Genomic DNA, 288,358 nt, shown 5'->3' with positions numbered 1-288,358 from the left:
GCAAATAAACGGTCTTCGGGTAACTATTAATGTAAGTATTTCTTATTTTACTAATGAAAGTTCCAAATCTGTTCAATTTCAATTTAAATATCCCTCTATCTTCCTGGACATCAGCCATAAATAGTGGAGATGAAATAGGTGCATGTATAAAATAGCAGTTTGCTTGGAAAGGTTCTCATCAACCCCACTGACCAATCGTCTGCCCATGAGCCCCTCCAGGAATTCTGGGAAGTGTAGTGCACCTAAAATCCAATGTGCCTTATGTATGAAAATAGATTGTTCATTTTCAGTTCACAGATATTGCACCTGATGGTCTGAAAAATCTCGGTATTGTTAAATCGTAAATCATTGAATTTGTGAATCAAAGGATAATCAATATCCCAGTCATACTATATCCTACAGTAATAAGGAACTGTTCAACATTGCGTGTTGATTTAGTTTTTATTGTTTGCCACCTTTTTGACTTTGACACCAGTGTTTCCATGTTATATAAACCCTCCAGGCATCGGATTTAAAAATTCAACCAGCTTCCTATTTTTTGCTTCATTGGACCAGTGACTCTGTGGTGAATCAACACATCAAGTTATCCCTAAAAAAGAAACAGTTTGTTAGATCAGAGTGACTTCTCCTGTAGGCATGAATCTTCATTAGTCCCACTGTACTGTTGCAACAATATAAAGCAGATGGCTTCTGTCTGAGCTCTGTCGTCTCAGCAGCTGTCTCTGTCCACACTTTACTCTCTATAAATCTGTAGCACAAGCCCTGACTGTCTCCGCTCCCCCTCTTTCTTTTCTTACCCTTTCTTTAAGTCTCATAAATCTACAAGCTTGTGTAATATATACAACATTGTCATTTTTAGGTTAATTTTTGTTTTGCTTTTGCTGTGCTCATTCCTGTTGTATTTAATTCCTTGTATTCTACAGGACTAATTTAGAACAGAATTTCTAGCTCCCCATTATGTGAGAGCACAACAATTAAGGGTTCTATTTGTGCCCTCCATCCAGCTGTAGTTTACCAACATTAACACCCACTTTCCTCATCCCTGCTGAGTGTGGGGGACAGAAAAACAAAGGGCTTGGTGACTAAAGGAGAGATGTTAAAGGGGGACCTTTAGGAAGAGAAACAGAGATAATAAAAAGCTGTGAAGGTTACTGCAATTTTTCAAAGGATGAAAAAAAACATTAGAGGAAAGAGTATTAGCAGCTGGTTGGCAGATGAAGGGAGTGTAAGAACAAACTATAGGACTGCAATTAAGGTAAAGTAGTAAAACAGTAAAACAGTAGAAATAAAGTAACAAAAATCATTACATGTAATTGAAAATTATAAAGACACGGCACTATTTCGCATATATTAAACATCTTATATTTATGGCATTTCCTGTGTAGACATCTGTTGATATGAAAGATGTCCTCTGGGCTTTTTAATGTTTGTGTTATACAGCAGAAGTCTAATCCTTAACTGCATCGACAAATATGTATAAATAAGAATATGCAGTTGAACTAATTCTGATAATACTTACTGGTATACTGCATATTAAAGACGTTTTGTAGATTTGGGTTTGATTTTTGTTACGTGAATATATCTTAAATTAAGATAGATTGTAATTTTAGGTCCACGCATAAACATGTTATTAACAAAGAGCGTTTTCTTGGATTAGCAAGTACATTTATGATATGTTAATATTTTGGAGGTTAAGTTCAGCTTTTCAATGAAAATTACTTTAAAGAACCTCAAACATTTTTGAAGTTCTTTAAAGTAGTAAGATTTCTTTTCATTAACCCATCTTAAAGTAAGAAGACTAAACTTATTTTTGACAAGATTACAAAAACAAGCAAACACAAGTTCACTTTGCTCATGTTTAAACATTTACCAATATTTAGTTAAACATGACTGGCGCATGGGAAACCAGGGTATGATTCCCAGCGGGCATGATGAGCTTCATCCAGTGTGGGTCTTTGGCCGCCTAACTATGTAGCCACAGGCCAGATTAAATACAGGGTTGTGTCAGGAAGGGCATTTGGCGTAAAAACTTCTGCCAAACCACCTGTGCGACTCAGTGAAAGCTGATTTGCTGTGGCGACCCCTGAAGGGTTATGCCAAAAGGTGAACAACATGTTTCAACTATGTAGTTTTAGCACTTTTGCATGCCCCCCATCCTGGCTTCTGTATAACCCAGAGTAGCTGTGACTCAGACAGCATAATAGTTATCTGCTGATCTAAAGGTTGGTGGTTCGATTGCTGACCTTTTCAGTCTAAATGCCATGCTAATACAAAAATTTAGTGTCTGCATAAGTGTGCAACAGCAGTTTAAGAACACAAAATACCATACAGGTGCAGTTCAACTGTGCAATTTTCATGTCAATGGACACAGTTTCTACTCTTAAAATTGCACAGTATTGCTATCATTAGATGTTAAATCATTTTAGATGTCTATTAGTTATGGCAGCAGACATATAGAAGGTATCTGGTTAGATGTCTCAACAATGGAAACTGCCTCAAGAGAATGAACAGGTGCAAGAAAACAAAGGCACTTGTGACAGTTTTTTTTTTGTTTATTTTAGATCATGTTGTTTTTGTGCTATTTTAGCAAAGACCCAACACACATTTGTCTTTAGATTAAAGGTGCAGTGATACCAGTTATAGAAATATGCCCTGGCAAAATAGACTTTTGCCAGGGTTATTATGCCTTCCATTGAAGTAAGAGTAATTTAATTTCATTTATAGTTTATAAGCCGTAAATTCCAGGAATTACACAGACATTTTTGAGCCTTTAATGTACTATTGTTATCAAAAATCTAAATTAATACTGAATTATGAAATGCCAAGTTACAAAAAAAATATTCCGCTATAATCATGAAATTACTTGATCTAATTCATTTCAAAGAGTTTAAGACTTTAGTATTTAAATTTAGTCAAACTCATTCCAATAGGAACAGATTATCCTAATCTCTACACTGCTATCTGGAATCTACCAATAAAACACCTTTTTACCTAGTTTGATGCAATCCCATTTGTCCTTTTTTCCAGCAATGGTAGCAGAAATCCTATTCAAGTATGGTGACTAAATAGTCCCAAAACATTTGTGTGTAAAATAGTTGATTTGAAACTTGTGTCTGCCTGTTTGTGTGTAACTTTGGACTTGTGTGTGGGTTTTAATTGATTTATATCTCGTACATTACAGACACTTTGACATATGAGTTTTATGACTGTTGACAGGGAACCAATCCAGCGACCTTCTGGTTGGGCATCAACTGCTCTACCTTTGCAGCACAGCTGCCCCCCCTAGAGTATTATTTTAGACGTTACCAATCATTACAAGGGTTTCCAGGCTAATCCCCATACTGGACTATGGACTAGCAGTTAAAGGCAAATTATAGAGCCAAAATTTATATATATATATATATATATATATATATATATATATATAAATATACACTTGCAGATACTGCATTGTATCAAGTATTTACATCCTCATTCTTCATAAATCCTGTGACAGTTTTCCGTATTGGTTCATTTGTATCATGAAACAAGTTGAAACCAATTGAATTGGTTCAAAATAATAAAAGTTTTTGTTGTACCAACAAAAGTTTGTCCCCCTTGGCAGGCATCTCTATTTCTGCTGCTGAGTAACAGGCTGGTAGAATCAGTGTTTAACTATTTTCAGACACCATCCAGCTGCAGATTGGCTTTCCCTTGTAATGCATGAACCTTTTTTTAATACAAAAATATTATTTGTGCTGAATTGAGTATGTGTTAATACTGTAGCTCTTTTCGTGCGTGCACACATTGTTTTCAGACAGCCTTATTTAGGGATGTAGAACAGGAAGTTAATGGTTTGTTTAGGGTTGGGCGTCTGTCATAGAGAACAACCATCTGATGTTGAACTACATTTAGGCCAAAGAAAGATGAGACACATGCAGTTTGACTTTTTTTTCTATGCTTCACAACTGTTTGGTTTAGGTTAAGAGTTAAAGCTGCCAAATTGTCTCAAACAGCATCAACAATACTAAATTAATGTGTGTACTGGAGATTCTGGAAGGTTGATTTATTTTCATGGTGGATTTTTGTTGTAGCTCTCATGAGTCTGTGGTGAGTGTGCTCGAAAACCACACAACTTCCTCTCTTTCCACGTGTGCTGACAAAAAAACCCCATACATTGTTAGTTCTGCTTCTGAAAGAGCACATGTCCGTTCTGCGTGTTTTGGGTAGTTCAAGTTAGTTTTTCATTTGGGGCAGGACTGTAACCTGTGCAATGAGCTTCAGGAGCAAAATCACCTTCAGGAAGAAAATAAAGAGCAAACGAGTGCGTGCGAATTTCAACCGGATCAGTATTGTACGTATTCGTCAGTTTTATTCTGTTTGATACTTGCCGGCTGTTGCTTAAAATTTGATGTCAGCTACCATATGGTGATTTTTAAACACTCAGAACATTAACAAATGATTTGCTTGTGGTGTCAGTGCCCACTTAAACTTACTAAGTTTAATTTTTATTTATATTCCCTTTCTTTAATGTGTGTTTTTGATGAGGCGGGGTGTGTCTAACTTGACACTTAATTGTATCTAATTGCATTCTTTATTTTGTATTTGCCAAGAGGCAGACTCTCTTTTCCACATTTTACTCCAACGTCACATAGATTAGGACACATATACAATTTTAGAAACAAAACCTACAATTTGTGTGCTCATCTGCAAATGACTTGACCGATGTTTTACAGTCTCATAGATTATAATTGTTTCCACTGCCACAAAAGTTTAATAATGTTCCTGATTAGTCATGTTCTGTTTTCTTCAATATGTTGAACTCAGTTTATAAGATATTTAACTTTGTCTTACTTCCTTTATCAGGGTGTGTAGTGGTTTAAAAGACTTCTAAATTTCTACTTATACAAACATCTACTTAGAAGATGGTTATATGCTAGCAAAGATCTGACGGAAATTAGGAACTAGAAACCACATGGAAAGTAGCCTATGTAGCCTATTTTTTTTTACAGATGGCAGTGGGAAAAACAGAAAAGAGGCTATGGTTGTTGAATCTTGGTCACTTCCTTTCTGTAACTGTGAGGTTCATGTCTGGGCTCTGAACTGTCATTTGGGTGTTCAGAAAGGAGCCCCTTTCGGAAGGTCAAATGTGAAGAGTAAAACCTGGTTGTAAGCTATGTGAGGTGGGAACCAAAAAAGATAGCAACTTCCTGTTTCTGACCACAACCTGCTCCACCTTACAGTTTACTGTTCTCAATTCTCTAAAATATTTATTATATACCACAGTTCTCTGTCATAGTTTTTTTTGTTTTATAAAATGCACACAATCTAAGACAGTGGTACATATTATGTAGAAGTAAACATACAAAAACGTCATGGATGTATGGCTCCTAAGGGTCAATTAGTGGGGGGCCATTATACAGTGAAAGGCATAACTTCTAATATTTAAATTTCTCTTTTTATATTTAAGCATGAATATGGTTTTAGTGGAGCATTGCTCCACATTATTGTCTAATTGTAGCAAGAAAATGTGCCTTGAACCTTGTAATGTTTAATAGCGTTTACCAGAGCTGCACTTAAGCTACTTAGCAACAGTACTTCCTCTACACCTTACTTAGTTCCTAATGATGAAATTCACTAGAAATGTCACTATTTTTACAGACCAGCAACATGATATTTTTTCATAATGTAATATGACAACTTTCCAATTGAAGGAGTATATTTGTTCAGTATATTTTTTTAGCATACTTCCTTCACCATTATGGGGGGGTGGGGGGGTTCCATGTCATTTCTGTCTAAGTTTCATTTGCAACTTAGAAAGTTATCATTTTGTTTAAAGTCAGAGAATGTTGAATGTCAAACTTGAACAAATGTGTCATATCTTCAGACTTTATTTTGCATTTATACACATACTATGCATGTTTGTATTACATCATACAACATCTTGTATTACATATTCTAGTGATTTGTAATTCCACTGTCCTTTTCTGTATATATTTTGTGTTGATTACAGATCATTTATAGCATTTTGTTGGAATTTAAAGCTCTTCTGGTGTTATTTCAAAAGGCACATCATTTAATGTTTTTTTTAGACCATTGTACTATAATTTCTATGTGGTACTGTTTCTGCATTGGATCATTTTTGAAACAGAAGTACAATATTGACACAGTTCCACTTGAATACTAAACAAGTCTTTGCATTTTGACTTGCAGCAAGAGAAGCCTAAGGTGATCGATCCTCTCGACTATGAAGCTGTCATCGCCGAACTAGGGGATGAGTTAAAGGAAGACCCTGTAAGGGACTTGTATCTGTTTCCTGACAATGATTTCTCAGTAAGTATACTTTCAATTTTTCAACAAGAAATTATAAGAAATCTTTTTCAATAATTTACAAAAAAAACCTGTTAATTTCAATTTTTTTAGCAACCATCTAAAGCAGCATTTTCTAGGTCTCCAAACAAACCATTATGGCTCACTTTTTTTTCTAAATGCCAGCTAAATCCACGATCAATTTTCACTTTGGAGAAGACTGAATTCTTTCCTGAAATGTGTTCGACTTGGGAATAATATGTGTAATTGTAGAGTTATGGATTTCAAATAGCTTGGAAATGGCTTAGTGCAAAATTGCATCTAGAGAATCATTACTAACTCTTTTACTCTTTGGCTCTGCATTAACACCAAGCTTTCAAAATATCATGTTTTACATAGATACCTTCAATGTTCTGATATTTAAGGCTGTAGATTTTTTTAAAGGCTTAGTTTCTTTCTTTTTTGAATGACTGTTTGTCCTAAAGCAAACAGTAATGCAGGTTTGTTAGTTGACTACATATGCAGATTTAAAGCTTTAGGTCTGACGGGAATTCATTATTTTATTGTAGGCAACTATGAACCAGCTGTCTTTACTCTCTTTTTCTGTCTGGTGCCTAGATGTAGGGAGTGTAATGCAAACTAAGCATATTAATAATCCATGTCACATATCATTAGATGGACCATACCAATACATTTAAAAAAAATTCAATTCTCTTTGGGTCCCAGAAAATGATACAGAGATCATTTTTTGTTTGCTTTCTGTACATTCTGTACATGACAATGATCATGTTATCAGTCTGTGGTAAAAGCTTCTTCTACTGTTCATCACAAAGCTGAATGTATGGTACTGCAGTCTTTCATGACTATCTGGCAGCAAAGTGTTTTCTTCATGTCTGTAAACTGTCAGGTACTACACCTGAAAGTGAAAATTGCGAGCCAAAGTAATCACTATTCAACACTAACAACAAACAACTGTAACTACTTTTTCATAATAGTAACAACTGACAGGTATAAGTAGTCTATTTTTGAAAACAGATTTTTAAAATTGAAATTACCTGGCTGCGTGAATTGTTGCACAGTAACTATAACAAAGCCTAATACATTTTATTCCCATATATGATGGGAATAAAGCTTTTAGATTTTAGGACGATCGAGTTAATGACTAGGAGTGTCAAAACAAATGACTGATTTGACTTTGCAAAAACCATTAGAAAAGTGAAAAAACACACCAATAACAAGCTGTCCATCATTTTGTTGATACCCACACAATTGTTTTTACATAAGCGTGCATTTTGAGTTCCGAAGAAATCCTTATGTTTTGGTTTACTGTCGAGTGATGTGAAAATTAATACATTCAGAGCAGAATGGACTGTAGCATAAAACCTGGGGTGTATATCTTTCCCTCTCAAATGGTTTGATACGCATTTTGATGCATGCTCCACAAATCTATACGAAAGAGATTCAACTCCGTAGCAATACAGAAAAGTCCAATTATTTTACATAAATAGATAAAATCTGGATTTTTATTTATTTGACGTTTAAAAAAATCCATGAAAATGTCTTTAAACTAAAAAACTCTTTTTTTTTCTTAACGGCACTTTAAATTTTAAGCTACAAAAACAAAATATCTTTGACATAACAACTTTAGTCCTAAAATCTAGCATTTGGAGCCTTATTGAATGTTTTTTCTTTAGGGTTAAATAAAAGTGTGTCATAATGTCTTATTCAGGTATTGTTTGCAGTGATATTAAGAAAGGGTTATCATATGTTTAGTGCACACAACACACATCGGTCGATGTGGTTCAGCTACACCCGGTTGTGATTGGAGGTCTTTTTGTGGGCATCACATGTTCATAAAGATCAGACTGTTGAGAGCACAACAGAAAGAGAAACTGACTTAGTTTGCCAGAAATGGATCATTTACTTCTCCTTTTTTTAAATCTTTTTACAAACGTAATCTTGTTCATATCTGTGCATGGTTTGCCGTAACTCCCAGAGCTAGATCAATTTTTTATGTGTATTTTTTTATGTTCCCAGTATACACTAATTTCCCTTTGTTTTTTGTCATCGTAGCACTAGTTTAGCCCACATTTAACAATGTTAGGTTTAAGGACTGTTCCTAATGATTTCAACTTTTGTAGAGGTGTCGATATTTACTATCAGCCCAAACTACTTTCTTGCTTACTTAAGTTTTGGTGTAGAATCTAATAAAAAAGACAGATTGAGTATAATACGACATGTGTTATATTATTGTCAAGTTGTATCCAATTAAGATCAATCAATGACCAGATTATTTTTACAAATAAAGGCTATCTTTTAATTATCCCTCTGTTTAGAGATAGGGCCTACTGTCATTGTGCTCCAATAGATGAATGACATTTTTAATATGCATGAAGTACGAACGCATGAAGTTGTTCTTTCGGTGAAACTATTCCCTCTTTGTGAACCCTAAGAGCATATTTATTAAACACAATCGACACTCTGCAGAGATAGCATTACAAGCCGAAGGGAGCTGTCCAATCCAGCCTAGTCTTCAAGAGCAACCACGTCGCTTGCATTCCAGCTTTGCCTGCTCAGCTTTCCAATGACTAGCTGACTCAGGTGATTCTGACTGACCGAACACAGCTGATTAAGCCTTTCACCAGCACGCAGTACAGGGAGAGCTGGAAATCAGTTTTGTGGCTCTTGAGGACCAGGGTTAGCCAGCCCTGGGTGCAGTTAGAATACAGTGGAGAAACACAGACATACGGACAAACTGTAAATAATCATAGTGGTAGGTTTAAGTCAAAACCAGAAATGCTTTTTCATTATCAAAATGAAGCTGCATTTTTTTACTGAAAATTCAAATGAAAAAGCAATCCTTCAAAATGCTTTTTCATTTTCTTCTTAACATCGCTTATTCTGTCACTTAATTAAAATTATAATGAAAATGGTATTTGACATTTCATTTTCAAAAGGTTCTCTGGTAAATGTGTAGCAAAATTCCTTTAGAAATGTCTAATTTGACAATTAAAATGGATTAATAGAAATGCTTTTTCATTTTAAAGATGAAGCTGCATTTTTTGACTCAAAATTCAAATGATAAAGCAATACTTCAAAATGCTTTTTCATTTTATACTTTAAAACCGCTTATTCTGTGTCATAATTAAAACAAAAATGCAAAGAGGGGATTGCATTTGTGTTGTCACATCCACCCTGCAAACATTGTCGCAATATTCATTTCGAAAAAGCATTTCCAGCGGGGAGGCGGGGCGATGACATCAGTGCTTTCTCTGTGTGTGCGGCTGCTAAGAGACACAGACATACCAGGAGTAGCTTTCTGTTAGTGGCACAGAAGATGGCTTTGTGATGGTTGTGAACTTCTGATGATTTTACACAGCTTCTCAGGACTACGTAGCAGCATTTACGCCCTCTGCTGTCCTTCTGCTGTCCTCCTTCGGACAACCAAGCTTTTTTCTTCGGACCGGGCACCGGCAGCTGCCTTCGCATAGTGGAGCGCGAAGCTCCCGATCATGATCGCCGAAGGCGGAAATGCTGCTACAATCTGGGAAACCATCATATAAATTTGTGTTTCCAGTTGTGTCCAGAACAAAATAAAGGATGATGTAAATCCAACATATTTACATCCGAAATGCTCATTGCCCGTTCAGAGTTTTAAGTTCGGTAAAGTTCGGTAAAGTTAGAAAGATATTCACAGATTCGGTCTTCTGGCCTCAATAAGTCTTCTGATAAACGTTCAAATGTGACAGCAAGTATCTCAATCCTTTTGTACACAAAAGCTGAAACGTCTTCTAACTTTTAAAACTAAGTCCAGGTGACAGCCCCTAAACCTACTACTATGATGGAATCAACCTGGATGAATGAGAGTCTTCATCGACAAACTGTAGTTAAATGAAAAATAATTATGGCTCCTGTTACACATCAATATGAAAGTGGTTTTGTTTGTCTTCTCTCTGAAGCACGTCAGACACACTTAAAATTTTCATCAGATAATTGGTTAATAATTACAAGCAGCCTCTCAATAGTCTGATTGATTTATCACAGTTTGGGATTTTCTGAATTCAGAAGTTCAGATGAAACATGTTAAATTGAAATGAGATCAGAAAAGCAGCTGTAGCCATGTTAAGCTCAGAAACAAACCAAACGGAAAGTTTTTGACCATTTTTATTGCAACTTTATTATACACTAAACAAAAAACATCATATTTGGATGCATAAATCCTCAGAGCAATAAAAGACTCAAATTTGTGTTTGGCTTCAGACTTATGTAATTTTCTTTGTAAAAGCTGTTTTCACACTTTTGGTAAGAAAAATATCTCCATCAGTATTTCCTTGAATAATTGTGACCATACACTAAGGATGTAGGCTCCAACTGGTTTTTCAAACCTAAATAAATACATATAAATGAGATTGGAAGAATAATAAAATTCATACATACATAAGTAAATTAAAAAATAATCACTCAAAATGAAACAGTTACAGGTTAAAGAGACTTTATGTAATCAAATGTGTAACTTTTCCAATATTTTTTCATAAACAAGCTGAATGTCGTGGAGGTTTTTCTCACTCTAATATCCTGCGATGTTTCAGGTATCCACTGTGCCTCAGGAGAGACGAACTCTCAAGTCCTCTGTTCCTGAGGGGGCAGAACAGGCTGAATGTCTGCTGGTCAGACAGGTATGATGTGTGTGACGCATTTGTTTCTTCTTTTGCATTAGATCTGATGTAAGCCAAGTTCATGTGGTTTAAAGAGGAATTAGCTTTAGTTGGTGGTTACTGGCCAGTTTAGACAGTTGTTTCACCCAACATGGGATTTCCTGATACTGGATACTCTGTGGTTTCACTGAACATCTGAAATAAATCAAGTGTGTGCGTGTAAGCCCTCATTCCGATCAACCAGCAGCAGTTTCAAAGATTCAGTTATGGCTGAGGAATCCCCCTAACCCCCTTTTCCCCCCAGACAGTCACAGCCCATTGGAAACGAGACGTAATGCGCCTGATTTGTTTGCAACCTGTTAAGGCAATGGTGTACATGCTCTCATGGCTATATCTGCATTTGATAAAAGTGAATAGATTGAACCGGATCTTCAGACGTCATCTGGCAAACAGACAGGATGTGAAACTACCCTGCAGCTTTTTTGATTTCCACTGTAATGCACATGTAGTTTGGGTGCTGTATTTTAACCAGATCAACTAATCCCTGGAGATATAAGAAACTATAGGCCCTAAGAGACAGAGCTTTAATTCAGTTCCTTTTATAATTGAGTGTACTCCAGTCTTGGTGAGTTTGGCAAATTCACGGAAGCTGTTTTATACATTTTCTTCTTCATATTGAAACTGCAAATTAAAAGTGAACAACCACAGTGGATGACTGTGTAAACTAAATTGTTATATGAAATAAATCTCTCTATATGTTCAGCTCAATAGCATTTGCAGATGCTTTAAAATCAGAGTTTTGGGAATACAGACTCCTTCCTCTGTGTACCAACTAGAACTGGAACAAACTTGATATAAATTATGCTCGTCTTTGAGCTCAGTCCATATTTAATGTGTGTCAGTGGAGTTGTACTTTTTCCTCTTTGAATGTCCTCAAACCTTACATTTTGCTATAATATAGACAAAGCTGGAACAAATAAAAAAAAAACTCATTTTACTTAATACTACATGCTAGACTCTAGAGAGATGGAAAAAAAAAGGTTTTCAGATCATTTCTAGCTATTATTTTCTCTAAGAGTCAACACTTAAAATTACTCTGTTACTCCGACACAACTTGTCTTTTTAACTTTTAATCCTCTATTTTAGGCCTGCAAGTACTACAACGCTGAACTAAATGTAGTTCAGTTTAAGTATGATGACTATGCTGGAGATTACCGTCTGCTGCCAAGGTAATACACTTTTCCTCTAGCTCTTTTTAACCATTTGCAGAGTTTTTATTTTTAATTGTAGATTTTCCATTATAACTGAATACGTCAGCAAGGATAAAAACAGCTTTTTTGTTCTAACTAAGAAACATTGAGAGTAAGTAACCATAAAGTTATTTTTGGAGTCAAAACAAATGAATAGCACACAATTTAATTGCTATTGAATGTCTTCAGTATTTTCCCATAGCTAATTTAAAGTGTGTTTCTTTACTGCTTTTTGAAGCAGTAAAGAAACGTGTCTAAGGCTCATTCTTTCTTTTTGTCTTGCAATAAGCATTACACTAACCATTTAAAAAAGTACGCTATATTTGACTTCTGGACTTTTTGTGGCTGAAGTTATCTTGTTAAACAGTAAAAAAAAATACATGCTGACATTAGGACTGGCAACAAGATTACATCTCCCAACCCTATGCTCTTATGTACTTGCATGGTTGCTCAAACTGCTTTGGTCTTCTTTAATTCATGATCAGTGAGTGGTTTACTGCAAAATTATTAGCACTGTAAATAGAATTCACAAAACATGATTGCACTCACCAGAAGTGTGTAAATAACTTTGAGGTTTCATTTTATTTTTAAACAAGCAATGGTAAAAGAAACACAAGATAGTGTAGCAGAGAAAATATAATGTGATAATGTCACTGTGCTGCTGGTTTCTGCAGAATGACTGAATAATTAAGGGAGAGAATTAAGCTGGCTCAATTACAATACCTGGTGGAACTCCTTTAGATTGTAATTAATCCATTGATTACTGCCATTATCATTAAAGCAAAAAAACTGACACCGACCTTTGTAAATTTGTACATATATTTCTTTACTTTGCAGTCAACAATTTTTGGAACCATCCATCTAATTGTACATTAATACAGTTTTTATTCATTATATTAGTTAAGTTTAAGTTGATTTAATTTACTTTACAATTATACAAAATGCTTTAAATTCTTTAAATTCTCTTCATCTCTTAGTGATATTTTTGACGCAATTCATCCAAACATCCCTTTAATAGGTCAGCCTGTAACTTACAGTGCATCATGCTACTAGTTAGTCAACTAGAGTTTTAGTGGGTCTCACAGAGCATCTTGCAGCATCATAACTTTAAAAAGAAAACAAAAAAACTTTTGGACCAATAGAACCCTAACTTTTCCTTAATGTGTGTATATTTTATTTTAACATTCTGTTACCCTTAAAACATGACAACACAAAAGAGATCGGAGTATTCGTACCTTGAATGACCATAACAGTTTAATTGACTCCATTCTTTTTACAAGGGAGTGTCGTAGTTCACCAGTTGCTACATTTTCCTTGTTTTTTTGTTTTTTAATGCTATCTAAAGCTAAAATCAAATTCTGGCTTGATTTTAAACCCAAGAGAGACAAAAATGACAATTAGAACAAACATGACAATTCTGAATGTTCTCATGAGTTGGAAAAGGTCTGATAACATGAATGTTCCATGATATAAAACTAGTCAGGCTACAATGCTTTGATGGCAGTGGAGCACTCAGTTATTATAGTTTTTTTTTAAATGTTCTGATGGGTTTTTAACTTCTTTTTTTACCACATAGTCTAAGATAATTTTAGTATAATCTAAATCAAATATAAATAATGTCAGAGCAGTCAAAAAGACTGCCAAAGTCATTCTAGTAGTAGTGGAATTCCGGTAGACCAAGTGTTAAAGGATCCTCCTGCAGATGAAGCAACAAACTCTTCTCTTTACAGTGGGAACTTACAATTTGAGTCCCTTCTTTGGTTTGAGCAGAAAGACTTCTAGACAGTGAGGCATTCTTTCAGGTCGCCGCCCCATAACCACAATTTTTTGAAGCGTCCCAACAAATCATTTTGTTTGTCAGCTTTAATGTCACTGTGACTTTAAGCACTGGGTGGTTCACGTGTTACCCTGTGAAGACTGCAGCCCTGCTGTCTGCACCTCACAACACATGCACAAAGACTTTTCACCCCACAGCTCAAACACAAAAACGAGTCTGCTGGTCTAATCAGTGGACCGGGATGCACCAAGGAGCACCTATTGTTGGCTCCCGACAGAGAGCGATGGAGCAGAGTCACCCACCTGTAGTTGTTTCTACCATTGAAATTTATAAATTCAGTTCTTGGTCCTCCTGTAAAAAGAAAAATGGTCATCGATTATGTGATTCAAGCTTCTTCTTGTTCTTCCTCCACGTTTTTGTAGAAAACTGTACAAAGCAGAGAAGCTACCGTCCCATTCTTTTGAGATTGACTATGAAGATGTGGATAAAGATGAGGTTAGTAATGGTGCAGTAAAGTGTGTTTCAGTAAAAAAAATCTGTTTTTTTGGTCCTCAACATTTTTTATTTTGACATTTTTCTAGGGAAGGGTTCTAGTTCAGAGTTGTGAAAGTATCTATTTCTGTTGTTTGGTTCCGTGATGGTAAAAACATTATCACAAATTCAGTGTATTTAGTGCTGATTGCATCTGTTTTACAGGACACCACCTCACTGTCCTCCTCTAAAGGTGGAGGTGGTGGAGGGAGTGGAGGAGGATGTGGAGGAGGGGGAGGTGGTGGAGGAGGAATTGGTGTCTTTAGATCGGGATGGTTGTACAAAGGGAACTTCAACAGCACTGTCAACAATAGTATCACTGTTCGAGTGAGTAATATCCTCTAATGTCCTTCTGGCCTTCTGAAATTAATATTTTTATTCTTTTAATGAGGTGGTCTATGGTTTCCAAGCTCAAAAGTCGAAGGCTTAACTCTGCTCTGACCTGAAATCTGACTGTTAATGGCACAACTGTTAACCATGAATTTGTAATCTTAAAGACATCCCCATGTATTTTCTGTGTTCACCTAAAGTTGTTGCCTGTCTCTCAAAATGAAGCTTAAAGTTTGTGGTTCAAACATACTTGTCTTTATGCAGTCATTCAAGAGGAGATATTTCCAGCTCACTCAGCTAACAGATAACTCCTACATCATGAACTTCTACAAAGATGAAAAAATCTCAAAGGAACCCAAAGGATGCATCTTTCTTGACTCATGCACTGATGTTGTACAGGTGGGTTGCAATGACACAGTAAGAATGTGTCACTTGGTTTTTACTCTGTCGAATAAAACATCTTATCTTTAATGATGAGACACTGTATTGTTTTCGTGGTTACTTCAGACCTGACTGGGCTTTTGTATTTTTTCTGTGTATCTCCAAAAGAACAACCGCCTGAGGAAGCATGCGTTTGAGCTGAAGATGAATGAAGTTACGTACTTTGTGCTGGCCGCAGAAAGTGAGCAGGACATGGAGGAGTGGATCAGCACGTTAACCCGCATCCTGCAGATCAGCCCCCCAGACGGGCCTGCTCCAGACCGCAAGAGCCTGGAAATTACTGATCATCGACAGGGTGAGATATGCCATATTTTTCCCAATTCAGTAATCCCCAGTATTTACCTATAGTGTGTGTTAAGATGTATAACTGTTAAAAAAAAAAGTGAATTCCCACACCAAAGCTCATTTTATGGAGAAAATAGTATTTAAATAGATTTGAAAGGGACATTTTTATATTTTTGCAACATGTGGATAAATTAGGATTTCCCCTGAGGAGAGGATATTTTTCTGTTGTATCCCATCAAATAAAAAATCTGTTCCCTTATGCCAGACTTACAAACAATACCTCTCCTGCTCCATGTTTTAATTAGGAATTTCTGCTTGGTTTGGAATTGTTGATTAACGTAATCTCATAAAGCCAGACCCTGCGTATTTTGTTTGGGCACATCACCCATTTTTTATATCAAGAAACCTCATGTGGCAGCTTTGTTAGTCTGGGCATTAATCCACACTCTGTAACCAAACATAACACACTTACAGACCATTGAAATCAGCAAGAAGTGAAAGAATGATGTGATAGCTTCAGCAGTCATGGATCTATGGTCTGTTAACATCTATAAATCAGGGTGCAGTGTCGAGTGGCATACCATTAATTAGCCATTTTGTCCACAATGGCCTTTGGGAAGAGTAGCTTTAGGCACCATGAAGGCTATATTTCTGTAAAACCCCGTCTTTACTATTATCCATGGAGCCCACAAATGCAGGAATATTTTACTCTGAAATTAATATTTCTTCTGCAGATTCTGTTTAGTGAGCACCTAATGTACTTCTTAGCCCATTTAAAAAATGCATAGACTATAATGTGAAACAAATCGCTTAGAGACACTCTCTTGCCTCAATTAATGACAGTCATTACTTATGAAGAAGGCTCACAGCTACATTTGTGTTTGTTCCCTCTGCAGATGTGTTTGACCTGTCGCTAAATGACTGTAGTTTGCAGGACAATGAAGAAACCACAGAGAATGGCATAAACCCAGAGCTAGCAAAGGTATTGCTGTTTATTACCGTATACTTTTGAAAACTGAAGATATGTTACGTACCTAAAACCACTGTGGCAAAAAGTCCTGGAACGCTTGTCAATGATCTCATTTGTTTCCTGCCTGCTAGGATTCCCCCTTTTGCAGTCTCATCTGGTTGCTGGGTAGTTAATGAATTTGAAGTTGTCCAATATACAATGCTCTTCTCAGATACTTAAAATACACCTACAAAATGTTTGATTCAGTAGAGTCCTTGAAATAAACCTGAGTCTACAAAAAGGGCAAACTTGTATATTGCTGTTGTTATGATGGAATTGTAGGGAGTTACACGAGGGCATTTCTTTTGGTAGTTCCAACAGTAGTGGTAGCTTTGCTGCTACTTTAGTTTTGCATCAGAACATATACAATGTTTTCAAAAACTGCTACAGACGTGTTTGTGAGTTGCTGCTGCTATGGGTAAATGTAGAAGTATTGCAGATGTTTAAAAACGACAATTAAACTTTTTAAATGTTCATGTATTTTTAGGATGGTAACATTTGCTTTTAATGACAAACAATCAACAAAAATTTTTTTTCTTTGTGCTTGTTTAAAAGGCATTGTCGGAGTCCAGTTTATTACAATTACGTTTATCCAGCAACAGTGTAGTAGATATCACCAAATGGCAGATCGTAATCCAGATTGGTAATTATCGTCTGGTGGGCGGACATGTACGTAATCGGCGCTACTAGCGCAACGCAACAACTAAATTAAATTAAACTAGTTGCCATCATTTACGGAGTATAAGTCTACAGTTACAAGCATATGAGCATATTACTAGAGAAGCAAAATAAGTTAAGGTAGCCCGGCAACCATAAAACTGTTGAGCGTGATTCTTCCCCGATGTTGGATGTGAGAAAAATATAGCAGTGTTTGGGTTATTATAACCTCTTCTCAAAACGTAGCAGTACTGTTAATCTTGGAATACATTATACTAAAGAAGAGTGGACATGGCATGCTCGAAGGGAAGGAAAGTGGATTATTGATTGTTTTTTGTTTTTTTTGTAATCCATGCTTAAGTTGTTTCTCTTTGGTATTGTAAATGTGAACACAAAAATAAATATTACTGAAATGAACCCCAAATATACCGCATTGACCTTGATATGGAAGATATTTTTGTAACTGGACTTATTAAAATTTTAATTTGTTCCCCCCTGCAATATAATATACATTATACTTCGGATCTAGTTTGCCATTTTAAAAATACTAGTGCTTCCTGTTTATTTCAACAATTGTCGGGGCAAATTTATCTCTAACAAATAGTGAAGATCTACTGGAAGTAAGGCAACATTTTAAAAAAATCAAAGCACATTCTGATCATACAAATAAAGTTCTCAAGATATTACAGTTCCCCAAGTTATTCTCTAATGGTCTTTTCCTGTTTTTTCTGCTGCATTTCCTTTCACAGTATATCTCAGAGACAGATGACAAACTTCGCTCTGCCAGAAGAGAGGAGCGGTTGAATCTTTTTTCTCTTGATCCTGACACGCCTGTAAGAATTCTTTTACATTAAATCCATTACAACCTGAAACTTGGACTTGATTAATTGCTGCACTTTCTTAAAAAAAAAATCTCTCAAAGTAAAACTGTGTTTTTCCTGCTGCAGGTCCTGAGGAGTCCACGGAATGAGCATTCATCATCAGACAACAAACCAGTTGGTCCATTTGAGGAGAAGCTGGGCAGAAGGTTCATGATAACATGCAAATCACTCAACCTCATGCTACAAGGCTGTGTCACTGAGACTGAAAACGGACCAGTCACCAACGTAAGGAAAGCGAACACACTACTTTTTTTATTTCAAATAGTTAGGTGGCACTCCCCCTTTTTTGGTACTTCATATTCGAAACAATATAAGTAAACACCACGACTGTTCTCATATTGAATCCACACAATCTGATGATGTCTCCTATCATCTGATACCATCTACCACACAGAAAACATCAGTCAGCAGAAAAGTGATATACTGACAGTTTCTCATTTCACTTTCCCAGATTGAGCCATTCTTTGTGTCACTGGCTCTGCTGGATGTGCGAGAAGGGAGAAGGGTTTCTGCAGATTTTCATGTCGACCTCAACCATGAAGCAGTGCGGCAGATGATTGGAGGCTGTAACAGTGCAACAGGAAGTTCTGGTCCAGGGGTGGGAAGTCAGGAGAATGGATTGTGCTCTCCAGCAGAGAGGAAACCTGGTGACTGTCACCTTGAACTGGAGCTGGAGCACTGGCTTTGCTATCCAAAACAGGTACTATAATAAGCTTTGGCCATTACACTGCGTTTACACCGCCAACTGACCAACATATGCTTTCACAATTGTTTCTATGCAGGCCATTTTCTCTGTGACCAACCCTAATACCGATATTGTCATGGTGGCTAAAATAGAAAAGGTACTGATGGGAAATATTACCTGTGGGACAGAACCTTATATCAAGAATACAGACTCCTCCAAGGTCAGAAAATGTTTTACACATTACAAAATGTAATCACCTGTGTTCTCCATATTCAATATTGTTAAAAAAAGGGAGGTAAAGCATCTGCAGTATCGTTTCACTTGTTTTCTTAATGAAATACCCAACTGTGATGTTTTTGGTAAGGAAACTAGACTTTATTGAGTAACATAGTTTAGAATGAAATATGCAAAATGATTTTCCTGTGAAGCCAAGGTTTATCTTCAGCACTGTGCACCAGCTTAGTTCCAAAAGTATGTTTTTCCAAGATCCTTTCCAAGACTTTTTCTGGCTTTCCCAACTGGCAGCGTTCCATGTGGCCTCTGTTAAAATGGCTAAGTGAAACAACAGACATTCAACCTGCTGCCAGGGTTACTGTGTTGAACAACCCCTCATTTAGTTTGTGACTTTTCCAGGGTCAGCTAGAATTTAAATCTGGTCATTTCCTTTTGTGTTCAAGAATGTCAGCTGCGCTGTCTTGTTAGCACTGCTCATATTTGCATCTTTGACAGACTGTTCAGAAGATTATAAAATCCAACAAACAGTTTTGCAGCAAACTGGGGAAGTACAGGATGCCTTTTGCGTGGTCTGTCAGGTTAGTAAAGGGGCTTTAGCCACCACACAAAAACAATTCTACCCACTTCTCTTTGGTTTTTTGTCTTTCCTAAAACTGACACCTTATAGCTCTTCCTTTTAATTTTAGATACGTGTTTAAGGACAACCACGGAACTCTGGACAGAGAGTCTCGATTCTCGCCTCTTTTCAAACAAGAGAGCAACAAAATTTCCACAGATGACCTGATAAAGTTAGTGACTGAGTACAAAAGGTTAGATGGCCTGTACAACAGAATGTTTGCTCCAATGTAAGATATTTTTTCAAAATGTTTTACTTTGACTGTTGTCTCTGTAGGGCTGAGAAGACCAGCAAACTGCAGACAGTGCCCGGGACACTGGACATATCAATGGAAAACGTCCCACTTGAGCATCCTAGTAATTCTCCCACCAAGCTAAAGTTTCAGTTCAGTTAGCCTAATGTTGACTTATTTTTACTCATACTTAAACTTTTCCCAACAGACTGTTTGACATCCTCATATGTACCCATAAAACCTTTTGAAGAGTTGAGCACACGTCAGCCTTCAGTAGAAGTGGAGGAGTTTGTCCAGGACACCATCAAGTTCACCCAACCCTACCGCGTTTACAAAAACCAAATTTATGTCTACCCTAAACATCTCAAGTACGACAGTCAGAAGAGTTTTGCAAAGGTGAGTTTCACATGGAGGGGAAAAATCTGCTGCAAGATGGCATCTTGTACTTTTATAGCACACTTTACATTCATTGATACTAAAACGGCTCACCAATTCACAGGCTCGTAACATAACCGTCTGTGTGGAATTTCGGAGCTCAGATGAAGAAGTTGCCAAACCCTTGAAGGTAGATAATCGTCCAGTGTGTATTGTTGTATAACTTCTTTGTAATGTAACTCATTCTCTATTAAATGGTTTTTTAGTGCATCTATGGCAAACCAGGAGGACCAGTCTTCACCACAGCTGCCTTTTCCACTGTCCTTCATCACTCTCAGAACCCTGACTTCTATGATGAGGTGAGGAAACACAAAGAATTTTGACAATATTACATAAAAATAAGAAAAACGTTTTTTAGGTACATTATTTGGAGTATATTAATTTATAGGGTTATTAAAAAGAATTATACCATGGTCCGGTTGAATACTCGATTCTGATTGGCTGCTGGGTATGCATTAAAACCTGATAACCGCACGGTGAAAAAAGAAGTTCGGTCAGCTAGCTTAAATGTTTTGTATCACTGCGCCGGCTTCTTTAAAACAACCTTTTGGACAAAAACAAGCGGTAAGAGGTGAACTTTCTCTCTGAACTGATGCTTTATTCAAGCCATCGGGACGATCAGCATATATCGCCGAAACTTGACTGCAGCGGTGGTGCTGCGCGACAAGGACTATATGTTACGTGATGCATCACGTATCATATAGTCCGCTTTTTGTGAGAAAAGCGATCCAAATCGAAAAAAAAAAAGGATTAAGGACTAAAACCGGGTGAATATGTATTGCTTTTGTAAGTGACCATGGTATAAGCGGGTTAATGGCCTTCGAAGTGTGCGATTATTACTTTTTAACGCACTTCGCGGAAGCAACCGTCGTCGGGTTCAGGCTTCCACGGCGTGCGTTAAAAAGTAATAACCGCACACTTCGTCGGCCATTAACCCTTACTGAACCCATTTCATTAGTTAACATTTGGTAAACTGTATTAAGGAAAAGCATTGCAAAACTCCAGCCAAGTCCTAATTATTGTTCTCACAGTTGACTTTTATCCTATGTTTTACAAGTGTTCAGTGTGACCAGCCCCTCTGGCATAGGCAACATTAGTAGGACAATGACTGGGAGAAATTCTGTTATTATCCATTGATAGGTGCTGGAAGTTCAAATGAACACTTGTAAAACATAAAATAAAAGTCAACAGTGAGCAAAATGTGGAAATAAGTTTATTATTTCCGAATTACCCCACAAATGAGTATAATCAATGCTAAATAATTGCACATACAGTTTCCCTAATTCATTTTTGTGGCTTCAGGTGAAGATTGAGCTTCCCACTCAACTCCATGAAAAGCACCATCTACTTTTCTATTTTTACCACATCACTTGTGACATCAATGCTAAGACAAATGCAAAGAGGAAAGAAGCCCTCGAAACCCCAGGTGAGCTATGGGAGGTTTCAAACCAAGATGACTGTCATGCTTTTCCGGGTTTCTGCTTTTCCTTCATCTTAATAAGATGTTTGTTTGTTTGTTTGTTTGTATTTTAGTGGGGTATTCATGGCTGCCAATTCTCAAAGAAGGTCGCATGTCTTCGCAAGAATTCAACATTCCTGTTTCCTGCAACCTACCACCTGGATACCTGGCCATCAAAGAGTCTGGCAATACCAAGGTGGGTAAAAATGGGGTAAACATATAATTGTAGTAATAGCACATTTGCATTAAAAATTGTCACATTTTAGTTGGACAGTTTTCAACTTTGCAGCAAAAATTAGGTTATGTTTTTTTACAGGATGACACTAATAACACTGATAACTTTTTTTTAACAGAGTGGAGCAGATGTGAAATGGGTGGATGGAGGGAAACCTATCTTTAAGGTTTCCGCAAATGTCGTCTCAACTGTGTACACTCAGGTAAGACAATCAACATTATTGCTCAGGAAATAAATGCAAAGCATGCATGCATGCTTTTTTTTATCTCTAAACTCCCGCTGCATATATTTTTAGAAAAATAAATATAATTCTTATCCTTAAGCTTAAAGTAACTTTATTTGTTTGTATCATTTCCAGTATTTATGTAAATAAAAATTTTACTTTGCTTTTAGATCAGCAGTGGTGCAGCATTCCAAGTAGTCAGATGTTGATTATAAACTTGCAAATTGTGCACAGATGGAGCATAATGTGTGGGAATAAAAGTGAAATGGGACAAATGTTCTTTTTTGAGAATATGTGAGCTATTTTAAATGTTCATTTTCTAAAGGTAGTATTTTTGCAGTAAAAAATATGATCACATGTTTTTTTCTCAAGTACTTTTACAGACAATTAAGGGTTCAAAAAACAACTTAAGGATACCACAAAGCAAATATAAGATATCAACTGTAACTTTTTATGGTTAGTGTTGGCCGTTTGCAAATATGTGAAATCCATTTAGTGTTTTTGGAGTTAGATTAAGAAAGATTAATTCAAAAACATAATAAATAATGAGGTTATGAACTTTACTTTTTGGCCTTATATTTCACTTTAAAGAGATAGCAGTTTAACTTCAGGCCGTGGATTTTCCTGAATACCTCTGTCTTTCTGCCAGGACCCCCACCTGAACCGATTCTTCCAGCAGTGCCAGAAGAGAGAGCTGGACCTCTCTCAGCCTCCTACCTCTAATTTTCTCAACTGCTTAAAGGTCAGGAAAAGGTCTCCCTAAACCCCAGAGATTGAGAAAGAAACCAGGGCATTGGCTACCAAATGTTATGGGACGAATGCAAGACCATACCAATACCTTTTTAAAGGCTCTTTTTGCACTTCACTTAATCATCTTCACCTTCTCTTGATCATTCTCCAGGGTCTTCTAAGCATGGAGAGAATCCCAGTCATAGTTCGGTTCCTTCCAGTACTCTTTAACCAGCTGTTCAAGGTTCTGACTCTGAACGACAACGATGAAGTCACCACTGTCACCACCAGGTAGGCTGTGGTACTACAGACTTGGTTCATGCACTGCTACTGAATTTGACCATTTTCACGTTTAACAGCAAAAAAAAAAAAAAAATTATAATTGCTTTTTTGTCATGTCAATGAAAGGCAATAAGAAAAACATGTTTTTAATAAACGGAAATGTGGTATTGTTTAATAATATGTAGTGGATTCAGCTTTTTGGTGTTGTGTCTGCAGAGTGTTGGTCCACATTGTTGGCAAATGCCACGAAGAAAATCTGGATCATTATCTGCACTCCTACATCAAGGTACATTCAAAGCATGCTGTGTGTGCAGTGTGATCTATGAGATACAGAGTGTCTGCTTGAGTGTGGTTTTAAGTGCTGATGTTTTCACAAAGGACGATAAAACATTTGTTGGCTTTTTAACTCCTGAACAACTATGATGAGCATGAACTTTAGCCTGAACATTCTTTACAGAATTGTTTTTTGCATCTGCTGGGGTGACATGCAAATATAATGGCATGTACGGTTTATACACAAGCACTTATATCACAGTGAACTACAGTACATTTGGTGTGACAAACTGTGATTATTTGGCAAAATTAGCAATTAGATTTTTGTTGTTGTGTAAAGTAATTGTTCTTTAAAAAGTACAATATTTACTTCACTTTATCATTTTAAAAGTTTTATCATAAAAATAACTTATTTTAAGACACTTAAATTACACTTCTTTCTACTTAAAAAATGACTTATACAAAATATAGTCTTATTTTGATTTGATAAATTGTCTGTTCTGGGGTAAAAAAAAATATCCTGTTGATTTTGATTTCCTTTTAAAACCATAGTAAACATTTGCAATAGTTAGAAATAAGATAAAAGAGTCGCTTCCTTCTTCTGCTTATTTTTTGTTTCCTTTGTGTTGAAGTATGTGTTCAAATCAGAGGCTCACGGCTTTCGGACGGTTCACGAAGAGTTGGCAAAAGGGATGACCTTCGATCTGAAAAGCAACGAGCAAGCAGCTGTGAGGAACATTCTCAAGGTCTGGTTGTCTTAACTTGGCATTTATGTTGATATTTTCAAAGTATCCCAGAAAAGTTTTGTTATAATTTGTGATTGATTTGTTAGATTTCCTATTTATGTCAAAGGTTTGGGAAAAATGTTGCATAAAACTAACCACCAAGTAAAACAACTTCATCTATTCGTGGTTTCAGTACTCCTGGTTCTTCTTTGAGCTCATAATTAAATCCATGGCTCAACATTTGGCTGATTCAGAGAAGGCAACGGTAAGGGGTTTACTCTGCTTTGGACTCCTCTAATAAACAAATACTTGTAAGTTACTGAGTCGGATATTTCCTCGGGTGTAGCACATCTTCTTTTTTTTCCCTGCAGCTTCCGAGGCCACAGCGTTTTCCCTCCTCCTACCTGAGCCGTGTAGAAACCTTGGTGGAGACGGTGTCTGAACATATCTTCTGGAAGTACAAAGAGCTGGTGGAGGAAACACGCAGTGCCAATATGGCTGTAGCAGCTTTTGTAAAGGTAGAAATAAATATTTTCAAGTGAATTCAAACAATATTGTTAAATGACACAATAAAAACACGATATTCACCTCCTCAAGTCTATGATATTTGCTGCATGTGCCATTAACTGTCCTGCTTCTGTTTTTGAGGAGGATCAATGCAAACTCAATGAACAGTTTACAGATTAAAAAAATGCTATTATTACCATTATCTGTGTTTAATGATCTGTCTGCACGCATTAGTTGATGCTGAAACGGATTTCCTGCCTGATTCATCTGTCTGTCTCCTTGCAGCGCTGCTTCACTCTGATGGACAGAGGCTTCACATTCAAACTCATAAGCAACTACATTAACATGATTACTGCTGCTGACAACAAGGTTTGCAAATGAAGCATTAAAACAAATATTTAAAGGAATATTTAAAGAATATGCAGCCGAATGAAAACATTCACACTGTGATGCACTGTTTTTGTGTGACTTAAAGGTGTTGTGTGAGCTGAAATTTGACTTCCTAAGGGATGTGTGCAACCATGAGCATTACATTCCTCTCAGCCTACCCTTGCCCTCTGCTCGCATCACAGGTAAGCTGAGCCCCAACTCACAGCTCCCCCCTCCAGTGTTAAATGTGGTAACAATCACACAACCACCCCCATTTGTTTAATAACTGTGTCAATCTTTTTTTTCCCTCTCACTGTAATTATTTTTCTCATCTTATTTGTCCATGTCAGATCATGCATCCCCAGAGCCACAAAGCACTCATGGTAAATATGTTCATCCCCTCACTGCAGTGCTGTTTGTCTTGTCACAATATTCATCCACGGTCACTAGATTACTGCCTACAAGTGGATTCACTTTGTGATGGAAAGCAAATATTGGCGTTATCTAAATTCTGTATGACTGATTCAGTTTCTATGCCCCCTTTCACTGCAGTGTCAGTGCCTGAGTACAATCTGACCGGAGAGTTCTGCAGAAAGCACTTTCTGACTGGTCTGTTGCTACGGGAGCTAGGACTGGCGCTCCAGGACGAACAAGACCTGCGACATCTAGCCTTAGCCACCCTAAAGAATCTGATGGCCAAGCACTCTCTGGATGCACGTTATGCCACCAAGGTAGACTTCTTTTTTTGTGGAAGAAAATGTGAAGCCATGACAGTGAGTCATGAGGACACAGCTGAAGTTCTTCCACTGTGACTCATCTGGACAAACACTTAGACACCAATATGATTTTTAACAGCAGCTGCAAGCTTTGCAGACCTCATAGTGAATGCTGGGAAGGGTCTTAAATGGGATAGGGAACTGCCCCATGTAAAGTGCTTCCAACCACATCACAATAGCAGGACTGTAATCAAAATCCAGACTGGTCCGCAATAGCCTTAATCAAACCCAAATGTTTCTGTGGGGGATATATAGAGGGGAAAAAGTGTTGACTACTGATCCGTTAAGTCCCCAATCATCTGGGAAAAGCAAATTTTAAGGCTTTACAGCTATTTTTAGAGTATAGATCTGATTTTTTTCCAAAACATCTATAATGACTTTTTAGAAGTTAGCATTTTCCCTCACTGGATAAAAATTTGAGATTTTATTTAAATCAAAATTCTGTGCAAACTTGTGAATGGTTTTCTTGAGCATATCTATATTCTGTTTTTAGTTGAAGATAAATGAATTGTCATGATAATCATAATAAAATGCATGCCTTGGTTTTCTGCTCTTTCAGGAGAAGCAGGCAAGGATTGCATCCCTTTACCTGCCTCTGTATGGCTTGATCCTGGACAACATGCCCAGGTTCTTCCTGAGAGACCTCTTTCCCATTTACTTCACATCAAGTAACCAAGTAAGAGCTAAGAAAAAAATCCACCTTATACAAACGCCTCCAGCTTTGTTGCATTTGTTCAATAATTTATTTTAGCTCAAATGTGTAGCATTTGCAAATGTAAAATTTTGTCTGTAAACCCTATTGAACACAGTGCAACAATTCTGCTGAGTGGGCAAGAAAAGAGCAGTTCTTCTTGTTCATTAGTCCTCCCTCTCAATGGAAAAACATGGCAAAGTTTAAAATAATAGTGGAACAAAAATAAATGGACTCAATATGTTTAATCTTTTCTCTTTTTATAGCCATTCAAGTAACAACCACAGGCAGGCCTGTCTTATAAAAATAGTCTCCTCTTCTGCCACCATGCATTTGAAAGGTTAAAACCTTAAAAAGTCATTAAATGTGTTTCCTTAAAGGAACATGATTAGGTAGACAAAGATAAATGGCATCTTGCAAAAATTTCTATAAAAGGTTTATTCCTGGGACGATTATTTCATTTCTTAATTTCCTTTTGCACTGCCTGATCAAGTTTAAATAATTTCAGCTAAATCGCATTTTGTTTTTAGAATGTCCTGCAAAAAAAAAAAAAAAATGTAAACAGAAAAAATGCTGGCTGGAAATTAAAAAAAAAACATTAATAATCTCTGCACTTGCATGTTCTCTATTTGATACAAACTTGTGTCAAACTGACACAATCAGAAAAACTCTATACAGCAGCTGACTGAACCCTGCTGAGGATAAAAGTAATTCCTCCCGTCTCTTTCCTCACCAGGGCTCCCGAGATGACGTCAGCATGGGAGGGGGAGTGGCAGGAGGGCCGACTACTGTCATTCGCCATGGCAACTCTGTGGATGCCTCTTTTTCCAAAGAAGTGCTCAATTCTATTACAGGTAGAATTTTCTTGTCTATATGTTTGTACTACAGTTGTCTATATTCAACAATATGGTGTGAATAGGGACACTAATGGCAACACCCCACCCCCTTCCACCAGCCTTTTCATCCTTGGCGGTTGCTATGGGTAACCAGGCCGACTCTCGAGGTTCTCTGATCAGTGTGGACTCCAACCCTAGCAACAGCGACAGGAACAGTGAGAAAATGGATGGCTGTGAAAAGGTGTGACAGTAAATGAAACAATGAAAAATGTGCACTCTATTTTATAAAATATGGACATTTTTTAAATATTATATGTTTCTGAAACAGTAGACAGCAGTCAAGGTAACTTAGCTGATATTAAAGCCTTAAATAAGTCATTTTTTATATATAGGTTTACACTTCCACACTGGACAATAATGTTGATTCTTATTAATAATATAAACGATGAACAAATGATTTCATACTTTGTTTGCAGTTGCCAAAAGAGAATATGGTGTTGACAAGCTCAGAAACTCCTACTTTTTTAATTGTTCTGCTTGCTGCAAGAATTAAAGTCTCTGAATGCACATGGATATGAGTTGATTTCACAAAGCTGACTTGAGGAGAAAGCCAAATTTTTTGACTTACAGTTAAATGTTTGGTTTTACTTCCAGGAGCTTAAAGTTGTTCCAAAATTCATTTATAAATTCACTAAAAAAATATTTCTGTGTTTTTCTGCATGTCGTAATGTTTCTTCATAGTTTGCCCGCCCCCAGTCTCTGATTGGCTACGGCTCTCGTTGTGACAAGCTGGACCAGGCAGAGACTCGAAGTCTCCTCATGTGCTTTTTGCACATCATGAAAACCTTGTCTGAAGGTGAGAAATGAAGTTTTAACAGGGATTTAAAAAAAAAGGAGTATTCACAAAGACCAATTAACAACTGAATTTTTGAGCTGTAGCCTATTGACAACACAGTTTATGGTGTTGGGTGGGTGTTTAACCTGAAACAAAACTTGCAGAAGCTCTTAACAGCAATTTAAAAAGTACAGCATTAAATGTGTACTGTATCTTCATATTGGCTAAGTTGTTTTAATAAAATTAGGCCCAAAGGTACAACCTTTAAAACTGTATTTGACTTGTTTGCTTTACTGCATCTCTTCAGCCTTTTTGGGTCTGTGGTCTTTTTTTTTCTTTTTTTTAACTTGTCCTGTCCAACAGCTGGGCAGACAGATGAGAGCTGAGGGCCTCTTGTGTTGGACATATTTTACTTTAACAAGAGGGGTTATTAATCTTCAGACAAACCAAAGGCATGTCTGAATAAACCCCTTTTGTAATTGAGGCCAAACTTTATTAATTTCAACCATGTTTGAGAATCTTTGGCGTTGGACCGGACGGAAAAGGAAAGAAGGGAAGAAGAGAGAGGGACGCTAGAGAGGGGGGGAGGGGGGGGGGGATAAGACCATGAAGCAGCATAGAGCAGACAAGTTTACTGGTTGTTTATCATTACGGTAAGGTTCAAATGTAGTACAAAAAGGGCGGGGCCTGTCCACACACACACACTGAAATGTTGGGCCTGTGGTCTTTATAGATAGTAGTGTGAAAAAATATCCCATCATTTTGTTATGTTTCCAGATGTGCTGGTGTCCTACTGGCATCGGGCAATTCATCAGGAAATTTCGGACTTCTTCAACATTCTGGAGTAAGAACCTTTCTTAACTTCTGTTTAAAGAGTTGCAACAGGTCAGTTTAGTTTAAAATTCAGTGTGGATCAGAAAAGAAAAACATCTGAGACAGCTATAAAGATGGGGACAGACATTTGAGGAAGTAAGGCGCTGTTCCAAAAGAGAAGAAATGAGAAAAAAACATCCCAGAAGGAGAAAAAAAGAGTCCATAATTCTAGCATGAGCTCTCTTTCTGCCAAGGAGTGCTTTGAATTAACTGTTCAATTGCTGCAGTTTGATTCCATGAACCTAGTTTACTTAGCTTTAAGCTTACAAAGCACAGAAACAAAATCATGCTTAAGATGTTTTTTAATGGTCTGTTCTCCAGGCTTTGTCTTCAGCACTTCAGGTTCCTTGGAAAACGCCACATAGCCCGGTACGTCTGTGCTCCTTTGATTTTTTCTTTTTCTCATGTGCATTTCTTCTAAAACTGCAGACAACTGCCTATTAGCCCAACATACTGTATGTGCTGCAGCCAAAGGTTGAAATACCCACACCTACTGATAAATAATTCATATAAGCATGGTTATACATGGGTTCACGCTAGTGTAAAAGCAGGCAAACATAGACATGTGAGAACACACACATAAATGAGTCAGTCACGGTGAGGCAGAGATACTAATATGTATTCTGTGTGCGTTTGCACACTATTGGATGAACTTCAAGAGGAGAGAAGCTATGAGAGGGAAAGAGAAGGGGGAGGTGAAACTCCTGGATCCTTCTGTGATGAAGGAATCACTGCTGGATATTGTACTGGCAAGCATAGGATGGGGGTTGTTATCATCTGCACGCTTACAAAGCACTGCCTTTGGTTCTAGAAGGCTCCTTCATCGTCTGGTTCCTCCCAGCTAATCAAATCACCCTTTTCCTTTTTTTTTGGGAATTGGATTCTTACAAATACACCAACAAAATGCTGAGTAAACACACTGCTTTTTGGGTGTGTGGAGGCATTAATTGAACAAAGATAGTTGGAAGCCTAACCAGGGTTTCTGGATGTAGTTAAGCTTATAAGGCGGCTGGCAACTTAAAATTCATGTGTAATACCAAACCCTGAGCAACTTGTTGTTATGCGCCTGTCTACTTCTGTCTTATCTTTGGGGTGTGTCTATATGACTTCATCAATGATGTAACACAGCAGTGTAAATTATGTTTTATTATAATATTTTTACTTATTTAAATATACTTTTATAAATATAGGTATATAAATATTGTGTTTTTATTTCATGTAAAGCACTTTGAGGTGCTCTGTAACAGGAAGAGTGCTCTATAAATAAAGGTACATTTGACTTAAAAGTGTGTACATGGAAAAACTAAGTGATAGCTCTAGCAGGTGGAAGGTGAAGCCAACCCGGAAGTAACAAAGCATTGCAATACCTCAAATGACCAGACAGACTGGTACTCGGAGTGAGCAATTTCCCACTGAGGCTACTGGAAAAACCCTTAAATAAACCCATTTAACATCCAGTGCTTAAAATTTTGTTTTCATAAATGGTTGCATTTTTAATTCATGACAGCTCTGGGGGGAGTGATTTTTTTTGGCAGACAACAACCTCCGCCCTTATATTTCTGCAGATTTACTTTAAAATAAATTTGTAATATTTGGTTTCTTTGGTTCCTCCAAAATGTTGGGAGCCGTAGCTTGATGTTGCTAAATCATTACTGGTTTGTGGGACAATAGCTTTGAAAAAGAACCACACCCACTTCTAAATAGTGACAATATTGAAGTGTAATGTTATAAAAATGTTTTTCTAATCATTTCTACAAAACATACTTAGAAACAATGTTATTTTTTGACACTTTAATGTTTCATTAATGGACATATTAGCACAATGTATTGTGTTTTATGGTACATTCAACAATGTACTATAATGCTTTTCTATGTGTTTAACCTTGCATTTGTACTGTAGCCTCCATCACTGTGCATGCCTCTTTCCTTCCCCTTTATGCATGGTGCTGCTGTTTATTGACCGTCAGTGGGACTGCATGTTTATTGATGTCATGTTGCATCAAGCTGCTATTTTCTTTCTTTGTTGATGTTGCATGTAACCCTCACTTTGATTTGCCATTGTCTGAACTAGGGCTGGATTTTAATAGATAAATACATAGATTTATATTACATCGATCGATTATTTTTTTTTTTTTTAGGAAATGTAACATCAATTAATTCAACCCATTAATAGATTTTTGTTTGGAGTATTCATTTTCTGGGTAAAATCTGCTTTTAAGTATTTTTTGGAAGGAATAAATACTTTATTTCTAGAGGCTTTACATTGTTTAGTTTAAATCGCTAATTATATGAATGTTGTAAATAGCCAACATATTTTTTTTAAATGAAAGAATAATATTATTTTGGAGTTGAAATGGATATTGGAAAATTAATGAGGAATTGATATTCCCATCAAATCAAATTGTTTCATTTTTTTGTCCATCACACCTTTGGCTTTACTCAGATTGCTAACAGCTTTTCACATAAAAATATGTTAAAGTCCATGTTATTCTTAATCCCATCAGTACATTTTTATTTTTTTTTCATTCATTTGCAAAACAAAACAATTCAAACACTAACACACAAATGAAAATATGAAAACCATTGACTCCTCTTTGGCTCTATCTGGCAATTTGTATGGGCAGAACTTTTTTCTCCTGACTACATCTGCTCCCATCACACCAAAATCAAATTGAAGATCTGTCTGCTTTCAGCATTTTCCTCTGACTGCTTAAAACTATGTTATTGTGTGGCACCACAACTGTGCTAAATCAGCTCTGTCCTGCAAACTGTGTATCCTAACATTCATTGATCCTATGACGGCATGCCCAAGCAGGTGCTAGCATGCCATGTACGGTTGCAGTTACAGTGACTGGCAACAAAGGACGCTAAAACAATGGCTTTCTTGACTAAAACTAACGTATACTGCCTCTGATGGGGTTGGCTTGTGAACAGGAAGCTAGCAGCGGCAGTAAAGCTGGCCCAGTCAACCCATGCCAATGGTACTCTGAAGGGCTCTAACCACCCCTCCCAGTCCTCTCAGTCCTCAAGCATCTTCTCACAATGGTAATAACCGATCACCTCAGAATCCAAGACTGACTTAAACTGAAAAAGCTAAATCTTTGCTTGCTGGAAGCATTTTTAAGGCTAATATTGTTTAATATTTGCTTTTAATATAAAAATATTTTTTCTATGCAAACACAGATCAGACCTACACATAGATGTGAAAATCTAGATATGCAAAAAAAAAATTAATTTTCTTTCCTGTGTGTATTCCTCATCTTTGTTACCATCCTGTTTCCATGCTACAGACTGTAATTGTGTTCTCAGCATGCCCCTCCTCATACCCCCAGTGTATGGTGTGTTTTTGGAGTGCCTCATTTTAGCAGATTTGACATATATTTGTTAAAGTTCATTACAGTCCAACGTTTTAAAGGTTTATTGAACAACAAGCGCTAAAAAGTCATACAAGTCTTGAATTTATTATGAGCTGAAGACCCCTTCTTTTGTGTTCAGGATGGCGTCTGGAGGCGAAGGCCACCGGCATGCTCGGTCCCAAACCATGCCTATTATCAGAGGCAAAAACGCACTCACCAACCCAAAGCTGCTGCATATGATGGACACAGGTAATACCCCAAAAGATGGGATGAATATTGTTTTAATTTTGTGTATCTCAGTTATTTAAATCTGTTATTGTCTTGAGATGGGAGTGTTCAGGAGGGAGATACGCTGAGCCCCACAGACATTGAAGCCAATTTGTCGACAGAGGTGGCCCTCACTGTGCTAGATGTACTTGAACTCTTTGTTCACCACCACAAGGTTTGTTACTGCTTCACATTATACAGGTAGAACTACCGTTAGTGCCAGATAAAACTCTCTTTTTAAAATGTTTTAGCTAAAGTTTTTCATTTTTATTGATTACATTATTTATGATGCTTGAGGGAAAATTTGCAGTAAATCAATGCACAAAACTTTTTTTTCTAAATGCTTTTATTTTGAATTTTTATGTTTGCATGGCTTTTTTATTATATTAAAGTTTTGTAACTTTTTCATTTTTGCCCATTGATAGAATTCGATAGAAATATTTTTAAAAACATTGAAAAGTATCTAAAGCCCAAACAATTTCTTAGAGTATTTTGTCTAGCTTTAATGTTTGTGTTGGCTGCAGAGATAACTGTGTTGAAAGTCATGGCATAGTAAAAACAATTTTAAACATTTTAAACCCAGTCATTTTATGCTGCACTGCCACCTGGTGGCAAGAAGTTCCTTTGGGTGCGAAAACAATGTATTCCTTGTTGAAATGGTAATTATATATTTATATTTATTCTGCTTTCTGTGTTAAAATGTCTATAGAAGCAACTGTTGCTGGATGATGGACAGAACACATTGATGAAGAAGGTCCTAGATACATACTTGCTGTTCTTCCAAATCAACCAGTCAACCGCCACCCTCCGGCACGTCTTTGCTGCGCTCAGACTCTTTGTCCAAAAGGTCCTAAAACCAAATACAAACATGTTACATCAATGGGAGATTTTTTTTCTTATACGCAGTGTGTCATCTCCGACTTCCCACAGTTTCCCAGCGCATTCTTCCAGGGAAAAGCAGACTTGTGTGGGTGCCTTTGCTCTGAGATCCTTAAATGCTGCAACCATCGATCCAGCTCCACTCAGACAGAGGCAGCCGCCCTGCTCTACTTTTTCATGAGACAAAACTTTGAGTTTACAAAGGGCAAGTCAATAGTTCGTTCACATTTGCAGGTCAGTGAGTTTTGAAATTTACTAATAACAGAAACTTAATTTCAGAATGCTATCATTGCTTCTTCAGCCATGCTGAGCCTTAACTCTGACCTCCACTTCAGGTTATCAAAGCAGTGAGCCAGTTGATAGCCGATGCTGGAATTGGTGGCTCACGATTTCAACAGTCTTTAGCCATTATCAATAACTTTGCAAATGGAGATACACCCCTTAAGGTATAATAAAGTTCTTTGGATAATTTCTTACTAGAGATAATGGGAGATTATTTAGTAAATACTACTATTGTTCTGTCCACAGAACACTTCATTTCCTGCTGAGGTGAAAGACCTGACCAAGCGGATCCGGACAGTTCTGATGGCAACAGCCCAAATGAAGGAACATGAGAAAGATCCAGAGATGCTGGTGGATCTGCAGTACAGTTTGGCAAACTCCTATGCCAGCACACCTGAGCTAAGGCGCACCTGGCTAGAGAGCATGGCCAAGATTCACGTGCGCAATGGGGATTTGTCAGAGGTCAGACTGGTTACCCTCACTTGGAACCATTTCTGTGAATCTTCAGATGTTTTATTAACCTGTTTAATTCTGCCCCATATGACTTCAGGCTGCAATGTGCTACATTCACATCTCAGCCCTGATTGCTGAATCCCTAAAGAGGAGAGGTTAGTCTCTTGCTGTTACTTGCACTTGTTAAGTTTTCTGTAGCATTGTTTGAATGCATACGTCTGCACAAAAACATTGCATAAAACACTGCTTTACATCTTTTCTGACACCATTTCAGTCAGCTTATCACTGATCTCTTTCATGACTCAAATCATGAAAGCTAACTCCTAACTTGACATCGGTTCTTCACACAAACATGGTAGTGGAATCAAAATCTCACTAATAGAATGAGAAAGACTTTTTATTTTATTAATAGTAGTTATTATTTTTTCATGTCATTAACATATTTTTGCCAAATTCTAGTAGAAGTAAAACTAATGTATTTTAATGTGCTGAGTAGGTTCCTGTGTGTCTGTCCATTTCATTCTTCTACATGCATGTGCTTGTTTTCAGCTTGTGTCTGTTTTAATTTACATGCATGGCTTTTTTCTCTGCATGTGCAACTCTAAGCATTAGTCTTGTCCTTCAACATAAGAGTCCAAAGCGAAATGGGCAGAAACTTAAAATTAAAACCTGCTGCTCCTCCTCCTCCCCTCCCACCAAACAGGCTACTGGAGAGCTGACAAGGCCAGGATGTCCATTGTGTCCCCTGAAGAAAACCCTGTCTTTAAATGTAGCTCCTTACTAACTACCACCCGAGATCAAGACAGTGAGTTTGTGCGCCTGGGGCATTCTGGAGGGTGGGGGTACAGACTTTAAAGCAGTGGAGATTACAGGTTTGCACTAATCCTCTTGTAAATTTGTGGAAATAATTGGTATTAGAGCGCAAGATGTTTTTTTTTCTTTTTTTCTTGAAGGAGCATTCTGGTGGTTGTTGATGGCTTACCGGTACTTTGTTTTTGTCGTGTGCTGTAAAATGTACAAGTAAAACAAGAGCACATGCTAGTATATACGTTTCTCACTACTTCGAGTCACTTTAGTTTTGAATAAAGGTCATATTTTCTATTTTTTTACTTTTGTTAGTGACCAAAAGAATTCTTGACTGTAAAGTAATCTTGTATTTTACACAAAGCGATTTGTGTCATTCTATACTTCAAACTGAACTTTCCAGTAGCACCACTGTTGTTGTTTTCTTAAAAATATCCAGAACAGGACACCAAAAAAAGTCTTTCTTGTTTAAAACCTCAGCATCGTTTTCCATGGGTTGGGCTGCGTTTTTGTGCATCAGTCCAAATGTTCAGGAGGAGGGTGCCATGAAGGAAGACACCGGCACACAAGACACTCCGTACACTGAGGTCAGTTCCTCCCACCCTAAACAAGCAGTACAAGTGCTATTGACCTGTTTTCATTTTTGGTGCTCTCTCTGTTCTGTGTAGGACACTCTAGTGGAGCAGCTGGAGCAGTGTGTGGATTATCTGTGGAAATCTGAGAGATACGAACTTATCGCAGACATTAACAAACCTGTGATTGCTGTGTTTGAGAAGAGAAGGGACTTTAAGGTAATCCTTGCTTCCTCAAAGATGTACAGGTGCACTGGATGAAGCTATTCCATTCTGAATGAATACCTCCCTGTGTTCATCTGCAGAGGCTGTCAGAGCTGTACTATGACATTCATCGCTCCTACCTGAAGGTGACAGAGGTGGTGGATGCGGAAAAACGTCTTTTTGGTCGCTACTACCGTGTCGCTTTTTACGGGCAGGTGAGCATCAGTCATTGCATAAGTTATGAACACCTGCACATACCTGTGCACACGTCACAAAAATGTGACGTATACACTTAACAGTAACCTGTCACCTGTAGATAAATATTTAAGATGCAAAAAAAGCCCATCAGACTGTGATTTCTCTGACAAAAACTCAAAAGCTAGGTCATGTACGGTATATGTGCTAGATTCAGAAGATGGATACTGAGGAGCTTGTCTTTCTTGGAATTTTGAGTCCCTACATCCTAAAAATTAGTATTTTACTGTGAGAGTAAAACTATTTTAAAGTCAAGATACTGAGAACCAAAAACATTTCTTCTTTTAGTTCTTTTTAGAAATTTCCCAAATTTGAAACTTAAACAAAATTCAAAAGAAAGTTCAAAGTTGTTAATGTTTTGCCTGTTCTTTTCTTCCTTTTCTATTTTCTATTTAAAGATTGTGGTAAGTCTTGACAAGCCTTGGCTCTTCATATTCCTCCACTCTAACTGCTTTTACCTCTTTTCTCCTTTGACTGGTATTAACATGTGCCCCCGTTGCCCTTTGATTAGCTTGGGTCAGGCTTGTCGTGGTCCATTTGACTTTCTAATAAACCCATTCATTAAGTTGTTTTCCCTTTTGTGACATCACACACCTGCATCAGACAAGACAATCCTATTCACCTCTGAATTCAGTGTTGCTTTTACTTCCAAAGCACACTCACACTCTGATTTTATTGGTTAACCCCCCTGACAACTCAACAAGATGTATTGTACTGTTGATGAAATGTCAAAAAAGGTGCCTTATTAAATTGTTCTGGACCTCACCATTGTTTTGCTTATCTAACTTGTTTTAATCTGCATGTTTGTGTGTGTGTTCTGTTAGGGCTTCTTTGATGAGGAAGAAAGTAAAGAGTTCATCTACAAGGAGCCAAAGCTCACAGGACTGTCAGAAGTCTCCCAGAGATTGCTGAAGCTCTACTCAGACAAGTTTGGAGCTGATAACGTAAAGATGATTCAGGACTCCAATAAGGTAACACCACTTCCATTTTAAGTCAAGTGGATCATTTAAATGTAAAAGTTGCATTCATAATGATGTGCTTAATGTGAAGGTGAATCCTAAAGACCTGGACCCCAAGTTTGCCTACATCCAGGTGACATATGTGGTGCCCTACTTTGATGAAAAGGAGCAACACGACAAAAGGACAGACTTTGAAAGACACCACAACATCAGCCGCTTTGTGTTTGAGACTCCGTTCACGCTTTCAGGAAAAAAACATGGAGATGTTGAGGAGCAGTGTAAGAGGCGCACCATACTGACCAGTGAGTGTTGGCTTTCATCTAGAAATTATTTGTTATCATTTTCATCAGGGATTCATAAGCACCACATATACCATTTGTCTTCATCAGTTTTAGTCCATTCCAATCCATTTCATTGGAAACATTTTAAGAGAAAATTAAATGTGAAATAAGTCCTAGAATTTGTTTTCAAGTTTTCAAGTTTTTGTGTTGGACACATACAGTTGTTTAGGGTGGGCTTCCAACGACATGAAGGACTAATAAAAACATCCTGCTTCTTCTAAAACATTGATGTCCCTTAATTAGACTCAAACAAAATAATGCAACAATGTGTGTGGTTAGTTTCTATGTTGTCATATAACAAAGTGTGTTACTAAATGTGAACATAATAGTGAATTGCTTAGTTTTCCTTAAAAATTCCAAACTGCTTCATATCAACCTTAAATCTGCTGACAGGGGTTGTACTTTTTGCCAAATTACATTGAAATGGTGCAGAAATTAGCACACGTGTGTTTGGTAAAACTATAAACCTTTTGTAAATGACAGTAAAAATAAGAGAACCAAACCGTTTTTTTTTTTACTTTTGACAGACTGAAGGTAGATCTGAAGTAGCATATTACACCTTTTCTATTTTCTCTTTAACAGCAAGCATTTAGAGAACTGCACAATATATTCAGTCTGAGCTGGGCGCATTTGTTTCTTTCTCTCCAGCAAGTTCCAGTTTCCCCTATTTAAAAAAGAGAATTGAGGTAGTGGAGCAGCAAAGCACAGAGATGAATCCGATCGAAGTGGCAATTGATGAGATGTCGCGGAAAGTTTCTGAGCTCAACCAGCTCTGCAACATGGAGGAGGTGGACATGATTCGGCTGCAGCTAAAACTTCAGGGCAGTGTTAGTGTCAAGGTGAGGTCTCCTACGATGTGCAGGTGATTGTCTGAGACAGCAGGTGTTTAGCTTTATAATATCTGTTTCATCTTATCTAGGTGAATGCCGGGCCTATGGCTTATGCCAGGGCGTTTTTAGAGGAGAAGAATGCAAAGAAATACCCAGATAACCAGGTCAAACTTCTCAAGGAGATCTTCAGGTATTTTATAATGCAATTAAAAAAATGCAGTATGTTCTAACTATTATTTGTCAATAAAAATTGCTTATAGTTTATATCACAAGAGTCAAATGTGGCTGCTTTCCCTCTGCAGGCAGTTTGCAGAAGCCTGTGGTCAGGCTTTGGATGTCAATGACCGTCTCATCAAGGAGGACCAGCTGGAGTACCAGGAGGAGATGAGAGCTCATTACAGAGACATGCTGATTGAGCTCTCTGGCATCATGAATGAACAGGTCTCACAGCAAAATAATACACCATTTTAATCTACCGACTTACCACCTCATTGCATTTTCAGCATTGGTTTCATTTGCGTGGCATACTAATGGTCAAACATATCATTTTGTTTTGTTTTTTTGCAGTTATCAGTATTTTATTTTGCAACTCTCTGGTTCTTTTCTCACATTTTTCTCTTTTCAGCTTGAAACATGTTTTCTTGCCTTCAGTACATCATCTTTGTCTAACAGCTTTCTTTCTAAGACTGGTATGTCATGTCAGTAATTTCTTTTTCAAAAGACGTTCTTTTACACATCCATGCTTGCTTTTCATGCTTTCTTTTTCTCTAATCGGCACATTTCAATGTCCATGGGTGTAATTTTTTTTTCTTTTTTTGCATCATCCTGTTCTAACAACAGCGTTTTATTCCTGTTCAGATTCCTCTCACAAGACAACCAGGAACGGATCGGAACAGCACCTACTAAATGGCCAATTGGCTCATCAGAAAATCTTTGTTCCCACATGAGCCCTAAAGTGGCCGATTTGCTTGTTTTGGAATTGCGGTGTTTTCCTGCTGCAATGAGTGATGGGATCGTAGACTGTGACTAATGACTTGTATAAAGAAGGGGAGAAGTGTGTAGACTGTGGTTGTGGTAGTCTGTAGTCCTGTTGTTTTGACCGTCTTCAATAGAGGCCAGGCTGCTGGACTGTTAGATATTGTTTGTTTTGGCCGTAGAGGCTCAACCCATGTGCGATTTAGATTTCTAAGCCCAGAAAGCTGATTCATACATTTACACACTGACAGACACTTGCCAGCAAATACTGTTTAGTAGACACATGTACACACAACATGCGCCTTCTTTCTACAACCCTGACCCTTTAGAGAACAGTGACCTTACTGACCTTGAGGTGTGTTCAGCTCTTTTGTAATTTAGAACTTTCTGGTGCATTTTGATGACAGTTTTTACACTTTTCTGTACATATGATTTTTTTTCAAACAATTTAAAGGTTATCTCACATAGTACCTGACAGAAATAAGTCAGAGTACCATACTTAAAAGAAGTTGGACACACCTCTGGATCTTGCTTGAATGTAGATCAGCTTCTCATTGCTACTTTTTATCTATTGTTAACATTCTGGAAATGTCATTTTTGTCCATTTTCCAACAGAAACAAACTTACAAAACAAACACAAAAAAGATGTTTTGTAACATTTTTTATATTGAAAATTGCATTGTTACTGTTATTATGTCCTGTACTGTTTTGAACTGTAAATAAGAATAATAATATTTAAAAATGTTTGAAATGTTTTTTTTATCAAACATGCAATATAGAAATATTTGTTTAGCTGAATAAAAAAAAAAAAGTTTTATGTATAACATTTAAATAAAAAATTTGGTAATGTTCATTCAATTTATATTCATGACTGATCTTTATTTCCTTTACTTTGTGATTCTAATGTTAAACAGTGATGATGATGAAGATCTTTGCTGGATTTGGCTGAGAGCATCCATTGTATGAAACTAATTAGTGCTTGTATAGTGTTGAATCTCAATTTTGTAACCTGCTGCAGTTGCTGTTGCACAGCAGTGTGTGCTGTTTATAACACATGGATGCTGGAATTGATGTGCAGAAAAGAAAAAAATATGTTTTCTGTCCTTGGCTTTGGTAATGCACAGAAAGAGTTTCCGTTACATGTCTTAGCACTGCCACCAATGTAACAGAGTACTGATTCATGTTGCTATGAATACAAAAAAGATTCAGAGATGCAGCAATTGCTTCACAACATTAGTCTTTTTGCCCAACATTTCCAGCATTCACAGGCAGCCAAACACCCCCTGCTGTGCTATCGCAACTGTAACAGGACAAAAATGTTAGCGTGACAGACACCCACAACTGCTAAACATTTTAGAAAGCATGGCACTTGATATTCTCAAAGCAATACTTGTTGCTCAGCATTCTAGCAGAACTGTTCCTGCTCATTTAATAGTAACACCAACTGTAAAATTCTGAGTCAAAGCTGGTTTTTGTCTTCTCACAAGAAGGTTAACAATGATTACAGTTTCATTATTGAAAATGTTTTCAATGATCCTCAAAGACACTATAATACTATAGTACTCCCCAAGCATCCTCAGTGCTACAATAAGATCAAAGATTTGCACCAAAAATGCAACATTTAATTTATGGGGTTTAGGATAGAAATTTCAGTTATTTTTTTAAGTCCTTTTTTATTTGTTACAAAAGTGTTTGCCAAGGGTTGGTTATTGTTGGTTTGGATCAGGTGTACTATGAAGCACTACTACTGAATATTGAGAATGGCCATACTCAGTTGTCTGTGTGCTTTTCTCATTCAAAGCAAGTAATCCTGGCCTAACAATTTGCAGTGTGTGAAGCCATGAGTTGAGTTTACCATGAATAAACCAACTAGAGATTTGGTACTATCTCATAACATACATATTCAGTATTTACTTGCAAATTGTTTTTATTTTTGTTGTTTTTGCTGAACTAATTTTCCACATTATTTTACTCCATGACACATCCCATTAAATTTTCAGCTAAAAGCTGCCTTTTAACTCAAAAACTCCAAAATAAGTGGATGCTTGATAATGTTTTACAATAACCCATCTACCTTTTTAAAACAAATTGATCAAAAACAAACCCCATCAAGGTAGCATCAAATCTGAGCAATGTGTTTTCAGAACGTCTCCTTTCTTTTGCTGGTTTCACTTTTCTGTATCTCCTGAATGAGTGTGAAACTCTGTCGATCTCCAACCTCCAACTTGGCAAAACGATTCACGACTTGGCAAACTTTAACTTTGACAAAGAAAAGTTTCAGTGCAACCTTGGGACAGTGGATACTTCCAGACCACACAGAGAGAAAGGTAGCAAACAGGGTATTTAGTTATTAATGCTGAGCTTTGGGTTTGGGTCACATGCAGAGGTTAAGTGTCCCTGCATACACACAGCTGGTGGTTCTGTAAAAGACAGCGTGTGGTTATGCGAGTCTGTTTCCATCAGTCTGACAAGACAGCTGGCACATTTGGATCTGTCTCGTCACTCTCACTCATTTATGTACCTGAGGTGAACCATATAGAGTTGCACTGACCTTTCAGAGTTTTGTGCTTCCATCCAGTTGGTAATTCTTTCCTCCTCTCCCTCCTGAGCTTGTTTTGTGAGGCAGAAATGGAGGCCTGATTGGGTTTCTCTTCTTTACAGACACGTGTGTCTCTTTCGCTCCCTGTGGCCTAGAGTTTGACAGAGTCAGGTTGCTCTCAGCCAGGATCGTTAAGTCCCACTCAGACAACAAAACCTGAGAGTGATGCATATGCACATGGTTACTAGCCTTTTGGGAGGTTTTTGTGTGTATTTCAAAGAACTTGAAACATCTCATCACCTTATAGATTGACATTAAAAGCTTCATCTAACTGTTCTTTCCAGCTTCACAAGCTTGTTTTCGTCTGGTCACATATGATACACAATTGGATCAGAGGCAGGTTCAGTAGGTCTTCAACCTTATAGAAGGCTCTTGAGCATTTCATTTCCGATCCCTGCTTATCTTTCCTGAAACTGGACCTGGGGGCTGATTAATAAAACATCCTCCAGGTGCTGCTGGCAGATCACCGGAGCCCTTTCAGCTGCGTAAGTGGTGAAAGGCGACATAATGTTCCTACAGCCAGATCTGGACTGAGATTGAGAGACGCAGAGACGGCTGACAGGCACGCAGCAGGAGGACCGCATTAAAGTATTGGGGGCAGCATGTTAAAACCACAGGGTTGCGGCGACTTTTTGCTGCACAAGTCCCCTCCGGTTTTTGGGAAGCCGTGGTTCTGGCAGCGCAGCAGCAGCACCATGGAGAGCACCCGCGGCCTGGCGCAGGTCATCATGGAAATGCGGGACGAAATCAAGAAGTTGGAAACTGAGAACCAGGAGCTGTGCGGGGGCCACGCACTGTGCTCAGTGGGGCCCACGTCAGAGGAAGACTTGGAGGAAAAAGAGCCCTTTGAAAAAGTGGAAAACCCTTATTTGAACCTGAGACGGAATGTGTCTGAGCCAGTACTGGAAGGAAAATTTAAAGGTAAAACAAAAAAACTAAGAATTTACCATCACAGATCTGTTAGGGTTTCTATCTCAATATTATGATCAGTTAAGATTCCAACACTTTTTAAATCACAAAAAATAGAAATCACTTAGTAAAACTAAGCTTTTCAATAATTGTCATGTTTTAAAATATATTTCTACATCTGCCCCACTCCTAGACATAAAACTATGAACATACTGACAGATTGTGTGCTTAATTGTGAAACAGACCAGGAATTTACACCACAAAAGAACAATATTAACCCTGCATACTCATGCCACCTCTTGTTTTCATGCTGGATGACAGAGAACACGGTCATGACAGTCAGAAGATATTCTACAAGCTCTAATCTCTCTGGAGTGACAACAAGAGGGGCGAGGATTAACACAGAGCACAATAACTCTGTGTGGAGAAGACTGCAGGAAGAAATTCAGCATGGGGAGGATGTGTTTACCAACTCTGTCAAAGCAGAAGTTCAGAAAGTGAACACCAGACACTCCTTCCAGGAATATGTTCATAAAAACAGGTGAAGGACCTCTACTTCCAGATGGACTTTTGTAGCATCTTTGAGGAAACTTGTTCACAATTTGACAGGTTGACGTGTTTTTCCCAAATGTTTCATCGTGATTTTATTGTTTGCTTGTTTTTTCAGAGCAAAAGTAAAAACAGTGACTTTTCTGCTACCTGTTGATGACATTTACACCAGCCGGCCTGCTCTGATCAAACACCAGGAGGAGCCCAGAGTGACAGACCTGGCTTCTATAACTGAGACAGATTCTTGAGGCAATTTTTAAAGACTGTTGTAAACATAAACAAACTCTTCATCAGACCCATGTTGGCCCTTCTTTATGCGACACAGTTTAGATCGGGTGTAAGCTGATAATAAGAAGTTATCAGCGTTGCTTTGTAGCAGTCCATGCTTCTTCGGTATAGACAACTCGCAAATCTCACTGAGGACAGGATCAGGTGTCTGGACTCTCCTAACCTGAGTCATTGCTTTTTCAAGGTGACACACAAACCTACAGGTGACAATTCTCTTGTGGACAATTGTGGCGGCTGACTCAGACCTGCTGAGCTACTTCATCTTCATTATTTTTTCATCACAGTTCACAAGACAATCTGATTAATAGGCTATTTGAACTGGTTCTTGACAGTCTTTCACATGAATGGTCTGTATTTTTGAAGTCAAAATAACTAACTTCTTATTTTCCATGTTACACAGTACATTTTCCTTTAAAATAGAAACTTTTTCTATCTTATTCAGCTTTCATGAGTCAGGTTTCACCTGCGCGACATTTGAATCAAAGAGCATTTGTTTGCTTTGCTAAAGTTTTTACCTACAGTTGATAACTTAAACCAGATAATCCTAGACAAGAAACTAATTTTTCTTCACTACAACTGTGTTTACATCTGTATTACACCTTTTACAATCTAAACTCAGGTTTTAATTATTTAAAAGTGACTCATTTCAATGCAAGATTTTTGTTAATCTAGTTCCAGTTGAACTGTGAAATGAAAAAATATGTGTGTTTAATTATCTTAAAACGAAACCACACAAAATTACAGTTTGCAGTTTATGTTGCCGAGGTAATCCGATCTCTGTGATACTGGTTGTGTTTAAAGTTTCATTGCTGACCCCACGGAACTAAATGATTTCATTCAGATGGCTGCTGTCTCCAGGAGGGCTAAATGTTCCATTCTCTCAAAGATCTTCAACTTTTTCAAAACAGCTCCTGTGACAATATTATAAAGAGATGCATCATTTTGCTTTACCATAAGTCATCTGTTTACTGTCATATTTATAAAAACTTAAAAAAGATTTTTTTTTACAAATATATGTAACTGTTGGGACACTTCTGTCATTAGCTTCATCTCTTCCACAAAGTTTCTGACTGCAAGACATTTCCAAACAAATAATACAGGCATTGTTGTAAGCTTGTATTTATATCAGCAATAAAAATATGTCCTTTAGGAAATAAAAGTCAGTAGCAAGTTGAATAATGATGCCTTGTAAACATATGATACCAAATACAGCAATGTTTATTCACCTAATGTGAAGAACTCATCACAATGAATAATCGTTCAAAATAAATTCAAACACAGAGGCAAAAAAAACCTGTTCACTCTGCAATCTTAACTTGATAAAATAAAATAAGATTGTATTTTGTACTGATTGGCCAAATATTAGCACATATTTGGGGCATAACATTCATATCCCAGTGTCAAAAATGTTGAAAAATTCAATGTTGCGCTTTTGCTTTAATCTGCGTGTGCAACAATGAGGAATAAATAAAAAAAAGTTATTTGAGATATCATATCCAGCAGACTTTTTTTAGTGTGAATGTAAACATTGTTGCAGCACAGTTTACATTTTTCATAGCTGCAATTTACAATAGTTTTGATAGTACATACCTAATAAGCAGAGTGAAAAACTGTATCCTTTTTTCTATGTACTATACAAACAACATAAAAGACAGAAAAAACCTTTGAATCAAAATGTATATGAGCCTAGGAACCTTTTAGTACAGCATGACATAGTTAATTTTAATGAAAAAATAATGGATTTAATGTTATTGTCTTATGCATTAATTGATTTATTTCAAATTAGTTTGTTTCAATGGCACCTAATAATGTGCCGAAACTCAAGCAGTTTGAATCTATTACCATTAGAGTGGTGATAAAATGACCACATTATGTAGAATACAAAAGCTGCCACCTGGTGGTGAAAAACAAGACTGAAGAGGACACCTCATTGGAGGAAAAAAAAACCTGAAGATATTCCAGTTTAAAAAAATAAATAAATAACAGCAAAAAACAAAGAAAAACACCATGGCTTGGAATATAATGATCCTGCTGAAAAAAATCAAAATAGAAATTCCTAAAATGTTTACTTAGTTTTTTAATTGTGTGTGTGTTTTCATAGTAAAATAATGATCAAAAATAGGGGTACGGCACCAGAAGGAAGCCCAACATTTCTGGCTTCTGTACTGATGGCTCTCAGGTCCGTAATGAAGCTTGCAGAACCTTCATGTCCCTCAGCAGCCTGAGATTCCTCCTACTGCCCTCTCCTGGTGGAATTTTTGTGGTGCCTACGCAGCGTCCTCTGCCGGAAATTGCTACCTCATTCCCACTTTTTCGTCTAGAATTGGCTTTTTGTAACTTTTTTGCCTAAGTGAGAAACAAAACAGGACAAAGAAGACTTGATATAGAAACAAATCACTTAATAAGTAAAATACGATTATGCAATAACCAACCTGTGATTTATATTTGTAGAGCTTATTAATCTGCTCTCCCTTCCTCTCCATTTTAAGCAAAAGCCTCTCCTGCTCCTTCAGAAGCTCCTTCCTCTTCTCTTCAGACACATTGTTCTCCAACTGCAACATCAACTTATCCTGCTCCCTGTTGCAGAATGTAGAAAACTTAGCATAATGCCGAAATGTCCCTCCAAAAGATGTTATTCTGATTTTCCTTACACACTCATCAGTCTCAGCTCATCCTGAAGAGCTTGCAGAAGCTCAGAGAGTCCCTCCTCACTGGCACAAGAGGAGGAAGAACAGTCAGAACGCTTCTGGAAACCTGTCCCACAGGAGTTTGAGTTGGAAAGCAGGACGCAGCGGTTGCAGAGGTGTGGCTGGTGTTGTTTGAGGAGGGACAGCACTGCCTGGACATTAGCTCTGACTGAGTGGCTGCTGCCAGCCGACTGAAACCCAACAAGGCGGGAAGGCAGAGTGAGAGGAAAACGGTCGGAACAAAAGAACGTTAAATGATTTTCATCCTGTGCTGTGGCAACAAATTATAAATGTCAACAGTACCGTTCCAGCAACAAAAGGCACATCTCTGAGATTCAGTCTGTAGTGTGGCTCCATGTGGGTCACCTGACGTGGAGAAGGTTCCTGAAAAGAGTTAAAACAATGCACGGATCTATGTTTTCTTCAAACCGGGGTATTAACATATCTGCCATTGAATAGTAAATAGCAAAACAAATCTTGACTTTTGTTGTTATAAATAAAGTTAGAAAAATATATAGCAATTTTATTTTATCATTAAGTACAAAGTGTAGAGTAAAAAAACCTTATGAAAGTTACAACCTAGACTGGGTTGGAAAGATAATACATCTTTCACAAATATGATCTTTAGATGAGACTTTAAAAACTGTCTGTTTGAAGTTACCCATCATTATTCAACAGATTTAAATATCTTTGACATTGTGCAAAAAATGCAACTAGATGCACTTCTATGCACAATGCAAATTCACACAATTAAAAAACCTCTGAATAATCTCAAATGTTGGATTGGTTTAAAATAATTAAACCAATAAATGGAGTTAAATTTAGATTAAGATAGATTATCTCTTATGAAAGGTGCTCAAAAAAGGTTTAACTGCTTCTCACCCAAAGCTTCTTACCTCTGAAATCAATATTTTCCCTTTAGACCATTTGGACAGAGCAGGGGACACTGACTGCAGCAAGATCCTATTAGCTTCCATTCCCCTCTGAATCTTAAAATAAAAATGCATATGTTATAAATACATAAAAATGGATAAAGATAAGGCTAAACAGTATTTTTGTACCAGTTTAGCTCTATCCTGCATAAGCTTTCTCTGGTGTTCCTCTTCTTGTACTTTTTCCTCCAATTCAAGGATTTTCGTCTGATAAAACAAAAGAAACCAATGTTAGTTAGTTCATGATGAGATTAATATTCTGAATTTAAGCATCAGTTACTGTCATAGCATTCATAAAAACCCTATATTGTATTATTACAATAAATAATTTCTAGTGAAAGTGAAAATGCAGGATTGGGAAATATGGACAATTTAAAGTGATGCACATTTTTTTAAACATCAAAATTATATTTTTAATGACACAAAGAAAAAAATCAATCAAGAGCAGAATTTTTTTTTTTTTAGTAAACATTTCTTTGGCATGAACTGGTAAAACACTTAAACTATCTCTGAATAAAATCTATGTAATCTCAAAAAACAAACAAATAAAAAAAATCATTTTGTGTTTTCCAACCAAAGTAGTTTCCAAATAATAGCATAGGTAGTCGTAACAATATTTTACATTGTATATTTTTCTATTATTTATATATTACTTGATGCACCTCTGCATTTTGCTGTGCGCATCTCAGCCTTAAATACTCCTCCTCCAGTTTCTCCAGCTTTTCCATCCCGGCTGGTTTATTGGCTGCATTTGGATTCTTTGTGAATTCCTGTATGAAAAAGAAAACAAACCAAAAGTGTTCTTTAAATATTTTCTTTAAATTTTACTGTTTAAATTTTGTATTCTTGCATTCATCAGTGAACCACCTGACTGTGCAGCCTGGTCCCATGTGCCCTGTCACTGCGCAACATTCTCCTCATGTACTCCAGCTGTCGCTCCAGCTTTGCACAGCGAGACTCTGCTGCAGCAAGGTGGGTGATCAAGGCTACCAATGAGATGGAGGTAAATGAGAAATAGAAACTAGGGGGAAAAAGTTTAAAAAGTAAGAAATATACACACGTTTCTGGTATACTCACCTTGGTTGCTACGAGAATGGCTGTCCTCCCTTCTTGCTGTGTCTATCTGATCATTTAAGAGACTCTGTGAAACACGCTCACTTGGCAGAACTCTGTGGGATATATCATTTTCTCCAACTTGGAGAACTCCTTCCCCTTTGTCCAACTCCAACCTCCTAATCTTCTCCTGGAGGTTTCTCAGGGCAGATAAGATTGCTGTGTGGAGCGGAGATTAAATGGTTATTTCACACGTGCACAGAGGCTTTAAAGACTTTGGGGAGGTAGCCACAGACAAGTGTAACATGGCATTTGTTGGAGATGAGGAGGACTCTGAGTACAGAAGATGATGTGGAGGAACGAGTAAGTAACGCCGCAACTGAGACACTCAGGGTGTGCAGCATCATGTTTCCTGTGTCACCATGGAGCTTCGACACACCACAAAGTTTGAATGGAATATTGGTAGCGTCGTGCAATGAACTCACACACTTGTGCAAAAACAAAAAGAACATTAAAACATACCTGCCCTTTTTGTTTCAGGGAAGGCTTTGCTGGGGGATGCTGGACAACGCGAGTATTGAATACGTGTTTGTGGGGTATGATGCACCAGTGTGCTGACAAAGGGGCAGTGAGCTGGATAATCTTTATAGGAGGACATGGAAACACTGTCGGGCATAGCCCCTGCATGATAGCCCTGCACAAAAACAACAGCATCTTTAACAGGATCCACATCAACAGCCTGCTCTAGAACACTGCGAACTGACCGGGAGTAAATGATCAAACAAAAATCATCATCATTTATAACTGAATAGAAACTAAAGCAGATTAAATAAAGTATAAGTGCAAAACACAGCTGAACATTTCACTTTATTTTATTGCATAAAGTAATAGAAGCTTCCGCAGTAAAGAATGAGGTTTTTGTTTGCTTGATTTTAGTTATTAAAAGTAGAACTACCTTTACTCGGGCGGAATCAGCTGCAAGGCTTTTTGAAAGGGTCTCCATAAAACAGCCCAATGAACGGCGCTCCAACAGTAAGAAAACTCTTCCAACGAAGCTAATGAGTGCCGAAATTTCCCTCTAGCGTCCAGTTTAGTTTACTAGCTAACATTTCTCTTGTGCACACCGCCAAAACACACCATTTTGGTAGTGTAAAAAAAAACACAAAAAATCCTAAAGCCTTCCCAGCGCACAGAGGCAACAAGGGCTTCTGAAGTATGTGAATAATTTCCATTCTAGGACGGCCCGTTAGACACATGATGGATTAAACTCCGTCAAATGGAAACGTTTGGGCATGAACAAGTGTGCCAACGGTTCTCCACTGTGATTAAAACGAACATACACCAGCGACACACCGGAAATGCAGTTCATTTTCCTGATTATTTCACAGTCAGGTTTCGGATTAAACTACATTTCCCATAGTCCTTCGCAAAGGGGCGGGGTGATGCTTGCAAGAGTTGCCGGGAAGTTTGGGGCAAAATGAGGTTGTAAATAATGCGCCGTAAAGGTGGGTTACAAAGGCTCATTTTTGTATCCATTCTCTCTTGGTTTTTATTAAAAGTTGACGCTAAACTACTATTTTGACCAATTGACCTCTCAGTTCCGCATTGTCTTTTGCTTTCTCTTTAAACATGTTCTATGTTGTTGCTGTGCTCTCGGGCTTAAAACGTGGTGGTCAGCTCGCGGGCTGTAAGCTAGCTCTCTGAACAGTTTCTTTTCATTTAAGTTGATCAATGTTTTGTTTTAGCAAAATTTTAAAATATTATACTTAAAAATATTTTGTTTAGTATTACTCTTAATTGTTTTGTTGTTTTTCAAAGTTACCCTTTACATACTAAATGGATAGATCTTTGATTGGCATTGATTGTTTGTCACATCACAAGTTAAGTACAATGAATGAAATTCAATAAGTGTGTCCTGGTCTAAGAAAGAATCATACATTAAAACAACCCATTGGTAAATATACAGCTACAATAATAATCAGTAATACCTAAGAATATGCAGAAAGTGAAAATTGCAATCTTTACAACAAATAAAGCAAAGGCTAGAAATTCTAAGTTCACAAATCATTTACAAATGTATGCATTAATTTGTAATTTGATAAACTGTTTTATATATATACGGTACTCATAAAACAGCTGGAAAAAATGCTTTCGAAAACACATTGTCAGATTGTATTTAATTACATTTTGTGTATTTATTCATTGCCAATTATTCATTGCCAATTGTCTTAAAGCACAACATTGAAGAAAGACACATCAAATCCAGGGATTGTTGTAAATTACGTCATAAAATATTAAATATATAATCAAATTCTATTCAGCCAGAACTGTGTAATAATAATAATGGCCTATACAAATTACGTTCTCAATTCTATCCCCATTCTGAGTAAGGGTGACAGTGGGGAGGGACAATTTTCTTAAAATGGAAGAATCGGAAGAAACCACCTGTGAGGATCGGAAACAAACATGGAAATGCTGTAGCAAAGTGACACAGCAGTTTGAGATTTTGGAGCAAACACATTCTTATCATAAGAAGAGCCATCTCATTCGTTTTAACATATTTGTAGTTTGCATATGAACTGCAAAGGATTTGATTTGTTTTATTTTCTGCAGAGGTGACATTGTGCTAACTGCTTTCTTGGGCCCGACTTCTCTACTTCCGACCTCATCATGTCCTCAGAAAACACCCTGTGAGTTGATTTAAACCTTTGAATGTTATTTCAAATGTATATAAAGAAGAGATGAATGTAAAAGAGCTTGCAGTAGTAATTTGATTCAATAAATTTCTTTGGATATTTGCTTTTTTTAAGGGATGATGAGGATACCTTTAAGATCCTCATTGCTACAGATGTTCACCTGGGTTACCTAGAGAAAAATGCCATTCGGGGCAATGATACCTACCAGACATTTGAGGAAATCCTTCAGTGTGCAAAAGACAAAAAAGTTGATTTCATCCTTCTGGGCGGAGATTTGTTTCATGACAACAAGCCGTCACGCCGAAGCCTCCACATCTGCACCACGCTGCTGAGAAAATACTGCATGGGAGATTCTCCTGTGACCTTTAATATTCTCAGTGACCAAACCACCAACTTTAACACCACCCAGTGAGTTCGGATTTTGTTCTTTTCTGTGTTTTCTACTATAGAAACTGACCAAATATGTATTGTTGCATTGTAGGTTTCCCTGGGTGAACTATCAGGACGAAAACCTCAACATATCCATCCCTGTCTTCAGCATTCACGGCAATCATGATGACCCAACTGGGGTGAGTTGTTTCTACTGTTTAGAAAATTAATCACAACAGCCAGACGTTAGTATTTGTAATGTTGTCTTTATTTCTATCCAGGCTGAAGGTCTGTGTGCTCTTGATCTGCTCAGTGCAGCTGGCCTCGTGAACCATTTTGGTCACTCAAACTCAGTGGAGAGGATAGAAATCAGTCCCATCCTGATGCAGAAAGGCAACACCAAACTGGCGTTATTTGGTCTTGGTGAGTTTGTGTTCCAGGATGAGCACGTTAGTTCATTTCTGAAAATAATGCAGGTGTTCTGCTCACATTTTGGATAAAAAGGTTCAATTCCAGATGAGCGATTGTACAGGATGTTTGTCAACAAGCAGGTTTCCATGCTTCGCCCCAAAGAAGACCAAGATGACTGGTTTAATCTTTTTACAATCCACCAGAACAGGTGAGTGCATCAATCTATAAATGGGTGTGACCCAGTCAAAGCTTTTGAGCTTACAGATATGCAGAAGTAGGCTTTGGCAATGACAATAAATTTAAATAAAGTTTTTTAATTTGCAATTACAAATTACTAGTCACTTTATCAAACTTCTGAGAATGAAGCAACGTTATTCTGATCTGCGAACTTTATTTTTCTTCTTTGTGTTTGCTGTTTAGGAGCAAGCATGGTCCCACAAATTACATTCCTGAGCAATTCTTGGATGACTTTCTTGACCTGGTTGTGTGGGGTCACGAGCACGAATGCCTGATAACACCAACCAGAAATGAACAACAGCACTTCTATGTGACTCAGCCTGGAAGCTCGGTGGCCACCTCCCTGTCCCCTGGAGAGGCCACCAAAAAGTAAGCATGCTCCTCGATGGTGTTCAGCTATCAAAATGTTTGAGAGGACTGCAGATGTAACTCCATCCTGTGGATGTGTAGACACATAGGCCTGCTGAGAGTGAAGGGTCGTAAGATGAACCTGCAGAAGATCCCCTTAAAAACTGTGCGTCAGTTCATCACTCAGGATGTGGTATTGGCTGACTATGAGGACCTCTTCACTCCTGACACACACCAGGTTACAAAGAAGGTGGAGGATTTGTGCTACGCAAAGGTAGTGCTCTAAAGTTCTGATTAACTGTACTGATGGTTCCTCCGCAACTCACCTGTCCTCTGATGTCCTTCCATAGGTCACGGAGATGATAGAAGAAGCTGAGAGGGAGAGACTTGGGTGTCCACTCACACCAGAGAAACCTTTAATCCGTCTTAGAGTGAGTTCAACACACACGCACAGATTTGTGCTTCCCCTTAGACACCCCACTCTGATGTTTGGTCTCTATTCAAGCTGGCCTTCGTCGTCTCCTCCTCCAGGTGGACTACAGTGGGGGTTTTGAGGCGTTCAGCACGTCTCGTTTCAGTCAAAAGTTTGTGGACTGCGTCGCAAATCCCAAAGACATTATTCACTTTATGAGACGGCGTGAGCAAAAGGTGGACTTCAAAGGTTTGAAGAATCAACTTCTTTTCAAGTTTTTACTGCTGATGTGCTTTAAACCAAACTTTTTTTCTAAAATGTACTTTGTGGTGTTTGAATTTGAGAAAAAAGTTTAATTCTTCAAAAATTCAAGGCAAATGCAGCAGAAACCCACATGGTTGTTTTGCATTTCTGTAATTCAAGAAAACCTTTTGAGCTGTTTTGTGTTCTACATAATTTTTGTTTTTTCTTTACATATTAGATGAGGTGAATGTAGATTATAGCAAACTTGTCAAGACAGTTGCAGTTGAAGGACTGAGGGTGGAGGACCTGGTTAAACAGTACTTTGAGGCAGCTGAGCAGGTACTTTACATGTTCTCACATAGTAATAAAATTGGATTTTTTTTTTTTTATCAACTGTTTATGGTGATTTTGTCTTCATAGAAGGTGCAGCTCTCCCTGCTGACTGAACAAGGCATGGGAAAAGCCATCCAGGAGTTTGTAGACAAAGATGAGAAAGATGCCATCGAGGAGCTGATCAGATACCAGTTGGAGAAGACACAGCGCCATCTTCAGGCCAGAGGCGTAACTACAGAGCAGGACATCGACATGGAGGTTGGAGGATTTTACCAAGTAATACAAATTTATGTACATAACAAAAAATTGTTTTCATAAAGAGTGGATTAATGTCAATCTTCAGGTTCGGCAATTTAGAGACTCCAAAAAGAATACAACAGAAGAAGAAAACGAGATCAGAGAAGTAAGTAATGACATCATAAAGGTAAAAAATCCTACGGAAGATGCTTATTCTCTGCTTGTTTCAGGCTATGAACAGAGCCAAAGCTCACAGAATAGAACGCGGGGAGAATCCTGAAGATCGCAACATATCAGATGAACTTGGCGATGTTGCTTTGGACTCTGATGAAGGTTCAGATCCATTTCCGCCTCCCTCACGCGGCAGAGGCCGAGGAGGCCGAGCACGAGGTGGCAGAGGAAGGGGCAGGGGTGAGTCATCACAGTGAAAGGAAATCCTTTTGAAAGGCGTCATATTAACAGTTTTTTTGCTTATTACGGGCTCTCACAATGTTTACAACTTAATTACTTTCACTCAACTGTCATCCCTTATTATTGAGGCTTATTTAGTCTATTGAGACGTCCCTGATTTTTTTCTAAAATACAAAGAAAGGTGAATTATTGCTTCATGAATTTGTTTTTAGTTCTTAGTAAATTTTAAATTGAGTTCAATGATAGCTACTTTCTAAAGGGCCAGGTTTGCAGTTGTTGTGTTTCTTATGGCCCTTTTAGAGGAATTACTCATTTAGTCTTAATACTGCAAGAGAATGAGTGGAATCACTTCACAGCGGAAATTTTTAAAGTTATAGTGATTCAGTGTTCTCAGAATAAAAGAGATTCCTTGGAAGGACAGCCCATTTTGCCATCTGCCAAATTAGGAGGGTATTAAAGAGTCCAAAAATTAAAAAAAGATCTTTAAGTTGCCATTCATTTATAATATTGGTATTATTTCGCCTCAGGCTCAACTGCTTCTGAACCAAAACCTGCTGGTCGAGCCTGTTCCCGGAAATCTGCAGCAGCAAGTCAAAGCAAGAACATCATGCAGGGTAGCGGATTGTTATTTTGGCCTGAGGTCTAACAGTTGTTTGACACGTTAACACACTTGCACAGTCACAGGCTATAATCTAACGTTTTTTTGTTTGTTCTCCAAACTATCTTTATTTTGGTTTTTGCATCTCATTTTTCAGCATTTCTAGCTCCATCCCAGAAATTTTTTAGTAAAGGGTCCACATCTTCAGCAGCTGAAGAAGTAGGTCAAATATTAACTTCTGTACATTTTTCTTTCTTTCTCTTTTAAATTACACCTCATGTTTTATTTATCTTCAGATAACCATTGATGACTCAGATGAAGATATACCGGCAAGGAAAGTTACTAAGCCACCCTCAAGGTTTGTTTACTTTAGAAACAAAAGAGTAATATTTCCTTCAAAGATTACATTCATACAGATGCATAAAAGCAAATCTTTTCTCTTTCTTTTCTGGATTAATTGAACATTCATTTATTTTTTGTTTTTTATGTTTCAACATAGATCTTCATCTGCATCCTTCTCCAAGTACAGCTCTCAAAGCCAGAGCCAGTCCTCTAGAGGAGTTGATTTTGAAGACAGTGATGACGAGGAGGTAAAATAAGATTTCAAGAGTACAAAATATAATTTTTTTCTGACAACCAACATGGCTTGTAAGCTATAGAACTTGAAATAAATTTGAAAGCACAAAAGTCATCTTAAGTTCTCAAAACATTGCTGGATATTTCTACCATAATGAGCTAAACTTGACTAGTCTTTTAATTTTTTTTGGTAAAACAGGACAACCCATTTAAAGGCCCCAGCCATCGGTCAAGAAGATGAGACGGTTCAAATGCTCCGTTTCAAAGATAAAGAAATTCTGTAATCAAACTGCTGCAATGCTGTTCTGAAGGACCTTAAAGCATGCGTTCATTAAGCTTTCTTAGTCCTCTGTTTTTTTAAATCAGTTTGACTATTTTCCAAAATAATTGAATAAAAGTACACATTGTGAAAAGATCTGCAGTTAGTGGTTAAGGTGGAGATTTGTGGGAAGTGTTATGTGTCCTGAGACTTTCATGTATATTAAATGTTTGGGATATGCCTCTGATAACAACAGATACTGATATTTCTGGAATTTCACGTCTTTGCTTGTACTTAATTGAAGATAATAAATGTTTTTGGGTTTTTTTTACTTCATGACTAGCTACTGTTCAATTTACATGTTTAACTTCAAGGCTTTGAAACTTTTTTGAGTGGTTAACCTAATTTTTCCGAATATACCGGTACATAGAAAAATGAAAAAACGTACACAAGAAATGTTTTTGTCCTTCTTGTTCTTGCTTACAATGTGGGAAATGACCTTTCGGTGGGGGGCTACAAGAGCTCAAAGCTGACTGTTTTCTAAACAGGATGGGGAATTTTCCAGCGACAGAGCGGGGAAATTTTTAAAAAGAGATACAAATCTAATAGGTTGTCTTTTTTTATTTTTAAAGGAAGTCTGAAAGTTTTGATGAAGTGCTATTTGACCTCTTAAGACCGAGCTTATATTTGAGCTAACCCTCTAAACAAGTAGTAACAGGGCCCCAGTTAAGCAGAATTAACTATCGTGGTAATATAACCCAAAATGCGGACATTAGGTTAATAAAAGAGTAAGCTAAATGGGATGCTTTGGGTTGACCTTAAGTATCATCATAACTGTTTATATACCCGGTATATTTTATTTGATTAAAACTTCCTTATCACACACACCAAGGGTCTTTGGTTACACTTTGCCTTAAAGCAAATATCTATTTTGTACAACCTGTTGGAGACTGTCAGACTCTGAGTCAGACTTTCCAACAAGTTTGTAGGAAAGTGCAAAGAAGATAGAACTTTTTTTTGTTTTTTTTGCACCTCACACAATAGCTGCACATTCATTTTATTCATCGAGTGGCAAAAATGTGGTGGAATACCGGTAAAGTTAAAATTCCATTAGCTTTCACAGACCTAGGTGTGTAAAATTTGCCCCTAAATTTGCCCCTAATGCTGAGTGTCAAGCAGGGAGGCATTGAGTCCCATTTTTAGGGTCTTTGGTATGACAATAAATATACACATCTTGCAAATTTCAGCTGAAATTTCTTTCACTGGTAATTCCTTTTTATTAATTTTTTTAAATACTTTTTGTGTTATGTGTGTTGTATCTGTTTGTAAGACTGTCCTACTTCTCACACCAAACACCTTATTGAGCTGATACTGGAAGCTAGCAGATGCCAAAACAACTCTGCAATCTTTCTTAAATGGTGATTTTTATTTTTTTATAAAACATAAAATTAACTAGTATTCGATATTTTTTTTTATTTAAATAGCTGTTCTCTTGCACTCCACCCTGCATGTGGTGATCTCATGGTCATACACAGACATAAACTTGTGTTCTTTGTCATTATTTTGTATATGAAATATGACAGCAGTCTTTTGGATTAACTTTTGTTCATGATTTCCATGGAATGGTTTACATAACCTTTAATCTCTCTTCTCTTAATGTTACCTTTGGGACTGATGGTACATTCATATCCTCTGGGAAGAAGATAAATGAAGCTGGGGGGGGGGGTCCTGTAACATTCTATACAATTTCAAAAGCTTTTCATGTTACTGGACAAAGCAGTTTATTTTTTATTTTTTTGTATACAAACTGTTGACACATAAAAATCCACCACATAGCAAAATACAATTTGTGGCTTTTCGATCACACTATTCACATTTTCCCTTTAAAAACAATGATTTAACTTATAAATATTTCAAAAGAATAAGTTTTATCATGAAAATGTTAAAACCCCAGCCTATTCTATATTGCAAAAAGAAGAATTAAAAGTGAGAAGATTACAGGTTGAAGGCACGCACATGTCTAAAAACCTGGGATTAGAATTAACATTTATTCACAGGTAGACAAAAACTCAGTGACCAGCACTTTAAATTTCATCAATATTGCCATTTTTCCAAAGGCACTCAAGATACAGCTTAAAAACACTAGAACTCAGCTGTTTTTAATGCCGTACCACGTACATTTCAGTGCATAAAACAAAGTTCCTTCCAAACCTTTTAACAATCAATGAATTACTGCATATTGCAACACTAGTGATGCTGAAACCTTACAATGAATTACATTAAGTCTTTCTAAAGCACAATATGAATGAACCCTCAACTAAATTTATAATACATTGACCAGCAAGATAAAAAAATCTCAGGTTTTCTCAACAGTTTTATATGTCCTACAGGGCTTTAGATTATTCCTGTTTGCAAAAATGTAGTTTATAGACAAGGGTCTTTTACATAATAGTAGTGTACAGGTTAAAAACATGTTTTGAGCAGCTTAAAAGAAAGTTAAGCTGCTTAACACTTGTGCTATCGTAGGCACTTTAACATTGGGAGTTGGGTCATCTAGACCCACTAGACAGTGCGCTGAACCTTTTTTCTTCAATGATTTGTGATCTTCACTAGTGTCCATGGATTACATGAAATCCTCTCCACCTTTGTCATGGTAGGGAGAACACGTCAATGTAAGGGTGGGGTCATAGGATCGCACAAGGGTTAATATTTAAATATTAAGCAAAAGAAATGTTACAAAGACATGTCTCCGCTGAGGTAAGTGTTAGTAAACGACGTACAGAACATTTGATTTGTGCTTACGTAAATTATTTGTGCTTGCACATGGCTTGCTTGCAGTATGTAAGCATGGGACTACTATATTTTTTTCCTTTTGGACCCTTTGATGTTCCTATTTTTTTGTTGTTAATTTGATTATGCTGCACAAGAAAGGAAACTTTCCTCCCTCTGTAGTTTCAGGTTCTGTCTGAGGGGAGTTGTAGTAGCTTTGGTCTCAGCAAACAGCCTCAAGAGTTTTTCTGAAAAAAAAAGGTAAAAAAGCAAACATTGTAAGTCAAAGTTTGCAAGTGTTGCAGTTCATACTTTTATTTACAGATAAAAAGCAAAAACAAGTTACCATAAAAGTGATTGTTTGTAGAAAAGTGTATTTCATATTGTAAGTGAAAAAAGAAAAATCACATACAAACATTTTTGAATAGATTTGCCCAAAATGTGCAGTTATCCCCCCAACAACCATGCAGCCTTTCTATACCCACAAATTGCGACTTCTTTTGACAGTTCCTACATTTATTTCAAGTTTAAAATTTACAACTTGAGCACAAGTTTTCAAGCATTAAGCCTTTACTCTCTGACCTCAGTCTAACAGAATCAATCTCTTTGTACTGCTGCTCTGCAAACATGTTTTTAAAATGTTGACTTGGCTTTCTGAGCAAGATAAGCAGAGATTATTTTTTGTCTGAGGTCCAAATTGTATAACCTTTTACCTCAGTGATAACTCTTTCAATTAGGTATTGCAAAAAACTAAGCTCTTATTTAGTTTGCTGTTGTTTTTTACATTATTCTCTCTTTAACTTTTGTCAAGAATTGGAGCCAAGTTAACCCTATATAAACATTTGTATCATCTTCAAAACAAACATTTCTGAAACCTCAGTCTCATGATCATGTATATAATTTGGACCATGTTTTCTGCCCTTATGTGCATCATCATTCCACTAGGGGCAGTAGAACGGCTTTTCCTGCTCATTTCAAAATGGCGGCTTCCATTAAACCTAAAAAACACTTTTAATGGGAAAGGTTTAGCTAATGTTCTAAACTTAATGGTGAGAATAACTCATCTATTGTGCATTTTTGACAGGGCTACTTGCTTTATTGAAAGAATGCATGTTAAAAAATGTGTGGATGCAATTTTAGACGGTGGGTAAATAAGGTGCTTTTTTTCCTGAACACCCATGACACTATTTTTGCATCTGAAACTCACACTGTTGTGAGCAAAAACTTATCAAACCACCCACATGTATCATAACTTATACTATCTATAGTGCAAAAAACTTGATTCTTTTTTGTAGATTTCATCTTCATTTCAAAAAGTTGACTTTTCTGTCATTTTTTCCATGTAAGTGGGCTTTACGGGGTTATAGACTAGTAGCCAAAGAATACCTCGATGGTTGTATGAATCCAGTTGAGCATCTCATCCACATTGGTGTAGACACCAGGCTTGTTTGCCCGTGCACAGCCGATCCCCCAACTCACCACTCCTACAAGGGTCCACTGATGGGGCAAGAAGTACACTAAAGGGCCTCCGCTATCCCCCTAAAGTACAAAGCACAACAAGAGCTGAAGCCAAAAGTATTCACAAACTCACAATGTGGCTAGTAGATTATGAAACATAATTGGACATGGATTTAGTGGTTTATTACCTTACAAGCATCCACTTTCCCTTCCGTGTAACCTGCGCATATCATTCTTCGCGTTAAAAAACTCCCATAAAGCGATGAACTTGAGCATGTTGTCCAATCTATTAGTGGAACGTCAGCCTCCTGAAGGGTAGAAGAAACTGTACCTGTAGGCAGAATAGTGTTAGTTGAAATTAAATGCCACCTCAAAAATTAGGGATATATTATATTTTCAAGTTTTACATATTACAGTAAGCAAAATGTTTTCTCACCCTCTTCTTCCCGGTATCCCCAGCCTGTCACAGCTAAGGGGGATTGGTTAGCAAGCCCCAGGTCTTTTGGAGGTAGACAAACTGGCTTCTGGTAATCTGTAAAACAAGCATTTAAAACAATGAAAGAAAAGCTCTAATCCAAAGGTCGGAAATTTATTTTTCCTCAAAATTATAACACTTTAGTGTGTAAGTAAAGCAATTAATTCATTTTTATATGAAACATACAATTTTTGATTCATCATGGAGAAAGCTCAGTTAAAAATATAACCACAAGAGAACAGTAGTGGGAAACAGACTGATCAGATGACTTTATTCTGATCATAAATTGAATTCACATCCCGCAGATCAGATCTGTTTCCTAACATGCTATCTGCATTAGTATAATGTCTTACCTCTCACTGTTATCGGGCTGCTGAGCCTAATCAATGCTATATCGAAGTCTTGTTTTTCTGGTCTGTAGTCATTATTAACCAGGATTTTGTCCACATAGGAAGCTCCAGCTGTAGTCATGCCTGAGTGCCCCGACATCACAGTCCACCGACTTATGACCTTGTTATTCCTGCAATGCCAAAAGGGAGAGAGCCATGAGGGATGCAGAAGTATAAAAGTATAAGATGACAAAGCAGAATTCTAAAGAAATGTTGCAAAAAGAATCACTACAAAGTACAGGTACTGACCCATTAAAGCAGTGAGCGGCGGTGACGACCCAGCGTGGCGACACCAGAGAGCCTCCGCATGTATGTTGACCATTATTCTGCAGACTGACTTGCCAAGGATAGTCTTTAATGTCAGTCTCATTACCTCCAATAATACGAGGAAATGGTTCCCTCTTGGACATTCCACAGTCTAATTGAGAAAAAGTAATTTATGTTTATTTATAGATTATTTTTTTGTATAATTTTTTAAACTTCTTTTTTTCCAAGTCAATAATGCTTATTATTAAGCTCAAAGTTCTTAATCCACCAAACAATGTATATTTAGCTTGAAAAGACCTGTCCGTATAAAATTAGATAGATATTCCCCATCTTCCATCAAATACCTGTGGCCTCTCTCATTGATCAATGTTGGTGAACACTGTAATGCGTTATTTTTAAACCAACTCACCTGAGCAGGTCAAAGATACCACTGATCCAGATCGGCACACTGAGCTGCAGGTTGGGAAACAATATGAGACTCACATAAAATGGGCCAAATGCACAGCTAAAAAAACACATTTTGAGTGATCAGCTTATGACCTTACATACAGTAAACCCTGATGAACTGTTGTTTCTCTTCTGTTCTGTTTTGACCTTGACTCAGTAAAGTAAACCTAGCAGTCACCTGCTAGATTCACTTTCACAGTGGTGACTTACACTGGGAACCAAAACAAGCAAGTTTTTGTCTTTTAGGAACAGAAACTGAGAGAATGCACAAAGTGCACAAATGATCAGTGAGGGGAACTTCAAAAGTGAGCAACAAGCAGCTTATGAGGGAATTTTCTGAGAAACCAAAACAAAGCAGAATGAAAAATTCTTTGAATTTGTAGGGCATAATTAAGTGTTTTTAGCCTTAAACAGCATCGCATTTTTATTCTCTAGATATCCCTGATACTGACAACAATGTGTAGCAGTGTTTTCAAGATTTTAAGGCAGGTCTAAGTTAAGACTGTCACCTACCTTATTAATGTTAAAAATAGGTCATCACAGGACAGTCAAGCAAAATGGATTCCACAAAGAAATTGAAAACATGACCTATAGTCATAATGCAAAAATAAATGTAATGTGCTGTATTAATTTCAACAAGCATGAGCTGACAGAAAACTATCAGTTTTAGAAAAAATGCTATAGATTTTGAAAAGGCACAGTTATGTTGACAGTTATTTTCCTGACTCCTCCCTCTGTCTCAGTTTAAGTCTCGGTTTGACAGCCTTTTACCCTTCTAATGCAGCTGAGGTTAACAGGAACATCTGTAACAGCTTTTACTCGCTTTTGTTTCTGTCGCCCATGCAGGACTAACAGAACCAGCTGCAATTTGTAATGTGCACCGTGAAAATGAAACAAGCACACATTAATGGTGTTGCTAAAGGATTTGACATGCTGGTATAGCTTGAAACAGAAAGTTCCCTTTGTTTCGACTTAGGGTCAAACTATCTGACAATTTTAAATATGTTTCACTAATATCACATCTTAAACAGAATATTGTGTAGTTCTTTTTATAATCAGCGAAGCAGGACTTCACAATCATGATGTTAGAAGTGTTGATAGTTTACCTTGAACTGGTTGCCTGATGTATCGGAGTGGAAGAACGTACAGGCCTGATAGAGGAGAATTTCCCACTTTTCAGGGATGAGGTTAGACTTGTTACTTGGATATAAGTGCTTGTAGGATTCCTATTGGAGCAGAGTTTACACAATGTTAGGCTTGATTTAACAAAAAGGACATAAATAAACATTAAAACAAATCGGGACGTTTTGGTTTGCAGGTTTCACCCTGACCTTGTGTATCCCAGTTGTTCACAAGCTGTCTCAGTGTGCTGCTGGGTCCATTCGTTGCTGCACACACTGCTCCACCCTGAGCTCTCACTATACACTTGGAGGATGTTTTGACTTGAAGCCAGACGCACTGGATAAATGAATAAATATATATTAGGAACCACGTTTGAGACTTTGCTTTTATGAGGACATTGCTGGTGTTTGCTTTATTTGTTTATTTTATTTACCCGGGAATGTGGTGTTGACTGCAAAATTTAAGACACAATCTTTTTCATCCTCTCCATCAGAGCAGTCATTTTGTTTGTTACATGCTTTTTCTATTGGAATAAACTTGACTGAGCTACTGCAGAAGAAGTACTTGCTTTTTATTAGCTTCCAAACTGGAGAGAAAAAAGAATTAAACATTGGAGAGGGTGACACATTATAAATATGTATATATGAATTATTTCAACTGTTCTTTGTAAAATGTTTCATATAGTTAACAGAAATATCATGGAAATAACTCTTCAAAATCCCACAGTGACATCCATTTCTTTAAAAGAGTTAATGAAATTCAGGCATCGTTACTTACCAAAATATCCTGTAACACACAATATCACCAAGATCACCACAACTAATATAATAGTCAGCAATAATTTCTTCCTCTTTAATGCTTTCTCTTTACAAGTTGCTAGAGGCTTCATGGAAATTGTCTTGTTGCCTGGGTATTGACAAAAAACAAGAAATGCACAAAATAAATGGCGCGTAAAAACAGAAAAAGATCAAAAACAAGTTTTCTTTGAAAATATATCATACAAAATCTAAGATTATAAAAGTTTAAGGAAATACCTCCTCCCCTTGAATTCAAGGGCACAGAGCTTTCTTCAAATCGGGAGTTTGAAATCTAAGGACAGAAAACAGAAACAAAAAATTAGATAACAGTCCTGCAATGTGAACAAATCTTTTTTTGGGGGCGAAAAACAGATTTCTTTTAATAAATGCGAGTGTCGAGAAAGAGAACTCAGTTTGTCTGCAAGTGTTTTTATCATCTGTAGATAGGTGTGTAATGATTAATCAAATATCTAATTAATAGATTTATCCAACCAAATTGATAAGAGGCAAGTTGTTAATCAAATCGAGTCAACTTATACCACTAAAATATATTTTCATAATGAGATAAATTGGTTATACTCGATGTTGGGAAATACCATTTGGATTGAGGTACAGTAGGTTTGTTTTACTATAACGTAAAAACAACCAAGTGCCATCACTGCCAACACTCAAGTGATGACCATCATTGCCATCATCATTGCCATCATTCCAGTCCAGTATGTGGACACATTTTGAATTTTTCAAAGACATGTGACCATAGAGTGTGGTAGAATGTTCCAATAATGTTCTGTTTGGATTATTTTGATGTGGAAAAATAACAATGAGCTGAACTTTAGGCTAAAGATGTCCTGGATCAATTTTAAGTCACTGAATGGGATTGTTAAAAACGAACCAATCGAATAGTTAACGATTATGATATGAATCGAATGTATGTTAAAATGAATCATTACACCCCTATTCCGCAGCTTCTTTACATGCTACAGTTTCTGTTTTTCCACACAAGTGAACATGGGCATGTGAATTAATGACAAATTTGTTCTAAAACAAGCCTGACAACAACAGAAAATACCTCTTGATAAAGGGGGAAAAACAGTTTTGAATACTCATTGAGAAAACTTTTCCAGGTTTTTGTTCAATTTAAACAAAGAATTTTGCCTCTTTGTAAATTAATCCTAAATACATCTTTATAGATCCCACACTAGGTTTTTGTAGTCCTATTAAAGAAAATAGAGCAATATGTATCTTTTAAAAAACAGGTTTGCTTCATTATATGAGGAAACATGAGTTCCAGTCAAACAAACAAGCCGTGCAGGACTGCAGCCCTCAATGCCCACTTGTGATCTAGGTTCTGCGTTTTATTCATCTATGACATAAGCTTACCCAACTATTTCAAGATCACCCCGGAGCCAAAATACTGACAATTTACGGACATATTTGCTTCTGCACATGTAAATATATCATTGATCGTATATCTTCTAACTGAAGTGTCTATGTCACACAAGTCGTGTTATAAATAAATATAAAAATGTGGCCTTTTATTCAGTTATCAATATATTAAATTAGAAATTTTTAACTTTTGTAAACTACCACTTATTTTTGTTTTAAAAAGGAGTTTCCTGCTTTTTGTCTTTAAAAGATTCAGATGTAAACAAAAACAAAATCTTTAAAAAGGCAGCATAGGTGAGAGATCTACACAGGCTTTGTCTTTACAGAAAAAAGGACATGCCCATTAATTCATGCATCCATCTGCTTTATGCTTTTTTTAATGTCTTGTTGCATATTGTAGCGCAAAATAAAATCTGATCAACTAAATATGATACATTTTGATTAATACTTTTCAGAATAATAAATAATAAACTCAAGACTTTAGTCAAGAAGGAAAATCATTGGCTAAGAATAATAATGAAATGATAAAATAAAATAATGTTTTATTTATAACAACTGCTTTTAGGCAGACTGATTTAACTTTAAGTCAAATTTATTAAACAAGCAGGTGTTCATAGTGCAGCACGCAGACTGTTCACTTCCATTTTTGGCATAATGGCATTCTCTCACAAAACAAACAAAAAAGAAGAAACCATTTACAAGAAACACTTGACCTTTAAAAACATTTAACTATTATGGCCTGCAATTGTTATAGTTATTTTCACCACTGCTTTTTCTATGACTTATCACCGGTGAGAAATCTGATAAGAACGTAAAAGCAAGTGGTCATGGATTCTATCTAAAGTGGAAAAAAAACAGAGTCCCTTGGTTAGTTGACATGTTAGGAGCTGATTGTTATCATGAAGGGCTGCACTTACAAAGCAGACTGATGGTTTTACCAAATTAGAATGATGTTACAACTTCAGCTCAGAAGCTGAGACCCACGCACTTTCAGAGCTTTCAAATAAATTAAAAAAATGCACTGGTAATCGAGGAATAATCATTAAAAAAAATAGAGATATCACTGGATACCAGTAATTTCTGTATTTCATTTGTGGAAAATTGTCAATGACAAACAGTTTGCCTTATATAAACCTACTTGGTTTCTTGTTTTTTTTTGTTTTATATCTGTAAATAATTGCTTAAATAAGTGAACATTTAATTAGATTCTCTTTTTTTGTCATGTCAACATTATTATCCTGACACAAATGTTGACATTTTAAAATCGTACAACAGTAACCTAGTTATTTTCAAAGTATGTGTAGTCAAATTTGATTGATCTACTCATTTTAATTGTATAAGTTCTGTACTTTAGCTTCCGTGAAAATTGACTTTTTTAATATATGAGAAATAGCTACAGGTAAAAGAGAACTTTTGACTGCCAACGCCTCTAGCCCCACTTTTCTATCCTCACAACTCACCACAGACAGTTTGAAACCCAAATATGTCTCTAAACACCAAAAAAATGATAAATTGGGAATTTCCAGACTTGCAATAAAACAAAACAATCAAGTAGAAAAACATGTCTTTGATCAAACCTGAATTACAGAGGCTTGAACACAGAAACCACATACTGGCAGAATGTTGTTAGACTGGTTTAATATTTTCCATGGTGAGCAGCTTACTGCTAAAGTGTAGCATTACAAACATTTTCCCTGCGTTGCCTTTTTGCAAGAAATTGTTCTCTCAATTTTTGTTTACAGACTGAAAAAAACTTTGTTTTTTTACTAACAAAAATAGAATGATACTTCTTTTAAATGAGTCCTAGATGCATACTTGTGAATGCAACACTAGTTCGGAGACTAAAACTCCTTTTCAGTATTGTCAAATGTGAAATGGAATTGTCAGATAATAGTTTAATTTCAACAAATGTTATTGCGCAAAGCATTTGAGAGACACAATTGTTAACAGATGTTGAGCCCATTCATTCCCAGAGGAAAATGGGAAGCGGACACCAGTTGTTGTTGTTACCTGAAGGTAAATCCCTTGGTTTAGAGAGAAACAGGTTTAACTGAAGTGTCCACGTGACACTAGTCATGTTGTTGCTTATGTAAGGCTAGTTCAGGTGTTTCACATCTTGATCAACAAATGAAACCGACTCAGACTAGACTGTGGCCTTTTTGTCAGTAATTTAATGTATAATAACCAATTATTTTTTTAACGTTTTATGTCACGTTCAAATATCATCTATACTCTAACTTTTTATTGTTAATTCAGATAGTTTTTCTGAATCATGCCAAGCATGAACTCCATTTAGCACTGCTGGGATGTGTGATTTATATTAGGTACAATTGTATTTTGCTTAAAAATGATTATAGTTTTTGCTGCATCCAAAAAATAACTACATTATTTTACTCCCGACTTATATTTGAACAAAAGAGCCTTGGCAGAAAAACCTTTTGAAGGCAGCAGATATCTTGAAATTGACTTAACCATTTAATTTATTTTATGAGTTAGAGAGTCACAGAATGTTTCAAGTATTCAATCAGTCAACCTCGAGGAGACACAGAGCTACACAAGGATGAAAACGATAAGTCACACCAATCATTTAAACTGTTGTTTTGCCTTATACACCTTAACAGATCAAAAGTTCTGCCGGCAACCTCTGCTTCTAAGTCTAGGAAAGAGGACTAAAATGTTCTAATATGCTCCTTTCTGCTAACAAAAGAAAAACTTTTCATGGTTTCCCATCTTTGTCTAGCTGTTACTTTTAAGATTACCGGTACACATTGGACAGCAACCACACTCAGTTTTGCCCAATAGCTTCTGAGAGGCCTTATTACCCCCAACCCTAATTCAGACCTGTAACTATGAAAGTTCAAGAGCTTTGAAGTCTTGACACTGACAATTTCTTACATTAAAAGGAGAATAAAAGGTTCTTTTACATTTCTCTTTATCAGCTTGTTAAAAGAAAAAAGAAAAAAGAAGAAGGAAGAGACTCACAGAACAAAAAAAAAAAAAAAAAAACCTTTTTTATCATGCAACTGATCGGAGAACTATGCGTCTATTGTGTATATTCCTCAGACTGTCTCCAAATGGAACGGCAAACAAACAGAATACTGTTTTTTTGACTTTGATGTCAGCCACATTATGTCACAAGCTTGTTATTTTGAGATATTCAAATGTCTTCCATGCAAATAAATGAACTGAAGTTCCTACTTTGTCCTGTGTTGTTTGGAAGTGGTACTTACCGGCATAATTTCCTTGCCCTTCTTAATTAGGATGAACCTCAGGTGTATTGCAGATCAAAGGATGTGGAGGTGAAACTCCACTGACACTGAAGATCCTGTTTGTCCTCTGCCCTTTCCTCCTTTCTGCTCCAACTGAACAATCCAGCGTAATCTTCCTTTCCTATTCTTTCAACAGCAATTTAACTAATCTCGTCTGAAGACTGCCCTAATTTGTCACACTTTAAAATCTGCAGAATACAGTCTGCTCTCTATCATTGTGTTCTGACAGAATGACGGTCAGAGCTAACATACTGGAAGCTGTTTTTGAATAGCCAAGCCCTTCTGTCAAAACCAAAACTCAAGTTCTGGCAACCTGACACCTAAACCCTCCTACCTGTTTGTCAAATCACTCTTTGTACATGCGTGTCATCCACTGTGTGTCGCTCACATTCTTCCGTCAGCTTTTACAAACTTTTGGTCACGTGTATTTTATGTTGCCCAGGTTTTCTTAATGTTGCTTCTTTTCTTTTCTTTTTAAAATCCTTTTTGAATCATTGCCTTATATAAAAAACGATAGTGTTTGACCGTATCAACAATAAAAAAAAAAGAAATTTAACTAATAAACGATCTGGCTCTTAGCTTTAGTTCCTAACTTTAAGCAAAATTAGGTCAAAACAATCCCAAATTGCCAACAGGACTTTAAACAGCATTACACACCCCATCGGTACGATTTACGAGCACAACATCCAAAGCAAGCTTATGGTGGATCAAAATATTAAACAAAAAAGTCTTGATGTGCGTGCAGCAGCATGTTATGAGGCCGAGACAGGACTTAAAATACCTGATTTGTTTTGACAGTTTGATGGAAGGTTGGTTGCTGTTCGTCAGTCGGTCATAAGACCATGACTCATGGAATATCATTAAACAAAACACATAAAAATTTGACATACTTAATGCCCTTTTGACAGCATCTGGACAGTCACATATATGAGCTAATTCTTAAGTATGGGTAAGGCATGACCTCATTTGAAAAGAAGATATTAAACAGTTCATTTTAAAAGAAACACATATATTAAATTTCATCCATTTTTATTTTACCATTTCTGTTCCTGTTTCTGTTTAGTGTAAGACAATCGTATCTGATTATCAGTGCATGTCACAGTTCATTTTCTCTCAGTCTTGTCCACTTTAAATAAGTGGGTTTTAGTTCTATTTGCTAATGTGGTCTGCATTTTTGTTCCAGGTGTGTCTGTGACTGAGACGTCTAGAACCGTTTTGGTTTTTAGGCATTATTTATTCCTATGTAGTTCAGTTCCTATGGTGCCCGTTTCTGTTGTCCTGGTTAAGACTCTGTTTCTGGTGTGTCATAGTTCATTTCTTTTCCTGGTCACAGAAATCTTCTTGATCTGTCCACTTGCATATCAATCATTTGCAACCCAACCCCGATGTTTTTATTTATTTATTTGCATTTTACATTATAGCAACAAGATTTAAAAAAACAATGTGTATTTTTATTACCAAATTTTTCTTTTCTTCAAAAAAACCACCTAGTTTGCATCCCCTTTTTATTGTTTGCACACATTATCAGCAATAGGAATACACCTTGGGTTCTTACACACAGACAAGACACAGATTTTGAGTAAAACGATTCAATGGGAAAATACTTTGGTGCTACAGTATATCAGTCAGTTTGAAACAAACAAAGCAACATCAGTGTAATTATTTTACTAAAATACCAACAGATTCTTTTTCTTACCTGGAAAGTAGTATGTTGAGCAACTGAAGTACAACTGATGGAAAAATCCAAGTGCGTGAGACTCTACGTGTTTTGAATTGAAATGATGTGAACCAATATTTATTGCTTCAGTAGGAACCACCCTTCTGAGTTTTGTCATCCCTCCTCTTTACCTCTTCAATTCCACCTGACACACCGATTTGCAACAAAACCTCTGCTTCAAAGTTGTCTTGGAACCTCCCCCAGGTCTTTAAACTATCCTTTATGTGCTTATGTGTGTTCTGTTAAACTTGATAAGTTAAACTAAAAGAGTAAAGTGCTGTGTAAAAATAAGTAAATATTTAACATATTTCTATCCCTTAACTGGTCTGTGTTGCAATATTTACCCTGTTTTACACAGTTGTCCTATAAATAGAATAAGCAGTTTTTTGCTGTTCATTTTTCAACAATAATTTGAAAGGAAATCATCAGAAGGACTTAACAAAAATTTAATGCCAGAATCTAATATTTTTTTCAAAATAAATTTATTCAAAGACATGAGTGTAATAATTTATTAAATGCATTTCTGAAGATTAGGTTGTTGTACAGCCACTGCAAACAATAGGACTAACTCGATATTTTCTGGAAAGGTTTAATACTCCAGACCCCTCACGAAGCTGGTAAAATAGTTTTTATTATTATTTATAATTAGGAAAGGATCCCCTATGATCAGGCTTTATTCAATTAAAGAAGGATGTAAAGATGATATTTGTGAAGATGACTGAAAAACCCAACACAAATCCAGTTATAGATATCTCATGAGATTAGCCTTAGGGTCTGTTCTTTGACACTCTCTTGTATCACTCGGGAAATGGTTTATTATAAACACAGTATGAGGAAATTGTCATGAAGACTGCTCAGAAATGTAAAGTATACATGTTTGTTACACAACCCATACTGACTGTATCTGTAGCTGACTCATGGCAGGGTGTTAAATGACAGCAGAGAAAGGGGCCTTCTAGGTAAACTGTTATTGTCCGTGTTACTGTAAGTAGGATCGGAGACGCTTTCTACTAAGTAGTAACAACTTGATATGCTTTACAGGAAATTTGCTGAGATGTTATCTAGCACCCTTAAAGATGTTTTCCTGTTATTAATATAATTACTTGAGTTTACTGGTCATGATGGCAATTCAGTAATATGAAGGGCGTAAGTGTATATTTCCATGAAAGTTAGAACATTTAGGAATTGTGGATCATTTCTTTGTTGTAATAAGGCTTCTCGGATATGAAGCTTGGAGCTTGAAAAAGCCTGTTCATTTTCATCACATTTGTGAGGAAAATGCATTTGTGGGAAAAGCAGCAGAGTTGAGTACGTTATACTCAATTAAAAGTGTATTAACTGATTGCAAAAAAAATTTTGGTTTAGAATTATACAATAATGAAAAGAATGAATACTTAAAAAGTATGAATGATACGTGTTTTTATCCTTCACATGCACCCATCCATTCATTCATGTTTTTACCTGCTTTTTTACCTGTTTTTACCAGGTCACTGTTGGGCGAAAGCAGGGTACACTGTGGACAGGGCACCATTGTTGCAGGGCCACACAATCACTCCCACATACACTCACAAATGTATACCAAGGGACTCTTTAGAGTAACCTATTAACCTATAAAGCATGCTTTTGGACGGTGTGGAGGAAGCTGGGGTGCCTGAAGAAAACCCACACATGCGTAGGGAGATCACACAAACTTTACACAGGAAGAACCCGTGGGATTCGAATCAGAGAATTCTCACTGTGAGCAACCCCATTTTAAAAGTGCTTTTAGTAATTCTTAATGACACCTCAAGGGGGCACAATCCAGTGAATATACAGGTGTGGACTAAGTCAATGAAAAATCCAAACTGTTGTGTCAAGGAGGCCTTTAAACTATAACAAACAACTGAGAATTTGATGATTGCTTTGACAATCTATGAGGTGAGCAGTCAAAAAGAATGTTGAAAATCATTTACATTTACAGAACAGTAGAACAAGATCATATCAAATAGACAATGCCTATGCTTGCCGGCCTTTGTGAGTTATGTTTTACACTATTGTAATCATGGTTAAATATAAAATGTATTCAAAACAGATTTTAAAAAATCCTCCAGATTTAAATGTTATGAGTTGGATAAATTCCTCTTTGACTGAATGTGTTGTTATTTACAAACAATTATCTTTTGCACACTGGTTCTTTTTGAGAAAATGACCCCTCCTGGGATTATTTTGGGAATCATTTTAATACTTATATTATTGTAGGGAAAAAAAACAGGCAAGGTGCTTGCCTAAAGACTGACAACAAACACTAATTAATATGTTCTTTTTGTCTTTCATTTCTTGGATTCATAGGATTTTCTCAGACATTTCAGCTATTGTCACGAAAAAAAAATTAATTAAGGGGATCCTATAAATCTGTAAAACTGTATAGTTCCAAGTTTAACTGTTGCCTTTGATAGATTTATGATGATTGCTGCATTAGGTTTTCTCTGGTTTTGTTATTTAGGTCAGGCTTCTGAACAGTCAGCTTTCATGACGATGAAGAAATTACGCACATTAAAATAACATATTATTACAATATTGAATTTTTTTTTATCTACCCCAATATCACTGTGGTTGAGGTTACTCTTTTGGCTTTGTAATTATACAGCGACAGCTGATGGATATCACTTTGCTTGTTAGATCACAAGCTCAAACCATTAGCTGGAATAAATAGAGGTTGTAGAGGGAAAGTCGTCTTTATTTAGACTTGTGTTTCATTTTCAGTCAAGTATTGTGTGAAAAAAACAAAGGCTAGGTAACTTTGTAATGGTCACAAAAAATGGGATGGAAGGTGGTTTTTGACAGTTCTGAGGATTATTGTTTACCAATGACTCCTCTCCTGCATACACTAGTGATGATAAGATGAAGCCACATCAGGCATTGAGACCGCTGGACATGTTGGAAAATTGTTCATTTTGTTTAGGCCTCAAAGAAACACTAAGGTTCCTTGCTGTTCTATGAAAAAATTAGACCTCATGTTCCTATTGTTGGATGATTCACTGGTGCAATCCCTTGGGTGACAAAAAAAGACTCTGGAATAAATCCAAAGCCGCAGTGTAAATAAAAGAACACTTTCTATAAAAATACTTTAGTGTTTGTTACTGTTTGCAGTTTTAAACGTTTTAGTGTTTGAGTGCAACAGGTGGGAAATGTTTTTATTCAAGAACAAAATCTCAACGGGTCGCCCCGTGAACACTGACTCAACCCTCAGAAGTCCTGTGTTTAGGCAGGTTCTTATATAATGCCGTCAAAAACAAATCAGATGGAGCATTTGAGGCCTAAAAATCTTTATTGATTTCATTACATCTCAATAATAACACACTTCAGTATGAAATTTAATCAGGAAATGGATGATGGACTCAACAAGCATACTGCACCTCATTATATTTTATAACGAACGTAGACATAAACATACCGGGGGGATGATCTCTGACCTACAGGAATTGTGAGGGACAAAAATGAACCATGAAGTGGGATGGGCACAATGACTGCAGTTTGCTCTGCCCAACTCAATGTCGAGCTGAAAATGGCCAAATGGCCGGGACCAAATAAAGTAGAGGTTGTGTGGAGAAGTTTGGGCTCCAATAAAATTAAAACAAATAATTAAAAAATCTGACTCTTACCCTTTCTCTCCATCAAAGCTTAACTTAAGTAAGGCAATAAACAGAAACGTTTTTGACATAAGACTTTAAAAGTGGTTATTTTGGGTGTGAAATGGGAATCTCAAACATGATAGGGGACTTTCCCCCCTTTGTCACCAGCCCTCAGTGGTCGTTTGAGGAACTGCAACTCTCAAAGCCAACTCTTCCTGGTTGGCTTTGAATCTGGAAATGTACAGTGGGGCTTGGCAACATTTGCTCTTTGTTCATGCTTGATTTCCTATATGTTATCTTTAGGTTTTATTCATATTTTTGTTCCTGCTTCCTGCAGACACACCAGGTTTCACTTTATAACTATCAAAGCTGTTTCTGTTTCAGACAGTACTGCATTCAGTAAGTGTTATTAAGTTCATGGTTCTAGAAGAATTCTGCAAGGTCGCCTTCATTTCATGCATTTAATTCTTCTCTGTTGCAGCTCAATTTGATGGTGTTTAGGTTTAGGTTTTGGTTGAATTTAAGTGACATGTCAGTTAATTAAACTGTTTAGAATTTTGGTTTTCCACATCTTCTACTGTGTGCAAATGGTATCATCCTTTCCTGACAGTGGCCTGACCAACCTGGATCCAGCAGGAAAAAAAATTGCATTGCCATTACAGTACACAACAAAACTTGCCAGTTCACTATGGAATCCAAAACTCATGCTGTTTGCTTCCTCTGAGGAGACCCACAGTATCCCCCTCTTCCCCAATATGTTGAGGAAGTAGCCTCTCCTTTCTTGCTTTCTTACATGTCTGTTTTGCAGTTGTTGGGATAATTCCTGTTCTGCTTGCATGGCTTATCATCTTTTTTGTTCCTCTCAGTTTTTGAGGTTTTTTGAACTTCTTGTTTTAGTTTTTCATGTTTTAGGTTTTGATTTTGTCTAGTCCTGTTTCCTTTTAGATTTGAGAGTTCTTGTTTTTCAGATTTAGTAGTTTTTGTTTTTACATCCTCTGTGAACACAAATATGAACACTGCTTCACCAAAATGACCACAAAAGACAAAAGCTAAGATAAAAAAATGAAGCTTGCTTTGTTTATGTTTGCTATTTTTTTAATGGCTGAGCTTCACGTATTGTCCAACTCCACCAACTAGAGGTCATTATCTAGTGGATCAACAGCTCAATATATTAGTTGAAATAAGGTTATTAAATAGCTTGAAGTTTAGACTTTAACCTTAATAAAATGCTTCGACAGCATATTATGAAAGCTGTGAACATGTGCATACCCCAAACAACAGAAATAATGCATTGAAATTTACAAAAACCAGTAAAACTTGATTAAAAATTATGATTAAAAATCGCAAGACTTTCTTTTGCATTAAGTTGTTGAATTAGGTCAGTAGAATTCTGCTCCATGTATGATTTTGATGCAATGAAAATTGTTACATTTCAGTTTTGTGAGTCCAGGGTCCCTTGCAGTCAAATTGTGTGAACACATACATCCACACAACACACAAACTGACTTTTTTCCACCACTGCTTAATTTTGACGTGTTATGGCTTTCTTTTGAGGTAGTTCTTGCAGCCACAGTATTTTGGTAATTTTTTGAGGCTGTACCCGTGATGTCTGTGTGACTCATAAAAACAGGATGCTCTTCAAAACCTAAAATATGAGCTTGCAATGTGGTTCATCAACTGTTGCCATGATCTTTAGCAAAAAAATTTCAGTGCGATTTTGTAAAAATTCTAAATAATTTTCCAGTCAAGTTTACATACAATCATAAAAATACTGTGTGATAAACATGACACACCTTTTTTCTCTTTTTAAGTGGTACTACTTGCAAAATCAGTGACTGCCCAAAACCTTTATGCCACTGCACATTTTGTCTTTTCAAGTCACATTTGGTCCATTTGGTAATATGCATAACAAATTAGGTACTATCTTCAGAACCCACTGAATTCCTTTTGATGTTATGGGGCTGCTGTAACCAACCTAGCTGCTGTTGAATGGAGTACACCCTGAACAGAGTGCCAGTCTGTTGCAGGGCCCCACACTCACATGCACAGCTTAAAGATACCAATTAATCTATAAAGCATTTGTTTGGACTGTGGAATGAAGCCAGAGTGCCCAGAACTAAACCCTTGCATGCACAAATTGGAGCATGCAATTGCAGTTGCATTTGAACTAGGGCCTTCTTGCTGTGAGGCGAAGGCGCTAACCACTATGCCACCACGCAGCCCTGGCACAAAAACAGTTAAACTTGAATCACTTTCTAAAAGGGACGTTCCAGAAGGTTGGTATGGGCATATTTTTGAATTTGTACTACACAACTGTTGCATGTTATTTTTAATTTTGTTAAATAGATTATTTCAATCAAGACGAACACCTCGTTAATAAGCAAAATATGCCAAGACATAAACAGTTTGTAGGTTAGGTGATTTCAAGAAACGACACACAAGAAATGCTAGAATGCTCACCGAAACAGCAGTCATTGATTTGCACCTCTGCTGTCTGCTGAAGCAGCAGTAAAGTCACAATTGGGATGAAGATGTAGTGAGGCCACTGAAGCCAGGTGGTGAATACCCAAATGTACGTGTCTGACAAATCAGGTAATTTTTTTACCCAAATAACAGACGTTCTTTGACCTACTGAAACTCTTCAATCGTTCATGTGATCAGCGTGCATCAACTGATTTTGATGCGGAGAAAAGTGGCTATTCACATTGGGGGTGATTTTCACTTCGGTGACAAAATCCGCTGATTTATTGAGTAAGCATTTCACTACTGTAATGTGTCGCATATCAGCGCAAGGCTGCTTTTCTCCGCTTCAGGTAATACATTGATTGCATTAATGGGTGAAATGTTACGGTGATTAAACAAATGTGAACAATGGATCTAAAGCTCCAGTGATAAGGGTTAAATCATTTGCAAATTAGTCTTTGTTCAGACAAGCCAATACATGCTCCAGTGCTTCAAAAAACACAAGCTGACAAGGCTTTCAAGAATGTGTTAGATACAGAACTCTGTAGTTGCAGGGAAGTGTGTTCTGTTCCTCCTTGATAAAGTTTACTGACTGTGTAGAAGATCAAGTGAATTGCCTATAAAATGTTCCAAAACAAATAACATTGTAATCTATAGGCACAAGTATTACTTTTTACTGGGCGACAAAAAAATTAAATGTTCGATGGAGCCATTTCTCATAATCACGTTGATCAGAGTGTTGGTTGGCAGCTACACAGACGTTCATATGGTTTATAAACAAACATATGATGTGTTCAAAGATTTCTTTTAATCTTTGAATATTTAAAAATAATTTTAGCTAATACCTACTTCCTGAATTTGAGGAAAATAGAAAATTTATGTGGTTTGGCTGGCTCTGGTTATACTGGTTTATTAGAATCTGCAAACTTCTAATAAACAGGGCCTTTACCTTGTAAAGCAGGGGTTCTCAAAGTGCGGCCCAGGAGCCAATGGCGAGCCAACGCAAGATTTTTTGTGGCCCTCAATAAATCCTAATTGATGGTTATTAAACCAGCTGTACGTTGCTTGGAAAAATATATATTTTTTTATTTCTGGCGACATCTGCAGGAAAAAAGGTAATTACACTCTGTGTCAACGCTACAGTGTATTAATTTAACTACAAGCACGCAGACAACATTTTCGATGTCACTGCCTCTGCGAAGGGAAGGACTGTGAAGATAGCAGTAGAAAAGGAATCAGACTGGGATTAGGAGAGAGAGCCTACGACGGAGTTTTAGGGCCACGGTGAGGAAAAAAAATTCTGGCCAACGTGACGAGATTAAAGTCGTCACGTCGACTTTAACCAGAATTTTTTTTCCTCACCGTGGCCCTAAAACTCCGTCGTACTTTTTAGCTAGGAGAACAAATGCTTAATTTGTCGCACCTCGTGGGCTGAATAAAGATATGTGCCTTATTTTTGCAAGCAGGTAACTGCAATGCTCGAAGAAATCAATTTTAAATCGTGACTATGTTACAAATCATAAAAACTATGACAAATTTATCGGCGAGGAGCGCAACAATAAGCTTCAACAACTACAACGAGGCTATGCTGCACAGCAGATAATGTTTACAAAAAAGGCTAAATCCAGAGAAACTGTGAGAGAAGCTGTGAGAGAAGAAGTAGCTGACATTGTTTGTCCAGAGCAAAAGAACAAGTTTGAAGAAATAAGTTTGTCAAAGGACACAATTACTAGACGAGTAGAAGATCTGGGCAGCAACCTCCAGCCGCAACTGGGAAAACGTCTGGAGGGCCTGGTTAACTGTACAAATAACACTTGGTCATTAAAGTTATTAAAAACAACTTTTTCTGTTTATCCAATTTTCTCACAAAAATTGGCCGCCAGTCTAATGCCAAGTTCCTAATTTGGCCCTCCTCTACAAAAACTTTGAGAACCCCTGTTGTAAAGGTTAACTAAGCCACTCTTTAATCAGATTAACCTCCAATGAGAAAAACAGTAAGATTACTCTGGCTTTCATTAGGAGTCCATGCACGTAATGGGAATCAGGTTTTGCTACATATTTCTCTATAGCTTTGTCTGCGACCTAAAAAGAAAAAAATGGAAATGACTTGGCCCTTATATTTGAAACAAGAGCCCTGTTTCCTGTAAGAATTGAGGGGCTCCAAACCTTTTTCTGTCTGAGCCTAAGTTTCTGATCACACTAGTAATTGCTGTGGTCATAGAATCATTTTACTCCATTCCACTGAGGAGTTAGGCAAAACAATAAGAACAAAAAGCTGTCAGAGATGGCCAGTTCAAATCTGTGCAAATGAAGAGAAACCGGGCAGGACCGGAAAGGAGAAAAACTGGTTTTAAAGGATGACTGGTATGAAGGCAAGTCAACGTAAGCAAAGACGACACCACTGAGCACCCTGTTTTGGTTCTTTACAGTCGATAGCTTCATTGCTTAAAAGGTAATGTTAAATTCAGGAACATTTGAGAGCAGCAGCTAAAATAAAAGAGGAGCAGATTAAAAACACGGATAAAGCAGTAACTGTACGGGCCGGCCAGCTATGGGGAATGGTGGTAAGATTCTTTTGGCTCAGCTACTTTGACTTTCTTGTTCAGTGTGACAGGCATAAGCAAGAAATGGAAGTTTTTCTCTCAAACTTTTGACAGTGCTTCTATTTTTTTTTTTAAATGTACTCTTCTTCTTTTGAATCATTGTCTTTTCCCAGGTTCCTGATACGGTTTTAGAAACATGACATTCTATTTTGTTTTCTTTCTTTAGCTCTATTAGTTATTAGTGAAACTCTGAAATATGTTTCTCAAATATATTTGTTCTTCAAAAATGTTTGTAGGTTAAAAAATAAGAATGCCTGCTTTCTAAAAACAGTTAAATTAAAAGCAAGCTGTTGAGTTAAACTTGATTAGGCTTATTTTCCCAGATGGGTTCACCCTACCCTTCTAACACATCCAGCATCCTTTCAGGGTACACATATTTTTTGTGTGTAGACGGGTGGTACATAATGCTATGTCTAAGTTTATAAGTCTTAAGGGTAGCGTTTGACCTTGTTCTTTAAAAGCTTCTCTCACTACTGTATTTGTATGTTACAGGCAGCAGGGTGAACTCAACAGCTGTCGGGATAGCTGTGGGTTTTGGGATCCTGATCATTCTTTTCACCATTGGAATTGTGCAGTTCTGCTGCAAGTACAAATGCAAAAAGTTGAAAAAGTGCTGCAAGAAGAAAAAGAAGAAGCAGAGTGAGTCACAGAGGAACAAACTTAATATACACTATATATGTATAACTTAATATATAAATAACTTCTAATTTCTTAATCATCTTAATATTCACCGCTGTTTAAATTGAAACATTTGGAAATTCAGTCCAAATCTGACAAGAATAACTTCAGGAAAGTGGTTCTCCTAAAATTATGTTTTTTCTTCCTTTTTTTTTTAATAGAGATGGAGTTTAAAGACAAAATTCTCACGTAAGTCCATTTTCCCTTTTGAGTGCAGTTCTGCAGGTTTTATTTCCTCTTTTGAAGCTCTGTCAATGTTTTCCTGTAACCTTTGCTTGCTTTTACAGAACAGTTGGCATGAAAAAGTCAACTCCTCCTTTCTCGATCAGCGGCTCCATAAAATAACAGTGTTGTCTAGAAAGTCAACCCACGCCACATACATTGCTCTAGCTAAGCAATTGTTTCCAGAATATGTGTATTTAGGTGTTCTTGCTTTACTTCATTTTTATGTTTAAACTTAATAACTTTTAGTTTTTAACTTCTTGTTTTTGCAAGAAGTTCTGACACTAAACTAGAGACTTTATTTGCCAAAGCTGTTTTTTGGTTATGTATCCCAAACATACCCTTTCTTGAAACAGAAAAAAAAAACATTGATTACATTGCATCTGACTGTCTAAGTGTATAATTTTGTTTTGTTTTTAATTTAATCTTTTTTAAATTGATGATTAAACATGTGAACCAGAATTTCACTGAAGTTTCACTCCGTGTGGCAATGTGTCATGAGAAACTAACAACATGAAGTGGTATCGAGTGATACAAATGTGAAAGTGCACATACTCACACACACAAAAGCAGTTACATTTTCTTGCTTTGGAATTTTATTTTCATTATTTCATATAAAGCCAGGTTATCGCAACAGATCAGTCCCAGCCCGCGCAGTTTTCTTGTAAACTGCAGGTGACTTCTTTCCAAATTCAGGAAGGAACATCATCCTTTTGTTTTACTTTCTATCTTTGGTGTTACTTGAATGTCTCATTGTTTTCTCTTTCGGGAAAGTACATGTTTGTCTCGGTGTAGGTTTGTTTCTTTTAAGAACTATCTGTAACACTGATGCTTTCTGTGAGAAATTATCAAGGGGCATTTTTCCAAGCATTTCTGAGCATCTTTTGAGATGATTTTCTTGTTTGATCAGTAGTGGTTTTAGGCACGGGCTGTGCGGACAATTTCCTGGGGCGCAAATTTAAAGGGGGTGGCGGCTCAGTGCTTGGAAACAAAACCAAAAAATAAGAGAAATCTGCGCCACTATAGGTTTTCTATTATTTGTTATATCACAGAGTTTGGAACGACGTGCAACCTGCGAATTGGCGTCCCCTGCAGCTGCATGCGGTCTTGCCTGTGAGAAGGTCCCGCAAATGCAGTGAAGAAAATCAGTGGGAGGAGTGGACGGTCAAGGATGCTAAGTGAAACGGCGCACATAGCGAAGCCTCGATTGCGCAACACCTGGATCATCGCATGCCTTCAGATTTTTCAGCTTATGCTAAGAATGTTATTCTTTATTAACTAATGTAGACATTTTTATTACATCTCTTTCTTTTCCATATTAAATGTATTTTATGGAGAGCAAAATATTATCCGTTATTTAAGGTTTAACTTGATTTATTCTGGATTAATTTTCTTGTCTGTTTTTGTTTATATTTATGTTCAAAAAGTTAAGTTTTAAAGGTTTAAAAGTTTAGCTTAAGTGTGTTCAATGAATGTTTATCTTGTTTGGCCTGCAAACTAAAGCGTGTTTTGGATTTATGCTGCCTGTGCGACTGAGTTTGACACTGCTGTAATACGAGTTTACAAAATTCATTCATTTATTGTGTAAAATGGGCAAATAAAAATGGTGAACACAAAAGGATGTTGTCAATTTGTGTGTATGCGGGGAGGGGTTGTTGCTGGGGAGTAAGGTGGTGTAGAGCCACCACTGTGTTTGAAGGCTCATTTTTCAGGTTATTAAACATTTTTGTCTCCATGTTGATAACAGTATGAACAGCACCTATTGAAATTTACATTTTAGATCACGTTTTTTTATGAGTATTAAACTGTACTAGAATCGTAAATGTGCTTTAAAGGTTACTGCTACTTAAATGAAAATTTTCCATAGTCAAAAACAGTGAGATGTGCAGATGTGCACAGCCTCAAAAATGCAAATATATGTCATCTGTGCTAACTCATGCAGACTTTTTTTTTATCACAAAGCACAAGCTGGAGTTATACAGGCGAAGTAAAGTAAAAATATTTCTTAAACTCTTTTAATACAAATTTTGAGCACATATTTAACGCAAAGTGTAATTATACAATAAACCTTGGAGACTTTATTCCTTACTGGTTTAATGGTTCAAAGTTGCCTTAAAGTAAAAGCTAATATAAATCCACCCAACAAGTGATTTTAGACTCTTCTGAATACAATCAGTTAACTGCTGTGCCTGGATTTGTTGAAAACAATTTAAAATAAAATTTTTTATTCTATCTAAGCACAAATAACAAATAGCCAACTGCAATAGTCTACTGTGTCATCCATTGTGTTAAGATGTAATGGTGCTAAAACAGCATAAATTAGCTCCCTTATTGAAGTTCTTTCTTTATATAACATTTATATTAAGAAACTTGTGGTCTTGATTCTAAGTAGACATAAATATGTTGCAAACTGTGAATTTAAAGCCTCTGGACCTGATAATAATCTTTGTAGATCAGGTTCACTGAATGTCAAAAAAGATGGATAATAGAAATGGGAATTTCCATATTTTTGGATACATGTAGTAATGAAAAACAAAAAAACATTTTTAATGCTTATATATCACATCAAATAAACTTTATGTTAAACCATTTACATGTTGTAAATTTGTTTTTGAGTTGTTGAAATGTGGGACTTTTTGAAACTGGGTGGAAGTGTAAAAGTTTGACAGAGGAAGTGTTTGCTTCTCTGTTTAGAACTGAAACCATGGCCCTGGTTCCTGTACATAATCTGCATGTGGAGATCCCAATATATTTATGTCACACATAAAGTTTTGTTCCACTGTCTCTCAGGGTTTCCCTTGTGTTTTCTCCAGTCATGTTTTCAGGTCAAAGTTATGGTAACAGTTTACTCATCGGTTCTTTGCAGGTTGTCTAGTTAAATAAAATGTTAGAGGAAACTCCAAAGACACACCTTTTAACCATGTGTAACAAAAAAGGTGAGAAATGTAGTATGACACCAGTAGACCTTATGCAATGATTAAATATTTTTATCTTTAAATAAATATTTTCAACAGGGAAAAGACAAATACATTTCTAAACTTGAGTTATTTGAAATGAAAGTTTCTTGTTGAGTCAAGATAATCAAATAGAATTTAAGGCAAAATATGCTTTAGACATTATGACAAGAAATCTTGCTCATTATATACATTCTATTGGACAAACTGCCCTCTTCCTGTAAAACACGGACATTATGAACACCAAAGAGTGGGCAGTGTCATGGTGGGTGAGGGTGAAACTCTGAATTCTTCAGCAGTTTTGAGCTGTCAAACAGTTTCTCCTCAAAGCTCCCCACACGAGTTTCGCTTCCGGGGTATAACAGTAAGTCAGTTGTATGTAAGGCAAGCAAGGTGGCTTCAGCACGTATTCTGCCTTTATAAGCTCCAATGAATTTATAACAACATTGCAGGCAGCAGCTGCACAGCCGAACATCACTTCATCGACTTCCTTCCTGTGTTCAACAACAAGTTTTTTTCCTCTCAGTTGAATTTCCCCTCTTATTCCTCAGATATCTTCACATGCTCCGATGTTTGTGCTGGAGTTTTCTTCTGGCATGATGTCAAGCTGAATCAGCATCATTTGAAAAAAAAGTTCTCATACATTCCAATTCACGTCAGTCGTCTGTCATCTGCAAATCACACAGAGAGAGTGGCACGTTGTTCATGTTGAAGTCCTGTCCACAGCTCATTTGTGGCAGAGATGCTAACAGGGGAAAAGTGCTGTTCATGTGTAAGATTGTTGTCTCTCCATCATGTATGATGACAGTTTCCATTTGTGGCTCACTTGCATAACTAGAAAACACTAGTTTTCCATTGTAAGAATCCATCAAGTCACTTTGGTTGTCCAGTTGTCCATTTTGAGTGCTCAGAGTCCTGTGTTTAGATACCTCCCTTACAAAGTGGTTGAACTTAAGGCACCAGCTGCATTGACCGGCTCCTGAACAGATGCATGATTGTGGTCCAGCTCTGTATCCTGTCACCACCTCTGCCAAAATAGACTCTCTTGGTATCTCGCTAAACTTGTTCTCTTCATTGCACGTGGGGCTTTGTGAAACGGAGGGACGCTGGCTGAGGTAAGTGCCACCGGTAACAGTGTCAGTGAGATGTGCGCTGTCCGTACCATCAAGGTTTATTGAAGAGGGCTCAAGCTGGCTGTCCATTCCCAGCCCACTGTCTTCTCTATTTCTAACCAGATCTGCTGCAGTCCTCTCATCCTTCAGAGGATACTCTGTCTGACTGCTGGTAGAGTTCTCTGATTCCATCATGCTCCCACAGCCACTATCTTCCTGTCTTGATGGTGGACTCCCTCCACTGTCAGCAGCAGAGTTTGTCTCGATGCTGACCCAACTGTTCACACTGGTCCTTTTGTTGTCTTTTGCTTCCTCTGTTGCTGTCACAGGGAGATGAGCACCGTTTTCTTCTCTGTACCTCCACAGGAACCATCCTTTGTCTGTAACCACCTCTGTAGGTCCTTCTGGCAAAGACAGTGGAATCCAGCCACTTTTGGTGGATTTCTTATGTGGGAGGAGAAAAAAAAAGAATTACATGAGTTCAATGAATCAAGAAGAGAGATTTTTTTCCCCTTGTAAAACTTTTTGATTTTACTTTGTAAATCTGCAATGCTTCTAAGTGGTCAGTGAATCCATGTTCTCACCAGTGCAGCTGGAGTTTTTACAGTAGGTTTCACATAACAAAGGATAATGCCTCCTATAATGGCAACTGCCACCATTAAACCAAGACTGGATAACGATGAAACAGCAAGAATGAACCATTCTGAAAAAAAAAGAGCAAGAGCATTAAAATTTCACAGGTTGGTCCCCCTTGAAAGGTCTCCTTAACTGGTAAATTCAACATATCTTACATCTTAACAAAGAGTTAATAGTTAGAGAATTCTAGTGAAATGAATTATTAACATTAAAACAACATTTTTTATTGTTGTAAGGCAGTGCAAATAACATCAGAGCATATGTCTGACATGATACTTTGAAACATTTTATTGAAGAAATGCATTTATTTCTTAAAATCAATTGTTTGGTTTTGTAGATGGATCTAGTAACTTGTTTTATTTTTGGTGTTATTCTTGCCTTGTTCTGGAAGGTTCATGCATTGAGGCTCTGATGTGTTACTGTAGTAAAGAGCTCCATTGCCTTCAACCATAGCACGGACACAATATTTCCTGCCCCACTGCAGACCTGTGAAAATTTTATTTCTCTGATCCACCAATGCACTGTTTTTCAGGTAAGCTGTAGTAGTCTGTGGAAGAAGAAAAAAACAAGCTTACTCCATGCAAATCTTTTTCTATTAAATGTCTAGGAATAACTAAAAATAATTTAATCAGTGTCTTATATTATTGTATTTGCAGGTACATTTTTTCTTCAAATTGCACATTGGAAACCTGTTTTTCCTACCTTATTTTGGGGCCCTATTTCATCCAAGTAGATAGTGAAGGTGACTCCATAAGGAAAAACCTTTTTCAGGATGGGTTTGTCCTGAATAACGACACTGAGGCTGCTGGAAGTAGCCAACACTGTAAAAGAGGGAGGCAGCAAAGCACCTAAAACCAGACGATGACACGAAGAGTGTTATTTACACCAATATCGTGTGCTTAAACCTCGCATTGGTGAAGTAACGAACTGGAAACTTACTTTTGTTTGGGTAAAATCTTTTTTTTGCTGTCCATATCGACTGATTATGTGGTGTGACCAGCCTCACTTTGACAACGTAGGCGCGTTCATATTTATCGATGAGATTAGTGATTTCACATTGAGTCTCCATAATTCTCGTGCAGTGAGAAACGTCTCTCCACTCGTTTCCATATCTGTAGACGGAATTGTCACTTGTTATCATGAGAAAATACAGAAGCTGTCTTTGGAAGTCATTCAAAATTTTAAAACAAACTAAAACATGCAAAGCTTACAATTTTTAAAGTGATTGTAAAAGTATGAAATGTAAACTAAACATGTCTAAAATAAATGCAGTTGCAAAAATGTGTAAATTAAACATACATTGCTATTTGCACGTTGTACCAGTAGTTTGAAGGGGGATTCACAGGATGTTCCCAAAGTACCGTTACTTCCCCATCACAAACGTTCACATCCAGTTTTTCAGGCTGAGGAACTTCATTTCCTGTAACCCCTTCAAAAAAACAATCAAACACACAAAATGTTTTTTTAAAATAATACAGTACATCACTTTTTTCAATTATTTTAGAAATCAATGGTAAATTGTAAAGTCAAACGTTTCTATAAAACTATTTTCTAAAGTAACTCTGACCAAAATCCTGGTGGACAGAAACTCGATCAAATGCAAATTGGGGTTGAATTTAGCACAGCCAAACTTAAATTCGAGATAGATTTTAGAGATTTTAGACTATAAGGAAACACTAAAAAAAATCTACTCAAATACCTTCTGTCTTATTTTTTGTCACTAACATGAAAATCTTTTCCAACTCTTTTCCCAGCTATCATAAGAGATCGTTCACACTTTACAGCTTTGAAAAATTAACCGACTAGTACAAATTTAAATACAAAACAAGATCCAAATAAACACATTAGCAAAAATACTTGAAATATTTACATTTGGACAATACCTGAAACAAGGCTTAGCAAAGAAATGAAGACAAACATTGGCGTTATGATTTTCTTCTCCATTGAAAGATGCTTGAAATAAGGTATTGTTTGATGGAATTCCATTCAGCGACAAGCAAGAAAGCCCTCTTGTTACAAAAGTTCAAGAAAACATCCTAACTGTCGAGCGACAGTATCAGCTAAGAACACAGCTGTTCACTTTCTGACGCTGTTAAATCTTTCCATGTGAAGAGTACTCCTACTAGAAAATGTTTGATCAAGTACTGTCCCCTCCCTCTTAGATGAGGCATTTCCTGCTGTGACACCATCTGTGATGCAATGGCTGGTTTCACTCGTCTCGCTCTCTCAACTAACTTATTGTTCGCCTTTCGCTGTTTTTCATTCATTTCCTCGCCTGTTTTTAGTTTCCCACCTAACTGATATGTGGGCCAAAAATATGGAAGTGGCACCTGTCAGGAATGTCCCTTGTGTAGTTTAGTGGTGGTAAAAAAAAAAGCAAGCCTTTGTTGCTTTGCAAAACAGTTTTTTTCTGTTTTACATCTTGGGTCACAGTATGGAAAGTACAGTATGCAATCAGTTACCAGTTGCCTTATTTTAACACAATATCGTTAGCTTAACTGTGTAATTACCTAAAGAGGTAATAAACTTAAAAAGCTTTTTATACAATTATGATAAATGGTGTATGAATATATAATGCTTTTCTACCTTGATTAAGGCCCAAACCGCTTAAGAGTCCCAGACCTAGGAGCAATGCTAGGCTAAGTGTCAACATTTTGATACAAGGTCGAGGAAGGAAGGAACTCAACTCGCGATCATGAGATGGAGGTTGACGTATTCCCATTGAGCAATTTTGGATACATTTGGTAGACATGTAGTCACACATGCAGGAAATGTAGATAAGAGATCATTGATGAGTTTTTAAAACAACCTCCCACACATGCAGTTTGCAGACCACACTGACAGTTTAACACATTTTCAGTTGTATATTTCTTTCTTTTTCTTCTTATTCCTTTCTTGAAAATCTTGATATTTCCATGTTATGTTGTTTATCTTTTGATCAAATATGTTGAATCTTTTGTGGTATTCTAAAATTTCCCCACGTATCATTTTGAAGGGAAATAATCCAGAGTTTTACAATCCCCTTATCATACATCTACCCAAGACATAGCATTTACTCTGTAAATATAATGACTTGGTTACTGCTGAGCAAATATCTATTTTTTTATTATTTAGAGCTTTATTTAGCTCAAGATTTTACCCAAGCTTTAAATTCTGTATTTATTATTTATTGCTATGCTGACCATTGAAGGAAAGTTTGATAGAAGTACCAGCCAGTTTTTCTTTAGATTTGGGGGGAAACTGCTACAGTCAAAAAGAGCAAATGCAGTTAAATGTTAATTTGTTTATTACCTGGGGTCTCTTTCTGTTTTTTTTTTCTTTGAAAACAGAATGTTTTTGCTTTTAACCGAATACTGCATATGGTAAAAACACAAGACGAAAAAAAAAGCCCTCAATTCTAAGAATTAGCTTTTCCTTTAATTGCAGCCAAATGTAACCCACTGCTATCTCACCTCTTCTTAACATGTGACTTTTTAAGTTCTGGTTCCTGGTATTTGCACTCATTGCAGAACAAGCCCCTACAGTTTTTTTTTATTTTTATTTTTTTTTTATTCTTTGGTTTCGGTCTTGAACATGGACAGAAGACTGCTGACTAAATGTGAAAACAAAGATCATCTGCTGCGGTTAAAACAAGGGACGTTTCTGAAAAGTGTCCTTTGACCACATGTTGAAAGAGCAAGATTTTGTCCAATATCACCCACTGCTGGTATCACAAGATTGCTGCAATGCAATCCTTTTTGTTTACTATTAATTCAATCAGTTATAATATGTCATTCATAAAAATAATCAAACTGAAAGTTTTTTATTTATTAATTGAAAGTTTTATTTACATGGGCATACCTAATTTTACATTTAATTCAAATAAAATGTTTAATGCAAACGTTTATAAAACAGGCTCTTTTATTTGTATAATAAGTGTATAATTATTCACTTGTATAATAAGTGAAAACAAATGAAAGCCAGATTTTTAAAATTGAATTGTTTTTTTCTTTAACAGTTCTTGTGCCTCAAAACGACACTATTGTAGTACGGCACCACACTTAACACCTGAAAAAAGACTAATTGTATTTCATTTTTATGTTGTTTTATGCTGCACCACTGCATCATAGAGAGAGAAAGCTTCCTCACACAGTCCAAAAACATGCTTCATAGGTCAACTGATGGGTCTACATTGTCCCTAGATGTGCTTGTGAGTGTCTATGAGTGTATAATTGTAGCGCTGCAACAGACTGACGACAAGCTGTCCAGAGTTTGCACCTCCTTCGCCAAACATTAGCTGGGTTAGACCCCGGCAGCCCTGTGACCCCTAAAGGGATAGAACGTGTTAAACAAATGATCATTTTTTGATCCCACTTGATCCCTTTTGGAAAGCATGAGCCTGTCACAGCTACTGTTGGGTAAGGGCTAGGTACACCCTGGGGAGTTTGCCAGTCTGTCACATGGCACATAATCACACATTCACAGTCACGCCTAGAGACAATTAAGAGTGACCAACTGACCTACATTACATGTTTTTGGATTGTGGAGTAGAGCTGGAGTTCCCAGAGAAAGTCCATGCATGTACAGGGAAAACGGGCAAACTCCACACAGAATTCAGCAGTAATTCAAACCAGGGCCTTCTTGCTGTGAGATGAGTGCTAACCACTGCACCCTTTACAAAAGCAAAATATTTTATTTAATAATCTCAAGTCAGGATAAAATTTATGTCAGGCCTGAGTTTTCCATACTTTTTCATTTTTCTGACTCCTATTTTACAACCGTCATGTAATTCTATTTCTAGTTATATACCTTTTTTGTATTTCAAACATACGTTTGGACAAAATTCAAATAAAAACACTGCAATAAATTGGGTTTTTTTCAGCTTTACTGGTTCCAGTTTTTTTCTCCAGGTTTATGTAATACACTGGGAAACTATATCCCAGTCACTCATCTAAAAAAAACACAAATTCAACTTGAGAAAAAGATGGATTTCTTCTACCCACTTTACTTTTAAATGAAATTTAAGGAAAACATTTTTTTTTCTTTTCATTCTTCATTCAACTGAATTAATTGTCGGCTCTTCTTTTGCACTTTGATGAACGGGTCCGGCTGGGGCTTGCACCTTCTACCCCCTGCACCCCCCTGCTCTCTGGTGTTGGCCGCTGGCCCTGCCTGGGGTGGCGGGTGTGGTTGCCCGGCAGGCGGTCTTCCTCCATCTGCTGTACTGTACGGGTGTTTGGGGGTCCCGGCTGCTGCTGCTGCTGCGCTGGGGGCCTTGGTGGGGGGGCGGCTGGGTTCTATCCCACTTTTTTACATTCCATCATCCACCCCAGAAGAAGATAAACACTCACTCGAGCACAGGTGCTATCTCACCTTTGCACAAACAGTTTGCGTGACTGAATGAAATGTTTCACGTGTGTCAATCTGAATGCATAAGTAGGCATATGTGAATTTTAGTGGTAGTATGTCCATGTAGACTTGTTTGTGTGTGAACATTTTTGGAGCCAACAGGTGTGTTTGTAACGTTTGAGTTTGTGGACAGGCCCCGTCCATTTTTGATTTTTCATGCATCTCAACCTGTCAGTTGTGATTATAAAGCTTCAGCAACTTGTTGCTTTATGACGCTTCATGATCTTACCCTTGCTACTATAATCACCCCTCTACCCCCACCCCCCGTTATCTGTCATCCCCCTCTCTTCTTTCCTCCATTTCTTTTCTGTCCGGACAAACAAAAAATATTTATATAGGTAATATGAATAAACTTTAGCTGAATTTACAAAAGGGGTTTATTTAAATATACATCTGGTGTATCATAAGATTCACAACCCCTGTTGTAAAAGTAAAATATGTCCAACACAAAAGGCTTTCAGCTCTCATCTGTTAGTTTAGCTGTTGGACAGGACAAGTTAGAAAAAAAATAAAATAAAAAATAAAAAGCCTTTAGGTTTTATGATTTCTGCCATCTTGAGTACTTAAATTATTTTTCTATCAGACACTGGTTTGTTTTTGTTAAACGTACCGACATGTTTCGGTGGAATACCTTCCGCCTTTGTCAGGGTCGTCATCAGGTGGTAGTGTGTGACGTCTTTAAAAACAGATGATTGACACTTCCATGAACAGGGATGAGGGGGCCTCCCTGCTCTCTCATACCTGGAGCAACATCCTCCAGAAATAAAAAAGGACATCAAGGGGCGGAGTCACTTGTCAAAGTTTGACAGGTGACTCCGCCTCAGTCACAATCATTCAATTCAATTCAATTTTATTTGTATAGCCCAAAATCACAACAACAGTCGTCTCGATAGGCTTCGAAGTAAGACATGAACTCAAAAGGATCATGAATACAAAGAGTTCAATAGGAAAATACTAAAATGAACTAACAAACTGACTAAGCTATACTGGCATCCCTGCCCATAGACCCCCTTTCGCGAAAAGGAAAAACTGGTAAAAAAAACGGATTCCGGAAAAAACGAAGAAACCTCAGGGGTGCCCCACATGAAGGCGGGATCCTCCCCCAGGACGGACAGACGATTTACCAGAACTCTTAGAGAAGAATTAACTTATCTAAATCTACAACTTCACATTTAAAGTTCATCAGACGAGCTTCATCCAGCCGTGGTTGGGGGAACAGTCAGGGGCTCGAGTCGAGCCGGAGACAGGAACCACAGCCAGGTGTAGAATAAAAATAAACAATCATCTGTTCTTAAAGACGTCATACACTACCACCTGATGATGACCCTGACGAAGGCAGAAGGTATTCCACTGAAACATGTCGGTACGTTTAACGAAAACAAACCAGTGTCTGATAGAAAAATAATGTAAGTACTCAGTATAATTTATAGACACAGCAAACTTTATTGAATCTTTCTGCCATCTTGACATAATTTAGAGCCATCATTCTTTTTAGGACTAATTTGTTTGTATTAAGTACAGTTTTAAATCCTTCTGTTAACCAAAGAGAAGGAGTAACAACATTTTTTTCCTTCTCAGTTTCGGATCACTTTTTTGTTTCAAACAGAGTTCACCTCTAATCTGGTTCATCTACACCCAACACAAAGTTTGTTGATCCTGATGGCTCTTCTTTTCCATCTCTTTTAAATTCTATTCCTGCCTGGCCCTTACCTACTGCTTCTCATGATTCATGAACATTGGAAATATTCCAAATGTACATTGTGACTGGAGGTGATTATTTTAAGGTTTGCTTAGTCATGTCACGGATACAGCATACCAAACAAAAACTGTGTTGGTGCTGGAACTGACTGCTGTTGACTGAATTTGGTTATTAACAGATCCCCTCTTTAGCCCTTTAAGCACACGTTTGCTTATGAGGACACATGCCAATTCAGGGAAAATGTAAAGTGCTTAGAAATTAAACGAGTAACAACAACAAAAAAAAGTCGTGCCACTTTATGTAGAAAGAAATTCTTTGGAGTGCTGACATTAGTAACAGTTTCCTGCAATGGCAAAACCGGTCTAACAGGTGGTGGAACTAGCGCGCTTGGCACGCCCTGTGATCTCAGCAATAAAGAACAATGTGAGGTTGAAGGCGGATGTCATTAGGAGGAGGAGAGAAAGCAGATCTTGTTTTAGTTTTATTTTAGGCGCTAAATTAAAACTCAGACAAGTACAACAGAGAGAAAAAGAAAGAAAAAGCATTGGACTCTGCCATGATCTGACTTACCTGTGACAGCAAAAAATTAGACCTTCAAAGGCTTCATCCACCTGCTCTCACCTGATCTTCTGCTTGCTGTACTTGTTCAAATGGCAAAGTATGGCACGGTAAGTTTTTGCTTGTATTTATTTTGTAAAATAAAAAACAAAACAAACCAGAGCTGCTCTCAAGGATAAATCTGTTTTTTTTTTTTTTACTTTCCTTGGATTCAGATCTACCCTGATTAGATTTCACCTGTTATTATAAGGTTTTATATGGGACAATAGTTGTGATTTTCCCTTTCCCGTTTTTAGTGTAGTGAGATCCTTGATACTTTGTTAGTTATAAACTTTTATAACTAAAAGTCTAAGCCAGCAAGTAGATTATTAGGTAATGTCAAGGGTCAATATTCCTGTCCAGTTTAAGATTAACTTTAGTTTTTGCATATATTTTCATTAGATGCTACTCTGCTGGATCTTTTGTTCAGTTTCAAACTAATGCTACAAATTATTCTTTGTAAAAATGTTATGTAGTTTATAAGAGAAAAAAAGCATGAAGAGATTACGATCTTTTTTTCCCACACGTCCCTTTCTGTTAATAAAAGTCAGCAATGAAGCTTTCAAGCCAGTGTGACCACATAGTTCAATAGCCTTTCGGAAGAGCTCTGGCTCAGTCGACCTAACATTCCCCGTTGTCATGTTTTTACAATCCTTTACAAAGTACTATTTGTTTGGTTTCGGTCTTGTTTAATCAGAGAAACAGTCTAGAAAGAAAAAAAAAACGTTTTGCAATATTTTTTTCAAGGAATTTAGTTCTTTACGGCTCCCTACCACACAACTGAAATTTGAGTACGGTACCTATTTGAAGCTGCAGATTATTATCAAGTGCATGTAATACACAACCTGACAGTGAACACCAGCATAGGACAATCTGATCTTTTTGTTGACGGGCAGTTATTTTAGTGTGAGTAATAGTCAGGAAATAAGGAAGAGACATTAAAGCTAAGCTTCTTTAACACTGTTGCCAGTAAACACCAATGATGTCTTTGTGAACTGAGCCTGAGCCAAATTAGTGTGGACTTTAAATCTAGCTGTGAAAAATACTATACATGCTAACTTTAGAAAAACAACAACAGGTTGTATTGCAGATTTTTAGTAGTAGTTGAGTTGCTATATTGTTATATGTATATATGTTATATAAATAGAAAAAGTAGTCCCCCCATGATTTTATTCATTTTTTTTGGTTTTGTTTTAGGAAACACCCCCTCCTCCTTATGATTCTATAAATAATCAGCCACCCCTTAACCCTTATGATGGGCTGAACCACCCACGCTACATTCCCCAGTACCCACCAATTGTGATTGGCCAACAAGTAATACAGGAGTCTATACGTGAGTAAAGCATTCATCTTAGATTTTGACAACATCGAACGCTGTTGTTGTCCATGTTACTAATTTTTCTTCATATTTAGCTCCCAAAAACAAGAAGAACACTTGTCAGAACAATCCACAGTGTTACAAGGCATGGGCTGCAGCTGCAGTGGTGCTCGTTCTGTTAGGAGCTGCAATCTGGCTTGGAGGTACAGTTTTGATTTAAAAGCCTGCAATGTACACTGTAATTTTGAACCTTCACATTAGCAATTCAACATGTTTAAGTTTAAGCTTTAAACCACACTTTTAAAAATACCAAAGTCTCATATTTAAACTTGTTTTTCCAAATACTTTTGAGGGTACTGGTATTAAGGAAGTCATTCCACAACTTTTAAGCATTCTGTACTAATTAAGGTGTGGTTTCTAAGTCAGATTCTACCAATAACTACTGCAATGATGTGCACTCTGAGGTCTTGTAAATCAGTAATTGATAGATTTTATTTTAAACAATGCAATTTCTTTCTTTTGTCTGTGTTGAACACAATCTTTTTATTTTATTGGTATTGCTATTTTTATTGGCATCTTACACCAAAGCAAGTCTTTTGGTCAGTTCTGAATTCATGAATAATTGAATAAGGAAAGTATTTAATTAATTCCCTCAATCTTTAAAGGATGAGGAAATCTTTAAACAACTTCTACTTTAAACATTAGAGGACATGATTAAACAAATTACTTCTCCATAAAAATCATAGAAACCTACCGGTATATAAATTTGGAGCTATTTAAACAGTTTTGTGTAACCTACTTTAAGATGAGCACACATTAGAGATTACTTGCTGGTACAACCAAAAAATCATTCACCTTCTAAAACAGGGGTGTCAAACTCCAGGCCTCGAGGGCCGACCTCCTGCTGGTTTTTCAGGTGTGTTTAGCCAATAAGGAGCTTCAATGGTAGGTTGGTTAAAAAATAGGAAGGACGCCAGCCCTTGAGGCCTGGAGCTTGACACCTGTGTTCTAAAATGTACTGCCTTAGAATTGTAAAGCCCCACATGACTCCCATATTACTTTTAACATACTTTATTTGTAATGACAGCTGACATATAAAATAACAGTGTAAATGCACTGCAAAGCATTTCAGACTCAGATGAGGGGAATACAGTTTAACTAACTATAATTTATGTTTGGTAAATTGAAAGCAAAAGAAAGCATAATTAGAGGACCTACCCACAGCTTTAATCAGTAAAGTCTATAAACAGATAATTAATTAAACAGTGGGAAAACTACTTTAGAAAAATCAAAAAATAGAAGAAACTAAAGGACAAACTTTAGGCCTGTGTGCCTCAAAAAGACTAAAACAACAATACTGTCTTAAAAAAGCTAATAACATTTAGCCCACAACAAACAGATATGGTCTCTTAGAAGAAATTGAACAAAACACACTTGTTCGGAAAACAAACTAAAAGTGTTTGTGTCTATTAACGCTGATAGTAGATATTGCTCAATATAAATGGTCAAAATTAAATTTAAAGTCTTAAAGTGATCAACCATAAGCTAGAAAACATGTGGTTTGCGATATTTTTTTCATCGGTTAAAGTCTTTTGGTCTGGTTGTCTTGAAAAATAAGATTTTGGGCGATTTTTCTGTTGTAAAACTTAATGTATTAAGGCCTTACTCTGCTTAGCTACAGCAAAAAGTAATAAATGGCAGTTATAATTTTTAACATGCACATTTATGTCAACTATATCACACTACTGAAATATCTCCATAACATCTACATAAAAACTTGTTACTCTGTATGTCTACTCTTTACCATTGTCACCTCCTTACCCACAGTTCATTATGGTACAAGGTCAGTAGAAAGTTCCAACCACGAAGATGACAAAATGAACCAGCTGAACAACCCATCTGTGTCAGTGAGTGACACCTGCCCCAACAATACTGTCCAGTGTGATGGCATAAGTGACTGTGAACTGGGCTCTGATGAAACGAAATGTGGTAAGTGTACACACACAGCTCCAGTTCTTCTCAGAATCATTACCATATAGGCCAAGTGCATAATTCCTAATTAACCCTTTGGCTATCCTATCTCCCCACCCTTATATTGACGTGTTCTCCCTACCATGACAAAGGTGGATAAAGGTGGAAAGATTTCATGTAATCCATGGACACCAGTAAAGATCACAAATCATTGAAGAAAAAAGGTTCAGCGCACTGTCTAGTGGGTCAAGATGACCCAACTCCCAATGTTAAAGTACCTAGGATAGCACAAGGGTTACGTAGCAAAGGTTTGAAAACAAAAAAGTCCTAACTTTTTTATTGTTACCGTATTTTCCGGACTATAAGTCGCTGCGGAGTATAAGTCGCACCAGCCCAAAATGCATTATAAAGTAGAAAAAAACACAGATAAGTCGCACTGGACTATAAGTCGCGTTTTGACGGGAAATTTATTTGACAAAATCTGAGACCAGGATATAATAACTTGCACAAACAGATATGACACAATCATAGCAGATTGTTTGTCTCATAATTTCACAGTAATTCTTTCTCATACTTATTTATTTATTGCTTTCATGAAGCATCATTGTCCAACTAATACTCTGTTTTCATCCTGTATTTGTAGAAAAAGTTGTCATTTTTATTGCATTTCTGAATCTATGAAATCATTGGAAAATAGAATATTATGTTCTTAGCCTTCAAGATCTTACTGTAAAAAAAGGTTTGCTGATTCTCTGAGTCACTTAACATACTCTTAACACTTAACATACCTCATACATCAAATTGACCCAGGAACATCATCTCTGTTCCTCACAAATGAACATAACAGGAGGTTTAACAATGTATTTATTTCAATTTATTTCTAATATAAGTCGCTGCGGAGTATAAGTCGCAACCCTTGCCAAACTATGAAAAAAAGGGCGACTTATAGTCTGGAAAATACGGTATTCACTTATATATTCTGATAACACAACAATCGCTTACAATTTGTATGAAACATCCGTCTCAATAAAAAAAGCAAGGAGAATTTACAGCACATTTTGAAATAAATGGAGTCAGAATCCAGAATCCATTTGAACAAATTTAATTTTCATAGGAGTTTATGAGGCCCTTATTTTCTTGTCTCACTGTTTGTCATTTCAGTCAAGTTTGGGGCAGACAACAGGCTGCTGGTCCAGACAGCACAAAATAGTGCCTTTTTACCAGTGTGTTACAGTGGCTGGAGCACGGACGATGCAGTTAAGGTCTGCAGACAGATCGGATTCTATGGGTAAATCACTGCTTTGCTCACAAAATCCAATTTCTTGTAAGCTTTTGTATTCTAAACCATTTGGCCAAACTCTGATTTTTGGCAACCTGTAAAAATGAGAAACCCTATCTGCCACCTGTAACAACTCTACAAAGACTATTCACTGGTCCAGTGTGTTTAGGGTCAAACAGATTTTTCTCAGTTTCTTAGGTGTCTCAGTTTGACATAGATTTTAAGGTCTGTTAAGCAAATATGTGACAACACATTGTGTGAGATTGTTTGTTCTCTAAAGATTCCCTCTTTCTGTTTCCAGGGACTCTGTCAGTGGGGAACTTTCTTCCCAGAATTCTGAAGTTTTAGAAGTGACCAGTAATTCAGCATCACGTATCCAGAGTCGGGTCAATGTTAGGTATACAACATTATGTGAAATCCATTCGTTATTTGTGCGCACATACTGTAAGTTATTTTTTTCTCTCCTCTTTTGTTCTACACAGTTCTTCCTGCCCAAACGCAAAAATTGTTTCCTTGAGTTGCATTGGTAAGAATCTTACAGTCGCTTGTCATATACAGACTTTTCTTTATACACTGGGCCTGTATCTCATTTGCATTCTTAATTTGAATTCACTACATTGGTTTTCATGATAATCACTGAACGGGCTGATAATGGTGTTTGAAGGATACCATGCATATTGGGTTTGCAAAATTAAAATGTCATCAAATCCTTTGGTATTTAAATCAACATGGTTCCTATGTCATTGCCATTTACTGAGACCAATTCAATCAACTGATGTTTGTTTTTAATGTTGTTTGATGTGGCACTCCTCATTCCCAGATTGTGGTAGGCAGCCTTCCACATCCAGGATTATTGGGGGCACCATAGCTAAGGCGGGACAGTGGCCATGGCAGTTATCACTGCACTACGGAAGATCCCATGTTTGTGGGGCGGTCCTGATCTCACGTGAGTTTGCCTTGACAGCAGCCCACTGCTTCCCAAGGTAAATGAAAAACTCTAATATCACAACCTTATACAACATTTTATTTCAAACTTTAGTACTATAGTTTTTTTATGTTAGCATTGTAAAAGTAAGAGGAACTTTACAAGAGTATTAACCTGCAAATCATGGTACAAAGTGTAAGTTTGTGACAGTTTTTGTCATAGGGAAAAAAACAGGACTGAGTAGTAAAGATACAATAATTTGTTCTTGTCGCTGTTGCAGCTCTATGGGTACCTCTCCAAGCAACTGGAAAGTGTACGGTGGAATTGTGTCTTTGAACCAGCTTCCTTCTCCCTACATGGTTAAGAAAATCATACTCAACAAAAATTACAACAGTAACACTAACGACCAAGACATAGCTCTAATCCAACTCGCATCACCAGTTACTCTCACTGGTAAGTCAATTATTATTATTTTTATCATTATTACACCTAGTAAAGGTCAAGGTGGAGAGAAACAAATAAAATACATTAATGGCAGGGAATTATTAAATTTGACAGACATTATTGTTAGAGTAAGACAATTTAAGAATATAAAATTTTCTGGAAGCTGCGTATAAACATGAAGAGTAGTTTTACCCGCAATAATAGAAGTCGTTTTATTATTATTTTATCATTTATTATGATATTTTGCCTTGCCCTTTAGCATGGAGACCTTCACTTGCCAAGAGAAAAAATCGCATGCAAAAAGCCCCTTAAGTAAATAAATTCTTACATTAAAGCATGCAAAAATGGTACAATAATAAATCAATAAGTATGATTGACAGCAAAAATATTTTTGTTCTCAATTTTTGTTCTTCATTTTTAAATAATAGTTATTTCATATATTTAAATATATTTTAAATAGTTTTAGAAATATGATGACAAACATTTTGTCAGCATGAATTCATATTTATTTACAAAAGATTTGCATCTTAAACAGCGATCATGGAATAAAGGAAAACACAATAAAATGGCTCATTCCTATATTTAAAATCTGTAAACACTTTTACTGTTGTTTGGTAAGCCCTGCTCAGGGAAACCAATGCAAAACTAAAGTGCGTTTACAAGAATATAACTGAATAATTTTGATCATCTCCAGATAACGTTCAACCGGCTTGCCTGCCACTTTCTGAGAATCCAACAATCAACTGCTGGACCACAGGGTTTGGCACCACTTCTGAAGGTTCAGGTAAATTCAAATGCAGACTATCGTTTTACACCTGAAAAATCTTTTTTTCTAAATTTCATTTTCTTTAAATAAAATAGAGATATTGTACCTCAAATCAGGAAGAAATGTGTGTCTCTTAATGTGTTGAGATAGTTTCTCAAATGACATTCATAAACGATTTATATACTTAAGGCCACATTGAAGTTAAAAGGAATAAAGCATTGCAAAGCTTTGCTGTTTCAACTTTGTTTTGGAATATTTTACAATTTAGAGACTTTTTTCAATCAATAATGTTATGACACTGTAACAAAATACAAAAAGTAGATTAATTTAGCCAGGAAATTGACGTTAAAAAACATCACAGAGGACGTATTTGTGACCAAATGTAATTTCTTTTTGCTCATGAAGCTACTGTTTCCACTAACCTAATGGAAGTGAAGGTGGACATCATCAGCAATAGTGTGTGTAACACTCGTGCAGTGTATGGACCAGGTGCAGTGACCAACAACATGATCTGTGCTGGAAATCTGAGTGGAGGCAAAGATTCTTGTCAGGTAAGCAGCTGCTTTCATCTGACATTTTAACATTAATTATTTCCTCCTTCTCTCCAACAAACAGAATTGTTACATTTTCCTCGCTTGGTGTCATTTTAATAATTTCCAGGGGGACAGTGGAGGTCCACTGGTATGTCAGGGACAGAGTCGCTGGCATGTGGTGGGCCTCACCAGCTGGGGGGCTGGCTGTGGTCGAGAAAACAAACCTGGTGTGTACACCAACGTCAACAGCTTCCTACCTTGGATCTATGGCGCAATGAAGGTAAATCTAGATACAAAAATGTTCATTCAGTTGGAAAAGATCTGGTTTTATGATGCAAGTTTGTTCCCACATTAACCTCCTTTGCCCTTTACTTTGCAGGAAGCGGCATCATAATGTCAGCTTGAGCCCTGCTGATGCTTAACTTTTTAACCACAGAGACATCTGCATTGATGTCGCGTGAGAACTGAAGAATGCTGTTGCAGTCAGGAAAACAGTGTTTTTTCTACAGAAAATTGACAATTTGAACAAGTTAAAGCGTAAATATGATTTATTTTATATCCAAAACACAATGGTGATTATTTGTATTCATTAAAAATGTGCACTTTACATCAAACTATTAATTGATGCTTTGCTGATTAAAAGTTGACTAACTTTGTTGAAGTAACACACAATCAACTGTGATCTTCTGAATCTGAATATTCTTGCGAATAAATAACTGATTTGGACTATTTCTCTGGGTTAATTCACTTTACTAATGACTTGATTATTTTATCCAATAAAAAAGTAACTACATATTTTATTTTCATTTTTTTGTGGACATTTTTTTCAACTTAAGGGCAAAACAAATTGCCATTTGTTTTACTCCTTTACTGTGAAAGGTTGATGTTTGTTTCTATTGGTCATCTTAAAGAAAAAGGAGACAATAGAAGAATATTTTCATGACACACCTTCCATAACAGTGAATAAAAATCTCCTTGTTGACTTGGACACAAAGGGACTGGGCGTGTGTGCAAGGAGGGAGAGAAAGGGAGGAGGAGGGGGCGCAGGGAGGATTCAACCCTCCACTACATGAAACACACTAAATGAGCACTGTGCACATACTGACAGATGAGAATCCTTAAGAGGGCATTTGTGTGAGAAAAGCTGTCTGAATAGGTGTGACTGAAGTGTTTGTTTAAAAACGGTCACTTGGAGGAATAATCGGTGAGTATGATCCTATTCAAACCTAGTTATTTGGTTCGCTTTTTCAAATTATGGTGTCTGAATACAGCGTTACTGTCACGCTTGTTTATATTGATATATAGTACATCTTTTTTTATGAACAAGCGCTATTTTGTGAAAATTCAGAGCAAACGTTTTGAATAATCCACAGATTGGCTGTCAGTGATGGCTTTTGTTGTTTACATAGGGGTGTGTCGGCTGGCACTGGTTGCGATGCAAATACGGATCAGAGAAGGATTCATACTGTAATTAAGAAGGATAACGAGCAAAAACCAGATGGTAACCGCTGCTGGGGTTGAAATACTGCACGAGGACAATGGAGGCGCCTTCCTGATAAAGAAAAGAGGAAAAAAATAATCCACAGGTTGAGTGGCGCGCGAGGAGATAACGTGCGCACGTCACAAATCGGATGTTGATGCATGGCGCCTGCATGTGCGCAATGAAACCGTCTGCCAAATACATCCAGCGGGGAGGAAATCTGGTGTCGAAGTCATATGCAAAGAAAGCGTTGATTAGATCCAAAAACATATATTTTCTCATTTAAAACGTGATGAGCTTATAAAAATAAATATATTTAAAAATAACTATTGCAGCTTTAGAGATACTTTTTTTGTGAGGACTCATGATCTGATATATTTTCACATGAGCCTTTAAGATTATTTTCATTCAGCACCAGACTTTTTAGTAAGAGACAGTTACCAAGGAGATAAGAGGACACTATGGACCAACGCACATTGTTGTCATGGGGACGTAGCATCACTCTGATGGCAGATATGTGGGCCAGGCTATTTAATATAGGTTATGAAGCCCCATTTAGCAGGCCTACATTTTATTGATGTGAAATCACAATTCACCACTGTCATAATTGCAGCCTACCTGAAAATAACGGGTTCCTCTTCACCAGCCTTCACAGACTAACACAAAACCTCTTTCAGAGAAATTATATTAAAAGTCACTTATCATGATTCATTTGTGTCTGCACATGGACTATAGGTCTGAAAGAAGCATCAAAAAGCTGCTGAAGTTTTTTCAAGGTCATATTTCCCATCAAACGTGTAATTTGAGCACATGATGCAACTATTTTTTTATAACCTTTATAACCTTTGCTTTTTCTACATTCCCCTAAGTTTCAATGTTGTGCCACACTACAGCTACATTGTTGCTGTTTTCGTGTCCCTGCAGCTGCATCAAACTTAATTTATCATATTCCACTTCATATTTGTCATACATAACACTTTTTACTAGACTTATATATATATTTTTCTTTTTCTTTTCTTCATTCTTTTCATTTTTTTTAATTTTGCATCATGGATTTTCTACAAGGACTTTATCTTTATGCAGCCAACATGCTTTTAGTAGTCTTCTCCAGCTTAGTATCTCCTTTGAATGACCTTCACCTGTACTTCCACACCAGACAGTATATTTCCCTGTCTGCCTGTCTCCAACCCTCACCGTCTCAAAGCCTGCTCTTTCCTTGCTATTTTGGTCATTTTCCCCATGGAATTTTAGTCTTTGAGATTTCATCTTACTTTGGTCCAAAAACACGTTAAGCTAAATATGAGAAACCTCTGGAAGTAAAGCTCCATGTTTGGCAAACAACTTCTCATTTTCTCAATTTCTTAAATAATATATCAATGTTGGGCTAAAAGAAAATGTTTACCCTATTACTGGGTATATGACAACAAAGTGTAAATAAAGAGCAAAACGAATAATAACAAAGAATGCAGCTGTATACTCTGTCCCCAACAATTATAGACTGGCTTTACAGTGTGAACTCTCTGGCTTTTAAACCCTGCTTTCTTTTTCAACCCGAAATGTATGGCATTAGTCCAAGTCACAACAGACTCTGAGTACTTTATGCCATTAAAAGGTGTCTCGAGTGGAGACACAAAAGACCACCAGAGCTTTCTTTGTGCTCCTCTTAAGCCTCCATCCTTCGCTCTTAACACCTTTCCTTTCAGTTGATTCTTGTGTATAAATATTTAAAAGCTCATGATAAATGGACTTCTAGTATAATTAGTGAGCAGATTTTTCATTAAGAGTATTTCCATTATCTTTTCTGTGTCTTTATTGCACATCCATGACAGGTTGACCTAAAAACAGCATATGAAATTTATGAGCAAAAAAAAAAAAGAAAAAGAAAACTAAAAATGTATTTTTACTGATTCATGTTAAAAAATTAATACTAAGCGAGTCAAATTTGCCATTATTTGGGCTTTATAGTTTAATGAGGAAATCTGTTTTCCAAAAAAAAAATCATAAAAGAGGACACGTTTACTCAAGAGGCCAGAAATTAGGTAGCCCGTGCTTTAACTGGGTTGCAGAAAATACATTCTACACCAGAGGTGGGCAAACTAAGGCCCGGGGGCCATATGAGGCCCATTAAGATATTTAATCTGGACCACCAAATTGAAATAAATTATATTGGTAATCCTTAAACATTTTTATTTTCCCTATAATTCTGGTGTCTACCTATAGATGATGCATTACAAATAAATTATCCTTTGTTTAGGTGCTGAACGTTATCCTGCATTCATGTTGTGGTTAAAGATTTGTTGTTTTTCTGACATTCGTGTGTGTTTTCCGAGCCAGACAGTCATTTTCTGATCATTTCAACACCGCAGAATTTCCCTGAGGGACATCAAGTCATTGATGCAATTGGCAAGAAAAACTCTAAAATGTTCTGTTTTAAAGTACCGTATTTTCCGGACTATAAGTCGCCCTTTTTTTCATAGTTTGGCAAGGGTTGCGACTTATACTCCGCAGCGACTTATATTAGAAATAAATTGAAATAAATACATTGTTAACCCTCCTGTTATGTTCATTTGTGAGGAACAGAGATGATGTTCCTGGGTCAATAGGATGTATGAGGTATGTTAAGTGTTAAGAGTATGTTAAATGACTCAGAGAATCAGCAAACTTTTTTTACAGTAAGATCTTGAAGGCTAAAAACACAATATTCTATTTTCCAATGATTTTATAGATTCAGAAATGCAATAAAAATGACAACTGTTTCTACAAATACAGGATGAAAACAGAGTATTAGTTGGCCAATGATGCTTCATGAAAGGAATAAATAAATAAGTCTGAGAAAGAATTACTGTGAAATTATGAGATAAACAGTCTGCTATGATTGTGTCATATGAGGTTGTGCAAGTTATTAGTTCTTGGTCTCAGATTTTGTCAAATAAATTTCCCGTCAAAATGCGACTTATAGTCCAGTGCGACTTATCTGTGTTTTTTTCTACTATATAATGCATTTTTGGGCTGGTGCGACTTATAGTCCGGAAAATACGGTATATATTCATTTTCTGTCAAAATCAAAGTATGTTTTCTGTTCTGTTATTTCTTTCTTTTTGCGAGGCGGATTTCCAAAAAAAACTCTGTTTCTGCTCCTGCCTCTTGTCAAATTTTACAACCCTTTGTGGCTCATGAATAAAAAATGTTGCTCAGCCATGTTTTACAACAATCAAGTTTCATAAAAAAAGTTAAATTCAAATATATTTAGGTGAATGTCTTTCGTTTAGCTATCTGTAAAATATAAATACACAAAGACAAAATAAAAAAAAAGCTTTCTTCGGGTGCAAGAAGTAAACACATACCAACTATAGGACATTCAAATGATGAGTTGCTGTTGTCATTGGAAGATACACTTCTAGATTTTCACGACTCATATGCCCTTCCAGCAGTTGCTGGTAAGAACTGGTAAATCTTAAGTTATTTAGACAAATATTTTCTATAGAATAAACACAGCTGATCTGCTTAACAATTGTTGAGAGCAAATTGACAAAGCTTCTGACTAGATCTGTAAAGATAGAAAACAAACAGTCTGAGCAGATTCAGTAAGCCTAAAATAAAACACATCAAACTGTAAACTTGTAAAAAGAGTATCTAATTAAAAAAATGGGGGAAAAAAAATCATATTTGAAACCTCAAAAAAAAAGGAAAATGTTTTCAACATAAAAAGCTACAGTTAAATCCTGAGCCGTACTGATGGAATTAGAGAAACATGGAAAGCAAGCTAGTGAAGAACACGAAAAACTAAATAAGACAAATATGCATTACACATACATTACACTCTGGAAACATGTGCTGGCCGAAATAAAGGAATTCTAAACTGAAACAAAAATAATTATGGAATAAAATAGAGCAGAATAGAAAATATAAAAAATGATAAAGTAAATGCTTGTTAATATGTCTGAAATCAATATTAAATGATGAATTGTGCATGGGCAAGCATCACATCTGATGTGAAAAACAGCAACTGTCTGACTACTGGCAAAGAAATGGACACTCAATGCATATTATAACTGGTCTTACCAAACTATAAAAGCTCCTCATTGAATAAAAATGATGGTTAGAAAATGGGAAAATGATGGAAATCCAAAACTCTTAATGTTAAAAAGATTCTTAAAATCACTTTCAGAGCAAAATCCCCTTTTTGGATATCATTTTGTACTTTTTTATGTACAGAAAAAACCCTGAAATAACACCTAAAGTAGAAAAATTCCAGGGACTTTTCTGAAGTTGGGCCATAGGTCTGTTTTGTTGTTTATTATTAGGCCAAAAATTTCTTTTTCTTTTCTAAAGTCTTATCTTTCTGATTATTTTGTGCCAACAGTTGTCATGGAAATGGCTTTGCTCTTCTTCTCTTCACTCCTGGTGTGCGTGTCAGGTAAGTGCCCATAATCATAAAACACATGCATAGTGCTGCCTCCCTTTTCACCCGTTGTCCACTAGAGGGCAGTTGTTCCTTTATAGGAAATTTGTGCCTCATTGCAAAAAAATTACAGATTTGAGCTCAAAAATACTAATTATTACACTGTTTAGTAAAACTAAATATGCATGACAATAAAGTTGTGTGATGGAAAAAGTGTATATTTGTGTGATCCCTGTTAATAAAGATAGTATAAAAACATAATTTTTCTACAACCATCACATTTCTTTACAATCTGTTTTTGTGTCCCAGCTGTTGCTGACTCAAGTGAAAATGGTGAGTTTTCTGTATTTAGTCTCTAACAGATTTCTAAACAACAGTAAAAAGTTGCATGTTTTGTCCAAAATTGAAAAAGCAGAACAAGAGCAAGATTTATTTTAATGGAATGGCAGCATCCTAATCAATCTAAAAAAAGATGTTAACAATTGTTCAAACATTTCTGTCTAGTCCAGGATGCGCCTGCATACTAAGTCCAGGATGCGCCTGCATACTAGATGTTGCAAATAGAGTACCAAAAATATATACTTATAAAGTAATTATTTGATTCTGCAGGAAATTCACAAAAGTTCACTTTTATTGTACTGTAATTACTGTCTGCTGTTGCAGATAGAAAGTAATTTCAATGAAGCACTTCCTTACAGAACCCTGTATTTGATCTGGACTGTGGACTGGCACAGAGAGACCCAGACTTGGACCCACTTTTGGCTAAATAGTTTGGGAGTGCGAATGGTCTTGCCCTAGGACCCACACTGGATGAAGCTCTGGATATTGAACCCACATTTCCCATGTGCCAGTCCTCAAGTCACTATTCTATTCTATTCTATTCTATATTATTCTATTCTATTCTATTCTATTCTATTCTATTCTATTCTATTCTATTCTATATTATTCTATTCTATTCTATTCTATTCTATTCTATTCTATTCTATTCTATTCTATTCTATTCTATTCTATTCTATTCTATTCTATTCTTCCTAAAACATTATAGTCATATGTAAAACAGAAGGTCCGTTAACTATTTCTGTGAGGGATTAATAGTTGTGGAGAACACAAATGCAAGAGGGCGTCTTGTCAGCGGCAACTTTGATAAATAAATCAGCCTAAACAATTCAAAATAAAATTGAACTAAAACAATAAAACTAAACATTGAACCCGTAACACCATAGATTCTTTTCTGTTACATTTTTATCAATTGGTATAGGTATGTTATGATCTTAAAAAAACGTACTTAGTAGTACGTTTGTAATTCATATAGAGATAAAACAAAGAAGTGCAACAATGTTAGCAAATACTTTAAATGCATTTTACCTAATCAAAATCACAAAGAAATTATGAAAATATTGATCAAAAATCAACTTTCTAATTCTACTGGTTTCTGTAAATTATTTTTCCCTACAGACAACAAAAAGATTGTTGATAACCCTTTTATTTACGGTAAGTAAAAAATGAACCAAAAAATGAAAGCGACCATCAACCATGCGACTTCAACTAGAAGTGTGTTTCTTCCCTCTGCTTTTTTCTTTTTTTGCATTTCTTGTTCATAGACTATGAAAGTTTGAGAATTGGAGGACTGGCCTTTGCTGTGGTGCTGTTTACCCTGGGTATTCTTCTTATTCTTAGTAGGTTTCTATTTCTGATTTCATTATTCCTGTATAAAATAATTGCTACTCGGATTTCTCAAAAGCTCTACATAAACTAATAATTTTTCATATTTGTAGGTCGACGATGCCAATGTGGTGCCAACCAGAAGCCCAGGTAAGTTGATGTTCTCCCATGTAAAAGAAGAGAATAGTATTTCTTTTGAGGTTTTAAAAATGTTTTAGCATGATTTAGTTTCCATGACAACCTGTCAATTCTCTCTGTAGGGCCCCTGGGGATGAGGAGGCACAGGAGGAGAACCTGATCGTCTCCAAGGGTAAGATGAGTGTTGCAGCTCTCTGATAGTCCTTTTCACCTCACATTCACATCTTGACATAAATCTACAGTATGTCTGTGTACAAATGTGTGTTGTGTTAATGGTCTTTTCTTGCATGACCCCAAAATAGCTCAGTGGGCTAACCCTTGTTAGCAATTGTGTCACACTATCATGACCAATTTTCATATTTTCAACAGTAAAAAAGATGGCCTTTTTACCTGGGAGAATCCCTGTGTGATTTCGAAACATTTTCAAGTGGAAAAATCTTCTCAGTTAGTATGACCAAGTAGTCAGCTGATGCCTGCCGAGCCTCATTAATCATTGCAGTATTTTTCCACTGAGAGGCTCTCACCTGAACACTGAGATGAACCAGGTTGGAGGGATTTTACCTTATTTAGTCAGGCTGTATGTGCAATGGGACATTCTATGAAGTGTAAATTGACAAAATTTATTTTCTTAGAATAAGGGTTTTTTCCTTAAAAAATAATGTAAGCAGTCCAGGTGTAGATAATAATAAGGATGTAATTGTGTGGTATGCAAGAATGTTAGGCATCATTGGTCAACTTGCTTGTTATTCAGCATAGATTAGTTAAAGATTAACTGATCTTGAAGAGACATAAGAATAAAAGTGGTAAGCTTTCCATTCATTTTAGTATGTTTTTGAAACTTCATGAAGGAGTTTAAATCTTTGCTGACATTTGGATAGTGATAAGAATACGTATTTCTATTTTGTCAGGTTTGTAGCTTGTTTACAGGCACTATGGGTTTTAAACCAGTCTTCTGGCCTGTTGGTTCTGACTTGTAAACTACTGCTACTGTAAAAGAAACAACTAAAAACATTGAATTACTGGCTAACAGCAGTGGTTTGTGTCCAGACCCAGCTGCCAAAACCTTTACGAAAAGAAAAGCAGAGACCTAAAACAAGCAGTGATGAAACCATGATTATCTTTTTGACACCTACATAGCAGAACTTCTTATGCCTGTTATCTTTAAAAAATAAATTTACTAATTGGTAGTAATCATGATAATTTATGTTTGTTAAAACATTACTTATTGCACTAATATTAAACATATGCTAGTCTAATTTATGTAAAGAGAGTTGAATATTGGTGTCTGCATGTTCAAATGTGCTTTTTGATGTTTCACCACCTGTTTCAAGACAGGACTAGTATGGTCAAGGGAGTGTTCATAAACTAAACTGGAAAAGACGACACCTCTAGAAAGATGTTTTTTTTAAATCCAAATGACAGGGAAACATTGGAACATGATTGGCAAACCTTTGAGAATAAAAACAAAGTTTTCAGATAAGAGCTCTTTCTGCGTACTTATCATACATACCAGCAGTCATTTGTGATCTGTATTTTGAAAAAAACATTCCTGGAGAATTTAGAAAAAAACACGTCATATCTTATAACAATTGAAAGCATTTCTCTGTTAACTTTGTCTGATATATGACATTCACCTCATGTGCATCACTGTTTCAAGAAAAATCCCTTGAGACAGGGTTATACTTCAAATGTAACGGTCTTCGGTTCCTTGTACCCGGAGGAGGGCAGCAGTTATCTTTTAGCAATGTTTTCACTCATGCCTAAATTGAAACTTCTTTTTTTGTTTACAGCAGCTGCCAAAGAGACTCCAGTGGAGAACTGAGGCCCCGCAGCAGGACTGCAACTAGCTTCTGAAATGCTGTTTTCACTGATGTTGAACCACAAAAACAATGAAGGAACTGAAGACCATTACAAATGATTTCATGACAGGGCAAGAAGGGGAAGTATTCAATTAGAGGTGTAATATGTACATACATTTGACGCCATGTTGTTTTTTGCGACTGCCAGTTCCTCAGTGCTCTTGTCTATTTCTGTGCCTTCTGTGACGGTCACCCATTCCAGTATGCTGTCTTAGTCAGTGACTCGTGTGACACAGGTTTGTCTTTAAAATCTTTAGGACATTTTCTTGTTGTGTGCTTTGCTGCTCATTTTGTACTTTTTTCTCTTCACTTAAAGTTGAGGGAATTTGTAAACCTATCGTTTGTTTTGTCAGTTGTCCTGGATGATGTTTCTCACACTTTTGGAAGTTCATTCATATAAGAAATGAACAAATATAAGTATAGATGGTTTACATTTTAGATATGAGGTAATCTTTGTTTATGTTTAATGGTTCTGTGTTTGCGTGCACATTGGTGTGTGCACGTCCTCTGTTTGTGTTAATGTGCTTCCATCACAAGTGTGTGTGTGTCATTAAATGTAGATGTGATGAGCCTTACATAAGACAATCTCAACTTTCACTGCTCTTTGAGTGAACACATGAGTGATTTGCAGGGATCTGCACGGACCTCTCCACCACACCGAAGTGAGGAGATTTCCTACATCAGTTGTCTCACTGCCTTCTTTACATATCTAATCCACTGCTGTCCTCCTTCAGGATAAGGAGTCTCCGGTAGACTATGATTAGCTTCCCTTCTCTCATTCGTGCCACAAATCTGTGAAACCAGGGTATTTTGGTTGTTTTCTTTACCACTTGTTGCAAATATCTGTGTTTCTTTTTTTTGTCGCTGTGTTTTTAATACTTTGTTTGAAAGAACGACAGACAGGGTCTGAATGCTGAACTAATGTTATCTATACAAGTCATGTATTTGCTAGACTACATTAATAGTAGCCTATTGTAAGCCAAATCTTGGAGTAATAACAAAGAAACAATGCTTGTTTTGAATCTATAAGGTCAGGCTTTTATGAGGTTAAAGTTTATTTTATTATGTTTCAAAGATAATTTCTGTGGAAATAAATCATGTGTGTTTATTCTATGCATGTGACCTTGTTGTGTAGCAAGCTGTTGTACTTTTGGCATCAGTCAATCAATAAATGAGCGCTTGTTCAAACAAAAGGTGTGTTTGTTGTGTTCATTTAGACAGAAAAAAGAAATCAGAGTGCAAGTGTTTTTGAGTGTTTTTCGCCTGTGATTTTTAAAGGCTAAAGGAATTGTTTTTTGGCAACCATCCTGCAGACGAGGATGAGTGGAAGCATCCTACCAGGGTAAAGCTGTGATTTGAGTCCATGTGCGTACCTGTCGGAAAAGGAGGGCTCACTAAGGTTTCTACTGGGCTCCAAAGGTTGGCAAATGAACACTTTATTGGCAGTAACTTTATGAGGCTGTAAATATGTAACTAAGTGGCCAAAATATGCATGAAGGTGTGGAGAAGTAGCCATTTGTGTGTTTGAGGGAGAGGGAGGGAGAGAAAAAGTGTTAAGGGGTTGATCCCTGTGAAAGCTGGTTTAGGTTACAGACAAAACCCCTGCACACATTTCCAGACAGGGAGCAGCTCAGGTGAGTTCTTGCCATCTATTCTAAGCAAATATTCAGACATTGCTTAAATATGCAGGAAGTTGTGTTTTATTTGTGTGAACTCAATTTCTTTCATTTAGTGTGAAATTTCACAGCAATTTCTATTTTCCCTCCTCTATCTTCATATACACTGTCTGTGTGTGTGTGTGTGTTTGAAAATAATCGAGTCGCATTATTTCTTCGGAACCTGGTGCTGTACCTGTTTGTCTAAGTTATTAGAGAAAAAAAATTACATGTCAAACGTGTCAGTCTCGCTTGTTCAGTCCATGACCTCTATCTGACAGCTCAAGGTGTGAGGTTAATGAATATTGGAGTTCTCACACATTAATGAGTAACTGTCCTCTATGCCCTTATGTTTGGTAGTGCTTTGAAAGAAGCTAGGAAACATGATTAATGCAAGAACAAAAGCCACAAAATGAGTGTTTAAACAAAGCTAAGACAGAAATGGGATATTTTAATATGTTAAGCTAGGCAAACTGATAATTACAGTTCAAGAAATTTACAGTATGTGGATGTTTGCTTATAGTCTACTGATATAAAACAAATAATAGAATTAAAAATGTCATTAAGCTTTTCAAATGATTGAAAATCAGGGCAGTCCCACAGTTATTGTTGAACCTCCAAACTGTTGCTTCATGATATGGATGCACTACCATTTTACCATAATATTTTATTTTCAGTAGCTACTCAACGTAGTGTAGCACAAACAACATTTTTAAAGCAATGTGTACTCAGTTCTTTAAACCATTACATTCTGGTGTATCATCTCTGCAGCCACTGTAATAAAGGATTTTAAAAACCTTTTTCAACCTTTCAGCTATCTTCTCTGAACACACAGACAGACGAGGCAGCATGTCGTCTTTGAATAAAGGTAAGTTCACCTGCTTATACAATACAAAACACATTAACATTTAAGTGTTTTACCTTTTTTTCATGATCAGTCAGAGCAACTTACAGAGATTTTTACACCTAAGTCCTTTGCAGCTGCTAATACTCCTGAAATGTGTGTGTTCACTGGTTTTACTGCTGCTAATGTTGCTAAGTATGAAAGTGACAAATGAAGGATAATGGAGGTCAATGCCTTCTACGCTGTAGGCAAAGAGCTTTCAATGCTGATAACTGTGTGGACATAAAGATTAATGTCAATATATGTATAAACCATTAACAAGAATCAGTTACTTTTGTCTGATAATTTTTATTTTTGTTTATTTAATTTTATTTTTTAATCATTTTATTTTGTGAACCTACCCAAAAACTGTAAATGAGAAAGGCGTATACTTGTATAGCGCTTCTTTAAAAGGCCAAAAGGGCTCTTTAGTCACAGTCCATTCATACACACATTCACAAACTGATGGCAGCTCCGACACTGAACACTGGCACCAACCTTCCACCAGAGGCAAGGTGGGGTTCAGTGTCTTGCCCAAGGACACTTCGACACATGTGCAGACAAGGCAGGAATCGAACCCGCAATCTTCCAATCTGAGGTTGACCACCTCAGACTGCACCACAGTCAGAACAATATTTTAAAATACTTGATTTTTTTTCCTCCCCGTTTGATATCATTTTACATTTTCAAAAGCCTCTTTTGTTCAGATTAGTTCTGGAACTTATCTGAACTGGTGTTTGCAGTTTTCACAACCTTCCACCAGATGACGCTATTTTCCACTTTTCTGAGTTGGAACAGTGGACGAGCAAGGGTTTATTCTGATCTGACCTGATAGGTGTTTTCCAGTTTGATCCAATTTACATTATTATTAAAATAGTCCTCTAAATATTTTAGATAACATGGCATACTTTCATCAGAATACACTTCATGTGAACATCCCAAGGTTTCTTTTTTTTTTTTTACCTGGACTCTGTTTATTGTTTTTAGGGGTTTTTCCTTAGCAGCAAGGAGGATCTAAGGACAAGAATGCTCAGTTTATCTTAGTCTGTTAAGTTTAGTTTAGCAGTCAGCTTTTGTCTTTCCTAACTGATGTTATGTTTTGTAATTACCACTGTGAAGCCTGTTTAGACAACCATGTTGTGATATCGGGCTATATAAATACAGTTGTATTAAATTGAATTGAATTACAAGAGGAGACATGCCAAAACAAGGCCACTAGCTCATTGGCCATTGACTGGAGGGTCGTGAGTTCAAATCCAAAGACGATTCATACCAAATACTCTAAAAACAGGACCCAATACCTCCATGCCTGACACTCAGCATTAAGGGGTTGACTGTGTCTGTAGCAGATTGCTCCCCGGGCGGACGGGTCAAACGCAGAGAAAAAAATTCACACACCTAGACATGTGACAACCAATGGGACTTTAACTTTAACAAGAAACAACTAACAAAATGCACTTTCTCTCATATGTACATAAACAAAGATTTAATTCACAAAAAAATAGGATTGTGTATTAAGAAAAAAAAGTCAAAATATTGTTCATTATAAATAACCAAATGATCATCTTGGGGATACAGCGCCTACAATCTGTGAATTGACGTGCTGTTCTTTGTACAGTTTCAGGTATAGATCCAGAATTGGACGCAGACTTTTTCTATGGTAAGTGGCCATTTATTTTAAAAGGTTCTCAGTCTTTGTCTGGAGAATTGCATTTTAAATGTAGACAGTTAAAATACTTTAAGAAGAGGCAAATGACTCAGCAGAGAGAACAAACTTTTACAGAGTGACTTCAGCTACCCTGTTCTGTCATTGCAGATTATGAAACGCTACGTGTTGGGGGTCTGATCTTTGCTGGCATTGTGATGTTCTTGTCCATCATATTGTTGACTGGTAAGTCCACAGAAACATGCTTTGTTTGCCTTGAATGAATTGTTAGACTACATAGTGAACAACAAAGCAACAATGCAACAGGTTATGGTGTTATCATGACCATGAAAGTGCATCACTTGCAAAGACAACAATACATGCTTTGTGGTCACTGGGTTGAAACAAAGCATTTTTTGAGTTTGAAAATAACTAAATAGCTTTTGTCCTTTTTCATTTTGTAAGGCAACAAGATCAGAAGATGTGGCAAGCCCAAGGTAAGACTACTATTTTTTTTAAAATGCACAGATTTTAAGTTATCAAATACGATCAATAATTTCACCTAGAATTTATAATTTTCTATTTAGGTTGCATGTTTTTTCTTTACATTTAAAGAAAAAAGGTTAACACATTTTTGTCAGTACTAATGAAAAATGATGTTTGATTCTGCAGCCCAAACCAGTCCTTGATGAGGATGACTACTAAACTACGCTGAGCTAAATGACAATCCAAAATTGAACTGCTTTGATTTCAAATGTCGTGTCTGATAAACTAAGGCCGTTGTATAAATAAAGTTTATCCAATGACACAACATGTGTGTTGACTGCCTGTACAGATCTAGAGAAATTTCAAACTAAAAATGTTACTTAAGTTAAAAATAAATGGATGAAAAACTATAGAACTATAGCATAGATTGTTTAAGTAAAGTCACAATCTTGACTGCTTTTCATAGCTATTTATGATGAATATCTATACTTTGTCTTTGGAACAATCACAAGGCTATGTATAGTTTTAATTTGACAATTTAAAAACAAAACTGGTATGAAAAACAGTTCCATACTTTGTATGAAACTATATGTAAATAGAATCATGAATTCTGTTGTGATAAATCCCAAAGGCTTCACTGGGTACTAATGAACAATTGTTGGCTCCAAAAGGAAAAAAAAAACATTGATAAAATGTACTTTATTGTAATAGTGTGATTTTTCCTATATGTTTAAGACTTCATGTTGTATTTCAGTTCATTTCAATAGATTATTTACAAAATCCCAGTTCATTACTAAATTGGTTTACATGTCATCCCAAATTTTGATTGATGAAAATATGGAATTTTTTGCTTTAATGTAAAAACAAATATTTTTTTTAAACGTTTTTTTTTTTAATTTGGGTTCAATTAGCCTACTTTTCTATTAGCTCATATTTTTATATGTGACTTTAAAGAACACACACAGCATGTCTGTAGAAAACTAAAAACACAAGTAGAGAGAAAAACAAGCTTCAGCTAAATAAATTAGATTAAGAGCAAATGTTTGCATAAAAATAAAAAAAGATAAATCAATTAAATGTAATCAACATGATTTAACAGCTAAAAATTCTAATAAATATACAAACGTCATCTGTATGTGCTTATACTTGGAACCAATTATGTAAGTTGTATTCACCTCCAAAAGGCTTTACAGATTGAATACAACAAACAAGAAAACAAGGGGAAAAACCAACAACAACCAAAAGAGAAAACAATCTCCATTGTCTTGTTCATGTGCAGTCAGTGTCTTGCCCTGCAGACACAAAGCTACCATGAGATGGAGCCACAGGACAATCATGACCAGCACACAGGACTAAGGCAGGAACAGTCAGAAGGCGCTGACTAAACCGACAAAAAGGCACCCCACAGTAGGTTTTAAGGTTTGCAAGAATGAGTTGAAAATTCCGTTTGAGCTTAAGAAGTGTTGAAAAAGTCACACAGTATTCAAACTGAACCTTTACATCATAGCCCCAAATAATGATTAGGTTCCTGAAAAGAATGAATACCATTTTGCTGCTAAATCTGTACTTTAGAAAATGGAAAAATGTCCTGTCTGCACCTCTGATTCATTCCTTGGTTGGGGTCTTGGCACTCTATGAGCTATGGTTTATAGCTGACTGTGCCACAAAGATGCCACACAACCACACTTACTGTAATATTACTGTTGGCCACCCCAGGATGGGCATGTTGCATCGCAGAGTCCTGTATTTTTACGGTCACACTGAGTGAACGACAAAACACATTAATCATGGCACCAGAAAACCCTGGCTTGATTAATTATTCCTGAGTAAAGAAGTCGTTACAGGGAGAGATGGGGGCTGTCTGTAGTGATGAGTCCTCTGTTCTCCTCCCTTCTCTCCTCCATCCAACTTTCAGATTTTCCAGGAAAAAAAAGGATATCCATTCAGTAAAAGTTTGCACACTTGTGAAGCAGGCAGTTTTGCCAGTTGGATCCTCAAGGGTTTGGGTCAGCTTTTTTCCATAAGGGCTTCAGTTGAGCTAAGCGTGAGAAGCCATTTGTCACAGTGTTGACTACACCTGATAACATCACTGCTCCAGAGGGAAGTTTGGAGGGAAACAGAAACAGGCACGGAGGCCTGATCAGATACTATTCTCACAGGGTGGCTGGAGGACTGGCTACTGAGAAAATGACCAAGAAAAACAAGCAGTTTGTGAATGCATTTAAAAACTCAAAAAAATCAACTATTTCATAGTTTCAGATATTTTTATCTGGTTGAAAGTGTTTTGTTACGGTAGAAAAACACAACAAAGTTTCAGCTCTTCCTTTTTTCCTCAAAAAAGAGTAAAAAAAAAAGCTTTAGTGATATCAGTCACTAATTAATTCAACCAGTGAGGTTGTGTAAAGCAGGGTAAAAACAAGCCAAAGAAACCAGGGAACTCAACCATGGAAAAGTAGAAAAAAAGAATTCACTTCAATGTCCTTCAAAACCTGCCATCTCTGCTCATCTTTTTATCTTTTCGCTTCATCAGTTAACTGCTGATGTAATGTGATGTACCAGACACAATAGCAACAACATTATGTGCTGTAAGCAAAATTGTGTTTATGTTTGTTAGACCCTTATTTAGACATGCTTTAACCGGACAGTTGTCACAGTTGCTGAATTAGTCACACAGTTTACTGGAGAGTTATTTTTCTTGCAGTATATCAGTTTGTTTTCCTTAACATTCAAAAATGATATGAAGTAAAAATGGAAAACCCAACAAACTGTTACTGAGTCTAGATGTTCTGATAAATTAATTCATCTCTACACAGAAGATATTGACATCGCCTTTAAAACTGAATGGGTAATGCTGCAGTTCTCTTAAGTTCTCCCTGGTTTAATAAATTAAAGTCTTAAAATGTTAATATAAAGGGACCTTATTGGACAGATTAGGTGAATTACAGTTAGATAAATATATACAGACTAACTAACTGCTATGTGTCAGTTGAATCAGTTTCACGGTACCCTGTGGTGGACTGGCAAACTATCCATAGTGTAACTCGCTTTAACCTAACAGTAGCTTATAGGCTCTGGCCTTAAACAGTTTAATGTTGGACCATGCTGTTAAAACATTCATACTAATTAAATGAACCAATATTAGATGTAATTTTGCTATACACCTGAATTAGTGTACTGCAAATGCCTTTTTTTTTGCTCTGAACTACATTTAAACAAAAACAAATGATGAACTGTGTTAAACAAAAATAAAAATTAAAACAGCACGCCAGTTATAAGAAATAATATTTGACATTTAACAACAGCTATTTGATTTGTTGAAAATGTTTTCATACGATTTGAACCCTGGAACTCCAAACACATAAACATGTCAAGTTATTTATTTTGAATGTCAATAGTCTTGTTGTGTTCCTTAGATCATCATTTATTCATTTACGTGTCTAAAAATGTGCATCTTAAAAATTGACACAAAATGAATTTAGAGTTTCAAACATAAAACTGAGCCATCATTAAATTTTATAGTCACCTTACTTATGAGAATCAAGTTTCCTATTATAACAACAGTATGGCCTATACAGTAAGGAATAATTCAAACTGTTTTGAAATGTATATAAAAAGGCCATTTTATGAGTATTGATCACTGGATCAAGATGTATTCAGCAGATGCTCCAAAGTGTTTCACACATTATCACAGTTAACATCTTTAGTTGTGGCCACCAGGTGTCACTATGTATCAATATCTGATCAATATCTCTGCACAAGGTGAGATTCTGAAGTATTTAACATATTAAAATGAAAAGGCAGATTCTTTATTGAGACTGTACTAAATCTACCCATAATGCTTAAAAAATGCGTATGAACGAGCAAAATCGGTTCGTGTGCCCACCTGAGTGCTCAGTTTTGGTCCTATCAGGACGCCACCACTGGAAGCCATCTTGAAAGTGTTGGTATCGCCCAAGTGCGGTGTGTTTTTTTTTTTGTCTCAAGGCGTTATGTCGGCTTCAGAATCTCATCAATCCCTATCTTCCATGTTTTCTCCCTTTTCAACCTCATTGTCTCCCTCTCTCTCTCAACCTTGCAAATTCATTCATTTGTTTAATCAGCTGAGAAAACAAGTACAAGGAGAAAAGGAAGAAAAATGGAGACATGACCATCTAGCTGAAGGTGCCCCCCCCAACTCTGTTACAGGAAACACACCTCCCTTGCCCTTCACCCCATCCTTTTCGTTATCCTCTGCAGCTCATTTGAATAAATTAACACCCCATGATGTTCTTATGTGCATAGCTGCCACGCACAAGCATGCGTGTGCAAACACACCCACACTTGAGCAAACGTGGAATCGTAAACACATCTCTAACGAGGAACAGAAAGGAATATATGTCCCATCTTTGCCATCATGCTTTCAGATGCGCTAATACACTTTCTGCTACTGCAATCATGTATGCTTGGTTCAAGGCAAACAGCCGATTGGCTGGCAGCTTCCTGTTAATGTGCTGCAGCATGGTTGTGTGTTATTCATATTTGCCTAATGCAGGGGCTCGTTCGTACAAAATGGCATGCCGAGATGGAGAGGCTGGAGAAGAGGGTTGTGCCGCACACAACCACACTTCATCATGCAGAGGACTGATGCTTTGCTCAAATTGTGTTTTTAATGTTTCTAAAGATACATTTTCCTGCACTGATTTGTTATGTTGAGGATCACAATTGCACTACTTGCCCAATCACAGGATTTCACTTGCTCCTCCAATCACAGTCAATTATCATTTCTGTATTTGCGTTTCATCGCTCTTCACCCTTGTTTTGATTCCATGTGACCTTGTGCAGAGCCAAGCAGCAGAGCCATGTGCCCTCTTCCTCTCCTAATTCTAACCTTGCAGAGGTTTTGATGGGAGTGGGGTGATGCTGTAATACTGGATACATTAGCGCTAATATGATCCTAGCATGTAATCGTGACCTGAGGGGTGCTCTGATTGTCAGAGCATTAACACAAACATCCACATGAACTTATCTGCCCCATCACTTCTGCCGTCCTACATCACCCCTTTGCTTTTTTGTCTGACCTGCACATTCAGTAAACACTCGCCTGTGACTTCTGCCACTGTCACTGCCTGCCCACTTCCCCATCTCTGGGTAACAATGGAGTGAAGTAGCTAGTGATGAGTCACGTGCTGCTGAGGTTTTTAGCGGCATGGTGGGCTGTCCTGGACCGGTCCATGTTGACTGTCACTGGAACTGTCTGGGAGCTGCGTTTTATGTATATGTATATGTATATGTATATATATATATATATATATATATATATATATATATATATATATATATATATATATATATATATATATATATATATATATATATACACACACAGAATTCTGTGGCCTGGCTAGCCCAGCTCAGCCTGTCAGCCCTCGTGACAGCATAACCTGCTTGGTGCTGTCAGGCCAGCTCACATCAGCCCCCTAACTGGCTCACCACATCGCCTTTTGAAGACAGACTTCCTGTGTTATCATACAAGGCAGATGGGTGATGCTGCTGTGCCCAGAGAGCTTTAATGTGTTGGGTCCTGCTCAAAAACCAGTTTGTCACTGGAGAAGAAAGGAAGGGACTAGGATACAGATAAAATGATGCAAAAACAGATATCAGTCTGGTCAGCCTTCCGACCAGACTGCCCTCCTAACTCATCAGGTACTCACAGGTTGCCGTTTAAATGTAAAATGTGTACTATTGATCTGCATTACACACATGTTGACAACATTGAGTTTACTGTCTAAGAAGTGTTCTGTCTAACCATGGATAAGAAAGGTTTTAAAATGTCTTAGAACACTTGTGTGGGTTCCTAATTTTCTCTGTGGGAATCAGGTTACCCCTCTCATTAGGCATGCAAGAATCATTTTAAAAGAACCTCATGAAAGATGTCATCACAAAGTTGTGTTTAGTTGTCACACATCCTTATAAAAATTGTTCAACACCAAGTTAAAACAGCAATGTGAGAGTCTAGTGACTCATCAAACTAAATTGTGACAAGAATCTGACTTTCTGGGTAACTCAGGGAACTTTAAAAGCTGTGATTGTTACGCAACATGTATGTGACCAGCTGCTTGATTAAATCTCTGCATGTTAACAGTTCAGTTTGATTCCAGAAGAAAGTTTGATTTTATGTCCCATTGTCTCAAGCTGTCACAGCAGTGATATGGTGGTCTTGGTGCTCACTCTGCAGATCTGGTTTATTTTGTTCTGGCTTTCTGTTCTTTATGTGTGATTATTGTCACAGACAGCAGAAAGGTTTTAAATCTATTTTAAAAGCATTTTCAGGGGTCTTTTACTTTTTATTATGGTTTCTTAAGTGTAATTTCCTAGTTTCTGCCAAGCAGCAGGAATTCATTAGAAATCTGCCTCTGAGTTGTGTGCAGGACTGTTGGCACAAAGTAAGCCCGGCCCTGCTTCCCAACATCATTCTGTTTACACTCTCTCCTGTAACATACAGACCCTCACACTCACAACTAACATTACGGGTGCATCAAAAATGCAGAGTAATATTGGAGTATAATTTTGAGCCAACTCAGACGAGGAAAACTATGACGTTCATAGATCTAGTCGGATGTGGATGCAACGTAATCGAGGGGGAGCAGGGGGCTTATGACCCACAGATTGCACCTATATCACAGCTAAAAGATTTTTCCATTGGCAAAAATCTAATTTTAAGCTTAATTTTCTTCATATGTGTTCTCCATCATGAGAAAAATGCCATTTACATTAAAAATGTAAATGGCCATTGGAACAATATTGAAACTGACTTTTTAGGACATTTTTTGACTGAAAAACTTTTCAAGTTTAAATGTCTTTAGACAAAATCAACAAACTTTTTGTTTGTGTTTGTATTAATTTTATTATTACAACTTTTGTTTTTAAACTTTTGAAATAAGTCAAAGAAGAAGGAGCTTGTTCAATGACATCAGTATGTTTCATGTTTCAGACACAGATTGTTGTACTCACAAGATCACTGTGACATAGTCTACTTTTATACCAATACTCTAGTCTTTTGGAGGTAGACGTAACCAGAGCGCGCGCACTTTTTGGAGCCAGACGCGGGTGTAGCGCAGAACGCATCACTTTCCTCTTGAATGAAACGGAGTCTGCAGTTTCCATGCGCACTAGCGATGCGTCGCACCTTTTACTCCAAATGCTCACCTGATTTCCTTTCTCCGCTGCCACACTCATACGTACTTGTGGAAGTTCAATTCTCTCTTTACGCGCTGCTGTAAAGAGTCTAAAAAACATTTTTAAGTTGTTTGAATGCTGAATATCCCAGCGCAAGCATCTTCTTTTTGCACCTTCAGAAAAATAATGAGAAAAAGAATTTGCCCTTGGACTTGGAACTTGGATAATATCGCGAGCGTTGTGTGCGTAAAACAGATCATTTGGATTTTTTATTCTAATTAGTACGTAGAGCTCATCTCTCCACTTAGGCGCATCATTAGGAGACCGGGGGTGGGGCGACAGCAGTCTGTCCCGGTGAGGGGAGGAGAGGAGAGAACAGGCAACCAAGGCGGTTCTTTCGCGGCTGCTCGTTTCTGGGAGCTGGAGAGTGCGGGACCAGGGCTGGAGACACCCCCAGGGAGAAAGAGCAGAACCAGTCCAGCACGGACCTCGCTTGGCCGACCGCTGCGCCGTGCAAGTTGGGGACTGCACAACATTCCTATGAAATATTACAGCTTTTAATGGCATGTGGCTTGTAACTTTACTTCTGCTGTATTCTGTGCAAGAAGGTAGGTTTTATTTGAGTGTTTTAAGAATTGCATGCTTGCTTGTCTTCGTTCCCTCGCAGTACTGAAGTTAGCAGCGCATGTTGATTAACACGTCTGGGTGATGATTTTTGTGGCGCCAAAAAAACCAAAGTGAAAAGGGAGACGCAGGGCTGCCAAATTAAACCGCAGATCTTTTTCTTTTTTAACTTTTTAAAGGTTTTGATGAGATACTTTCCCACCTTTTTCTCCCAGCGCGAGCGCCCAGGTTTATCTTACCCCTCCAACCCCTCAGTGATAATCTGATCAGATCAGAACAATTAAAAGCACAGGTTTATCGTGCGCATTTAATCAACCATCGTGTTAGAGGGCTGACCACAACGACAATCTCAAAGAGGTTTGAAGTGGGCATAAAATTGCATTTTGCGGCGATGAAAATCGCATCTGCATTTTCCTTTTGCATGTTGAATATGTGGAGGTGTCATGAATATGGAGGCTGTTGAATAGGAGATGAGGCTGATAAGGATCTCCAGGCGGTGCGCACAGATGGAGGGGCAGCGGATAGATCGCTGCTGGCCACATCTGTGGACTGCTTACTCGTTATAGGGTCCTGAAAAAGAAGGAAAAGTTTGAAGGATTTTCAGACTTTCTTTTCTGTCCTGTTGCACCACAAAGATAAAAGTGTGTGTTTGTGCGTCCGTGCTCGCTAGTGTGTGCGAGGGGGAGGGAGAGGAAGAGGCGTCTTGTTATAGATAAACCAAAAAACATTCAGTTTTTTCTTTTTTCTTACGTTCTTGTTTAAATGAATGCATATCACGATGCGCTTGAGTGTGCATGGAATGGATGGCACAATACTGCAACATAGGTCAGTTCATTTTATTTGAGAGGTGTAAACTGATGCTTAAGCACAATATAATATTTCAAATGTAAAAAGGGATGCTTTGGATCCAATATTGTTTCAGATAAATACAGGAGTGCTTGTGTGCAGACGGAGTTCTTATCACCCCGGCTCTAATTATTCATCCACCATTTTCTCCGCCACCAGATTCTACTGATTGGCTTTGCTCTCAATACTGCAGATGCAAGATAATGACTCATTTGCCTTTAACACGTATACGCTTTTCTGTCACTTTGCAAGGGATTAGTGAGTTCGTTAAACGAGTAGGACTTTGTTTTATTTATTCTATTAAATACATGTTGTGGAGAGGTTTAAAGTGGAAGATTAAATGGCAAGCAACATTTTTCAGTTGTCTATGGTAGTTTAAGGCTCTCCTTTATGGGTTAGTGTGGCTGCTGGATGTTAGTCGCCATCATTGGCCTTGGCAGTGCCCTCTGCCAGGCTGCAGCTGCGGCTGGGACGTCTGTGTTGTTTTTGTTGTATGTAATTGGATTACAGGGTCTATTTCAATTATACGCACTGTACATCGCCCCTTCTCGTGAATGAACGAGATCTGTCTTGTGTGTGAGTGTGTGTGCATGTGTGTGCGTGTCCTTGTGGCGGATGGGGGGGGGGGGGGGCGTTAATATGTATGTGTGTGTGTGTGTGTGTGAGTGAGTGAGAAAGGGGGGGGGATGCTACAAACAGCCACTGGAGCGGAAAGAGTGCTTGAGATGGGAGAGATGTAGATAACGCAGTGGAAAACAAACTTCTATTTTCCGTTGCTTTCAAATGCGTCCTCCTCATTTCGCACGAATTAACTGCATCGAAAGGTTTCAGTTGTTTGCTGTGTCTTAGGGATTTTTGTTTTTTTAATATGTGAATTTTGAGGGAGATGGAAAGATCTATTATCATACATGCATATGCATCAGTACTGCGTATTTTCTTTGCTCGGCTGCACCTCCCATATAGAACGACGCACAGTTTTCTGCTTATTATCAGAGAGAAAGATACCCCCCTATTATTTAAGTTTATTTTTTTATTTGCGTTTGTTATGCCATCAATTAAATATTCATGAGGTCATTGCTGGCCGTTCGTTGCTTGAATTTGGCTGCATTTCAGCACACCTGCACCCATTAATGCAGAGAGGGAGGGTTCTGTGTGTGTGTGTGTGTGTGTGTCTGTGTGCGTGTGTGTAGTTGGGGTGGGGGTTGGCTGGATGGATGGAATCCTGCTGGGGAGGTGTGTGCGTGTGAAGGGGGGCACACTCATTCCTCTTTGTCATGATTTGGGAGGCTGTCTGTCATTTTAGGAAAATAAAATGGAGATTAACTCAGTGGAGGGCTGTGTGGGAATCTTTTTTTTCCAGGCCTGACAGGCCAGAACAAGGCCCGGAAAACAGAAAAAAGACCTAAATGATTCGAGCATTTAATGTAATTTTAGATCATTTAGGGAAGTGAGCGCGTCTCTTAGACTGCCATTTTAGGGATTTTTAGGCATTTGTGCAGATTTCAAAGAAAACACCATGTGGTGTTGAGATGGAGGAAGAGCTCTTTTTTTATAATTATTTAATCAATTAATGGGATTCCGGTTCCAACCAGTTTCGGCCGACATCGCCACTGCAAGAGATGGGCTTTAACTTGCCATCAAACTCCTCATGTGCTTCAAAACACAACATTAACAATGTCTTACTTTATTTTCTTTATATTATTTTTCAACAGCAGTCTTTAGTTTTATTCCCAAAAGTCTGGCATCTTTTAAACCTTGTCAGTTGAAGCATAACATAATTTCCCACATTACTGACTTTTAAATATATTTTGGCAAAAATTTAGATAAGAAAAGTTTTGTTTTGTTTTTTCCTCCCTGTTCAATAAAATTGCACGATTCTGAAAGTGACCTCCAGTGTCTGATCTGCGCATAGAAGGCTGCGGTAATTTTGGAAACGACATATTTTCAGACCAGAGAGGGGCTTGGAGGGGGAGCCCAGTGACTAAGAATGAGTCAGACTGGTGGTTCTTTTTGGAGACACTCACAAAGCAGGCTATCGGATGTTTACTGGGGTTTGGAAAACGGACACAAGTGGATGATGAAAATAGGAAACACCTTTGTAGCTGTTGCAGATGTGCAGCAGCCACATTACAGGAGTGTACTTTCTTCTTGTTTTGCTTTAAAAATTGCTTTTATTTCACCCCAAAATCGTGTGAGTACATGGAAATGCGAGAGGTTCATTTTCTACGAAATATATCAAATGTCTCGTCACGATGCGCATTTCCCCAAATTTAACCATAAACGTTCCAACACTTCAATCAAGGTGCAATTCCTGCAACTTGTCATTCTCAAGAGAAGTTTTTTCAATTCCTTCACGGTTTAGTGAGAGAAGCCTGTATTCATGCTGCACGCGTTTGTAGCCATGGGCGGCACAGCAGACACGTCCACGAACAAGTCATTCTGTCTCACATTCTGTGTGAACATTTTGTTTGTTTTGAAACACGTTAACTTAGTTGGCCAGTTAGTGTGAAGTGATGACTTAAGTTCTTGTGATGGGGAAGTGAAGGCACCACGCGTTTAATCACAAAGAAAAATAAAAGTCTCACTCAGTTGGAGAGGACATTTTTCCTTTTTTTCCATTAAGTGAACTGGAATGCTCCATGAAGTACTTGGTTAGAGGGAGATCCTCCTGCAGGCCAGTTCCCTGTTGGCTCATATGTCATTTTTAGATCATTTGTAACCTGGCGCCACGTTGTTACAGTTGCTACAAAGACAGGGAACTTGAGAGCCCTCAACAGGTCCAACACGCAACAGTGTGGTCTGCTGGAAAGGTGCGTGCGCTGTCCTTTCCGCATGCGCAGCCAGCTTAAGACCTGGGTCTTAAATGACAAAAATGGAGCAAACAAGAGCAAATAAATTGCTCTCCACTGTCACTTGTCCTTCTTTTTCTCTCCCTCTGTCCTGCTCAGTGTCAAACCATTTATGGCTCCGTCTCAGAGCGAGCGAGAGAAAAACCACAATTCTGGCGCTCACTTCAACAGCAGAGATCAGCCTTTTGAAGTGGGAGATGTGGATTTTCAAAAGCTGAAATGGCTGCCTGATAAGTTACTGACACTGAACAAGCTGCATATTTGAGTTGTTTTACTTATTTATTTCATTTAAGTCATATAACGTCCCACGTGTATATATTTTAATTTATGGAATAATCATCTAATAGGTCATCATTTTTAACAACCAGAAACAGAGTCCCATCGCATAACCCAATCTAGACATGTGGAAGGATACATGATCATCTCTTTCTGTTGATTATATATTTTACCTTTAGAATTGTGTCATTTTTAAGCAAATTTATTGTGAAGGATAAATCAATTTGCTTGCATTATCATGAATCAGTGAATCTCTGTGTGCATATGTGTCTGTCAATGTGAATGGATCTAGAGGAGATAAGAAGCTGCATTATGCATAGTGGTTCAGCATATAGGCAACATCCTTGTTTCCCCACCATCCATATCCATGCACCATTCTCACATCTAAAAACAGGGAACATTTGCAAATTTACTTGGAGAAAGGTTTACCTTAAAAAACAAACTGGAAGGAAACAAAAAAATAAAGTAAAGGTTGAGAAAAAAGGGAAAAAAAAAACTTTACCCTGTGGAAATATGTTTCTAAATCACTTTGACCTTCATTGTAATCAGTGCATCTAGCCTTGAAGAAGGGAATCAAAATACAGTTCATGAATGTATTTAGGACAAATTCTGGAGCCCACAAATGCATTTTCTCCTTGTTTCTTGCTGCAGAAAGGAAGAAAAGGAGAGCTAGGACAATAAAAGGGCTCTGGTTGAACCAGAGGTTAGATGTTGCACAAATAAAAAGAAATACAGATTTTTGTTTTCCACCTTTACAAATGAAGCTATACATTTGTTTTTCGGTATTTAACCAAATAATGTCTGTGGGCAGTTCCAGTCATTCTTTAAGTACTGTGTTGTTTAAGAGTTATTATTTACGATAGTTTGTCCTTTGAAATCCAACATATATCTATCCTCTCCTATCTGCCCAGATCATTTTTTTAATAATTACAAAATAAAGGCAATCCTGCAGAAAAACAACGTCAACATTAACAACAGATTTTTTGCTGATTGCACTTGATAAGCGTTTTGTGATTACCTTACAGGTTTACATTAGTTTCATGTTTTCAGCTTTAAATTGATCAATGTCAGAAGTAAGTCGATATGATCAAAACAGCCTGTCCTACAGGAGTCTGTAATTAGTGCATGGTAGAGCAAGAGAGTGCTTCACTGCATTTGGTCACTGTCTTTGTGTCAATGCGTGTTTATGTGTGTAATTCCAGTGACCTGAATTTCTGTTGCACGACACAGTGAGCAGCCAGTCTCAAACTATTAATTTTTTGGGAATTTGGACACTATATCATCATCATTGTTAATTTCATGGAAAATGACATGTTGGGTTTGTTTATTCTTGTGTCGGTTTTAGTTGTAAGAACTTTAAGAGAGTTTTCATCTGAGGAACCGTCATATAAGGCTCACACTAAAGTCTTAAGGGAATTGAGATACAAGTAGAGGCCTTTAGCATCTCGACAGTATGGGTTTTCTGACTGCTCTGACCTTGAGGGTACCTCTTGTGCCATAACTGACAAATGACAAACATTTCCTAATATTTTTTGTCACTAAATGATTTTCAAATTGATTAGCTCTGATGTTTGTTCTTGACTGAACACTTTTTTTCACACCTTATTTTATAAAAAGACCTATTTTCACTTAATCTTTATTCTAGCAAGACCAGGGACTTAATAATTTAATTTATTTATTTTTTCACATGAAGATTCTTAAAATGGGAATAACACGAATAACACGTCTGTAATTATTTATTTTGGTCACTGATATGCATCCCAATGCATACATTGCTGTTTTAACAATTTGGTAGCTTTTCCAGTTCCTTACTTTCTGTGTGTTGTGATGCTCTCCATGGTGCTGAAATCAGACAGCCTCACAGCCTTTGAGAGGGAGTGACATAAAATCAAATAGTGGGTAGGTCTCAAGTTGACCTAAATTCATATTTTTGAGTAGAACACCTGCTTCAGCATTATGTTTCTACCCCCTTGACATCTATACCTTGCCGTTGCTTTCACAGCCTGTACTCTTTTATTTTCTTTTTTGCTGCTCACCTCCCTGTTGTCGGCTGCTTATTTTGACTTTAAAAACAAGGCCAACTCTTCAGCATCAACCTCCTCCCTCTTTTTCTAAGCACTTTTGGACGTCTAAACATTTACACTTACCTCTTCAGCTGAATTCAAACACCTTTACACCTGAGGACCCCCCCCCCCACACACACACACACATTACCCTCTTCTCAACCAGCCACCCATGTCCTGTCTGCAATATTTTTACTCCTGCCGGAATCCTTGATGTCTCATTCAGCTCCACACCCACACATGCATAAAGACCAGGGAAGTCAGACGCCAGCCTCCTACAGCAGCGTGTTTACAAAGTGTATCAACTAAGTGTGAGATCTAAAAGTTGATCATGTGGACTTTAGTCACTGCATTTAACACATTTCTATCATGTAGGAATGATTGCTTATAATGTGGCTGGAGAAAACAAAAGTGGAGGAAAATCAGTATAAAGCTATGTGATACAAATAGGATCAAATTAGATGGATCAGGGTCAGACAGTAAAGGGGAGGGGGGGCAAAAATAACGGTATGCCAGATTTTGACTTGTCTTTTCTCCCTTCATTTTAATTTGCAGCTCTTTGTTTATAAAATGTATCCCCAGTGATGCATTTTGTTATCATAGCTAGGGATCCCAGTGAGTAAAATAAACCTAAAAATACAACTTTAAATAATTGATTTATCCAAACTTTTTCTAAATACCATAATAGAAAACGTTTTCATTATGTGGCTGCTGGTGTTCAACACAAAATGATGTTTAGACTCTATAAAAAATTCAGGATGAAATCCCAATTAATTGAGTCTTTCATTTTTCATTGACAGATTTCCTTGTTTAATGCAACAAATTACATACACATGGCTGATCCATGCATTGTTGACACAAACTTGGAAAAAAAGGGATTAATTACATATTATTGTCTGAAAAGAAAATTGTCTGGCTCAAGGAACTGCATCTTCTTCTGGCTTCCGGCCAAGCTGAGCTCAGCAATTCCTTACACTGCTCGCCCCCCCCCGCCCCCCCCCCCCCCCCCCCCCCCCCTGCACGCTTGTCCAAGCAAACACACACAAAACATACAGCTGTTAAAGGATGGCTCAATACTCCACTCTAATGTGGACAACGACGTTTTGTTTTCAGAGGTTATTTGGTCCGGTTCCTCTCATGATGGCATGTGCAGTAAAATGTCTTCATCTTTACCATGGCAACATCTTTTTCAAGATCATTCTTCTTCATTGGACTTTGACGGCAGATGTGGGATTTTTGTTTTTGTTTTTATAACTTATCGACCGGTCCCCCTTTGTGGTCCACAGCCAGGATTTTTTTTAAATATGCTTTTTTAACTTCACAATGTGGTATATTAGCAGAAAAGATGAGCTATAATGCTCATAGTTTCTCCTCTACAGACTTGAAGGCATCCAAAGGGCTTACTGGATACATTCTATTAGATTAGTGATATTAGTATAATGCATATGGGATGATATGAATCACAGCTGCTTGGCAGATAGGTGGGAAGTTGTTGAGCTAAGCTGAGTGGCAGCACATTTACTTTGTGTTTTGGATACAGATGGGTGGAAGTTTTCTTAGACCCTGTGCTGATACTTTAAATGAACAGCAGTCTGCCTATAATTGCACCAAATATGTTAACATCAAAGTCAAAACAGAAAAATACATTAACATTTTTTTCATTTTGTAGAAAAATATACTTTGCAAAGTACTTAGTACAGAACATTACACAGAAGATTCTTTATTGTTCTTTGTTTCTCATTAATGTAGTTCAATATTAAAATATAGTTGAAACAAATTTGACTTATTGGAATGATCTGGGCTAATTGGAATTACAACAGCCTAGTGTTTGAAACAAACAGGATTAAACCCTTTAAGTATTGTAGTTTATTCTCTGTTTTTCTGGATGATCTTGGGATAACGTTTTGATAAGTTGAAATTGAAATGAAACTTAATATTTTCTTGACTTAAAACAAGTTGAGTGAAAAAATCTGCTTTAGCACTGCATCAAACTGGGAAGCCAAAGTAGGTTTAAAAAAAAAACAACAACAACTCACAAGTGTGGTGGACAGACAGTTGATTACTTAATAATCACTTTTTAGTCAAAATATGACCTGTGGAGGGCCTTTCAACAACACTGTGGCTTGATGAATGAATAACAGACAGCTTGTCATTGTTACGGTAGTTGTTGAGTTTATTTTGAACTGTTTTTGAACATAAGAATTACTTTTTAGACACACTATTTGTCAACAGAAAATAAGGAGCCTCCATGTTTACACTATTTTTTTCAAAGACCCCCCCCCCTTTTTTTTAATAGAAAAACCTCAGGACAACTTTAGAAATGTTCTTACTCTTAAATAAATTGCTTAATGAAAGCTGGCTTTGACCCTGTGCCTCTTTTCTTTTCTGTCATGCCAACAGTCAACAGTGAGGATGTTGTCTCTACGCGGCTGTACTTTGTGAATGCCTCCCTGCAGCGGGTGACCTTCTCCAGCTCGGTGGGGGTGTCCCTGCCCTGCCCTGCGGGCGGCGCCCCCCATGCCGTCCTGCGCTGGTATCTGGCCACCGGAGACGACATTTACGATGTGCCCCATATCCGCCATGTGCATGCCAATGGCACCCTCCAGCTATACCCTTTCTCACCCTCAGCCTATAACAGCATCATTCACGACAACGAGTACTTCTGCACTGCTGAGAACCAAGCAGGAAAGATTCGAAGCCCCAGCATCCATATCAAAGCAGGTGAGATTTTGATTTATATCTCAAAAAAGCTGAGCAAGCCGCAAACTTTTCAGATTACAATTGAATGAATTTTTCCAATATGTTACGTGTAATCTGTGTTTATTCAGATTAAGTAATTAGAAGCATTAACCAACTTTTAGCCTTATTCCATGGACCCCCTAAAGCACATGTGTCAAACTCGAGGCCCGGGGGCCAAATGTGGCCCTTCATGTCATTTTATGTGGCCTGCGGGAGCATAAAAGTTTTTAATTTCTTAAAATAAAATAGAAATTGGTGTATTTATTCATATCTAAGGGGAATTGGACTTTAAATATCTGATTGATCAACTATACATTAGGACTTAAACACTGTCCATATAACCTAACCTGGCAGAATCAAGTTTAAAAGGATTTATGCTAAAGTAACAAGCAAACATATGTTTTCTATGCAACTGGAATTGTCACTTTAAAAAGTTAGAATAAATAAATAATGAGTTATTTAACATTAAGGAGTGGTTACATTTATTTTTCATTACAGTTATTTACATGTATAAGTTATATCTGGCCCTTTGAGGACAGCCACTTTGCTGATGTGGCCCTCAGTGAAAATGAGTATGACACCCCTGCCGTAAAGGGACGTAGAAGTAAAAAAACAAACAAAAAACAAATCTGCGTCGTGGGCACGAGAAGCAAACTGGTCGTTTTTTACAGGAGACCGTCAGAGTCAGAGATGAGTCTGTCAGTCAGTTAAACTTTTTTACCTGTGTTCACTGTAACTCTAGAACTTGTTTGTGACACGCTACATGTTACACCACGTTAGCCACGTTGGCCTATTCACAGTACCTGGAACTCCCAACCTTGTTTGCAACACGTGAACTTTTGCAAAGGCAGATGTGCATATTGTGCATATAAAAGACACAGACGCTTCCTGGATGGGGCTGTTCTTACTGGTCTACATCAGCTTGTAGGTTGGGAGGGGCTGGTGCTCAGAGCACAGGTTTTTAGAGGAATACTCAGCAATGCGTGAATGGATCAAAATACCACTTTGGGGTTTCTTTTTCACTTAAAAGCTCAAACATTTTTTTTTCTTTTGCATGGCATAGGCTCTTTAAGTGTGCTTTGTTGTGCAGAAAATACAGTAACTGGTTATATGATTGAAATACATACTTAGGTGCTCAGTTACCTTTAAATATTTTTTTCCAGTAGTCATGTTGGTGTCTCACAGCCACAGCATCTCACAGTGAAGTGTCTTGGAAAGCCATGTTGTGACTCTGTGGATTAAAAACATTTTAGAAGACAGACACAGTCTGCGCACAGCAGTTTGGTTTGGTGACCTGTCCGCACTTCCTGGCAAGGTCAAAGCTGGAGAGTGGTTGTTAACATAACATACTGTGATAAGGTGTTGCTACCCTGTATCACATTCACAGACACACACAAAAAATCCCCAAAACGTTCACGCGACCTGAGGTGGCGTACAAACTCAACGCATGGGTTCAAAGCCGACACTGTGTGCGTGCACTCTCTCAAAACACGCAGACACCGCGCACTCTCATACTAACACGCACAACAGCATGCGCGCATCTCATGCCAGCAAGCCTCCTGTCTCCCAGTCTCTCCATCTGTCCATGGACTGGAAAGTCCCCTAACTACACACACATGCAAACACGTATACACATTTAGGCAGACGCATACACACAGTCATTTTCCTCAAGCTGGCTCTCGATGTTTGGTTGCCAGCTCTTTGTCAGGGTGTTTGGCAAAAGTGAGGGAGCTGCAGACAAGGAAAGATGTGAAAAGACTCATGAAAAAAGTTGATTTTCAGGATATGCTAAAAGCAAGGCAGGCATTTTGATTGATTGTCATGCCCACATGAACAGTCAGCAGTTCCACATCTCACTCATGCACAGCGGGGAAAGTATTCTGGAAGATGATGCTGGATTCTTTGCTTCAAACAAACACACCCATATGGCAGACAGTCCCTCCAGCATGAGAGTGACCTTTCAGCAAGCACGGGTGTTGCAGTGACCTTCCCTTGTAAATAATTACAACAATTAATCAATTAAATGCCGAAGCAATCACAACTCCACTGCTTCACGGCTCCTGTGTGTGTGAGCGCACCTCATTACCCTTAACCTGATGCAGAAGATCCCTCCTGCACTTGTCTGTGGTTGCCATGGGCGACACAGGGGTGAGTGATAGGGTGTGGCAACTAGGGTGGTGTAGGGGAATGACAGCTGACAGTTTCCAGATAGACACCACTGAAAAGTCTACCCAGCCTCCTCACTAAGGCTTCATGTTTTTCCCTCATAATCCCCTTTTTAAATCAGCAGCTTTCTTTATCTGATTTAGAATGAATGAAAAGTCTATATTAAAATGAAAAACAAAATATCTTTATGTTTACTTATTCTATTAATTTATCCTGAAGTTGACCAAGTTACACCTCAAAACAGCAGATCTTTTTGACAGAAGCAAATGAATATTGATATTGGTCTCTAAGCACAAAAACACAACGATTCACGATAAATTAAAGCTTGATTGTAAAACTGTTTAATTTTGTAAGAGGAAAGTTTTTTGTTTTTCATATTTTAGATCCTATCCCATAAAAAGTGTCTTAGAACATAGGAAAAATAATTCACTCCTGGAGACAATGCTTTAACTTGTGTTGTTTTATTTATCTGTCAGTATGATACCAACAAACAACACCATAAGTAATTCAAACTTTTTTTTATTTTTATTGTTAAGAACTAGGGCAAAGCCAGTGTATTCTAATTCAAGAAAAACAACCAGTTTTGTTAAACTAAAAACTAACCCCTTATTCTTATGTAGCTTTTCCCCTTATACTCATGTTACTCCTTTTCTGGGACAAATCAATTTGGTACAGATGAAAGCAGGAGTCTGTGGTGGTGGTGCTGAAGCACATAGATTTCTGACAGTTCTCTTCCGTTTGTCTTTTCTGTTCTGTTCTGTTCTTTTCTGTTTTTTTAAACAGAAAAAAGTTTCTGTTTAAAAAAAATAAAAAAATAACCTTGTCCACCAACACTTCCTAATACAACAAATTAAATTAAAACCAAATGACGTATCTGCTCTCTCATCTTTCTGTTTTCCCAATTAAATTACTGTATATAACGACAGTCAGATCTTCTTTTTCCATCTGGTTTTTGTTAACAGTTTGATTGTAATTCCGTATGTCACTAAATCAACTTTGTTGCTTTTGTTTTCAAATTAATTTTATAATGAAACCTACTTGCCTACATTTTTTTCTGTGTTGCATTACACTTTTTCTTCATCCCCCCTCATTCTCAGTGTTTTTAGTCACTTGCTTTATGAATAAGTAAATGCAGTATTTGGTTTCCCCATTGTTAATTATTAAAGCGACAGTGATACAAGACTCCCCTCCCAGTGTGCCCAGTTACCCAGACCCATGTTTTAGCTCGTTTCCAGGCAACCAGGCTGCATATAGTCAGGCATCAGTAATATTATAACAATCCTGCTGCACGTGTAATGAGGGGGATGGCAATTTACACACAAATCAGTTGGGCTAGCATTTTCATCATGTTAGACGGCTTAAGAAAATGAATATGTGAGGCTTTTATTTTCTCTGTTTGCGCCATATCTGGAAGGGAATCGTGATTAATGATGGTGTCGGTAAAACAGCTGCCTCTTTTTTGGCTGGTTTCATTGGGTGTATGCAGGAATCATCGTCTGTCCTGAGCTTTATTTTATTTAAAACTACTGTTAATTGTCAAGGACTTTCTTAACACTTGTTTCAGAATAGTTTCAGATAAGGTAAGATGATGGGTTGACCTAAAGTGACCTTGACTGGCTTTGAACTTCTGATGGAGTGTAATGTGTGACTGACATCCGAGCAGTAAATATTTACAAGCTGTCAAACTGATTTAAAGCACTCTATGAGAGGCTCAATGGTCATTGGGGATCGTTGTTATTGACAGGGTCAGTCACAGAGTAAATAAATGATTGTAAAGATTGGCTTGGCCACCACAGCCGAGGCCTTTCTGTCGATCCAGGCTATTGATCTGCAGACAGATGGTGTCAATGAAACGCTGGGACTATTTAGATGAAGAATTAAAATGAAGACCTGATTAGAATGAATGTGTGCTTAAGCTTTGATTTGTTTACAGATTAAGCCTCAGACAACACCAACAGCACATTTGTCAGGTGGTATTGGGTCTCATCACATCCTTGTGTGTTAGGTTCACCTGTTTCAGGAAAAAAGAACTTTGTCTTTCACAAAATAGCCGATGAAAACCCCTCTGATATGGATGAGCAAACTAGAACAGTAGAAAGGAAAGGTAAAAATGAGAGAAAAAGGCTTAAGAGATTAAACTTTAAACTTTGAGGTGAAAGACTCTCCTGCAATTGGACAAGGACATCAGCTTTGGTTCTGCTGGGTTCTAGTCACTGTGGCGGATGGCATAAAGCATTATTAATGACCAAGGAAACCGGCCTTTAGGCTAGGCGTTAATTATATCACTGGAGAGCTGGGGGAAAGAGCAAGCTCACAAGAGGGTGGGGCCACCTTTACTGTAGAGTGTGTGTGAATTTGTTTTTATTTTTCAACATTGTTAAACCAATACTGTCCTCATGTTTTAAAAAGAAGCCTGGTTTTTATGTTACCAGGATCACCTACCAGTAAAGTTTGGGAATCTCATCTGTTTGTTGTAATTGATTTTTTTTTAAGTCTTTGTTTCATTTTGTTGACTTGTTTAATAGACTGTCAATTGAAAAAGATTTCCCTCCAAAACAGGATAAACCTGCACAGTTCAATTTTGAAAGTAGTCTTAGTCACTCACTCTGACATGCCCTTGGACCACCCATCTCTTCAATTCACTAAGATAATCAATTAATTTATTTTCACTTCACTTAATTTGTTTAATGAAAATGTATGCTTTGATTCAGCATTTCACATTCCTCAATAATCTAAATGTGACAGTTAACTGGAGAGATAATTCGGTTAGCCACAGGCTACTGTTTTCATCATTAAGCTTGTCTTAATCACCACCATCCTTTCTGTACACTGGCACAGATTCACAGACTAGTGTTCTGCATGCCATGTGCAGAGGGTGTGTTTATGGTGCCTGGCGCCTGCATGTGACAGTTCCACTCCTCGCCGTCTCATAGCATCTGAAGCATTGTTTTTTAAAAGGCCAGCAGCTTATCACTGTGCATCCCCTTCAACCTACAGTGGTTCCTAGTCATCCTCCCTTACACTCAAACTGTGACATTACAATTTCAGGCTTTAGAGTGAGACACTGAAATTATTAGAAGTTAAACATGTAGGGTAAAAATCACTGGGACAAATATCAAATGCTAAATACCTGTGGAGGCAGAAATTGAGAAAAAAAAACATTTTAAATGTTATGTACTTGTGCACACATCCTTTTAAATGCTATTTACTGCCAAAGTAAACTACAATTTGTGGCTGCATGGGAAAAACCTAAGCACAGGATATGTGTTTGTATCCTGGAGACTAGCATGTATTCGATATTTTGCAGGAGCCTTTAGAAAATTCAAAAATGTTTGATGCTGAAAGAAAATAAATAACTTGCTAATAATAGGAGACCAGGGGATGAAAGGAATTGATGAAGCAGACTTAGCCTAAATAGATGTTATGAGACAAAGTAAAACAAATGTCTGTATTATTCTCCAGTTAAAATTTCATAATAATTAAAAGCCTTATTTCTTATTAATTAAAAAGTTCGTCGATTGTTTATTAGAAACATTTTTAAATTCCTTTTTCCCCAATGTGGGAATGAAACTTGTGGAATGGTCATCAAGAGCTGTGCTTTCTTATTCGACTAATCTCAGCCCTTTTTTTTTACACTCCAGTGTTTAGGGAGCCCTACACAGTCCGTGTGGCCGACCAGCGCTCCATGCGGGGTAATGTTGCCGTGTTCAAGTGCCTCATCCCCTCCGCCGTCCAGGAGTACGTCAGTGTGGTGTCCTGGGAGAAAGACACTGTTTCCATCGTCCCCGGTAGGACATTCAGTCACTGGTGACACATCTACGGCACAAAACAAGACATTAACATTAACAAGTTGGCAATTTGATATGTCGGGAGATTCACAGTTATACAGATCAGGTTATCATAGAATTCAGCTCTTCAGGACAACTGGAATTTTAAGGTTCACCTAGAAGACACTTCACTGCTTTAGTTTCTTCATTTGATGTTTAATTACAGAAGCAGGGAAATCTGACATCACTTTAAATCCAAAAACCAAGAGGCCTCAATGCTTTCTCAATTTACATGTCATAAAGATTTACTATTTGTTTACTATTGTGTGTCCTGAGTCAATGCAAACCAATTTCACTGGCATCTGCATCAGTTTGACAGAATGCTCTAGTCTGACTGACACGATGGCCAAAATATAAGATTTCCTATCTGAAAAAAGTCCATTGTTCAGGAAACAAGAAATATTTGTCAAATATTCCAGTTAATGCTGATAGGAGGATTTGGTCTTGGGATCTTTATGTCTTATAAAAGGGCGGATTGTGTTATAGATTCCCTTCAAATGTGGAGTTATTTTTGTTCTCACCATTTAATCTAAAAACTCAAAATCTAAAAATTTGCAGATGGAATGTTTTGTATTTCGACCATAGTAATGTAAATGCTTGCATTAAATGCAACAATGGTAGATAAATTATGTCTGCGTACCTGGGCAAAATGGACAGAAGGGATTATGTGAAAAGCATTTTTAGTATTAATTTTGATGAGTGATAATTCAGTTTAGCTGCTCGCCACAGGCACCAAAAAAAAGAGCAGCCACACCTTTTGGCTCTGGCGTGTCTTGGAGTTGCTATCTTCTTCATCTGGGTCTCAGTTCGAATTAGTCAGTGCTTAAATGAGGTGTGTTCATTTCAGTCTGAAACTGAGCCTGCTGCTTGGCACAGTATCTATGCGCTGACATTTGTGTCTGTGTGCGTGCGTGTCTTCAGGCGTGTGTGCTGCAGTTGACATCTGCTCCATGGAGCAATGGTAAATTGCAGGATGTCAGACGAGACTGTTTAGGTCAGATGATACGTTTTGCTCCCTCTGCCCCTTATCATGCTCTTTGAAACGAAGTATGCGCTTCATGTCTCAACAGTGTGTGGTAGTGTGTGTAAAGGTGTGCTTCTCTGCACGTCTCTTTGTATGGCTCTGTCCTTCACATAGAAGTGCTCATTGATCCATTACAACGGCATGTTGTGTGTGTGTTCTTGTGTGTGTGTGTGTGTGGCCTGGGGGGGTTTCCAGTCTGGATCGATAAAGCTTGTTGTTGGATTCCCTTCTCTCTTGTCATGGATGCCTCAGTGTGAGAGTGGTGAGACCGGGCAAGTCTGTTTGACTCATAGCTGTGTGTGTGTGTGTGCATGTGTGTATGTGTGAAGCCGTCTGGGTGTTTGTTAAAGCCACTGTATCATGGCTGTGTAGTAAGAGCTCTGTGGGAGTATGCTATCGATCTCTTGGTGAAACATGCACATTCGAACAAGCAAAAGTGTATAAATATGTAAACACACCTAAAGACGAGCGCACACATCTAAATTGGCAGGGGTTATTTGGATCTGTGCATTTAATCAAATAAGCTGTAGCTTGTTTTTAACATAGAAACTTTTTGGAAAAAAACTATAACGCTATTTAAAACATTTCCATAATCATTTTTTCTTGTATCTTAACTGTCTATTTTGTGACATCTTTTTGTTGAAATTACAATGTATTCAATAATTAGGCATAAGGACAATATTAGATTCCGATCATATGATTGCACTCAGGCAGGATATCAGGGTATCCCTGCATTTCTACTTTGTTTGAAAAGTCTACATCTTTCTGAAGATCATTTCTACTTATGAAGATGTTAATGGGGCTTAATTTGTTTGTTTGCTGTTCGAAGCAAAGCATAAAAATATTAGCACAATGTATATATTTTTAATGCTTTAATACTTTCAGTTGTGTTCTTAATCAAATGACACATGAAAAAGTAATGCAATGTGTTTTTTATTAGGCTTACAATTATTTTATCATATCAGTATCAGACACTGTTGAGTCGTAGAACTGAAAGAAAGTCTGTAATAACAAAAATGGTCTCTACTTAGCTGCACAAATACTAATATTTTAATGTGTTTATTAAGTTAATGCTGAAATTTAAATGTGATTTTATAACTAAATACATTTTTTGGCAAAAAGGTATTCTTAAAAAAAGCAAGAGCAGGCAAATGTCACAGAGAGTAGGAGGTTTGTCTAAATTTGTGATTTGCTAAAAGACAAGTAAAAAACAACTAAATTCTAACTGTTTATGTAGGTAAATTTGAGCAATTTCAGTTTTTAATGTTGCCAAAGGAGAAGCTCTCCCTAAAAAAATAATGATGACGATTCTGGACAAGATTTGGAAGCTTTTTTGTTCACTTTCTTTTGTTTTACCCCAGGCTTTCTCTCTTCATAGTTGATGAATAGCTTTTACTAGTAACACAGAGCTTCTCTTCTTCTTTCTGTCCATCTTTGGCTCAAAGCCTCTTATGTCTTTCCGTCCCTGGTACAGACTGGTGCCCTGTGTCAACATCATATGGATCCACACATATATGCACATACTGGATGTCCAGACCTCTACCTGGGTTTGTGCATTTGTATACATACATGCATTCATGTATGTATTGTCACGTTTCAGTCATGCATACATACATACACCTAAACACACACATACACACACACCTTTTCACAAAATATCCACTAGGTAACAGTGGCTGGAGTATTTTTCAGCCTCTTGATGTCTCTTGAGAGACTCTAGTGGTTTACATTTTCTAGGTTATGCTGTGATAATGGTTTGACAAAATGACACATGTCCCGCAGAGAGCTGCGCTGGTCAATAAAGCTGAGTTTCAATGCGTTTTGAAAAAGAGGGTGTTTGCTGACAGCTGGTCTCACTGTGAGTAGACCCTGCCTGAGTGTTGTGTCATTATTTTGCTGCCAAATCTGTTTACTTTTGTGGCCTTTTCACAGAGCGATGTGGGGGGAGATGATAGGACAGACATGCAGACATCAAAGCAAAAGAGGTTTTTTTTTTAGTGTTGCCTGGCTGTTCTGGTTTTTACTCAACCTTACCTTCTTATGGTACCTCTGTATTTAGTTTTCTCTCTTTTTAATTGATGGTTTGCTGGTGTTGCTGTCGGTTAGAGTATTAGCTTTTGTTTGGTTGTCAGTAAGGTATCTGAAAGAGGACACGCTGACATATGTGGGTGAAGGAACTTCATCTGTGTGGTTGCTGTGCGTGAACATGCGTGTGTGTCACTTTGTTAGCATCCATCTCCTCCTCTAGTTGGAGCTTAAAACAGTTTGAGTTATATCTGGTCACCATGGTAATGGTTGCAATCTGGCAGGCAGAATGAGGAAGGTGTGAGGATGCATCGTTGCCTGAGTTTTATTAGTGCATGGCTCAGCTCCACTACATTCATATGCACAAACAAACACACAGGATATAACTGCTTATATTCCTTTTATTCTTCTCTCTATTTCTCCTTTTTTCAGTACTTTTTGCTTTTCTTACAAATTTCAATTTACTGTTTTGCAAAGAGCAGTATGATGGAAAGCTTCATGTTATCACAGTTTGTACATTTTTCTGTGTGTATTTCAATATCACTTTACTGGTAGGTTTCCTGCAGAAATATTAATCAAAATGTTAGTTTTTTAACCAAATCAATTTGAAAAACTGGCACTGGCTGAATGCACCTTAAATAGCATTTGCAAATAAATAGGTACACAAATTAAGTCTGATTAAAAATTGAGCCACTTCCTTGTGTTTCATCTTCACTCTATTGTAAATTATTTTTTTGCATTTATTTAACTTAAATTACAGCAAAAGTGTTCTCTTTAACTCAAATATGGTCATTTTCTAAGGTGACACAACAGAAATTAAATCATAATTTAATCAGACTATTTTGTAGCTGGTTCATGTTTATAATGAAAACAGGTCATAACAGTAAAAGTATGTGATCAAAGTGGACAGAAGTGTTATAGTGGCTATGTTTGATCTAATTTCTTACATAAGTAGTCCAATTTTGTGGGACTACAAGTACCCTTTTCTGCAGCAGTAAATCTTTACACATATAAAAGGGCAAACATTTTGTGGTGTGTTAATGCACATTTGTTGGCCCATTTATAAATTAAGATAAAATGGCAGGTTTTTCAAATGACCTACCAAAACTTCACTGCAGTTTCTCACAGTATGGTGTCAATGCTTCAACTTAGGTTTTACATAAAGTTCATCTTTTCGTTGAATGAAATGGCATCTTCTTTTTTCATTTTTTCATTTTGTAGATGTATTTAGTTAAATTAACTGGTGAAATTTTAATATTTTTAAGCATTTCTTTAAAAAAAAATCAGTGACATTTATGCTCTTCGATTTAAATCCGGCCTAATCATAATTTGTGCCATTAGAAGTAGGTTTCTTATTTATTTAAAAAAACTTTAAAACTTTTAGAGTTTAAAACACCAATAATTTTAAAGAAAAGCATGAAAAGCCACACATCCTGTTAAGCTCAAATTATGGGATGGGTGATGAATTAACATTTCAGATTTTGATAAGCCTACTTGTGCTCTTCAGGGATTCTTCAAAATGAGCTAAATGCTAGAATTTGGGTGATGTATGTTGATAAGGTTGTCTGTAAGTCAAAGATTGACAGTGGGCAAAGTACAATGTGGACATAGGTGTGTAGCTCTACAGTGTGAACACAGAATTTTGAAGTGATAAAATCCTTCTCTTTCACACTTACCGGCTCCCCCTTCTGTGTAAAGTGTAGCATCACCACAGCTGATGCAGCTTCTGTCCCCATTTTGTGGCCTCTCTGCAGAAGCCCTAAAGTCTTGGTGAGCCCTCACCTATCCACTCTTGACTCCCTCCCCCCCTGTTCCTTTCTAATGTACATATTAGGAGATAGGGAAGCGACGATGCCTTGGTTTCTCCCTTTACTCCATCAGACCTTAAAGTGAACAACAGAAAAAGCAGAATAAGCAGAAAGGGAAAGACAAAGTAGCACAAAAACACAGCATGCTAAATTATGCAGATAGCAAAATACTATAGCTGAAGCATAATGGAATAAGGTACATGGAGACTTAAGAGTGGATGGTGAGATGGACAGAGAGTGAGGTGTATATGCATGTATGCTGAGGTTTTTTTTCTGCTGTCCCCAGCACCCCAGGGAGAAGAAGGCCCAGAGCTCTAAAGCCTGTGTCCAACCATTATGGATTCTACTATTAAAGATGCATCTTAAAGTGCCCCCCATCTCTCCTTTTGTAATATCCTGTAGTATCTGACCATTAAGTGTTACACACATTTGAGCATCTATGTGTGTTTGTCCTTAGGAGGGTAGCAGTTTGTACCTCGTGAAAAAAGTGGAGAAAGAGGGCAAGCAGGGTGTAACTGTGAAAGGGAAATGGGTGGTGTTTACTTATTAATGTGTGTGTTTATGGGCTGTGGTCTGTGTGTATTTGTGTGTGTACAAACCTGGCAGTGATGCATGTTAGGTTGGGTTATTTATTCAGGACTCGTGTTTGGATGTTTTACAGAGAGAACAGGTGCAAAGCGACTCTGGGCTCGCTCTGTTTGAGCCGACTCTGTGGTTTTGTGTTGGTGAGACAGACAGAGTCAGACACAAGGGCATTCACTGCTGTCCAGGTGCTGACAGAGCTGCACTCTTTTTTCTGTATCGATAACACAGTTTTAAATGTTAAAAAGAAATGATGATTGGTGGATTTCAGGAAGATGTGCATGTCGGTATTAGGCGTAGATAGACAGTGACTGAGGAACATGGATGTTCTGTGTAGAGATTGAAATGGCGGAAGAGATGGAGGGAGATTGAAGGAGGGTGGGAGGCAGATAGGAAGTGAGGGAGGGCTGTGCACGAGGAGAATTTCAATGGCACTCCAATCATGCAGGCAGACTCGTTAGCCCAGGCAACATTTGCATAGCGCTTCTGCGAATTCATTTGGCCTCACTCAGAGAAGATGGCTCCCTTTCCTCTTTGCTAGTTAGTTATTCATTAACCACAAGGTGTGCACAAGGGGGTTTTGTGCATATTTTCCGGTGTGTTTATGATTCTTTGCGGCCTCGCTGACCAAGACACCTTTCTTTTCATATAGAACTTCATCTTTTGCCTGAGATCATTGCTTGCCATGACTGCAGCTTGGCGCAGGATCTGTGCCACTCTAACTGGGAGTCTAAACATGCCTTGATGGTACAGAAATGGGGAGGTACCTGCCAGCAGACTGCTGTCAGATTTTTTTTTTTTTTTGCTAAATGCAGAGCCAACATTGGTGCCTTACTCATCATGATTTCCATTGAACACACTTCTTCTGACACACTGATGCTGTTCTTGAACTTTGTGCATCACTACTGTCCTCCTCCCCTTTGTGCTCCCTCCCCAGGCACTAATTATTGGGAAAGAAATCAAGATGAAAGTTTAGGCAATTAGACTTATTCTTGAGGCCATAGCTAATAATGCCCATGACTTTCCTGCAAAAGCACGTCACTTGTAGAGTAGGGTGAAATTGTGTTTTGTTTGCGTGTCAGGGATGTGGGGGTCAAGGTGGTGTTTCTGAGAAGAGAAAGACCGGCCAGTAAGTGAAGATGACACAGATAATGAAGAATGCAGTGGATGTGTTATTCTAATTATCCCACCGACACCTCGCCGCAATCTAATGTTGTTTGACAGTGCGTGGCAAACGGGGTGGTGAAGTGCACTCATACACACATTTGTATGTGTGTGCGTTGCGAGTGTGTATTGGTGTGCAACCAGGCAATTGCCAGAGTCTGATAGTGTTTGTCACATGTGCTTGAGCTGAAATGCGAATTTGCTTTGTTTGACCTTTCCGTAGTTGATGTGTTATTGCATACACCCAAAAAATATCTGTGTTTCTGCAGCATGCAGCCTGCTAAGCTTACTCCATATGAGCATGTTGTATTTAAATACTTTCACTTGTTATCTAGACTTTTATCAGAAATTTTAATGTTTTGGATGTTTGGTTAAGACCTTAAGTTGGTTGTTTTTTTAGAAAATACATTTGAAGACTTCTCTGAAATCAATATCACTAAGGTTGCCAAATTAAGCTGAAAATTGTGAGGTTTGATATGAATACACCATAGCATTCTTGTTTCAGAGTTTTCAAAATATCCATCCATTCATCCATTTTCCATTTAGGGGTCACTGGGTTGGCGGAGGCTGTTCCGTCTACTGTTTAGACACAAGTTTTTTTTGTTATTTTTATTTTTTTTAACTTGTCCTGTCCAACACAAGGTTTTGATGACGCTGGTCAGGTTGGCAGTCTGTTGCAGGGCGTTTTTTTAAAAATATAAATGAGAAAAATTCAAAAACGTCTTCTAAATATTTTTTTTTTGCCAAAAAATCAGAATAGTTTTAGCTTTTGGTATGTATAATTGAAAATGTACTTTGTGGCTGGTAGATGATGCACTGTTTCACTTTGCTTATGTCGTGCAAAAAGTAAGTAGACCAACAGGTCCAAAACATGACAGGGTTTTTCACAATAAGTAAATGCAAATATAGCAGAAAAACAGAGAATAGAGCATTTGTTTGTGCAAGCGTGCTCAAAGATATGTATGCATATTTGTGTTTTAGTAGCTCTGTGGGGGCAGGGCAATATGAGAGACATCCTGTTCCAACACATCCCCGCTGGAGCTAACTTAATGACCCGTGACCTGAAGATGTACATGCTAGAGAAAGCAAGAGTGTGGCCGGGTAGTTTAAGGGGGACAGAAAATGAGGAGGAGGAAAAACAGGAGCACATTGTGGGAATGGATCAAAAGGAAAAAAAAGACTTTACAAATAAAACTAAATATAAATACATAACCCGAGTTTGATGCATTATTCCACAATTTTTCTTGCTTATTTCTTTGCGATGTATTTAAATGTATCTCTAGGCTACCATAATGCTCTACTCCTCCTATCTGTTTGTGGCACTTTCCTTCCTTTTTTGTTTAAGTTGTAAAATTTTCTATTGTATTAAAGTGAGCTCTGATACACGGAACACATTGGAGATGGCAGCCAAGAGAACATGTTGATTTTTAAGTTCCACTCCAGTCATCTTTAGATCTATTGTAAAAGTGTTTCCCAGTGGTCTTTTAATTATGATTATGATGCTTACAGAAAAAATAAAAATAGAAAGTGAAGATTTGCACGTAATTTTCAAAATACGTGCGGACAGCCTGAACTTTTTTTTTTGGTCGCACGGGTGAAGGTTAGGATTACGGTTACGGCTAGGGTTAAACCACCAAATAGTTCTGTTTCTGCAGCTCACAGCTCCTCCAGGGATGGACCAAACGCGGAGAACACATTTCACACACTTAGGTGCATGACAAATGATGGGACTTTAACTGCAAGTTTAATTTTAAAAATGTGCAGCTAACAACAAAATTCAACCTTGGACGCATTTAAAATATGTGCAGGCAATGCAGCAATGTTCATCTTGGCTGCACGTATTACATATGGCTAACCTGAATTTACATCAATTTTTGTGCTAGTCACAAATACGTGCAAATAACATCAGCCATAAAAACGTGTTGGTTTCTAGGACATAGTTTGCGTAGAGCTGCAGGAGTTCATCAGAAATTTACCTCTGAGTTACCTCTAAATTTTAATTGAACTTACATATGTCCTCCCTACAAGGACATGATAAGAACACCAAAAACACTATTTTGATTGGAGTGGGTCTGTAAAGCAACAAAATGGGCAAATTAATTACTAAAAATAGAGCAAATGTAGTATTTCCACTGTATGAGCTGGTGATCTCGCTTTATTATCAAATATTAAAATAAAAATGGTCTTAAGGTTAAAAATGTGATTTTACTGTCCTAAAAATGACTTTGCAAAACTGCTCTCCCCCTGTCTGTTTGTGTGCTTAGAGATAAAAGTGGGTCACAACTCTTAAAAGGAGCCAATTTAAAAGAAAGCTAACACAGTGAGACATTTGGTTGCATCACCAATTAAAAAAGGGACAAATGAGAGCAAAGAAAAGACACAATCATTTATTTGTCCAGCTTGTTTTTTTTATTTTCTTATAAACTCGTCTTTCAATATTCTCTATTTTTCTGTTCCTCAATTCCAACCGGTGGTATTGTTTGTAGACAGGCCAGCTTTAGAGTGGTTTTTCCCCCCACTCAATCTTACGCTTTTTCGCTTTTAGCTAGTTGTGCATGCCTGAGTATGTTTGTGTGAGCTTGCTGGATTCCCCTGTCAGCAATGGCATCTCTGTACTTTATTAATTGCTAATCAATGAGCTCTCTGGGATGTATGTAATGACCTGAGCACACCCACAAGACATTTGCTGGCATCTCAACAGACACATCAATAATTTAGTAGAGTTTACACATTCACAGTTTCTTTTTAAACCCAGTGTTATGTTGCTTTGTATTTACATGAAAAACAAAAACAAATGCACATTGTATAATTTAGTAACATGCCTTCTTTCTTTGACAAATCAAATAAAAATGTATAGCATTGAAATGAATGTAAAAAGATAAATCCTGTATTTTGTCTTGTTATTATTTATACAGTGCAGCAAATAGTGCAGGCAGATCTTGTCCCTTGTGGACAGCTCAAATTGGCTGCTTTTTTTTCTCCATACATTTTGCCTTTTATGCTGTAAATGCACTCTTATTTTCACTTTTTTTTGGCATCCTAGGGTTCTGTCACTTGGCTAGCTTGACTCTTGTTCCCCTCAAGAGCTCATAAAGCCCACTTGGTTGTCTCATGTTTTGCATCATTATTTTTCCCCTCATTCAGCTGTTTTCAGCATGTGTGCCCTCCACCTAATCTTTCTTCACCTACATATTTGCTCCCCTCCTCTGTCTGCTTCTCTCTCTCAGTGATTTCTGTGTGGCCTTTATTTTTCTCGTTTTTTTGTCCCTCTCTTTCTCATATGCACAGCCATTGTTTTTAATGCCCACGGCAAATGGATGTTTTCTTTTTGTCTTAGTTGTTTCCACTTGAGATTTTGTTTCAATAGCAGGTGTTTAACTTTCAGATATGTCAGGAACATTTTTTTTCTTTTACATTAAACATTTTGTACATTTTATCTTATTCCTGTTGGTTTACATTTTCTGTGCATAGGAATTTCTTTTTGGAAAGTTCTTGAAACTGATGTGTAATTGCCTTTAATGACGCTGCATACACAGTTAATGAAAAAAAAAAAAATATTAAGGACCAGGTCAAAAATGCAACATTTTTATGCGCATGTAACACATTTGAAATGCATATAGATGGAAATCATATATAAATACATTTTTTAGATTTTTTTCAAAATGATCACTTGTCAGAAATTCTACTTTCTTTGAATAAAATGTCACTCTTTTCACGGTTGAGTTTGATAAGGTCTTTAAAACACCTGCAGCCTCATTAACTGCTGCAGAGTTTTTGGCAGGTGCCCTTCAACACTGGAACTCAAAGTCCTGCAGTAAATAGGGCCAAGCTGTCAACCCTGTTTAAATGTAACACTACGGACTATCAAAGCGCAGCACAAACACATGACGATCAATAACACAGCACACTGGTTAAGCTCAGCAATCAATAATAACCACTATACAGTTTAGCAAGTCATGCCCAAGTCTGTCTTAAGAGATGAAGAAGCCATTGTCTTTGGTTCTTTACAAAAAAATAAACTCTTCCAAAATGTTAAATAAAACAGTAAAACAGGATGAATAATTCTATAGAGAGCATCAGAACATAAGTTCAACTCTGGTATAGATTCTGACTAATTTAGACCCAAAAATATTTATTCTGATTTGAACTATCATAACACAAAACCTCATGAAAGATGCTCTCTGAAAAGAATAGCAGATTTGGGTTTTTAACTGATTTAGACTTTCATTTTTGAAACATATTGGCACATACATAAAGACTTTTTGTCTTCCTGGAAGGACCATTTAAATGACAAAGAGATTATTTTTTTATAAACTCTGAATTAATGAAAGCCAAAGTTCTTGGTCTCTCAAATTCGTTGTGCTTTCACAAGGGAATGAAGAGGGTCAGGGCTCCCAGTGTCAATCAATTCTAAAGTATTGTCTCACAACATTACTGGACGGTCACAAATGACCAGTGCACGATCACTCAGTGATTGAAACGCTGCCCTTGGAGTTCATTGGGGACAAGTTGGACCTTACCAATAGTGTCACATTGTCAGATCTTTTTTTTCCATTGAGGCAATAATCCCAAAAACCCGCCAAAAATCGTCTACTGATTGTAGCAGCCAGTCTCTCAGCTTGAACTGCATGAAAGAGTTGTTGATCTCAAATGCATAAAAACAACAAAAAATCACCTGCCTCTTGGGCTTCTGCTTTTCAACACAAAGATGGTTGAAACCCATACCGTCTAAATTCTGGGGGTGACATAGTCCTGTCTGAATCATCCTTTTATAATTTCCCCCCATTTTTTCCCAGAATAATAGTGATCTAACTGGGTAGATTGTCGTTGGATCCAAATTACATTAACAAAAATCTGAACTGAGTAAAACCTTTGAGTTATTTTTTTTATTAACAACACCATTGTTATTTTGTTATTATTCTTTGTCTTTACAAAGAACACGGGCCACTTTCTTCAAGTCAATTCAAATAAAACAGGGGGGACTTTAGACTGTTAGTGCAAAATGGTAACTGTTCAAATGATACAACACATGCATGTAGTTGTAAATGTCAATTTACACCTTGCTTTTCAAAGTTATACACTAGTTAGAGATACAGGTAAACCTTTTCAACCAAATTATCAGAAGATTTATTCTGCTCTGAGAGATTAGCATCCAGGTTCACCTTTTGACTTTGTACCTGCATCCAGGTGGCTTAAAACAGACAACGTGGTCACTTTTGTTTTGTGTCTGAGAAGGCAAGCAAGAGAGATAGATCTTCTTCCACTTTCGGCTTCTCCCATCTGGGGTCGCCACAGCGAACAAGTCGCATGGCAAATTTGGCAATGTTTTACGCCGGATGCCCTTCCTGACGCAACCTTCTCTAACCGGGCTTAGAACCGGCAGAGGTAGAGAAGGGAACAGGGAGCAGCCTGGAGTCGAACCCGGGTTTCACGGACGGAAGGCGCCGCAAACCAGCACGAGCTAAACTGGCTCCCAAGCAAGAGAGATAGATAGAATAATTAATTCTTTTTACATCTGAACTATGCTGACTAAAGCTCCCATGATGACAAAGGAAAAGAAAGGAAGGGTATGCATGTGGCATAAAGGGAGAGTATCGAAACAAAAAGAACAAAGTAATTTGAATCTCATATACATTTCAATTTAACGTCATCCTAGCCTTGAAACATTCTCTTTCTGTGGATCTGACACACAAACACTGGTGCGTTAACTTCCCCCACTCGCTCTTGTGGACAAAGCCCTTGTGTATGTGCACAGATTGACAGTTAAGTGTTTGCAGTACAACTCATTCATCCTTGTTGACTACGACTCTGCAGCCAAGTTGAAAATACATGGTGTGTCAGATACAACCTCTCAACAAAATGCAATTTATTACGCTAGCCGCAATTGCTTGCATGCTTACCTATACCAAATGTAATGTAAAAAGCTAGAGTGAATAAGGAAAGAGAAGAAAAAAAAGAACCTGAAGGCTGGATTGATTTGTTTTGGTTAAATTCCTCTATATATTTCTTTTTTTGTTTGGTTTGAAGAGCAAGACTTTTCATTTTAACATCCACATAAAGAAACCTCCTTGAAGTACAATGGTGTTGAATCTAAGTTAGCCAGTTAAAAAAAAATTATTTCTTGTTTTTTTTTAACACAGCTTAAGCAGAATATCTGGTCAGATATATTTCAAATGGTTCTCTTCTGTCCATATGCTTTTTTAAAATTAAAATGAAAAAAAAAGAACATAATTTTTTGACAAAGGTTGCTGACCCCTGATCTAGAACATCTAAAAGATGTAAGTAGATCTTACAATACCACATCCATAAGTATTTGACAGCTATTGCCACACAATGCAGGGTTACATCAGGTGCTGGTGACAGAGTACTCCTTAACTGCCAACAGCACCCATCTCGAGATATGCTTTTTGAAGTGTGCATCTTTGTGTGCTTCTCATCCTCTACACAGTGTGCCCCTTCACTGCAGGCTAACAAGGGAGCGCCTTGTTTATTTCTGTTAAAGGGGTTTATGCTACTGCTCCCTTACCTCCATGTCTTTCTTTTGCCCTTCTTTTTGCAATCAAATACTGATAGGTAAAAATGTAGTCAAGTACAGATGTTTGAAACGTTTATGACCTTTCCGTACAAAATTATTTATTTATTTTTAGAAGAAATGTTCTCTTTGGTCATGGCCAAGGATTTCAAAATCTTTGAAAAAGTTGAAATCTTCCAAATTAAATACACACTTTGTCCTTTGTTTTATTTTTTAAATGTGAAAAACTGATTTGCGCCATGCATTTTCTTTTGCATATCACTAATTACCATGTGTGCATTTTAAACACGTTGCAGTCTAGTTTGTAATCTGATTCACTGTCATAGCTGCACTGATGTCTGACAGGTCGGGAGTGTGTTGTTATGGAAACAGCATAAACTATCACAGTTCCTCCTGATTCAAGCTGGAGGTATGAAATCTAAATTTAAGATCTTAAGTACGACTGCAGATTTCATATTTATCCATTGCTTTCACTGTTGAAAATGTTTATTTTCTTTCCACTTCCTTACTTTGGTTTTATACTTTATCTTTTTCATCCATTTCAGGTTAGACTGAAATGGAATAAAACTGAGTAATGAGACTTTTTTTACACATTCATAAAGAGGTATTTAATGATACATTCTAGGGCAGGGGTCGGGAACCTTTTTGGCCAAGAGAGCCATAAATGCCACATATTTTGAAATGTAATTTCGAAAGAGCCATACAATAATGTAGTGTCCCTTCCCCACACTGAGGCACGGAGACTTAACCTCTTTTAAAGTTCTTTATTCCGATTACTGCAGACCGCAACAAACGCCGTTCAATTAATTCAGCAACTCCTGAATCTCTCCCGCCGACACGAGAGCGCTTCTCCCAACTTTATATTCCCCTGCTCCCGCTGCAGCCCTCCCATTTCCCTTATTCGGCCCACAGCTGAACCCCATTGGTCCAAACTACCTAACAACAGCCTGAGCGACAGAACTGAGGGCCAATCAGATCTCTGCTTGACGCGTTCAATGAACTCCAGAACTTTTAACGCGGCCCAACAGCCATCCAACTCAGTCCGCGACAATTTGTTTAAAACTAAATATACAAATGAATGTGTGCATTTGATTTAATTTCAACATTATTAAAGTACAATAAGTCTGTGGATTCTTTTTAATAACATTGTTATTCTGTTGCTAATAAATGATGAGTATTTCTCGTGGTAGTTCTGCTGATGGTCTAGTTTGGTTGATGATACGTGGTGAGTTTCTGCTTCGTTCAGGCGTTGAGACTTTAAACGTGATCGTAGGTCTGAATGTTCTGTAGATGTGAGACAGACTGCTCACATGCAGACGGGGAGCCAGACACACTCTCACACGCTGCAGTGAGTGACGGGAAGCGGGTTTTACGTTTTTACAATCCCTGCGCGATTCACCTGCTGCCTGTCCCCACAACCCCCCACCCTCTGCTTTCTCCCTCACACATCCCGTCCCCGCATCTGCGCGCTCTTTCTCAGAGACTGGAGCGCGTAGTTTTAGGCACGTCAATTCACAGGTTTCCGGCTGGTACAAACTCTGTGAAATAATAGATAATAGTAACTGATAGCGCTGGCGCAGATTTCTCTCTCTAAGCACTGCTACTACTGCGCGCCTCTGGCATCGCATCGCGCCCGAAAAGGACTGGTCTAATGAAAAAAAAAAACTATAATTAAAGATTTGTCTGCGAGCCACATGTGACCATCAAAAGAGCCATATATGGCTCGCGAGCCATAGGTTCCCGACCCCTGTTCTAGGGGGTAAAAACTGACAATTTGATTTTGTTTAAAAAGGGGACAAAAAAGATTTATCCTCCTTTTTTTTTGGTCTTTTTTAATTCATAATATGAATGCAAATGTGTTCTATATCTTTCTTTTTACGCAGAAGAGCAGACAAAGGTCGTTTTGTGCTTATGAGCATAGTAAAGAATTATAGTTAAGAATCAATACATCAATTAAAATAATTTGTAATGCAAAAACCTATTTCTGCTTTGTATTGCAACTATAATGCTTTTTTGAAGTCTCTCAAGTGCAAGACCTGTCTTTCATAACTTGCTGGAGTTGTGTTAGTGCTGTTGATACCAACAGCTGTCCTCATATGTACTCTGTAGTGCAACCTTAAAAAATATACATACATACATACATACATACATACATACATACATACATACATACATACATACATACATACATACATACATACATACATACATACATACATACATACATACATGGATACATGGATACATGGATACATACATACATACATACATACATACATACATACATACATACATGGATACATACATACATGGATACATACATACATGGATACATACATACATGGATATAATATAAACAGAAGATGCAAGTATTTTAAATAAATAAAAAATCTATGAGAATCTCAAAGCTGCTCTACAGACTGGACTTAAAAAGCTGCTCTACAGACTGGACATTTGTTGACTTGGGTTTTTAAGAGCATACCTTCATCTAAAGAGGCGAAAAATAAAAACTATAAACATGACCACATACAAATGAGAAAAAAAACGGTAGTGAATAGAATTGAAATCAGGTGTAAGTAATCACCAGATCAAACTAATACCTGAAATTAAAATATAGCACAAACTTGAAAGAAAAAGTGAAAACAATAAAAAAGTTCAAGTATCCAAGTTCAATTCATTCCATTTACAGAATAATCTGGATAGTTCTGAATATAGGTTATCTTTTTGTTAGAATTTACAAAATCTTGATTTAGTTTTGAATGGCATATTGTACATTGTAATGGGGGACCTTTCTGTGTGGAATTTGGATGTTCTCCCTGTGCATGTAGTTCATTGGCCAACATGTTTTTTGTCCGTTCTTAGAATTTTGGTAACAAGCAGCTATTTGTTTAAATCAAAATTCCTTGCAGTTCCTTATACATTGTATTTCTCACGATAAAATGAAGAAATTGATTCACTGATAATTAAAAAAAGAAACACCATTAAATGACACAGATAAATCTCTGCAGGTATAGTCACTTAGACTATATATGCAAGTGGAGGCCCATTTTCTGATTTTCCTCCACTGACGAGAAATGACCTCATTTTCAGTTCCAGTGCAATCATTAAAATTTTACAAACGAAATCCATATATCTATCCAGCCCACAAAACACATACTTTGGTAAAGGTCTGGCACTAGCAAAGGGGTTGGTTTCATAATTAGATCAGTAGCTTTGGACATGGTTGTACGTTTTCCTCTTCAGAAGTCAACAGCACATCACTGTGCTACACTAATGAGAAGAGGGCCTCTACATATACGCAATGTTTTGTTGTACAGGAAACAACCACTGTCAGTCCGTCTTTTCATGCATTTTCATGCATACTACTTGTGTGCATGCATTTATAAGGATTTGCATGGTTTTCAGCAAATCTGAGCACATATACACTTACTGCATTCTTACACATACGTGTGTGAACAATAGTGTGCTCTGGTGACAGATAAAAGATGAGAAAAACAAAAATAGACTGAGATAGAGAGATTTGAAGGAAAGGGATACGTGATGAGGGAGGTAGAGCATAAAGACCAAAAAAACTGTTGCCAAGGAAGGACTGATATTGAGGATGAAAGACAGAGGAGTACTCTCTGGAGAGATGCTCATGGAGACCAAAGACACATTCTGCCACCATAAGCATGTTTAAATTTTGAACAGGCACTTAAGAGGGACAGCACATGGATGCATATTTCTCTGAGCAGGCACTTGTGGGCAAAGCAGTGATTTTTCAAAGTATGAGGGACAAAAAGATGTTGAGAAAAACAGAGTGAGGAAAGGAGAGTTAGAGTGCAGGAAAGGAAGGGAATAAGAGAGGCTGCCTTTTTTAATGGAGGTGTTTTTGCTTCACTAATTTTAGGGCCCATTTAACAGAATGTTCCTTTTTTATCTCCCACTGTCTCTGCCTTCCTTCCTCCCATTCTTCCCTCTCGCCCTCTTTCCCTACATCTCCAGTTAATTTAATGAAGCTTCCCCGATTGCTTTTAGCATTAATATTCCAATACCAAGTGATGTAAATAATGAATGCAGCCTTCCCCATTCTCTCTCTGTCTCCACCTCTTTCTCTCTCTGGATGATGTTGAGCCCCATCTGTCGTGTCTGTGGTGGAACAGAGCACTCCCCAAGGAAGAGAGCGGGAACTGGGATAAGAGGGCAGATGAAGAAAGGGAGAACAAGGCAGGGAAGGGTGAAGAGTGAGAAGGTGTGTCGAGATGAACAGCTAGAGCAGTTTGTCTGCTTAGTGTCAACACTGAGATTTTGTGATGGATCTTGCCTTTTTTCCCTCAAAAATCCTAATTCATGATTTCCATGAACAAACACAGGTTTTAGGAATGCCAGATATGGAGTGGGACCACATGGCTATCATCATGGTAAACGTTAGCATTGACATACACATTTTTTATCTTTTAAATATCAAAAATGTCTTCAAGAATAAAAATTCAAAAATGGTAAAATTTGAGTATTAAAATAATGTGTTTTGATTATATCCCTATTGGCCTGCCTTTTATTGTGCAACAGGTTTTTAAAAAAGTGTACAGTTGTGCAAAAAGGTGAATTCCAAAATGACAAATTGTTTTTTCTTTTTATATATATTTTTGTTTATTTCAGATTTATTTAAAAAAAAGAAAATACCAAACAGATGGAAAGGAAATTTCCAGATGTTGATCAGACATGTTTGTAAGGACATGTTTGTATTCTTAAATTTTTATACCATGCAAACTTAAGTATTAAATGTGTGCATTTTTGCCTTTAAAAAGCTTTGAAGTATTTGATTATTCAATTTGAACAAGTACTTTATGAAAAAGCTGTTGTAAATGTTCCTTTTTTGGTGACGTCACAGAAGCTATCTTGGATTGTAAATATTTGTTAATAGTATTTTGATGGAAGTATACACTGCAAAACTTCCCACAATGTTTTATATGCCATATATTTGTATGCACTAGGTTAAATGTGGAATTAGATTTTTCTGTACAAACAACGTATTTAGTTTAACTCCCTCTCTCTCTCTCTCTCTCTCTCTCTATATATATATAGGTGAATTTTTGAATTTTTAAGTTAATTTCTCATATTAGAGAAATCAACGTGTCTCTTGTCAAGGTGTTTCATTTACGTGCACCAACAGCTAAAGAGAAGGATAACAGTGCAAAATTAGGCAAAGTAAGACTGAGTCAAACTACTAAATATAAACTTCTGAAGCCACATGACACCTGCTAAGAATGATACTTGTTGATCCAACTCATGCCTTTTTTCTCTTTCTTTCAATTGCTCATTTTTCCAGCCACACTCAAAGATGCTTCTCCAGCGAGAGAGAGAGCACCTAAGTTCGATTTGCAAACTAGTAAGCTACCATTTTCTGTCTACATGATCAGGTTAAAAGGCTATAGAAGTCACACACACAAAAAACTGTACTCTTTTCTGTATAGTATTTAATTGTAATAGCAAAATTAAAACACAAATGAGGGGATTTACTAAATTTAATTTCTAAAAGATTTTCAAGGAAATGTGTCAGAGAACAAAACAGCTGATTTATTACCTCTAAAATAAAAAGTGTATCAGGTCAGAATGACCCACCATCAATACTTTCTTTATCTCAAGGGGGGGTAACAAGAACTTTCATAGCAAGAAGAGATGGACAACCAAATGGTTACAAACATGACAAGTTTCTTTTCAATACTCCTCTATTTGAGCTGGAGAAGAATGCATCCAGGTGTTTGATATCCACAACAATAAAAAATCAAAGTGCAGAATGTCTGGAATTGCACAGAAATATTTGCAAGGAGATTTAACAAAAAATTAATTGGTCAACTTTATAAGTCAGGCAAAATTACTAATCTTTAGCAAGAAAAGACCTTGGGAGAAGAAATGGGAATTTTTGGCTTTTAAGCAATTACACACTCTCAAGGTGGTGACCTCAGGACATTTTAGTATAAAGCGTGACATAAAAAATGTGCGTATTTGCATATTTCAGGTTTATGTTTGTGGTTTCAGGTAAAAAGAGTGGATGGAGGGATGAGGAAGGTCAACAAAAGAAATGGTGTAAAATGACTTTGGTATTAATGGCTACATTTGTTGACAGCTTTGTTATTTTGTGTAAGCACCACTCCAACATCATTTTGTGACCCTACACATCACCGCACACACATGTTTACAACAGCAATCCTTTTAAATCTCTTTCTTCCACAATGTCACCACACGTATGCAGGCAAAAGCCACACAAGAACCACTTTGGTGTTTCTGCAACCAAAGCCATTTCTAAAGAGTTTCCCTGAGTACTTGAGTGGGAAAACACATTAAAGTTTAACAGGTGTAGGGACGAAAAAAGGGAGATTGTATAAAGAAAGGGGACAACATCAGCACACCATTCACCACTCCATACCGGCTATGAGTCTGTTTTGTGTCTTGTTTTTGCCAGATGTAAAAACTGTAAGAGTGAATCCTGGAAATAATATTTATAATTGTTTCTCACTTTGTTTTTCTGTTCAAGTCATTTTTTTCGGCATAACTCCTTATGCTATGGAAACGTTGACAAATAAGTTATTTTTCTGGGGTTATTTGTAAGTTCTTACATTATGAGAAGAACTCGTCCTCTCCTGCAAAACAGGACAGAATACCAAAACAAAAGCAGATATTAATTAAAGGAGAGCGTGGAAGGTGGGGAAAAAGAGGGTGCTGAAAGTAGGGAACAGATGGAGTAGCTGGCAAGCATGTGGCTTGCTGCATTGGAGTGTGTGTATGTATGTGACACACAATAGTGGTAATTATCTTAGCTGGTGAGTGCACAGAGGGCTTGGTAGTATAAGGTCTGATGGAGGGGTGGGGTGGGGGGTGACAGGCAGTCAAACAGTAATATAATCATAGTCCTTTGTGAGAGCGAGAGCAGAGGGCAGCTCGGTGTCAGCTGTTATTGAGTGCTTATCCCCTCACAGCCTCCCCTTCACACCAACACACGCGCACACAAAGTACAGCCGTGCTGATAAAATGTTGCTATTCAGTCTTTCATTCATGCTCACTCCCTTTCGCATCTCGCCTCCCCGCAAATCCATCAGTTCCAGCTCAACAATGTGTATTATGTTAAACAAACATGACATGTCTAGTGACATATAGAGAAGGTTTCCAAATACTTGTCACAATTGACAGTCTGATGTGCCAATGTACAGAAAATCCTAATAATTATAGTTTTAATGCTAGATATATTTCAACTACAATGAAGTCACCATTCCCCACCATTTCCCCAAATTTGACACAAACCAGGAAGTGCCAACGGTTGCAGTTTGTCAAACTACCTCTGAAGGCTGGTATCAGCAGGAAGCAATTTCCAATTGAGTCCCATGTTTAAAAGTCTACTTTTTAATCCACCTAAGCTGTTGCTGGTAAAATCTAAATAACACATGCTCTTTGACATCCTGTAATTCTTTGATCATTCATGCAATCCCCGTGAATCAGCTAATTCTGACGTGGAGAAAATCAGCTTTTCATATCAGCTTTGTGCCGTTGTGCAACATTTGATGAGCTTAAAGGGCTGCGTAACAGCACAAAGCCGCTTTTCTCTGCAGCAAAATCATGCTAATTTACGTGGATCGCGTAAACACTGCACCCCCTTGCAGTCTTGCGTTTCACCACAAGGCTGCATTTCTCCACTATAAAATCTGCTGGGTTATGTTGACCGCGTAAACGGTTAGGGTTACAGTTGTTGAAAGAAGGTAAACACTGAACCTCAAGCGCTAACGTTAAGGGGTAAATAAAAATAAATTAACTTACAGCCTGTTGTCAAATTTTTTTTACATTTATTTTGTTGTTTCTATTTCATGGCAACTCTTGGTTGGGTAATGTTTTTGAAACCAGTTTGTTTTGATTATTTAGAGTGCTAGTTTTGGCATTGTTAGAAGCGTGTTTTTCAATTGGCAAGTGGGTGGACCCAACAGAGCTTCAGCGTGTATTTTTCCCCCACCTAAAAGTAAACTCCTCAGTAACATCCACGTCCCACTTCAGGCTTCATTTCCAAAAGGTGGCGTCAGAGATTATATGTTTGTGACGATGACCTGCTGACCCCAAGAGTATTTTTGTGTTTTCATGCAAATTTTTTATATCTGCTATGAGCTGTAAAAATGGTAAACTTAAATTGGGTCTTAACTTGGAAAGGTGGGTAAAATGAAAACTATGTACAATTTTATTAAATTTACATTGCTGTAGTCACAGCTACTCAGTTAGATTGGTGTTGCGACATCATACTAAGTGTTATAAGGAGATTTACACAGTTTGATATGGTCGTTTGGTCAAGAATCATAAATAATTGTCTGGCCTGGTCTTTATCCTTCAGCACTGGGGGAATTCCTCAGCAGAACACTGAAAATGCCCAAGACAAATCTTAGACTTAACCATTCACACACTAAATACAGTGAGACCTCCGTAGACATTTCTCCTTCTTCTTCTTGACCTCACTTATTCTCTTTTTTCTAGCCTACCTCTAACTCTGCAGGGATCAACTTGGATTTTACACAGCTGTGATGATAAATAAATGTTTCACTTTGTCTTCTCATCAATAATGCATTCTGTCTTTAAGTGCTGCTGTGGGGTTGCATCTTTTGTCTTTTTTTTCTCTTTGTTTTCTTCTGGTTCTCAGCTCTCTTCTGCTCATCTTTACCTTGTCGGGGTGAGGGATCAGATTTAGAGGGGGAGATTTGGGGGGAGAAAACACTTTTACTACAGTTGCATAGGATTTCAAAGTGAGCAAAGCATGGGGCTTGGGGGTTTGAGCTTGAGGAACATCAAAAAATTAGAATACAAACATAATTATTTTAATATTTTTTGCACATTTTCTTTTAATGCAACTCTTCTGTCTTCATTTTTTTTTTATTAAACTAAACTATGTATTTCAACACCACACTTTGACCTTCAAATTATACGATTATCTGCTTTTGAACCAAAACAACATTTAAACTTTTTCAGTAGCTGTTTGCAGTTTTAATCACTTTGTGCATCATCATATTAACACAGATTTTAGACCGACGACACAAATCAAAAGAGAAGGAAAAAAAAAGACCTAAGCCTTTTGTTACATGGTGACAAGGCAATTTAACACATTAACACATAATGAGCCTGCTGAAAGGATGAGTAAAATACACGAGCATGCTTTCTGTGCCTGGATTCCTTTGTGATGCCAGGTTAGGTAAAAACCTAAAAAAAAAATAAAAAGACTTTCCCCTCAGAGAATAACAAAAACTTGATACAGCTTTTCACATGTAAACATCAGTGTTAAAATAGATGGTGAAAAAAAAAGAACCTTGATGCAACCATTTTTTCCTGATCTACAAGGCCACCTGAATCCGTTCACTCACCTAATTAACTTTTGGTACAACCTTTTGCTTTGAGCTAATAAGAGAGCAGCTAAAATGGAAACTTATTGATTCAAATCTCTAAATCCTTGCTTTTTATCTGTGCCAAAGTATTTATCCTTCACACATTTAAGTTTTATAGACACAATAGAGACTTCCACATAGAAAATCAGATCATGATTCATCTACAGATACAATTAGCTAAAGCTGAGTATTTTATTTTTAATTTTTAATTTGGTTTTTCGAAGGTTATCTGCATGAAAAACAACTAAGTTGATGGGAACGTATATAAAATGTTGAATGCTGTATGCGCGCAAGGTTTTCACCAAAAAACAGCTTAACACGTTTTAATTTTAATTTATTGTAATTTTTTGAGTTTCCACAGAAGAAGCATCAATTTTACTGCAGATTTTTTTCAGAACACCGTGGGACTGTACCCCACAGACGTCTACAATATACCTGACAGTGTGAAATGCCTGAAAAAATATTTGGTAAGGCAATGCGATCAAGGTGGTCCAGAAGTAGTTGGGAGCTGTTGTGTATCTGATGTGATATGTTGTGTATGCTGTAAGTCACAGCAAAACGGCTTTTTCTGCTTAGAGCCGCTGGGCACCTGAGAATGTGCATGTTTGCGTTGTTGTACTGCATGCATGCCTATCTTCTGGCAGCCTGCCTTGTTTCACTGTCACTCTTGTGCACAGAGAGGGACACTGACACTGTTTTACACTGACACTTATCTGACTTCAATGCCCTTAACTCTTACTCTGCTCCAGGCGGATGAGTGTGTTCCTGTGTGTCTTATAGTCATTTCACATCAAACTGACACCCAAACTCTGGCCTAAAGCCCATTTGTCTCTACCACAACCACAATGAAGGTTGACCTTCATTTATTCATTTATTTTTGATTAAGTCTGTTTGATTTTTTTATTGGCGGGAAATACATTTTTTTGCGAAACAGTGATACAGAAGTTTAACAAAAAGTATCCATAAAAAACAATACAGTCTGATTTAACTGAACAAATTAGTAAGCAATAGTAAGCACGATTAATGTTTCTGTCAGAGAACACGTTATTTATTTATTTTTTTACCAAAACTTCAATTTAACCAAAATAACCCTGCCTTTGGCTTTTCACAATGGGTTGTGGAAAATTTGTAGATTTGCTTTAGTGGTGTTCTCCCTCATTAGAAATCCACCTTAGATCAAACTGCAATGGATGCTGTGATTTGGTACTGATGTATCTTAACATTAAAGTTTGTCTTTAATGTCTCTGTCAGAAATCAGAACTTTGTCTTCCCCTATGGTCAACGGCGGGAGCCGTCTCCATAGTTTTAAATGCACTTCATCTCCCAGCAATCCCAGCGCACAGTTTCTGGATGCCAAACACCTGAGTTTCATTTCATTTGCAATCATTCAAAGTAAACTTAAGCACTGTACTGAGCCTCACTAATTGCGATTTATTGTTTTTTGCCAGTCTGCCTGCATTACCGAGTGTAACATCCAGATTTAATCTTCTGATTTCCTGACCCTGTTTTGGCTTTGACTCTGTTTGCCTGCTGCCTTCTCCGACTCTGGTCTGGACCCTGCACATTGTAGTTGTTTCTCTGATGCTCCCATGCTCGTTATTGACCCCTGCCTTCCTGACCCTGATACAGCTTTGTGGACTATTAACTGTGCTAACAAAACCTGCTGAAATTGGAAGTATTATTTTATTTTATTATTTATGATTCTGTTAAACATAACTTTATAATTAATGTCAAATTTACATTGACATTTTTTATATTTGTCATTTTCAAGTGACCACTGTATCTTATTTTTTATCATTAATAGAAGGGTACCAAAACTCACAGAACTAATTTAAAGTCAAATGGATTTTTAATGCAATTGAAGTTTTATTTTTATTTCATTTTTCCATTCAGCTTGTACAAGGCACACAGGTGGCCCAGACAAAATACCAAGGTTGTAGACCGCTCTGTGAGCCCGGAGAGCAAAATGTTCATGCACATTCGTTTTCCGCTGGTGTGCTCTGAGCCATTGGTCCTACACTTGTACAACATGGGGGAGACGCAAGCGTGATGTGTGGATTTTTTTTTCTCGCACCCGCAGTGCTTTACTATCTTCTTAGAAGACCTAGCGCACAGTCACAGTACCATTCACCCATTCACATACATATTTACACACTGATGCTAAACACTAAGGTCAACCTTTATAAACCAGGAGCAATGTGGGGTTCAGTGTATTGCCCAATGATAGTTCAATACAATATTGGAATCGTACCTGCGATTTGATCAGAGGTCGACCACCCTACCTCTGTTTACCGTATAGGTCAACCTTTGTATGAGTGCTTAAACTATGATTGGAATAAAAGTTATGGAATGCAGACTGTCTTGTATGAAAAGAACATTTCTGGAAGACTGAAAACAGCTTTGAGTAAAAAAGGATGAAATTCTCATTCCACTAGGCCAAAATTTTTTGGTCTGAGACTTACCTATAGCTTGTATAGCTGCAAAGGCACATTTATTTATTTATTTTGCTGTGGCTCTATTATGAAAATGTGTCTCTGATGTTATTATGTACTAAATTCATAGGGTTAGGTCATGGCACACAGACACACAAATTTGCTCTCACACAGGCAGCAGTCATGCTCTGCCAGCACCTCTTGTAATCCCTCAGACGAATTACAACGTCTTCTCCTCCTCCTTTCTCCTCCTCTCCCCTTCTAGCTGCAATTGGATTTGGATAAAGATGGCTTTTCCTTTTCTTCTCTGCTCTTCCCTGCTTTGGCTGAAGAGGGATTTGCCTGGGGAGATTACACACAAACAGATTCGTGCAAGACTTCAGTGCGGAGACACTGCATTTGAGGAAAAAACATCTTTACTAACAAACACCCACTATCCCCTCCCTCTCCCCCACTGCACTATAGTGATTTGCTTTGTAGCCGGTGGCCAACAAACCTCCCCTTCTCTCACAGTCTTTCACTTCTTTGCTTCTTTTCTCTTGTCCATACAGCTGGTCTCTCTCTTAACTACTTGACTCATTTTTTTGACTTTATCTCCCTCCTTCATCCTGTTGCACCGCTCTTTTACTCACTTCTGCTGCTCTTTCTTCACCTCAGCATTGTCCTATTGTGGAGATAGAGTGGTTGGCCTTAGCCCCAGTGAGATGCTCTCCTCTGTGTCCTCAGTGTTCACACAAGCTCTCGTTTCGAATTAAGTTCTCATATGACCTGCTGTCAGAGTAAGAGTAAGGCATAACTCAGCCATTTTGCAAGAACCGGTGTTGTATTAGGCTATTAAGAGGCACTGAAAAAGAAAATGTACCTCCAGAGACCAGTTTATGTGAGTGTGTATAGACGTGATGGTGATGCTGTGACTGAATAATTGAAGGGTGGAGGAGGCAGATGGTCTTTAACCCTGAACCCACGGACAAGACAGCAATCAATATTTAAGGGGAAAGTGAATGATACACTACAAGACTCGTGTGCACACCGAGTTGGAGATTTACTTTGCACGAATGGGGAAAAAGTACATGGCTGTCAGTTTGTATGATGGATAGGGTTTCTTTTACATAACACCAAGGGGTATCCTAATGTGTGCAAACTGTAACAAGGTTACCATCTCCTGTCGCACATGTTAAAGGAGCGCTCATTACCTCAGGGTTGCAATGTGAGTTTGCACATCTGTGGCCACCAATCAAACAAATCTTTTTCACAGGACATGTGGTATGAAGTCTGTAAGAGCATAGAAGGAGGACACCTGTGCTTTAAGTTGCACAGAGAGTTGGTAAGAACCACACAGTCTTCCATTTCTTCTCCCTTTCTGTTTCTCTTCCTCCCTGGGCCACCAGTAGTGGTAATGGGGAGGGACCTGTCAGCTCACTTAATGCAGCTAATGTTTGCCTGCGCCTCGGGACTCAAGCACAGACACACACTATCCTGACACACAGCGTTCTCTCCCTCTCTCTTTGTCATCACTCTGTCACACACCCTCCCCCTTCTTCCCTCCTTCTTTTGCATCCCTGCATCTCTCATCCTCCTCCAGTTTCCTCTACCTCACTCTGCTTCTCGCAGTTTCTTAATATCCCTCAGGTTTTTAAACACCGCACACATCTTTTTTGGGTCATGTTTTTTCATGGTATTTGCCATCAGATTTGTTAATCTTTTCTTTATATTTTTAAAAACCACAATATATTTAAAGCAAACATAGCTATAAGACGTTTTTTCTGTGATTCGCCCCCCCACCCCCCCACGCCGCCTTAGATTTAAAACTAACAAGTTAGAAATTGAAACCCAAATAGGGTTTAATTAAAGGTTTTAACTAATTCAGTTTGTTTTGTGGTGATTCTTAATCCCTAGACACACTCACAGACAAGTGCAAAATGAACAAAATGATCCACTCCATTTGTATGCTTTGTTATGTGATCCTTACTTGACAAAACTGTGCCACTTAATGTCCTGTTTTGAGCATAAATAGAAAATATTCAGACATTTATTTACATTTTGTTGAAGTTTTTTTTACCCCTTACTCTACTCAGTTGTCATGTGCACTATTAAAAAAAGAAACATTAGAATTGTTTGCCCACTATGTGCCCCTATAACTCATCAAAAATACAAACATTGAGAGTGAGAGTGTAGAAAATGGCTACATGAACAGGCAGGAAAGCTTAATAAAACCAAATGGCTTGTAGAAATAATTTTAAAATATCATTTTTCCCCCCTTTTTTCTTCCACCCTGGTTGCTACCTCACTCCATGTACTCCTCCCCTATGCTCTGTCGCTCTGATGAATATCACCCAAGCAAATCAGAGATGCAGAGAAATCTCTTCTTTTCACTCACTCCGCCTTTACTCCCCCTCTAACTTCACTGCCTATGGATCTTAAACTGCTCTTCTTTCCCCGCCTCTCCTCTTGCTTTCTATTTTTTGCATATAGACGTCATTGTTTCTCATTATGATGATTCAAAGTTCAGCTTTAGCTGCTGCCCAATTAAAAATCAATGAGGAGTTGTGGCAAACCTAGCCTTTCTGTACTGTATCCTGCAGGCAATGTCTTCTGCTTTGCATAATTCCTTCCCAAAGTAAAATATGAAACAAAGTCCCCCTGTCTGTAATCTGTTCAGATATAACTTGCAGAATTTCTTGAAAACATCAGAGACACTGACACACACTGATAAGTTGCATGACCTTGGCAGAGGCCACCTCTTGCCAAATGATGCGGTGCCAGACCTCAATGAGACCTCCCACTCCTACATGTTGATGTTGGGCTCAACAGGGATCAGACAGAATGGGCAGAGAATTCAGCTGTAAAAACCCAGATATGGTTAAAAGGTTGAAAATATGGACAGGGGCCAAGATATATTTTGTGCAGTTCTTCTCATTTCTACAGTGCATTGTGCTTGCAACACTCCTTAGTATGAGATAACAGCAGACATCCCCAATCCGGCTAGGAGGATGAGAAAAAGGCCTCCAATTTTCTCATAGTTACCATATGAGACTTTGAAGCTGTGCTGACAGCACATATTGATTTTTGTGTGTGCTGATACTTTGATTTAATTTATAGCCAAACAGTTATGGCCGAAGCACCTATTGGTTTCAAGTGACATGATTAGGTCATTTTGTTAATGGCTGCTTGAGATCAAAATACAGTTGTTTCAGCTGAAGAACTTTGGGATTGACATGATATGGCAAAACAATTTAAGAGCTCTGGATTCATTTTTATCGATTGATTCATTTCAAGTCAAGGATCCAAATGCAAAACCCTAAAGGCAGACAACAGCTACTAGCTGCGCTGACTTACAAGCCAATAACACAAGAAGAAACAAGGAATGAGATGTTACGGAAGAATCAAACAAGTGACACAAAAGCAAAACACCAACCTTGATGACTGGTAGACAAAAAATACAACACAATAAACAAAAATCTAACATAAGGTAAATGACTAAAACATAAAACCGAAGATCAACCTAAAAAGCTGCTGCGTATAAATAAATTAACCCAAAAAACACAAAAATGATGAAAACTTAAGAGACCAAACTTTAAAAACTCCAAACTACGCTAGTACTTCTGGGTTTATCATAGCTTTGTCATTGACACACTGTGTAATCCAAACTGAATTGTACTTTTAAATGAATGATCAAGTGACTTCTATGAAGTAATAGATGTAAATATAAAAGATTTTTTAAGTTAGTAATTGCTGATTTTCTGAAGCTTTGGATTTAGCTTAGAACTGTGAAGTATTGGAAACAGAGCAAGACTTAAATACTAAAATCCAATGCATCCAAAGAGACAAAGTATATTTGTTAACTATCTGAAGAACCGGAACTAAATTCTTCTATTGTGGTCCTAAATTTGGATAATGGTCATCATTTCATCTCATGCGAGCTGGCATTACAAATAGGTTACTTGAAGCCTTGAATTTCAGTGACTTTCAGTGACTCTTATTTAGCATATTTTGGAGCTTAACAACAAGTAGCACAAAAAAGATGCACAATGTAGACCAAAATGAAACAGTTTTCCTCACACCTAAAATAAAATATCTGCAGTAAAATGTTTGTAGATTGTTCTGATGTTTGTCTGTGCTCTTTGGGTACTTCGGCTGCTGGATTACTAAAATTTGTTAGAGAGCGTATCGTATGGAGAGAAATTAGACTCAGACGGATTTGTGCGTGCGTAATTCTTGATTTGTGCGTAAATTAGGATTTGTGTATGCATATTCTTGCTTTGTGTGTGCGTAAATTAGGATTTGTGCATAAATTTGGATTTGTGCGTGATTTGTTACTTACATAATATGTTTTGTGTATAAGTTAAAAAAATATAAAATTAAAGAAATACAAAATGCAATTTACGTATGCACAAATTAAGATCACAACAGCTTGAAACACACACACATCTTTAAAAAACACGCACGAATCCCTTGTTACACCCACACGAAGCCAAAGTTACACACGGATCTACCGTGAGACTGTTTTCACATCTCACAAATTCGTCCGTTAGTGCTGCGTTTATTTACCAGTGGAATGCTCGGTCATCAGAATATTCCTATCAGCCATCCCTTCTAAACGGATCCAGACAATGACTCAATCAATACATGAAGACAGTAGATGTTAGTGTTGAACATAGAGGCTACTTACTTCGGGGCGCTGACCACCGAGATGGGCCGCCATTCTTCCCGTGACTCTCTCAGTCTGACTGCCTTTGATTTTTCCGGAAGAAAAAAAACAGTGACCCCTACTGGTCGTTCCTGTTACGCATTTTGTATCAATTCGGTGTCTCGGAGAATAATATACTTTTAATATATATGTTAGCGTTTAAAAGTGAACGTCATATTCTCAGATAATAATTTTTACTTTCCTTTAAAGTTTTTTTAAGCCCTGCTACACCCACTGAAGGAAATACGTTTAGAAGGGAAGGCTGATAAGAAAATTCTAATGACCGAGCATTCCACTGTTATTTAAACGCAGCACTTACGGACAAATTTGTGAGACGTGAAAACAGTCTCACGGTAGATCCGTGAGTAACTTTGGCTTCGTGTGTGCGTAACAAGGGATTCGTGTATGTTTTTTAAAGATGTGTGTAAGTAGTTTCAAGCTGTTGTAATCTTAATTTGTGCATACGTAAATTGCATTTTGTATTTTTTTCATTTTATATTTTTTTAACTTATACACAAAACGTGTTATGTGAGTAACAAATTACGCACAAATCCAAATTTATACACAAATCCTAATTTACGCACAAATCAAGAATTACGCACGCACAAATCCGACTGAGTCTAATATCTCTCCATAGTATAGGCCTATATTTAATCATTTACCTTAACTTTATCATGAGTTCTCATTTCAGAAATGTTTGTAACCTGAAATGCAGCCCTACAACATTTCAATATGTCCCATTCTTTTGCTTGGTAGAGTTATGAAGTAAAAATAGAAAAAAAATTAGGCCTGCACAATATACCGTAAATTTATCGTTATCACGAGATCAAGCCGTGCAATACGCATACCGCAGAAGACAGCAAAAATTGCAATAAATGGTTACCTTAAATCTACTAAAACAATCTTATGGCAACTTGAAATATTTAACGAATCAAATAAGTCCCTTTATGCATTTGACCAATCAGATAGACCCTTCAACGTTGTTGACCAATCAGATGGAGCCCTTTTATGTTAGATGGTCCCCTCCTATGTCAACGAGGGTCATTTGAAGTATAAAGGCCCGTACACACCGGGACGAATTTCGCGCGCGATTTTCGCCGACGTTTAACGCCTCGTGACTAAACAAAGGGCACCAATGAGAGTGTGCACACCGACGCGAAAAAACGCCACGCTCAAAGCGTCAAATAAAACCAAAACACCTCGGGTTCGTTTTTTTTTTTTGACGCTTCGCGTCGAAATCTATTCAACCAATGAGAATGGCGCTTTTGCACACGTGTCTGGAGCTTCTGAAGTTACAGTAAAACACAACCTGGGGGCGCTCAAACACAAAACTGCCTTGCTGAGCACACATACCAGCGAAGAAGATAGACGCCGAGTTGCATCTACACAGCCGCGAAGAAATAATGACGGACATTCTAAAATATCCCCGAACCAAGCACCAGTTGGAGAAACTGGTGCTTGAAATATTCATGTTTTCTTTGTATGATTCTGACAAGCGCGTAAATACTTGCGATCTCTTCTTCTGAGGGAAAAGCGAGTTTAAGAAGCGTAAAGTTGCGCAGCGCCACCTTGTGTACAGGAGTATTTCTGTTTACATTAAGCGCCATCTAATGGCAGGGAATGAAATTGCATGTTCGCTCGACTCATCGTCAGCGTAAATCGCCTGGGTGTGAACACAAAAAACGTGTCGAAAAACGCTGGCGAATAACGCCTGGCGAATATTCGTCCCGGTGTGTACGGGCCTTAAGTCGTTCACACCGGGACGAATTTCGCCCGCGATTTTCGCCGACGTTTAACGCCTCGTGACTGAACAAAGGGCACCAATGTGAGTGTGCACACCGACGCGGAAAAACGCCACGCGTCAAAGCGTCACTTTTTAAAAAACGCCTCGGGTTCGTTTTTTTGGTTCGACGCGCTGCGTCGAAAACTTTGCGACCAATGAGAACAGCGCTTTTGCACACGTGTCTGGAGCTTCTGAAGTTACAGTAAAACACAACTTGGGGGCGCTCAAACACAAAACTGCCTTTCTGAGCACACATACCAGCGAAGAAGATAGACGCCAAGTAGCGTCTACACTGCCGCGTAGAAATAATGACGGACATTCTAAAATATCCCCAAACCAAACACCAGTTGGAGCAACTGGTGCTTGAAATATTCATGTTTTCTTTGTATGATTCTGACAAGCACGTAAATACTTGCTCTCGTCTTCTGAGTGAAAAGCAACTTTAAGAAGCGTAAAGTTGCGCAGCGCCACCTTGTGTACAGGAGTATTTCTGTTTTACATTAAGCGCCATCTAATGTCAGGGAATGAAATTGCATGTTCACTTGGCTCATCGTCAGCGAAAATCGTTTGGGTGTGAACACGAAAAACGTGGCGAAAAAGGCTGGCGAATAACGCCTGGCGAATATTCGTCCCGGTGTGTACGGGCCTTTAAACTGTTGCAATGACATGGGAATGATGTTTTTGGTTGTTTTGCTATTTGTTTATATACCGCAAATCCTATCGTCATCGCAATATTAATCACTCATATCTCAAGTTTTCCTCATATCGTGCAGCCCTAAAAAAAATCAAACATTAAGTTACTAAAGAATTACACATTACTCTCTTTGTTCCCAGACAACTTTGGTTCTTGTTTAATCAGATTTAATAAATTGCAATATCCAGTGTAGAGTTAATGTCATGATACAGTATAGTGAAGTAAAATGCAAAAGGCACTATTAAAAAAATAAAATAAAATAAAATAAAAGAACACATGGTTTGCTCTGTCAGCCTTAATTAAAAAGAAAGACAACTTGTTGACTGCAATCTATAATCTTTTTAAGTGTGTATCCTAAAATCTGGTTAATTGTATTTTTTAAGGACTAAAATGTAGTATTTTTTTTTATTCTACTGGCGACCTGTCCAGGGTGTACCCAGCCTTCGCCCAACAGTAATTGGGACAGGCTTTAGCAACCATGTGACCCTGAAAGGGATTCAGAGGGTTAAGATGATGGATGGATGGATGGATGGATGGATTGATGGTTAAAAAGATAAGCATGAGTCAGTGTAATAAAGCTTACAGCTTTAATGCTACGTTCATACAAGGCATGTCTTGCGCATTCAAGAATCTGCTGAATCTGGATTTTTTCAAAGCGCTTTCAGCTTAGAGTGTTTATATGGGACTGTTGCTACCCAATACTAGCGTATGAAAGATGAAACTGGCTTGGTGAGAAATGTTGAAGCAATGCAAATCTCTTGAATCTTTATCCAGGCTTTGCCTTTCTCAGCTCTATTCCGATGTATGAAAGACTTGGTGTCATATAATTTCCAGCCGGGCACAAACAACAATTACTGATTTCTCCTCCATGACCACTTTTCATTTGGGTGGAACTTCCATGAATGAAAAAGGGCGCTACTCATACATCACTACCAAATCCAAACCCCTGATTGGTCAAAGTTCAACTGGTTTGACTTTCAACACGCGTTCTGTGGACGCATGTGTGTGTATGTAGAGCCTGAAAATCTACTAAAAATCTTTTGTAGCGACAAATGAATGTGAGAAGTAGAATGTGGAGACCAGAATCACACCTGTGTCTGCAACCAACGTAACTTTGTTGGGATGTGAACATTTCAAAAAGAGACTATTTCATTTGTAGTTTTTGCCAGAGCAGTGATGTGTGGCCAGGTTTTAAAAAATAAAATGAAGGTCTTATAATCACATTCTTGCTACATGTTCTTAAACACTGGAAAAAAATAAGACCAACAAAAAAAAAAATCTAGTTATTCAATTAATTCAAAGTTTTATTCAAACATTGGAATTTAATTTTAGATGTATAACCCCCATACCTTTAAATTGTTACTCAGTTCTTGTATACTTTTGTGACCAGATATTTTATTTTTTACTGAAGTATCTGACTTACCACTACAACATGAGTGATATTTTTAAAGTAAGGATACTTTTACTTGAGTACAATTTTGTGAGTTCTCTACCCACCTGTGATTCCAAATCATGACTTCGATCTAAAAGCTGTTACCAAAAATTGAGTTTTATTTGTCTAACTATTACAAGTGCTGTGTTATAGTTGGTCTTCAGAAGGTTGTAACTATCTCCATTAAGCTTTGCGACAGTCAATAAAAGCAAAAGTACTCCATGTTTACTATCATTCCATCCTTTTCTTCCTATAGCTGTTGTGTTTTCTTCTTATCTTCCTTCGACTTCCTCTTTGTTTTTTTTCTTTTCTGCCTTTTCCCTTTGATTCAGTCTCTTTCGGTCCCCCTCCCCCTTGCTCTGCAGTGACATTGGGCTAAAGTGGGACAGAGTGTAGGGGGGCACTGAGGCAGAAGAGACAGAGAGACAGCCATGCAGGGGTGGAAGCACAGGGAGCTGCTGCTCTGCTGTAATGATCTCTCCAGACCACCACACCCCAGCTGACCCTTACCATCCTTTCTTTTTCCATGACTGAGGCTTTCCTGCTCCATCATGCTTCCTCTCAATGTCTAGAAGACTGGATTTTAGGACGTCACCATGTCTCTCCTCCAATCTTCAACATCTGTCTCTTTAGCTTTTAACCTTCCATTACCCCTCATATCTCTCTCATGCTCCGGCTCCTCCTCATCCTCTTTTTGGTGTCTGTCGCCAGGATGCCCAGCAACAGTGGTGAGACTGCGTCATCACGCTGGCACAGTAATACAGTGGGGTTTCGGGAACAAACATCTAGAAAGGCTTTATTGGTTCCTGCCTACCTTCTCCATGCTCTCCCTACTTCCATAGCTTTACAGAGCTGCCCTGCCATGCATGGTGCAGTCAGATACACTTAGGTCTTGCTCTCCGGTGACCCCCTGCTCCCTGAGATTCAGTGTAGCTCAAAGCAGTGCTGTTTACATGCTGTGGGACCGCAGCAACCCTAACACTTGTACAGAATAGATGGCTTTACAAAGGGTCAGGCTTTATTGATTTGTGTGAGAGTTTATCGCACATCTGTCGACACGCTCGCTATCTTTCCTCTACTCGGGTATACTGGGGGAGTGTTACATGTGTGCAGAAAGACCCACACAATCAGTGCACTGCTGCTCATGGCTTCAAAGCCATGAGAGAAAGTCAAAAGTGTTGCTTTCGAAGTATCTATGATTTGTCTTTTTCCTGTTTTCTACCACTTCTCCTCCATAATAGATGATGATCAAACAAAACAGGCCCGTGTGTAAAATTAGAGCATTCATGCACTGTTGCTTTTGTGTTTTCCGCAACAGAAATAAGGTCACGCTTCAGCAGAGTTCACTTTATGTCTGCAGTGTTTATAATGCATTGAGTATGTCCTGTTAGCCTTCTCATGACTGGTGAGCATGTCTGTATCTATTATCTATGAGGCTAAATAATTAAATACAATAGAGACACAATGCACCACATGTTGACAGCTCTCAAGTCTGCATTTCTTTGGGAGTCACTGTCAGTGACAGAAGGGAATTACAAGTGAGTGTGGTCTCTGTCTCTTTTTTTTTCCTGCTTATTGTGCGCTTTAAAACTTCAAAAGAAGCCATTTTTTATTTAAAAAAAAGATGTATCTGAGGGTAAATAAAATGTATTTTTTTCCTCAAATTTTCTACATTAACTCCACTCATGCAGGCACACACCACGACCTCCATCTTAGAGCTTGCATATTCATTGCCATCCTAATTAAAGTTGCTTATGTGTGATGGTGGCCTTCACCACTACACCACAGAGAGGGGGATCTTAGAAGAGGATGCAGTTGATGAAAAGAGGATACAAAAATTCTATTCTGTTTTTTGTTGTTGTCATTGTCTTTGTTTGTTTTTGGTGCATTTAGTCTTTTTCTGAGTGTACTCCGAAGCGTGAGCTCCCCAGAGAGGGTGAGGGTGTGTGGGGTGTCACCTTCTAACAACTGATAAACAGAGAAAAAGTGAAGAGACAGCAGCCGGGGAGGGAAGGAAGGAGGTGCAGAGCAGTGGAGAAGGCAGAGGAAAAAGACAAAGAAGTCAGTAGACCTGGTTGTTGTGCTGGTGAGGGCAGCAGCTGGCATTTGACAGTGAGGCATGTCTTTTTAATAGTCTTAGTCCTCCGCATATCCATTCCCAGATCTCTGCTTTACACTAAACCTTGGAAACAGGTGGAACTGATGAAAGGAAGGAGGCGAGAAGGTCAAGAGTTCCTGCTGAAAACGCTAACACTTGATATTCAGTGTACCTTTGTCTCATCTGTAATTATTCTACCTGTGATAACTGCATGTCCTTCACTTATTAAGGGGCAGAAAAAGTTTTAAAAAAAGTGAGTCCTCAGTATTATTTTATAATTTTCACATAAACTCTTGTCTGCACATTTCTGTCTGATTGAGTCAGAGAAAGTGGCAGTAACATGAGATCCTTGTCATTCTTTCCATATCTGGTTTGTTCTCAGAAGCACTTCACTATTTCAAGCTGCTTTGAATGTGAATAGAGAGGAAATAGGAGCAAACATCATTCATTTCATACTAGAGATAGAAAGCCGGTGGATGTGTATGTGTGTGTGTGTGTGTGTGTGTGTGTGTGTGTGTGTGTTGGGGGCTTAGATATAGAGAGAGCCCATTGTCATTTGGTGTAGATTCCCCTTTGTCAAACACATGCTCGTTCTTTAGACCCAACAGAGGACAGGAGAATAGGAAAATGATAGCAGCTGAGAAAAAGATGAAGGAAGAAAGGGTGGGCTGGGAGGCAGGAAAGGAGGAGAAGGGAGGGGAACAGTATTGATTTGACACTTGGGGAATCATGCCACAGCTTCGTTCATTTTCATTCATCTGCCCTTGTAATGAGTGTGTTAATGTGACAGGTAGGGGAAGAAAGCATGCAGGAGATTCACACACATGGACAATATTATTAGTGCCCTTCTGTTATTGACAGAATAAAGCAAAACTCAGAAAATAAAAAGTGAAAAAACTAAAGTAATGTAAAACTTGTGCTTTTTCATTTCTTAATGGCTGTGTGTCAACATTTTAGTCAATATGTCAATGAGATAAGAGCTATTTATTAGAATCAAGAGTTTATAACTAAAATTATTATTATTAGTGCTAGTTAAAACAGAAGTGTCTACAGTGTGTTATACATACTCAAATTGGATGAATTGGGAGCAGATAAAAAAAAAATGCAGTTGTTTTTTGTGATGCAGCAGCTGAAAGAGGCGGGCCAAAGTCTCACTTCTCTGCTCCATTCAGATGCATCCACTTGCAGACAGATCCATGTGCATTTTGTTCCACCACTAATGTTATCTTAGGGTTGTAATAAGCTGTAAGCTAGCAGAAGAGAGTGTAAACAAAGAGGTGATGTGGTATCATTGGAGGCTTACTTCTGCGCCAACAGTTCCCCCTACAACTCAGTGGCGAGTTTCTGATAAACTCCTGTCACTTTGCAGAAGAATGTCATAGAAAACAAAACAAGTTTTTTATTTTATTTTATTTATTTTTTACTAAAAATGACAATCTTAATTAAAGGACCACAGGGAACACTTTTACAACTGATAATAGATGATTGAAGTGGGACTTTAAACTGCTATTCTGATTGCAAAAAGATCACATCAACTGGAAAACAAACTTAAAACTATTGGCAGTCATTTCAAAATGATTTGGCTTTCATTGGCTTTTGGAATACTCAGGAATTTAAAATAGAAAGAAAGGGACCAGGAAATATACAGTGTCGATAAGAGTGCCTAAAAGTGTGTTTTTCATAATCACGAAGAAAGGTGGGAGCTTAGAGACTGGATGAGCTGCTCAAATGAAATAGCTTTTAGTAGGGCTTCCCAGTGCCTCCTTAAAATCAGGCATAATAGGCCCTTGGTAATTATAAAATAAATTGGCCAAGGGAAAGAATGAAAACGAAAGAGATCAAAGAGGAAGAAGCTGTGAAGGAAAGAATTAGGGACTGGTTGGTTAAAAAAATCATATATTTTTCAGGTATAGACATAAAACGTTTCAGCTGCACATTACATTACATTACACAAACATTACATGAATGCATGTTTTCCGGTATTACTGACATGTATGTGTAATCAAAAAAAAAAAGTGGGCATTTGTCAATTGTTTTTGGATTTTTGCAAATCTCATTTAAAAAAAAAAAGCTGTATTGTGAATTTCACACAAGGATCTCAGTTTGCTGTAAAAATTTTGAACAACATTTTTTTAACAGTTAATTGTAGCAAATAAACTGATATCATTGCCAAGAATGTGCTGTTGAATGTGCATAAATGGAACGCCACTCAAAAGCTATTAAGAGTTGTCAAATACATAAAAACAATTAACAGAAATAAACCACACAACTACAACTACATAAAAACCCCTTTCTGTATTTGAAATATTGAATAATTCTTATAGTTTTCTTGTTCTGTGTGCTGGGGTGGTCGCTGGTGAATGCCACACTTGGCTGTGTGTTTTGCCACATGCCACATTACTATTTTATCACACTGACAAATAGCTAGCACAGCCAGAAAGAAGAGCCCAACACTTAATCTGCAGAGATCAGGAAAATTAGGACAATCCTCTTCCCCTACACCGTACTACGACAGCAGAGCTGTCCATGGTGCTACTTCCCCCAGTTTTCAAAGCATGTGGAAAGTATGCTGCGCATGTAGTCGTCGTCCTTGAAGATTTTCTCAGGAGTGCACAATCTGTTTTGCACCAGTTTATCAAATGTTCTAAATATGCTTCTGCAGATGGTCAGAAAGACAGTCTTTAGTGGATGTGGATGTTCCTGTTTTACCTCCAAGCATTAGGAATAAGCCCATCCTTCCAAGGTCATTAAACACCTTTTATCTTTGAAGCATTACACACTGAACATTTCTTGTTCTGATTTACAGCTCACTGGAACTGCGGTGACACGATTTTCTCAAGATTTTTACAGAGCAGCTAAATACGTTTTTCACACATGTTCTGCAGTAGCTTTAATTTATATTTACCCTCTGAAACTAAATTACCTTATTTAAGGTCATTCAAGAAATAAAGGCAGAACTAAAAGTCCCCCAACATCAGAGTAAAATATGTCATTCTTGCTGAACAGTTTACTGTGTTTACAAATACAGCGCTGCTTCTCTGTAATAACTAATATGTGGATTTTTGAAGATTTTACAGCAGCTTCATTGTCTGCTGTCTGTTTAGTTTTTATTATGATTTAAAAAGAGTAAAAAGATTAGCAATTTGTGCTTGTAATGCACAAATATTTACCTGTCTGTATGTGTCATATTCTGGGTTTATTGTAAAACCAGAGTTAAATGCAATGGGTGCCTTCTTTCATCATCACTGCAGAAGAATGGGTTATCTTCGACAGTGTTTAAAATATTGCATTGGTAAACTTAACATCTCTGTTATAGTCAGTAGACTGAATGCATTGAAGGGAAAGTTCTGAAAAGAAAAAAAAGTGCAAAAAAGAGGAGAAAGATTGGAAAAGTGAAACCAGAAGTAGGAGAATAAATAGGAAGTATGTAGGTGTACACCACTGTCTGCACATTTTTTGTGGCTTCCTGTAGTGAGGTTGCTCATGAGCAATGCACACACATACACACCATCCTGGTTTGGTGAGAGAGCCCGGAAAGAGTGGATTGTGAGAAAGTGGGAGTAGGAATGTGTAGCTTGTGAGACAGATTGTGATGCTATGCGTAAGTGTGTTTTTTTATGGGTCCAGATGTCTGTGTGCGCATTTACTGGTCAGTGTTGCACAGGCCCCATGTTGTGTCTACCCATAAACCTCGAAAAACACACCTTGACAGCAGAGACCTGGGGGGGGGGGGGGGGGGGGGTGTCTCTGTGGCCCAAAGCCCAGACTTCTGAATCGAGCACTGATCCATTCAGCAATTCTACACTTCCGAACATCTTCGCCTTCTTTTATCATATTTTTTTAACCACCCATGTAGGCTAACCAGTTCCACAAACACACATGTGCAAAGCCACATGAAACACGCACTTGCTCGTGTTGCAGTGTGCCATCGCAGCGCCCCCTACCCAGCTGCTGTCACGTGAGTGCCCGGGCCCTAGCAACAGCGAGCAAGAGAGCGAACAAAAAAGAGAAATCCTGGCGAGAGCAGAGGAGAGGGGAATGGGTAAAGAGAAAGAGATTGGAGGGAGGGAAGAGCCATGGAGCATTAATAAGTGATGAGTCCAACAGTGTGAATTGCTGTTAGTTAGCATTGCTGCAGCGCCGCTTTCATTTGCATGGCAGCACCTAGAACAAACCCTCTTACTTGCGCCATTTCCTTTCCTGCTGTTTCTCTCACAGAGATTTTGTTGTCGCTTCCACTCAGTTCCATTTTTTTTGCCATTTTCTGTATCTGTTTCCCTTAGATGAAATAATAGATGTTTTTTCAAAAATAATTTTCTCTTGTGATTAATTTAATTGGTGTTTTCTACATATTACTTTACTTTTGCAGTAAAATAGTTTACTGCTGGATTTTTGTATCCATCATTCCCCCTATTTAATTGATTTGACATCAATTTAATCAAAATAGCAGCCATTTACATCCCAGACATTTTTAGCTGTACCTTTGCTATGCAGTTTTATTCCTCCACTCCCTCTCCCCTTCCTCCTGGAAGAGGGGTGTCGTCTCTCTGGGGGAACTTTGTGGAAGACAAGTGATGCTCCAGGGCCCCCTAATCCTTTTTTCATTATGTTTCTCCTTCCTTTTCTGTCTCCCTGTCTCGTTATTTGCATGTACGTGTCTATGGATTTCCGGCATATATGCACATCCACTCACAAGAAGATCCAGCAGAGCTTGTGCACTTGGCTTGACTTCCTGCCTCAGGCTGATCAGCTGAACTGATTCCATTACTTATAGACCCCCCTGAACGATGGGAAGAGTAGCACAGACTAAGTAAGGGCAGAAAGGGGTAGAGGGCAGAGGGACAGAGGTTTAAAGCAGAAGATAGATTTGCTGCAGACAGAAATTAAGAGCCGAGGAAGGGGACAAAAAGGTTGGAAAATAAAGAGGAAGTGACTGGATTGCTCACCCGGGTGGGAGCGTGGGATAGACTTCTGGCTTTTTATCCAGCCTACGACAAAAGGGAAGAAATATAGAAAAAAATACAAACTAAAATACATTCAACAGCAACAACAACAAACTCCTGGAGGCGTAGGCAGACTAGACGAGAATTGATCTTCTCTCCCATGAGGAGATGCTTGCAAGGAGAGAGATGGAGAAAGACGCAGAATTGTTGTTACCCATGTATGGCTCTCAGGCCTGTAGGCCCCTCATCACTCTCACTCCCTTCTCTGTCACTCCCAACGGCATGTTTCTCTTTATCTCCCCATCTCTCCCTCCATCAATCTCCATCTGCTGTTCTGCTCCGGGTACGGCCAAACACCTTCTCTACACTTCTGCTTCCCTTTATCAGCAGGAGGGCAGGCAGTGGCTAGGAATTAAATATCACCAGCGGAAGAGAAGGGAAAGGGCAACAACGGCTGAAAGCTCAGGTCACAATAATGAAGATCAGTTTTTGTTATAAACAACTTACATTCACAAATCCATTCAAACCAATAAAATACCTTCTCAACATATTAGATCAACCTATTTCTTTGCTGTTTTGTCATTAAGTTAATAATAAACACTTTAAAAACTTAGTGTGTGTATGGTTCTCTGGTTATACTAAAAAAAACCTGGTATTTAAATGAGCAAATGTAAAAAAGCATTTTTTTATTTAAAAAAATATTAATATTAATATAAAAAATTATTTGTGATTGTTTTATAGGAGCTGACTTGGTTAAGTTTTAATCGTATCATTAAATTATTGCAAAAGGGATAAAAAAAAAAGAAATCCAGTTCACCTTCAAGCATTTATGCGACACAAAAAGAGCCTTACTGAATGTGCTGCCACTGAAAGTAATTTGTTTAGGGATTTTTTTATCAATTCATAATTTCTATTTATTTTGCAATGAACATGTACATATTTCATTCATTTTTGTGTTCTTGAAGAGCAAAATCATTTATTGAAAACTGGAAATGAAATCTGTGATAAAGGACTAAAAATAAAACTTTTTTTGTAAAATATACAGAAGTGCACATCAGCTTAAGAAAAATACATATGAAAAACTGAATATTGAACACAAAAAACATAATTTTGATCTGGAAATAATACAAAAAGCTCAAAACATTGTAAACGTTTTCATAGTGCACTTTTTACTTACTTCAGAATTAATACATGTACATTCATTTTTCCAACATATATGTTTTGATTTAGTTGTCAAATAATTTATAAAAACAAGAAGACAAAGGAATAATATAAATTTAAAGTAATCCTCCTGCTCAAATCCTTTATACATTCCTAACTGTCTGTATATGCCTTATTCCCATTCACCCACCTCCTTCTGGTTTGTCTTTTCACTCAAGACATGTTGTGACAGAATGTACCAGTTTGTTTCACAGGGTTCCACTCACCAAGTGCATATTATCCTGTAAGGGGTAATACCCAGGTTGGAACAAAAGGGCAGGCTTTGAAATTACAGATTACGTTGCCTGGCACTCAACACAACAGTCTGATTCGGATGAAAACACATGTGTAAACTTTATGCCTGCAAATGCACTGGGTGACACTTATATATATATTTTTTATATTAAGAAATACAATGTTATAGTTGGATTCACATACTGCAATTATTCCAATAAATGTTTGTTTAAACATGGAAAAGAGCAACAGATGTTTTTTATCCTGCTGATGAGCTATACCAAAGTTTGTGTCTTCATCCAACCCACACATAAAATAGTAAGTTCTCCAGTTTGAAGGAAGACACAAATGCTTTTGGGTCTCCTAGAAGTATAAAAAACCTCAGTTGTATTTTCTTTTACTGCCAAAAGGCCGGTTAACCTCTTGAAAGTCGTGGAAATATCGGGCTCCATGCAGAGGGAGATTCTGGCACTGTGGTGTTAAACTTCATGTGAAAAAATGGGAATATTAACACCTGCCGATACTTAGTTTTGTTCTGGGCAACTGTGCAGGTCTGAATACACTAATGCAAACTGTGATCTGAACTTAAATCCATCTAAATGAGTGGTCTCAGTCTGGTTTATGGGCTGAGTATGGTTCACTTCGGATTACTTGCTACTTAAAGATTGGGAACTTTTGTCAGTTATATTATGGTTTTTGGTCATGTTCTTTTTTGAATTGTCCATCAGTCACACCAGTTTCAGCTTTGTCAAAATTCACAGCTGTCTTCATTGCAGTCAATTACCATCAGTCTATTTAAGTGTCTGGTTTGCAGTTCTTCCTTGTCAGGTCATCTGGTTTGTTTTGTCACTCTGCTGTTGCTCCCAGGGTTTTGGCATGTTTCAGTTTATTTATTAAATCTTTAAGTTTCTGTCATCATGCCTTGTCTCCTGCATTTTAGGTCTTACACCACCAGTTCTTGACACTGGTCCTGGTCCAAATGTAGTCAGTCTTTCTGTTGAAAACCACAACCAGGAATTGAGCTAATAAATTATGAATAATCCTGGAGCAACAAGTAAAAACAAAAAACTCCTTTTTACCGGTGCAGAGGCTCACATAATGCAGCTGCTAGATAGAATCTCAAAATGTTATGGTGTTTTCCATGTCTAGTAAAAGGTGAAGTAACAGGGTTTCAAGCTCCTGACAGTTCCTCATCAGAGTGAATAAACGTTGGCCAACGCAGATAAAGGTTTGAGATGCATTAAGTCAGAGCGTAAGCTCAGGAGAACAAAAAGACAAAAGGCTTTTTTGTTTAACAAACCTGATAGAATTCTCGGAACAAGGTCAAGGTTTCTGCAGATGAGGCTTCGTCATTTCATGGTATTACTATATCAAAAAGCATGCAGAACGCTCGCAAATATGTTTTGATACAGCTGCTCTTGAAGTTAGGACAGATTTTTTTCTTCAAATGCTTTAACTGTAATAACAAGATAACAATCTGACAATCATTGGAGTATGTAAGACATTTGCGATTGCTATTCTAAAGTTTCATTGCACCGCCCTGATATTTCTGGCTGAAGGGTAAATGGGACTGTTTCTGTAAAGCACTTTGGGTCTCAAGAAGGTAAAGAAGCATTATATAAGTATACCTTTTACTATTTAAAAAAAATATGTGCCAATACCCTGCAATGTCAACAAAAATTAGATCTTAGTAATTAACAACTATAATAACAAAATGGTAGATTGATATAACTTGTGGCCTTCCTTATTACATTTTTTGAATTTGAGGAACTATTAAAGTAGTTTGCAAAATTTTGTTTTGAGACTTTCTGGAGTAAAACCTTTTGAAGAAAAAAATTGTCAAAAAGGGTTGAACTTCAATTGTACGTTGTCGAAGTGACCAATAATGAAAACTATCGGTTCCTGTACATCATGTATGTTTTTCAAAAGATAAAATATTTATCAGATTTATAGGAATTCAAAATCAAATGTGTTTATTTTGCAAAAAGTAAGATCGCATTATTTGTGTAAGACTGTCTTACAAAAAGCTGGGCAGGCCTTACATGCAATGGCTGCTGTTCACACTGCGACAGTCACGCTGTTTTCCTTCCTAATATTTTTTTCCAAACATAACAGGCTCATAACACACTTTGTCACTCTTTTTGGCAACTTCAATAAAAACGCACCCAAAAGCCTGAGAATATACCTTCATGAGAAGTTAGAATCCAAGTACAGATTGAAAAGCAGTCTGAACAGAGGCTTTTGTTATTGCGTGTTCACAACAAAAGCTGTTCTTTTCAGTTAAATACCTCAAACAGGCATCACTAAAAGTGTGCTAGAATAAAACTCCTGCACTGTGACTAGGTCCTGACTTATGTCTTGGAGCTTTGTGTACAGCAGTTTGTATAATATATGCCATGCTTCTTAGGGTTTGGAGTCTCTGTGTTCTTTGTGTCAGCATTGCAATGACACTGAAAGTTTGTGGTGGCAAACAACAGCAGACATGTGCAGATGCATACACACACTGAGGTGGCATTTACAATTTGCACTCACAAAGTGTACACTGTAAAAAACAACCCTTTTGGGGTCATAGTTTATAAAAAAGAGCAAGGGAAGTGAAAGAAACATGCTCACACAAAAACATGACTCTCATCTCTTTCTTTCTATTTTACACATGTATACAAATTGTACTCTCTCCATTGAATTTTAGATAAACCACAGACAAACCAAGCAGTCAAGGTGAAAAAAGAAGGCAATTTGCCGTTACCATAACACACAGGCACATGAATTATTGATACTTGCAAAGATCCCATTTTTCCTCATTCAGCCTTTTTCTTCTCATCCCTCTTTCTTTATTGAGTCAAATTGGCAAGATGGATGGGTCAGGGCTTACTATACCAATCTATTTGGAGCTCCCATGTTTTCTTTAGGTTCTTCGGTTCGGTCTTTTTAGAAATCCTAAACAATTGGAGACAACATCAAACAATTAGGAAGAGTTAGGATGTGTCTAAGGATGTCATTAAGAGAGCAAGAGAGAATTAATCGAGATATAATGCGTTCCGGATCACAAGGTTTGAAAAATAAGTCAGTACAGTGGTAGCTGTCTCTGAGTTGATCTGAAGGTTTAAATTTATCTGGCAGATCGGTAGACGGCAGAGTTAGGAAGGTTTGAGCGGGAACAGTACAATTCCTGGAACAGAGCTATTCAATGAAAGAACCGGCGTTAAAACAGAACAAAATTACATGGGCTGAAATGAACAACCAAAGTCTATCATTACCAAGCTGGTTTAAACAATTACAATAATGTAGGAAAAGCCAGAAAAGATTTGCTACTTTGTTATGATGATAAGATGAACTATGAAGGATCATCAAATTGGGTGGTGATGTATATCTGCAGCTAAAACAAAGAAAGATAAGGAAAGCAATTGAAACAAATAGACTTTAAAGCCTGTAAAACAACTCTTGTTTAAAAGTATATAATGTGCAATTTGCAAGTATTTTTACATGGTCAGAATGATGAATCACAAAGTTTTTTCTTGTATTTTCTGTCATTAAATGAATGTATCTGACAAAATTCTACATTTTTTACATGATTATCCTATGGTTCTGATGTTTCACTATGTCTCCCTACCTCTTATTCTTCATAGGTAATCGTTTCTTCCTGACTTTATATGGCGCTTTGTATATCTCAGAAGTGCAAAAGGAAGATGCTCTTTCAACTTACCGCTGCATCACAAAGCACAAGTACAGTGGAGAGACCCGCCAAAGCAATGGAGCCAGACTTTCTGTTATGGGTAGGAAATAAGTATTTTTTTAATAAAACAAATTATACCTTTGATGTTTTTTTAGCTATGACAATGTTTAAAAGATATGACGTTTGAAATCAAAACATCTGTCTATTTATCCTTTTTTTAAGACCCTACGGAGTCCACCCCGTCCGTGTTGGACAGTTTCCAGTCTGGTGAAGTGCAGATCGGGCACAATGTGGAGCTGCCTTGCATCGCTTCTGGATATCCAAACCCTACCATCCGATGGTTGAAAGATGGTCGACCATTACCAGCAGACTCCCGCTGGACACGCCGCATTACTGGCCTCACCATCTCTGACTTGAGACTCGAGGACAGTGGCAATTACATCTGTGAGGTTACCAACAGCTTTGGCTCCAAGGAGGTGGCAGGTCACCTCAATGTAATTGGTGAGTTGCTAGGGATAAATTTACATGAGGCATGCATTTTCCTTTTCCTGACTTTTAAGAAAAAAAAATCACACAGACAGGTACAAAAGTTTTGCTGTTGTGATACATCTGGGATCAATCTGGGGTTGATATGAAGAAAATACCCCCCCCCCCCCCCCCATGCTCTCAAATCATAAACAGTTGAAGTCCTCTCATGTCCTTTGCAAAAGATAACACCCAAAAACATATACCACATTTTTTTTATGGTATGTCTGTTCATTAAATTGATAAGATGTGGTAAAGCACATGGAGATGATTGCGCACTTGTGAGGAGTATGGAGGTAGGAGTCATGTGTACTTGTGTAGAGGAGGTGGAATTTGGAGTTGGTTCGGGAGAAGTCAACAGTTAGTCTATGCTGGGTAAACTGGCTAGAGGGCACATCACTGTGCAACCCTCAAATATCCTGTGACAGAGCATGTACGGCGGGACACACATGTTTGAACCCATTTATGCTGTACATGAAGTCGATGTCCATGAAGGAAGCCTTACACTGGCACATGCACTGTCACACACACTTGCTCAAACACATTCAGCAGCCTCCAGCATTTAACACCAGCTGCTTTATTGCTCGCTGACATTTTCTCTCCTTTCTGTCTCAGTTTTTCCTTGCTGCTTAGCACACATATTCAATCATAATGTCAGAGGAATTGTCACACACAAGAAATTCACGCACGAGAGCATGATTCATGGTGCCTAACCAAGTGCATGCATCTCAGCAGATAATGCAGAATCCAGCATCTGATAATGCTGAAACATACCAACTCTTGTAGATTTGACTCCTTAAATTTTAACCTGCTTTGTCCATATTTGCATTTTCTGTTCTGTAATGCTCTTCACCTTCTTGTTTCAACTCCAGAACCACTCAGAGTGACCTTGTCTCCTAAGAATCTAAAGACAGGGATCAGCAGTACAGTCATCCTCTCCTGTGCTGTTCAAGGTTCCCCCCACTTTACTGTCTCTTGGTACCGAAACACAGAGTCTGTCTTGCCAGATCAGCACTTTTCCATCCAAGGGGCTCACAATGAGACACTGTTTATTTCCGCTGCACAAAAGAGACACTCTGGAGCCTACCAGTGCTTTGCCACTCGAAAAGGCCAGACCGCCCAGGACTTCTCCATCATTCTACTAGAAGGTGAGAGTTAAGAAATCCTTTTAGCCTCCCCCCTTCTATAATCACCCTCCTACCCCATCACCCCTCTCTAACATCCTCTCTCTTCTTCCCTCCTTCTCTTACCGTCCGGTCAAACAAAAAAAACGGTTACAAATATAATTAATATAAATAAAGATAAGTCTAAATTACATAAGGGGTTTATTCAAATATACAACTTGTGTAGCAGAAGATTCATGACCCCCTATTGTAACAGTAAAATATGTCTAACGCAAGAAGTCTTCAGCTCACATCTGTTTGTTCAGCTGTTGGACAGGACAAGTTAAAGAAAAAGAAAAAAAGAAACGATTTTAACATTTATGTTTCTTAATAAAAGTATAACAAACAATGAGTGATCAGATCTATTAACTCTGTTAACTTGACTTTTTATGCTTAATGAAACAAACAAATGGTTTTGCTACACTTGTGTTCACTGGCCAGAAGTGCGACAGAGAGGCAGTCGTGCTTTTGCTTTTTATGTATGGATAGCTGCTCATATATGTAATAAAGAGGTTAATTTCAAAAGCAAGTAATTTTAAAAAATAAAACACATTTTTTCCATATGTTTCTATAGTGTTGTATATAATTGTTGAGCAAAGTAAAAAAGATTGATTCTTTTTGCCAGTAAAGCTTTGTTTGTGAAATGTCAGAAAAAGTTAGCTAAAAGATAATCCAAAGTACAGAATGAAAAACGATGTCCACTTGCTTGCTCATATCTCTGTCTTTTGGCCTGTGGTTATTTGTCAGATGGCACTCCCCGTATTGTTGCCTCGTTCAGTGAACGTGTAGTGGTCCCAGGCGAGCCGTTTTCCCTGATGTGTGCTGCCAAAGGAGCACCTCCACCAACCATCACATGGACCCTGGACGACGAACCTGTGGCTCGGGATCTGTCCCGTGTCCGGACCAGCCAGTACACACTTTCTGACGGCAGCACAGTGAGCCACGTCAATGTCAGCAGCCCTCAAATTCGTGATGGAGGAGTGTATCGGTGCGCCGCACGAAACTCGGCTGGTAGTGCCGAGTACCAAGCGCGCATAAACGTAAGAGGTGCCTGTCTACTTTTCAATATCAGTCATACACAGGCTTCTAATAGCCTGACCCCTTTCCCCACCCCAACCAGTACCCTCTGCTACCTTTTCCCGTGTCTTCATCTCTGTTTCTGTCTAAACCATTTGTTTTATCATCTGTGTGCATTTAGTTTACTTATATTTATCCACATAATCCCGTATTTATTATTTATTTTTAATCTGTATGGTTTTACATCTGTATGTCAACCATCTACATATTACTGGATTTCCCAGATCTAAGCTACTGTTAATGTGAAGAGGTGTCACACATTTGATAACACACTCAAAAAACGTTCACTTTGAATGAACATAAAAAAATTATGGAAAGGATTTCCACATGATTAGATTGCGTTACTTGAACAAAAATGAATCATGTTGGTCCTACTTAATATATTTAGGTTGGGTCAACTTAATGTATTTAGGTTCAAACTAATAAATTTAAGTTGATTCAATTTAAATAGAGCAGTTGCACCCAACTTTAATTAATATTGTTGCTCACTCTAAAAAGAAAAAAATTGATCCAACTTAATTGAATCACTTCAATTGGTCACACCTAAGCAAATTAAGTTTATTTAACTTAAATTTCTATTTTTTTCTTTAATTTTATTTATTCATCTGTAATCGATATGTTGTTCCAAAGTTACAACCAATGGGTTTTTTAATTTTCACATCAACGACATGAATTACTCAGCAAAGTCCCACATCACAAGGCAGGAGCTCAAATACCATGAACTCCGTGTCAAGTATTGGAACATTACCAATTTGTCACACAAGGGGGTTGGTCATCATCCTCTACCAAACTTTAACTCATGGTGCAAAAAATAAATAAACATAAAAGTTTAAATCACTAGTTAAAACAGAGTAAAACAGCTAGACAATAAAACCCATGGAAAAAAACTCACACTTAGAGCCCAATCTGCCCAGATAGACAAAGAAAATGGTATCCCACAATTCCTTGCGATTACTAATGTATCCAATTTAATGGTATCGTGTTGGATCAACATGATTGAAATTAGTAACTTTTAAATGGATTATTTTTATGTACAATCGACATGATTCATTCACGTAAGATTTACAAACATAAAATTTTCTGGTTGAAATGACAAGTTACTTTTTCGTTAACCTAATTGGCTGGTAATTTCCTTTTTTTGAGTGCAGACAGATAAAACAAATCCACCTACTTATTTTCCTGATTTGACGAACTACACCTTCATCAAGTAGAAACATGCTGTAGAGAGACATCTTTAAAACCTTAACTTAGTAAGAAAAAGAGAAGCTATTTCAACATGTCCAAAGAAACATGCGTTGGACAAAAAATATGGAAGCAAGAGAGATTGCTGTGTCTGTGAAGGGACTGATGGTAAATTCTGGTGACAGAGCTGGTGATGTCACTGTCGTCTAAATGACAAAGATGAAGAGTGACACTGGCGGACAGGGCTGCATCACCATCTCCATTCCTCCATCCAGTTTTTTCTTTCTCCTTACTTTGTCGTTTGGTAAGATGTATAGTTGTGACATGTGAGTCTGCTCGAAGCAGACATGCCAGAATGATCATTGGAGTGAGAATGAGCACTATTGCCAGAGAGTTTCAGCCCGACATGCAACACAAACTGTCACAAATACTGCCAACGCATTCCCACACGGACACACACCATCATAGCCATACACCAAAAAAGGGTAATCTGATAGTTTGCAAAGCCACACATTGAAATGTGATAGATTCAACTTATCTCATTCACTGAAGGGCCACCAGCAAGTACACTGAGCCAGACAGTCATAGTCCAACACGCGTGTTTGCACTATGTGCTCATGTATTTGACTGCATGTGTGTGTGGTGGACGGCTCTACTGAATAATACATCTTTGACTCGTCAGAGCTGTGACTTCAAAGTGCAGCACATGCTGAGAGACAGTGAAGAGAGAAAGACACCAGGAGGAGTGGGGGTAGGAGGGCTAAAGAAAGAAACAAAAATACAAGATGAACAATGGTGAGAAGGTCAGAGAAGAGGCAACGGATACTCGTCTTCTAGCACCCTTTTTAGGGGTCTGGTATCCAAAACTTTCAGTCGTCATAGTTTTGAAAGAAAAATATTGAATGACTTTTGAAGCAGCAAAGCTATATTTTAGTATTTATTACAGACAGAACTAATTATATTCCACTTTAAAAATAAGGTCTGCGCCAGGTTTTTTGGCACACTTCTGTTCTTTTGTCCACTAACTCACCTGGCTATGCAGCTTTTTGTAATGTCACAGTCAGACAGTCAATAGTCAATGATACATACACATGCCGTTGCAGGGGGAGGAATACATTTAGAGCATTTCAGACCGAATAATCAATGGAAAAGACCTTAAAGTAGAAGCATGCCAGAACACAGAGGCAGTTAAACAGCCTTTTATTTCTTGTCTTGTTTTCATTAAGAAGGATACCTTCTTAATGAAGTACAGAACAAGGTTAACACATTTTCACTTTTTTGCAGACTTGCCACATAGTCATTTACATTGTCATTAATAATTCCAGACTGAGAATTTCAAGCCCAAGTTGTGTGAGATTCTTATTTTCATTCAGGTGGTCAAAGAAAACCATAAAATGAGTAATTTTGAAAAACTTTTTTTCACTAAACGTATACACTACCACTGTAGGATATAAACTCCACATTAACTTCAACTTTCTTTTTACACCTTTCATGCTTTTTTTTTTCACTTCTATCTACCCACTCCCCAACTCCCCTCCCTGCCAACCGCCTTTCTTATTTCTAAAATTCCATGACTTGCTTGTGACACCATTAACTAATGATCTCCTTTTTCCTTCTTTCATTCTTCCTCTGATCACTTCTCTCTTTCTTTCCATCTATCTCCCTTTTTCTTTCACTCTCAATCAGGTCCACCAAGGATTAGGCCTATGAAGAACATCACTGCAGTGGCAGGGAGAAACACTTTTATAAACTGCCGTGTAATTGGGTATCCTTACTACTCAATTAACTGGTACAAAGATGGGCTTCTGTTGCCGGACAATCATCGCCAGGTGAGGTCCTCTTTTCAGCCTAAATATTAAGAATGTATTGTACATGGACATTTTCGGATACGTTTGCTTTTTGTTTTGTGTGTTTTTCTTTAAGCCATGTTTGAATGACCAGTTTTTGGGGAAAGGCAGTGATTGACGATTTAAAAAAGGCAACCACAAACAGCAGAACAGAACCTAAACACTTAACTTTTATGACTAAACTAAAACTTTGTAAAACTTAAAAGAAGGGACAACTAAAGTGGGACAAAAAGGGCCTGTCAATAAGCAACTTAAAACTATAGACTTAAAATATACTAGGATTTTGAACTAAGTTGAAACAGCAGTGGACGATCCAACTTGAACCTGCTCAACGGGAGGAAATCATATAAACATTAATTCAAAAGAAAGACAACAGTCCTCAAAATATGAGTCCCTAATGTTATATCAGTAAAAATATGAGGAGCCACGGCTAACCCCTACATTTTCTCATAATGTTTGTTCAGGTGGTGTTTGAGAATGGGACTCTAAAGCTCAGCGACGTTCAGAAAGGCATGGACGAGGGGGCTTATGTGTGCAGTGTGCTGATTCAACCGCAGCTATTCATCACACAGACTGTCTATGTCACCGTCAAAGGTCAGTTATACATAAACTCATAAATGTTAAACATGTTTTTTCCCCACTCTTGAATTTTTCTTAAACCAGCATCGTTTCAAGTTTAGCATCTATCAATAAACATTTGCACCAAAGTAACTGTGTGGAGGGTATCATGCTCCTTCTAACTCAATAGTTTTGCTCTGTCAATGTGTAAATCAGCTTCACAGAGTGTTTACGGTTGCCTTATGTTCTATAAACATGTTTTTTGACCAGTTGTTTTGCTAAGGGTGGTTGGCCTTTCATACATGGAGAATTTTAATTTTAAAGCCTTTTGAACATGTTCACCACAAGGCTAATCAGTTTTATTGGGACAATTCCTTGTCCCAGTCTGACCACCAACAGGTGCGTCTCTCTGCAATTATTCTCAATTCTTCCTCTCAGTTAGTTAGGACAAAAGAAGAAAGATTTTCTACTGTAGAAATTTGGACTACTGTAAAGCATCTACATAAAATACACTAGGCTTTTTCTTTGTTCCCCCTTTGAATGAATTATTGCAGCAAAAGCCCCATGTCATGGATGCAATCCCTCCACTGAGAAAAGCTCTTTTGAATAGTTAGTTCTGATAGCTTCCTCGACAAAGTAATTAATAGATTCACTACGGTGTTTAGGTGAACTGAGTCCTAGGTCTTTACCAAAGAAGAAGTACTTTGTGTCGTGTGGGCTGTGCCAAGTCCTGCTGGAAAATAAAATTGGCATCTCGATAAAAACGATCAGCAGATTGAGGCGTGAAATGCGTTGAGACTTCCTGAGTGGATCTTAGACCTGATAAAAGACAGAAGACCATCATTAATAGATGACATGGATCCATAACACACCACTGACTGGGGAAGCTTTATACTGGCACTCAAGCAATTTGGAGTATGTTCCTCTCCGTACTTTCAACAAACTCCAAGACGTTGTTTATTTTAAGGTAATGCAACATTTATTCTAAAAAACAACAACAACAAAAAACAGGACAGTCTTCTTCTGTTTGACCTTGGTCTATATAAGATACCTTGTTTTTTGGGCCAAGAGTAGCTCGACACAGGAAAATGGCATGATAGATGATGATAAACGCTTGTGCTCAAGATTCTTCTGTGTGTGATGGTTTTTCAAATTTGACTATCCTTTTCTAGTGATTTTTTTAGTGAGTGTTTTTCAAAAGCTTCTAATGGCACAGTCTCTGTTGCTTAAGCACTTCTCTCATTTTTCACTCCATTCAGATGACTTTAATGTGAATCAATACAGCAGCATTTAGTGGACAGCCACTTTATTAGCGATGACCTTTTGTGTCTCACCCTCCTTGTGCAGTGTCAGTGATTATCTTCAAGACAACTGGGGTTTCCAAAATCCTTATCATGATATTCAGCTTTTGATCCAGGCTGACAATGAAAGGCACAGGAAACCTATTTTTTTAATTATTATTTTTTGTATGGTAAATAATTTTTGATTTTGTATTAGTTGTAAGACATAACTAAAAAAAATCAAAAAAATATGCAAAGCTTAGAAACCTATTCTACTGTTGTATAATAAATACATTTGATACAAATTGTGATTTTTGAAAGGAATTTGTGAATTAAATAGATTTTTTTGGATAGAAAAATAATGTTACGCTACGTTCTCGCTGAGGATGTGATGTGCATGTAAGAATGGAATGCTTACGGATTCTTGAATGCACTTTTAGCATACGGTGTTCTGGACTGTTGCTACCCAATGCTAGTGCATGTACTCACAGATACAAGAGGTTTGGTGCGAAATATCGACGCTGTGCAAATTTTGCGTATCATGCTGCAGGCATTTACTTTCACAGCTCTATTCTGATATAATGAAAGGCTTGGTGTCATGTAATTACAGCTCGGCACAAACCGCAATTATTAATTTCTCCTCCATGAGCACACTTTATATAGTTGGCACTTTCCTGTATTAAAAACATCACTACCAAATCAAAATCCCTGATTGGTCAAAGTTCAATTGGTTTAACTTTCAACGCACATTCAATTGCCACACGTTTTGGATGTAGAACCTGAAAACGCGTTTAAAAACTTGCACAGTGAAGCATGAACGCAACGGTTTTGAACGCAATAGCACAAAATGCGCATACACATGCACTTAAATAGACTCTGCATTGGAAGTGGTAGCTTGAATGCATGTTTCTGAGCCGGTGTGAACATAGCATAAGTGTCAGGGGAACTTAAGTTGACTTTTAAAGGTCATTCACTCACTTGTTGAGTGTGCTTGGGAAAAGTAAAGGTCTCATTATTTTTTTCTCTTCTGAAAGACAGCGGTCACTTCCATTTGTCAGTGATGATTTTTATTCTTCAAAGCATATTTAAAGTATTAATAGATGGAGTCTCGCTCTAATAAATAGAGCCTATCTAGAGCATTGGGATTATTTATTTTGAAATTGAGAGATGTGTTAGATTGAAAAGAAAATTGTCCATTTCAGCTAGTTTCATGGGTTTTTCTGCTAAATGTCCACCTTCTTAATGAGCCAACTCACATGAGTAGCTCCTAATGCACCCATTGCTGTTCCACTTTCCTTTCTTGAATGCTTTTACTTGAATCAGTCCCAGCTTGGGCCAATTTTGGGTCTGCCATTTGCCTTGCTCTTTTCCATTATGAAGTGTTATTTTGTGTTTTTTAATGTCAATGGTAGTTTTTAGACTTTCAATTAAAAGCAAAATAATGCAATAATATGCTAAAGGTAAACCATTTTTTAGAGTCAAGCCTTTTCTATGGTGTTAACATGTTCAGTAACAATAGTGAGAAGCAGAGTTTAGTGTGAGTGATACATTGAACAAAGCTCCTTGCATTGCCTCTAATAACCTCTGATTAAGGGGCGGAGTGGCCTCAACCACTCAGTAATTACATGGAACAAGAGTGTTACTGTTTAAGATTTGTGTTGTGGGTTCATGTGCCATGCTGCAGCAGATCTGTGTGAATGACAAGTGTGTGCTTGAGTATATATTTTGCATATAATAGTTTTGCACACTATTCTCAGCTGCTGCAGAAGTTGTCAAGTAAGAGTGTGAGTTGGGTGTGTTTCTGTCAGACATCATCACAATGTGTGAATCTTGTGCTGCACTGTGGCCTTTGTACAGTCTCTGTGCATACATGTGTGTGTGTACAGTGTATGCACACACATGCATGTTTGCAAAAGTAAACATTTCTTGTTTTGAGGGTGTAGGTGTATGCATGTTGTTCTATACATGTTTTGAATCAGATTTAATTAGACTAATTTTAACCAGGTTCAGATTGAAACCCCAAGATGTCTCAAATGTGACACCATCCCACACACATCCCAAACACACACCCCACCCAACACTCTACAGCAGCCTTTGCTTATCCCCCTCTCCAACCACCAACATCACCTCCGTTGGTAGCCATGGTAACATTCCTCTTCCCCCTGTGGATGGGGCTCTAATTAGAGCAGCTATTATGGGTTGGCTTCAGCAGGGCAGGGTGGGTTGGAGTGAAGCGGGTAGGTTGGTAAGGGGCACAGGTGGCCGCAGAGTGGGTAGCAGGCTAGTAGGCCATACTACAGAGATATTTTGAGCTCTAGGAATCAAACCCAAATTTATTCATTAAGGTTTAAAATGAGTTTTATAATGATCACCTTTTACAAAGATTTAAGAGACTCTTTTGAGTCACTCTATTTGCTTTCCTATGTCTTATTCTTGTTTTAACACATGCTTTATGACTTACATTTTTACAGTAGTATTAAAATTTTAAAGGAAACTTTTAACAAGTTGCTTCTAAATACCTTATAATATTTTTGACTTATTTATTACTCTATCTGTTTTTAATCTATTTTATTTTGACAACTGCTTTGTACCATGTTTCCTTTTTTATCTGCAAGTCTCATTCATGTTTAAAATAAATGTGCCTCTATTTTTTACCCTTGGTTTGTAACTTTTTACCCTGAACTTGTTAAACATTTATTTCCTTTCATATTCCCACCCTATAAACTAATCTGTGTTTCTGCTTTTCCCTATTCCTTTCTGCTTCTTTAGTTCCTCCACTGATCCAGCCATTTGACTTTCCCCCGACCTCAATTGGTAAATTGATGTACATTGCCTGCGTGGTGTCGTCAGGAGACATGCCCATACACATTACGTGGCGCAAAGATGGTCAGGAGATCGTGCCCTCCTCAGGCATCACTATTGACACAAAAGAGTTCATGAGCTCCCTCCAGATATCCAAGGTGTCACTTAAACACAATGGCAACTATACCTGCATTGCCAGGAATGATGCTGCCACTGTCAGCACAGAGAGGCAACTCACAGTTACAGGTAAGAAAATGTTTTGCTGAACAGTTAAGAGTACAAAAGGATATTTTGATAATGGAAAGCAAACTAAAAGAGGTTATAAGAATACTGCATCTTAAGTTAAAAGAAACTGTTAGATATAATGATCAAAAACTATGGCAATAGAGGGTGATTTGCATGTGTTCCGTCCCATCTAATTTTAGAACTCTTGCATATTTTATGGTTTTGAAGTTTCTTTCAAAAACCTTATTGTTTGGCGTGGAGTTAGGCAAAGTGCAGGAAACATTAATGGCATTTATGCTAAAAATATTTACCACCAAAAAAGTTAACTCCAGTTCCAAACACATGATTGTAATAAGTATACATAGGCTGTACATCTTCCACTGTATCTGGGTTTTTGTTTTACATTTTATCTTTTATCTTTCAAGTGCCTCCGCGGTTTGTTGTGCAACCCAACAATCAGGATGGGATATATGGCAAGGCAGCAATCCTGAACTGCTCTGTTGATGGCTACCCTCCACCTAAGGTTATGTGGAAGCATGCCAAGGGGGCACTAGGTACACATGTTTTACTTAGCTTTTTTTGCTGTTGTTATCTAAATTACCTGAACAAGTGGGACAAAATAACAAATAATTGCATAATTGTGATTATGTTTTGTTTTGTTTTTTAGCGGGAATTGGAAACCCACAGCAGTACCACCCCGTGCCCCTGACAGGCAGGATTCAGATCATGAATAATGGCTCTCTACTAATCAGACATGTCTTGGAAGAGGATCGTGGCTTCTACCTCTGTCAGGCCTCCAATGGAGTGGGCTCAGACATTAGCAAGAGCATGGTCCTCACAGTTAAGAGTGAGTGCACAAATCCTTTATTCAGAAGAGTATGAGTTTTATAATGCATAAATGAATGCAGATTGGTTATCTAGGACGCTCTAAAGCCACAACTTTATTAGCTTTCGCGCACTAACAGTCTCTAACTAATGAGCCAACTCACAATACTCTCTTTGGTGAAGTATTGTGTGTTTTGTATACACACAGGTAAATCAGATGAGCAAAGGTCAGCATTAACATGAGAGAAATATCCCAAGGAGCAGACAGCAAAAAAACCTTGTGTGTGTGTATTTGTGTGCACTGATGACAGACGGTGAGAAGGCAAGTAAGCAATTGATTCCTGGACTCTTGGGATTCGTCTAGAGACAATCAAAAGAAGGCTTTGAGGTTAATCATTATCTGAAATCAATATCGCTATCCTGTCCTCCTTGTTGGTAACACCTCAGGTAATGCCATGTATTCACACACATAAATGCGAGCACAAGTAGCATCAACATCAAGTAAATCATCACCAGAAACCAGAGACATTGATTTTACAATTTGGCTCAAATCACAAGACAAATGTTGGGCTTAATTTCTGACACCTTTTTATCCTTCTGCATGCAACACGTAGAAGACGGTGCTTAATGTAAATGCTATTTTCAGAATGAGTTTCTATCAGAGGGCCGGCCCTCTCTGGTGCCTTCCCTCTTTTTCCTTCTTGAGTTAGTGTTATTGATTGAACTGTTCCTCTCTTCTGCCGCCCTCAATTCTGTCTGTTTCACTCAGTGAAGAAGAAGGGGGGGGGGGGAGTGGGAGGGTGAGATGAATAAGTGATGAAAACAAAACAGCAGAACCCTCAGGTCAATATTATGTGTGAGTCTGTGTGCACAAAAGTGCTTGTGTATGTTTGTAGGACTCAGAAGATTAAGTGTGTGAAGGATTTGTGTATCGAGTGTACACGAAAGGTAGAGTGTATCGTTTTTGCCTCTTCATTCACCTAGACTCCAACGGTTAACTATAGGAGAATGAGAAAAGAGGTTTATTGATTTTACCTCATTGACCACAGCTCTTCATTACTCCACTGCAACAAAACTTGGCTACTTAGAGCTCCACCTTTTTAAACTGGCTGTTATCTTAGCCTTTGTGCTCTTTTATTTTATTTTTTTAAATATCCTTTCTCTTCTGCTTATTATCCAATTGCTCTTTCTTTTCCTCCCCCACAATTGCTTTATCTGTCTCTGTTATCAAACATCTCTGTCATCAATCTGTTTACCATCTCTATCTGCTACAACCATTTTGTCCTCACCTCCTATTCATCCTCTCACAGTCCATTTGCTTTGTCATTGCAGTCCCAGCAATGATCACAAGTCACCCCAACACTACCATGGCTAAGAAGGGTCACGTGAAGGAGTTGAACTGCACAGCCAGGGGAGAATGGCCCATCATCATCCGCTGGGAAAGAGGGGACACCGTTATTGACCCTGATCGCAACCCACGATACTCTATAACCACTAGTCCAAATGAAAAGACAGATGAAGTGTTGTCTACTCTTAAGGTAAAAACACTGACATGCTATTCAAATTATATAGTATTGAGTGTTGCTCAGTAATAGAAAACCTTTCAAATATTTTCTTTTGAGAATACATTTTTGTACTTTAATTCAGTAGGTTTTGCAAAAAGACCATATTACGTCTTTTAGAGAATACAGCACAAAAAAGGTAAATTTGTGGTTCATTCAATGGTAAAAATTGGAATGAAACCTAAAAAACTCAAACATTTTGTATATTTTGGTGGGGGCAAAGTAACAATTGACCAAAATAGAAAATAATCTTTAGAGTACTAGCAGGAACTTGACAGTGACAAACAGAAAACAAGGGACTTAAACACTTGGAGTAATAACCTGAAACTGTCAGACCAACTGAGAAATTGAAAACCTAAAGCCGGTGTGCTGTAACTGAGGATAACCAAAACATAACAGATTTTAAAACTGTATATAATAAAAATTAGAGTAAAGATATTCTTTTTTTACTTTTTTTTAGGTTTTGTTTAGATTCCCTTCTGTTTTACTTTATCATAGGATTTCCTTTTGTCTTCTTAACAGCTGTGTTTTCTTGTCTGTTTTCACTTGGAATTTGTAACAATACCAGTCCCCCAGGTTCATTCACACCATCCATATGAAACCACCTTAAGCCATGTCCTGTGACCAGCAGATGGCACTTGGCAAAGTACCGCAAAGCTGTTTTGTAATTAGAAACCAGTGTGACCATTTTCATGCCACATCATGCTGTTTTAACACTAAGCAGCATTCTGTTTCTTGACTCAAATAGGATGTGCTCAGACAATATGCAGACACGTTCAATGACCAGCATAAATCAGGTCTGTTGGAATTATGGGCAGCAGTTAAATCACTGTTTTATATAGGCTAATGTATGTATGTATGTATATATTGGGGATGTAACGTTTCATGTAAACAGGGATTCGTATCATATAATAATTTGTGGTTGCTGATACGATTCACATTTGATATTGGTTCATTTGAACGATCTGATTTGATCCCATTCACTGACCTCAAATCGATCCAAGGCATCTTTAGCCAAAATAATTCCACCAATAAGACTCAGAGATAAATACCTGGGTACTAAACAGTGCAGGTGAAGTTTTCCAGATTCCTTCTATTTCTTTTAAGATAATTATGTATAAATTTAGTTTAGTTGTTTGTACAAACAAGTAAAAAAGGATTAATGGCAAATCCATTCGCATTTTTGTCTCATAAAGTTCAGCCCACTGTTGTTTTTCCACATCAAAATGATTCAAAGGGAACATTATCAGAACATTCTACCACACTGTATGGTCACATGTCTTTGCAAAATTCAAGTTTTTCCACACATTGGACTGGAATGATAGCTTGATCAGTGTAGGCACATGTTGGTGCAGCCCAAATGATATTTTCCAAGATTGATTATAACCGATTGATTTTATTTTGAAAGGATTTTAGAATAATATAGATCGATTCGATTAACAACTTACCTCACACAGATTGATTTGGTTGGATCGAAAGAATATAAATCAATTAATCTGGTAACACTTTATATTAAGATTCCTTAACAAGCTTTGTTAACGCATTAACAAGCATTATAATAGAATTTTTAGGGTGTTAGTAAGACATTTATTAGTACAATAAGTCTAATAAGGTTTATTAAATTACTTAGTTAACACATTTACAAGCATTATTATTAGGATGTTTTTAAGATGCCAATTATACATTTATTGGCATCATAGATCCCTAACAAAGTTGTCAGTGTTAATAAGCTTAATAAGATTTATTAACAACCTTTGTTAACAAATTAAGAAGTATTATTATTGTTTGGGGTTCTAGTAAGACATTTATTAGCATTATAGATATCTCACACAAGCCTAAGTGTTCATAAACTTAATAGGTTTTATTAACTAACGTAACAAATTAATAGGCTTTATTAATGTGTCAGATGCTAGTACGATATTTATTAGCATTATAGATGTCTTGCAAATACCTGAAAGTGTTAATAAGATTTATTAACATCTAAAGTCAGACCATTGTCTTTAAAATCCATATTACTAAACTGCTTATAAGCTTAACAAATGTATTAATTAACTTTGTTAACAGTTTATTAATTGTTTTGCAGCACCTCATCTAAAGTGTGGAATGCTTTTACCACCAACAATCACAAAGCATAAAGCTTCTAAAAAGAACTTTATAACATTAAAACAGACTAAACATACAAAAATATTTCTGTAAAAGAAATATAATAATTGAACCCCAAACAATAATAATACTTCTTAACTTGTTAACAAAGGTTGTTAATGAATCTTATTAAGATTTTAACACTGACAATTGTGTTAGGGATCTATAATGCCAATAAATGTATCATTTTCATCTTAAAAACATCCTAATAAAAATGCTTGTAAATGTGTTTAAGTAATTTAATAAACCTTATTAGACTTATTGTGTCTTACTAACACCCTAAAAATTCTATTATAATGCTTGTTAATGCATTAACAAAGCTTGTTAAGGAATCTTTATATAAAGTGTTACCGGATTAATTGATTTATATTCTTTCGATCCATCCAAATCAATCTGTGTGAGGTAAGTTATTAATCGAATCGATCTATATAATTCTAAAAATCCTTTCAAAATGAAATCAATCGGTTGTAATCATAACCTGGTCATAATCATAATGCTTGTTAATGCGTTAACAAAGCTTGTTAAGGAATCTTAATATAAAGTGTTACCGTATTTTTATTTCTTTATTTCATGATCTAACTTTCTGATTTAATATTTTCATTATTTCAAATTTAAACTTTCCGTGTTAAAAACTAAAGAGATTTGGGACATGTTTGAGCATAAACAGTAACTCAACAAGTAAAGTGTTGAGGCTTCTGACTAAGACAAATTTGAGCATACATAATAGCCTTACATTAATTTCCCCTTATTTGCAGTGCAGAGTTTACCTTCACTGAGCCTACATCAGTAGTTGTTTGTGCTGTATGTCAGAACAAAAATAAAGTTGTTCATTGCTGACTTCTTTTTTTTTTTTTTTACTTTTTCCTTTGTAGCTAAAGCCAGCAGAGCGTGAGGATTCAGTTTTCTTCTCCTGTCATGCTATCAATTCTTATGGAGAAGGACGGGGCCTTATTCAACTCACTGTTCAAGGTATTCTTTCTGTTCATAATAATGAAACAGAATACCTGATCTTTAAATTCTGTATATATATTCAAAAAAAGCAACCTTCTTCTATATATACTTCTAATTTAATATCTAATTTGGTGTTTCTCTTCTTCTTCTTTGCTCTTCTGTACTTAATTATTTATCTTTCAAATCCTCAGAGCCTCCGGACCCCCCAGAGCTGGAAGTGCGAGAAGTGAAGGATCGGAGTATGAATCTTAGGTGGACCCAAAGATTTGATGGAAATAGCATTATTACTTCCTATGATATTGAATATAAAAACAAGACAGGTAAGTCATTCTGGGATTTTTCTTTTTTGTCAGCTTTTCTAATTATAAGAAGAAAAGTACTCTAAAGTACTATAAGCATGCTAAGCCCACATTTCTCTTTAGGAATGTTAAATCATGGCATCAAAGGCATATTTTGATTTTTTTAGGAGGTTTTTTCATGTGTTTCTAGATAACTGTTGTCTGGGATTGTCAGTGTGTTTCTCAATGCTTTGAATTTCTTTTAAAACTTTACCAAATCCTTTTAACTGCCATCTTTATATTTATTGTAATTTAGACCCCCAAAAACATCTGCAATACTGATATTTGTCTAGAAATAATGTATAAGGAATAAACCCTTGAGCTAAAATTATTGGTTTTTAGTAGATACAAAATTTTTAAAGAAAGATTAAGTGAGCTTTATTCATGCAATTACAAAATTAATAAATCAACAAAAGTCTGAACATATTTTCTGAGACTAGACTCTGAAACTTGATATTGCAGCACACATCTGTAAAGCAGGAGATAGAAAGTGGTTTAGTGATAACAGATCTACACTCGTATCTCTTTCAACTAGGTTTCTCTCAGTGTATTCTGTACATTTTGGATGTATTCTATTCAAGAAGCCGTTCTATTGGAGTAACACAAGGCTCGTTATTAGGTCATCTACTTTTTCTTATGCAGTGAAAGATTTACCATCTGTATTTGTATTTTGTATTTTTTCTTTTAGATACCTGGGAGCTTAAGCATGCCACTCGAAACATCTCTCCCACAAACAATCAGGCCAACATTGTGGACCTTCACCCTGCCTCTGTTTATAGTATTCGAATGTACTCATATAACGCCATAGGAAAGAGTGAGGCCAGCAAGGAACTCACCATAAGCACAGAAGAAGCTCGTAAGTCTTTTTACTGCATTTGACATCAATACAAATGGGTTTTTTCTATTCTTGAAAAGCTTTTTTTAATCAAAAACACCAGAATCCACCAAAATTTCATATTTTGTTGAAAAACAATCGTTATTCCTTTAATATCAGATTTAATATTCCTGTTATGACAGATCAGTTTTTTCTTTTTATCTGAACAAAGTGAAGATGTTTTTGAAACATTTCTTTCCATTTTGTTAGGTGGCTTCTCCGCTTATATCAGTAAAGAACCTGTTTTAACTTACAAACTGTCTAGACAAGACTCTTACCTGTGTTTGTATGTCTTGACCAATACAAAAAACAATTGTTTTACTCAGTTGTTCAGTTTTGAATTAATAAATAAAATAAAATAAAACAAAATGTTTTTACAATAGAAAAAAGGTCTTTTTGCACTAAACAAACAAAAAAAAATTTCAGAAAGGTATGCATGGTGTAACAATTAATCTCTTGAAATTATTTACCAGTATTAGTCAAATACTGCAGCTTAGCTACTCTGACCCCATTTCTATTTTAGAACCTGATGGCCCTCCAATGGATGTGACCCTGCAGGCAGTGACTTCTCAAAGCATCAGAGTCACCTGGAAGGTAAAATATTTTGAGCATTCACTTTGCACTCTAAACAGTATTGCACATTGTGATGATTTAAACTTTAATGAAGTGTTTAGTATTTCCGATATGTACCTGTCTAGTGTAAGTTCTGTCTGAACAAATACTTCCCCCCTTCAGGCGCCGAGGAAAGAACTACAGAACGGGGTGATCCGAGGTTACCAGATTGGTTATAGAGAGAATGGCCCCGGCAGCAATGGCCAGTACAGCATTGTGGAGATGAAAGCCACAGGAGACAGCGAGGTCTACACTCTTGACAATCTAAAGAAGTTTGCTCAGTATGGAGTAGTAGTCCAGGCCTTCAACAGAGCTGGAACTGGACCTTCAAGCTCAGAAATCAATGCTACAACCCTGGAAGATGGTGAGACAGTAAATTCTTACAAAAGATTTTTTCAACTCTTGGTTTTTGCAAGTGTAAATGTGGGCGTCTTTGGAGTTTACAAGCGTAAACTACCACAGTACATCACAGTCAAAAATGAAGCTGCCTTGTCAAAAAACACATTTTGTCTGCTTTTGCTTTCAAGCAAAAAAAAACGTTTTTTTTTTCTTTTTTCCTTGTTCTTTTCACTTTAGTTGGTCTCTGGCAATAGGCACTACTTTCAAAGTACAAATACTATATTTCTGTCGCAACAGCAATAGCCCATCCGCCTCAAGGTTGGCTGTGTTGTGCATATTCTCTCTTTTTGGACCATTCTCTGTAAATCTTAGAGCTGGTTGTGGGTAATTATCACAGTAGATCAACAGTTTTTGAAATACTTAGACTAGCCCGTGTGGCACCAACAAACACGAGTCACCTAAAACCCCTTTATTCCCCAGTTTGAACTGCAGGATATTGTCGTGACGAAGTCTACGTGCCTAAATGCATTGAGTTGCTGCCATGTGATTGGCTGATTAGACATTTACCTTAATGAGCAGTTGGACTGTTGTGCCTAACAAAGTGGCCAGTGAGTGTATACATGTTCACATTTTAAACAAATACAGCTGATGACTTTTTTCAACCGAGCTTCCCCTCAAACATGCATAGTGAATAAAATGTTAAATTGGAAATAGCTAAAGGGAGTTTTGAGGGTTCTTTTTTGCCCCAGGAGAGACAAAGCCAACCATTTCCTTTGTTTAGTTAAAAATAGAATGGAAAAAGAACCAACTTAGATTTTTCTTTATTCCTTTTAGGAAAATACCTGATCCCTGCTCACAGTTAGATGTGCACATAAACAAACATCAACAGACGTGTCACATGCATTTCCTCACAGTGAACAGTTGGTTGAGCCCCATTGGTCCGGAGCAGAAAGAACCCTCCAGTTCTTCCCAGTTGCTGTCACCGTGGCGACAGTGATATTGATGGCCATTATGATAATAGTGATAACAACAAGCATACTAAAAATAATTATAATTAGCTTGTCTCCCTGTCTGTCTTTCTCTCTTTCCTTCTCCTAGCTTCCTGCTGTAATTATCCACAGCTGAGCGCATTGTTTCTGCTACCTCTTCTTGTTCTTCCTTTCTCTTCCTACCCTCACTTAAAACTCTTTTCTATCCACTCTCTTTATCCCATCTTATCTTGCCAATGTTAAAATGTTATTGGCTTTTTATTTTTATTTTTGCTTAAGTGTTCATTTTGTTTTTGTTTGTCTGTCTTACTTGTTGGCTCTGCCTGAAGACAAGACCTCCATGACCTTGAAAAGGGAAAAAAACTGGGTGGAAAAAAAGCAGTACTTATTGTGCACATCTCTTTCATTCATAGATGAATTGTCAAACTCCACAGGAGGCCTCAAATATTGCTAATATTATTGCGGCTCTTATTTATATAATGAGTGTGTTTTTTTCTGGAATCAATTTTAAAACCAAAGGTCAATTTTGGTTTTCAGCTCATTCTCTGGTTTCACCCCAGCCCTCTTCTCTCCATCTTTCTTTCTCTTCACCAGCTGCAGAGAACTTCTCTGGTCGATTTGGCTCAGCAGCTTTCTTTCATGTTCTACTCCAGTCTTTTGAGCAGCTCTCTTCCTCTCTTCCTGTCCCTTACTTCTCTCACAAGCTGACTTCTGTTCATCTTTAACACTGAGCGTCATTTAAGGTCTGAATGACCAGTGGTTAGTGGTCGCCAAAAGCAGAGACACCTGTTCTGAAGGGGACAGAGGGGGGCTTTTATAGAGAAGGAGGTTTAGTCCCATAGATACGACCTGACACCTTTCATGGGCTTTTCATCTATCTCTAGCCTGTGCTGGTGTTTCTCGTGGGATGTGAAGACATTTCCTTTAGGTTTTTGAAAAACTGTGGGAGCTGTTGTTGTCCAAGGGGAACCTGGTTGCAGACAAGATGGCGCCCAGACAACATTAGCCGGAAACAGAGAGTCCATAAGATTTCAGAATTATAGCACCTTCTCTTAAAACTTTGTAATGTGCATGGTTCAGTGTGCAACATAAGCTTCAAATGAGGCAAAAACGGTGATCATGTTATTCCTTTCAAAAAGGATATACCCAAAAGTGTTTTGATTCTTCAAACTGTTAGACCAGAGCTTTAACTCTAACAACTGTAACCTTTCAATCCTTAATGAGATCAACGTCAATCAGCATTTTCTGTTACAGAAAAAAGTGGCTTTGCGCCGATACGCAACACTTTATATACATATCTGTCAAAAGCCGCTTTAAAATGTTCCTTACGGCGCAAAGCAGCTTTTCTCAGCCAATTGACTAATTAACATTGATCGCGTAAGGAGTTACAGTCTGAGCAAAGCAGGCTTTGACTGAGACCTAGAACGCCACTTAAATTCATGTTATGGACCAAAAAAAAAGTATTTTCTAACTTCAATAGGCGAGGGGGACGAGACGTGAACTATCGGGTCTGGCTAATGATGTCAGGGCACCATGTTGTTGTCTGCAACCAGGTCCTCTTGTTTTATCCAGGTTTGATCCAGTTTTTTCTTTTTGCCTCAAAAAACAACCTTGTATCATCCTGCTTAAGATTTCTCAAACTTCTCAGGCTACAGTCTTTGTGATTTAACATACTGTTCAAAACGGTTTAAATAATGATTTTATTTAGCATTTAGTCAATTGATTGTTGTCAAGATATATTGGAAGTATGTATTCCTTTGATTACTGGTGTTTTAGCACATTTCAAGTTTTGGCTCTGTTAAAAGCAAAAAGCAATAAATAATGTCACCGCTGTCATAATAATACCTTCAAACAACAAAATTGTACAAAGATGTATTTTAGTCGTAAAGTAAAGTAAACTTTTAAACATAGGGAGGTACTTTGTCAACAATTAATTTCCAGTGGTTTTTAGAGAAACTCAGACACTTGGTGCATCTTGGTTTGCATCAAATTTGAAACAAAAGGTTGTTGATTCTGACAGCAAGCACCATAAAACCAAAACATCTCCTTACTTTTTATTACTGGCAGCTTATCCAATCACCTCCAAGGGTGTGCTGGGGGAGGGGGGGTTGCAGAGCTACTTGGGGTTAGATTAAATGCTACAATTTCCACAAAGGGCCAACATCTCGTGAGAATACATGTTTCTTCTTTTTTTATTTGATTTATTTTTTTTATTTTTTTATCAGGTAGAGTTTTCTCAGTCAGTAATAGATTTGTATGCAGTTAAAACAGAACAATCTTTCATTTCTTTTCATCAAGACTTTCAATATCATGGCAATGTGAGCCACGAAATATGAGTGCCTTGGACAAATACGAACTTTATGATCTTTCCAACCGGTCTCTATTTTAGTGTATTTGTTGTCAGCACAGGTTAAAAATTTAACTTTTTGATGCGGAAGACATTATGTCTTATTTGTTATGTCTTGAGTCCAATTGGATGTGAAAAAATACTGTTTTGTTACTCCTATATGTCCAAGTTCTTCACACACCTCTAAAGCATCTGCGGTAATATAAATTACATAGAGCTATAAATATTGTTACCTGTTGAATAGTGATTTGTTTTTTGTTTCAAGATTTTACTGCTCTTGCCGTATGGGACTGTTAATCAAGAAGAGGTGCAGTTTTGTGCATGTCAGAGGGCACTTATTAATACTATTCTACAGTTCAAATGTTAATCTGGTGATGTGTAAAAAACTAAACCCTATGAGTTTGATGTTAACATTGGCATTTAAATGTCCAAAGAAGCATGAATCACAATTATAAAATTAGTTTTGACTTACTGAATGAAATCTCCACTGTTGTCCACTAATATAAACAAGTGCTTCATAAAATTTAGTTTATTTGAGTGACTAAAGAAGATCTAGAAATCTTAATCAACCATTTCACTTTCTGTTTCCAGTGCCCAGTCAGCCCCCTCAGAACGTGCGAGCCATCTCTGTCACTTCCGACGAGGCGGTGATCACATGGGCTGAGCCTCCAAGAATGACTCTGCATGGAGTTTTGAAGGGATATCGGGTCGTGTTTTGGGCTGTCTTTCCAGATGGAGGTACGTTGTGTCAATCTGGCATCCCAAGATTAAAAAAAGAAAAAAGCGATTCATTTTAGTTCAGCCCGACCCTCTCTTTTTATTCATCTTTTCTCAGAGTGGGGTGAAATGCAAAATATTACAACTATCAAGGAGCAGGTAGAGCTGAAAAGCCTGGAGAAGTTCACCAACTACAGCATCCAGGTTCTGGCCTTCACTCAGGCTGGAGATGGAGTACGAAGCAACGTCCTGTATATTCAAACCCGCGAAGACTGTGAGTCCACACATTAGTTTCCACTGAAATATGGGTACTAAGATGGTTCCATTTGATCAGGCTGCGTTTTAGGTCAGCTTTAAGGGTTTTTCCTCTTGATTGAGGCACCAGTATGGGAGGCACAGAGCCAGTGGGTGTAGAAGGGGCCTTTGTAAGGCTGAGGTTGCTGATTAACAACCTCTTTGTGCTCTGATGTGCCATTACCAGTGCTAATGAGAATTAAGAAGCCAAGAAGTGTATGTGTGTGTGGTTAAGAACCCTAAGGGTGTTAGTCACGTGTGTGCACGAGAATACAAAGAAGTGTGTGTGTATTTAGGGTGTCTTTGCCTCTGAACATTTCTTTGTGTCATTGTGCGGGTACAACTGCATGCGTGTGTGCATGCACTATTGTTTATGTGCAAGTCTATCACAGTACCCAGCGAAACGAAAAGGATTAATTCTTTGTGGCTTAGAGAGAATTAATTTTGTGCTTACACTGGCGGGATGTGGATTACATCCGTATCCGCCTCTTCTCTCCTTCCCTGGGGCCAGTAAGAGGAGGAGGCATGCGTCTAGAGATGGAGAAAATGAGAGGAGCTAAGATTCTAAGAAGTGTCATTTCAGAAAAGGCCTTTATTCTCCTATTCTTTCCATATCTCAATTTTATTAGCTGGCCTCAGTGCAGGATCTATTCAGATATGTGCGCTCTCTTATTCTTCTCTGAGTGTGTCCGTGTACATGTCTGTGGGTGTGCACGTTTATTGGAAGCAAACTGAGTGTGTCCTTTTTCCTCTGATGTGGGTTGACAGTGTGTCCAGGGGCAACCTCTTCACAAACCTTTTTACGTCTCTCTTGGTCTAACCCTTTCCTTTGCCCTCAATTATGTCTGTAACATACTGAAGTGTTTGTAGTGCCTGCCATTTTAAGCCTCTGTGTCTAAGATGCACAAACCAGGAGAATACAATTTGCAAATTTATAAGGATGGATTAATTTTTCATTGGTGTTTGGATGGCAAATGTATTGGGTACCAAAGATTGTGTGAATGCATTTTTTATTAAAACAATAAATGGTCACAAGGAAATTTATAGCACATTTTAACATTTTTTGTACCATTTTTATTCAACAAATGTAAAGATTTCAGAGTTATTTAGTTGTCTAATAGGGCTGCACAATATGAGGAAAACTCGCAAAATCCTAAATTAGTGATCAACATTGCAATGACGATATAACTTGTGAGACATACAATAGCAAAACAACCAAAAAAATACTGCAACAGCTTAATATAAATAAGAGTTAACCCTAGTCTACATAGGAGGCCTAAAAGGGCTAAATCTGATTGGTCAACAACGTAAAGGCATCCATCTGATTGGTCAAATGCATAAAGGGATTTATTTTGCGATGTGCGAATTGCACAGTTTGATATCGCGATAACAATAAATTTGCGAAATATTGTGCAGGCCTTTTGTCAAAACTGTTGGATTTTTATGATTAAATTATGTCAATGTTTAGTTTTTGTATGTTTCAGTTCTTCCAGGCTTTCCAATTAAAACAGCTAATACTTTTTTTCCCAAACAAATTTAAAATTTTACCATTGTTTTTTACAACATTTTGTGAGTTCTGCATTTTCAGTTTTGTTCTGTCAGCTGTTTTTTTAAACTTGTTTTCTTTACTTTTTGTAGATATTACTGTTCATGATATAATTTGTCAGTTACTCAGAACATTTATTTCCCTCACTTTTGCACTTGCACCCTGTAGTGACCTAGAAGATTAATTTTAAGGCAGCCAAGGTTCATGTGTTTGGTCTGCACCACACTTCATGTGAGCTTTCAAACATGCCAAAAAAAACGTGGACTATCCAAAAAATGAACCCTGGTGCAAATCAAACCTGCCAGTGTGAATGCATAAACTGCATAAAAATTGGACATCAAACCAAAAAAAAAGAAATTCCCCACAACTTATACAAATAAGTATGCAAATAAGATAACCTACTTTGTGCATAAAAACAAAATTAAATTATATTTTGTTAAATTGTTTTTAAATAAATGGTAAATAGTATTTTTCTTAAATGTAAATTCTATAACAGCTGGGAAATATAATATGGTGACATGTAAAACCTTGCTTTTTACCTGCTTCGTTTTATGATTTAGTACCTGGACCTCCAGCTGGCATCAAAGCTGTGCCCTCCTCTGCCAGCAGTGTTGTGGTGTCATGGTTACCCCCTCACAAGCCAAATGGAATCATCCGCAAGTACACAATCTACTGCTCCAGCCCTGGCTTAGGTCAACCAGTAAGTTACAAGAATGAAGGGTGAAGTTACAGGGCTAACAACTGCTATTTTGGGGAGAAGGATCTACACTTAGACTGACTGGATCTTTGGTTTTTCTTTATCCCTACTTAGCACAAAAAAAGATTTTACTTATGTAAATAATTTTATGTACGGTTAACATCAAGGTTTTTCTTGTAATGAAGTACTGCCCTGCATTTGTTTCTGTGTTACAAAGCATATGTTTTTTTATTTAGTCTAGTGCTGCAGTCTCAGCAAGATGTGTGTATGAAATGAGCTCTCCTCATACTGCAGTGTGTGCGCGTGCAAACTCACCCTCCAGCCTCATTTACATATCTGCGTCTCATCATGTTGCCAGGACAACCTCATCTGATCATCAACGAAGGCAAAAAACAAGCCAAGCGCAAACACACTCAGTCCCACACCCACACGCACACACTAAATATAAATACACTCAGAAATGCATCACACCAGCGAGATAGCAGTGCATACATGTACTGCACAGTACGCTGCTCATATTTTTATTACCGTGTGCATTCAATAACTAAAAAGATATATCCTGCATGTACACACAGATACACAAGCAAAATGGAAATGTGCCTTTCAAGAAACATACATGAGTCCTGTCTTCACTCTCCCTCATTTACAAATCAAGCCTTCTATCTACATATCTATCCATTTATCTCTTTCTTTTAGTCTCTCTCCCTTTCTCTCCAAAGCAGTGTGCAGAGTTGGGGATGATTACTATGTAAATGAGTGCATCTGAAGAGAAAGAAGGAGGGATGGGGGGGTCAGACACACCGCATGGGGAGTACTTTTGTTCCTCTTTTCATTATCTCGCTCTATCTTTCCCGGATCACTCCTATCGCCACACTGGAGGAATATTTTAATATCTGTTACAGCAACAAACACTCTGTCAGTCTTTCTTCCTCACATCTACCCACCCATTCACCACATCCAGTCATCCATTCTTCATCCATCACTTTGTCCATACCTCTGCTTGCAGTGAAAAATAAAGAGACAACAGCGTTGAAAAAAAAGCTTTTATGTGGACGTAACAGTCAAGTGGAAAAATGCAGGGAAGGTGAAAAATAAGGAGGCGAATTTGAGGATAAATGTAGAGAACAGCAAAAAGAGAGCACATGGATGGAAGGCAAAAGTGGAGAAGGGGTGGCGAGTGTGATGAGTAGTGTAGGAAAAGGAAAAAAGTGGTGCAGTGTGTAAAGAAAGAGGGGGAAAAAAGAGTGAAAAAGGACAGAAACACGGCGAGGTTGTAAACGCCCAGTGGGTTCCTTAATGATGACCTGCTCATAAAAAACGGAAAATAACACAAAAGCTAGAAGAAGGCTACCCTGAAGAAAATACTGTGCTGACAGCCAAATAGGAAATAACAGAGGACAACATCACAGCTTCTTCTGTTCTGCCATGTTTACTCACTTTCAGCAGAGTTGACACTTGAATCACAGACTTCTCTTCTTCTGTGCACAAGTTTCAGAACAGTCAAAAATCAACTCTAAATCAGTGCCAAACACATGAAGTGTGAGAATAAAACAAAGGCCTGAGAGGGAAAATTAAGAAGCTGAGGAGTTTTGTTGTTTTAATTTAAAATTAAAATCACCACAATACCCGTCGCTGGGGGTGCTCCTGGCTTGCCCCACCCTCTTGGTCTGGCTGGTCGGATTGGGGAGGATCTGGTTCACCTTATGAACACACGGTTCACTTCGGCAGCCTGCATGTATCTCCACGTGCACGTGCACGTGCACACTGCCACACTGCTCCCTGTCTGCTTCATCCCTCCTCCTAACCCACAGTGTATTGATGGACAGATATCTTCCGCTCATCTTAGTGTCAGAATTTCACCTTCCGATGTAATATTTGTCTTTTCAGCAGATCTGGTATAATTGTTACACAGCTAAAAATAATAACCTATTCAAATCTGCGCTTGTATCCCCCACTCTCTCCCTTTTTTTCTCTTTAACCCCCTCCCCCCTCACACTTTTACCCCCCCCCCCCCCCACACACACACACTGAATGTAACAAATTAATAAAAAATAATAAAAAAACAAAAAGGGGTTTATACAAATTTACACTCTGGTTTTATGAAGATATATAACCTCTTTTTGTAATAGTAAGATCTGTCCAACACAAAAGGCCTTCAGCGCTCATCTGTTTGCTCAGTTTTTGGACATAACAAGTTTTAAAAAAAAATAGTTAAATAAAAAATCACCACAATACACACCTCGTGAGTAAGTGGCGATCAGGATGTGAGTGGAGTCGTTAGAGGTCAGAAGGTGAAAAGTGACTGACAGGAGGTTAAAAAAAGTGGTTGGTTTTGTGTGTTTATGTGCTGAGGGGACAGTGATATGTACAAGTCTAGACAGCAGACACATGGCTGGGTTAAACACACTGCAATTACACATCAACCTCCAGGTCATGTGTGCCACTGCATGCGAGTATGTGTGTCAGTTTGTCCATGCTTGTGTATTGTGTGTTTTCAACTTGTTTGTGTAACCACTGCTCTTTCTCTGGCCATTTCTGTGACTCTGATTGCCTTTCTTCCATCACTGATGCCTTCTGTAGATATGACTGTTCATGATATCATTTGTCTGTTCCCTGTTGTCCTCCTCTCTCATATCTCTGTTTGTCCTCCCTGAGGAGAATTGACAGGGAGAGGGAGCAGGCTGTACTTCCCACAATCTCTGCCTCCCGTTTCTCCAGCAGGAGCCACCTCTTTCCCTTCCCTCCAGCATCATATGTCCAAACTGTTTTACTTTATAACACCATAATGTACTACAGGCCCTGTCATCATGATTCACTTGTTAAATCAAACATTGTATGGGTTATGTGCACTGCTTGGCTCACAAAAATAGTAAACAAAAAACCTGAAGCAGATACACTTAGATTAATATTTTGATATGTCATTTATTCTGACCTATTTACAGTCGCTTCCCTTTACAAATAAACCATTTTTTAAAGCAGTTGTGTGCCTAAAATACATTTCTGTTTTTTCCTCGGAATCTACACACTTTGTAGACTCAGAGGATCATGTCAGAATGCTTGACGTTTCATTCTAACACCTGTGATGTTTTTATTGACAAGCTGCCAAGCGAGTATGAGGCCAACCCGGAGTTGCTGTTTTACCGAATCACGCACCTCAACCACCGACAGCAGTACCTGATCTGGGCTGCAGCTGTCACAACTGCAGGTCGCGGGAACTTTAGTGACAAAGTCACAGTGGAGCCAGCCGCCAAGGGTAAGTCCAAGCAAAGGATGGTACCTTCCAGTACAGCTGTATTGTTCAAGAAGAAAGGGATCCTACAGTTGTGATTTAAAGTGGGTTCTTGGTAATCCGAGTAGTGCGCCACATCATTGTTTGGCAACAGCTGCACATATGACCAAGAATTACTTTTACCGGACTCCATAACCCAGTAGCCGAGTCATCGCAGACAACCCAAACACAACAGTACAGGCCAGAAACACACAAGGCGTCAATGGTATTCCCTTCAACAAGGAAACTTTCTATATTTTTAATAGTTGTTTGTTTGTTTAAAAGCTTGTTTGCTGCAGTTTTCCTGCTTAAACTATTTTCCAGAGTTTTTCCTTTCGCTCCTCATTTTTATATACTTTTCACAATGCTTGTCATCAACTAGTTATTATGAATAGCAACAACAAATGCTTTTTCCCCTTCATTTACTGTGTTCAGTGTTTCTGTCCTAATACCAACCATAAAGGAAATGTAAGCTATCTGTTGCTTTTTATACTTTATTTCCTACTTTTACTTTTCCCTGTGTTTCCTCCTGTGTTTAATCTGTTTGGACTTTATGGTGGTGTGCTATTGATTTTAAAATTCAGAGGGCACAAGATAAAATGCCTCCAGCCAAGTAAAGGAAAAGAGAGGCAGCAAAAGAAAAAAAGACAGCAGGAAGAGGTAGGGAGGGGAGAGAATGACAGCAGGGGAAAGGGAAACAAATATATCAGAATGAATTAACATGGAAACAGTCAGAGTAAATCATAATACTTAAGAGTTGGACGTTTAATAGAGGAGTTAGAACAGCAACCTACCTGTGAGTTATCCTGCCTTTTATTTGTGAGTGCAAAGGTTGCATTTGCGCTGGTGTGTGGCTCATATGATCAGCAGCTGTAAATGGCAGTGTCCTCCAGGCTTGCCCACTCAATATTTCACTCAACCTTAACATAAGAGCACTAGAGGACCAGGATCGAGACACCGAGTGTAGAGAAGAAAGACTGTGGGGAGGTGTTAGAGTGACAGTGAAAAAGAGGGTTATTTGACTGAATGAATGGGTGTTTCTTATGCGCTCTCTGCTCATCTGCACTTTTCCTACCATTCTATGCTAGACAATAGGACGTTTTACTTCCTTGTGAATCACAAAAAGTATAATATTCCTACACTTTCTCCCCAATATACATACCATTATGATAAATGAAAAATAAACATGATCTGTGCATATCATTATACATCCAATATATTCACTAAGCATTTCAAAGACACATAAATATGAATGAGCTTAAACTTACTACTTTACTTTCTTTTTTAAATTGATTACTCTGTAAATAAGTTTTAATGCTTTTTTTACGTTTTCTCTTTCTCTGCTCATTTTCTAACAGCCCCAGCTAAAATCTTATCATTTGGGGGTACGGTAACCACTCCCTGGATGAAAGAGGTGCGCCTTCCCTGCAGCTCAGTAGGTGAACCCACACCTTCCATAAAATGGACCAAAGACAGGTGAACATTTGTTTGTGTATTATCATTAATGTAAAAAAGCTTTTATTGGACTTGATAGTCTCAGCAGTAATGCGATGTCATAACATTTTATAATGAAATGCTCTTTCATAAATGTTATGGTTGTCAGTTATATGTGGTGATTCACCCTCCTGCTTCTCCGTCAGTGAGGACACAGCCATTCCTGTGTCTGTTGATGGACAGCGCCTTATTTTGGCCAACGGGACACTGGTGCTGCGCTCGGTCAAAGCTGAAGACTCTGGTTACTACACCTGCACAGCCACCAACACGCTCGGCTTTGACACTATTATCGTCAACCTTTTGGTGCAAGGTATGAAAGAGTTACTTTGTACACCAATCAGGTGTCACCTTCTCTTGAGGAAGAAGAGGAGAAACAACACAAGGAAGCATCTGTGGCTGTACCAAAAGTGCTCCAAAATTTTTATATCTCTTTCTTAGTGCCTCCAGACCAACCTCGCCTAACTGTCTCTTCCACCTCCACGTCCTCCATTACGCTTGCTTGGATACCAGGAGATAACGGCGGCAGCTCTGTCAGAGGTATGTTACCAAAAAAGCTGCGATTTTGTGTCTGATTTTGTATACACGCATCCGTTGCCTCTTATCTGCAGCTAACACTTCTGTCATGTTATTGTGCGCTCCCTTTGTTTGGATGACGTGTCTTTTACCTGGCGCTTTGTTATTGTTGAGCCTAACCATTAGTTTATTGAATGGTGTCCTGGTTTTTTTTGTCTCCCTGTTGACTGTGTGTCTGTCTGATTATCTGATTATTGGTGATGCGTGTGTGAGGCGGGCCATTGTGTGTGTGCCTGAATGGGCATGCATGCAAATGGAATTTCAGATTGCTCTCTCTTTTTCTCTTTATATCCGCGTGGCACAATCATGAACTGAGCATGTAAAGATTGAAGTGTACTAGTTCAAAGATTTAATGCAGGGGAGGGGACGTCTTGTTTGTTACATTATTATTTTAAAAAAATCACACAAAAAAGACAGCAAAGATGGGTTGCTGTTTTTTTTATTCTTTTTTTGGAGTAGGTGTGCATTTTCACTTCCATCTATGGTGCAGAGGTAAAGCAAACTATCAAAAGAAGGAGACTGCTTGAGCTTCCTCTTTTGGGAGAGTCTAAAAGCAGGTCTGTCTCTGGGGTTGAGAATCTGATTAAAATGTTTTCTGTATGCCGACAACTGTAGGTGTTAGGATATATTTTCCACAAAAAAAGTACTCTTGCACAATCATTGGAAATTTAATTTAGAGAAAATAAGGGAAAGCTAAGTTAACTTACAAATTGTGCTTCGGTTCATTTAATAAAATCCATGAAAAACATCTGAATAGACCTTCTAATATCAAATCTTTATCAGAATAGGTGGCTTGTGCTCTAAAGCAGCTGATTGTGAAAGCTGTCACCATATTAAAAGCTCTCATTTGCATAGATGCTCAGTCAGAATTGTAGACAACTAATGGTAGCAGAGAGGAAGTGTCCTGCAGTGGAGGTAAAAATGTCCTGCAGCGGAGGTTAAAGGAAAGCAGTCTTTCACTGCCATCTAGTGGATAAAATAGCTGTGCAAAATTTTGTGGTACCAGACCAAATTATTCAGCAAAAAACAAAAAGTTTTATTACTGTATTTGTGCAGGTTTTGTGCTGCAGTACTCAGTTGATAATACAGAGGAATGGAAAGACGTGTTCATCAGTTCTACTGAGCGCTCCTTCAAGCTGGACAACCTGCGTTGTGGAACCTGGTATAAAGTGAAACTGGCGGCCAAGAATAGCGTTGGTGCTGGCCGAATCAGCGAGATCATTGAAGCAAAGACTCATGGACGAGGTGAGAAATAAATAGGAGAGGGCACATACAGTGAAAAGAATAGTAACAACTACATCTACTTTTAAATGGGAGTGAAAATTATGATTTGCACACATGAAAACATGTGTGATGTGTGAAAACAAAGCCCATTATTTTGACTTTTAAAGCTTTATGTTTCATCTTGTGTGTCACAGCAAAATATATCAGAAACTCAAAATCTTTCAAAAAGGAGGGACAATGTTTTGAAATAGGCACAAGTGGGCCCTGCTTGGAGACTCACTTTTTACTCAATAAAGTCCCATGAAAATATCAAATATAAAACTCCAAGTTTTTCCTAGTCAAACTATGAGGCAGTTGTTCAAAATGTGCTACTTTTTGACTCTTCCTAAGAGAGACATACAGAGACAAACTTTGTTCCAAAGACCTTTTTTAGATTTTCATGTCTTACTACGCTACACTTGTTTAAAGCACCTCATTATACTATCAACTACAACCAAACATAGTCGTGTGTGAGATCAAGGGGAAATTTGATTTCTACAAATCTTGTAGTATCTTCCTAAACATCTGAAAACATTTCTCTATTTGAAACAGTTTACATACAGTAAGTTCAAATTGTATTTTCGTACTGCAGCTCCAAAAAGACCAAACTAATTCACAAAACAGTATTTCTTTAACTTGAGAAACGTTTTTGCTAAACTTTTCCTTAGCTTGATGTACTGCTAAATTGCTGGACATTGTCAATGCTGTATTGCTGTAAATTAGATTAGTCAAATTCATTATATTAAATATGATAATTGATAACTGATTCAAAATTATTTTTTCATTCATCTTTTCTAGAGCCCCAATTCAACAAGGATCAGCCTGTCTTCACCTACATTAACTCCAGCCATGCTCGCCTCAATTTGCAGGGCTGGGCTAGTGGAGGCTGCCCAATCTCTGCTGTCACACTGGAGTTTAGACCAAAAGGTACATTTTTATTTTTATTAAATGAATAAAAATGTAAAATGTAAAAAAATAAATAAATAAATAAAAAAAAGAATAAAAATGTAAGAAATGACATATATATTTTTTTACTGCTTAATTTTCTGCTCACTTATCTGGTATGTCAAGAAAGCATCATATTTAACAAGCACAACTATCATTAATGTCTTAAATTGGTATTTCTTTTTTTTATTGCTAAAATTAATTGGATTAAAAAAGCTACTATTATTTTAACAAAACAATTCCCTTTTACAGAACTATATTGAAACAGTCAGTACACTTCATGTAATTGTATGTGTTGTGTTGCAGGTACATGGGCTTGGCAAAGTGTTCGTACAAATGCCACTGCAGATGTGTTCCTGGCAGAACTGCGTGAGGCGACCTGGTATGAACTGAAAATGAAAGCATGTAACAGTGCTGGCTGTGGCAACCAGAGTTCCCAGTTTGCAACGCTGGACTATGATGGAAGTGAGTGCAAGTCCCTCTTTGCTGGACATGCATATTTTATGTTTAACATCTGCATGACCTAAAACATTTGTTTCTATTGTAATTAATAACCTTATAATATTTTATTGAAAGTGCTGTTGCAGCTGCTTTTATTTCTGGGTGTACACAGGCACTATTGCCCCCATTAAATCTCCGCTGGAGAAGAACGATGATGTTAAGAAGCTGTTCTCTATCGGTTGTCCTGTGATCCTGGTCACCGTCGGCATTGCACTGCTCTTCATTATTCGCAAGAAACGCAAAGAAAAGAGGCTGAAAAGACTTAGAGGTGAAAAAATAATAATCAGCTCTTTGGGGAAGAACATATAATTTTTTGTCTTGGTGTTACTTTGAGACTGACATAAGAATTATTTTTAGATGCCAAGAGTCTGGCAGAGATGTTAATCAGGTAATAATTTTTATTCTTGTCTGTCTCACAAGATTAGTTGGAATTTTTGCATGTTTTCTAGCTCAAAGTTTCTTTTAAATCAAACAGTTTTTACTCAAAGCTAAAAGTAATTGCTAATGCTACTCCTCTTTCTCTGCTTTAGCAAAAACAACCGCAGCTTTGACACACCGGTTAAAGGCCCCCCTCAAGGCCCCAGGTTGCACATCGACATCCCCAGGGTACAGCTGTTAATTGAAGACAAAGAAGGCATCAAGCAAATTGGTGAGATGAAAAAAATACTTTGGAATTCTCTTTGATGACAGGAAACCTTTTATAGAAACTGTTCGGGGCCCTTTTCCGAAGCCACTTTAAATTTTTGCAAGACTCAAGAGCCTCAGAAGAGTTTTGAAAAGTTTCAAACCTAAAAACAATCTGCGTGGTGAGCCAGTTGTATACTGTTTAAGACAACCTTGATTGTGGGTGTGTTATGTGATAAACAAATAGCAAGGGCAAATATACCCTGGTCTCTGCCCTTATAATCTGAAGTTTGCACAGTAACTCACATGATGTGTGCATACATTTTATCGTAAATCGATTGTCATGCAGACCCTGTTAAAGAAAACACCAACATACTGTATACAATTATTTTTGATTATTTTAATTTTTTCCCATTTTGTTGTCTGTCAATCCTTTAGAAACAGTCTGTGAGAATGCTTCAAGAAAAGCTTTTTTATTTTTTGGAATATTTTAATTGTATCTTTCAAAATGTTCCCAGAATTATTATTTTTTTTTAAAAGGCCTGCTGTTTAATTATGTCTTATGCCTAAATAGAGCTTTTTAACCTTTATCGGGGACAAGGCTCCTCATAGTCACAATCCCATTCACCTGTTCACACACCTTGGGTGGCAGAGTTATAACACCGGGAGCAATGGGGGGTTCAGTGTTTTGCCTCATGAACACTTGAACAAATATGGAGGCAGAGCTGGAACTGAACCTGCAAAGTTCCGATCTGAGGTTGACTGCTCTACCTAGCCAGTCTTTTTCCTCACTTCATTATTTTCTCTCCAGGTGATGACAAAGCTACAATCCCTGTGACAGATACAGAGTTCAACCAAACTGGGAATCCTCAGAGCTTCTGCACTGGTGTGTCTGTCCATCACCCTGCACTCATCCAGAACACTGGTCCTTTGATAGACATGTCTGACATCAGACCAGGAACCAGTATGTGTTCTCTCTTTTACCATGTATACGTTTCCTAAAGCCGTCTTTAGGCTCTAATTGTAAACTGTGCTTTATAAAAGGTCTTTAAAGCTCTGATCTCAAGACGATGCAGCTTGTTTACATAGGCCAAATTGTTATTTGAGTTAAGTTTTTTGGGGCCTAATTTTGCAAGTACTTGTTAACTTCCCTGGCTGTCAAAAGTCTTTGTACATGTTCATCTCTTTTCTTCATCCACTTACCACCAGACCCGGTGTCTAGGAAGAGTGTGAAGTCAGCCCACAGCATCAGGAACCGCTACTCCAGTCAGTGGACTCTAACCAAGTGTCAGGCTTCCACGCCAGCTCGCACTCTCACTTCAGACTGGCGCACAGTTGGCTCCCAGCATGGCATTACTGTCACTGAGAGTGACAGCTACAGTGCCAGCCTCTCACAAGACACAGGTTAGCAGGAGGGTGAAATGACACTTTGCAACTGTTAGCATACATGTACTGCATGACAATGTTACCTTTAAAGGTGCAAAGAGAAGGTAATTTCTATTAACCAATTTCTGTATTCTTCTGTACCTGCAGATAAGGGGCGCAACAGCATGGTGTCCACAGAGAGTGCCTCCTCTACATACGAGGAGTTGGCGAGAGCATATGAGCATGCCAAGCTGGAAGAACACTTGCAACATGCCAAATTTGAAATTACAGAGTGCTTTATTTCTGACAGCTCATCTGATCAGATGACCACAGGTACCAATGACAATGCAGATAGCATGACGTCGATGAGTACGCCATCAGAGCCTGGTATCTGCCGTTTCACTGCCTCGCCACCAAAACCCCAAGACTATGATCGTGGCAAAAATGTAGCCGTGCCCATTCCACACCGCGCCAAGAGTAAGTGACTTTAGGCATTTTCAGTTTAAATTCACTTTATCTAAACTAGGAAAAACTTGAAAGCTATGGGTTAATTGTTAAACCAACATATGATCAGAATTCAAAGAGAAACAAAAACTGTAAGGACATGGTGGTTTTAACAAGAGGCATTTCCACAAGAGCTTAGAAGGAAGTGCTTGACCTCTTAGACTCTATTTAGACATTTGTCACAAAAAGTGGTAATTCTCTAATAGGGGCTCTAATGGGATGATAATTTGTAGAAAGATTTAGCTTTGAAATAGAATCAAAGTAAAGTCCCAACTATAGTACAGTGTAGTCTTTGCAGATTTCACATCTCAAGTGTTTCCAATTTTTACTGACATTGTCCAAATATTGGATAAGCACAGCAATGTGAAGCCTGAGATTAATGGAGTGGTTTCTACTGTCAAGTTGCTGCCATCAAATCATAGCGTAATCCTTGCTTGGGACCTTAAGGGACCTCTGCAATGTGGAGCAGTGGACATTAGAGATGGCACTATTCCCTTTCCCCACAAGTTAGTTGAAACCTTGAGTTTTGGGTCATAGTTTTGTGTATTACAAAACAACAACAAAAGCCTAAAAATTCAGAAAAGTCTTGATGTCATGTAACATAACACACGTGTTTTTACACTTTCAATGTAAACATATGCAAACGTATGCAGTGGGGTTCAACTCGGTTCAATGATGTAACATACAGTCGTTTTAAAACAAGAATTCTGGCATCCTATTGGACATCCTTTCTAATGCTGGAAGTATCTTGACTTTCCAATAAAGGCTAATCCTGGTATTTCAACATATGAAAGATATTTTAGACAATCCCTTTAATGTTGTGTTAACTGTTTAGACAAGAAATGTGTTATTGGATGAGCCTGGCAATAGAGGAATTGAGCCAGGTTTTGTGGGGCTCCATTTAAAACCTGCAGAGAAAAATGGAAGCTAGAGTTTCTTGTTTATCAGTATACAGCATGAATGAACACAAATGATCATAGTCGAGGTTTGAATTCAAGGGAGAACTTGAAGCTTTCACATGTGTAAAGGGAATCCAGTTATATAACAGGAAAACATATTTAAATGATGAAATGGTGAAAAGATCAGCAGTCTGAAGCTAGTGTAGTTCTAACTTTGCTTTAAGATTGCAGTTGTCTTAATGGTTTGATTACGTGTATTAGTATTATGTTTACATTTTTAGCCAAGAAGGACTTTATACTAAAATTAAGCTTTTTTTCCCCCCCCCAGGTGACTACTGCAACCTACCCTTGTATATGAAGTCAGATCTCTTTTTCCGAAAACGGTCAGAACATCATGATCCATGTCCTGTGGTTCCACCACGCGAAGCCTCTGCTCGTGGCCTGGCCCAACGGGCATACCACACCCAGGGCCGTCATGTGACTATGGACAGTGCAAAGCAGCAGTCACTCAGCATGGGCCACTCTGGCCTGTCCAACCTCACTTCCTCTGGAGCATCATCTGGGGGGGCGACAGGGGGTGCTGCTGGAGGTAGTGGGACTGGAGGGATGTCTTCTAGCTCTAGCAGCTCCACGCTTCCACAGAGGACTCTCACCATGTCTGGCTCCTCAGCTCAGGTGGCTCAGTGTGCAGCTGCAAGTGCATCTGCTACTGCTGCGGCAGCATCATCCTCCTCTGCTAGCGGTGGGGCAGTAGGGGCCACAGGAGGGACCCCTGGAGGTGCTTCTTCTTCGTCCTCTAAAATGGGAGGATCTAGAGACTCTCTCCTGGAGAGCAGCTCCTCTGGCTTAAGTAGATTACAGAAGCAGAGGGATGGAGGGTCAGGGGCCTACTCCAAGTCCTACACGCTTGTGTAGCTTGCCATCAACGGGGCCAGTCACTGTAACTCTTAATACATAGCTGGTCAAGCCAGCACTTGCCTGGAACCTCCATTTTAAACTGGTGTGAGGAACATACACATGCACAGCTTACCTGTCAGTGCCTGTGCTGTGCCAGGCGGAACAAGGCTGGTTGGGTTAACGCTGACACAACTGTTCGAAGAGGTCAGAGTTAGGTCTCCACAGCACAGGGGTGTTTGCCTTTCTTTCTGCTTGACTGCTTTATGTTCTTAATGTGTCATTTATCTGTCTTATTTCACCGTTCTGGAAATCACTTGCCAAAACATAAACTATTTTCAGTTAACTCCACACGTTCATTCTTTTGGCTAGGACACGGTACTTATGCACAAAAATGCTTTCCACACACACTGTCTTGTTTTCTAACTCAAGGCAGCTGTAGAATGGTTGCTTGAGAAGCGTGATAAGGATTTTTAGGTTTTTAAATAGTGTAGGTACCTTTCTGTTGTTGTTGTTTCCAATGGAAAATTAGCTTATATCACAGCATTGTGCCATGGCAGGATGCTTTTTAATGTATGCATAAACCACCAGCCTTTTGTGTCACATCGGCTCTGCAAGGTTACGCTATCATGGATTCAGACTGTTGGGACAAAGGTTGTTTCTTTTTTCTTTTTCTTATACATGCATCAACACGGCATAGCATCCATAATTGATGCTTTTATAAATAATATAAATATAAAAATGTCAAGCATCATCCAGTGATATATGACTCCAGAATTTCTTTCAGGTCAGTTCTGATGTTTTTTTTTTTTTTTTAGATGATGGAAATACAGTTTAAACTCATGTGAACTAAGAAAATGTTAGAGTGGATCCAAGTTCTTGAAAAGTTCACAAGCGTGTGTGTGCGTGTTATCAGGTGTATATGTGTAAATATATATGTATACATGAGGCAGGCACACACCAACGGTGGACCTTTGTTAAGTCAATCTGTATGCTGACCTCTCAGGCAGATGTCTGTGTCGAACAGGAATCCTCTTCTCATCGTTTATGTTGGACCTGTGAAAAGGGGTGAGGAACATCAAAAGTTTGGTAGTGTTGATGAAAATGGTGATAACTTAATAATAAGACCATTCTTATTTGGCTTTGCATTTTAAACTTTGTTTAGTTGACGAATGGCAAAGTATTTGAACGAATTTAGACCATTCAGGGTTCATACTACAACAAACAAAGGATCCTCTTGTTTTTTTCATAAAAGAAAGTTCTCTTCCTGGTTCATCACAGGGCCACCATACAGCTCCTTTATTTATTTTGACTGCACCTGCTTTATATTCCAGCCTTTTGCACATTTCCCCTATAACCCAATGCTATCCATGCAGTGTCACTGTGACCTAATGGCAAGTAGACAATAAGAAAATGTCAAATTTGCAAATAGGAAAAAAATAAATCCTGATCTTCATAAATAGTTCAATGAAAAAAATCATGCAAAGTGTATCAAGTCTTTATTGATGTGTGGGGAAAAACATTTGGGCAAGTGAGCAATTTTCTGGTAAGAAAATGTTGACAGTTTTGTAAAAACAAGATAAATGCAACATTTTCATTTAAAAAAATGTGGGGTTCTTGAAAACTATAAAGACATTGCCAAGTTCATCCACCTTTTTCCAACTGAGTTTAGCTTTATGCATGGTACTGTTTCTGTTACATGTTTTACACTCCCAAAGCTTAATCCATTAACAAAGATCGCTCCAAAAAGAAAAGAAAGAGTTGCTCCAAAAGTTTTGCAGCAGTAGAACTTAACATCAGGGCTCTCGCAATAGAAAAAAACAGATATATATCTTTGTTTTCAAAAGTATGTACATATATATTTCTATTAAGATATATAGCAAATATATGAATATTGATAAAAGCAGAGAAATATAAAAGCTGTTTTAATTGAAAAAAAATTAATATAAAGATCACAAGACAATCGCTCAGAGTCACGAATCACAAAACAGGGAAGTTGAAATGAGTGAGAAAGATCCTAAAGAGAAAGGAACTGGTCTGGAAAAAAAATACTGTTAATGTACAGTAAAGAGAGAATGGAGGAGTCATCAGTCTTGTGATTTTGTAAAGGACAAGCACAGTAATAATTGAATTTACCATGTGAGATTGTGTTGGTTTACTGCGGTCTGTGACTCAGTGCAGAAGGTTTGAAACAGTTAAACAAGGTCAGGACACACAGTAATTGAGCCTCTTGTGTTATGTTGTGATTTACCTTTAAAAGGTGTTTTTGCTGTCTTAACGCCATAGCTCAGCTACAGTCAATTAACAAAGACAAACTAACAAATGTTTAACAGTTGAAGTTTGTTCCGTTTTGTTGTTTTTTTTTACCCCCATCAATGTTAGTCCTCTCTGAAATCCAGCGGGCCAACGAGTGCCAACAATATAAACGTGAACTTCACCGACCCTTTTGTTTTCAAATGACACAAGGAAGACATGTATCTGGTTTGCCCTATAGGATAAAATGTCTTTTGTTTTGGCTTTTCTGTTTTATGGTATGCAACACTTGTCTTTAGAAAGTGATGACTCTGGTATAAGGGTTAGACCTGTTTTTAACTCGATAAAAACAGGGCCTTCCTTACATGGCTTGAATGGGGTTTTTATTGGATTCATTAAATACATTTTAAACAAAACTGTTCTGTCTGATTGCTTAGTGAATTCAAAAATGCCCTTTTTCAGTTGGTTTTCTTACAGTTACTGTTCTTTTTGTCTTCAGTAAAAGTCCACCTGAGATTCTCAGATTCTCAATTAACACCCAGCTATGTGTCCAGAAGGAGCAACACTTTTTTGTTGTGACACGGGATTTTGTCCACTTTTTTGAGCAAATGCTGCAGAATTGTTATCTTTCTTTATCAGGTGCAGGTAAAGGGATATTTTACCTAAAAACCACAAAAACTGAGAATGGTTTCTTCCCCTTAGGAGTAAGGTAAATGTCGCTTGTGACAGTGAAAAGTGCTGTAAATGCAGATTATGTTTATGGTCCCCCTGTTGGCTTGGTTTGCAAAAAGAGATTTCAAAGTTACATCAAGTTTGCAGAAGTTGCAAAATAAAATGTGAGGAAAAATTTTTTTGAGTATAAGGAAGTACTTCAGTGAAATAGATTTTTTTTGTGTGTGTTTTACTTCTAATATATTCAGTATAGTCAGTGTAATTTATAGTATCATCGAAGAAGAATGGCACTTTTACTAAACTCCTAACATCAGCTGTCAGCCGAATAAACTCAGAAAGCCTTTGCATCCTGTTGCCTTACTTTTTAAAGTTTTAGCAAATATGGTTTTATTAGCAGGTAAGAAAAAAACCCCACCAACATTGGACTTTTTACCTAATTTATATATTTTTATTAATTGTGGTGAATTTAATTGTACATCCGTCCTTTTCTCCAACACAAAGAGGACATTGTAGTGTCAAAGTGTTGGATGATGGATGTGTTTTTTTTCCTTTCCCCAAAATATCCAAATCTTTTTTTCTTCTGAAAATAAATCAAAAAATTCTAAGAACCCCACCATCCCTTTCACCCCATTTTTGTCATCCTAAAACATCCTTTTCAGAATAACAGAAGACTTGTGTATATAGGGAATTGTTTTGTATAAATGAGTACTATTTTCAACATCTTCATTAGAAATCAGGGCACAATGTAAACGTCTACTAAAGTTAATGTAATGAGGACTTAATAAAGCTATAGAGTTATACTGATAACTGCTTTATCCTGATATATAGACAAATTAAAACATGTCAGAGTGGACCATGCATAGTTAATTATAAAGCTTATCTTATTTTACTGGGCATTTTGCTGCACTGTCTTATTATTTTTTCTGCTATTTGACTTATTTTGTCACAAGTTACTTAATTTTAAGTTTTTTTTTCTTTTACTTTTCACTTTTTGGGGAGAATTGCAGCAGCGTTGCATGTTCTGAAATTTTTGCAGGATATAAATGAAAAATAAAATAAAACAAGTGGTTTTGAACAAGTGGTTTTAATGAAAATGACCATTTTAAAAATCACAAGGTTGGTCGTTGCTTCAACTTTTATGGAGAAATGTTGCTTCGATTTGCAATTGCTTGTGTTTAATTCTACATTTTCTTTTCTATGAAAACTGAAAATACAGAAAAAAAGAACACTCAACACCTTGTGCAATAAAGCTATCTTTTTTATAAACTGTGAGGGTATTATTTATTTAAAGGGTTTACTGTACGAGTGCAAATGTTCTTTCATGAGTGTGTGAGTTTCTAAACACAAAATGTAAAACTAACAGAATATTTTTTTTTTTAAATGCAACAATGTTAAGAACTGCTCATAGCACTGCAGATAATGATCTATGTTGCCCACATCAACTAACCCTGGGTGATGTATAGCCTGGACTAGTTATGAGTCTAGTAAGGGTCAAATTCAGACAAAAGATAACTTTTACCTGAACCTTTTTTACCCTTGTGCTATCTTAGATGACCCCACCCTTGCATTGATGTGTTCTCCCTACCATGACAAAGGTGGATACAGGTGGAAAGATTTCATGTAATCCATGGACACCAGTGAAGATCACAAATCATTGAAGAAAAAAGGTTCAGAGCACTGTCTAGTGGGTCTATTTGACCCAACTCCCAACGTTTAAGTGCCCAGGATAGCACAAGGGTTAAATGCTGATTGTCAGTACCTATAACTCCCGATAAGACCAAATTCTTTGTGTAGCTAGGTTAGTGGGTCTTTGAGCTTTTCTTTCCTGATCATTGTAACTTTATACCATAAAGCCTTTAAAAATAGTTGATTTTTAGTCTTTTAGTTAGAAAGAGAGAAAATCGGACCATTTCCATTTATTAACAGATACTTTAAAAAACCAGTGCATGCAACTCCATAAAAAACGTTGTTTGATATATGTTCAATCATCGCATCAAGTTGTTTTTTTTCCAAAAATTTGTTTTTATCAAAAAAAAAGGAAAAAGCAAGATAATTTGAATCGTCTTTATTTTTCTCTACAGAGAGAATGGAACCTTTTTTCTTTGTAACTGTGCAATGCTCTTTTGTTAATGAAGCTTCAAATCGAGGAACAGAGATGTCACATATAAAGTACTGTTGAAAGTTATGAACAACAGGATCTGTTAAAGCTGCAGCAGAAAAAATGTTCTTTTTTAAACATATGATGACTGACAGGAAAAAAAAGTGTGCATTGAGTAAATCAGTGGCATATTCAGTTTTTTATTTTTCTTGATTTTCCCAGAGTTAAACAAGTTTTCCCCTGCAATAGTTGGATTTGGACTTCAGAATATTTAGACACTAAAAGATCTGAGTAGTCTGTAAATGCGTTGAAAAACATTTGATTTTGCAGATACACTAAGAAAAAACATTTCAAAGTGGCAATCCTGCTTTTACTTTTACTTTAAAAGAAATGCAAAATAAAATATACAAAATATAAAAATAGGAAAACTTGTCTTAATTGTGTTGCTTTCATTGAGCACTTCTACTGTTTCAGACTACGGTAACTAACAAATTGGACTAATTGGCTTCTCAAATGAGAAAAAAACTGCACTTCCTTGTTTGTACTTTATAGGAAATTTTAAAATTATGTTGTTTTTTCTTATTTTACATTTTATGCAAATTATTGGTTGAGTTTAAGAATTGTGTAAATCCATCCATTTTCACAGGGCTGTTGGAGCCAACCTCAGCTACTGTTCAGCGAAGGCGGATGTACCCTGAACAGATCGCCAGTCTGTTGTAGGGCCACAACAACACTCTCAAATACACACCAAAGGGTAATTTAGAGATACCAAGAAGCATATCTTTAGACCTCGGAAGGAAGTTGGGGTGGAAGAATTTTATCAAGGTTCATATTGTCCTGATGTCCTAGTGCTTTGTTCTTTTAAAATGTAGCAGCTGATAACCAAACACAGTACATAACATTTTATGAGGGAACACGAAAGGCTATTTCAGTTATTCTGTAAACCACTGTTCAGTCCTTGGTGACCTGTCTATAGACTCCACCCACTGCAGTCATTTAATTTGGTTTACACCTGACTAGACCTTTACATGACACCTCTAAAGCCACAGTCACCTCAGTTCAGTCAGTACATGGAGAGAAGACGAAGCCACGTGTATTTGGTCCAGCCAAGTGCACTTGAAAGGCTGGAATGGCTTAGGTTAATCTTTGAGACAGGAATACGGCCCTACGTGGCATCACCTCTATGGGTTGCCGCTTGAAGTATTTGAACAGTCATAACAGCAAGTGTCCCTGAAAGCTACTCTAATAATTTTCTGCTCTGGTGGCAATAATAGCAGACAAACTCTGCAAAATGTCAAGTTCAAGGCCATGTAATAATCAATGTGTTTGAAATTTCACAGTTGAAAACACTAGAGGGCAATGTGTTACAGTTAAGCACAGTGAGGTTTTTAGAAAATGCTGTCTAATGTCAAGATGGATCATGTTTGTGCTTGAAAAGAATACACAGTGACATGTTTTTTCACATTTATGTACTCAAAAGTCATAAAAGTCATACATAAATAGCAGTTACTCGATCGCCCTGTCATCATAAAACATCAAAACTATTCATTCAAATATACAGTACATTCACATTTGTAACTCACATAGTAAATTGTGTTACAAGCAAAGTTTGACAGGAAGGCTATTGCTTTATGATACTTAAAAGTAACTGGACTGTACTAAGTTTGAGCTGCAGTATTTTATGGACATCCTTTCAGAAGCCATCAAGGCTCGTGCAATTCATAACTCACTCCAGCTGTTGCTCTGTCTATCTACTTGCCATTCTTCTGTTTCTTCTGCTGGAATTTCCTGAAGTGGTTCTGGATGGTAGACGCAGCCTTCTCCACTTCAACCGGGCTGAGTGGAGGAACAGCTGGTGTGGTGCACGTGCCATTGCTGGCGTTGGAGTCTGAGTGTGACAAGACAGAAGGTAGAGGCATTGGCCATGCAGTCACAAGCCGCTGCTATATGTCTAAACTGACTTCAGGTCTTAGTTTATAGAGTTTATTACCATGAGATATCTTCTAAGTTGGGTATGTTGTCAGGCATGAGAAATAAATCAAATGGAATTCTGACTATTTCTTTGAGGTCACAATAGATTACAGATTTGTGCCTAACAGAATTACTTACTCTTTCTGTAGACCCCTATGCTGTTCCTTCTGAGACCTTCAAACTGCAAAGAAAACATAGCAGTAGCAGATGAGAAGACTCCTTCTGGGTCTGAATACGCCCTATGACGCACATTTTACCTCAGAAATGATGCAGGTTAGGTGAAGTGTGCACATAGCAGATTTATCTACAACTTTGTTAGGACATTCTTGGCATTATTCAACAGGTTCAGATGGTCAGATGCATTTGTTAGTCTTTACTAAATAGAACAAAATGTTCAAATGAGAGTAAATGTGTGACTGCAGCTGTGTGCCCTTTCTGACTACAGTAAGAATAATGACCTCAAACACAAATCCTCTTGATTGGGATTACAGTCCAAGCAGAATAGCAAGAGCGAAGCCAGAGGCTGTGCATAGCACTAGTTTAGCTTGTTTACCACTAAGTTTGGCTGTGTGCCTAAGTTCCGTCTCAAATAATGGTTTCCACAACCTTGACAATGTGGTCTTCACCCTTTTTTTTTTACAAAATGGGGCAAAGGGAATTCTATCATAAAGCAATGAGAGACTGCTGAGCCATTTCCTGCATTTTTTTAAATTTCAATGAACCACACAAGGCCCCTACTTAGCATTAACCCTGCCCTCATATTCTAAGTACATACACACACATATATATATATATATATATATATATATATATATATATATATATATATATATATATATATATATATATATATATATATATATATATATATATATATATATATATATATATAATCCATAATCTCAGGATTGAGTCAAAAATAAGGGAATGTGTTTTTTTAAACCCTGTTTATCGATATAGAAATGTTACAGATTTGCAAAGGCCTCAATGGTTGCTAATTCTTTGGTGAAGAACCAAGTGAACTTTTCTGTTACATTGCTGTTAGTGGGATTGCAGGGGCACCAAATGTTGTGCAGGAAATCCCATCTCTGCATTCTTACGCTATTCTAATTTAGCCATAGGTTATTGCGTTTATAGGTGACTGACTGCTGACCTTTCTTTGCTGGGCTGTGCCTCATTTTTAGATAATGGTTTATTAAAACAGCCAATGTGTGAGTATAAAATTCCAGCCAAGCATGGACGGTGAGCAGCTGAATTGCCTAAAGTAATTACTACATCCCCACTTTAGGGTATGAAAATGTGCATTACAGCTTGAGTCGATTTAGCAGCAGACACTCAATCTGAAGAAAAGATAATATGGGTGAGGGCTATAATCAGCTGCATGCAGACTGGCTTTACGGAATCCACTACCTTACTTTAGCATTGCCATAGTTATGTGTGAGGCATCAATTGAACTGACTTACCTCCTCTGCTTTGCTGCTTTTCCGACTGTGTGACACAGAGTGAACCTGCCAAGGCAACGGCTGAGACACCATGTATCGCAAGGGCTCCTCTTGCGGTGCAAACATTGTTCCTATCTGAAAATGGAGCGAAATGTGTCAAAAATTACAGTCGCAAAAACACTGAACTTCCTTTAACAGCCCTTGTGACAATGACTCTGTTTACGCACTGGACATGGAAAACAGAAATGAAATAATGGGGAGGTGGAGGCAAATTAGAAGAAAGTTGGACATCATCCTGTTCTGTGAAACAAATAACATAAATGATAATCTTACCGATTCCACAACTTTGACCATCATGTACATGGCTGTTAGCATTGTGATCAACATTTTGCTGCCTTTTCTTAAGAGTCCCCTCCTTAAAGTAATCCTTAATGTTTGCCTTGATTTTCCAATGTTCTCCCCAGGTCCTCTGCTAAGGAGGGGAGTCCACACAGGTCCAAACACCACAGCAAAAGCTGCCAGCTGAACACAGTTGATTATGTCCACTCACACAAGTCTCTGAGGCACCTACACAAACATGCACTTCACACTCGCAGTCTGTGACACACAAGGGTAAGACTACTAAAGAGCTTTGAAGGACAGAAATAGAGGAGCAGTAATCTTTTCCTTTGCACAACTGTCATCCCTCAGGTGTGCTTGCACCTTTCAGTAAACGCTTTTAGGCATGGAAAATTTAAAAAAGAGAAGGAAAATACAGGTATATAATTAAAAATTGAATTATTTACATGGTCAAAACTTATGGTTGAATAATTAATTGTCAGATACTTTTTTTTCTTCTTTACCTCTTAAAATGTGTCATTATTATTGTATGTTATTTTTACATGTGTTTAACAAAAACAAAATCATTTTATTGTTATTTTTTCACTTAATTTCTGTCTTTATGTCTACCTATTGTTTGGTTAATTTTGTTTCTGTCCTGTTTTACCTGTTCAAATCAGTTAAATCTACTATTTCCCAATTGTTAATTCCTCCACCAGTCTATATTGCATCATGGTCTTTAGACTTTCTGTGACACATTTGTCTGCTTCCTTTGTTGGATTTTAAAATTAAGTTTCGGTTTTCTGTGTTTTTTTTTAATTTAATAAATCATTTAGGTTTTTGCCATCGTGCTTCCATTGACTTCAAACCTGACAAAACAAAGTTAAAGAGGCATTGGTCTCAGGCTAACATTAAGATCACAGTGTATACTTTAAGACCATTCTTGGCATAATCACTTACTCTGTAAGGACCAGTAGGTCTTGTTGGGATAATCTTGAGGTAGGTTTTTGGTTGTAATTAGGAAAGACATTCGAATGGGTTGAGGTAAAGTTTAGGCCCAACTTGTCGGGGTTAAATTAAGGTTATGGTAAAATATATGTCACCAACATTTATAGCTCTTGCAGGTATAAAGAGGAGAAAATCTTATGGCTTAGTTGCAACTCCTCTTATGGCTAGATGTGGGCTGTCTGTGGGCAAAAAATGGGCAACCCTGTAGGACCACAGACAAAATATTACTGTTGTTGTCCACTCTGTAATCCCTCAGAGCAAGAATGTTTTCTGTGGCCGTGCTGTGAGCGACAGGTCATATAATCACTTTCAATCATTTTCTGTCTATAAATGATGAGAAGATTTTTTTTTTGTTTTTCAATAGATTGACTTGTGTATCTACTATTGCATGCCTGGCTGACCATTTGTGGCATTATTGTCTGGAGCCATAACTTCTAACCTCTGCAGACAGATAATAATCCTCCTGGCGCCCATCTTTTGCAGATTTATGAAAAGCTAAAACCCAGTTTTGCTATCAAGATTAGATGTCAACTCAGTTATGTTAAGACTTTTTGGTTTGCAGCAATGCTTTTTGTTTACACTTCCTTGAAAAGCTCCTGTCAGCCTTTGTGTGAAAGAGAATCATTTCGTCATAGTGAGTTAAGCAAGAAGAGCAGGAATATATTTTATCGCTGAGCTGGTAGCTATAAAAGCACTCCTGACCTTAGGACACAGGATCTCTTTAAGAGAGTGACTGCAAGAGAAGAGTAAGGTAAGAAGAGACTAAACTGATGACTTTCATCGACATCATTTGTTTCCATTAACCCCTTAATGAATAACTGTATTTCCAATTATATATAAAGAAAAATCTTGAATGTTTTTTCTATTTAAGATAATGATATTTAAGTGGAGTCCTGCATTTAATGTTGTTTCAAATTAGCGACATATGGCATAAAAGGGTTAAACCATTGAGTAATTTGTTGAAGGATAACAACATTAAATTTGTATTTGTCAAGTTTTATATAAGTAAACCAAAAAATTCCTATTTCGTTTTTTGTTGCAGCTTTAGTTAAAACTCGTAAAACACACAAACATGATATACAAAAAGAAGAGGAATATCAAAAGGCTAATGGAAATATAATTGTACAGTAACTTGGAACAAAAAACAACAGTAGAAAAGTGATAACTAATAGAAAGAAGTTGGGACCGTGAACAAACAAATATTCACACTGCAGCAGCAGATTACCGGCTTACTTAATTAATTTTTAATTAAATTCTCAGCCAATATCTTCTTCATTAACAAGACAATTTCTTACAGCACTCTAGCATTGTCTTAAAGTATACTGGATATTGAATTTGATGTATTTAAAAAAACATATTAATCTATCTTTGTTTCAATCAATGTTTGTGCAAGGAGTGATACTCAGCTCCGAAACGCTGATAGAAGATAGGCTCTTCATTGTTTGGTGACATGTTGCCTGACTACAATCTGCAAGCCTAGCTGTGAAGAGGCTCTTGATCAACACATCACGTTCAGATTATTACAGATAAGAGTCTCACTGAGAAAAAACAAATACAGCTGCAGATAGTCTTGCTTCAATGAAACATTGAAGACAATCCAGAAAAACCCGACAACCTCAAGCTTTGCATTTCATGAAGGCTTTTCCATGAGTCAATAAAAACTGCTTATTTCAAGAAGAAAAAGTTCATTTTCATTGTGCAAGTTCCAGATGTACAATATTTGAATTATTAACTTTGTGTGCTTATGGGGCTGCCTCTTGTGTTTTTGTAAACTAATAATTTGTTTTTAATTACAGATTCCAGTCAGTTATTTTTACCCATGTTAATGTGATTGACCAGGACTGAAAGAAAGAAGTGCAAAACACCCAGAGAAAAGAGACACCCAGAGGGATTTACAATGTCACTCAAGCTTCCCAGAAGAATAAGCAGCAAGAAGAAAAGTATGTTTATTTCTTGGTTGTGTTCTTTTTAAAAAAGGTTGAGGGGAAAAATACAGTTTTGTTTTTCAGTAATTTGTGTGCTCCTTGATTTCAGAAATAACTCCAACAATTTGCCCTAAACTTCAAAACACTTGTATTATTTTTACTTGATTCTGCAAAAACATGCTGCAAAAAGACTTTAAGTTTTCTAAGTTTCAGAATATTTATTTTTACTTGCAGTGTTCTTGCTCATGTTTCTCTTAAACTTCTGTGCAAAGGTTAATGATATGATTGCTGCTGCTAAAAAATTCTAGCAGGGAATATTAAAATGAAAAAAAGGTAACGAGAAAACTAAAGTTCTGGCACATTGAGTCTAAGCTGTCTTGTCATGCCTTGAAGAACAACAGGAATTTATTTGTGCTGCTTACTTTAAAATGCTCATTGACTGTTCTGGCTTTAGAAATAATACAAAGAAAAACATTTACAACTGGAGAGGCTGGTTGGGATAGAAAAACAGTGATAATAAGAAGTTTTATTTGTTTATCAATTAATTTGAACTGAGTTGTTGGCAATTACTGTAAATCCTGGCAGAAATAATTCCAGGGAGCAGTGTGAGCTCGAACTCATTAGATGACTTTTTCTTGATGGACTGATGTGCTTTTTTTCTAGAAATTGGATGTTATTCTATATAATGTTGCATGTAAGAACAACAAAGTAGATTTGTGTGAGAATAACATGTCACAATCACTTAGAAAATAAACCCACACTTATTGTTGCATCAAAGTTTGTTTTTTTCCCATTATGTGTAATTTGAAAGGCATGATAAATAAGTGTGTATAAATCGTATCACTTCACACCTTTTTTTTTTTTAATAGAACCTCCAAAATACAATGCCCAAGAAGAAATTCTACGCAGGCTTGGCTTGGAGGCCTGCTCCACTACACCACTTGACCCAGCATCTATGCTAGATATCAACACATGGAATCTGGACAATCAAGCTCCGCAAGAACTTAAAGACCTACCAAGAGTTTTTCTGCGACGTCTTTGGTTGCTCAGTCATGATGCCAGGACTTCTTGTGTCCAACCAGAACAAGATGCTCCCAACGAAAACTTCAAAGCATCAGAGGACAGGTTTGGTGATTCTGGACAAGACAGCCAAAGCATCATCAATCCCCTTGATCTGGTCACATCTGTGTTTATGTCTTCTAACCCTTTTCTCCAGCAGGAGATAGCTGTGCACATGATGCAATGTCAGTTTGCTGTCCCTCTAGTCCTACCAAACATTGATCCAGAAATATCAGGCAAGTTACACTTATGGCCTTTAAGAGGTGTTATTGGCAAATGGAAGTCTCACTCTCAGGAAACAAGTGGTAGATTCCAAGAAGTACATTTGGCAACCACAAACATGCCAAATATTTCATGCGTGAAACTTGGATATTTTGGTGTTTCAAAGTCTCAGGTGCTGAACCATGTTCTGAATGGACACAAATTTTGCAGAGAAACCTTTGTCCACAGGGGCATGAACGGAGGGCAGATGCCCCGAAGACTCTCCAATGGTCTAGTTGAAGTTGGGTGGTATGTGCCCAATGGAAAAGTTTGTGACATCTTCCCTGTCCCAGTGACAATCTCTAACCTGCGCGGTAATGCCAGCGCACACGAAAAATGCCTTCAACTTCTGTGCAAAACATCTTCAGTTGTTGTTGTTTTCTGTGGCAATCTTCAGGAAAAAGAGAAACAGCTTATAGTTACCTGCAAAGAAATGGCAAGTAAACTTCTGTTAATTGACTTTTCAGATACAGAAAGATCAGATAATAGAGCTGCTGAGTTTGTGGAACTTCCAAGAGAGTCTGTCCTTCCCGCCAACACTTTAAGTGAACAGGAAGTTGCCGCTAAACTTTCTGACATGCTAAAGGAACTGCTACCAGGCAGTCTGAAACACGTAACTCTTGAGGCGGCAGCAACATTTGCATCAGAGTTAGATATAGAAGTGGATGAAGGCCCTGTTTGTAAAAAGGCAATGGCTGCCGTGGAAGAGGTCTTAAAAGGTTTTGATGAAGGACCTGCAAATTTTCAGATAAAACAACTTCCCTTGCAGGGTGCTCTGTGGTCCAAACTGACGGAACTAGATAAGGAGGAGAGCAAACAAAGAAAAAGGGGAAATGAACCCGACCCTATGTTACAAAAAGAAAAAAGAGACATCCTTGCGTCCTTGGGCAACTACAAAATGACCCCAGCTATGAAAGTCTTCACTGATTCTCTTTTTACCACTGATAAAATGGAGAGAGCATATTTTCTTAATTGGCTCAAACTAAAGCTTCATCTGATTCAAGCTGAAAAACAAAATGAGTCACAAGAGTCGCTATCACTGCTTCAAGAAAATGATAAAGATGGCTTGTCTGGGCACTCAGAAGACTCTCAGCGCAGTGCCAGTAACAGTATGGTTGACAGTATGTTTTCATCTTCAGAAGAGATAGCCAAAGATCAGTCTAAATGTATAAACTTGAAGATCTCCGAGCAACCCAACGGTCTGGTCCAAGAGTCATTGGAGTCAAGAGAAAACACTCAAGAACATTTATCAAAAGAAAAGGAGTCCATCCACATATCAAGTGAAAGGAACGTCCAAAGTGTGGCATCTGAAAACCAAGTTTCTGCAGATTCTGGAGAAACTGAAAACTGTGAAAGTGAGTCCCAGCATCAATCAGAGCTTGCAAGTGCAACAACAGATCATTCCACTGCTTCTGCCAAACAAATCAAACAAAAAGTGTCACATGAAAATGGTGTTTCTTCTTGTTCAGAGTTTTTTGAACCTGATTCACCATCACTTGGTCTTGAGAATTTTCTGCGTGAGATGGGCCTAATTTTTGAGCTAACACACACTGGCCCGAACAGTAGAACACAAAATGTGTTACGTTTACCCAGCATGGCTGCAGACCTTCTTCTCTATGGGGTTCCACTTGAATTGATGGATGGGAATGCCTCAAACATGCCCACATGTTGGCTGAGCTGTGTGTTTGCAGAACTCAAACATCGTTTACCTCAAGAACGGTTGAGGACCCGAGTCCTGACAAATCTCGGCAAGCACAATGCAAACCATCAAGATTTTTTTTCCACCCTGTTTGGGGTCAAATTTCCTGAGGAGAGGGGAACAACAAAGAGAGGAATGTACATTGCTGTCTTGGAAGTCCCAATTCATTTTAGACAGGACTTAGGATGTGACTTTCTGTTTTTGATCAACATAGTCGGACTCTGTTCATCCTCTGCTGATAACAAACTTAATAGGCTGATGTATGACAATGAGATGGCCACCATAGCAACTGCGGTTAGTGACGTTTTAATGCAAAACTGTTGTCCTCAGAATGGTAAACAACATGAAAACCCCTTCGGCGTCATGGTCAACGCTCTCCTGTGCAGCAGAGAATATGGGACCCTTCCCATTCACCAGCTCCTGGTCCAGGATGAGGGCATTCACAGCAAGTTGCAGACCTTTCAGATGAGACGTGTGTATGAGGTGTTAAAACCCAAGAATGGGGAGAAAGAAAGCACTAATGACAATAATCCAAATACTGTAAATTCTGCTACTTTTGTCAAAGGGCCTCAGCCCAATAGGTTTTTTTCTGAACCAGTTGATATACAGTACTCCAAGGCAATTTTAAGCCTTAAGAAAGATATCTTTGAGGCACTGAAGAGATGTGCGGCATCCAAAGTCTCAAGTATGCCTGAGTTTATGGGACATGTTGGTGCTGTTTGGGATGCAGTTAAATCCGACTCATTTTCTATTGGTATGCAAGATGGAGACAGTGCGCTGGCATTTTCTTTATTGTGTACAGAGTTGTCCCATTGGGAAGATACTTTACTGGAACACATGGAAAGCTGGCTAATAGAAGCATCCAAGAAAATCTTTGCCGCAAATGCTTTGAACACTGAACAAAATGATATGTTGAGTTGCTTGAGTAATGAAGCCCAGGAGGAAATCCAATCAGAAGGGATCAAATTCAAGTTACATCTGGAGACCTACCTAATGAATGATAACTCTCTTAAGAGAAATGTTGAAATGTTCACTCAAATCTTGATGAGCAACATTGGCAACTTCCAGGACCAAATAACAAAAGAGATCTTTCAAAAGCTAGAGACCATAAGTGAGAACCACTGCTCCCTCAGACAGATGAAAAAGTTTGAAAGCTTGCTGCAGGAAGAACAAGAGTTCAAGCTACTTGCACTGTCAGAAACGAGCAAGTCAACAAAAATTCTGTTTCAAGATGCTGAACTGGAAGAAGAGTTTGAAGTTGTGTGGAGTAAGACACTGTCTAACCTTGACTTCAGACCATCAAAGGCTGATGACATTACTTTTAGAGTGAGAGAGGTTCTGAAGCAGAATCTAATCACCCGTGGCCTCTATAAGCACTTGAAAAAACTCGATGATGTTGGCAAAAACCAAACTAGCGACTTCCAAATTAATGATGAGCACTTTGGGTACCGGAGCAGACTGAAGCACATGTTTGAAGACAACAACAAACTGCAGAGAACAGAGGCTCAGCAGCTGGCATGCAAAATCAAAGAAGATTATGATCAATTTGTAGCTCATAAATGTAGTTTACCTGCAGACTTCTCCGATAGCTACATAGTGGAACTGCTAGAAAATGTTGAAAAGGCTCTGAAAGAAAAATCTATGGAAATAAGATCCGTGTTTGAAGTGGATGTGAAAGTTTATCTCTGCAATGCCGCATGTCAAGACTTTCAAAAACTGCATGACCGCTTTGCTAAGGATCGAGAGCTTTTGAGTTATCTCTCTGAAAGAAAGAGCAAGTGCCAGGCCGAGTTTATCTACCATTTCAGGAAAAGAGATCAGTGTCAGAGGATAGCCAAAGCATTTGTCTCCATGGTCATCAAACCCACAGTGTTAGACTACATTTATAGACCACTGGGGATGCACATTGTGGAGGAGATTAAAGAGAAAGCCAAAGAGTGTCAGTCTCCTCGAGCTTTTCAAATTAGCTTGCTGGAGGAATTGGTTAAAAAGGACGATTTTAGGAGCTTCAAAGAATATTTGATGTCCTTTGACAACTCCGGGCTGAAGAAAATCCAGGAGATGGTGGTGGCTCACCTATCTGAGTCAAGCACCTTAGGCAAGTGGAGACAGCAGAAGCTTGGAGAAATAATAGGAAAGGTTGCAGCAGCTGTGAACCAAACCCCAGAAGTTACTGATGGAGTGCTTAGTGACACAAAGCCACTACTGGAAAAAATATGCCTCATTCTAGAGAAAGATGCAGGTGTTTATGTCAGCAGGGTGGCTCTAAATGGACCTCTCTTTAGTATCACAACAGAATGGAACCGTTTTTTGAAATGTTTAATGGAACTTCTGGCTACAATACGGATGGATCTTGGCCAGGAGTTTTCCCAAAATGTGGATATTACCGAGCTACTTCAAAGCCTTTCAGTTCAGCCCCAGGAATACCTGTTTAATGCTGTGAGAAGCTGCGACAACCGCTGTCCTCTTTGCCGAGCCCCATGTGTCGAAGAGGCATTGGGGCATTTGGTTCACAAGGCTTTGCTCCACTGGCCCATATGCATGCTGCCTTTCGACTCCCATTCCCAGTCCTGTGTCAGCTGCTGTGACAACCAAACACCAGGTCACAACAGTGATGCACATGGATTTTACCATGCATGCAAAAACCTTCAGTCTCTTTACCCAAACTGGAGCAACCCATTGGATGACACAAACAGCCAAAACACCAGCAATTACTGGAGGTATTGTACTTTGAAAATTCATAAATGGGTACATTTTCTAACAGCAGATTACACACATGGATCTGTACACAACAATTGCTGTATAATACAAATAACGGTATATTTGATTTACAGGTACATGCTAGCGAGGTTCAATGAGCAATTGGCAGCAGAGTTCCATCAGAAACCAGTGAAGATTCCTGAGGAGTGGAAGAAAATTACTCAGCAGGAGGCCTTGGGAAGTCTGAGGGAGATCGTCCCCACAGAAGAGTCCTGGAAATAAAGCAGAAATCTAATTAAAGCCATTTTGATGGTTTACAATCCATTATGTGATTTACAGACGGCTAAGAGCTTTTTGTTAGGGTTAGGGTTATAATGTGTTTGCTCATTAGTTTTTTTTTTTTTTTTTTCATTTGCATTTGTAATATTAACACAGATTACTCATTACAGGAAATTAATTAATTTAAAACATTGTTGTTTTTCGTATTTTTGTAATTCTTTACTGTAACAAATAAGGTTACACTATGCATCTAAATACTTAAGCCTGTGTGTACCTGCATTTTATAAATTAATTTAAAGTTTTCATTATTTAATCATCCTATGTTTAATGAAATAGCTGATTGATATTCACTTGCTAAAGATTACATGTGCAGTGTTTTTTGTTGCTTTAACACAATACAAATTTTAAATACATGTATTTAAATGCAATGTTACTCTCAAAAACAATTGAAATGTGAGCAGTTTTTCGTATCATAAAACAACATATTCTCCGAAAAGGATTTCTAGTTATTATTCCCAATCTATCCACTGTGATTTCACATACTTTATCTACATATTTTCAAGAACAGATTTAAAACTGTATTATATTATTGTGCAGCAGTAGCACCACTGTGCAGTCATATCGACTGAATCATTCATCCAATGTCTAAACCTGTTTTTTTTAGCATTATGTTTCCGACCGCGTGCTTCACAGTAGGTATGATGTTCTTGGGATGCAACTCAGCATTCTTCCCCCACCAAACATGTTGAGTGACATTTATATCAAAGAGTTTCATTTTGGTCTTATCTGACCACATGACATTCTCCTAATCCTCCTCTAGATCATCAAGATGGTGTCTGGCAAACTTTAGAATGGCCTGTACATGTGCTGGTGTAACCCTTGTGCTGTCCTGGGCACTTTAACATTGGGAGTTGGGTCTTCTAGACCCACTACACAGTGCGCTGACCCTTTTTCTTCTATGATTTGTGATCTTCACTGGTGTCCATGGATTACATGAAATCTCTCCACCTTTTCCACGTTTGTCATGGTAGGGAGAACAGGCCAATGTAAGGGCAGGGTCATCTAAGATAGCACAAGGGTTAAGCAGGAGAACCTTTGGAGAACTGTGGGAGTTAAATCCTTGACAAAGTACTGTCTTACAAATAGTAACCTTTGTTACTGTGGTCCCAGCTCTCTTCAGGTCATTCATGAGTTCCTCCATGTAGTTCTGGGATACTTCTTCCCCATCCTCAAGATAATTTGTATCCCAGGTTTAATTTTTAAGTAACTGCGTTAACAGTTGATCTATGCACACTAAGCTTGCTTATTGTAGATTATTCCATTCAAGTGTTGTTCAGGGGTCTTTCGACAGCTCTTTGGTCAAGGAGGAGAAGTTGCGGTCTGACTGTTTACGGGTGTGGATTACAAGCTAGTAGTGAGGTTTGTGGCTGATGAGGTACTGACACTTTCAGTGTCACATTTACAATATGTGCCCCCAATACATTTTCCAACTACTAATTTTGTTTTATATGGGTTTTTCAATTTTTTTTCCCCCATCAGATTTTTTATAAATTACGGAGCCTGTGTCCTGACATTAAGATATAAAAATATATCTTGTTCCCACAGATTAATATCTTGTTCCCACAGATTATGGGCATACATCAAAGAGCTCTGGGGCGGTGCTAGTAGTAGCCTAGCAGGAGCTATCGTATGACAAAGCAGCCTAGTTATCATAAATCTTTTGATATTTTTCTTATATTCATTGAGACGGTAATAAAGTGATCATTTATGTTTTTCATGTTCCTTTTTTGAATGAATATGGGTCACAGAGACACGGAAGTTACCGCTGAAAGCGGCTTTTGCCAGCGTACAGAGAGCATATCCGCGTGATTGACTTATGAAGTGAATAATTATTGCGTTCGAACGGATTAAGTATTGCGTTCGAACGACATAATTATTGCGTTCGCACGAGTTAATCATTTCGAGGGAACGGAATAGTATTTAGAGGGAACGCAATAGTATCTTGTGGGAACGGAATAGTTTTCGTGTGAACGAGATAATAATCTGTGGGAACAAGATATTAATCTGTGGGAACAAGATATATTTTTACATCTTAATGTCAGGACACAGGCTCCGTAATAAATAGCTCTGGGCTATCAACTCAAGCCAGGCAGCTTTACACAAAAAGCTGCAAGAGATTTAACTTTTCATCAGGGCATCTAAGAAATTGCAAACTCTGCTTTCCACTTGTAATTTATCATATCTACTTTCACTGCCTTCCAGGGAAATCACACTTAATACATGAGATAAAGAGTGAACGTGCTCCTATGTCTGCTTTCATAATGCAGAGGACATGAGAGTATCAGTGTCACTCTGGAAATCCCTACGGACCACAAATACCCAAAGCAGCACAACAATTTATTGTATTCACTCATCTGCTTGATAGCCGGATTGTTTTTATTAAATGGACTCACAGATGATCCACTTTAATCAATGAGGTTTTTTCATTTTATTGAAGCTTAAAAGAATCTGGCATTTTCTAATGTATTGGAAAGATTTTAATACACTTTTTCAAACAAAGAATCTTTGGTTGTTATGTCACCAACCAATAACAGTCAATTAGAAGGACTTTTTTATTTATTTAAAGAGCAGTATGTTATTGAATTTTTGATGTATCCATTCAATTGTTGTTATGGTGCACATAAAGGCTGAAGACTCTTGGGCAAAGGAGAAAAATAAAGCAATGATTAGTGGAAAGAAAGGAAGCACTTTTAGTTAATAGAAATCTTGTTTTTGCAAAAATATATAAACCAAATTTAATAAAAAGAAAGGTCTTAAATACATGCATTTTAGCTATTATCCACATTGATTTTTGGCAGGAGCAGATAATGCAACCCCTAAGAGTTGACATTTAAACTTGTACAAGAAACAAGACAAATCAAAGTAGCAGCAACCTTCCTTGTAAGTTGAGTCACATTGGGTAATTTAATGATAACAAAGTCATGTTTTGTGTCATTACTTTGCTTGTTGTTTGGCAAGGCGTGCATGCTCATCGATCTTGAAGCCTAACCATTTGTTGTGTCTTGTCAGCAGCCGGGAAGACAAAAGCAACTCTTAATTTTGTAGAATTTACTCAGGAAAAAAGCCAGACGTGGCGTTCTCTTTACCATTAGGAGCATGGTAAAACGTTTCAAATTACACTTGGAAGCGTTGCAGCTATTATTAAATGCTTTTTTCTTTCCTTGTTTCTCTGTGAATGTAAATGATATAAACACCAGTGCAGTCCAAAAGACACAAAAGAAAGATGGATGTAAGAACAATGCAACCAAATAGGGATAATACTTCAAAAACAAACACTAAGCACACTGCTGAAGCTGTCCATGACAACAACTGAACCAAAAACTACAAGGAAATGACAACAAACAAGAAAAGCTACTGTTAGAAACAGTTAACCTTGAAGCAGGTGGATGGCTCAGTTGGCTGCGTACAGGACTAGCGCATGGTAAACTAGGGTTCAGTGGAAGCTGATTCGCTGCGGCGACCGCTGAAGGGATAGTCTGAACAACAACTAGAACATGTAAAATATATAATTTGGGCACAACACAGAGTACTAGTTTATTGCCACTGTTGGGTTGTATAAGTTTTGTTTAATAAACTAATCGTTAGTAGATGTGCAGACATGTTTGAAAACAAAAGCCCTACAGGTTTACCTCTTATTGATGGTCAGCACACTCCGGAGAGAGCACCACATCCGCAAAGGGCTTAGAGCAGTAGCTGCTGATGCACATTAATCTGCCATCGCTTTTAAACCATTCTGCTGTGAGAAAGCCTACTCACCAGCGAAAAGCACAGAAGATAGTTGCCAGTATTCCATTTACCTGCAAGGTCAGAACATAAAATGTTAAAAATACCCTAAAAAATCCCATTGGTTGCATCACAGAGCAGAGCAGTGACTCATAACTGAAGAGAGCTATGGAAAGTGTAAAAGAAACCAGGTGTGACAAAACCTCTATATAGTCATCCTCTGAGGTAAGAAGGGGGAAAAGACAGCATGAGTCATGACTTGAAGAGAGAAAAAACAGAAGAATCTTTGTGGGACGTTAATTTATTTATTTTTATTGCTTTTCTAACTTTTTTTAACAATATTTCTTTATTTATGTAAAGGACTTTGAGATGCTTTTTAACAGGAAAAATCCTATATAAATAAGGTTGAATTCCAATTTAGTCTTTAGATTTTCACACAAAAACAGGTAACATTCTATATACATTTTACAATGTGTGATGTGTGGAAAATTCTAAATTATGTTAAATGCTAAAAAGGCTGGTTACCGGTAAGTTAGAGGGCATGTTTAGGCAAGACAGAAATATAAGCACTTGAACAAGTTCTCACCTGTTCACACTAAGCATGTGTAAGAAAGGAAAACAGCATGTTTACATCCCTGTGCTCACTTTAAAGTTGAGCCAGGCTCCATACACGCAATAACACAGATATAGTACCTAAATATGAGACTGTGGGCTAGCTATCATTACAGTAATCGTGACTGAGCCTTCATTTCAGAAGCTGGGGCTCTTTTCCAGCTGCCCTTTTAAGGTACATTCAAACGGCTGATCACTATTATTGACAGAGGCTTTGTGATTTTCAGAGTGAGGTCACTGTGAGATGCTGGAGTCACAGCTATGGTTAAAAATAGATTTAAACAGATTAAAGTATTGTTTAGACAGCAACATATTTTTTTTACTTGTTTTAGGGGTTCACATACATTTTTTATACAGGCATTCTGTGATTCTTTTTTAATATATTATACATATTGTTATTTTTGGTCCATGAGGGATTTAGCATTTAACCAATTATAATGGCTATTATAAACTCATCTGTTAATTTTTTTTTGTATCTGAGAGACAGTCATGCCTTCTTCAGCGTGATTCAGCCTCATGAGTTCCGCAGAAGGGTGAGCAAACACCACAGAGGCACAACCTCTCCTTAAAAATACAAGATTTCCATGTTTCCAGCTGGCTGGACACATCCTGCTTACGGTTTTACATACAGAAGTGGACAAGTTCATACAAAAACCTGGATAATGGAAGCAATGCTGACTGCACAAGGTGGACTATCTTACTATTTGGTTGGTAATTGCTTTGCGATGTGACAGCCTGCAGTCACACACTACCAGGACTGGATCTCCAGTGTGCAGAAAAAGAGGAAATAAAACTCTTTTTTGCAGCTGCATGCACTGGTCATGCTCAAACTGCATTTACAGTTGGTGCCCATTTGAATCCACATGTCTGGCTGTGAAATACAGATCCCAAAAATGGAACAAATAAATAAATATTGCAGTCTGACACCTTACATTAGTTCAAAAGTGACATCAATATTGCAGATAATTCCTTTTGAGCTGTTCAAGGCTCTAACAGTTTTTCACCCCGGTTCTGTCACAACCGGCCAGCCAACTGTCACCACATACTGCTCATGATACTCAGCTCTAACCTTTTCAGTCAGTTGAGTGGGAGTGAACAGATTGCCTGATTACACAGAAACAGTAAACCTAAGAATGAGAGGCAAGATTTAAGCACCTACCAGCTGCTTTTTGTACCAAGCTGAGAACTATAATGTAAAGAAAAAAAGAACAACTTGCCCTTGGGTTAGAAATTTTTTTTTTTTTAAAAACACATATTCCTGAAAAAGATTTAGCGAGGAGAGAGGAATTTCCTACTTTTATTAAATGGACACACATAAAGCGCTGTTTGTCTATTCCAGCAAGATGCAATTTTTCAAAATAAATTGAAAAGTTCCAAGGTTTGGTGCAAAAAAAACAAAACACTTTCACTTTTCAATTTCTAACTTCACAAAATGTGTTCAAAAGGTTAATTCACAAACATATTTCAAATAGTAAATGGGAGACTTGATGCTTTTTATGAAGCAGTGCTTTAACAATATGACACTCAGTAAAACAAAAAGTCAAAACCATAAATCCAGCCAGTATTCTTGTAAATCAGAGACTTCCCAGACCGCTGATGTGATATTACGCAAGAACAAACACCCGCAAACAGCATCTGAACTAACAAGCTTTTGAAGTCAATACAGTGTTTCAACACAATCGATGTTGGGCTCATCTTGTTTGGCACATCCCTGTCGTTTTTGTCCCCTGAAGGCTCCCACACTGGCTTGTTAGACAGAAAAACAGCAGAATAAAATAAAAGTCAATAAGTCACTTTATGGGAGGCAAACAACCCAGTCAGCCCCGTCACAAACCCATGGGAGACACAGCGATTCAGCAGTCCATCTAAAAATCTGTTTTCTGTTCACCACATAAATATTTATACTGGTTCATGAAAAAAACTGGACACATTTATCTGCTCATCAGGAGAAAACATATTCATTTTGCAGCTGCTTTTAAAAAAATTGTGATTTGTTTCCTTGTAGATTTTGTTTGCATTAAAAAAGGCACAACTTATAAGTCGATTATTTTAAAAACTAAAGGTTGAACAACATTAGTAGCTTTTAACAGTAGATTTTCTCCCAAAACATAAAAAGAAAATGTTGAAATTAAATTACCAACGTTATGTCCTACTTTGTTTTGACTCTCCAGAGGGGGAAAAAATTGACTAAAAATCAGCAGGTATGAAAGCACAAATGTTTGGTCAACAATATAAAATATATATAAAAAAATATATATAAAAAAAGAGTTGAGCCAAAGATTTACATCATTCACATCTTTGGGAGGAAAATAGAAACCAAGCATGAAATTGAAAAGCAACCGATACAGAATAATGACTAAGGAATGAAAGGATTTTGTTACATAAAAAAACGAAAACAAAAAACATTTCTATTTAGTGTATTTTTTATGTAATCTCTTTAATATTGTCCATATTTGTGGTGTTTTACATTTTAGTCCAATAATACAAAGAATTTCTGCCAAACAGTTAAGTCAATTACAACTTTTTTTTAAATCACAACGTTTGCTTTCCAGGAATGCTTGCTTAGAATGTACTTTCTGTTTTCTGTTTTGAGCCCCCAATTGTTTCAATTGCTTTTTCTTTCGCCTTTCTATTTTTATCATCAGATGACTACACGATTCAAATGAAAACAATCAACAGAACGCTCCAGCGCGTTCTCGCAGAGACGGGACACTTTTCCCAAAAGGAGCTCCAAGGGGGAAAGAAAGAAAAAGAGCGATCCAGTCAATTGAATCTCCTCACTCAGCTACATTTTCCTATAAAAATATTTAGCTTGTGATTTTGAACAGTTCCTTCAGAGTTTTTCTTGTCTGATTGCATATGTAGTAGTGTAAACTCCTCCAGAGTTTATTTGACAATGAACCACTGTTTTAAGCAGTGCAGGTTTTGCTTTCGGGTGTGGAGTCAAAATGAAAGAGTAAACACATTAACTGATGTTTAGTTCCCGCCTTCGCTTTGGATAAAGGGGCTAAAAAAATGGTAGGGTGGATGTATCTTAGATAAATAACAGATATAAAAGTTTTGGTTCTCCTATGATTTTGGTCCACAATCCCAAATATGTGGAAAAGGAGCTGGAGTTTGATTAAAATGAATTTAAGTGAAAGCATCTCAAGATTAAATATGAAGCAACCCTCAAAGCTGCGGGGTGTTAGGTTTTGTCACAGCAGGGGTCTGAGAGAGCGTACTGTAACTTGGAGGGATCTACTATAATACAACATTAAGTCAATCTGACCTGTCGTGACTGTTTGCTATAAAGGTTTTTCAAAGGTATATTTAGAAAGTCTCTGACATTTAGAGAAGCAGACATGCTGCGTTGTTAGACTCTGAAAATATCAATGGTCACAGGTAATCAAAATCATAACCTTGACATTCTGTGGAACAATCTGGATTTTTAATAAACTTTAAAACATAAAAAGCTAAACCTACAGTCACTGAACTGACCATCTGGTAGATAATGGATTTTAGCCTGATAGCTGACTTGTTCAGCCCATTGAAGAGGCAGATAGACACATTATTCCCATTATTTATTCCCTCTGCACCACATACAGTTCACTCATATCTTGAAGCAACACACAGAGTTTGAAGGGAATGTTTATCCTGTGGTTGACTTTAAGATTTATTTTGATGGATGAACTTTAAAAAAAACCACACATTTCATGTAAATCAAAGACATTCATTTTCCAAAAGATTTACTGTTTGAGTTAAAATGCAAATCTTGACCAAAATTGTTTTCTGGCTCATCTTACTGCTGTGTTTAGTCAGTAGATTTGTTTAAAATAGACTAAAAAAAATTGCGGGAAAAATTATTTTGTTTTTGCTTTTTTCTTAATTTCACATTTCGGTGCTCTTTAAATACCATTATCATAAAATTAAATGTAGATGTGACAGCCTGTACTAACTCAAAGTGTTTTCAACATAAAATGATTATCAGAATAATTATTATCTGACAGTGAAAAGCTTTAGGTTAAAGTTATATCAGAAAACCAAAAAGCTAATTTTTCATTTTTTTACATCATTCATTTAGCAAAAAATAAAAGAGGAAAACAATAGAAATAGCAAATACCTTATTTCAAAATGCTACTCTGTTTGAAATAATACAGGCAAAAGTGGTAGACGTCATTTTAGTACGCATTGTGAATGTGTTATTGTGTGTGACATACTGTCTTCTCCGCTGTGTCTGACTGAGGCTGAATGTGGAGTGTTTTTGTCTGAGCTGTGGGGAATGAGTCTCTTGTGAAACTCTGTTCCTTTTTCAACAATGCTGTGTGTAGATTGTATCCATTGCAGAAATCTTGGCCCCATTTTTTTTCTCTGCACCTTTTATGGCTCTTTGAGGACCCTTCATCTCTTCCTGTGTAGTGTTGCCACATGAGATAGTGATGCTCATCAGGAATCCATATTTCTGTGTGAGTGGGTAACAATTCAGACCAAAATTATCAGTGAAGACTAAGCTTCAGAGCGGCCTGAATATATATGGTCTGTAACTGATAACTGCATTGTATTTGCCAATTAGTTTTTATCTTGAACCCATTGTGATGGATATACCTCCAAATGCATCACAATGGGTTCAAGGTGACATAGCTGGATAATGCTTCATTACTGTGTTCACGGGATGGTTATCAAAAGGCACCTGATTACAAGAAAAAGAAATGAAAGAATAGCTGTCAAAATATCTTCAAAACCTTTTCTCCAAAATCTTGCATTCCCGCTTGAAGTTTGCTTAAAAAAGAAAGGAATTGGAGCCAAGCACAGTTTACTTAGCACTAAAACTTGTCACACTTTTGATAACATCATAGTCTGACAGTCAGACCAAAAAAAAAAGCCTTCAAAAGAAACCAATGTGTCACATTACCACACATTTTCTGTATCTGTTATTTAACTTTAACAATTGAGGTTTTGTTATGTACTCTTTGTAATAAAAATAAATAAATAAATAAAACTTGTACTTGAAACTATACATTAATTAATAGAAGTATTTTGAAATTTGTTTAATTTTGATTTGTTTATTAGTGGACTAAACACAGAAGAGGGAGAGAAAACATAGGTGAGAGAGAAAAGTAATGGAAAAGAGGATATGGATGGAAGGTACAGAGAAACAAAAAAATGTTGGAGGCAAAGGGAAATTCAACAAATGTTGTGGGAGTCTTAACTTTATCAGTGACATGAACAACTGGATTCGGGCTGCCTTTTTAAGCACAACCACACGTAACTACACACTCAAACGTCCACACAAAAAAGCACAGTATAGACATTGACTGCACAAAAATTCATGCGGACAACTATACTGTATAGTACATGGAGAAGTTAACACAAACACTAGGCATGTCTGCATGGATATCAACTTTTGTTTTTGTGAAGAGTTGAGGACAGGCAGGTGTGTTGAAAAGAATGTATAAGAATGTACCAACATGTTCTGAATGTAATTAAATGAAAGTGTTAATCCCAGACCCGCACAAATAGTCCACTAGTAGCCAGGATCACCTGGATGTCTCATGGAGAAGGAACCCGAGAAGTGCCCCCTTGAATGACCCCAAACCGAACACCAAGATAAAGCGACAGATAGGCCAACACACTGTCAGAAAAAGCATGGAGCGCAGGAGCTAAACAGCTCGGAAAGACATTAAATGCCCAAGCTACAACCCAAAGTCCCACATGCTCAAAGCTTTTCCACCAGCTCCACATGAAAGACTCGCCAGCACACGGAAGTCCTGAACACCCCCCCCTACCGGCCCCAGACACACTCTAGGGCCACCCCGAAGGTCCCTCCATGGCGCCCCAGGCAGTCCACCAGCTGGCCCTGCAGAAATCCATAAATAGCGTGGAGACAAGTGCGTGTCCCTTAAGGCGGAGACCACCAACAGGAGGCAGGCGCCCTCGACGGAAAGGAAGATTGACAAGCCAAAAGCAGCCAGCCTCCAGTTGGTGTCCTGTTCATCTGATTTACATATGCTGGCAAACAGAGACAGTGATGCAATTTATAACTATAGGGCATCTCATATGATGACAGAACTAGTAAGTGTTAATGGAGGGGAGTGGGTATAGGGTGAAGGGTGGAGTGTGTTTATATTGCAATTCTGTTTTTTGTGTTTAAATGTAAAGCGCTTTGCGTTGAGTTTGAATTTTTATTATAAAGTTTGATTTAATTTGATTTGAAGTGATGGGCCAGCAGTGATTCAGTGACTCAACATAAAAAATGGACAAGACATGTAAAAGTACAAACATAAAATACAATTCTAAGAAATAAAACTAGTCACATTTAAGCTAGAGTTTTAGCATAAAAAAAAACAGGTGAGAGCAGATGCTGGAAAGAAAATTGCAGCTTAGATCTAAAATTATTATAGCAGTTATAGTGTAATTTAGTCCAAAAAGTGTGGAGTTTTCTGTTTTTAACTTTCAGTGCAGGTAGTTTTTTTATATTTCAAAAAATCTGCAAATGTCTGTCCAGTAGTTTAAAAAAAATAGTCTTAGCAGATATCATTAAAGGTGTGTGACAAGCCACAAGGGAGGTTGAAAACGCACAAGATTGATCCATTTAGATTAAAAATGACAGTCTTCTGCATTATCAGATTAAATGTTCTAATGGGCAATGTTAGAAAATGCAAGTATTTCATTTGTATATCACAGATAACAGTTAATGTTTACAATATGTCTTAAAGTAGGGAAAAGTGTGAAAAGAGCAAACAATAAAAGCTATATTACTTTGGCTCTGAAGTTAAAGTTCCAAAGAAAAGCTGTGTGAGTGCAAATGGAACCCAATGGTGTTCTAAACCTTTTTTGTGCAGATGCTCACATTTTATCCCTCTTCCACTCACTATATCCACAATTGACAACAAATCTAGAGGGGAAAGAAAACAATGGAAATGCTTTAAAAAAATTAAAAGTATTTTCCCTGAAATGGTTTCATGAATTCAATTTGCTTACCTAAAATAATTCCACAGTTTAACTATGTTTTAATGGTTAATCCACAGAATGACATTGCAGTAAAATCGTAAAGTCTCCATCTGATTGTAAATGAATTGAATATCAAGTAATGCAACTTTCTAACATTTAAAGACCTTCCATTTAGGAAAATAAAGGCTTTTTACAGTGTTCTAGAATAAAAACTAAAGTTCAGCTAGGGTCTGATGACAAAAAACAATTTTCTATCTTAAAAATTTGTGTTTAAATTTGACTCAACCTTTCCTGGAGTTTAAGGTGTATATAGTTTCTAATTTCAAAGTTAAAGATCTTATAAAGTTTAATAAGAAATAAATGTTTAGATAACCTACAGGCAAGAATAAATGTTAGTTCACACAGAAAAAAGCCGTAGGGCGACAGCAGGACAAGCTGCCCCCCCTGGAGTACTGTTTCTTTAATCTGAGTTTGGAGGGGACAAAGCAGGAGACAAAGATGTAAATAAAATAAAAATAAAAATGGTAAGGTCTTTGCGAAACTCATTATTTCAGTCAGACAACTCATGCAGTAGAGAATGCTTCATTTTCCATATTTTCTTTTAGTTTGGTATAAGGCTCCATTCAGATACAATAAAACAAGACCTCCATGGAAAACTTCGGGTATAAAACCACTAACAGAGCTCACAGGTGGAAGCCAGGGAGGAGGGTTGGGCAAAAAACGCAGCGCTCACGGAATTGGAGGAAGAGGGCGTACAGCGCAAACCTGGTTCTTAAGCAGTACACAGAATAGGTGAGTTAATTTGTCAGGTACGAGGCTGATGAGCATAAAGGACCCAAAATGCAGAGACGGGAGACACATAGTTCCAGGGCAAGGGGTTTATTCTCAAACAAAAGGCACTGCTAAGCAGGGAAACAAAACAAAACTTACTGTGCATTAACCAGGTAAAAAGACGAACAGGGCAGAAGACGGTCATGGAAATGCCGGTCAGGGAAGAGCTGGTACGAACCAGCACAAGAAGAAGGTAGAGAAAATACTTTAATACCAACAGGACTGACAAAACACAGGTGAACATGATCAGGAGATATTGTGACCAGGAAAGTAAAACTCAAAACCATGACATAACATTAAACCCTTCAAAATAAAACAGGAAACAGAACTCAAACATGACAGAAACAAAAAGGAAGCAAAAAACTAACCCAAAGAAACCCAAACCATGACATAATTGGGCTGAATCGCCCGCAGGGAGGTGTAAACGCATTGTTGAGCTGCCTGCCTGAAATTCTCCCATGGTCGTTCATTTTGAAATGTCTTTAAAGGCAAGGCAAGGCAAGGCAAGACAAGTTTATTTGTATAGCACAATTCGTACACAAAGTAATTCAAGGTGCTTCACAAAACAGAAAAATGCATTAAAATCACAATACATCATAGAAATAATCAACGTAAATTTTACTTTAAAAGAAAAGAAAAAAATTGAAAATTGATTTAAAAATAAAGGAAGGTAAGGAAAGAAAAGTGCAGATAGGACCTTTCAGTCATATACACGGCTAAACAGAAATCTTTTAAGTCTAGATTTGAACATGAACACAGAAGAGGCCTGTCTTACGACTTCAGGGAGACTGTTCCAGATTTTAGCTGCAGAATATTGAAACTGTTGAACTATTGAACTGATTCACCTTGTGTAGTTCTGACTCTGGGAATCAACAGGAGGCCAGCCCCTGAGGTCCTCAGAGTACGAGATGGTTCATATGGCACTAACATGTCAGAGATGTACTTTGGTGCTCGGCCATGGAGAGACTTGTACACAAGCAAAGCTGCTTTGAAGTCTAGTCTTTGAGGTACAGGGAGCCAGTGCAGAGACCTGAGCACAGGACTAATGTGATCATACTTCCTGGTTCTGGTCAAGACTCGAGCAGCAGCATTCTGGATGTACTGAAGCTGTTTTACAGCTCGTTTGGAGAGGCCAGTGAGCAGGCCGTTACAGTAGTCTAACCTACTGGAGTCAAATGCATGAATAAGTATCTCCAGGTCTGGCTTTGACACTATGTTTTTGATTTTGGCAATGTTTTTCAGATGGTAAAATGCCGCTGATGTTACTGACTTGATATGGCTGTTAAAGTTCAGGTCAGAGTCCATGATTACCCCTAGATTTCTGACTTGATTTGAGGGTTTAAGAGACAGAGAATGAAGGTAGCTGCTGAGACTTTCTCTTTGTTTCTGTGGGCCAAAAATAATAACTTCGTTCTTGTTTGAGTTTAGCTGGAGAAAGTTGTTCTGCATCCACGCACTGATCTGTTGGAGGCAGTGGCTGAGTGAATCCACCGGCCCATATTCACCTGTTGTCAGTGACACATAGATCTGAGTATCATCTGCATAGTTGTGATAAGATATGTTATTTCTGCGTATTAACTGCCCTAGTGGCAGCATGTAGAGGTTGAACAGAAGGGGTCCCAGGATCGATCCCTGGGACACACCACAAGTCAAGGCCATGTAGTCTGAGACACAACTCCCAATTTCAACAAAATATTTCCTGTCTTCTAGATAAGACTTGAGCCAACTTAGGGCAGATCCAGAGATGCCAACCCAGTCTTGGAGTCTGTGCAAAAGGATCCCATGATCAACAGTATCAAAGGCAGCACTCAGGTCTAGCAGGATTAAGACAGAAACTTTGCCATCATCAGTGTTCAGGCGGATGTCGTTGGTTACCTTGATAAGAGCAGTTTCTGTGCTATGATGGGGTCTAAAACCTGACTGGAAAACATCAAATGAATTTTTTAATAAGAGAAAATCAGTGAGCTGTTGGTAGGTAATACTTTTTCAAGGACTTTTCCTAAAAATGGCAGATTAGAGATTGGTCTGTAATTATTCAGAACAGTGGGATCAAGACCGCTTTTCTTCAGGAGAGGTTTAATGACTGCAGTTTTTAAGGCCTCTGGAAATATTCCAGATTGAAGAGACATGTTAACTATTAGAGTAATTGATGTCAACACACTGTTCAGGACAGACTTTAGAAATCTAGTGGGTAACACATCAAGGCAGCATGTAGACGACCTCAGACGGGTGATGGTCTCTTGGACAGTTTGGTCAGTGACAGGTACAAAGTGAGTCAGCTTAAAGTGAGTAGGTGGCCATTGGATAGTTACATGTGTTGTGGAATTGATGGCTTTTTTAATGCCCTGAACCATGTCATTAAAAAATACAGCAAAGCGAAGGTCCCTTCCCTAAGGTTCATTTACAAAGACGCCTTCTCCTCTTACACAGAAAATTCAGCATGTACAAAGCTGAAAGCTTTTTCATATAACGCAAGTAGAAGCAACTGTAATATTTGCTAATAAAAGAGTCAAGTCCTCACTGTTTAATTTGACACGAGTAAACACATCCAACATCTTGCGTTAAACAGTTCCCAAGGACAAACAGACGAAAAAGAAAAACTTACAAACATAATCAAACATGCATTTGTGTTTTTCTGAAAATGTTAATGCATTTATGTTTGTTTTTTTAAAGATCTATTGCTGAAAATCCAGCCTATAACCATGGTGACATGAAGCATTCAGCCCTGAGATTTTCCTTATAGCTGCCTAAAACATAGACTCGCTGCAGAGATTTCTGCAGCAAATGTTGCAATCTATTTCTTTTTGTACCTCCTCCTGCTGCTTCTTTTCTCACTTCTCTCATACTTTGGCATGATGGATCATTCTATTGAGTGCTCTGACTTACACTGAATTGGTCCTTCAAATTGCCGTGCTGGGAAATGGTCAGAAACAAGTTGTGGAGCAGATCTCTATACCCTTGAGTGTCAGTCCCCCGTCACACACTCTGTTTCAGTGATAAAGAGTGGCAGCCTTTACCCAAAAGAAAAATGAAGGAATGTTGGAAGAGGGAAAAAACTGCCTGAATATCATTTGATGCTGCCTTCATTGCCGCCACTATTAATGTGTCAGCAGGGGTTTTCCCAGAGTTATTTATGCTGTACCAAGATGAATTAATACAGCAAAGGTAGATTCACTTGTGAAAAAGAATACTTTTATTTTTAACTTTTCAGTCAGTATTTGATTTAGTTATCGTGGAAAAATGATTTGCAAATTCAGCAACAAGTGTTGCATATTTAATGCTTTTGTCATGGCAAGCTCGGCGAGGCAGACCCAGGCGCTGGAACCCAGAAGGAAAACACAAGGTGAGTAAGTTGGTAAGTCAAGTTTTAATGATATTCGGGTTGCTTGAGTTCTTGATGTGGCTGGAGGCTCGAGAGCAGCGGGTGAAGTTGCTGGAAGTAGCTTGAGGTAGCTATGGCTTGAGGTGAGGATGGTGGTTCTTGGTGTTCCGAGAGGTTCTGTGGCTCAGGTAATCCGGTGACTCAGGTGTCCACTCGTGGTCAGAATGTCCTGAAGGCGAGTCAATACAAAAGTTAGATGTGACCATGAACACTTGGAGTAAACTAGCCATGAGATCAAGTTATGCACCATCAGAGGCAACGAACTGGTGATAAATGTGGTTCTGGACCTCCTTAAGTAGATCTGGTCGGTGATGAGGTGAGTGGCCACAGCTGGGAATCATCAGGAGCCAAGCAGAGAGAGGAGGGGGAGGAAAGCTGACAGAGGCACATGACAGCTTTCCTATTAATATAAAAGCACCTGTTGTTTTGCTTGGTGCCTGGATTAAATGGGTGTTCAATCTTATTCAAAGTACACTACATTGCTTAGTGCAGACATCATAGGCTTTTAATTACAGCACAATAATTACATTTCTCTTCACCTACAGCCAAGAATTTGTTTGCTGCTGCCACGTTCGTGTATCTGTAAGGTGTAACGCAGACACAGTAGCATTGGAACGGTGGGTGAGTATGAATTTTGCAAGGATTTGAAGGAGAGGAAAGAGGGTCCATTCTCTCTCTTTCTCTCCCATCCTCTGTCACTCTCACTAAGCGCTGAGTGAGAAACCATTCTCTCCTCACATCTCTGTGCGTTGCTGTTGAGGCTGCAAGAGGACCATAAAAAACTAAAGGGCTTCAGAACGAGGGGTTCAGAAGAAAAAGAGGGACAACAAAAAGCTTGAAAAGAAGAAAAAAAATGAACCTGGTCCATCGAGGTGAAAAGGCAGTTTAAGGGGATTTTTTTTCCAATTTTTAATTGGTAAGTACCTGCATGCATTCAAGCAAATCTTTCAGTAAATGTTATAGATTTACTTTTGCATCATTTTCAAGGACACATGGTTTGCATATTTATACAAGTTTTTTTGCGCTTAATGATAATTGCATTTTCTCTGATTGTAAACACAATTCTAAAATAATGTTTTCAAAACAACAAACAGGAGTTCAAGAAACCTAAAAAAAACAAATTTTTGAAAAGTCCATTAATTTTGAATTGTTTTTTTGAAGTAAAAAAAGTCACTCTCAGCATCATTGATTTGGGATCAATGCTATTAAGAAAATGGTGTTATATTTAAATATGCTTTCTTTGTAAAGAGTCGCACTGCGTTGCTAAACCTGCATTTGAGTGAATGAATTTTAATGATTTCTGTGAAAAACTGCAGCACAGTCGCATTTTGCAGTCCTTCAAAATAATTTGGGGGCTGTGGAATAAATAGCTTTTGTTTTATTTTGATAGGGCACAATTAACATTCTATGGCACTACTTCAAATTAGATAATATACTTATTATTAGGATCCATTAATAGAGTTTTTTTTAAAACGTATTTAATTGCTGTAATTATGTATTTAGGAGGAAACATTTTGAAAACAATGCAAACGACATCCACATACATTCAAAGTAGAAAAAAAAGAACACCAGACACAATACATTGTGTCCAAGCCCCTCTGTGCATTTGAACAGCCTTGTCACAGAACATTGCCTTCATTAAAAGAAGAATGCTTCCACACGGCAGGCCCTGCTGTTCTTCAAGAAACACAACTATTGTTTTGCTCTTCTGAAGGCTTCCTACCTTCTTTGGTTTATCAGAGATCTTAAACTCTGCCATCAGTGAAAATACAACGCAATTTGTGTTTGCATAGCTCGTGTTTTACAAGAGAAAATAGTCATTTTGGTCATACACATAGGACAGTTATGGTTTTTCAGTTTTCTAAGTTATATTCTTGAGGTCGTGCTACAAAACTGATATAAACATTAAAAAAAACATTGAGTGTTTGACCTTAAAACCTTTCATGTTGACATGTACTTTGACAGAACAAATGTTGTTAAAGAGCCCTAAGTCTCTGATAATTGAATGGTTAGCAGGCGATAATAACATTTAGACACCAGGTGATGGTTGGCGCTGCAGGGTAAGTAAAACAAAATGAAGCATGAAATTTTCAATTGGTGCACTTGACTGAAAAGACCTTTTAAACTTAAAACATTGTGCATTTATTTAATTTGAGAAAATGAGGGACAAATTCAAAAAAAGAGGGACAATATTAAATCACATCATTAAGGCATTGAGGTTATCAGCAGAAACCTTGTTCATGAGATCATCTCTTACACTCTCTCCTTATCGTATAAAGATATATTCTGCAACTAAAACTAGCTGAAAAGACATAAATAAGTGTATCTGCATTCCTTCAGCAACCTTTCTGCATGTTCTTTCTGCCTTTCTTTACACTACATATAATTCCTGAACAGTTCCTGGTGTATTGGCTCCTGTAAGATATAAGTTAAACTTCCAGACACTTTGGCAACTTGTCTGTGTTGTTTCGCATTCCTCCTCTGTTCATGAGTGTAAAAAGAGACAAAAAAATAAACCACTGTGTGATGCGTCCAGAATATTCCAGTATACATCTACTTCTGAAGTGATGCTGCTTAAACCTAACTTGTGCACTTTAAGCCATGCAACTCAGTTCTTGATGCTATACCAAGTCCACTGAGGATATCAGAGCACCACTTCTTCACCTGTTTTTTGACAGCATTTAACGTCCACTCATGGATTTTTCATTCCCGACCAATCTCTTAAAAAAAAAAAAAAAAAACTTGACACGTCGTGAATAACAAGTTGCATGTCAATTACAGGATTGCATCTGTTAATTGGTTGAAATAATCTATTTCGAATTACTCCTATCTGCAGCACCCCACCCCTGAGAAAGATAAGGGAGGCCCCAGCTTAATGCAAAATAAGTTCAAGTTCAAGGTTTTATTGCCGTTTTCACATACAGTACATCGGGATTTTTCTTTGGCATCTCTCATGTCAGGGTCAATATAGACAGGACAAAAATTAAAAAAGAAATAAAATAAGTAAAACATGACAACAAAAGTACAAATACCCTTATTTTGAACATAAAAACATTACTACAGGACTGAAAGAGGGAGTTTAACCCACCAAAGCACAGCGCAGAAACAGGAGAATTTTAAAGGACATGCCCCCCCTCCACCTGATCCTTGTGCTTGGTCAGCTCTAACACATATGAAAAATAACAACAACTCTGCAGAAGTCCACAAATAAATTCAGTTACTCCAAATGATACCTCCAAAAGGATTTTCCGACAGAGCCAAAAGGTACCTATCAGCTGGACCAGGGCCAAACTGCCTTGGAAATTCCAATGCCAACCGAAACAGCAGCTCTGAAAATCTGAAAGTACTGTGGCGAGAGTAGAAGCACCTAGCAGAGAGGAAAAACCCCTGTCTTTAGAACCCCATTTGGGCTAAAAGAAGACAAGTAAGGTTTTAAGTTAATTGACAACATCTGCACTTTCGGGGAACTCCTTTCTACCTGCTGCAGTTCCCCTATTAATGGATTGCCACCCTAATAATCTCAAAAACACGATCACAAGCTGGGTCTGAACTGGAAACGGGAACGATCTGAACCTCCTCTCTCACAGAGCAGGGAAGTCTATGTTGTTTGGGTGATTACCAGTCTTGGATCATTGTGTCCATTTGTGTTACCATCAACCACAGAAGGAATGACTTTTTGTTATGAATGGTTGATTCCAGTTTTACACCATAGATCTTGTCTTTTGCTTCTCAGTATAAAACTAGTTCTCCCTCCACTAATGGTTGCCACTTGTAGAAGATTCCAAAGCAAGCTGCTTGTCAAAGTCTCTTCAAGAAGAGCAGAAGTCCACAGATGACGTTAGCAATCCCAAGGGGAAACTCCCAAATGGTCAAAATGTACCCATTTTTTTAAATTTACTTTATTTATCCCACAATGGGAAATTTGTTCTCCGCATTTGACCCATCCCCTGGGGGAGCGGTGAGCTACAGCCGAACGGCGCTCAGGAGGGAGTAGCAATAAGGGCCTTGCCCAAGGGCCCTCAATGGGTGATGTTAATTGCTCGCATTGATGAAAGAAGAAAAAAAAAAAAAAAAAAAAATTTGCTCGCATTGATATGGTAATTGCCCCAGTACCATTGTTCATTCCCCTCTGGGAATCGAACCCTGCTTTCCTGCGTTAGTCGCCAAGCCACCTACCCAGCCATCTATAGCAGCATGGAAAGGTACCAAGTGGCACCTAGAAAGCGCCTGTACTGCTGGACATAGCAGCTCTGAAAGCACAGAGAGGGAAAACTACAGCACTCAAAATCCATCTGGGCTGGAAGATGGCAAAGCAGATAACATAGCAAAAAAAAAAAGCACAACAGATCACAAACAAGCAAGCAAGGAGAATAGCAGGGGTTTGGGACAAAACTCTGTGGAAGCTAAGACAAAATGAGAGCTGCACACATTAAACTTAATGTGGAAGAAGCAACGGGTGAAGCAGGACAAATACATAGTGATTTAGCTTTGGAGGAGAGCAACACGCTCAGTTCCACAAGACAGTAGCAGGAGCACCTTGTTACTCTGCGGATCAAACTGACACCACTGCCAGACAACCAAGTAGATAAAGCAGGCTGATTAGTACGCTGCAGAGCCAAACAGAGGCAGCCATGTCGCTTGACTAGTACAGAAAATAGGAACCTAAGAAACACCGGATGCTTCAGTCACTGAGCTGTGCTGCTTTTATTATGCAGCTCCAGCACCACCCAAGCAATGAGCACTGAGGCTAGAATGACAACACCTGTGCTTTAGGTGCTTTAGGGGAATTTGCACCCATTATCTGCTTTCCACGGAATCGACCTGACGCGCATCTCAAAGCTCATGCCAAATCACTATTAAAAACTTCAGTTTGCACTTGTTAGTAAATCACTGCAAACTCAGATAAAAAAAAACAGCAAATGCAATGCCCTTGCACGCACATGAAATGTTTTGCAAGACTGCTTTTGCTGCCCATGCAGCCTTGTAGAAGTTGACAGTGTCATGAACATATAACCGTATTTCAAATGTCTAAAGATTCCCAAGTTTTCCACGTCATGTTAGCACTTGATTCTTTTTTTCAGGGTAATTGGACTTTAAAGTTTTATCTAGATGTTTTACTGCTCTTCCAAGCAGCTTCTTCGGTTTTGACCTCTGATTGAGAATTTGAATCATTTGTGTGATGACTACATTTTTGTGGTGGGGGTTTTGGTGCAGCTCAGATTCAGTGTGACATGTCAGTGCTTTATTGTTTGTGTGGTGGGTGTGAATGGGACCATTCTTGTTTAAACTTTTTAATGAAAGTTTTTTTTTTGTATGTAAAACAACTGTAAAAAGTCTTGGAAAGGTGTTTGATTTAAGTCTATCTAAATTCTTCCTGAAAACTGATTTATATCCTTTGCTATCCGAAAAAGTAAGGTCCTGCTCAACAAACGCTTGCTTAAAAACCTTCATTAGACCATGATTTTACTCAGCTATTGTAGTGCAATCAGTATTTTCTGCCATGTCTGATCACCAAAACATGCCTGGATATGTCCGCAGATTCCTAACATTGTTGTCAAAAAGAAAAAATGGGCACACTTTTTCCATGCCTGACATAGAAAATGTGTGACAAACTCTGCTTCTCCTGATAGTCACTGCACTCAAATAGACACCAGCCCAAAATCAGGTTTAATAGGAGATATTATCTATCCAGAAAGGAACCTATGAATGAAACTGTTAAGATATCTTTGGGTACCTGCTTTAAGTCTTGCACATTTTTTATTTGGTCAGTTCTGATTAGGCAGATGGGATCACACAGCACACCAATGCAATCTCTATGAGTCAGGAGAGAAAGCTCCAACAGTGAATAGAAGGCAGCAAATCTGAATAAAGTGCTAATTTTGGATTTTTTGACAGTGATTAAGCTGCATGTCACATTTATAAACGCACATGAAATGCGTAAGAGCAACAGATTGTTTTTCTGAATGCAGCTCATTAAAGACAGGGAGAACTGATGAGGAGGGGATAGACAAAAAAAAAACCTTTAGAAAATGATAAAACACGTAAAGTTTGTTGAATTTCTTAACAAGAACCGATCCTGACTTTGCTCTGAAGGGTGATGTTTCACAGAAACTTCTTTTGGCTGTTAGTTTTCTATGTTTTTGTGCTGCTTGTCAAATTGATGCATATAAATCCTTGTGAGATTGGAAATATCTAAGGTATTACAGAGAGTACAAAAAAGTGAATGTGCAATTATATATGGAAAGAGAGTAGACTAAACAGGATGAGCGTCAACAGAAGCCGTTCTTCCTGTTTTGCATGTTGAGAGTGCTCAATTCTCATCACGCCTCACAAATTAGCAGCGAGGTCTGGATAATTTTCACAAAGGCCATGGCAACAGCGTTACTAGGCAAGGGTGGGTTTCTTGTGAGCTATCTGATAAGGTAGACATTGAAAGACCAGATGGGATCAGGAAGCATGCGCCTTGTGGACACTTCCATAAAAATTAGGAGCTCAAGACACATTGAAGCAAGTGAGCCTGCTTGGAACTGAAGTGGCAAGGGATGCTGAGAAGGTGATTGTTTCTAACGGATTTTGAATTGGACAGGAAAATTGTGCCTGTAGGCTCTTCAAACTGATTGCGTTGAAGTCGCAGTACACGTATTGACTCATTTAAGAGGATTCATGTGCTGAAAATCTGATCTGCAATCTGAATCATGTGTTCTGGCTGTGAAGTGATGGAAAGACTCAACTACACCGTCACATATATCGGCTCATCCTTATAAATGAGTATGGTGCATGAGACCTAAATATGTGGGTGAAACCGTTTAAATTAGCTTTGAGAATCTTAAATGCCCCTGATCCTTCAGTGGAGCACAAAGAGGCGCATGCACAAAAATTAAGTGGAGAACATAAGAGCCTGGGACAAATCATCCTGAATCCAACATTAGAATTAATAATTGATTTCTTTTAAGTTACAGAAGCTTATTTTTCACCTTTTTTAAAGCCTAACATCAGAGGTTTAGGGTTGACAAAGTATCTAATTGCATGGCTCAAATTATCAAATGGTCTTTTGACTGTTGAAATGTCATTTATAAAACATTTCTATATGTCCAAGGAAGATCTTGAATTTAAATTAAACTTGTTTTTTTAATCATTTTTTTCTGTATAGTTTGTATTTGTTTGTTGCTTATGTGGCAACTATTCTATGTATTGTTCAGCATGTGGTCTGAGGGTATTTTCCAAGCGAACCAGGGATGGATCCAACAGCCTTTTCAATCAAAGAGCACCACCCATTTCCCTAAAGTGTAGTCCTTCTATTTAATGCCAGAAACTTTCTGAATGGGGTAAAGCAGCTTTTCTTTATCAGCCACGTCAGAAAAAATGCCAAATGTATTTTTCAAATGCTTGCAGTGAGTTTTCAAACTGTTACGATCTTCTTTGTCTAGGGGTTTAAAGTTGTAGCATAATGATATGCAAACAAAAACAAAGCAATTTACATTTTATATTATGAATATATATTATTTTTATATTTTTTTAAATAAATGATAATTTAATTGTGTCAAACCAACCAATAGCCAAGTAAAATTAATTTAAAATTTGGATCTATATTTCTATCACAAGTGTTGGGTTTTTATAAAATGACATCCACACATACATACATTTTGCATCTACAAGCAAAAATGTTGGCATGTGTGTAAAAAATTCTGCAAGTGCAGTATAATCTTGTGCTTTTGCAGTACTGATTTGTTCTTGAGTAAAAAAAATAAATAAACAAACTGTAATTACTGTAAAATGTTTTGCACAGTTGCCCAGTTGCTTTTAGAAATACAATTCAGATTCTCAGAACAGCCCACACACAAACAAGTGTACAAGTGTTTTTGATTTGCAGACACACATGGAAAACAATAATATGTCCTCTAAATAGCTGGGCAGCAGCAGACTACACAGAATGAACAATGCCGGCTCTCTGTCTCTGTCAGGAGCTGAGCCATGAACCAGCTGCTGGAGTGAAGGGGAAGGTTGAAATTTTAGAGCCACCACCATTAGCCTTGGTCCCAGTCAGGGAAATGACCCATCAGCAATCGACATCTGTAAACAATAATCATGCAAAAACACATCAAACATTCAGTCTGTCACAGAATAAATCAAAGATCCAGAGAAGACAAAGAGAACGTCCTCTGTCATAGAATAAATCAACATCTTAGTGAAGAAAAATAAATATGTGTTAAAACCGTAATAGTTGCAACACTAAAAAGCAGCACCTTGCCAATTCTCAAAACTGAAACTATTAAAATCCAAAGAGAAAAACTATGAGTTTCAAACAATTTTTTCCTTAATTCCATCTCCCTTTTCTAGTTAGAACAGCCAAATGTGTGACTGATATTTCAGCCACTTTCCCTCAATTGAACGGAAGAAAACAACAAAAACAAGTCGTGCTGTTTCTCCCTGGGTGTCATCTCAATGAGGGAGGTGCATACACTGTTTTTGTTCCTGTAAGAAAAAAGCGCTCATGCTGGCACAGAAGCCTTTGCACACAGAGTCCTCGGTAAACAATGAAAATGGAAATGGCTTTGTGTTATTAGGTTCTAAGTGATGAAGTCCCCAAAGTCACTGCACACACTTTTGATCATTTTGAGAGAACAATAAACTTTCAATCCTACACAAAGATTATCTATACTTAATGACACTGTCTAATGATGATCTAATGTTCAATAAGCTTATGTCCAAATTTAATAATGCTTCCATTACATGAAAAATCCAGAAGCAGGAATAGCTCCTAAAGACCCACTCCACTCCAATGAAAAAGGACAGATATAAAGAAAATTAAGCTTAAAATAGCATTTTTGAGTATTTCTTTATTCAAATCAGGAGCAGACCAAAAAATGCAGTTGGAAAAACCCTATAGTTGTGATCTAGAGACTACAGTTGGCAGGTCACTAGCTCCATGCTTCTCTCCATTTCAATGCGTCCACTAGAATACGACTAGATCCATGTACATCTTCATTTTCCTCTTCTGAGCTGGAATCTAACTCAAAACTGCACAGATGGATAACTGCAATATTGCTCACCATTTTATTATTTTTTTGCATTTGTAATGTTAGATTAGGGTTGTGAGGGGCTGTAAACTAGCAGGAGAGACTGTAAACACATCGATGATAGAAAGTGAGGGCGGGCTTAACTACATGTCCACGGTCCCGCCCATAACTCAGAGATGAATTTCGAATGAACTATTGCTGCCCTACGGAAATGATGTCCTAGAAACTGCAGTATTTTAGATTTTGACCACTGGGTAAGCTTTTACAATGGATCAAAAGATGATTGGAGCAGGACGTACAGGGCCCTTATCATGCAAAATCAACTTTTTGAACTTTTAGGTGAATTAAAATGTTAATTTCTCAGACGACACCCACAAGGAGCGAAAGCCGGTGCCTCAAAGATCAAGTCGTTTTACATCTGGATGGGAAAACTAGCAACGAAAATAACTAATATTTCATTAGAAAAACCTTCTTTAGTGTGCCAAAGGTAAAATATTATCATTATATGGATATAGTTTATTCTGAAAGGTCTAAGAAAAGCATGATATAAGCCCTTAAATAAATCAGATTAGTTTTATTCAAATTCACTTTGAATAAACAAAGAAATAGTAAAAGATAGACTTTTTTTTATTCTATCAATACTAAAAAAAAATGAGCGTGGAAAAGGAAGGTACTTGTGAAATTTGTTTTGTCATTTCCTGCTGTACTTAGTCAATGATATGTTTTCCATGCGCTATGCCAGTATAACACATACTTAATCTGTTTTGCTGACAGCAGGAGACAATGTTTTCAGTAGATTAGGAATGCTCCATCAGCCTTCAGGGTGAATGAAAGCATCAACATGAGACAGTATTAGCCGTCTTTCAAAGACATAATGCAATTTTGTCAATTATTTTTTTATTATGAATTAATTAGACATGTAATGATGTTTTATTTACAATAAAACTTCACTGAGTGAGGTACCTCTGATAATAATTTGTTTAATGTTTACTGCTCCATTGTTTTACCGAAAGATCTAAAGAAAAATGCTGTTTAAATTCTGGGAAAAGTTCCACAAAATGAAAAGAAACCACATTTTGTTGAGAGCTTCATGTTAATTTCAAGAGAAAGAAAGCTGACATTTATGAAAGGGTCTTCCAGAGATCTGAATTCATTTCAACTGCAAGCAGCGATTTACTTTGTTGCCAATAAAGCTTTTTGCTCTCTTATTAACTGCCAAAATTTAAAGGCCACACAGTGATGGGGATAGGCCACTGCAACTTTGCGATGCATGATAATGTAGCTTGCAGGTGGTGGAAACAAATGCCAACAAAGAGAGCCAAATGACAATTTTGACATTTAGCAAATCTAATTAACTGAGAAAAACAATCCAAATTTTCTTTAAATTAATTTTTTTTTTCAGTGGAATGGAAAGCACTTGGACTAGCCACTCGAACCTTTTTCCTGCATTTGAATATTATCAAATTGTTGTCCACTTGTCCAATAGTTTAAAGCAGCATTAATTTTTCTTTCAAATGATTTTGAATTATATTCTGTGAGCTTTAGATCTGTGGACGTGTCTAACCATTAAGACATTTATTGCTTGTGATGACAAGGCAGCAGTTTCAGGTTAGATTCAGCACCACTTCAGCTTGCATGAAAAAGACGGAGCTGATCTTTGACATCCAGGCTGTCAAATTACATTTCAGTAAAAGACTGAGCTTCTTTCATGGTGCTTTCCTGCTCCTGCATACACTTAACAGGAGCCATAGAAGAGACTTGTCAAGGCTTTAAATGAAAAGCCACCACTGATGTTCTAAAGTATGAAACATCAAAAAGTGCAGGGGTGCAAAGTAGTCTGTCACAGTGGAAGACACTGAGGACATTCTATGACGACCTTCAGAACTATTCTCATAAAAACTTTCCAGCAAACTCAATTTTCAAATAAAGTTTTAAAAAATACTATAATTTTCTGTTTGTGCTTATCTGTTTACTGTTCCACCAAATCCCTGATAAGGTCAAGTGGGTTACTGGAGTCTATAACCCAGGCACAGTTGGGAAAAGGCAGGGTAAATCCTAAACAGATCACCAGATTGTTAGTTGCAGGGCATAAGCTAAAGATGATTAATTTACATCAATATCTAATCTTACACTATCTTTGTTTTACATTGTGATTGTAATCCTCTGTAGAGATCAGTATCATAGAAAAATCAATACTTTTCCTTTAGTACCACAACTAATTGGTCAATTCCACATCCATCTGGAAATCTACTTAAGATAACTGACTTAGAATGACAATATACTGTATACACTTTACAGCACTTTATATCATTGTGAAAAAATTCCGTCGGTTTACTGTAACTCATTTGGCACAAGGAAAGACAAAGACATAAGGATGTCAATGTTTTCTCCTATCAAATTATCTTTATGTTGGGCTACTGTTCAGTTCCAAGCTGTGGACTATTTTAGTTGATATTACAATACCAATTGACCTTTTGAAGTGGAATATATATTGCCTATTGAAATTATGCAAACAATGGAAATTCTAACACTAATTACATAAAGTACTTTATCATTAGTGGCATTTGCATCAAATGGTATTCTTCTTGAATGCATGGAACAAAATCTTCAGAAGAAACTTTAACGAGAAGTTGATTGTTTATCGTTCGAGCCAAATGATTCAGTGTTGTTTGCGTCTCAGGTTTCCCTGTGGAGATATGGATACCTTCATGGATGAGGATTTCCGAGTGGCAAGTAACATTAGCCAAGAAACAGAAAGACTGGATGAGCACAAAAGACAAGCACTCAACCAAAGTGACCCTTTGGACATGTTTGTGGGCATGGAACTTCTTCTGAGATTTAAACCGCTGTTCGTACCTCTCTACTGCCTGGTAGTGGTTGTGGCTGGTGTTGGAAACTCAATCCTCCTGGCATGTATCATGGCTGACAAGAAGCTCCACAATGCCACCAACTTTTTCATTGGTAATCTAGCCGCCGGGGACCTGCTGATGTGTTTGAGCTGCGTTCCACTGACTGCCTCCTACGCCTTTGACAGCCACGGTTGGGCGTTTGGACGATCTCTTTGCCACTTGGTGCCCTTGTTGCAATGTGCAACAGTCTTTGCTTCAGCACTTTCTCTCACTGCTATTGCTGTGGACCGCTACATCGTTGTAGGTAAAGATCTTACACACCTACTTGTTTTATCATTTCTGCCCTATTTGTTTTGAATATTTCAAACATCATAGGAGACACAGAACTTTGCATTCAATCCTTTTTTTCGTTACATTTTTAAGTGTGTTATTATATCACTAGTTCTGGTTCTTATATGTGCTGTTGTTTTGTCTCAGCTCACCCAGTACGGAGGAGGATCTCAGTGTGGAGCTGTGGCGCAGTGACTTTGGGTGTTTGGCTGTTGTCTTTGACTTTGGCAGCACCTCCATCTTTCTACACAAGCTATGTTGACCTTCGGCCCAGCGGCGTCAACCTGGTGGTGTGTGAGGAATTCTGGCCCAACAACGGCAACCTGCGCTTGCTTTACTCATGCTTCATTCTAAGCACATCCTACATGATTCCACTGCTGTCTGTCAGCATGTCATACTGTGCCATCACTGTCAGCCTAAAGCGCTACTCAGTTCCTGGAGAGCAATCCATCAGTCAACAACGATGGAGCAAAAGGCGAAGGAAGACCTTCTCTCTGCTGGTGGCCTCGGTGTTGGCTTTTGCCCTGTGCTGGTTGCCTCTTCAGGTGATTGACACATAATTTAGTCAAATCGTGAGCAACTCCAAACTTGACATTTTTTAATATGTGCACATTCAAATGGTTAAAAAAAACACTTAAAGTAAACCTTGAAGTGGCATGTGCATTGTTCTTGTGGTTTCAGAAGTTAAAAACTCAATAACAAGGAAGTGGCATAAAGAAGTCTTTAGTGCAACTGAGATGAGATTTTTATGCTTCATTTATCAAAAAAGGTCCATCCTCGTGTAAATGTGTTCATTACAAAAACACTATTTTCTAAATGAGACATGATAAAAGCTAATAGATTATACATTCATCATCATATTGACTGAAAGCGAGGGAACAGAAGACATTGTGCTGTGATGGCAGAGATGAGTATTTGTGCCCACAGAAAGTACTTTCAGTTCCATAGTGTAGTGGTAACTGGAAACCACACGCGCATTTGTCAGTTGTACAAGAAAGTAGTTTGGCTAAGTTTCGTGATGACATATATTTGCATTTTGTACATTGTATGTGTGGGAAAATGTGTAATAGAATGTTGCATTGTTACACAATCAAAACCATCATTCAGGAGATGTTCATTTAAATTGGATGGCCTTTATTAGTCATTCAAAACATGTCATCAGGCCACTCTGAGGTTTTAAAATACTTTCTGTTTTAAGGTTTCATTTTGAGAAGAAAAAACTAAACTGTTCCTATGTTGTTGTGCAGGTACTAAATCTGATGATGGATCTGGACCCAGACTTCCTCATAATAGGGAAACGCTACATCAATCTCTTACAAGTTTGCTGTCATCTATTGGCTATGAGCTCCTCATGTTACAATCCCTTCATCTATGCCTCATTACACAGCAAGGTGCGCATGCATCTGAAAGGCTACCTCTGTCCCTGTCGCAACCGCAAGAGTGGAATGGTGGAGAGACCCACGTCCAGGAGCTGATGTTCTGGCACAACAGAGTGACATGCAAAGTCTGCCTTTTCCCACAAGCTGACATTTGAATCCTAATGTCAGGGTTTGAAAAAAAATGCAAAACTAATTTTCCTGGTGAGTTCAAATCAAATAGTATTAAGTGTTGTAAAGACATTTCATCCTCTCTTGCGCCTCACCAATCCATTGAAACCAAAAAAAAACATAGATTAAGAGTCCACATCTGATGATAGGATTAAGTGATGATATTTTTTTTTCTTTTTGGTCTGCTGAATTACAGGCACAGATATTTAAAAAAATAAAAATAAAAAAAAAACACTCCAGGGACCTCGTTGCAGCACACTTAACACACACTGGTGGCTGAAACTGGTTCATGTAGTAAACGCTTAACTGACAGCATTTATTTCTCTTACCATATATGGATAAAAGGATGACAAGAGGAAATGTGCAAAAGGACCCCTAATTATTTTACTATATCCCTAATTAAGTGTATTTTCAGTTCATAAGAATCACTTACATTTTAATGATGTGAAAATGCAACCTGCCTAATTATTTGTAGTGTTTTTATAGTGATGTGAGTTATTTTCCTCCGAAATTTTCAGGATAGAGGCCAAAAAACCTTTACATGGACAGCAATTCTGTTGCCAGTTTGTAATCAGTGCCAAACACATGAAAACGTTGCCTGACGTGCAGAGTTCTGTGTATCTGTTCTGAAAACGATAAAGACAATTTTCATCACACTGTTGAAATAAGAATCCATATATCATATCATATTGAATGTGATTTGTGGTTTTTGCTTGGACCTTGGGCTGTGATTCTTAGACGTGGGAAGATTTGTTTAAAAGTTTAGTTTACATATCTTTGACTGAAAATAACAGTGACAAAGAAGGATTACCAGACTTCGCGATCATAACCCTCATCCGATTAGATTAGCAATTCAAGGCAGTTGATAGAAGAAAGAAATTGTACAGAGAAGAGCAAAGTACTAAAGTTATGACTGTGAAAGCAGTAAAATTAATCAACTTTTGGCTGAAACATGCAGGCGACTGGAAAAGTCACACAGACGGATTAGGACTGCTAATGGTAGTGATATTCATGGCCCATGACTAAAATATCACAGCAAAGGTGCCATTTGGGAGTGACCACTGTCACTACTGTGTTTGGAAGGAGAAAAAAAAGATTTCTCTGCCCTTTAAAAGTGACAAGAATGCTGTCAATAATCTTGTTTGAAGAGGAATGCTAAGAGACATGAGTACAATAGAGTTTTAAGACCACCAGAAAGAAAAAATATTGATTTGATTGATTGATTGATTGATTGATTGATTGATTGATTGATTGATTGATTGATTGATTGATTGATTGATTGATTGATTGATTGATTGATCGATAAGCATTGATTGATTGATTTTAAGAATTGCAGTCAAAGCAATAAAGACTTCGCACAGATTTATCAAACTCATTACAGAAATGATAAAATGCATAGATAAAAAAAAATGAAAACAGAAAACAAAAAAAATAATAAACTTAAATCACATTTGTTTAAATAAAAACAGTGATCGTTAACTAAAGACATGCTGAGCTTCATTTTTCGCTTGAAAAGGAGTGGGAAGAAGCGAGTTTATATAATCCCACCCCTACTGAGTTAATTCATTTTATACTTTTACATAGTTTTCATAATCCGGTTCTGATCAGATTCTTTTCAAATTACAAAATCAAGTCCTTATTAATGTTTGTTTATGTAAGGATTCAGTGGTTTGGTTTTCTTTGTCATGTTTTTGGTTTCCTTGTCAGTCACACCTTCAGGTTCATGATCCACAGCTGTCTTCAGTTCAGTTAATTGCCCTCAGCCTATTTAAGTGTCTTGGTTTCTGTTCTTCCTTGTCAGGTCATCTGCTCTGTTTTGTCACAGGTTTTTTTCCCCTCATAGTTTTGTCATGTTTCAGTTTGCTAATTAAATGTTTTAGTTCCTGTCATCAAGCTTGGTCTCCTGCATTTGGGTCCTCCACCACCAGTTCGTGACAGAATGACCTGACCAGCTTGGTCCCAGCAGGGGAGTTTTCCATCATGCCCATTCCATGCCTTGCCAGATGAGTTCCTGCAGCATTGTTCATGCCATGCCCTTCCACATCAAGCCTATCTGTTCCTGAGGGGGATTGCCGGGACCATCCTTCAAGCATCAAGTTTCCTGTGGAGGGTCACCGGGGCCGCTCCTCTTCATGTCTGTTCCTGAGGAGGGTTGCCGGGCCCACACTTCATGTCCCCTGTCCCGGAGGATGGTCACCATTCCCCCTTGGCTGTGTCACCTGGTCCACAAGAGGGTCACCAGTGCTGCTCCCCTTCATGGTTCCTGTCCCTGGGGAGAGTAATTGGGACTTTCTACACTTCATGCCTGTTCACAGAAGGGGTTCTGATGCCCCTCACTTCCGTCTGGCTGAAGGAACCCAAACTGTTCTGGACTTTTTTCATTTTCTGTTCCTCCAGGTCCCCTCCTCCTAGGGGTTTTTGGGCATCTGGAATCTGCCCTTTTCGGGAGGGGTACTGTAAGGATTCAGTGGTTTGGTTTTCTTTGTCATGTTTTTGGTTTCCTTGTCAGTCACACCTTCAGGTTCATGATCCACAGCTGTCTTCAGTTCAGTTAATTGCCCTCAGCCTATTTAAGTGTCTTGGTTTCTGTTCTTCCTTGTCAGGTCATCTGCTCTGTTTTGTCACAGGTTTTTTTCCCCTCATAGTTTTGTCATGTTTCAGTTTGCTAATTAAATGTTTTAGTTCCTGTCATCAAGCTTGGTCTCCTGCATTTGGGTCCTCCACCACCAGTTCGTGACAGTTTATCTTCAGAAAACATTCATTCATGATTTCATTAAACAGTAACTGGTACCAAGATGTAGTAATCATTGATCATCCTTAAGCAACACATTATTACATTAAACCAGTAATTTGCTATACATTGCAGATCAAGTAAACAAAATCAATGGCTTATTGATTGTAATTTAAAACGTTTCAGTATCATCATTGCACATTACACAATGTAATACTCATTGGTTGTAATTGAAAGAGCTTTGATTATTTCACCACAATCAAGTTCACACACGTATTTGTACTTGTTTTATATATATATATATATATATATATATATAAATATAAAACGGCCCTCTCACCCTCCGCAGGTGGTTTCTCCTCCAAGCTCGGGTCCTTTACCATAGGCCTGGGAGCTTGAGGGTCCTGTGCAGTATCTTAGCTGTTCCTAGCACTGCGCTGTTCTGGACTGAGACGTCTGAGGTCTTTCCAGGTATCTGTTGTAGCCACTCCTCTAGCTTGGGGGTTACTGCCCCGAGTGCTCCAATTACCACAGGCACCACTGTCACCTTTACTTTCCATGCTTTCTCCAGTTCTTCTCTGAGTCCCTGGTATTTCTCCAGTTTCTCATGTTCCTTCTTCCTGATGTTACCATCGCTTGGCACTGCCACATCCACCACAACGGCTTTCCTCTGTTCTTTATCCACCACTACAATGTCTGGTTGGTTCGCCATTACCATCCTATCAGTCTGGATCTGGAAGTCCCACAGGATCTTTGCCCTCTCATTCTCTACCACCTTCTGAGGTGTTTCCCATTTTGACCTTGGGGTTTCCAGTTCATATTCTGCACACATGTTCCTGTATATTATTCCAGCCACTTGATTGTGGCGCTCCATGTATGCTTTCCCTGCCAGCATCTTACACCCTGCAGTTATGTGCTGGATTGTTTCAGGCGCCTCTTTGCACAGCCTACACCTTGGGTCTTGTCTGGTGTGGTAGATCTGAGCCTCTATCGCTCTGGTGCTCAGGGCTTGTTCCTGGGCTGCCAGGATGAGCGCTTCTGTGCTGTCCTGTAGGCCAGCCCTTTCTAGCCATTGGTAGGACTTCTTGATATCAGCCACTTCAGTTATGGTCCGGTGGTACATCCCATGCAGGGGTTTGTCCTCCCATGAGGATCTGTCCTCCAGCACTGTATCCTCTGCTCTCCATTGCCTGAGACATTCACTGAGCACACTGTCAGTTGGGGCCTTGAGCTTGATGTACTCATGGATCTTGGATGTGTATATATATATATATATATATATATATATATATATATATATGTATGTATATATATATATATATATATATATATATATATATATATATATATATATATATATATATATATATATATATATATATATATATTAATTTGGGTATGAGGACATTGAAAAGAAAATGTAGGAAAGTGGATCTTCTAATTTTCTTTAACCCTTGTGGTATCTTAGATGACCCCACCCTTATATTGACGTGTTCTCCCTACCATGACAAAGGTGGATAAAGGTGGAAAGATTTCCTGTAATCCATGGACACCAGTGAAGATCACAAATCATTGAAGAAAAAAAGGTTCAGAGCACTGTCTAGTGGGTCTAGATGACCCAACTCCCAATGTTAAAGTGCCTAGGATAGCACAAGTGTTACAAGAAAAATGTCACACAGATTTAAATCAAGTATTTATTTTTTATTTTGTCAACTTTATACTTGTGAATTTACAATAGCAAAAGTACAAACATCTCCTTGTAAAATCTCATAAATTCACGATTTCATTCTCATAAAAAGTTGCCGTTTTTTTCTTGTAGTAAGACAAGTTTATTCTCATATATTTCCTCTTTTCCCCTTTCATGGTGGTCCCAAAACTCTGTTGTACAAAAGTGCAACTGTCTATTGTGTGTGCATTATTTTGGCTTCATTGCTTTATCAATAAAGTTGAGCCATTTAGATGTCAATAAAAATTTTTTGAGGAAACAGATCTGGTCTGAGTAAATGAGTAGAATATAAAGGCTGGTAACTGACCCCCACATTATTAACACGTCTGTAATTTACCTGAACATGCCCGTTTTTCATCTGGATTCAGGTCATCAGCACTGGAGTCGACAGGGTTCTGCTCGATGCAGCCATTAGGTCTGTGATATTAGAAAATACACCTGAACTGCTCACCATTAGCTTTTTACCAGTTTCAAAATGGGACACTCTGAGCTTTCTCAAAAATGGTCATTTTGAAGGTTATTGTGTTTTTGTGACAGCATAAAAGAAAATGAGAAATGAAGAACCTATTTTTTAAAAATTGTATGCAAAAGACAAAAATGTGCCAAATAACATGAAAGTAGTTTCTACCAGTCAGAAAAAATGCACAATGTTCAGCTTCTTTCATTTGATACTCTAATGTATCAATATTTTTCTTTTTATTGCAGTATTTTAAGTTAATGTCCCAGGTCGCTCAGTATGTTTGCGGTTTCACTTTTGTATTTAGGGATATTAGCAAATATGTTTACATCTTGCCAGCTAAATGGTCATCTGTATAATACAGAAGTCAAGATGTTCACTCTTTCCTTTATTCAGAGGTAACACAGGATATTTTTGAATGTCTTTACTAGTTAATTTCATGTACATTATTTAAATCATTTGAACTATTGCAAAGGTTTAAATTAACAGAAGTCTTTAGAGATTGCCATGGGTTTGCAATTTGCATTTACAGTGGACAAAATGGATAACAAATCCAATTAAAATTAAACCAGTTTATCTTATTTATGTGCCAATGATTTATAAATGTGAAAATAAAATAATATTAAATGGTTTTTGGTGTATTCATTCTCAAATGTTTACTTATTAATCAATGTATTTTGGGGATTTTATAACTAATGTGTTGTTACAATTTGAAAGCTAAATCCACTATCTCTGAGGGAAAAAAATGTTTGTTTTTATAAATTACCATGTTGCAGGAGTCTAACTTAAAGAAATCCTTTTAGAAATCCACATGTAAAAAGCTGACAATTTAAATTTGACCACAGTCTTCCGAAAAACCCTCTTTTTCTCAGGCATTTAAGAACAGATGGGTTTTCCATGTAATGCGAACATTTAAGCCTAAGAGGCTAAGCGGTATAAATCTTTTTTTGCAATCATCTGCAAAGGAAGCCTGGCCTGTCTTCCTACAGGCACAAGAAAAAGAAAGTTTAACTTAATTTTCCCCTTAGAATTAGAAAAAAAAAAGTTTTAGCTTGTGTGGCATATGTTCTACAATTCTTTAATTCTTATTACCTTTTGTCTGGTTACCAATGCCCTTTCCTGCGTGTCAGTCAGCAAATATGACATCTTAATCAAATGTAATAAAAGATGCAACTTTCCAGATCAGCCAAATGATAATTTGTCCTAACCTCAGACATTATTTATTAAAGGGCCTCAAACTTTTTTTACTTATAAGTGTACTATAATGTTACTTCCTCACAAATAACAATCCCAAAGCTGTATTTTCATCCATTCACACATTTCTGAGTATTCCTCTAAAAACCTGCGCTCTGAGCACCAGCCCCTCCCAATCCATTAAAACGAGTGGGTTCTCACATTGTCACATAGATGAAAAACAGCCCCTTCCAGGAAGAGTCTGTGCTGCCAGCACCACCCCCAGGTTGACACAGCTAGACGTGATGGGCTAAAACACTTTTTTTTTAATGCACAATACACACATGCACCTTTGCAAACGTTTGGATGTTGTTGGTTTTTCTGGGAGAAACACAGACACTCTGCTGGGACCGGCTCTGGAGTAAGGAGCCACAAAGCTGCTGGAGACGGCAACCTTTTCCTTGTCTGTCTCCAGCATTTAGCTGTCTTTGCACCTCTGCAAGGTCACAGCAACTCTGTTAGAGTTTAGGGTTTGAAAAAGATTTTTTCCCCGCAAGTAAGTTCCTAACAAAAAATTGTTTGTTTAAAAAAAACGATATCAGTTTCATCATTGCCAATTGACAATTTCGGAATGACTCAACATGTAACAGAGCCCACACACGACAGGGGGAATATTCTTGATTTATTGATTTCCAAAGGTCTGAACATCAGTAAGGTTACTGTATGTGACTTAGGTCTGTCTGATCACTGCTGTGTTTCCTGCGAGAGCATTATTCCAGTATACACAAATGTTTTAAGGGAGGAGATCACAAAACGGTATACAACTGAAAATACTAGTGAGATGTTCAATCAGATGTTCTCCCTGACTCCTCCCCTCTCAGGGAATTCAGTCAACGAACTTGTGAACAGCTTTAATTCCAACATGTCAAATATCATGGATAATATTGCTCCTAGTAAAGTGAAGGTGATCTCTGGTAGGAAAAAATCTCCATGGAGAAATTCCATTGTTGTAAACAATGGAAAAAGAGAATGTAGGAAATTTGAACGCAAATGGAGAAAATTTAAACTACAGGTAGATTATGACATTTATAAAGAGAAACTTCACTTCTATAATTTACAACTGTGCAATACAAGAAAGTCCTCTTTTTCTGAAATTATTACCAAAAACTCCCATAATGCTCGGGTCCTATTTAATATAGTCGACAGGTTGACAAAACCCCCTGTGACAGTGGCACCAGAATTTTACTCCATCAAAGGCTGTAATGACTTTGCCAAATTCTTCAGGGACAAAATCATAAAACACTAGACAAACAATAGTTTCATCAACTACAAGCTCAAGATATGAACCCTATCCACTAGAAACCAGTATTAATCCAATGGCTCAGTTTCAACCCATAAACAGCAAAGCACTGCTGGACATTCTATCGCAACTGAACTCCTCCTCTTGCAGTCTGGATATTCTACCCACTAGCTTTTTCAAAAAAGTCTCAAAGACATTGGAACCAGACCTGCTCCAGACTATCAACTTGTCGTTAACATCTGGCGTTTTCCCAGATCCACTAAAAACAGCTGTAATTAAACCTCTTCTAAAAAAGGACAGTCTAGACAAAACTCAAATGAACAACTATAGACCGATATCAAACCTGCCATTTTTAAGCAAAATCATTGAAAAAGCTGTTTTCCATCAGCTAAATGAATTCCTAATAAAAAATAACTGCTATGATGCCTTCCAGTCAGGCTTCAGACAGAATCACAGCACTGAAACGGCCCTGATCAAAGTGATTAATGACATACGTTTGAATACAGACAGTGGGAATATGTCAGTGCTAGTTCTACTGGATCTCAGTACTGCGTTTGATACAGTCGATCATGCAATACTACCCAGACGACTGGAAGGCTGGGTGGGTCTCACTGGGCCAGTATTAAACTGGTTCAAAACGTACTTAGAAAACAGGAAATATTTTGTGTCCATTGGTAACTTTACTTCTGAGCCAATAGAAATCACATGTGGAGTACCCCAAGGCTCCATCCTAGGACCACTTCTATTTAACATCTACATGCTCCCACTGGCCCAAGTGATAAAGAAAAACAACATTAGCTATCATAGTTATCCAGATGATACACAGATATATATTAGACTGACACCGGGCGACCGAGGCCGTGTACAAGCTCTTGGTAAATGCATTGAGGACATTAATGACTGGATGTGCCATAATTTACTACAGCTAAACAAAAACAAAACTGAGGTTATTGTCTTTGGGGCTAAAGAAAAAAGGTTGGACGTCATTATAGAGCTTCAATCCATTCAACTAAAAACTACCAACCAGGCCAAAAACTTGGGTGTATTGATAGACACAGACCTAAATTTTGATAAACACATCAAGGCAGTTACAAAATCAGCCTATTATCATCTCAAAAATATCTCAAGGATTAAAGATCTGATGTCTAAGCAGGACCTGGAGAAACAAGTGCATGCTTTCATCTTTAGTCGACTTGATTACTGTAACAGTGTGTTTAGAGGACTACCAAAAAAATCCATCAGGAAACTGCAGCTTATTCAGAACTCTGCTGCCCGGGTCCTCACAAGGACCAAGAAAGTGGACCTCATTAGTCCAGTTCTGAGGTCTTTGCACTGGCTACCTGTCTGTCAGAGGAGAGACTTTAAAGTTCTGTTACTGGTTTATAAAGCTTTGAATGGTTTAGCACCAAAATACATGGCTGACCTCCTGACCCAGTACGTACCAGCCAGACCTCTCCGCTCTTCTGGATCCGGTCTTTTATCAGTCCCCAGAGCCAGAACTAAGCATGGAGAAGCTGCATTCACTTTCTATGCTTCAGATCTGGAATAGACTTCCAGAAAACATCAGATCTGCTGAAACACTTAGTGTCTTTTAGTGTCCACACTGTTTATCTATGCTTGTTTTAAATTCAAATCTTGTTTACTATCTTTTAATTTTGTTTTAATGATCACATTTTTACAATTTGTTTTTAATCGTTCTTTTAATTTTTTATGTAAAGCACTTTGAATTGTCTCTGTACAGGAAATGTGCTATATAAATAAACTTGCCTTGCCTTGCCTTGCCTAGGTTGGCGTCATGAAATGGCGGCTTTCACCCACAAGGAGTGAAAAGGCGGTGCCTCAGAGATCAGGATGTCTTACTTTCCGGGTATGAACATCAGCTGCAAAAATAACTAAAATGTCATTAAAGAATTGTTCTTTAGAGTGTCAATGGTAATGTATTATCATATACATGGATTTAGTTTACTCTGAAAGGCTTAAGAAAAGCATGATATTGGCCCTTAAAAACTTTGAACATATTGCTTAAATGTTCATTTAAAACAAGAAAGAAAAATAAGACGAAAGGCTACAAAGGAATGTTATGAGTGAAGTGATAAAGTCTGACTAAACATCAATTTTTCATATTACCATCTTGGGAATAACCTCCAAAAAAAGTTATTTAAGAATGTCATACCTAAATCATGCTGTTTTTAGCCACAAGCTTAAAAGACAAAACATCTTTTAGCATCACTTTGCTGGTGTCCTCGTGTGTCAAACGCTGTCACGCTTAGCTTCAATATAATAAACACTTCTACCAACAGCCAAGTCAAATTACACATAAAATGTGTTTTGTTTTATTTTGTTTTTGTTACCTGGTCAGACGAATTTTTCTAATGAAAAGTGATGCTTTTTTGTAACTTATTTATCCCGTTAGGCAAAGAGTCAACAATCATGTAAATAATTAAAAATGTCTTGCTATGAAGAGATACTCAAACCCAATCCAGCGCCACTACACAGTGAGCAGTAAAGCTATGGGGGTTGAAAACTAGTAATTTTAAACAGGATTTGTCTTTTTTTTATATCACCATAGCCTACTGGATGGAAAACATCACCTGCTTTGAACTGCAGTTGGGTTTGAAATGCTAAAATGGTCTAAAAAAATAATGATGATCCCAGCTTATCTAAAAGGATTTGCTACTTGATAGATGAAGCCAGGTGTTGTTTAATTAACCAAATCAATTTAACTGGACTTACAGATACTGCCAAAATCAATGTTTTCTAAGCTGCTGAAATCTGAATTTTTACCTGATGTACAGATGGTGTACAGTACCTGACATTTCCCCATGTGTCACCATACATTGCCAAGAATCTGAAGGCTTACAGCCTGGGCGATGTTTTAATTTGCATTTCGTTTTGCTCCTAGCATGCCAGAGCTCTCATGATCTCACCTGTACGTCATCTGGGAGAAAACTGATGGTACAAGATCTGATGAGACGGAATTGTCACTCTTGCAGCCCGAAATAAAGAAGTGAAATATCAGCTTGTCAAGAGTGTGTCCTTGCTTAATAAACTGGCATGTTTTATCTAAGTGTCTGCTGCAGGAAAATTTAGTCAAAAAATCCAAAAGAAAACTAAAATGATATGAGAGCCATGAGAAACCACCTGATATATTTTGCAATTAAGCTTGTTTTAAACTTTTGATTTTGAATATCAAGAGAAAAAGGAAATACAATTAACAAGAGAGAGAACTGCAACAAAAAAAGGTAAGATATTATAATGTACTTGTTCAAATCCTTCACTCTAATATGCTGTAAACTTGAAAAGTAAATGACCAAAGATACTGCTGGTCCCCTCTAGATGTTTTTAAGTAATCATGGATTTGTCATTGTGATAGAGAAGCATATAAATTGCTTTCTGCTGGTAGCTCCTTTGTAAGCGTCACAATTATGAGTCTGAGATCCAAAAGGAACAAGCAAGAATTGCTTATCTAGACAGTGCATTTATACCAACCCTGCATGAGTCTGAGATCCAAAAGGAACAAGCAAGAATTGCTTTTCCAGACAGTGCATTTATACCAACCCTGCATTACAAGGCTATCAATAAAACCATACTGATTTTCCAAGTGGCCACTCTGGCTGTATGCCGTGCTGCCAGTAAATGGATCTGTAATGCGGTGGGCCTAATGCTTTCAGTTTTTTTTTTTTTTTACCTGACCATCATATCCTCTACAAACATGAGTCTTAAAAAAACAACACTTATTTACAAAAAAAGAAAAAAAATAAGTGAACATTAATGACGTATAAAAAAGTGGAATAGTTTTAATCAATATTCATTCAAAAGCTATTATATATATATATTGTTTCTTTTTTTTTTTTTTTTGTCACACAAACCGTACTAGAAATATTTATTCCAATCCTTAATATTACATAGGGATGGTTGCTGGTTGACGAATTTAAGGTTTCCCTGTTTGTTTACGAGTACAGACTGTGCATTTTTACTAAATCCCTTGGAAAGTTTCTATATTTCTTGTCCCCCAATCTTGTTTTCTTTGAGGTTTAGACTATCAAGTGTTTAACTATAGAGTACCAGAACAATTATTTAATCACCTTCTGACTCGAGACTAACAAGTCATTCACATCTAGATACAATTTATATAATTTTTCATTGTAGAAGTTTGTTGGGGCTGCTTGTTGGAAGAATTTTGTTATAAGGTCTTTTGAAAAATGTTGTACCCTTTATAAAAATATCACGTTAAGGAAAAAATAGTTTAAAATAATTGTTGGTGCCTCGATTCTATTGATCTAAACTAAATGGATCAGTGAGAAAACTTGTAATAGATGCTTTGAAAATAGAGCCAAGAATGTCCATTTTCAACGGTTTGGACATGTTTAGAGCAGAAGCAGTGAATATGTTGATCTGGAACCCTGGAGGAAGTCCTAATCTCTGTGAGGAGGTTCAGTAGTGTAGTGTAGGGGGACTTTGATGGTAGTTGGTGTTAGTGAGGAGGATGAAGTGGACAGGTTTGGATGGAGGTGGATAATTTGCTGTGGCGATCCCTGAAGGGAGCAGATGGGAGCTAAAGAAGTAGAAAGTCACAATTTGCATTCCTCCCATCACCAACAAACAGCAGCACCTGTGTGTTAAATCTCAATCTATTAGTGTCAATTTTCTGTCTGTCTCCACCTAAATTCTGTTACTACTCATAATATCATATTGTTAATCAGCTCCAGATTGTGAACTAGTTGTTTTAGCCTGGATGCAGCTGCATGCCGCTCTGTCTCCAGCATTGTCCCAATTGTGGCATGATATGAATGGTTGTGCAAAACATGCATTCAGTCCTCTGCGTGATACTAGCAACTAGGTCTGTCACTTTTAACATGTTAACACAAAGGTTTTTAAACACTGTTTAAGCATTGCACATTAAAAAAAATGAATGTTTGTCCGTCCCAAACCCAAAAAAAAAAAAAGCAGCACAAGCGCTTTAGCTGCCCTGTGTATAACTGCGGTCCATCCCTCCTGTTCAGCGCCAACATGAACGACGATTCAAGCAATTTGCAGAATATGCAAGAAAGTTTCTTAGTGCACCATCTTCATCAGTACTGAACAAGCATCGTCAGGAAGGTCTCTGCAATTTACAAGCCCAAGAGAAGCCATTTAGTTGGAGAACACGCAGAACAACTTTTTGAACAATCTTGAGCTATTTACCAGTCACTTTTTTCACAAATTGTATTGAACTTTGTTTTATTTAATGGTAAAAATTCAGATAGCTATTTATTTACCTTTTAAGATATGCTACTACTGTGCCAAGGAACTTTTTGTTTTAATGTATCACAAAGATGGGTAATTTCGTTTGTGTTGATGTTTTTTTCTTTATTCACTATGAACAATTTCAGGGAACTGTTTCTTTGACTTAAAATATGTATAATATGTGCTGCTGATCTTGCTAATCCCTGCATTTAGGAGCTATTAACTTGTTTTTTAAATTAAAAAAAAGTTACCGTACTTATTAGTGTTTGTATTATTCTAAATTTTGTTGTCAATATTACTGTTACTGCAAATGAATATCTGCTCCAAATATAACTTATTGGCCTTTTTAACTACTAGTTATCAGCATCGGCCCCTAAAAGAAACAAAAAACATTTTGGCTGATCTCTAGTCAAGAATCTATTGTTGACACAAAGCCTAAAACAGGCGACGGTTAAATGCATAGTGACAGCAATAGGGAGGTATACAGCCAAAACCACTGACCTCTCACTCTGCTTTGTCCACCTTAAAATTGCAAACCCATTAAAAATAGCTTCCAGTCCTTGCACTGAAAAAAATATAAAAAAAATTTTCTTAATATGTGTTTTGGTGCTTCCTGTAAAGTTGTATGCTGTTTGAGTTTCATTTCCTTTATTAAATTTTTTTCTTGTTCTCTCTATTGAGCTTTGTTTTGTTTTTAGGTTACATTTCCTTTCTTAGCTTTTTGTTTATGCTGTCTTGTTCAGACCAGGTTTAATTTTTTTTATCCTGACATATGCTTTCTTCTAAGTTAATTATTTTCAGTCTACTGAAGTCAAATGCTTTAGTTATTCAAGGTAAATTACCCTTGTTGTTACCCTTTGCTGATCGTGCTTCAGGTTTTGAAATGCCTGTTTGGGTGTTTGCTATTTTTAATTAATGTCTTAATCTTTTAATTTTAATTTAGAGTCATCAACCCTCTGTTTTTCCTGCAATTGGCTCCTTTGCAAGTCAAAATTTCTGATATAAAATGAGTGCTCTCCTTACTCCAAATTTTTGTTTGTTTGCATTTTTTTTAAATCTTCACAGAGACAGTGAACCAAATGATTCTAAAACAGGAATATTAGTGACAGATGTCAACAGATGACAACATCTAATTGTAGATTAATTGTTTGGATTTTTAAAACTTAAATATTTGGAAAACAGAACATTTCTGTGAGCACAAGGTTTAACATTGAATAGATTTCATTTGAATCTTGTCGTCTCAGAAATTATTCCCCCCATTCCACCCCACCCCAAAAAGAGGAAAAAAAGTTACTCATTGCTGGCTCTCAAAATAAAATTTAAAAAAGAGGAACTTTTTCTATTTTCAGATGTTTATTTTCGCCAGTTCTCCAATGAACAGCTACACTTGGCATCTGTAAGTTTAGAGACCTGGCTGGACTTCTGAATCGCCACACATCTTTTTTGTTGGTATCTCTCTGTGAATGACAGTAAACACATATTGGTCACTAAAATAGTTGAAATTAAATATATTAATATTTTGAGGTGTTCTGTTTCCTTTTTTGTTTTTTGAAAATGATTTTATAGATTGATATAGAGGACTTAAATACATTTATATGTCCCTATAATTAATTTTGGTAAGCTGCTATGGTCAAACTATTTACAGTTTTTAGTAGAGGAATCATCCTTTATGTCCAAACATGTTTTATTTGCATTTTTGTTATTTTGTGAACAATAATTCATCAACAATGTCTAATTTTCACTGATTAATTTTTTAAGTAAGTTTTTTGAAAAATTGCTTTTTTCAGTGAGTCGTTTAAGGAACTATTGCACAAGAGTACCAAATAAGTATGCTTTTGCGTTTCCAATACCACAATACAAGGTAACACATGGTCACTACCATGTTTTTCTTTCCAGCTGTTCTGGTATTCTGGACATTCTGTCATTTCTGTTTTGACGTGTTTTTATTTATTTATTTTATTTTACTTTTTTCGGGGTTAAAGCTATATTTTTGGTTAACCTTTGTTAAACCATTTTTTCGTGAACCATAATAACCAGGGGGAAAAAAAAAACAAGAAGAGCAAATTCAATCAAGAAACCTTAATAGAAGCAGGCTTGCCTTGAAGCTCAGACAAGTTTCATTTATCCAGCCTCAAAAATAGTCAGAGACATGTCAAAGCAGCTAAACAAGACTTCATGGAAACCTCAGTTTAACAGAAATTTTACACGCGCTTTTGTTGTATTTTCTGCTTATGTGAATCACCTACGAATGTTTTCTTTCCTGAAAAGTTTTACTATAACTGTAACTTTACCAGGTTATTCCTTCTCAATATGTGACAGTGTAATACTCTCTCAAATAGAATTTTCAAGTAATAAACAAACAAAAAAATAACATCAAGAGTTCTTTTTTTTTTTTTAATCGCTGACAACTAAGTCAGAACTGGTTAGGAGCATGTTATTTTGGAGTTCCTTACCCTTGTTTTTGTGACTTGTTTATTTGTTTTATGACCTACATACACCCAAAACTTTACTTACTCCTTTGGAAAGCCATAAAAGCTCTAATATTGGTTAAAAAAATCTTGAACAACTTCTTCTTAACTTAAATACTTTGAGCAATGTGCTTTATGTTGAACAAAATGTTTCAGAATGCCCCAAAATATGGAACAGCTGGAACAAAACCAAACTAATAATTGAAACTAATTTAAGTATGAAACAATACTTTGTGCAATGCTAATAGAAGACTGAATTTTTGTATAAGCTTTATTTTGGTAAAGGAGCTTTTTTACGCAAGACTGGATCCTCAGAGGAAGGCTTGCAAAATCTGTTTTTAAAAACCTTTGTTTCGTCAGAACAGTAAACCAAATGAAAATCTAGTGGAGAGCATTAAACGTTTAAACAAAATTTTGCGAAGCATATAAGCGTTATCATAAATATTGTTGATTATGGTTGTAATTTGTAAAAGACTTCTAAACCCCCATCACATTTCAATTCAATACCATTCAATTCAATTCAATTTTATTTATAAAGCCCAGTATTACAACAATAGTCATCTCAATGGGGTTCAAACCGGTAGTTGTGTAATAAATATGAATCATAAAGAACATGAAGTCACATAATTTAATGGGTATTGGCTAAACTAAACTAAACAGACTAAACTAAACTGGGCTTTCCTGCCGTTAGACTTTCCTACACATTAAGGAAAACTTCTGTAAATGAATTTGCGTCAACATCTCCTCTTGAGGTTAACACCTTACTAACTTGTGCACTTTCATTTCCACAGAACACACGCACACACAATTTGAAAATGAGATTTTTAATGTCAATAAGACTTCCCTGGTTGAATAAAGGTAAATAAATAAATAAACATAAAGCTGTTTTTGTGGAGTCCAGCAGATCGGATCCACATATGCTTTCAGTGTCGTAGTATATACATCAAACATACAGTAGCTAATTGTTTTTTGCAGTATGTAACCACTTACATTTTATGACCTCAGTTTGCAGTTTGCAGTTTTTTTAACAGAAATAATTATTTCAGACACATTTAGTTATCATCTAACAACAAAAAAAATCTAGAAAATGCACACACATCTAGAAAAAAAGCTTGCCTTTTTATTTTAGAATAAAATTGACATGTTTCTCTCACATCAAGGCAAATGATGCATTCACTCTGAATGCATCAGGTCTTTTAAATTTAGTACAGGCTGTGTTGTGATAGATAACACACTCATACCAACCAACAGACTAAATTCTAAGTAGAATTGTTCATCTTTGACTTTTTCCAACAGAGCTAAAGTAGCTGCAACTGGAAAAGCCACAGTATAGTAGAACCACAAGTTGACAATTCAGTTATCTATTTGGAAGATGCATGCTATTTTAGCCATAAGCCACTGTCTTGCTTAATGTGCAAGACAAGAAAGAGAATGTACCAGTGAGGACACCAAAACGCTACCAAGGATTTGACCTGTTTCAGTGTAAATTTGTTCACAAAATGTTTTGGTCACAGTCTCCATCAACGACATATTTTCCTTGACGGAAAGCAAAACAGTTCTTGTAGTTCTTGTAGGATAAAAAATTCAACATAACACTATTTTTAAATAAAAACATGACAAAAATACACAGCAACTTTTTACAATCAAAGGTGGGAAGAAGTACAAATACTGTAGATCCATTCAGACCAAAGTCTTGCACAGTGTGGCTTACACTTGGTTACCTAGGTTACCTGGGAAAATGCTGTAAACAGATTTCCTGTGTACGTTTTTGAAGGTTTGAAGGAAATGTCTACTCCGGGGAGAGATAGAAAAGTTGACATGGGGAGACACATCAAACATAATGCGACCAAAAACAAGAGGTTGTATCACTGAGTGGAGCAACCATTAATGTTAAAAATACAACACATTTGAAACAACATTTGCAAGCTGTTCAATCCGACATCAACATTCATTTCTTGTTTGTTTTAAATGCATAATAGATTTTTATTTTATTTTATTTATATACAGTATTTTGTTAGTATATTATAAATAAATTTATTAAACTTACAATTATTATTAATCAGTAAGCTTAATTTTACAAGGTGTGACACATGATAGCAGTACAGCAAGATTTTAAGTATATAAAAATAGTATGAATACCAAGTATTGTGTTTAGATTCAATCTTTGATTTTAAACCAATGATTTGATTACTTATTAATATTTATCACATAAAGATTTTTAAATAATCATATATGTCTATAAATTTACATCAAGTACATTTCTAAGCTTTAATTAACCTAAAACAGAAAGTACCTGTTTTTATACACCATTTTATACACCATATAAACTATAGTACCAAACTGTACTGTAGTTTGGATAGCTTTGGTTTCTGCACAACTCAAACTAAACTAAAAGACTAAAACTAGGTCAATATGACTAAAATATAGTTAAAAAGAAATAGCTATAAAGAATACGAATAAAATTAGGTTAAATTCTGCTGTCATAAATGAACACTGACCTGTTTAGATTCCACTGATAATGGGATGCCTACCATTTTACAGCTTGAAGGATAATTCTATAGTTAAAACTCAAGAATAAACAACTGTTTCTGAATTGTTAATATACCTACATCTCTACAAATAAATATATTTTTAAAAATTCACATGCAGATTTATGCAGTTAATGGTTTAAATAAGATTACTACTGTTTTCTTTTAATGGAGTCAAACCACCTTCTTCTGGAGTCGACTTTTGTTTCACTTTCAGACACAGTCTCATTTTATCTCTAACCCCATTGCTGACCAGGACATACAGCACAGGGTCCACTACACAGTTTAGACTGGACAGCGCCAGTGTGCAGGAGAAGGCGAAGTGCATGTCCTGTTCAAACTTGCAATAACTTCCTTCCGGTGAATGATCATCAGCTCTGAAGTACACAACTGAGCGTATCAACAACATGATGTGATAGGGAGCAAAGCATACAGAGAAGATACCAATCACACCATAAGAGAGCAGTCGAACTTTCCTCTTAGCTTGAGGATTAAGGCCAGGGCTTTTATCTACGGTGGCCAGAATCTTCCAGTAGCTTACAGTTAACACCCCCAAAGGCAACAGGAAGCCAATGGCCACTCTGGCCATGTTGAAAATGGCTACGTAGTACGTCATGGGGTAGGTCTCGTAACAACGATCGCGGTTGTTTTCATCATCATGTGCATCTTTGAGATTGTCATTGATCAGAATAACAATGTGCAACACCACCACTAAAATGTAAATGACAGCACTCTGGACCCAGGCATAGCGAGATGTCCGGTGTATCTTGAAGTGTAGAGGATAACACACCAAGAGGCTGCGATCCACAGAGATACAGCAGAGCAGGTAGATGCTGATATACATGTTGGAGTAGTAGAAGAAGCCAGCTACACTACAGGTTTCAGGGGGCAGTGTCCAGTTGTGGTCATTAAGGTAATAGTTGATCCAAAGTGGCAAGGTGATAATGTAAAACAAATCTGAAATGGACAGACTGAGAAGGAAGATTCCCAGAACACTGTCTTGCTTTACTTGATGCCAAACAGGGCATAATGTCAGCAAGTTGAAAAGCAGACCGAAGATAAAGGCCAGGATGTAAACGGACATCAAAAGGTCACTGATGGGACTATCTCCAATTTCAACACAAGAGATGTTTGAGGAGGAGTTTGCTGCTGAATCCATTTGTTTGACTGTGTGATTCACAATCTCTTCCGTTCTCTGTCACAGTCCTGGAAGCAATTTAAACTGTGGGGGAAAAAAATTAAAAAGCATGAATTTTTTGGGACATTACAAGTAATTGCAGTTTTAAATTGAAGAAAAATGTTTGACATAAACCAACTGGGCTTTAACCTAATCATAAATTTAAAAGCAATCCAGACTGACTAAAAATACAATGTTTGGAAGGAGTTAGATAATAGCATTTGTAATTAACAAAGCTGGGTTTAATGTTTTTGTCCTGCAGTGCTTTTAGACAATCTCTTTCGTAAACTCATCCATTATAAATAAACTAATTTACTTTTTTGAACATCTTACCACCCCACACAAGTTGTTTATTAGATGACCAATTACCATATGTTGTAGATGTATACTGGACATCTCAGACAACTCTAGTTTACTCTATTAGACGTCTACCAATAGTGTTTTGAAAGATGTCTACATATAGATATTTTAAACATTCACTAGTTAAAAAAATAAATACTACAATTTGGTAAGCATTTATTCATCTTCAGAACCCACTAAATCCCTTTTGGGGTCACAGGGTTGCTGGTTCCTATCCAGTTACTGTGACCCCCGAATACATTTAAAAAAAACACAGGCAAATAAACCCTATATACACTGGATACTGTCGTTGTGACTGTTGTCGATGCAAATTTAAATTCATGGCATCCTGAACCCTTCATATGCTTCATCTTATGATGTGCTTCAATGAACCTTGACTTCCTGATGGTTTGAGGATAGAAGGCAACTTTACCTGTTGAAAATATTCTCTTTTAAACTATACTGCTCTAAATTTTCATCCCTGCTTCTGCTTTTCCAGAGTCTAGAAATACATCCAGCTACTGCAAATGTTTTTAAATACTTAGGTTAAAACAAGTGTATCACCTTTTTTTTCTTAAAGAAAATGAATGCACTCTCATTCTACTTTATTAAATTCCTTCTTCTGGATTTCTTGAATGAACAGATGTTGCCTCCTTTGGAACCGAAAACGATGGTGGTTTTCATCGTGTCCTGGCACATGATGTCTGCGGTGTAGCAGATATACAATATTATTGAGATGTTATTGTTGTTTTATTGAAGGTCCAAACAATTTTTATTGACTTTTTTTCCATACAGCGTTTTGGGCCTCTGGTATTTTTAAAAAACAAAGTTGGACTAGACAGGCTGCAAAATGTTCTGAATGTCAATAGAATACAGCAAATAAAAGTCCTTATTCTAGATTTTCTGGATGTCTTGTAAATCGATTCACCCTTTTTCATCGAAACACAGAAGTATTTTTTTTCTTCTTTTGTGTTCAATTAATAATACTAATGGATTTGATTTATCTGCGCTTTTCCAGACGCTCAAATCGCTTACATTGTGTCCATTATTCATTCACGCCTCATGTATATGTGGTGATGGCAGATTGTTAGGCTGCGTACTGTATCTCTGACGTTCTTCGATTTTTGTTCATATTGCGCTCCATCTCTTCATCTTTCCTGGCCTCTGTTGTAGTCTCATGAAGGATCTAATTAAATTAACATCAGGAAAATTTGATACAGACATTCCATTTAGAGACGGACTGTCTTCAGCGAATGAAAACAACAGAGCAATGCATCCATGAAGCCATGAGTGTGGTGAGTATGCGTAGATTGGGGTTATATTAATTTTGATTTAACATAGCTTAAAGGTATCGCTAAAAACTAAAGAGGTAGCAAAGTTGGACATTTTTAGCGAAAGCCGCACCTTTTTTCCAAAGCCCCTTGCAGACTGTTGTAATCAGTCTGCATGTTATGACTAACTGCTGGTTGGTAATTCCCTGGTATTAATAGTAATACATCTGCTTGCAGGGAACTTGTATCCACATGCTTTTTGCCATATCCAACAAACTGTTCTTCATTATTTTAATCAATAGCACATAACACTTCAATTCACAATCCATCCTAAAACAGGACATATCATAATACTCTAATGTATGTCTCTACATACAAAAAACAACAAACTATCCTGCTGTCTGTTCATCTGGAAGTCTTTAAAGAGGCCAAGCTTCTCGATTTTCTCGAGAGATTGGAATGTGCTGCATACCAAAGTGTGCACAGAATGATTTAATGCTTAATTTATCATTCTCTGGCCCACCTCCCTAAAACAAAAGTCAACTTTTTCTCTAAACATTTAGCTCCAGCAGGAAACCATTCAAAACTACACAACTGAAGGTACTGTTGCCCATAAAGTTAGAATAACTTATCATTAACTCCTCCCAGTTAATTAAGGATGTCATGAAAACTCAAATTCAACTCAACAGTGTGAATAAAAGACGTCTTAAATGTTTGATCTTTTAATTGACATTAACTTTGTTTTTACTTTAACTTACTCTAAACTAGTCTTACCTGCTTTTCTTTACAAGAGCTTCATATACATTCCACAGCCACTTCAGGTACAGTCCAGACTTGAAAAAACGGTGCAGCAAGGAAAAGAAAACCTATAGTAGAACTAACTTTAAGCCAAACCAAAATGATTTCAAATGATCCTCCCTGCTGAAATCCAGTCTGGTAATTATCATCCAGTTGAGTAGCTGCAGTCTTAATTGCTTGATTATTTTTTTCTCCCTGTCTGTCTGATAGATCGACTTCTACTCAGCTGCTGACACTGCTGTACTGTCAGTAGGAACTGTGCCGAGGGATGAGAGAAATAGTTAAATGGGGTAGACGTGTACAGTGGGAGGTGGTTTCGTCTTGCACATGTGCATAACAGGAAGTGCAAACGAGAGGGAGTTACCACATCAGTAATTTAGGCCAGCATGTTAGTGCTTCTGGGAAATGGCAAAACCTTGCAATAGAAAAACTAGCTGTGGTTGAGTGGTCGTGTCATTGGAACTTCCAAGTTTTACTTGTTTACGTGTGGGAGTGAAACCATTTCTGAAATCAAATCAAATCCATGACTTAAGCAGTGTGGTTTATCACACAGCAAAACAAAAGCACAACAAGTGAGGAGGGGAGATAAAGTTACCTCACAAGCTGAGATCTCTGAGGGCTGAGGCATGAACCTTGTTCCCTGTGTCTGTCAGATCAGCCACAAACATACACTCATAGCAGTTTCCAAGGCTCATTTTGTTTATGAAATGAGTCTGTAAAAAAAGTCTGCAACCAGTCTGAGAAAGGTAAACACACATGTGGGAAAGAATGGAGCGAGAGTATGCACTCTTATTCTGTTGGACTGAAGGTATGCACCTTCAGTCCAACAGAAAAAAAGAGGGAGAGGAACACCAAGGAATTTTCTCTTTCTCCCGCCCTTTCTCTTTCCTTTTCTTATTTTGACTGGACAGTAAAAAGAAACTTAAGACATTAGAATCTACAGCATTTACAGACTAAAAACAGTTTACAGTAACTGATCTCTCTGATCAACAGATTTAATTCTAAATATAAATAACATTAGGGGCTTTTGATAATGGTTATACAGTACACGTAAATGTTTTCATAATATTCTGTTTGGTATTTACCTTGATTTTACCAAATCATTTACCTTGATTTGGTAAAACCAAAAAAAGATGTATTTGCATTCTCAGTTCAAGGTTGTTGTTTTTTTTAGTTATTTATTTTGATGTCAAACATTTCTAAAGAACAATAAGCCTGATTTAGTTTTGTTTCCACAAAAATGCTTGTTTTTGATTTATTTCAATTTCACAACCAAGAAAAAGAGAAAAAAACTGCAGAAAAAAAATGCAAAAAAATCTATGTATGCCGAAAGTTAAATTTTATAACTGTTCACAGTTACAATAGTACTGCAAGTCAGCCCCCCCTTTTCAGTGTTCAATGTACGGAAACGCATTCTAAAAAAGGAAAGCATGCAACTGCCTTGTTGTTGACCACACATGCATTTGAACCTCTGAAAAGCTGAACTCATTTAGTACTTGGTCTCTTGCTTGAAAGGCAGTGTCAAGGTGTACGTACAGAGACACAAAGCAGGGAGGTGACAGTAACTGTCATTTTGGTACCCTGCTATGCAGTCTTTTCATAAACCTTTGGGTCTCTCATGCAGTTTCAAGTGTTGAAGATGATTTCCGTGTTGTAACTGAAATCATGTATAAGCAACAAAAAAAAAGCATTCATTTGATACATCAAAAGACTTTCAAAAAAAATTCAAATTTTACCAAGTGTACAAGCTAAAAAAAAGAAAAAGTTAACCTAGACAAACTCTGTC

At 37.5% G+C, this 288,358-nt stretch overlaps 13 protein-coding genes across 21 annotated transcripts in view; 9 read left to right on the top strand and 4 right to left on the bottom strand.

Annotated features, from left to right (window-relative positions):
• Positions 1–40,157, top strand: part of dock10 (dedicator of cytokinesis 10) — a 64,919-nt gene extending 24,762 nt beyond the window's left edge. For 2 of the 7 annotated variants that reach the window (XM_020708271.2, XM_020708268.2), the window contains exons 2-58: positions 6,193–6,312; positions 10,878–10,964; positions 12,090–12,172; positions 14,393–14,465; positions 14,667–14,828; positions 15,096–15,230; positions 15,381–15,567; positions 16,454–16,539; positions 17,973–18,056; positions 18,171–18,329; positions 18,556–18,804; positions 18,887–19,009; positions 19,519–19,601; positions 19,710–19,832; positions 19,916–19,995; positions 20,080–20,267; positions 20,371–20,436; positions 20,513–20,605; positions 21,609–21,732; positions 21,840–21,961; positions 22,119–22,202; positions 22,873–22,965; positions 23,125–23,243; positions 23,451–23,520; positions 24,140–24,253; positions 24,426–24,497; positions 24,604–24,750; positions 25,025–25,108; positions 25,215–25,311; positions 25,459–25,491; positions 25,661–25,839; positions 26,444–26,560; positions 27,312–27,429; positions 27,531–27,652; positions 28,153–28,267; positions 29,024–29,090; positions 29,441–29,488; positions 32,054–32,164; positions 32,615–32,724; positions 32,802–32,917; positions 33,452–33,589; positions 33,673–33,855; positions 33,957–34,067; positions 34,150–34,365; positions 34,454–34,511; positions 35,060–35,161; positions 35,641–35,747; positions 35,829–35,951; positions 36,038–36,151; positions 36,590–36,595; positions 37,016–37,162; positions 37,242–37,452; positions 38,140–38,330; positions 38,411–38,511; positions 38,624–38,762; positions 38,947–39,010; positions 39,180–40,157. In XM_020708271.2, coding sequence (XP_020563930.1) covers positions 6,193–6,312; positions 10,878–10,964; positions 12,090–12,172; positions 14,393–14,465; positions 14,667–14,828; positions 15,096–15,230; positions 15,381–15,567; positions 16,454–16,539; positions 17,973–18,056; positions 18,171–18,329; positions 18,556–18,804; positions 18,887–19,009; positions 19,519–19,601; positions 19,710–19,832; positions 19,916–19,995; positions 20,080–20,267; positions 20,371–20,436; positions 20,513–20,605; positions 21,609–21,732; positions 21,840–21,961; positions 22,119–22,202; positions 22,873–22,965; positions 23,125–23,243; positions 23,451–23,520; positions 24,140–24,253; positions 24,426–24,497; positions 24,604–24,750; positions 25,025–25,108; positions 25,215–25,311; positions 25,459–25,491; positions 25,661–25,839; positions 26,444–26,560; positions 27,312–27,429; positions 27,531–27,652; positions 28,153–28,267; positions 29,024–29,090; positions 29,441–29,488; positions 32,054–32,164; positions 32,615–32,724; positions 32,802–32,917; positions 33,452–33,589; positions 33,673–33,855; positions 33,957–34,067; positions 34,150–34,365; positions 34,454–34,511; positions 35,060–35,161; positions 35,641–35,747; positions 35,829–35,951; positions 36,038–36,151; positions 36,590–36,595; positions 37,016–37,162; positions 37,242–37,452; positions 38,140–38,330; positions 38,411–38,511; positions 38,624–38,762; positions 38,947–39,010; positions 39,180–39,268 — 6,543 coding nt within the window. In that variant the 3' untranslated portion in view covers positions 39,269–40,157. Of the gene's footprint in view, positions 1–4,186; positions 4,334–6,192; positions 6,313–10,877; positions 10,965–12,089; positions 12,173–14,392; positions 14,466–14,666; positions 14,829–15,095; positions 15,231–15,380; positions 15,568–16,453; positions 16,540–17,972; positions 18,057–18,170; positions 18,330–18,555; positions 18,805–18,886; positions 19,010–19,518; positions 19,602–19,709; positions 19,833–19,915; positions 19,996–20,079; positions 20,268–20,370; positions 20,437–20,512; positions 20,606–21,608; positions 21,733–21,839; positions 21,962–22,118; positions 22,203–22,872; positions 22,966–23,124; positions 23,244–23,450; positions 23,521–24,139; positions 24,254–24,425; positions 24,498–24,603; positions 24,751–25,024; positions 25,109–25,214; positions 25,312–25,458; positions 25,492–25,660; positions 25,840–26,443; positions 26,561–27,311; positions 27,430–27,530; positions 27,653–28,152; positions 28,268–29,023; positions 29,091–29,440; positions 29,489–32,053; positions 32,165–32,614; positions 32,725–32,801; positions 32,918–33,451; positions 33,590–33,672; positions 33,856–33,956; positions 34,068–34,149; positions 34,366–34,453; positions 34,512–35,059; positions 35,162–35,640; positions 35,748–35,828; positions 35,952–36,037; positions 36,152–36,589; positions 36,596–37,015; positions 37,163–37,241; positions 37,453–38,139; positions 38,331–38,410; positions 38,512–38,623; positions 38,763–38,946; positions 39,011–39,179 lie in introns of those variants that run through there. The other 5 variants (XM_020708273.2, XM_020708270.2, XM_020708275.2 and 2 more) reach the window with 5 other exon arrangements.
• A 2,201-nt stretch (positions 40,158–42,358) lies between these two features.
• On the top strand, positions 42,359–44,599 carry LOC105355428. The gene is made up of 3 exons (XM_011482565.2): positions 42,359–42,816; positions 43,126–43,345; positions 43,472–44,599. The coding sequence occupies exons 1-3, from the start codon at positions 42,498–42,500 to the stop codon at positions 43,599–43,601; spliced, it is 669 nt and encodes a 222-aa protein (XP_011480867.1). The 5' UTR covers positions 42,359–42,497; the 3' UTR covers positions 43,602–44,599.
• A 145-nt stretch (positions 44,600–44,744) lies between these two features.
• Positions 44,745–49,554, bottom strand: LOC105355427 (centrosomal protein of 57 kDa). Its single transcript, XM_011482563.3, has 11 exons — positions 49,269–49,554; positions 48,836–49,007; positions 48,338–48,532; positions 48,128–48,246; positions 47,923–48,030; positions 47,390–47,467; positions 47,225–47,317; positions 46,632–46,712; positions 46,293–46,519; positions 46,074–46,218; positions 44,745–45,987 (listed from the first exon to the last, which is right to left on the bottom strand). The coding sequence occupies exons 1-11, from the start codon at positions 49,314–49,316 to the stop codon at positions 45,817–45,819; spliced, it is 1,437 nt and encodes a 478-aa protein (XP_011480865.1). The 5' UTR covers positions 49,317–49,554; the 3' UTR covers positions 44,745–45,816.
• A 165-nt stretch (positions 49,555–49,719) lies between these two features.
• mre11 (MRE11 homolog, double strand break repair nuclease) lies at positions 49,720–55,816 on the top strand. Its single transcript, XM_004075409.4, has 19 exons — positions 49,720–49,818; positions 50,927–51,003; positions 51,124–51,417; positions 51,491–51,578; positions 51,660–51,801; positions 51,883–51,997; positions 52,210–52,395; positions 52,477–52,648; positions 52,725–52,805; positions 52,906–53,035; positions 53,268–53,368; positions 53,450–53,620; positions 53,706–53,765; positions 53,830–54,010; positions 54,538–54,624; positions 54,766–54,827; positions 54,905–54,966; positions 55,108–55,198; positions 55,384–55,816. The coding sequence occupies exons 2-19, from the start codon at positions 50,984–50,986 to the stop codon at positions 55,423–55,425; spliced, it is 2,085 nt and encodes a 694-aa protein (XP_004075457.1). The 5' UTR covers positions 49,720–49,818; positions 50,927–50,983; the 3' UTR covers positions 55,426–55,816.
• A 647-nt stretch (positions 55,817–56,463) lies between these two features.
• LOC101166070 (transmembrane protease serine 4) lies at positions 56,464–68,082 on the bottom strand. The gene is made up of 13 exons (XM_011482562.3): positions 67,784–68,082; positions 63,405–63,459; positions 63,148–63,276; positions 62,804–62,956; positions 62,580–62,706; positions 62,355–62,474; positions 61,211–61,254; positions 60,784–60,952; positions 60,499–60,665; positions 60,107–60,202; positions 59,859–60,001; positions 59,599–59,751; positions 56,464–58,460 (listed from the first exon to the last, which is right to left on the bottom strand). The coding sequence occupies exons 1-13, from the start codon at positions 67,787–67,789 to the stop codon at positions 58,449–58,451; spliced, it is 1,374 nt and encodes a 457-aa protein (XP_011480864.1). The 5' UTR covers positions 67,790–68,082; the 3' UTR covers positions 56,464–58,448.
• Positions 68,083–77,982: 9,900 nt separating this feature from the next.
• On the top strand, positions 77,983–80,734 carry LOC105355426. Of its 2 annotated transcripts, none has more exons than XM_011482560.2 (4): positions 77,983–78,177; positions 78,709–78,855; positions 79,056–79,083; positions 80,169–80,734. In XM_011482560.2, exons 1-4 carry the CDS (start codon positions 78,165–78,167, stop codon positions 80,296–80,298), a joined length of 318 nt encoding a protein of 105 aa, XP_011480862.1. In that variant the 5' UTR covers positions 77,983–78,164; the 3' UTR covers positions 80,299–80,734. The 2 variants fall into 2 exon arrangements, with proteins under 2 accessions (XP_011480862.1, XP_011480863.1); XM_011482561.2 differs by having other exon boundaries at positions 79,182–80,734.
• Positions 80,735–81,115: 381 nt separating this feature from the next.
• Positions 81,116–85,949, bottom strand: LOC101165828 (interferon alpha/beta receptor 1). The gene is made up of 7 exons (XM_011482559.3): positions 85,702–85,949; positions 85,118–85,247; positions 84,758–84,930; positions 84,521–84,666; positions 84,197–84,365; positions 83,767–83,885; positions 81,116–83,626 (listed from the first exon to the last, which is right to left on the bottom strand). Exons 1-7 carry the CDS (start codon positions 85,802–85,804, stop codon positions 82,727–82,729), a joined length of 1,740 nt encoding a protein of 579 aa, XP_011480861.1. The 5' UTR covers positions 85,805–85,949; the 3' UTR covers positions 81,116–82,726.
• Positions 85,950–91,323: 5,374 nt separating this feature from the next.
• Positions 91,324–99,533, top strand: LOC101162463 (transmembrane protease serine 13). The gene is made up of 13 exons (XM_004075408.4): positions 91,324–91,573; positions 92,700–92,835; positions 92,916–93,023; positions 94,648–94,809; positions 95,953–96,079; positions 96,372–96,467; positions 96,553–96,596; positions 96,891–97,053; positions 97,276–97,448; positions 98,134–98,223; positions 98,611–98,756; positions 98,866–99,018; positions 99,118–99,533. Exons 1-13 carry the CDS (start codon positions 91,556–91,558, stop codon positions 99,130–99,132), a joined length of 1,431 nt encoding a protein of 476 aa, XP_004075456.1. The 5' UTR covers positions 91,324–91,555; the 3' UTR covers positions 99,133–99,533.
• Positions 99,534–99,758: 225 nt separating this feature from the next.
• On the top strand, positions 99,759–109,472 carry LOC101162228 (FXYD domain-containing ion transport regulator 6). 2 transcript variants are annotated; one of them, XM_020708265.2, is made up of 8 exons: positions 99,759–99,942; positions 104,582–104,635; positions 104,930–104,953; positions 106,076–106,111; positions 106,222–106,296; positions 106,396–106,432; positions 106,543–106,592; positions 108,214–109,472. In XM_020708265.2, the coding sequence occupies exons 2-8, from the start codon at positions 104,587–104,589 to the stop codon at positions 108,240–108,242; spliced, it is 300 nt and encodes a 99-aa protein (XP_020563924.1). In that variant the 5' UTR covers positions 99,759–99,942; positions 104,582–104,586; the 3' UTR covers positions 108,243–109,472. The 2 variants fall into 2 exon arrangements, with proteins under 2 accessions (XP_020563924.1, XP_004075455.1); XM_004075407.4 differs by having other exon boundaries at positions 99,765–99,942; positions 108,211–109,472.
• Positions 109,473–120,087: 10,615 nt separating this feature from the next.
• Positions 120,088–222,603, top strand: LOC101165578 (Down syndrome cell adhesion molecule-like protein 1 homolog). Its single transcript, XM_020708264.2, has 35 exons — positions 120,088–120,711; positions 129,162–129,482; positions 135,308–135,454; positions 181,144–181,290; positions 181,413–181,691; positions 182,588–182,863; positions 183,626–183,925; positions 186,824–186,966; positions 187,449–187,578; positions 191,592–191,870; positions 192,275–192,403; positions 192,517–192,696; positions 194,007–194,212; positions 197,251–197,347; positions 197,521–197,649; positions 198,356–198,523; positions 199,065–199,135; positions 199,277–199,517; positions 203,420–203,566; positions 203,664–203,819; positions 205,946–206,085; positions 209,182–209,335; positions 210,709–210,826; positions 210,991–211,154; positions 211,283–211,381; positions 212,474–212,662; positions 213,479–213,607; positions 213,932–214,090; positions 214,239–214,394; positions 214,484–214,514; positions 214,657–214,775; positions 215,562–215,714; positions 215,960–216,154; positions 216,284–216,592; positions 217,847–222,603. Exons 1-35 carry the CDS (start codon positions 120,669–120,671, stop codon positions 218,431–218,433), a joined length of 6,291 nt encoding a protein of 2,096 aa, XP_020563923.1. The 5' UTR covers positions 120,088–120,668; the 3' UTR covers positions 218,434–222,603.
• A 6,660-nt stretch (positions 222,604–229,263) lies between these two features.
• LOC105355425 (interferon-induced very large GTPase 1) lies at positions 229,264–236,596 on the top strand. Its single transcript, XM_023961957.1, has 3 exons — positions 229,264–230,114; positions 230,969–235,838; positions 235,953–236,596. Exons 1-3 carry the CDS (start codon positions 230,072–230,074, stop codon positions 236,098–236,100), a joined length of 5,061 nt encoding a protein of 1,686 aa, XP_023817725.1. The 5' UTR covers positions 229,264–230,071; the 3' UTR covers positions 236,101–236,596.
• Positions 236,597–251,599: 15,003 nt separating this feature from the next.
• On the top strand, positions 251,600–266,627 carry LOC101165331 (prolactin-releasing peptide receptor-like). Its single transcript, XM_004075662.4, has 4 exons — positions 251,600–252,551; positions 263,333–263,805; positions 263,979–264,376; positions 265,079–266,627. Exons 2-4 carry the CDS (start codon positions 263,349–263,351, stop codon positions 265,304–265,306), a joined length of 1,083 nt encoding a protein of 360 aa, XP_004075710.1. The 5' UTR covers positions 251,600–252,551; positions 263,333–263,348; the 3' UTR covers positions 265,307–266,627.
• A 14,640-nt stretch (positions 266,628–281,267) lies between these two features.
• Positions 281,268–286,860, bottom strand: LOC101161496 (G-protein coupled receptor 4). Its single transcript, XM_011482556.3, has 2 exons — positions 286,549–286,860; positions 281,268–284,209 (listed from the first exon to the last, which is right to left on the bottom strand). Exon 2 carries the CDS (start codon positions 284,144–284,146, stop codon positions 283,127–283,129), a length of 1,020 nt encoding a protein of 339 aa, XP_011480858.1. The 5' UTR covers positions 284,147–284,209; positions 286,549–286,860; the 3' UTR covers positions 281,268–283,126.
• Positions 286,861–288,358: the final 1,498 nt, after the last annotated feature.

Source organism: Oryzias latipes, chromosome 13 (genome assembly GCF_002234675.1).
Source record: "Oryzias latipes chromosome 13, ASM223467v1".
NCBI classification, from domain to species: domain Eukaryota; kingdom Metazoa; phylum Chordata; class Actinopteri; order Beloniformes; family Adrianichthyidae; genus Oryzias; species Oryzias latipes.
Note: the sequence above shows the minus strand (reverse complement) of the source record. Positions and strands in the feature narration are given on the sequence as shown.

What these genes read in the sequence shown, in the direction of transcription:
- LOC105355427 (XM_011482563.3), bottom strand. Translation starts at nt 49,316, where the DNA reads ATGGAGACCCTTTCAAAAAGCCTTGCAGCTGATTCCGCCCGAGTAAAG. An exon ending in TGCAGGATAGAGCTAAACTG is followed by an intron (nt 47,318 to 47,389) that starts GTACAAAAATAC and finishes TTTTATTTTAAG; the next exon opens with ATTCAGAGGGGAATGGAAGC. An exon ending in TCTACAAATATAAATCACAG is followed by an intron (nt 45,988 to 46,073) that starts GTTGGTTATTGC and finishes TTTCTCACTTAG; the next exon opens with GCAAAAAAGTTACAAAAAGC.
- LOC105355428 (XM_011482565.2), top strand. Translation starts at nt 42,498, where the DNA reads ATGTTAAAACCACAGGGTTGCGGCGACTTTTTGCTGCACAAGTCCCCT. An exon ending in ACTGGAAGGAAAATTTAAAG is followed by an intron (nt 42,817 to 43,125) that starts GTAAAACAAAAA and finishes GCTGGATGACAG; the next exon opens with AGAACACGGTCATGACAGTC. An exon ending in GAATATGTTCATAAAAACAG is followed by an intron (nt 43,346 to 43,471) that starts GTGAAGGACCTC and finishes TTGTTTTTTCAG; the next exon opens with AGCAAAAGTAAAAACAGTGA.
- mre11 (XM_004075409.4), top strand. Translation starts at nt 50,984, where the DNA reads ATGTCCTCAGAAAACACCCT. An exon ending in AGGATTTGTGCTACGCAAAG is followed by an intron (nt 52,649 to 52,724) that starts GTAGTGCTCTAA and finishes GTCCTTCCATAG; the next exon opens with GTCACGGAGATGATAGAAGA. An exon ending in AGCAGGACATCGACATGGAG is followed by an intron (nt 53,621 to 53,705) that starts GTTGGAGGATTT and finishes GTCAATCTTCAG; the next exon opens with GTTCGGCAATTTAGAGACTC.
- LOC105355426 (XM_011482560.2), top strand. An exon ending in GAAGAAAAAGAAGAAGCAGA is followed by an intron (nt 78,856 to 79,055) that starts GTGAGTCACAGA and finishes TTTTTTTAATAG; the next exon opens with AGATGGAGTTTAAAGACAAA. An exon ending in TTTAAAGACAAAATTCTCAC is followed by an intron (nt 79,084 to 80,168) that starts GTAAGTCCATTT and finishes GTTATATCACAG; the next exon opens with AGTTTGGAACGACGTGCAAC.
- LOC101161496 (XM_011482556.3), bottom strand. Translation starts at nt 284,146, where the DNA reads ATGGATTCAGCAGCAAACTCCTCCTCAAACATCTCTTGTGTTGAAATT.
- LOC101162228 (XM_004075407.4), top strand. Translation starts at nt 104,587, where the DNA reads ATGGAAATGGCTTTGCTCTTCTTCTCTTCACTCCTGGTGTGCGTGTCA. An exon ending in ACTCCTGGTGTGCGTGTCAG is followed by an intron (nt 104,636 to 104,929) that starts GTAAGTGCCCAT and finishes TTTGTGTCCCAG; the next exon opens with CTGTTGCTGACTCAAGTGAA. An exon ending in TGATAACCCTTTTATTTACG is followed by an intron (nt 106,112 to 106,221) that starts GTAAGTAAAAAA and finishes TCTTGTTCATAG; the next exon opens with ACTATGAAAGTTTGAGAATT.
- LOC101162463 (XM_004075408.4), top strand. An exon ending in AGCTGCAATCTGGCTTGGAG is followed by an intron (nt 93,024 to 94,647) that starts GTACAGTTTTGA and finishes CCTTACCCACAG; the next exon opens with TTCATTATGGTACAAGGTCA. An exon ending in AGACAGATCGGATTCTATGG is followed by an intron (nt 96,080 to 96,371) that starts GTAAATCACTGC and finishes TTCTGTTTCCAG; the next exon opens with GGACTCTGTCAGTGGGGAAC.
- LOC105355425 (XM_023961957.1), top strand. Translation starts at nt 230,072, where the DNA reads ATGTCACTCAAGCTTCCCAGAAGAATAAGCAGCAAGAAGAAAA. An exon ending in AATAAGCAGCAAGAAGAAAA is followed by an intron (nt 230,115 to 230,968) that starts GTATGTTTATTT and finishes TTTTTTTAATAG; the next exon opens with AACCTCCAAAATACAATGCC. An exon ending in AACACCAGCAATTACTGGAG is followed by an intron (nt 235,839 to 235,952) that starts GTATTGTACTTT and finishes TTTGATTTACAG; the next exon opens with GTACATGCTAGCGAGGTTCA.
- LOC101165331 (XM_004075662.4), top strand. Translation starts at nt 263,349, where the DNA reads ATGGATACCTTCATGGATGAGGATTTCCGAGTGGCAAGTAACATTAGC. An exon ending in GGACCGCTACATCGTTGTAG is followed by an intron (nt 263,806 to 263,978) that starts GTAAAGATCTTA and finishes GTTTTGTCTCAG; the next exon opens with CTCACCCAGTACGGAGGAGG. An exon ending in TGTGCTGGTTGCCTCTTCAG is followed by an intron (nt 264,377 to 265,078) that starts GTGATTGACACA and finishes GTTGTTGTGCAG; the next exon opens with GTACTAAATCTGATGATGGA.
- LOC101166070 (XM_011482562.3), bottom strand. An exon ending in GGTATCTTTGACCTGCTCAG is followed by an intron (nt 60,953 to 61,210) that starts GTGAGTTGGTTT and finishes TTTCTCAATTAG; the next exon opens with ACTGTGGAATGTCCAAGAGG. An exon ending in GGAAAGTGGATGCTTGTAAG is followed by an intron (nt 59,752 to 59,858) that starts GTAATAAACCAC and finishes TTTGTACTTTAG; the next exon opens with GGGGATAGCGGAGGCCCTTT.
- LOC101165578 (XM_020708264.2), top strand. Translation starts at nt 120,669, where the DNA reads ATGTGGCTTGTAACTTTACTTCTGCTGTATTCTGTGCAAGAAG. An exon ending in CATGGTCCTCACAGTTAAGA is followed by an intron (nt 192,697 to 194,006) that starts GTGAGTGCACAA and finishes TTGTCATTGCAG; the next exon opens with TCCCAGCAATGATCACAAGT. An exon ending in GGCTGTCTTTCCAGATGGAG is followed by an intron (nt 203,567 to 203,663) that starts GTACGTTGTGTC and finishes ATCTTTTCTCAG; the next exon opens with AGTGGGGTGAAATGCAAAAT.
- LOC101165828 (XM_011482559.3), bottom strand. Translation starts at nt 85,804, where the DNA reads ATGGAATTCCATCAAACAATACCTTATTTCAAGCATCTTTCAATGGAG. An exon ending in TACAACGTGCAAATAGCAAT is followed by an intron (nt 84,931 to 85,117) that starts GTATGTTTAATT and finishes TTCCGTCTACAG; the next exon opens with ATATGGAAACGAGTGGAGAG. An exon ending in CATGAACCTTCCAGAACAAG is followed by an intron (nt 83,886 to 84,196) that starts GCAAGAATAACA and finishes TTTTTTTTTCAG; the next exon opens with AATGGTTCATTCTTGCTGTT.